This window comes from Tursiops truncatus, chromosome 5, assembly GCF_011762595.2.
Source record: "Tursiops truncatus isolate mTurTru1 chromosome 5, mTurTru1.mat.Y, whole genome shotgun sequence".
NCBI classification, from domain to species: Eukaryota; Metazoa; Chordata; class Mammalia; order Artiodactyla; family Delphinidae; genus Tursiops; species Tursiops truncatus.
In genome coordinates, this window is record NC_047038.1 from 37388206 (window position 1) to 37609559 (window position 221354).

Below are 221354 nucleotides of genomic sequence, written 5' to 3' on the forward strand. Positions count from 1 at the left end.
AAAATCCCCGGGAGGGCACAAGCAGATGAGGTGCCTGGATTTCTCTTAACTGGGCCCAAGTCCTCAGCAGGGTCCACATGAGCCTTTGACCACAGGGCAGCCTGGCAGGACCCAGGCTCTTGGCGCACACTCACTACCCCTGGCCAGCCCAGGAAGGGCTGGTGTCCCAGACGCAGGCACCTTGGTGCCTGGCCTCAGCATCCTTCTGGCAAAGGCCCTTTGAACGCAGGACTGGTACAGCGATAAGGCATCTGTGTGTGGTCCAGGTTCTTACAGGGGACCAGAGGGGGCCTCCTCCCTGACGCTTCGTTACTTCCTGCAGCAGTTGAGGAAGAGCAGCTAGAATCTGCTCAGGTGCTGGTTTAGGTGTGTCCCTGGCCAGACTAAGAGCTTACAGATCGCAAGAAACCTTGTGGGCTGCATTCACCGAGGGAATAGCTTTGTCCCCATCTTCGGCCCCAACACGCACACACACAAACACTGCAGTCAGAATCCTACACGGGGAGCTGCAGGGTGGGCCTCCTGGGCCCTGTGTGGACCCCTCTCCCCCTCAAAGGCTCTGTCAGCTGAGGAGGACAGAGACAAGGATGGCCCATGGTTGTCCCAGAGACAGCAGGGGACAGTCGCCAGTTGCTTTTTCACGCTGTCCTGGGTTTTGACTGGTGCCGGTCACTGGGACTCTGCAGCTTCATTCTGTGTGGTATTTTTGTGGGTGCCCAGGCCGCACCAGACCCTGTGAAGGGCACACATGTGGACAATGCAATTCACAAGACACGCTGCGCCCATCAGCAGCTGATGGACAAGGGAAAAGAAATGGCAAGCCTTCCGAAGGAGCAGAGGGCCCACCAGTGGGAGTGACCTCGTCCACTGCCAGGGGGAGAAGGCAGGAGGCTGTGGGCAAAGTATGAAATCCTCCAGGGGGGCCCGAGGGAGAGCAGAGTGGGCGGAAGGTCTCCCAGGTGGGGATGCATGTGTAGGCAGATGTCAGTTTCCCAGGCCTGCTGTAACAAATTACCCCAAACTGGAAGGCTTAAAACCACAAATGTATCATCTCACAGCTCTGGAGGCCAGAGTCCGAGATCAAGGGGTCAGCCAGGCCACACTCCCTACAGAGACTGCAGGGGAGAATCCGTTCCTGCCTCTGCCAGCTTCCGGTGGCGCCAGGCTTTGCTAGGCTTGTGGCCGCATCCCTCCAGTCTCTGCCTCCGTGATCGCCCTGCCCCCTCCTCTCCTCTGTGTCTCCTATAAGGGCATTTGTCATTGGATTTTGGGGCCACTGGGATGACCCAGGATAATGTTCTCTCAAAATCTGTAATCACGGGGCTTCCCTGGTGGCACACTGGTTAAGAATCCGCTTGCCAATGCAGGGGACACAGGTTCGAGCCCTGGTCTGGTAAGATCCCCCATGCCGCGGAGCAACTAAGCCCATGCGCCACAACTACTGAGCCTGCGCTCTAGAGCCCACGAGCCACAACTACTGAGCCCTTGTGCCACAACTACTGAAGCCCGCGTACGTAGAGCCCGTGCTCCACAACAAGAGAAGCCACCGCAATGAGAAGCCTGCGCACCACAACGAAGAGTAGCCCCCAGCTCACCACAACTAGAGAAAGCCTGCGTGCAGCAACGAAGACCCAACGCAGCCAAAAATAAATAAATATATATATACATTAAAGAAATAAAAAATGTTTAAGAAAAAAATCTGTAATCACATCATTTGCCCTATAAGACAATATTCACAGATTCCGAGGGTTAGATTGGGACGTCTCTGGGGGGGGGGGCCACCACTGAGCTCACCACAAGCGTCAAACCTGCAAGGGTGCAGTGATTTGGGGAACTCAGGGTTGTAGATGGTTCTGGGAGAGGCAGGGTAGGGTCTTGGCTAGAGATGAGGTTGAAGAGGCCACAGTCACAGAACTGGGGACCAGTGAAGCTGTGTTGTGGGACAAACTGGTTTAAGGTGTTTTTACAGTGTCCACAGAGTGAAATCTGTGTGAAATACACTATGCTCTTCCCTCAGACCCCAGTTTCATCCTAGCACCAGCAATCTGTAACTCCTAGAGATTCACAGGATTTTTGACATGGATTTGGTTTTTCTAGATGACTCTTTAAAGGACATTTCTAGGGTTATGATCCCTTTCTAGGGACAGATCCATCACTGCGCAGATGAGTGCAGTAACCGCTGCCCCGTCCACCTTCCACCGGGCAGGGCAGCCAACTGCTGCTCCCCAACACTCAAGACCCTGTCATTTCCACTTCCTAGGCTCTCGGCGACCTTCTTTGTCCCACTGGTCAGAGCCCAGGCTGCCACGGCAGGAGGTAGTGTGACACAGTCTGATTTCCAATCCTCTCTCCCGCTTCTAGCTGTGTGACTTTGGACAAGTTGCTTAACTTCTCTGTGCCTCAGTTCCCCCATCTATAAAATGGAAGGAATAATAATAATACCTCCATCACAGTGTTGTGAGACTCAAATGAGCTACTATGATACTAAAAACAAAACACAGTGCCTGCTTTGCCTCTTATGATGGCTTCGACCTCTAATTAGGTACCCTGCAGTGTCTTCTTGGTAGTGATGTTGAGGCCAGGAGGAGGTGGTAGAGGCATGTCACGAGTGTAGGGTTAGTGCTCAGAGTGACTAAGGAGATCCTCCCCAGGTCCCGAGGAGCTTCTTTGTAGCTCAGGGAAGTAAATTCCTAGTCCCAGGCCACACAGTGCCGGGCAGAGGCGGGCCAGGCTCTGGGCTCACCCGGCAGGCTTCCCCATAACCAGCCTGATCCCCAGCACAGGAGCAAATTCTGGCAAAATAAATATTTTTCCTTTCTCCATCCCCCGTGCCTAGAACAGGGCCTGGTGCACAGCGAGTACACAGGAACCGTACGTTAAATGGAGTAGGCATCCACTCATCTTACATTCACAGTAGATTCAGACATTGAAATGTCAGGTTTGTAAAGCCAAGTTCAAGTGTGTAGTGAGAAAATTCACGGTCTAATTCAAGCTGAAGGCAAGGTGGCCCATAGCATCACTGAGACATTCTTCCTAGGTTTAACCCTGCTGCAAATGCTCATTTCTGGAAAATGCCAAACCTTATTTTAAAATGTATGATGTGTAGACAAAATCATAAATACAGTGATTTCTATGATTTTAGTGTTTCAGTTACCTTTGTAGTCCCTAACCCTCTGCGCACATTAGGGACTCAGTAAATGGTTAAGAAATGAATGAGCGATATTTTTATCCCTTTCTTTGTACTTGTAGAAACTAAATAAACAGGATTATGGGGCTCCAAGTCATTTGGTGAGCTCTTACATTTTTAAACAGAACTGTATGTGTATTGGGGGTTTTAGGAGTCTTGCGGGGGGGAGTTGGGGGGTGGGTTGTTTGTTGCTGCCTGTGGAGTCTTAATGAACCAATCAGCAGTTCCTAATTTTCCCCAAATGTTTCTAAGATCAACCTCGCTTTGGCTGTGAGGCCCTTGACCTTGGCGGGGTTGTGGGGGTCAGGGGTTGTGAGCAAGAAAGACACAGGGCTCTGGGGAGTGGCTCTCTCGGGACCTCAGTTTTCTCGTCTACAAAATGACGGGAGTGATCACAAAGGTTTCCTTTTCTGAGCTCCAAGATTTGGGATATAAGAAAAGATGATTTTTAAAGTCCTTCCCATTGGAGTCCCATTTTTGGATTTGTGGTCAGAGCATTGCCATTCTGGGCGATTGGTGCACGTAAAGTCAGCAGAAGTTGAATTTTTTGGTTGGGTAATCGTCTCCAAGATGCTGGAGCTCCAAATTCCTATGGTTTGCACAACGCAGGCTGCTTTCAAACGTTCAAACCTGTCCAGCCCTAAAATCAAGGACGGTAGAGTAGAAAAATATTCAGGACAAGGAACGTCACTGTCCGGCGGAAGGAACCTAAAAGAATATTTCTTGACCCCAAGGTTTTCCATGTCAGCAAGGAGGGAGGGGGAGGGAGGAGTGACACCACCTCCCTCTACCCCAACAGAAGAGGCTGAGGGCAGGGGAGCAGCATGTGCTGTGCGGTTCCAAGGAGAACATCCAATAGTTTCCCTTTATTTGGCGGGGGTGGGGGGGCGGGGGGGGGAGGAGGGTTCAAGTTCAGAAGATACATCTCCACCGTCCTGCCTGGGGAGGAAATGCAGATCAAATGACCACGCATCTTGGGATCAAGGGTTTTCCAGAGGTTGAATAATCCTCTAGTTCCACACCCTCGTTTTACATTTTACATCCAGGGAGGGAGTACAGTGTAGAACCTGTCCCTGGGGCTTTCGGCGGGTCAGCCCCCAAGGGAGCCATGGCGGTGAACTCACAGACCAGGTGAGCTCCCACCCCTCGCACTTCGCCTCCCAGGCACCCCTTCTGCGCTGGGGGCGCCAACGGTGCCGTGCTGGGCCCCCTGCAGACCCGCTCCTGCTGCCCCACTCTCTGTCTGGGCCTGCAGAGACCATGGCTTACTTCAGTGCCCTCTGGCCAATAGCGTCCTGCGTTCCAGCCCCCTCAGGCTGGCCCTGAAGAAGGTGGACCACATCCCTGAAGTATCCCTTGAAGAAGGTCACTCAGGAGGAGCCCAGGCCCCTCTGCCTGCCTCCCTGCTGACCCAGGAATAGTTACAGCTCACCCAGCGCTCACTCCGGCTACAGCACCATATCTTCTGGGCCCCTGGTCACATCCCTCCTCAAAGGATCCCATTTTAGTGGGCCACCTGCTACCTCTTGGCACCTTTTTTTTTTTTTTTTTGCGGTACGCGGGCCTCTCACTGTTGTGGCCTCTCCCGTTGCGGAGCACAGGCTCCGGACGTGCAGGCTCAGCGGCCATGGCTCACGGGCCCAGCCGCTCCGCGGCATGTGGGATCTTCCCAGACCGGGGCATGAACCCGCGTCCCCTGCATTGGCAGGCGGACTCTCAACCACTGCGCCACCAGAGAAGCCCTCCTCTTGGCATCTTGACCGATACAAATGCCGAGGGAGAGCATTTTTTGCTCCTGCCTGGACACTCTCTGGAGCCTCCAGGAAGACCCCTACCCCCTGCCCTGCCCCCCCTCCTGGGTGAAGAACTAGACGAGGAGGAGAATGAAATACTTTCTCTGCCATTTTCTTTCTCTTTTTAGCTTCACAAAAATTCCGAAGTGGTAGGGGGCAGGCATTGTTATGCCCATTTTACAGATAAAGGAACCATAATAATAGGTAGAAAGACTGTACCAACAATAGCTAATGGGCAGTGAATGCTGATAAGGGCTCTCTAGGCACTGACTATCAATCCCCTCTAACCACTGTGTGGTCCTATTAATCCATCTCTCAGAGGACACCACTGAGGCTGAGATGAGATGTGCCCCTTAAGACAATGCTCAGAAGGCATGTAGGTAGAAGAACATCAGGACATATCAAGAACCTAGTGAAAGTGTAGATTCCCGATCAACACTGCAGCTCCCTCCCTCTGCTCCAAGCCCCGGCCAGATGCTCTTGCCCTCTGATGGGAGAACCCAGCTGCCTCTGCTTCCCCCTCCCTCCCTTCCTCCAAGTTCCACTTAGGACCAGAAACGGGGCAGGGGGAATACCCTAAATCTGAATACCCTAAACTCTGGTCCTGAGTTTATGCCACCCGTTGGAGTCATACTAGCAACGTGGCCTTAGGCAAAGCACCAACCCACCTGGGCCTCAGTTTCCCCTTACATAAAATGAGGGGGTTGGGCTAGAACCATAACTTAATTCCCCTCCAGCTTCAAAGCCACACCCACCCCCATTTGGTTCACTCTCCCATGACAAGAATGGCCCAGGATGGGGCTTCCCTGGTGGCGCAGTGGTTAAGAATCTGCCTGCCAATGCAGGGGACACGGGTTCGAACCCTGGTCCAGGAAGATCCCACCTGCCACGGAGCAACTAAGCCCGTGCGCCACAACTACTGAGCCTGCGTGCTACAACTACTGAAGCCCGCGAGCCTAGAGCCCATGCTCCGCAACAAGAGAAGCCACCGCAGTGAGAAGCCCGCACACCGCAACGACACCCGCTCACTGCAACCAGAGAAAGCCCGCGCACAGCAACGAAGACCCAACGCAGCCAAAAAAAAAGAATGGCCCAGTATGAATCAGAACCCAAATTACGGAGAGCATGTTGAGGTCTAGCAAGGTACTGCACATGACCTGGGGAATAAATTACCAGGGCCATCTAATTCCATCCAGCTTTTACCCTGCTCAGTTCAGAAGCATTTTCATATCACCCAGCACCAGCTAAGAACCAGGTTTCCAGCCTGTAACAATAACACGTGTTAAATTATTTAGCTGGTAAATGATTATAAAAGCCCTTTGCCAAAGTAAAGAACCAGAGAAAGGCCAAATCCTAATAACAGTAATAGCACCGTATGGTGGAATTAATTATTGAATTTTTAAAAAGCCCACAGATGGATGAGTGCAATACATTCCACGCTCTGTGGAGCCAGGGTCCCTGGGAGAGTGTCTAAGATTCACAGCATCCCAGGAGTGTGCTGGAGACTACACAGCACAAGGCTCAACTGCATTGCAGGCAGCTCAGCTATGACCTAAAGGGGCTGTTCTATCCGGAATGTATCCTTTCCTGAGGCTGGGGCTGGGATTTGGTTAGTTGCAGCCCAGAGAAATTAGCACATGGCTGATCCACAGGCCCTGAGCTGAGCTAGGACTCCTGGCCGTGGCATGATTTTTTTTCTTACATCCATAATTTATAACCTTTTCTCTGTCGGGCAGGCTCCCCTATGTCTCTGGTCCAGCAGGGGAATGGGGGTGGGTTTTCCCGAAGATTGAAATTTTCCTCATTTTGGACCACAGTTATTCTAACGTGGTGCAAGGTATGTTGCCCTGTCTTCCAAAACAAAGGATGTTGAAAAGAATCTTACCCTTTCTTGAAGAATGGGGTCAGCTTTCTGCAGGAGCTGAACAGGAAGCACATTGCCAGGGACCCTCCCACACTGAGTGTCCCCAGGCTCCAGGGGCTTCGTTAGTGCTTATTCATTGACGTCTCTGTGGTCTCCATCCCCTCAGGGGGCTGCTGGTAACCATCCTCACCAGTCACCCCATTACCTCTTTCCAACTTGCTGTGAGCAAAATATCCAAATCACCAAATTTATTAGACTAAATCAGAAAAAGGAGAAAGGGGGCTGCCGTGGGTTGAACGGTGTTCCCTAAAAATTCATGTCCACCGGGAACCTCAGAATGTGACCTTTCTTGGAAATGGGGTCTTTGCAGATATAATTGGTTGAGGCTTGGGACGAAATCACCCTGGATATAGGATGGGCCCTAAATCCAATGACCAGTGTCCTTACAAGAAGAGGAGGGGACACAGAGCGACATACAGAAGAAAAGGCCAGATAATGACAGAGGCCACGGCGCAGAGAGATGTAGCTTCAAGCTACAACGCTGAGGATTGCCACTAGCCCCTGGAAACTAGGAGAGAGGCATGCAGCAGATCCTCCCCTGGCGCCTTCAGAGGGAGCACGCCCTGCTGACACCTTGATTTTGAACTTCTGGCCTCCAGAACCGGGAGAGAGTGCGTTTCTCTTGTTTTAAGCCCACCCCCCAGTTTTTGGTCATTTGTTACAACAGCCCTGGGAAACTAACACAGAAACTCTTCAGCCCAAATAACTTCCTTAATGTTTTTACATTTTTAAAATCTTAAACCAGTGCATATTTTGACATCATATGCGTTTCTTTAAATAGCCCTTTAGTGTTTACAGAGCATTTCACAAGCATGAATTTCCACGATTAAAGCTTGGTAGAGCGGAGTGTACCTGCTCCACGCTGCCATCTTAGCTGGGTGGTCATCACAGGAGCCTGCTAACTCCTGTCCAGAGCCCCGTCCACGACGTGGTGCTTCCTCGCCTCGAGAGGAGAGCCCACACTCTGGGGTCTAGAATCACGAACCTGCATTTCAGAGCTGGGATGCAACTTGGAGTTAGTCCAGGGCTGTGATTCTCAAGGTGGGGCTCCCAGACCAGCGGCAGCAGTCTTGCCTGGGAACTGGTTAGACGTGCACATTCTCAGGCTCTACACTGACCTGCTGGATCAGAGACTCTGGTTTAACAAGCCCTGCAGGTGATTCCCATGCACACACAGGTTTCAGAATCATTGCTTCCAGGTTTGCAAACTGGAATTCTGCAGGCTGGGCTAGGTTAGATACACAGATAGGTTTTGCTCGTTTGCACTTTAAAACAAATTGCTTGCATTGGAAATATTGAAAAACCAGGAGATTGCACAAAACGTCCAGATTTCCTGCCTTCTTTTGAAAAACTGGGGGATCTAAGAATAGAGGTATTCCTATGTGGCAAAAATCAGCTGCATAGGGATAATGGCTGCCCACCCCCCCCACCATGCCCCCATCCGCCTTACACCTGTGCTACCTTGCCTGCTTGGCCCCTGTAGGCACTTGAGTTTGAGACGCTAATCTAATCCAATACCTCATTTTACAGTTGGGGAAACTGAGGGACAGACAAGGGAGTGAGCACTTTCCAACATGTTTGCCGGGTGACGGGCAGCTCAGAAGCCTTTGCAGGTACTTGGGCAAACGCAGAGGTTCATCATGGGGCACCTGGGAAAATGCGATCCTGAGGCAGTCGGCCCTGAAATTAGAAACCTCAGTGGTACCATGGACCACGCAGAAGGTGAAGGAGGAATGGGCACGAGGTCATGGAGAAGGAGAGGAGGGAGAGACACAGAGATGGTTGGGGGATGGCTATAACAACAACAAGAGACAATAATTAGTGTCTACAAGGATGTGAAGAAATTGGAACCCTCCTGCACTGTTGATGGGAATGTAAAAGGATCCAGCTACCGTGGAAAACAGCATGGCGGTTCCTCCGAAAGTCAAACGTAGAATGAACGTAGGGTCCAGCAATTCCACTCCTAGGAATGCACCCAACACATGTTCACACAAAAATGAGTACACAAATGTTCATTCCAACATGAATCATAAAAGCTGAAGAGTGGGCTCAACTGATGAAAGGCTAAACAAAATGAGGTCTCTCCATACAATGGACAATTACTCATTAAAAGGAACGACGCACTGGGAATTCCTTGGCAGTCCAGTGTTTAGGACTTCAGGCTTTCACTGCTGAGGGCCAGGGTTCAACCCCTGGTCAGGGAACTAAGATCCCACAAGCCGGGTGGCATGGCCAAAAAAAAAAAAAAAAAGGAATAAAATACTGATGCGTGCTACACCATGGATAAACTTTGAATACATTATGCGGAGTGAAAGAAATCGGTCACAAAAGACCGCATATTGTATGATTGGTATGGAATGTGCAGAATAGGCAAATTCACACAGATAGAAAATAGATTAGTGGTTGTTGGGGGATGGGGGAGCAGGAGAGAGGAAACGGAAGGTGACTGCTAACAGAATAGGGTTACTTTTTTGCCATGATAAGAATATTCCAGAATTAGAGAGTGGTAATAGTTGCAGCACTCTGTGGATATTCTGAAAACCAGTGAATTGTATGCTGTAAAATGGTGAGCTTTATGGTATGTGAATTATATCACAAAAAGCAGGGGTGGTGAGATCGGGTCACAAAATGGTTGGTGCATTGGCAGTTCGGGTGGGGACAGAATGATTCTGAGGCATAACGATCTTAATTGCTAACTCTTTTATAGCATTTACACGACAGGCACTGTATCAAGACTTTACATACATCGACTTATTTAAATACCGTATTTGCAGTGAACGTATGTGTAGGTACTGTGGTTAGAGGCCTTTTGCAGATGGGGAACCGAGACCTGTTCAAGGCGTGGCAGGGCTGAGACTCAAGCCCAAGGAGTCACCCACTCTACCATTGTGTCAGCGGGCTCGTGACACGGTGGTTGTGTGTGCGTGGGTATTGTGTGTGCAGGAGCCCCTCTGTGTATATATGTGTGTGTGTGTGTGCATCTGTGTGTGAATTGCGCGTGTGTGCGTGCATGGGTGTTCATGTGTGCGTATGCATGTGTTTGTGTGTGTGCATGTGTATGTCTGTGTGCATGTGTGTTTTTTGTGTGTGTCTTGCTCACCCATGAGAAGAGACTGAGGGCCTGTTAGGGAGCCTCTCTGTCTCCTGGTTGGGTAGTTCCAAAGGGTGGGATGGAGCGGGGTTGAGAGAAGAAAAGCTCCCGAGGAAGTCAGGCTGTGCCTAAGGGCAAGATGGACTGAGAAAGACACTGGGATTTGGGACCAGAAGCAGCCCTACCTTTGCAGGTCCCTCCCAATGAACTTCAAGACCTGCCCGCCCGATGTGCAGATCCTCTTAGACCTCACCCCCTCCCTAGGTTGAAACTCACCTCCTCAGTTCCCCTCAGCAACACAACAAAGCACCACAGATATGGAGACGTAGGTATATGTATAGCTGATTCACTTTGTTATAAAGCACACCACTGTAAAGCAATTATACTCCAATAAAGATGTTAAAAAAACAAAACAGGGGCTTCCTAGGTGGGGCAGTGCTTGAGAGTCCGCCTGCCGATGCAGGGGACACGGGTTCGTGCCCCGGTCCGGGAGGATCCCACATGCCGCGGAGCGGCTGGGCCCGTGAGCCATGGCCGCTGAGCCTGCGTGTCCGGAGCCTGTGCTCTGCAGCGGGAGAGGCCACAGCAGTGAGAGGCCCGCGTACCGGAAAAAAAAAAAAAAACAACAAAACAACAAAGCACCACGGCCTGGGGGGCTTAAACCACAGATACTATGTTCTCATCCTGGAAGCTGAAGTCGGGATCAAGTTGTGGGTGCAGATGATTTCTCCTGAGGCCGCTCTCCTTGGCTTGTGGACGCCCACCTTCTCCCTGTGTCTTCACAGGGTCGTCCCTCTGTGTGTCTGTGTCCTAATCTCCTCTCCTTATACGGACCCCGGTCAGATTGGATCAGGGCCCACCCTGGTTATCCGTTTCACCTTAATCACCTCCTTAAAGGCTTCTTCTCCAAATGCAGGCAATGCTGAGGAGCTGGGGGTTAGGACTCCAACATACGAAACGCGGGGGACAGACTTCAGCTCACAGTGAAGCTCAACCTCATTACTCATCATAGAGTACTGTTTCAGAAAATAGCTTGGGCTTCGAAGCCAGATGCGCTGGGGCTCAAACCTAGATTTGGTCACTTTCCAGCTGTAAGTCATTTCCCCTCTCGGAGCCCCTGTTCCCTCCCCTGAAGCATGAGGGGCATCGTGACAGTCTAATACGATGCCCTCAGGTTTCTGCAGCTAACAGTGCCCGGCACATAGCGTGCGCTCAGTAAATAACACTCCCTACCATGGCAGCCACTCCGGCTTCTGGTCGCTGAGGCTGCTGTGGGCCAGGCCTGGGTGGGGGCTCTGCGGATGTCCATCTGATCCTCCCCGGGCCATGAGAGGAGGGAGGCACCTGTAAGGAAACCGAGGCTCGTCGAGCTGAAGTACCTGCTCAGGGTCGCATGGCTGGGGCAGGGAGCTCGGGGTGGGTTTGCGTCTCCTGTGAGCCCTGAGAGGGCAGAATCGGGGGCTCATCTGTTCGGAACCCCCTTGCCTGGCATGGGCCCCTTGCGGGATACATTCTCCATCAATGGAGCTTCGATCACATCGAAGTGACTTGAAACAGGCAAGAGACAGGGTGTGGGAGATGGAGGGCCACGACGTTGATTTTGTTCTCTGGGTCCTCTTGAAGATTGCTTTGAAACCTCTAACAAGGCCCCTGGAATGTGAAATGAAAACATTTTTCCCAGCAGAAGATGCATCCATCCATGTGAAAGGGGAGGCGAGGCTGTGAACAGCTCAGGCTATGCTGCTCCCCGCTTTAATCTGTGAGGAAGGAGATGATATGTATAAATGATACAGCTAATTGTGTTTTTCTACAAGATTAACTTTACTGTCCCATTATCTGCTCCTTCTGAATCCATTCAGGGGTGGATTATGTCTTACCTTTCAACACTGGAGCTTTCATTAATAATTAGGTCACCTTTTAGCCAGGAGCCCTGGATGGCCCAGGCCAGGGAGACTTCGACTGGAACGGAACCCCTTAACATGGTACAGTGTTCTCACTGCTAATGTCAGGATGCCCCGGGGCCTGGGAACAGCGTGCTTCCTCCAACATCTGATGCCGGGAGCAGGGGACCGGCACTGGTTTGGGGTTTACTAGATCGCAGACACTGTACCTGGGGCACTTTTCTTGTGAAACCTCACAACAGCCTGGGAGGTCAGCGCTATTCCCCATGATACAGAGGAGGGGCTGAAGGTCACCCCCGCAGGCCGGTAGAGCCTGGTCAGCTAACATAGATTCCAACCAAGTACAGCTTGCCTCAAAACTAGCGCCACCCCCACCCTGCCAGATGGGTACCTCTCCCTCCAGAGTTTAGAGAGAGGATGTATGTAGTTTCACTCTCCTGAGACCTAAAAGCTAAACCAACTGGAAACGTTTCTAACAAGATGCCTCGAACACATTGACACTGGTTGTTTCTCCTTTTTTTTTGGTTGGTAAAAGATGGGGCAAGTAGTGGGAGGGCTGGAGGTTAAGATACGTTACCGTTGACTGAGCACCAGCTATGTGCCAGACAAGCTCTATCTTATCCTTGGTCTTCATCATAATCCTAAAAGGTAAATCATATTTTCTTCTCTTTTCCAGATAAAGTAACACAGGTGCTGGGGCCAGACACTGAATGATCAGCTTATTAATTGGGACCCAAACAATACATGTTGAACATGCAGGATGTTTATGATTTTTCACAGTGATAAGTAACACTGTAATGAACATCTTTGAGCACATACAAATCTCTGTGAACTACTGTGATAATAACTATTGGTATAGGAACTCCTGTATCCATGCTTTTAATGTGCTGTGTAATGGAGAGGCTGGAAAGCAAAATGCTTGGTTTTCCACACTCCCTTGAAGCTAGAGATGCCATGAGGCTCAGTCCTGACCAATGAGCGCTATACACAGTCTTCCAGGAGTGTCTGTGGGAAAACTTTTGTTTTTCTGCTGAAGAGGGACACACGTGTTAGCAGTACTCTTCATCCTTCTTCCTGCCTTAAATGTAAAAATGATGTCTGGAGGCACAGCAGCCTTTTTCTGTCCATGAGGCTCCAAGTCTGAGGATGGAAAGCAACCCTCAAAGTGTGGTCATCTTTGTAATGGCTACACTGTGCCAGCAACCAAGCACTCCTTGTCCAAGAAAAGCAAAGCCTAATTTGCTGAAGCTCTGTTAGGGCAGGATTTCTGTTCCTTGAAGCGAGTAGATTCCTGACTCACAGGGTCAGTCAGGTTCAGCATAACAGATGTGGACCATTCCCAACACCCTTTCTCCCCTTCTTCTGTTGTAAAAAAAGTTCCCTCCAGGCACATGTCTGTTCAGAGTAAAAACACCATTGTCTTACCTCCCTTGCAGTGAGGTATGGCCCCGTATGTAAGTTCTGGCAAGAGAAAAAAAGGTAGAAGTGTTGTGTGGCAGCTCCTAGTAACCTTCCGTAAGGGAGAGTCGCTGCCTGCTCCTTGCCTCTGTTGCCTTTGTTCCCTCCTCCCTCCTGCTGCCTGTTATGTGGAAATCACCGTCCTGGAATGTAGGATAAGAGTCCCGGCCAGGTTGATGTAGCTGAGAACTGGAAGGAACTGGGATCCCGAGGACCTCACGCTGAGCCTGCCCCCAGCCCTGGGCCACTTGCCTCCAGACTCTGTACCCAGCTCTTTTCTTTGAGCCACTGTTAAGTGGGATTTTCTGTCACAGTCAAACCTAATCCCAGCTGTATTAGTTTCCTTTAGTTGCTGTAACAAGTTACCATGAACTCATTGGCTTAAAACAACACAAACTTACTCTCTTACGGTTTTGGAAATCAGAAGTCTGAAATCAACTTCACCGGGTTAGTGGAGCTGGTTCTTTCTGGAGGCTCTAGAGGAGAATTTGTTTAGTCGCCTGTACTTGTCAGGGACCTGCTGATCTAGGAGCAGAGAGAAAAGAGAGCTGCCCAGACCACGTGATGGGCCTTAAAGTTCCTCCTCAGGAGGGGCACATGTCACTCTAGTCACATTTCATCAGCAAAGCAAATCCTATGATGGGGAAGTGGAGTTCCCTCCAGAACTGTGAGAAAATACACTTCTGTCGTCTAAGGCCCCGACTCTGTGGTACTTTGTTAGGGAAGCCAATATTGGGAAACCAATATCCTAGGCTTTGAAAGAGTATTGGTAGTTATAGTTTGGTAGAAATAATGTAAGCTTTTATGTTTCTAAGAGTTGGATAACTGCAGTTATACAGAAAATAGGATTTTGATTGGAAAGTCTAGGATCTCCCATCCCACATCCTGGGGGGTATTTGGGAAGTGTAACGGGGATCAGTCAGGCCTGAACTCAATTCCAGCTGGACCACTCACTTGCCTTCTGATGGGCGACAGGTTGCTTAACCTCTCTGAGCGTTAGTTTTTCCATCTGTAAAATGGGACTAATGTTCCCAGTGATGGATTGTTGTGAAGGCTGGCTCAGCATTCAGCAGGCTTAGAGAAAGTGTGATTAATCAGACCTCTCGGTATTCATGATGCACACCTCTGACCCAATCACTGTACAGAGCCCTCATTCATTTGTTCATTCATTTAACAAACCTACCATATGATCCAGCAATCTCACGCCTGGGCATATATCCAGAGAAAACTCTAATTTGAAAAGATACATGCACCCCAATGTTCATGGTAGCACTATTCACAATAGCCAACATAAGGAAGTAACCTAAATGTCCACCGACAGATGAATGGATAAAGATGTGGAATGCACACACACACACACACACACACACACACACACACACACACACACAATGGAATATTACTCAGCCATAAAAAAGAATGAAATAATGCCATTTGCAGCAACATGGATGGACCTAGAGATTATCATACTAAGTGAAATAAGTCTGACAGAGAAAGACAAATATCATATGATACCGCTTATATGTGGAAGCTAAAAAAATGATACAAATGAACTTATTTACAAAACAGAAATAGATTCACAGACATAAAGAACAAACTTATGGTTACCAAAGGGGAAAGGGGTAGAGAAGAATAAATTACGAGTTTGGGCTTAGCAGATACACACTACTATATATAAAAGAGAAAAACAACAAGGACCTACTACTGTATAGCACAGGGAACTATAGTCAATATCCTGTAATAACCTTTAATGGAAAAGAATCTGAAAAAGAGTATGTATATATCTATGTATATTTCAATAAAAATTAAAAACAAACGAAACTTCGACATCAACCAAAACCTAACTGAGGGTGTCCTGCTACGAGCCAGTCACACATGTGGTGTCAGGTGTCAGCAGATGTAGCCTTTGCTCCCCACGTGCTGTCACAGAAATCCAGCTTCCCTCTCCAGGGGCTGGCTAGTTTTTCCCACAGAGAAATGTGGAAAGATCTCAGGCTTCCAAGCTGGAGCCCCTGCTCAGCTGCCTCCCGCCCGACCGCGACCGCGGGGCTGAGAGCTCTGCTCCCTCCCCCACGCATCAGAGGCCTCACTGTTGTTTGATCTGTCTTCACGGGCTTGCCGCCCAGTGGGAATGAAGTGATATCTAACTCAGCACTTTGCAAACTCCAAAAGCACTGTGTCCGCTGGAGGGAGGATTATTTTTTCTGGACATTAATCATGTGTCTTAGCCTTTATTGAGCACTGTCGTGGGTCAGGCCCTGTCCCTGGTGCTTCACTTGGATTCTTCACTTGGATTTTTACCACATCTTATGAGGCAATGACTATGAGTGTTTCCAATTTACAGATGAGGATACTGAGGTCCACAGAGGTTCCCTGCAGTCCCGTGCCAGCCCTCAATGACTTCAAGGAACGGGTGCTTCAAGCCAAGGGGTTAGTAGTTGATAATGGCTCAATCCAGGGTCAGGGGGACTGACAGGACCAGAGAGGGGACATGCCCTGAACTACAGCCACAACCTTGGGGGTGGGAAGGAGGGTTTGGATTCTACACTAAGGAAGCAGTTTTTCAGGCTATAAGGTTAAAAAAAAGAGGACTCACCCGGATGCATTCTAAGCCAGTGAGCAAGCATGGGTGACCAGTCTATGAGTTCCCAAACTGTCAAGAAGACAGACATCTACAGTAATTCATCAGGAGGTTAGGGAAAGCGAGGGATGCCATGTGGCTTACCCAGATCAATTCTGGGGAAGACACCTGCCAATCTCTTGGAAATGCTTAACAAGCCCAGAGATATTTATTGCTCATGAAGCATTGTTTCAATGCTCATGGCTGACTCTGAGCATAGGCCATAGCTTCTAGCTGGGATCCAGTGTTCGCTAATAAAACAGCATCTACCAGAGCCAACCTAACCTAATGACACCGGGGCTGCCACTGGAGCCTGGCTGGCTTCCCAGGGTGGCCCTAGTGACCTGGAGGATCCCACTAAGCTCTCTGGGACTCCTGCATCTGCAGCAAACACCACCTAATTGACTTCTACTCACAAAGATGAAAAGCCATGGTCCGATCGACTAACAAGTACCACGGTGGTGCAAGGACGATGAGTGGGCCAGAGGAAATACAACACAGAATCTACTGGGCAATTACGCCAATTGCTGTGTTGAGCTGTTCAGTGTACATTATTATCTCATGATGACATCATGAAGGAGATGTCATTATCCTCATTTTATACCAAAGAAAATTTTGGTTCAGAAAGCTTAGGTGACTTGCCGACGGTCACACTGTCAACAAGAGGTAAAGCTGGTATCTGAGCTGAGGTGTTCTCTTCCCCAGCCCTGCCCTGGATGCCGCAGAAGATCTCGGAGGGGCCTTGTGGCTCTAACATTCTACTGAACAATTGGGCCAATGCGTCAAAGGTGGACTTTGTGAGAATTTCAGAAGCCTTGTGTATTAGTGTCCTGTAGTTGCTGTAACAAATTACTTCAGACAGTATGGCTTAAAACAAATGAAATTTATCCTCTCACAGCTCTGGAGGCTGGAAGTCTGGAAGCAAGGTGGCAGCTCCCTAACATGGTTCTAGGGGAGAATCCCTCTTTACCTCCTATTATATCGCAGATTGTGATTGCATTTGGAAATAGAGGTCATTTAAATTGAAAGAAGTAGTTAGGGTTAAATGAGGTCACCAGAGTGGGCCCTAATTCAGTATGACTGGTGTCCTTATAAAAGAGATTCAAACACAGACACACGCAGAAGGACAACCCTGTGAGGGTACGGGGAGAAGATGGTCATCTACAAGCCAAGGGGAGAGGCCTCAGAAGAAACCTAGCCTGCTGACACGTTGATCTTGGACTTCCAACCTCCAGAGCTGTGGGAAAATAAATGTCTGTTGCGGAAGCCACCCAGCCTGTGGCACCTTGTTATGGTGGCTCTAGGAGACTAACACAATCAGTTAGATGCACTCGCATGAGTCTTGGGCTTGGAATGGAATTAGGTGGAGAGGGAGGTGGCAGCACAAAAGCCTTCATTCTGCAAGGCAGTGTGTGCCTGGAGCCAAGAGCAGGACAGGCTCTTCCATCACCATCTTCCTGACGGTGGCTCACAGCGGTTTTCTTGATGACCCAGTTCAGTGCGATTGCCCTGGAAGTCACTCCTTCTCCTTCAGCTGTTCCACCGACTGTGTATGCGTCTGATTCCCCGATGAAATCGCTCTCTGCCTAAAGCAGCAAGAGGATTTTTGTCCCTCACCTGAGTACTGACTGATATACGGCTCCTCCCCCAATCTTCTCCACCAGGGCAGATGCACGGCGATACCTAGGAATCATCACTGATTCCGCTCCTTTCACCAGTCCCCATCCAGTCCGTCAGCAAACCTTGTCACTCCTACCTCCAAACACAGCCCTAGTCTGACCGCATCTCCCCGCCTCCCTGGCTACCCCCCAGCCTCACCATCACCGCCTCTGCCTGGTGACCAACCTGCTCCAACTCTTAGACCTTGTAGTCCATTCTCCAAACAGTAGCCAGAGGGTTCTTTTTCTTTTCTGTGATATAAAGCACACTTTTTATTTCTTTTAAAATTTATACACAGGGACTTCCCTGGCGGTCCAGTGGTTAAGACTCTGTGCTTCCACTGCAGGGGGCAATGGTTCAATCCCTGGTCAGGGAACTAAGATCCCGCATGCCATAAGATAAATAAATAAATAAATAAATTAATTAATTAATTAAAATTTATACGGAGAAAACTTCGCTTTTTAAAGGGGTACAGTTCTATGAGCTGTGTAATCACCATCACTCAGAGCACAGAGAATAGTTCCATCATCCCCCCAAATTCCGTCTATTTGTCCCTTTGTAGTGAAATCCTCCCATCTCTAACCCCTGGGCAACTACTCTCTGGTCTCCATCCCCACAGCTTCGCCTTTTCCAGAAGGTCATATAAATGGAATCACAGAGTGTCTTCATCAGCTTGGGCTGCCATAGCAAGAGTACCATAGACCGAGGGGATTAAACAACAAAATTGTATTTTCTCACAGTTCTGGAAGCTAGAGTTCAAGATCAAGTTTCCAGCTGTGTGACCTTGTGGAAGTTACTGAAACTCTCTGTGCCCCAGCTTCCTCATCTACAAAATGGACCTGACGAGAGTTTCTCCCTCGTGGAGATGTTTCGAGGGTTAAGTTAGAATCGTCGCGTGGCAGGGATGTAGTAAGAGCCCAGTCGATGTCAGCTCTAAGTGTTCACTGTACTGACCCATGAGAAGGTGCACTTCCTCTGCCCCTGACGTGCCTCTGTTCCAGGCACTCTCAGCATCCCCGACTGCTCTCACCTGACCTGCTCCTTTCTGCAAGGTCGAGTGCAGGTCCCACCTGGACACGTGCTTGTTTGTGATGTGACTCTCCCATGGTGAGGCCAGAACTGGCCTGGGATTCCAATGCTGCAAGCGAGGGGTACAGATGCGCTGCACTGGGAGAGGGCAGCTAAGGAAGTGCCCCGGGGTGTCACTCTGAGGTCTCCAGACAGAGGGACCCTGTGCAGGGACAGGGAGAGCATTCCAGAAGAAGCAGGTCCTTGGCACGTCTGAGCAGGGATTGGCGGAGCAGGTGAGAAGGTGAGGAGTTGATGCTGCTGAGGGAGGGGAGCAGAGGCCAAACCAGAGGGGCCCTTAATGCCAGCTGAGCCAGCTGAACAATGGCCCCCAGGGGCATCCGGGTCCTAATCCCTGGAACCTCTGCATGTCGCTTTATATGGCAAAGGGACTTTGCAAATTTGATTACATTGTCCATCTTGAGATGGGGAGAGTATCCTCAATTATACAGGCGGACCCTAAGTGCAATCACAGGTGTCCTTTGAAGAGGGAGATTTGACACATAAGAAGGCCATGTAACAAGGAAGTAGGATGCTACGTTGCTGGCTTTGAAGACGGAGGAAGGGACCACCAGCCAAAAAAAATGCAAGGAATACCAGCTCTGAAAGCTGGAAAAGGCAAGGAAACCTCTAGATGGGATGTGGCCCTGCTGACACCTTGATTTTGGCCCAGTGAGACTGATTTTGGACTTCTGATCTCCAGAATTGTAAGAAAATTAATTTTTATTATTTTAAGCCACGCAGTTTGGGGTATTTTGTTTTAGCGGCCACAGGAATCTCCTACATGGGCTAAAGAGATTTTAGCTTTCTTCCCCAGGGTCGCATACGCCAGTGAAGAGTGACACATTCAAGTGTCTTGGGGAAATCATGCCATTACAGGATGGAGGAGATTCCCCTTTGGTGGCTGGGCAGGCATGGAGGGTTCTGTATTCAGTAGGTGCTTACATCACCCCTGCACCCCCTTCCCAGGGAAGCTCCCTCAGTCCCCTACCAGCACCTACCAAAGCCAACTTTTCCTCCCCTGACCCATTCCTTGAGGTGTTCCCCCAGGCCCCAGCATCCCCATTTTCTGCCACACAAGCTCCTACGCATCCCTCAGAGCCCAGTATGAATGCCACTCCACCCCAAGCTATCAGTCCCATTTGAGGAGTCATCTCTCCCGGCCCTAGGACTGTGTCTCCATATTTGCTGCACACTTACTGCGGGCCAGATGCTATTCTAAGTGCTTTGATCACTGGGTTGACTCAAAAGAAACTGCCAATATCCAATTACTTCTGACTTGCAAAAACGTCAATTTAACACGATTCAACCTAAATACTTTGGGTAATCCTTTACAAGCTGTATAAATTAGGTGCTACTTGCAAGTGCGGAAGCTGAAACTTAGAAGATGAATTCCTGCAAAGTCATGAAGCTCACGTGTTCATTTCCTAAGGCTGCCGGAACATATACAGCAAACTGGGTGGTTTCACACAGCAGAATTTATTCTCTCTGGAGAATAAATTCTGGAGGCCAGAAGTCCGAAATCGGGGTGTTGGCAGGCTGGGCTCCCTCCGAAGGCCTTAGGAGAGAGCGCTTCCTGCCTCTTCCAGCTTGTGGGGCGTCAGCAGCCCTCGGCTTGTGGCTTCATCACTCCGATCTCTGCTTCATCCTCACATGGCTTTTATTTCTGTCTCAAATCCCCCTCCTATAAGGACACTTGTGGGATTTAGGCTCCACCTGGGTAATCTGGGACTATCTCATCTGGAGAGCCTTAACCTAACCACACCTACAAAGGCCCCTTGGCCAAATAAGGTGGCATTCAGAGGTTCCAGGGATTAGGACATGTTTTCGGGGCCGCCATTCAGCCCACGACATGCTCACAAGTGGCGTCACCGGGCGCGGGATGCCTGTACCTGCGCTCCCAGCCACGACACTGGTGCTGGGGTAGAACCCGCTCTGGCACCAGTCCCCCACCGGCTCCAGCTGTGCCCACGGAACACCCGCCCAGCCTCTCTGTGTGGCTTGGCTGTGGTCCTAGACCCAGACCCGCATCATCTGACAGCCACCCGTCACTCTGCTGAGTGTCTCTCCCCCAGCTCCCTCCACGGGGCCCCAGGCACTTCGGAGGTTTTTCTTACTCCTGTCATTTTTCAGAAACAAACCAAAAGATAAACATTCACTGCTTCTTGTTGAAGAATTCTAAACACCACGCGTGGGAGGATCCACGTTGACAGGTGAGTGAGTCTCTCGGCGGCACATACTTGGGGCAAACAGCTCCCGGGCACAGCTGGGTGAGTGGGACACGAAGGGGAGGCCACTCAATCCTAACGTGGGGACCTCCCTTGTGAGTCAGGGTGCACGGCTCCCACGAAATCAGCCTTGATCTGAGGCAGAGGTAGCCAGCTCAGCGAGAGAGACAGAGGTTCGAGGCGGCAAACCAGAGAAAGGACCAGCTCTGTTTCCTTCCCCACCTCACTGAATTCCCTCGGTGCTCCTCTGCAGAAAGTATTATGTATTATCCCCACTTTAAGGAAGAAGAAAGTTGTCCAGAGAAGGTAAGCAACTTGGTCAAGGTCACACAGCGGCAAGCAGTTAAAGTGGTTTTTGAACCCATATCCCTTTGACTCTTTTCTCTATGTTGTGGGGAACGGAAGAGGAGTGGACAGAGGTCTGGAAAAACTGGCATGGAGAAGGTGACAACTGTACAGAGCTAGAAGATTCAGACTGCTTGGGGCATGTGGGCGGGGGTGCAGCCCGTATTAGGAGTTTACCTCGAAGCTGTCCAACATCCACACTCTTGGAGGAGGATCCTGGGAATTCTGCATGGTGGGCTGGCCCGGCTGAGGCTGGGGTCTCTCATCAGCTTCAAGTCCTGCGGTCCCCATCCTCCACCCTGTGTGGTACCCACGGTGTTAAGGCCTTGCGGACAGTAAAGGATGCCTGAACCGTAAAATCGGCATCCGGACTCCAGCTGCGAAACAAAGGTCCTCCGTTATGGGTAACCGAGGTCTTTCCCCCTTGCAGACAGAAAGGCAGAGCCGGGTAGACAATTCCAAACCCTGGACGAGAAAGGATCAGGAAGGAAGGGTGTGGGTGAGGTGGGTTCAGCAGGCAGCACAGAGGGTGGCCTCCTGCTAGTTTATTTGACACCACTCTGATGGCTCTTCCTTCAGCAAGGCGCTGTCCTGTGTGCTTTACAAAACTTAGCTCGTTTGATCCTGTGAGGAGGGACAGTTATCAACCCATTTTACTGAGAAGAAACTGAGGCAGGCACACAGAAGTTATTTGCCTAAGATTATAAGTGGCCACACAGGGACCCAGGCAGCCTGGCCTCAGGGTCCCTGCTCTAAACTTTTGCTAAACTGCCTCCTCATTTTGTGACTTTTTTTCCCGGAGGCAGAGAAAGGTGGCATTACAAAATGGTCTATCTGTGCAATGGGATAGTGTTTGGCCTTAAAAAAGAAGGAAAATCGGGACTTCCCTGGTGGCGCAGTGGTTAAGAATCTGCCTGCCAGTGCAGGGGACACAGGTTCGAGCCCTGGTCCGGAAAGATCCCACATGCCACAGAGCAACTAAGCCCGTGCACCACAGCTACTGAGTCTGCGCTCTAGAGCCCGCGAGCCACTACTGAAGCCCACAAGCCACAACTGCTGAAGCTTGTGCGCCTAGAGCCTGTGCTCCGCAACAAGAGAAGCCACTGCAATGAGGAGCCCGCCCACCGCAACAAAGAGTAGCCCCTGTTCGATGCCACTAGAGAAAGTCTGCGCGCAGCAGCAAAGACCCAACACGGCCAAAAATAAATAAATAAATTTATTTAAAAAAAAAAAAGGAAAATCGGACGCAAGCTACAACATTGATGAACCTTAAAGATGTTTTGTGAAATAAAATAAGCCAGTCACAAAGGACAGATCCTGTATGATTCCATTTATATGAGGTTCCTGGAGGAGACAAGTTCACAGAGACAGAAAAGCAGAATGGTGGTCCCAGGGGCTGGGGGAGGGGGCGTGGAGAGTCAGTGTTTAATGGGGACTGAGTTTCAGTTTGGGAAGCTGAAAAAATTCTGGAGATGGATGGCAGTGATGACTACAATGTGGATGTACTTCACGCCACTTAAAATGGCAAATTCGACATTGTATATATTTTATCTCAATTTTAAAAACCAGTGGAGTAAAAGTGACTACTCTCCCCATTTTACAGATGAGCAAGTGGACGTCCAGAAAGGAAGGGGCAGAGTCAGAGCACAGCGCCCTGCAGAGCACACCCACCCTGCGGGTCTGAGGAGGAGCCTGGGGAAGGAGGGGGAGTGGGGGGAGGGACAGAGTCAAAAGGCACAGAGAGCAGGAGGCAGAGGTCCTGCTTCCCAGCAACTCACCGTGCAGTCTCGCCAACCGAGTCGCTGGGAGCTCAGGGGAGATCGGAATGTGTGGGAGGGAGGGGCCAAAGGAACGTGGCTCTTGTGGAAAGAACCCAACTACACCCAGGGAACATGTTTAGGATTCGCCCAAAGGCAGGGAGGGATATTTATGTATTTGCCCTTCATGTCATCGGATTGTCTTTTCTGATTCACAAAGCTCGGGGAGGGAGGGCTGGTGGGGGAAGAATGGAGAAGACCTTCACAATAGCTCAAGTATTAAAGAAGGCCACTGGGGGCAGGCGTTTATCGCCCCCCCATTTCACCCCTCCCGCCCCACCTCCCGTCCTTTAATAAGATGGTAGGGGCTGGGTGGCCAGTTTTCTTTATTGTAAAGAAGGAGCCCAGGGGCACCCGGCATCATGTTCCTGGGGAGGCCCCAAGGATGTCACCAAACAGCCACAGCCCAGGGCATCTGTTAGGTCAAGAGAAAGGAAAGCCGAGCCCCACAGAACACTGGGGCCCAGGGAGTGCTCAGAGGGTGAGGATGGGAGGGGCTGGCCAGGACCTCTGAGGCCCTGGGGAGGATACATCCAGGTCACAGAGGCCAGCTCCCCCAGCCCTGGGGCCCTTCCACGACCAGGGCTGGCCCACGTCTCCAGCCTGTTGCCTGGTATCGCTCCCAGCATCCTCCACTGCAGGCTGGCTGGACAAGCCCCCCTCGCCCCCCACCCACTCCAGGGCTGACCGTCCCAGGTCCCTCACGATGCTGTGCTCTTGACAGGCTGGTCCCTCGGCTCTTCCTGAAAAACCACCCAAGTGGGCTCAAGTGTTTCCTTTTCTGGCAACCCCACCCCAGGCCTACGCGGGAAGAGTTATACCCCAACTATTCACCCCTTCATTGGAGTGGGGACCCTTTATGAGGAGGGGCCCACATCCTTCACCTCTGGAATTTGTCAGGCCTGGTCCGTGGCAGCTGTACAACCAACATCGACTGGATTAAGATGAAACCCACTGAATAGAAGTGAAACTAATTAAAACAGGTCATAAATACACTCCTAGGTTGTATGTAATTAGTGAAAGTTGACTCCCCCTCCCCAAACTTCCACGTCCCAACTAACCCCCAGAACTTGGGAATGTGACTTTATTTGGGAAAAGGGTCTTTGCAGATGGAATTATCTGGGTGGGCCCTAAATCCAATGACAGTGTCCTTATAAGAGACACTCAGAGGAGAGGCAGAGGCGAGGCCATGCGGATGGCGGCAGAGACTGGAGTCACAAGCCAAGAAGCACCGGAGCCTTTGGAGGGAGCTTGGCCCTGCTGACACCTTGACTTTGGACTCCTGGTCTCTGAAACTGTGAGAGTACAAATTCTGGTTGTTTTAAGCCACCCGCTTTGTGGTACTTTGTTATGGCAGCCCCAGGAAAACTAATACAAGTGTGGTAGAAAGAACACGAGATATCTGGATTCAGAAAACACCTGCTCTGCCTCTTGATGTCTTGGCCAGATTCCTTAAGCACTGTAAGTCTTAGTTTCCCTGTGTATTAAATGAGGGTCCTAATTCCTATTTCTGACAGTCATTCCAATGAGTAAATTCATGGAACTTCTTGGTCAGCCATGACATGTAATCACTATTCAACAAAGGTTCAATGGGTTTTTTTTTTTTTAATTTATTTATTTTTGGCCACGTTGGGTCTTCATTGCGGTGCGCGGGCTTCTCATTGCGGTGGCTTCTCCTGTTGCGGAGCCCGGGCTGTAAGCCTGCAGGCCTCAGTAGTTGTGGCTCGCGGGTTCTAGAGTGCAGGCTCACTAATTGTGGTGCACAGGATTAGTTGCCCCACGGCATGTGGGATCTTCCCAGACCAGGGCTCAAACCCGTGTCCCCTGCATTGGCAGGCAGATTCTTAACCACTACACCACCAGGGAAGCCCGTTCAATGGGTTTTTATTGTGGATTGGCTCCAATACTGGGCTCTGAAGATTCTAGGTGAAGAAGTGACCTTGCCTTTCAGGAATTCACAGCCTGGAGAAGGAGGCAGAATGCCAAAGAAATCATTACAGTGTAAGAGCAGGTGAGAGCTGGGATGGGGATGGGGGGCATAAGAGATTGTGGGGGCAGAGGAGGGAAACTCCAACTCACTTGGGGACAGTCAGAGAAAAGATCAGAGAGGAGGTGGCAACTGATTTGGGTTTTGAAGGATGTGTAGGAGTTCACTAGGAGGAAATGAAAAAGAAGTGGATTTTGGGTAGAGGGAAGAGCATGAGCAAAGGCACAGAGGAATGGAAGAGCATGGCTTATGGTTGGAGGCAAGAAGGGTGAGGCTGGGGAGACAGGTGAGCTGACTGGGAAGCACCTGGTCTTCCAACTTGGGCCTGGATTTATCCTGTCATCAGTGGGGAGCTATTGAAGGGTCTGTGGCACGGGAGTGAGATGACCAGGTTTGTGTTTTGGAAAAATCACTCTGCCTGCGGGGTGGAGGATGGAGGGAAGTGATGGGGCAGACCAGGAGACCAGCGGGGAAGGGAGGTGGGGGCCGGTGTGGCCATGGTACCTGCCCGAAAACGCTTCAAAACCTCACATCCATCTATGCACTCCTCGTCTTGGGGGATAATTTTTAGGCTGTGACCTCCCACCCCCTACCCCAGGTCTCACCTCTGTCCCAGAGACAGTCCCCTTGCCAACTTGGGTTTTTTTTTCTCTTCCAGGGAGATGTAGTCTCCCTGAAGAGGTTCATTATCACAAGCACATCAAATCCTTTCTTTCTGCATAATTTTGTACACATTTGCGGTCCTGTTGGATATACAATTGTGTATCCTCTTTCACTTAGCATTGCATTCTTCCAAGTTAGTACAAACTCTGTAAACATTTTTCTATCAAGCTGATATGTCATTGTTTACTCAATCAATCCCCTATGGTTAGACATTTAAGCTATCTCCAATTTATTTTTTACCATGATTTTTTTAAAATGTTGTAATAACATCTTTGAACAAAATATTTGACCACTTTTCTGATTATTTCCTTAGGAGGGATGTTTAGAAGTTGAATCACTGAATGGAATGGCATGCGTCTTTTGGCAGCTCTCGGGAAACGCTATCACATTACTTTCCAAAAGGGGCCTTAAGCATTGTATGAAAGTGACTGTTTCAAAATCATTGCCAGCATTGACGATTACCATTAAAAAACAAAACCAAAAATCTTTCACTCATTTGAAGGACAAGAAATGGTATCCTGTGTCTGTTTGTATTTGTTTGACCACCAGGGGGATGAACACATTTCCAGGCTTGTTAATTAGCGACATGTCCTCCTGTGGGTGACATTCCACGCCCCCCCCCCACCCCTGTTGCCTGTTCATACTCTTTGCTTCTGACCTCTTATAAACACAGCAGCAGCCTGGCAGCTCCCAACCACAGGCAGGGGCAAAAGGCCTGGAGGGGAAATTCTAGAAAGGACAATGAACCAAACCAGAGCAGAAGTCCCTGTTTTGTTAGGATGGAATTGCACAGCTGGCCCCATATGTGACAGAGCTCTGGGCACTGTGGGGACTGCCAGTGGCTCCCCCAGCCTCTCCTGTCTTCTCGTTCTGTGCTACAGCCTGGGGTCGAGAGCAGATGGTGGGCTTGTACTGGACTGAGTAGCATCCCCCAAAATTCCCATCTACCCGGATCCTCAGAATGTGACCTTATTTGGAACTAGGGTCTTTGCGATGTCATTAGTTAGGATGAGACGATGCTGAGTAGGATGGGCCCTAATCCCATATCCTATAAAAGGAGAAGAGACATAGACTCAGACACAGAGGAGAAGCCATGTGATGATGGAGGTGGGATTAGAGTGACACGGCCACAGCCAAGGAGCCACCGGAAGCTGGAAGAGACTCTGCAACACCTTGACCTCAGACTTCTGACCTCCAGGACTGTAAGAGAATACAGCCCTGTTGTTTCAAGCCAGCCAGTGGTGGTAATTTGTTCCAGCAGCTGCAGGAAAGTAACACAGGGCTTATGGTGGGACAGGGACAGCTGGCAGGGTGACAGGAGGGCCGTGGGCCAGCCAGGTCACTGAGCGGCACCAGCTCTGTGCTCTGCTCCGAGGCTGCGCCCAGGTGGATGGCTGGAGAGGTCCCAGCGTGGACGTCAGGGAGCTGGGCTCAGCCCTGCCACTCGGCGGTGACTAACTCTGGGCTGCTGACGGAGCCACTCCACTGCTCAGTTTCCTCTTCTATAAACTGAGGACACTCACAAGTCCACCGCAGGACTATTGTAAGGATTAGAGGCGATGATGAACTAAACAACACTGGCCTGACACACGCAGTTGCCCAGAAAATGTTATCCCTTTTCCTCCTTTGCTGCTGTAAGCCTTGGTCTTGGCATCAGACCGCCTGGGTTCAGACTCCAGCTCTCCACATCCTCAGCTCCGTGACTTGGCAAGTCCCTAACTTCCTACGCCTCAGTTTCCTCATCTGTAAAAGGGGGCTATTACTAGATCAAACGAGGGGTTGCATGCAAAGCCCTTAGCATGTTCCCGGGCTCCCAGGAAGGGCTCCGCAGAAAGTAGCTGTCATTCATGCATCGGAAGGGCTATATGGTGAAGCACTATAGTCTGGTAACTCCTCTCTCCTCCGTGCTGGGCCAAGATCCAGCGGTATGGGCACCAGCGGGGAGCTGGTTAGTAAGGCAGACTCTGGCCCTCCCCGAGCTGCTGCTGAACCAGAATCTCATTTAACTAGCCCCTCTCCCCAGCCCCAGGGAGCTGCCTGCACAGCAAAGTTTGAGACGCTTAACTGAAACGCAGTGTTTCCCAAACTTGCACCCCAGAAATGGGCTGTGACTGCACGTTCCCAGACCCTCATCCTGGGCCAGGGGATTCCGACTCTTCCGGGGGCAGACCTGGGAAACACCTTGCAACTAACCTTTCCTGGTGATGGGGGGGCCCCCCACCTGAGCAGGTGGGGATCTCCTGCGGGGGGAGCTGGACAGCCTGACTCGGGAAGGGGAGGCAGGCATTTGCTGAGCCCACTGGCCCTGGGGTTGCTGGGCCCAGCGGCCTGGGGTGAGGCCTACGATGCTCGAATGAGGGGACAGATGGCAAAATGCGCTGCACACAATCGGAGAAAGGAGTGTTCAGAAGACAACTGTTAGGGCTTCCCTGGTGGCGCAGTGGTTGAGAGTCCGCCTGCCGATGCAGGGGACACGGGTTCGTGCCCCGGTCCGGGAAGATCCCACATGCCGCGGAGCGGCTGGGCCCGTGAGCCATGGCCGCTGAGCCTGCGCGTCCAGAGCCTGTGCTCCACAACGGGAGAGGCCACAACAGTGAGACGCCCGCGTACAGCAAAAAAAAAAAAAAAAAAAAAAAAAAGATAACTGTTAGGTGAATGAATGAATGAATGAACAGGTAGCACCAGCACACTGGAAGAGAAAGGAAACCACTCAGGAGTTTTGCAAGAGTGTTCCGGGGCCCCGGGGCAAGGCTGCGTTTTGTCCTCCTGCCTGCATTTCATACCTGAATTTTAGTTCACAGGTACTTGAGGACCCAACACACACACGGACTCAGTAGCGGGGACACCTGGCATCTCATTCAAGCACCTTCCTCCCCACACGGCCCTCTCCAGGGCGGGTCATGGGCCACCCCGTTGTATGACCTTCGTAGCATTTACCGTTCTCTGAAAATACCTTGCTAGCTGCTTGCCTACTTGCCTCCTTCCACTACAACGTAACCTCCAGGAGGTCTACATCCTGGTCACCAGGCTGGGTCTGCAGCGTCTGGCCACTTCAAATCTCTCTTTGGTTCTGCCATCACGTCGCCTCCTTCTTTTGTGTCAAATCCCCCTCCGTCTCCTTCTTATAAAGACCCTCGTGATGATGCTTAGGGCCCAGCCAGATAATACAGGATAACCTCCCCATCTCAAGATCCATGACTTTAATCACACCTGCAAAGTCCCTTCTGCTGTGTAACGTGGCATTTACAGGGTCTGGGGGGTGAGGACCTGGACATCTTGGGGGCATGGCTGAGCTGGCCCCAGGGCCTCGCAGAAGGCGTCTGTGCAGGGGGGCCTTCTGGAAGCCAGGGCCCGACAGGGTGTTGTCAGCCGCTATCGGCTCCAGTGACTCGGGCAGCGGGGATGGGCAGGCTCCAAAGAAGGCACACAAGTGGGCACTGAATGACTGCAGGCCTGTGTCCGCCATGGCCAAGGTCATTTCACAGCTGAGAGTGAGCTCCAGCTCCACCGGCTACGGGAGACTGTCCTGCCTTCTCCGCAGCAGCCCCGACACACGTGCTGGGGGCGCCGGACACAGCTCCCAGGATGCAGAAGCATGCAAGTGGGGAGAGGAACGGCGGGAGAGCCGGGGGTGGGCACGGCTCCACACCCGAGAATTTGTAAATTAGATGTCAGATTGAAGCCTTGAGAGCCGACAGGACTGGCGCTCTAACAGCTGGATAATGACACATAGAGCATCCTCCATGAGTGACTGGGGAAACTGCGGGATCTGCCAGGATCTCTTCTGGGGCCCAGGCTGAAAGGGGCAGACACGAGAAAGCAAACACTCTTCCACTTCCATTGCCCTTCGCGGAGCCTCTTGTTCAATAAACTAGTTTCGCTGTCCTCCTCCCTCCTGGGAGGGCTCAGGTGGCCTCGCTTTAAGAAAACCTGGTAGGACAACACCAAGCCCCACACAGGAGTGAGAAACCCTGAGGAATCTTCCTTTCCAGCCTGGGCTTCCACTACAAGCAAGCTGTGCTTTGAAAATCCGCTCTAATGAACGACAGCGGCAAGGGGACTGACCCTCACCACGTTTATCACAATGAGTCTTGTACACAGAAGGGTCTACCTGCGCCACCGGCAATGAACGTGCTGCTCAGACAGCTGGACCTTGGGCGAATGGGCCCGTTTCTAGAAGCCTCTTGGTATTTTGACCTAGAAGCTTGGGCCTCTGCTGGAGGTCTTTCTAGACCCCAACCAACCTTTTCACACTGCCTGTGTGCAAGATGTCGGGGAAGCAGAGACTAATTTCCTCTGCCTGCCACATTCTGGAGCCCACGTGTCCCGGCACATTCATATCCATCACCATGAACAGGGATGAACAGGGGCCACGCACGGGGCCAAGGGCAGCTGTAACAGTGGACGGTCTCAGCCCCTGCTCTAGTGGGTGAGACAGGCACAGACCCAGGGAGCACGGTCCCTGATGGAGGGAAGGGCGCCAGGAATGATAACAGCACAGCTGCATACCTGGATCAGGTGAGCTTGTGAAGGACCATCCCACACCCGCTTTGTACCAGCCCCATGAGGTAGGTGTATCACGTACGAACGAGGAAACTGAAGCTGGGATGAACTTGCCTCTGACCACGAGAAAGGATGGACGTGACTGGGATATGGGCTTGAGTGGACAAGTGGTCACACTCATAACTGCTATACTGTGCGGTCTCATAGGCAACTGTCCTCTGGGTAGGGATGGGGAAGGTTTATTGCAGGAGCTGAATTGTGGGGTAGGAGCTGAGGGGAAGCAGAGAGGAGGGGAGAAGGCCTGGATGCCTGGGCAGGAGGCGGCGGTGATGGTGTTGCCATGTGAGAGAATGGGTGGCCCATGGGTGGCCCATGAGCAGTTGAGAACTGCTGGGGTTGTCTGCGTGGAGGGAGCTGGGTGTGGGGAGCCAGGTGAAGCCTGTCATGGGTGTAGTGGAGTCTGAGTGACGAGCTTCTGCTTCCTGTTCAGTCACCTGCTACCATCTTGGACCTTGGGGGTGATGTGGGAACCCCCTGTGTACATGCTGAGCCTCCTCTGATCCCCCATCCATCACCTTGACCAGCTGAGAGCCCAGGGCCCTGTTCTGAGACCTGAGCATTGTCTCGGCCACTACCACTGTCTCTGGCTGGCCCCAGGCCACCACCTCCATCCCTCAAGCCCTGAAAATCGCCAGGCCGGTGAGGGGAGCTGGTCCCTGATGGGTGCAGCTGGATTGGAGCCCAGCTTCCCTTGATCTTGTTTGTACAGGTGGGAGGTCTGTTTGGAAAGCTTGGGTTCCAGCAGTGTCTCCTCTGGGGGATTCACAGGAAATACAAGGAGGCCCCTGGAGGGCTCCAGTCAACGGCAAGCAGAGGGGGCCTCTGGCTGCGACTGGCAGAGATTGGGACTTGGTCTTTGTATTCAGGGAGACTGAGCCCCAGAGCCTCATGGCAACCAAGGCTGGAAAATCAGGGTGGGAAAGAGAAAAAGGGTTCTAGGTGAGTTTGGAGCAGGGCCGGACATTCGCTCCTCTGGCTTTGTAAGCAGTCAATTCCTTGTCTTTTCTGCTTGAAATAACCAGAGAGGTCTCTGTTTTCCTGACGGAACTGCCTAGGGTCTCGCGTATAATATATAATGAACAATGGTTTTGCCTTCCTGTCTCTTGAAACTGCTTTGTTGCTGTGATCCTCGAGGTGTCCCGTCTCCTGTGCATCCGTCACACCCACTTCAGATCCCGCCTTCTCTGGGGAGCCTCCCTCTGACCACCGCAGCCCATAGTGCTTGCTCCCTTCTGCCAACTCATTCATTCGTTCATTCATTCACTCATTCGTTCATGAGTGTCTACTGAGGGTCTGCTCTGTGCCAGAAAAGACAGGTCCTCCCCAGCACTAATCACTTCCATCCTACTCAAATCGACGATGCTGACTTTTACCTGCCCCTGGAAAACAGCGAAGATTTAGAAACGCCCTCACCCTTTTGTGCTCTTCAAAGACGGCTCACTGCAAAGCACCAACCTTCCCCAGGTGACTCGGTTGCAACTCACAGATCCGCCCCCCCACCCCCAACATTTATTTACCTGTGACAAGGTCAGACCCTCCAAATTACCATCCTTTGCTCATGAAAGATTAGCTGAGGAATTCCCTGGTGGTCCAGTGGTTAGGACTCTGCACTTCCACTGCAGGGGGCACGGGTTTGATCCCCGGTCGGGGAACTAAGATCCCGCATGCCGCGCGGCATGGCCAAAAAAATAAAAAATAATTAGCTGAACTGTTTGTCCCCACTGACCAAGCTGGACAGGTCCATGTTTGGTCATCCGACTTCACCAAACCTTAGTGAAGCTTCTGCCCTCCCCCAAGGCTCCTGAGGTCTGGCTGCCCTTGGCCTGGGCCAGCATACTACAGCCCTTAGCGGCCTCCCAAGGACGCTCGGCTGACGGCAGGAAAGACGTCCTCCGATGTACTGCCCATCACTCCACCTCCACCCCGTCCACCGGGCTCTTCATTGGCACGTTGGCACCTCCCTGTGGAGGAAGGGCCCTTCCCCTGACTGGCCCTGGGAGGCTTGCTCAGCTCGTGATCCCAGCCTCTACCCTAATGTGATTGTCCCTCCCCACTCTTGCAAAGATCCTGTCTGGAAAAGTCTCTCCTTACCTAAGTCCAGATTGGTTTGTTTGTTTTTTATATGTGCTTGTCTCCTTTTTTTTCAGTTGTAGTAAAAACACATAACGTAAAATTTACCACCTTCACCCTTTTTAAGTGTACGGTTCAGTTGTGTTCATCGTTATGCTACGTCAACCACCATCCATCTCCGGAACTTTTTCATCTTGCAAAACTGAAACGCTGTCCTCATTAAACCACTTCCCATCCTTCCCTCCCTCAGTCCCTGGTGACCACCATTCTCCTTTCTGTCTCTATGAACTCGTCTCCTGTAAGTACCCATATTAGTGGAAGTCTACAGTATTTGTCCTTTCATGCTGGCTTATTTCACTGAGCATAATGTCCTCAAACGTCCATCCATGTTGTAGCACGTACCAGGATTTCCTTCCTTTTCAGGGCTGAATAATATTCCATTGAATAGACAGAGTTAGACCACATTTTGTTGATTCGTTCTTCTGTTGATGGACACTTGGGTTGTTTCCACCTCTTAACCCTTGTGAATAATGCTGCTATGAACGTGGATGTGCAACTATTTTGTCTACTTTCAATTCTTTTGAATATATACCCACAAGTGGGTTTGCTGGGTCTATTTTTAATTTTTTTTAAATTAATTTTAAAAATTTAATTTAAAACATTTTAATTTTTAAATTTAAATTAAAAAAATGTGAGGAGCCCCTGTGTTGTTTTCTATAGTGGTTGCCCCATTTTATATTCCCACCCACACTGCACAAGGGTTTCAATTTTTTCACATCCTTACCAACATTTGTTATTTTCTTTTTTTTTTTTTTGATAGTAGCTGTCCTAATGGATATAAGGTCAGATTTGTTTTCTACTTGACAAAATCAAGCAACTTACTATATGCTCCAGGTGCCAGGGGATGCACTTGGGTGGCTGGAGGATGAGAAGATGAACACTGCACTGGGTGTCACTGCAAAGGTCTGTGCCCTGCAGAGGCCTCAGCGGGTGAGTGATGGGGTCAGGGGCTGTGAGGCGCCCCTACACGTCCACTCCAAGGAGGGCACGAACTAGCGAGAGATGGACACTCGGACCAACCCAAAGACCCTCCAGACTGTGAGAATGAAAGCATAAAGGCTAAAGAAGCATGGTCTGGAGGCCCATGACACAGGTGATGGAATTCTAGACCATTCACTCTGAAGGGGCTTTGGGGATCATTTCATCCTTCCTCTTTGGTGCAGCTGGTCTGGTTGGCCCTGTTTGCCTGGAGCACAGTGTTGGGGGAACCCTGAAGTCGGTGTGAGCTCGGTGAGAAAATGCCGGGATCTGCCCACCAGTGCAGGTGCAGGCAGGCAAGCAGCTACAAACATGCTGGCATGGCCCCTGGCACACGCCTGGGAACGGGGCTCCTCCCCGCCGGCACCTGGCTGGCCCGGCCCTGTGGTTTGGCCCGAGCCCACAGCCCTCGGATTCCCATACCAGCTCCTCCTCTGCAATGAAAACCATCACCAGCCCCTGCAAGAGGACTGTAAGATCTTCAAACCACAGAGCTGGAGGGAAACTCAGATTTTAGTCTGCCATTTCCCAAAGTGATGATTTCATAGAAATCAGTGGCTAAAAAATTAAAAATAAGAAAAATTAAAAATAAAAATGCCAGGTAACATTTATTTTTGAGCACTGCCTGGGTGTCAGGCACTGTGCTGGGCACCCTGGACCCAGCACTTCTCTTGAGGTGGCCAGCTTAGCCCATAAGAAATGCTGAGATTCCAATAACAGATTCCCTCTTTCCTTTCGCCGCCAGGAATCTCATGGCTGAAGGCGATTCTCACGTGCGTAAACTGGCAGGACTGTATGCATACTGAGAGTTTGCTAGGGCTACCATAACAAAGGAGCACCACCAAGGAGCTTAACAGACATTTGCTACCTCAAAAGTCTGGAGGCTAGAGTCAAAGTCAAGGTGATGGCAGGACTATGGCCCATCTGAAGGTGCTAAGGAAGAATCTGGTCCAGATCTCTCTCCTAGTTTCTTGGTCGTGGCAGCAGAACTGTAATCATCACATGGCATTCTTCCTGTGTGTCTGTGTCCAAATTTCTCCTTTTATAAGGATACCAGTCATATTGGATTAGGGCCCACCCTACTCCAGGATGATCTAATTTAACTTGACTGATTATATCGGAATGACCCCATTTCCACATAGGATCATGTTCTGAGATCCTGGGGGTTAGGACTTCAGCATAAGAATTTTGGCAGGATGTGGCTGTCTTCTTGCTATGTCCTTACATGGCCTTTCCATGGAGAGAGAAATCTCTGGTGTCTCTTCTCATGATGATACTAATCCTATTGGATCAGGGCCCCTCCCTGGTGACCTTACTTAACCTTAATCATCTCATTAGAGGCCCCATCCCCCAATACAGCCATATGAAGCCAGGGCTTCACCATATGAATTGGGGAGGGGGACAGGAACATTCAGTCCATAACACCCCTGAACAGTGTACATTGTATGTTATATACACACCCCCGTTTCACCTTACCCCTGCCTCTGTGTCCTCTTTGTCTCAGTCTCCTTGTATACTTTAGAAATATAAAAGTTTATTTATATTTCTATAATCTTCTTGGAGCAAAGCAAGTCTTAATAAAGAACAAAATAATGGAACCGTGCAGGGGCCGGGTGGCAGGAAATGTGGTGACACTCCCAGCAGTAACCCCAAGGGTTACTGGAGTCCCCAGGGGGCCTCAAGGAGCCTCCTCAGGGTCAAGGCTGGTGGGCAATAGAGGGATGAGCGGCCGTGCCTCTGGCCCCATCCTCTGTGAATCGGTTTCTTCTGCTCTGTGGGTTGGGCTTTCACCTGCCATGTGACGGATGAAAGATCCTATGGCCAGGACTGCTTGGGAAACCCTGAGGCCAAACCAGCCCCAACAGGTCAGCTGGCAGGAAGCAGACTCTATTCTCAAAGCCAATGGTCCATTCTCTCTTTTTTCCTACAGTTGAAGGGTCAGGCTGTCTACAGCCAAGGGCCCTCATAAAATCACTTGGTAATTGGAGAATCTCAGGGACCAAAAGTAAAATGACCAAGTTCCTTTAGCAGTCAGACTTGTCTGTCACTGGCCTTGCTGCTGTGATCTCTCAGAATCATAGGCAGATTCATGAACTGGGTAACTCAGCACACTTCTGGTGGCAGCCCCTGGGGGCACGGGCACAGCTGCCTCCACCACGTCACCCAGCAGGATTCCTGGCCATCCCTCCATGCCATGGACTCCAGCCCGTCCTGTTTCTTGCGCTATGTTATGGGCTGAATTATGATCTGCCCCCCACCAAATTCATATGTTGAAGTCCTAACCTCTAGGACCTCAGAATGTGACTGTATTTGGATAGAGTCTTTAAAGAGGTCATTAAGGTAAAATGAGGTCATATGGGTGGGCTCTGATCCAATAGGACTGGTGTCCTTAGGAGAAGAGATTAGGAGACAGACACACACAGGGGGCGACCTTGTGATGACACAGGAAAAAGACGGCGGTCTACAAGCCAAGGAGACAGGCCTCAGAAGGAACCAACCCTACCAAGACCTTGATCTCAGCCTTCCAGCCTCCAGAACTGGAAGAAAATTAATTTCTGTTGTTTCAGCTGCCCAGTCTGCGGTACTTTGTTTTGGCAGCCCAGGCAAACTAATATGCTCTATGTTTGGAAATCTACCAAATACAGGCATAAATTAAACGACAAACAGGAGAAAATTTTGTCTATTCTGGATCAACCTTCACTTTCAGAAGTCTGTTAGAAATAATTTTCAAAAAAAAAAAAGAGGAAAAAATCATGCCTCTCACATAGATGTAAAAATGAATATGTGTTGTAGATTTTATTTAACATGTTAACCAGGGAGGGAACTGGGCAGATGTTCTAGCTGGTTCAACAGAGACTCCAAAGAACCGACACATTTTCAGGTCAGGAATATTGAAATGATATGAAATGGAGGCAGGGCTGTTTTTTTACATCAGGGGAGAAGCCAGCTGAACCTCTGCTGGACAGGACAGGGTCTGCCTGTCCGTAGACAAGAATTATTTTGCATTGCTATTGGCCCCAGGCTGAATCACGTTTATGCTTTTGCATTATGTATGTTTAAAGGGTACTGCTTGGAAAATTATTCAGTTTGTTTCTCTTTTGCTTCTGAGAACTTCCTCCACGATGATCAGAAACATCTATCTGCCTTGGGTGGAGGTGGGGTCAGGAAGATCACAGAGGAAGCAGAGAGAAAGCTCCAGGTACTACTCGGAGGTTGGCATGCAGAACAAATACTGCAGCAAGACAACAGATTGGAGAGCCAGGGTTCTGTGAGAGAGACAGGGTTTTCACAATTCCTTTCTCTCCTCTGTCAGCACATCATGGGCCAGGCCCAGCTGGTTTAGAGGGTTCTCAGGAGATGGTGAGACCCGCTCTGGGGCGCAGGACACAGGATACTTTTGTCCTGAAGCCAGAGGGAGGAGAGCAGACCCATCTTGATTCAGGCATCCTGTGGGTGAACTCACTGAGGTCACCCCTTAGGAGCCTGGGAAGCCCCGGTCCCCACTTCCTGATCACCTCTGGGGTCCCTTCTTATAAGGACGTGGTTCTATGGGATCGGGTCCCAGCCTTACGGCCTCACTTTTTGGGGAGGGAGACACAATTCAGTCCTTAACAACCACCATCTAGTTCTAGAATCTTTTCATCAACGCAAGTGGGAGCCCCAAGCTCATGAGCCGTCACTTCCCATCCCCCCCTCCCCCAGCCCCTGGCACCTGCTCATCTGCTTTCTTTCTCTATGGACTTGCCTATTCTGGGCATTTCATATAAATGGAATCATGCATCACATGTGAACTTCTATGTCTGGCTTCCTTTACTTAGCATCGGGTTTTCACGGGTCACTGTGAGTTGGAGCTATTTTTAAAGCCCATTCGTACAGAGGAGACATGAGAACCCAGAGAACCGTGGCAAGTTCACACAGCTGTTTTGTGGCGTCTGCTCTTAGAGCCACTTGAACCCAGGAGCCTGGGACGTTGTTGGCACTCAGCAAGGTTGAAAAATAAATGAGCAAGTGACTTCCCTTCCTAGTGACACATCCCTCCAACTGGGGAGGAGAATGTTATGTTGCCAACAGGCTTCTATGTGGGGTGGGGGCTCAGGTGAGCGCAAGCGGCCCCAGCAGCCTCTGGGGCCAGCCTTGGCATTTGAGGTCCTCCAGTCATGGTCTCTGCTATTGTGAGGGGCTATACTGCCATCTGGTGGCGAGGAGAAAACACAACATGAAACAGCTGGAGTGGCCTGTAGATTTCCTTGGAACTTCAAGGAAAAGAGGGCTTTTCTTGTGGAGCACCTGGCATCTGCCCTTCACAAACAGCTTCAGACTGCAGGGGTCGTGATGGGATGTGAGACGAGGAATCAGAGCAGTGAGGTCAACACATTCTTTGACAAGAAGAGATATTTATGACAATTTGCTTTGTGAAAAAGCAAAAAGATATGTGTATGGTACAAGCTGATTTAAAAAAAGGCAAAGTGCCTAAATTTATTTGTATCTGATTGCAGAGGAAACAAGCCAAGATGTAAACAGTGTTCTAACTCCTTGGCTGTTGAAGGGGCTTAATGAGAAGATGCATGAGAAGTACGGAGGCTGGGGTTTCCCAGGCTGGGGTGTCCCAGCAGGCGTCAAGCTGGCGTCAGGACTAGAATCACATTTGTCATTAACATCATCTCTGGGTGATGGAAATATTTTTCCTTGTTACTTGTTGTATTGTCTGATTTTTCTCTTTTGATCATGTTACTTAGAAAAAAGAAATTAAAAAGAAGAGGGTGTGATAAGCTCCCGCAGAGGCGAGGTCATGTTTCATGAATATCACAGTAGCAGGATGTTCTCTGAAAACGCATCACCCACCCGGGCAGGCAAGCCGGGCTGGATCTGATCCTGGTTTTGGGGCCACCAACTCACCCAGGACCTTGGGACCCAAACTCCTGGGTGGGCGGAACTGGGCAAGTTCCATGACCTCCCGGGGGTCACTTTCCTCATCTGTAGATGAGGACGATCACAGGATCTACCTTGCAGGGGGTCATGGAGCTTAAACGAGTTGACACTGGTAAAGTGTTTCCATCGTGCCTAGCACAAGACAGACACGATGCTGCTATCATGACTGCGTAAGTCACCTCCCAACTCAGGGCATCTATCCGATGAGGGACTCAGACTGGAGCAGAGTTTCTTCAACTACTGTCCTTACACCACCTGCCTGAGAATCATCTGGGAAACTTGCTAAAGAGCAGCTCCTAGGCCTTGGCCCTGACCTACAGAATCAAAATTTCCAAAGATCTGCATTGTTAACAAGGCTTCCATTCGACCTCATAGAAAGTGGAGACCCATGGAAACAAGAGATAATTCCTAAGGTCTCTTCCAGCTCAGACATTCTAAGATGCTGGGGTTCTTCTGGACACCTGCCCAATCTCTTGGCCTCTGTACCCCACTTCTGTAATGAAAGGCAGTTCTTGGCCCAGGAAGGTTCCATAGGAACCTAGTCATGGGCTGTCCTTAGAGAATGTTCACAGAACAATAAAACTGAGAAAACCTCATTCCACTGTCTGGATACTGAAGTCCAGAGAGAGGAGGGCATTTGTCACACAGTTGGTGATGGAGCTGAGAACACAATCCAGGTCTCCTGACTCTGGGGTCAGTGATGTGCGTGTGCACGCATACACATGTACACACACACACACACACACACACACACACACACTCTTATTCTTGCTGAGGATGGTCCATGCTATGTGCACAACACAAAGTCAAGGCCTGGCCTACTGCAAGATAATCTTCCATCCAAGAACACATTAGCACGCTTCCAAGCCTTTTCACTAATCCTAAGTTTTTCCTTACTTAGGTTAAGTCTTTGGGGCAAAGTAATAAGGGGAGAAAAGGAAAGAGGCAGGAAATATGAATTTTAAGGCTTTGGTTTTAATTTTTTCCTATACTTTTATTGTACAAGAACAAATTATTGTCCTTGTCAAGCAGGTTTATTTACGGTTACCCCAGCCTAGGCAATCTTATTCTCTGTGCCCTGGGCAAAACCCAGGTGTATGGGAGGCGCTGCATAAATGTTACTGATGGGAGTGGGTAACTCTTCGGGTTTTTAGTCTGAGCCACCGGAAGAATGGGGTTGCCATTTAGTGAGGTGGGCAAGAGAAGGGGAGAGGATGACGAGCTTAGTTTCGAAAATTTTCGGAGATGTCTATTGGACATTCAGAGAAAGATGACGGGTAGGCAGCTGGGTACAGGATTCTAGGGTTTTGGGGAGAGGCCCAGGACACACACAAGTCTGGGAGAGATGAGCAAACGGATTAGGGTCATTAGACATGCGGAGAAGGTCTAGTGAGACGAAGGACAGGAATGGTCCAGGCCTGTGCTCTGGGGCACCCCAACTTTTAAATGTGGGCCAGTGAGGAGGGGAACAGGAGCCCGAGACTGAGCAGTCAGTGAGGGAAGGGGAAACCTAGAGCGACTGGTCCTCCAGGAAGTCTTGGTTCTTGTCTCATGGAGGAAGGATCAATTCCCTGCTGAGCTGTCAGTACTGCCCAACAGTCAACTGAGATGGGGATTGAGAACTGATCATTGAGTGAGCAATGGAGACCTGGACAGAAAGGGTTCCAATGGAGTAGTGGGGACAAAGGTCAGCTGACTGAACAGGGTGCCAGAGAGGAAAGGAAATTAGAGGACCAATCCAGGCGGGCCCATATTGTGACTAAAAGGAATTCCAAGATCATTCCTTTGACAATTATTTACTGAGCATCTATTAAATGCCAGGCACTGTCCGGGCGCTGGTGATAGAGCAGAGAACAAGAGACAAACATCTCAGGTGCTTACTTCCTGGTGGGGCAACAAGAGAAACCTATAGTAGGTTAGAAAGTGGAAAGTCCTAATGAGAAAAACAAGGCTGGGTGCCGGGGTATAGAGAGGTGGGGTGGGGGGAGGCAGCAGTTAGGTGAGGGTACAATCTCCAGGCACAGCGATTGGTAGGTGTGGGGGGAGGTTGAGGAGGCCTTCCTATTTGCTTCTAAGTCCCCAGAGAAACAGGAAGCAAGCTCATGGGCGGGAGGATGGAGAACACTGCGAAGGCTGAGAAGGAGGTGTCCAGGACGGCACAGGGCCTCGATCAGTGAGGAAGGAGGCCACACGGACCCTGGGCTCACCAGGAATTTGTGGTAGAAACCAGAGGATGGCTGCTTCTCACCAGCCTGGCTCAGCTCCCCACGTGCAGGAGGAGAGGGCAAGGCTTTACCAGGGAAACTTGATAAAGAGGCCGGAGGGCGGATCACAGCATGTTGGCCCATGGGGTGCAGCCTGGGAAAGAGGTAGACAGGGACATGAGGGGTGAGGGGCAGTGAGAAGATGAGCTGACCAATGGGCTTCAGGTCCTGGTGGGGATGCAGGGCTGCTGGGGCTGGAGTACTAGAGGGAGGAGCTGGAAAGAGATGGCGGGGATGAGAAAGGGGACAAGCGGGAAGGCAGAGGGCGATGACCATCCATGTGCGACTGCCAGGCATCAAGTTCAGAGCCAGGTGCGGCCCCAAGGAGACCGTGGGTCTCAGCTTTACCAGCCGCATGTCCTCGTGCAGGCTGCAGCCCCCCGCGACCTCAGGCTCTTCCATCTTCAGGGCAGCCTTGTGGGACCGCAGCGCCCTTAACAGTTGGGAACGTCAGGAGCTGAACCTGAATCTGACTTCAGAGCTGAAGTCCTATTCTGCAACCACGGGTTTTCCATGAAAATCCTCACCTACCCGTGCCTCTCTCGTTTGTCATATTTTATTTCCGGACCAGAGCTGATGACGACGGCACCCTCAAGCATCCTAGTCCTTTGTGCAAGCAGTTCTACAGGCCAGTGACTTCCGCAGCCCACACAGGTAACCGCACTTTCAGTGCACTTGCTCTCACTTTGACCTTCCCGCGACAGCGCTACAGACGCGACTCACTGTCCCGCAGAGGCCGGCAGGTCTGCTGGGCGGCTGAGAGACTGGACATGTTTAGAAGCTCTGTCAGCAACCAGACACTGGGCAGGTATTTTCAAGTGGACGAGGAGATCATTTGAGCCTTGTTAAGAATGCTGAAAGTTATTCATCTCACGCTGCAGAAAAGCAAACCCAGAGAAGGTTCTAGGAGGTTGAGGAGCTTGCCCATGACCTGACCAGGAAGTGGCAGCCAGGACTCAGGCTCCGTTCTGAGGGCTCCCAAAGCCCACTGTCCAAGATGGCACAAGAACTGAACCTGGCACTTATCCCTGCAGGGTGAGCCCTCGTTGATGTCTCTTTTCATACCACTATGGTCTCTGGGTTAATAAAAATATTTGTGGAAACACAGTATTATACAGAAAGGCAACTTTTATTTATTCAAATTAAATTATAGTATGAGTTTCCTATACAAATAAAATCTTTTTGTAAATAAAAATACAAAATGCTACAAATTTCAATCATGTAAAAATGCAAAAATAATATCTGTATTATTATACCCATATATTTTCCTTTACCACAACCAAAATGTACAGTAGTTACACGCAGTTCACACCACGTCTGGGAGATGGTCTCTCAAGCCTTCTGGGGCGCAAGGCTTGTTCAGTCCCTCGTCCACTTCCACGATGTGCCAGGAGGCCTTTCTTCCCACACGCTGAGCTCAAGGCACTTCCGACGACCATCCCCTGTCAGGAGGGACAGAGTCTAGCCTCTCGGGCTAAAGCCGCCTCTGATGCTGAGCTGCTGACAGAGGACCTCACTGGTCCAGCTCGCTTTCATTCTGCAGCGTCTTCATCGCCAGCCCCCAGAGGGTCATGCTGGAGAAGAACTGTCCCTCCGAGTTCCTGTACGCAGGGGCGGACGCGCGGCTGCCCAGGGGGTCGGCGCAGTGATGGTCCAGGGCAGCCAGGGACGAGCGGATCGCGGCCATACCGTCGGCTTGCAGCGGCTCCGTGCCAGCCGAGGCCTCCACGCCCGAGTAGCTGTAGGCCTGGTGCTGCGCCTGCGGCACATGAGGCTTGGCGAGCTTGAGGGGACCCAAGCTGAGCTTCTCCTGCTCACTTGCTCCGTGAGACTGAACCAGGGACCGGAACTTACAGTGGCTGTCAAATTCTGCCACTGAGTCTTCTTCCACTGGGTGGACGGGGATTTTAACAGACACGGGCATCAAAGTCAAGGACACGTCCTGAGAAAAAGAATCCGAGCTCTGAGATTTCTCCAGGTCCGAGGTCTCGATGGCCTGCGTGAGCTCCTCCAGAGCGTCCTGCCCCTGGTCATCAGCCCTGCAGTGCATCTTCTTGTGCCGCCGCAGCACGGCAGAGCGGGTGAAGCACTTGTTGCAGATGTCACACGTGTACGGCTTCTCCCCTGTGTGAGTGCGGACGTGCCTGCGGAGGTCGCCGGATCCTCCGAAACATTTTCCTGGAAGAAGAAAAAGGGATCTTTTCAGAGGAGAACATTCTGGAAGGAGTCCCCTCCACCCCTGCTAAACCCCAAAGGACTCTGCTTTCATGTGAACTCAGCTGAGCCCTGCTGTCACCTGCTCGCTCTGATTCCAGACTCTTCCACTCTTCTCCGGCTGTAGCCCCTCCAACCTGCAGCCTTGGTCTGGGCGTCTCGTGCGAGGGCTCTGGAGCCCCGTCTCCCTGCACAGGAGTGCTCGCTGGGTGGGCCTGGGCGCCTGCCCCAAACGCCCACACTGGGAAACCGCATCAGTTTTGTTCAGATTTTCACAAATCTAACACAGCCAATCTACAGTTTAGAAGCATCTTTTCTGAAGGTACTTATGTATTCAGCTTTTAACATAATTTTACGCATCCTTCTCCAGGTCCTATTTCCTTTCTCTGGGTATAAGCTAGAGGTAAGGGATCTAGTCCCGTCATGAGAGTAGGTTAGAAGATCGGAAGAGAAAAACCAATAAATAACCTTATAGAAGTCATAACACATTTACCAAGGTCTGAAACAAACTACACAATTTACATGGATACATATTTTAGAACTTTTCACTTATTCCTATGTCATTATATTTGAATTCTCAGCTATCCAGCCCTGGTCAAGCAACAGTGGGCTATCTGGGCTGCTTCCAGCTGTTTGCTACTATACCTGAGGTTCGACTAACATCTTTCTTTTCATTGTTTCCTTAAGATAAATTCTCAGTAGTGGAATTAGTAGGCAAAAGGTGTTAACTATTTTCAGGGTCCTTAACGTGTATAAACTTCAGCCACAGTAGAGTTCCCAGCGAGGCAGGGGATATGGGAGGGGTCTCCCCTCTGCCCTCAAGTCAAGACAGGGCAGCCAGGCTCGATGTGTGTCCATCAGGAGGTCACGGTGGGGCAGCGCTTGCCTCCAGGTGTGGGCCTGCAATCCCCCAGAGCACGGAATGTGAGTATGTCCCCAGATGGGAAATGAGCCAGCCTGGGGCCTAAGAGGACTGCCTAGAGAGGCGTCGGGGTGCCAACAGAGAAAGTCTTCTCGGAGGAAACTGCTTTTACAAAACCAAGCGCTAAAGGAAGTCCCGCTGAAAGAAAATGCACCTTTCCATCTCGGAAAAGTACAGCTGAGTGCTGGGGAAGGAGGACAGAGTGGAAGGGAAGGCTGTCTTTAGAAGAAGCATGAAATGCTGGAGAGACAGGGACAGGGACAGGGACGGGGGAGGGAGGGAAGGAAGAGGCAGAGAGAGGACCAAGCTTTAAACTCAGCAAAGCTCAGAATGGGAAGCCACCTTAAAACGGAAACTGTCTTTTGAATCCAAGAAAATGAAAACATACATCCACACATAAACTTGTACATGAATGCTCAGAGCACATTTGCTAAGTGAAATGAAGTCAGTTACAAAAGACCACGTATTACATGATTCCATTTATATGAAATGTCTGCAACAGGCAAATCTATAGGGACCGAGAGTAGATTAAGGGTTACCTCGGGTTGGGGGGAGGGGATGGGGAGTGACTGCTAATGGGTGTGGGGTTTCTTTTTTAGGGTGAGGAAAAGGTTCTAAGATTACATGGTGGTGAGGGAAGCACAACACTGAATACACCCAAACCGCTGAACCGTTCACTTTAAATGGCTAGATTTTACAGTACGGGATTTATCTCAATAAAGGTGTTATAAAGCTTTGAACCTGTCATGAAAGACCACTCCTGCTCCCTTTCTCCCTCCCCCTTTCCCTGAAAGCTGACCTTGTTAGGGTCAGAAACCATGGTCAGTGAGTGGCTGGAGGGGTGGAAACGAAGTGGCGGGAAGAGAGGGTCCTGCTGCACTGCTTTCTCTACAGGGTCTTAGCCAGCAGCAGGCCTGGCTGGGGAAGGAAGAGAAGAGTGAACCTGAAATCAAGTTCACAGTTGTAATAATAATTTAGAACTGACATTTTAAACTAGTGATTTGAGACTGCATTTGTGATTTAAAGTGATGCAATTTTACCCTTTAATAGTAATGGAGCTGCCGACATTGGTGTCCAGGAGATCTGTACACAGTGTAAGTGGGAGATACAAACAAAGCTGCCTCCCTTTGGTTACATCCCACGTGTCCTGCCCTAATTTAGATACCAACCACAACTAGAACAAGCCACTCCGAGGATGCCCCAATTCCAGGCTCCCCACAGCCTGACTCTGAGCATTTTTCCTATTTGTTCTAAACAGGTAATCGTAAAAATGGTTATTCACTCATTTGCCTGCGATTCAATCCACATTGTCAGGGGCACACGTGTGCACATGTGCACAGCTGCACCACACATGCATACAGGCCCTCCCAGTTCTTCAGAGGTTCCAACACTCTGTTATCACAGGTACCAGGTGACCTAACTTGCAATCCCAGTTTCCTCATCTGTGCAGTGATGTGCCTGGAAACTGAGAGCTGCCAGCCTTCCCTTTCCTTCCTGATGGCTTTTCTGAGGCGTCAAATGCCGTAGAAACGACCTTTGCTTCATGATACACAATATGATCTCAAGAAGCCCTCCCTCTTGAGCCTACCGTGTGCCCCCGAGGCCCCAGCAGGCCACCATACTCTAGCCCCTGCTGCTGCACCCCACGCTCTCCCCCGCTTTTCCAACTGCCAACCCTCCACGGGCCCAGACCAGGAGCACAGGGCACCTGGGACTCAGTATCAGTCATCTGTGTAACTGGAGCACCCAGGACGGTTCCTGATACCTTGAAGACACTCAGTAAATGCCTGCTACACAAATGCAGACGAATCAGAGGACCAAGGTGGTTAAGAAACAGCATCACTTCCATTTTACCCATGAAAAAAGGGACGACTTATCTGAGACCCCTAACAGCCCAGGACGGAGTGGGCACAGACCCCGGTGCCCTCCCCACACGGATGACCAGGTGACCGCGGGTCTGCGGTGGGCAGGAACTTACCACAGGCAGAGCAGCTGTAAGGCCGCTCACCCGTGTGCCGAACTCTGTGCTTTACCAACTTCCTCTGCATGTTAAAAGACTTTCCACACTCATCACAGGTGAAGACTTTATCAGCCGTGTGTGTCTTTTTGTGCTCCTTCAAATTACTGAAGTTACTGAACCCTAGAGAGACCACAACAGGGGTTAAATTGAAGGGCTGAGAACATTTTAATCAGAAATTTTCAAGGAAGAAAAGGGAAACCCTCAGCTATACCTCGACCACAGATGTCACATAAGTGTGGTTTTTCTCCTGAGTGAATAATGATGTGACGCTGGACATCACCAGAGGCTGCAAACCTGTAATGCAATTTGGAAATTCAATTAAGAGCCTTTCTACGTCACTGCAAATCTTTCTAATTGCAAGTCGCTGAGGGAGGAGATGAGCTGCTCCCTCTATTACTTCGGAATGTGATGAGGAGTGGCCTGATTTCATTTCAGAGATTTAAAAAAAAACAAAAAAGTTTACTTTTATTCTCTTTTTAAAGGAAAATAGAAAATGATCCAAGTGTTTTGTTTCTAAAACATTTTTTCTTACCTACTTTCACTAACCTTTCTTCTTCAGAGGTGATCACTAAGTTGGCTTGGGGAGTAACTCCAACCCAACCCCCAGTGTGAAGCTCTATGCTCTTTCCTTCCCACCACACTCGATAGCAGGATAAGAGGTTGCATTCGGGGGAAGGTGTTGCATAGAGACATGATTTTAAATGCATGGAGCTCAGAAGGCTCACATTTAAAACATCCTGCAAAACAGGGACCCCAAGCAAAGCAGCAGGGGGCTTATGCTAAGAGGCGCCTCAAACAGGCAGTACATGTGACCTGGGCACTAAACCTGGGCAGCTATGGCAGAAAGGGAGACATGTCAGGCTAGGTAGCTTTCACTTCTTTGTTTTCTACCATCTGCAAAGGTAACTGTCTTCCTGGAACCGAATCAAGAGTGCTGTCCCATCCTAGCAGAGGACTGTGACTATAGCTGTCCTATGCCCATCCCACCCCGCCCCCAACTCCTGAGTACGAACTTATCAGGGGCCGAGAATCTGTATGTTCCCAACACAGCATTTAGCACACAGTAGGTGACTAATAAATGCTGAATGAATGACTGGTTAAACGAATGAAGAAAACACTGTGTGACTGGTATAGTCCTGGTTGTTGCCTGCTGTCCTAGAATGACCAACCAATAGATCATAGAGTATGTGGACTCCCGACAAACACCCCCAGTGAGGGCGGGGAGTCCACGCTGCAGGCCGGTGTGCCTAGAGGAGGGACCATCTCCTCATACTGCTCTCCACCTCCAGAGGGAGACTGTCACCAAGTCAAGCCTCACTTTCCAAGTCCAAGGCCTCCCCAGCCCTCAGGCTTGCCAGGCCTTCCTGTGGCTGAACTCTCGGCCCTTCACAGGTCTGGGTGCGCAGCTGGGGTGCCTCCTACCACCTCCTCTCCTGATTCCAGGCATTCAGGCTGCGAGTCTCATTACCCCTACCAGACAGTCACCTCCGTGGGGGCCAGTCATCTATTTTAACAGACATTTTTGGAATGAATGGAAATTTTAGCATAATTTTGTTTCATGTAAAATCCCATTTCCTAAGACTTGTGTCCTAGATTCTCTTTCCTTTATTAACATTTCCATTTCTTTTTGCTATTCTCACGTGTGTCACAAGAAAAGCCAGAGGGTTTGGCTTTACTGTGTTCCTGAGTGACAGTGAGCCCCTACGTGGCTCAGAGATGCCAAGACTGCTCCTGACGTGCGAATGAACGAGCCCAGCACTGACCTCTTCCCGCAGATCTCGCAGATGTATGGTTTCTCCCCAGAATGCCGACGTAAGTGAGTCTGCAAATTACCCGCCTGTAAAAAAGGAAAAGAAAAAACATGCCAATAGTGAAAAAAAAATTTTAAGAGCACATAAATTCAAAAGGAAAACTGGCAGATTTAGCCAGGTTCCAGTCCAACTTCCAAATGAAGACTCCGGATGCACGACTCAGACAGACGCAGCCACATGCAAGGAGATCAAGGTCCGGCCTGGTTCTGAGTCAGGAGCAGCCCCGCCCAGCAGTGAGCTGAACAGGGGAGCCTCTCAGCTCTGCTCCACGCCAGCCCCTGGTCCGTCCACGGTGTCGCACCCCTCTAAAATGGGCCCGACACACTGTGGAGGCTGCTTTAGGGGTCGCTAAGCTTGTGTTGTAAACAGCTCTTGATGTATTTTATTTCATTTTTTTTTTAAAACCTGGACCACCTATACGCAACATCATTTGAAAAAAAGGTAGCACTTGTACTTGGTTATTTCAGTATTCATTGTTTCTTCCTGAAAAACAGCTTTTGTTTATAAAGAAAGTAAGACATTTCCAAAAAGTATTTCTTCTTGGCAGTACAGTTGTTCTGCCTGACAGGTTGGTCATTTTCACCTTCGTGCAAAAAAGCAAATCAGGAGATTCACAGTAGTCCTTCAGCTGCAGGCCTTTTACGTTTCTAATCTCTGAAACTAGCAGGGCTTTACGAAGAATAACTGATTTAAATGGAGATCACAAAATAGATTTCCATGTACTAATCAACAGGAAATCAATATTAAATTGCCTAAAGTACAGTGAAATTAAACCTGCAAATGCCTCAGATATTACAAAAGCTACTGGCAAATGTTTCAAATTAGGATTTGGAAACACAATCTTCCATTGTTATAATATAATACTCTCAATCTGTCATTTCCCAACTTAATTTTTTTATAGTGTTCTGTTACCAAAAAACACTGAGCAGGATGACTATATCTAAGGGTAATAATGTTGCAGGCCTTATGCACAAAATTAGCCAAAAAAAGAGAATGAACAGTAATACCCAACTCACAAACTTGGCTATGTAAATTTACAAATTTGCTATGTATATTTTAAACAAAATGCAAAGATAGTTCATGGTTATAGGAGGTTTGAAGGTGGTTCTGAACCCGTGGACAGGTATAAAGAATGTTGCCTGTAGATTTTATGTTATATAACACAGAAGATTCTTTATGTCTATCAGACTCTGGGAAACACTAAGTTAGAGACTACATTTCAGAATATGATAAATATAGCTTAGGAAAAAACTTGTTTATTTTAGATAACCAAAGAGAAAGAATCTGGCAAAACACTGGGAAATACCCAGCTTTTAACTGAATGACTATTAATAACAGTAATAAAACAGCAAATGTCAACAGCAATAGATATTTGGTCTACTCAGGCCTTTACAAGTACAGTATAACTAAATTACTCTTAGAAATTGGTATTATTATCTCTGTTTTCTAGGTGTAAAACTGAGATTCAGATAAATAAATTAGTTGCTCTAGTTACATGGTAGGCCAGAAATTAATATTAGTTTGTCTGAGTTTAAACTCTTGTCTTACATGAGGGCGTGCAAGTTTCTGTGAATAAACTAGCTTGTGCTGAATTCAGTATGACAAGCAGTCACTTTGCCATACAGGAACCAGTTCACTGGAGTGGAGATAATGCACCACTGAGGGCTTTAAATCAGTCATTTCCAAATTTCAGAAAAGCTTTTCATTTAAATAACAATTTGAATAGCACCATCTGCTCAACAGTTAAATTAGATCCCTCTTGTTTCAAGTTATTTTGTAAACTATGTATTATGATTGAAATGCATTCTGATTTGATTCTTAGCAATGCTGCATCTTTCTTTTTTAAATAAAGCGTAACAATTACTTATTTTCAAAGTAAACAAGTAAACAATTACTTTGGTTTTCAAAGTAAACAATTACTTGTTTTCAAACTGAATGATCTTCCACTTAATATTATAGTACACAACAGTAAAACAAACTTTAAGATGTTTCCTTAGCTATTTAATACTGGACATGTCTAATGAAAGTAATTATCATTCCCCCAAATAAAGGAGCACAAATTAGTCTGATAAATGGTATAAAAGTAGATTAAATAATGGAAAGATTCAGGCAAAAACATCCAATAATGCATTCAGATAATTTATACCGAATTACATAGCACAGTGGGGCCCAGATTATTTGCCCTTTAGTCAAGAGTCTTTATTTTTGGTAAACTTTGCTACGCTTTATTACACAACTTAGAAATCATCTATAGTTGGATCCATGAAAACTCCAGTAAGTGCTAATACTAGTAGCCCTCAGTTATGAAGAGTTTACTATGAATGGAACACTTTGCTAAGCAGTTGCAAATAGTGTTTCAGTGAGTCGTCACAATGTCCTCATAAAGTATAATTCACACATTACAGGAAGTAAACAGAGGCTCTGGGAGGGAAGCAGCCTCAGCCCCCATAGCTGGGATGGAATATTCTAATTCAGCTTCGTCTGTGGACTCAAAAGCTTGTGCTGCTGTTGGGCTGAAAAATATCTGCACAAAAGGAAGTTCCACCCTTTCTAAGTGGTACCATTTTAAATTAGGATGGAGTTGTCAGAATTTTGAAGTGAAAAACTCTGTTGTAGAAAAGAAGTTAACACCTGATTTGTTGAGCAGTTTAAAAAATAAACTCCTTCTAATAGGTACCTGAAACTCAGTATTTAAACATGATCAAACCAGGCAGAGATTCTCTGGCAGAGTACTCTTCTAGTGGCTGCTGATTGTTTATATAAAAAAATAGAGAACCGTAAAACTTTAGAGAAAGAGAACTCAGATCTTAAAAGCAATCTAGTTCAGAAGTTTTAAGACTTTGAAACAAAACAAAAAAAAATATGGAGATTAACACTGAGATATCACCTAAAGAACAATGATCATTATATTGATAAAAGGACATTTAACACTGAAAATGTGGGAAATATCACCTCAGAGCTGAAAATTTAAAAATTTAAGAAAAGATCATTAAAATATTCTTATTTTTTGCATTTTCACCATGGATGGGATGAAACTTTGCCACCCCTGGCATCGGGCCACATCACTGCCCTGGAATGTGTCTAAGCAGCCTCCTACGGGATGCTGTATCCCGTCAGTCATGCCCTGGACACAACACAGGAGCTGCTGGGAGGGCACCGAGCCTCTTAGAACCTGTCCTTCTGCAGCAGCTGCTCAGTGTTTCTATTCTGCCTCCTTGGAGAGACAAAGCAACTCCATTCCTCTCCCCAAAGACAGCTAAATACACTGCTTCCCTTTTCCTGTTTCTCATGTGACAGGCACTCCAGACCTGTCACTATCTTAGTTTTCTCCCCTGGATGCACCAAATGGCTCAGGTTCTCCTCCACACGGGAGACACGTGGCTCCAAATGGAGCCTCATTCATACTCTAAAGTACTGCGTGACCCTTACTTGCTGAGATCCAGGCCCGTACAGTGTCCAGAATTATATTAATACGTGCATAGTTTGTTGTCACAATCCAGGCTTATCACAGTGTTTTAAAGCTGAGGTCTCAAACTGCTTGCTGACTCATAATTAAGGTTGTGGCTGACCTTTTTTTTTTTAAAAAAAGACTAACACTGCGAAATACTACACAGCATAAAAGATTAATTCTTATTGGTAGGTCTGTTTTCTAAATCTTCCAGAAAGGAAAATATTTCCAGTCCATTGTAACCACACGTATTCCAGTTCGTATGAGAAATGAAGGACAGGTTACTGAGTATTCGTGTGTAAACGCCACCACTGCTCTCTCCACCTGGAATGCCAGAGACTCTAGGCTGATCAATGACTCCGTCTTCAGTGCCCACCCCGCCCCCGCCAGCTTTCAGGTAGAAATGACTACTCTCCTCTTCATACCGTTGCCTATACAAGTGTCACGGCACTTGCAGCGTTTCATTGTGCTTTATCAGTTTATACAACAGTTTCTTCCTCTAAACGCAAAGCTCCTTGAAGCCTTTACTTGTCTTTGTGCCCTAGCACATGGCAGAGCTTATTCACAAAACTTTCGTTACTTCATTATGAAATAAAACAGCGATATACATCTGTAAACTATAATTATACATAACTCTACAGTCATAAAAATCTGGTAAACATACAGACACCAACACAGAAGAGGAGGATTTCTGTAACGTTTATCAGACAGGGCCGCCCTTCGTGGGACTCGAGAGGGAAAGTGTAGGACAAGGTCTGAAGCAGTGGACAGGGCTGCCATCCAAACCACTGTATTAAAAAGTACCAACACTCAAGCCCCAGCCCCAACCAACAGAGTCAGAATCTCTGAGGGTGAGCCCGGCATTAACGCCAGGAGAGAAGGCCGAAGGCAGACGCGATGCTTGAATGTCTGGGTACACTTTATTTGGTTAGCACTGAAGAGTCAAGGAAGGGTTCCAAGCAAGAAAAGGACAGAACCTAAATTGTTATCACAACGTAAACGTATAAAGGACTTTCATGTCCATTTTTTCATTTAATTCTAATAGTCCCATGAGGTGGTATTATCCCTATTTTTAAGAATTAGAAAAATGAGGCCCAGAGTAGAGATTGCTAACTATTAACGGTCATTAATCCAGGTTTTACACTTTCCCACTACACCAAAACTAGAAAGGTTAAAATGCTGGGATGTGGGGTGGAGAAAGTGCACCTTAGGAAGACTGGTCTACAAGAGCAGAGAGGACAGAGAGAGAAGGGAGGCAATGGCAACAGGAGAGGGACTAGTGACGTGTCCTGAGGACTCACCATGAGCCAGGTGAGATGCTAATCATCTTATGAACTCACTGACTCCTCACACACCATGGGGGTCAAGGGTCTCACACCCTTGCTCTATAGATAAGAAAGCTGAGTGCCAAATGGTTAGCTAGCTTGTCCAAGGTCAGAGCAGTAAACCAGAGGCTGGATCCAAATCCAGACTGTCTGGCTCTAGAGGCCAAGCTCTGACTCCCAGGTGAGGCTGGTAGGAAGAAGCACAGGCCTCAACGAGAGAGGCAGGTGGAGCAACGACCCCTCCACTCAGTTCAGCAGAAGCTCACTGAACACTTGGTGGGTACACGGACCCTGCCTGGACTAGTAATAACACAGGAACACGTTAGGATGAGGTGAATCACTGCTTGCAGCCAGTAGGAAGAGGGAGAAGTAATTAGATGGCAGGTCTGGGTGTGTGGGAGACTGATGAAGGGTAAACTGGAAGAGCCGGCTCCGTGGGGATGTGACAAAAGCAGGGGCCGCACTCCTGCTGTTGCCGTGCTCCACGGGGCCACGCTGCCCCGCTCTCTCCACAATAGAGGGCTCGAGTCCTCCGTTGAGGCCCAGCCCCAAGGTCCTTCCCCAGTAAGACAGCATTTGCACATGCTGTTACTCTAGGATTAGCATGCGTGTGTAAAAAACAGTTGTGGGGTGACTGCTTCCTCTGCAGGACTGTGCACTGGGACCCTGCGAGAAGCTTCTGGAATGCCAATGCCCGGCACGTGGCAAGGGAAGAGTTACCTTCCATTTCAGAAGGAAAAGCAGATCCCACAGCCATTCTATCATGTTCAAAATTTTCTTTAGAACATTCAATCTCTAGGTTTCTCTATGTCTAGTGCCCAGATCAGTACAGAGCCCACAGGAGGACACAACACATGCCGGCTGAGTGAGAGAATACATGTGTAATGGTAGTGAAAGCAGGGAATGAAATGTGTTTGGTCTTTTCTCCAACACCCTAACACCTAGTGTCTCAGTAAGAATAAGGACATTTGTCTTGGGTCCAGCCCAGCACAACGTGCAGCCCCCAAGTGGTGCTCAATACGGTTTACATTACTTGTGGAAGAAAAGAAATATGCTAGAAATGGACCCATCCTTAATGGGGGAAAAAGGTATTGTGAGAGTTCACACACTTATAAAAAATGGTATTTTCCGCCCAATGAACTAGAAATTTCTTTTCTTGAAAATTATTTTTTTCTTTAGTCTGAAGTCTTTTAAGTTACAGATATCATCAGAGGCTTCTCTCCCAAGTCCAAAAGTATGTCTTATCTGTAATAAAAATAAACACTGGGTTTCAGGTTTCCAATTATTAACAATAAATAAAAGAATTCCCACCTGAGAGAAATGTTTCCCACAAATGTTACATTCAAAAGGTTTCTCACCTAAAACAAAACAAAACAAAACAACAACTTGTAAAACCATGGGTAACATCTGCAGGATAGTTTTCTGTGTAAAATGTTTAAGCTGTCTCTTTTGTCCCACCTTCCAAACCACAGCATTACATACTTTATCATCAGACTATGAAAACGGGAGCCTCTGTCCTCATCCTCATCATCTCTCGCACCCTTAGATGACAGGCAGAGATGATAAAAGTGAAATCTATATTTACTTTTCTCTAAAAAATCAAATTGTTCTCCAAATTTACACCTGTGTTGAAATCAAACGTATTTATCTGCATTTAAACCATATTTAGGCTTTGGACACATACTTTTCCTTCAGGTGAAAATCAAATGTGAGTTTTCTGGCTGAACAACATGAACCTGGTCACCCGTCCTCAGCCTGACTCCTGCAATGACCACCGATTCCTAACAGAACCAGGGTGACTCATTCACACCACATGAGGTATGAACCTGGGACAGCCCAAAGCAGAGCGGGATCTCCTGAAAGTGTGATGGGAAAAATCCCCTCCCCACTGCCTTTCAGCCTTGGTTGCAAGCTGCTGACAGGGGAAAAGAAGATTCCATGATGAGACATGTTCCCCTGCTGACTGCTTGGCCCCCTGACTTCAGCAACTCTGAATAATTACACTTTGGTACAGAACAGATGGAGAGAATGGACTCTACTACAAAGAAACCACAGCAATTCTGAAGACAGTCTCTAGAAAATGATCTGTTTAAAAACATACTTCAGGTACTGCCTTTAACACCTCTAGAACCCTAATAAACAGAGACTGTTAAGACCAAGAACCTTCTATTTTTCCCACTCCCCTCAAATCAAGTGCTTTCATTAAGAGCCTTTTAAAAAAATAACACAAATGTTTCCCTTCCTACTGTATTGCTGGGGTGTGCCAGCTTTATGGGCTTCTGCTAAGGTACTTTTATTTTGATCTTTTCCTAAAAACTATTTAATGGCTTCCTCAAGGATAAGGGGGGAGCTTCTGACCCCAAGTACAGTTGACCCTTGGACAACAGGGTTTTAACTGCACATGACCATTCATACATGGATTTTTTTCAGTAGTAAATATTACAGTACTACATGATGGAAGTTGGCTGAGTCTGCAGATGTGGCGGAACCAGTACATGGAGGACCAACTATAAGTTAGACTAGGATTTTCAACTGCTCAGAGGGTCAGTGCCCCTCAGCCCTGCGTTGTTCGAGGGTCAACTGTCATTATAATCATATGGATGCTGTATTTTGGACTACATTTATGTCTGAAGTTATGGGGATAATAGATGTTACGTTAAAGTCCGCCCTATGAGATATGAGAGTCTGAAAAAAGAGATCACTAGTTCCTAAGACTCTCAAGTGACCAGGGTTAACAACCCTACTCCAGTGGTTCTCAAACTTTTTGTTCTCAGGACCTCTTTACGCTCTTAACAACTGAGGACCCTAAGAGCTTTTGTTCATATGGGCCATATTTGGCAGTACAGTCCATATTAGAAATCAAAACTGAGTGATTTTTGAAACACACGACTAGACATTTTTCACTGGCCTCCAGAGTGAAGACCTCATCACAGATCCTGCAGCCTTTAGCCGACTCCACTGTACACTTGTGGGAGAAGGAGAAGGAAAAGGCAAGGAGCATCCTACATTATGATACAAATAGTTTTGGCCTCAATGACCCCCTGAAAGGGTTCCCCAGATCATACTTTGAGAACTGCTGCCCTTCTCAATATATTTATGTCCCAGGAAGCAGCTGTGCCATATAACGGTATGACTACTATTAACCAAAGATGTTCTTGCAGAATAAACAATTCTTGTTTCCTTTAAAGCTAAATAGGTAAGTTTCTCAAATAAAAATTATAGTGATCATTAGGCTCCAGAAAATTACAGAATGACCTAAATTAAGTTTTTACAGGGCAAAACTGAGTCAATGATACTGTCTTCATATGGAGTAATAATAATGATAGCATCTTATATTCAAATACACCAAAATTTATAAAGGGCTTTCATAAATATTAATTCAGTCTCAACAGTGCAATGAGGTAGTAAACACCTAAGCAAACAGGGAATCAAAAGTGGTAACAGGACATCACATCAATGGTCACAATTACACAAGTACCTTGAAAAGCAGTTACTTTAGAAGCATCCTATAACATATTCCTTCTCATGCCTCTAAGATAATTGCCATTAATTTGTAATGTGTACTAGAGTCATCATGCTTAAATGCAGGAAGGAAAGTAATATATATGTATTATATTACATAATGTACACATACTGTATAACACTTTCTTTTAAAGCTTTTGGAAAAAATAAACATTTTGGAAAGGGGAGGTATGAATTACATGAACTAAGGTATGAATTAAGGTAACAAAACTTTGAAAATTCAATGTTCAGATGGAAGGATTTTCACTTGAAAATATCAAATGGTTAAAGCTGATCCTTATTAAAAAGTTTGCCTCCTGCCTCCCAAATCACAATTTTTTAAACCTGATATTCAAATTACCTTCCAAAGCTTTCAGGATTACTCAAACTAAATTACTTCAGTCTGAATTAACCTACCTTAGGCTTTTAAAAAATAAACAATCTAATTCTAAAGAGAGAACTAAATATTGCTTATCTGTTTTAGAATTAATTTGAAAATCTGAGTGCATCAAAATAATCTGCCATACTGTAGAGATGGAAAGTTTCCCATATACAACCGCAATTAAAGTTAAAATGAAACGTGTACCATTCTTTTAAACTGGTTCTATGAAAGCATTTACAGAAATGAAGATTATTCTTTAAAAGGCATCACCAAAAGTATAAAATAAAAAATAGCTAACACTCTTTGATTTTTTGGGGTAAATATCAATGACGTCATCAAGCAATAGCAAAACTTCTTACAAAAACAGGAGCAGGCAGTGGTGTCTGATCGTCTGCATTATTTCCTTTCCTTCTGCCTGCGGGGACCGAATCAGTGTACCTGTATGAGACCGTTTGTGAAGCTCCAAATTGCTGGGATGTTTAAAAGGTTTTCCACACAATTCACACGCATACTGTCTCTGTGACTGAAGTGTCTGGGATTGGTCTTCCAGGGCCGCAGTGTCTTCGGGCCTCTCCATCTCATTCATGCAATTAAAATTCTCAGAACTGATGAGTTCTTCACTTTCTTTTTCTTCAGCACTTTGGCTGTTAACTTTCTCTACACTATGGTCACTGGCAGATTCTATCCTCTTGGTTAACCTGTCATCTGATTTGGGTTCAGATGTCTGCTCTGCAGATTTCTGTGACTTTAGGAAATTTAGCTTCTTAAGGTGAATGGCCTTCTTGAGCCTCATCTGTCTGGTAGGTTGTTGGCTTGTGTGGTCTGGCTCAGGGTCTGGGGTAGGTTCACTCAAAGGCTGGGCCAGGAAGTTGGAAGGCAAGTGCTCGGAGGACTCCAGGACACACTCGGCGTGACCAACAGCACAGGGCTGGTGTTCTGCGGCATGAAGGTCTGAGGACGTGCTGAAAGTGAAAGGCTGCTTGATTATTCTCTCATGACTGGGACAGGTGGCTTGTTTATAGTACTGCTTACTGTACAAGTTTCTGAGCTTGTAGTAATAGTTTGGCTGTTTGAAAGGCAGTTCTGTGCAGCTGCCATCTAACGTATCAGGGGCTTGTTTTGAGGTTTCAGCTGTGGAAGTATGAAGACCAACTGAGGGTGGGGCATGAGAATGTGATTCATCCACAACTCTACCCTGCTGAACACCTGCTGAGCACTCCTGCAGCAAATGAGGGGCGTAGTTTTCACTGATAACACAATTAGCGTCAGGAGTCAAAGCACTTTGCAGGGAGAATGTACTGTGACAAGGCAGGCCGGGTGGCTGGTCTACACCGGCTGACTTTAAGAATGTGTGACACAGATTCAGAACATTCTGAACTTGCAAACACTGTGCCGTGTCCAGCATGACTTGTATATTGTCCTGGTTAAGATCCAGATGCGATGTGTACATGAAGTCCAGGATCTGCCCGATGCCGCTTACATTTTTAATATCCAAGTGAAAAACATCATTCTTCTGACCTGAAGAATTCTGAAAGAGGCTCCTGATAAAAGAAAGGATATCTGCTTACAGTGTTAACAGTTCATACATTCTGATAGCTTTTTTTATAAATAATATCCATGTTAATATTCAAAATTACCATCCTTCTATAAATGCCAAGATTTTAAAATTAAGTATGCTTTAATCCTTTAAAAGGTTTTGGCAAGCCATCCAATAAAGCAACTCGGACGCACTGAATTAGTGTGTTGAATATCCAAACATCCAAGGAAATCTCACCATAAAATTTTGAAATATACTCATTGTTCTTTTTTTCAAAATGCAATTATCTATATGTAATACTAATTGCAGAGTATAGAAAACTAAAGAACACACATTTTTCAATATTTTGTGTTTAGTCTGACAAAGTACATATCTCAGACCATAAAACACATACAAAAATATTTCCGTATCTGTCTTAAAAACATCTGAAAATAAAAATAGCTATAATAAACCAACCCTAGATACACACTAATTTTTTAAAATTTCAATTTGTTAATTGTGGCAAAATACACATAATGTCAAACACTTGACTATGGTTCATACGATAAATTCAGTGGCATTAAGTACATTCACGTTGTTGTACAACCATCACTACTAACCATTTCCAGGACCTTTTCAACATCCCAAACAGAAACTCTATACCTGTGAAACAATAACTCCCATTATCCCCATCCCCCCAGCCCCTGGAAACCACCATTCTGCTTTCTGTCTCTAGGAATCTGACTACTCTAGGTACTTGACAGATACTCATTTTTTAAGCGGTAATTTATCTGGCTGTCAGATGTTTCTCAGCAACCCAATGGTCCATAAACCAGCAGTGAGAGAGCCCTATAAGTTAACGGGGGCAAAAGGCACCATAAAGCCCAGGCACTTTGTCCTGGGCACAAGTCAAGTTCACTGGTGAATGAATTTGTCGCATGTAAAACTACCAAGTCGAGTCAGGTAAATTGTCTTGCAAGTTTGTTAAAGACTTTTTATCAAATGCAATCACCTGCATCCCCCAAACAGCCTTCAGTTCTGTTCTAATATGTACTTAAGGAAAGTACATATCAGAAGTAGAGTGGGGAAAACTCAAAATAGCCAATGTATCACAACATCTAAACCTAACTGTTCTATGAAAACAGAACAGGCAAAGACCAAGTAGGGGACCATTTTGCACACGGGCAAAAAGTGCTGCCTACCTCAGTGAGCCAATCCACTATAATACAACTTGTAGCATGTATGACAGCTGGGATTTAATTTGATGATTCAGGATTATCAAGGAATGAGTAAATCCTGTTCCATATGTTGTTTACTAGAGCAATAAAATAGTATGAATTTTAGGGGAAAAAAGGTACTGAAAAAGAAGCTTTAGTGCTTAAAGAGAGATAAATCTAGTTAATCAGAAAATGTATGCAGAATACATAATCTAATGTTAAAAATAAATGAAATACTATCGCTTGATATTACTATTTATAAGTAAATCTTTCACTGAGGCAAAAATGATTACAGGGGTAAGTAAACTGAGTTCAAACCTGTTTTCTTAGAATAGTCAAATGAGAAACAAAAACTAAAATGTTTTAATTTAAAAAAAATAGTGTATAGAATGCTCTCTGATTTCTTATCAAAGAAATGTTCTTACCAGAAATTCTATTTCTCAATCTTCTTATCCTGAAAGGATAAGAAATGTATACAGAAGACGGACGTTAATTGGAACTATTAAAATCAAAGACAAAGTGCCAAAATAGTTTCAAGTGCCCCAAATATATTTTAGTTAAAAGGCTCTTTCCCTCTCAGGTTACTCTAAATATTCAATACAAAAGCAAAAAACCCACAATGTGCTACAAAAGATAAGGAGAGTGAAATCCAAGGAGAAAATAAAATTTAGTCAAAATAGTTCCATTCTAGAAGAGCTTTCTCTCCGTACAATTGGAAGAACAAAGTCTAAAATATGTACCTAAAGTACTGGCTGAAAGCTGCTAGAACATTCTTATGTGCTTTAAAGCAGACTCCTTTCACCACCAACATACAGTCACAAAGCAGGCCTTGAATACGCTGCTCATGCAGCTGCTGGAGGAGATGGCAGCTGTGAGTAGCAACTGGGTCCATGCTCCACCATCCAGGAGACCTAGGACAAAGGACATGGATAAGTTGTGATTCCTGACGCCATCACCAGAAATCAAATGGCACCCAAACCCAGTGGCTGACCTGTGCTTCACTGTCATGATTCCCTGTCACAACAGTTTAAAAAAACGAGCAAAAAACATAGCTTCTGAAGCATCTAGACCAACGCTGTTCAACAGAACCATCAGCAATGATGGACATGTTCTTTACGTGCACTGCTCAATACAGCAGCCGTGAGCCACACAGGGCCGCTGAACACTGGGAATGTGGTGAGTACGACCGAGGAACTGAACATGTAATGTAATTTATACTTAAATAGTCACCATATTTGGCAGTGCAAATCCAGAATATGACCATGCTAATACTACATGCACGTCTCTCATTTCTACTTAGATAACTTCAATGAAAAAATATACATATATAAACACTTATGAGGTTGGAAAATGGCCAACTGGATAAGATGAAATCAATACTTATTGAGCAGCTGTATATGGGGCACTGAAGTAGAAGTTGAGGAAAATTACGAGCCTATTTGGGGAGATAAGACACAAGCCAAAATAAATGAACACACACCATAAGACGGCAATAAGAGAGGTACCGCAAGGCAGCACCTCCATCCATTCGTCCCTCCAGCCTCTCTGACAAGGCGCTACTTTAGCAGAGACCTGAGGAAGGAACGGGAATGAGCCGGGGCTCCTGGAACAGAAACACTGGCAATCATGAAGTGTGAGCCGGAGCTGAGTGGGCAGCTGAAGCCAAGGGAGAGGGAGGACCTGACACCAGGGGGAAGGGAGAGGCAGGGAGGGGAAGGACAAGCAGAGGGCCAGACCACGTAGAGCCTTGCAGGGCCTTTTAAGAACCTTGACTTTGACTCTGAATGAGACGGAAGCCATTATATGGATACAGAAAATTTCATCACTCATCATCTACTTACTGACTCCTCTGTGCCAGGCTCAAGGGCTACAGCGGTAAGCAAAACACCCCAGGTCCCCACCCTCCTGAAGCTTACATTCTAGGGGAGGAAACACACACACAAGTACATGACAATGAAGCCAAACAGTCTGAGCTAGATACTTCATGAGTTAAGACACGGGCTCTGATGATGAGGAGCTCAGTCTAGTAAGAGATGGTGTTTGGAAGAGGAAAAGTGGGGAGAAATGGAGTCAGACTGAGGTGAGACTATGGAAGTTAAAATGGCAGTTTGGTGGTAAAAACTACAAAGCCATTACCTGCTTTCTTTGCTTTCATTCTCAATACATAAGCATTACTGAAGAAGTCACTAAACCATGAAGGCAAAATCTTTTTAACATGGCCTCTACTTCTATTATTGTTATTATTGTTATTATTATTATTATTAGGCTTACTTCCTATTAATCCCAGGTGTGCCCTCCAAAATAAACTACCTGCAGCTCCCCAAACAAGCTGTGTTCCTGGCCAGTTTTGGACCCCTAGCCCACTACTCACTAGCTATACGACTGGGCAAATGACTTCTCTGTGTCCTACTTTCCTCATCCTATCTCAGTTATTGAGATAATTGTGAGAACCCATGTGAACATTTAATATAGCCCCTGGCAATGTATTAAGTATTCAACTCATGTTATCTAGAAGGAACACCTAGAGAGCCAGTTAAAATGCAGAGTCCTGGGGCCGAGGCATCTGCACTGTGCGCATCCAGGTGATTCTGAAGCAGGTGGACTGCAGACCTCTGCCTTGCTCTCTCCTCAGAAGTCTCTGGTTCTGACACTTCCTGCCCTGGGAATACTTTATTGACAAATGACTCTCCCACCTTCCAGATAACGCCCACGCTCTGAACACGGTTTGGCTGAGCTGTCACCTGCTCCTGAAGTCTTTCCGGCCACGTTTCCCCTTCCCCACCGTTCCTTCCTCAAGTCTGACTTTGGGGTCACATCTGTGCGATCTTACCGCATAAATACTTCAGTAAGATACCCTGTCATTATGTCCTATCACCTGTGTCTCCAACTCTGCCGTGAGTTCTGAAGGTACCATCTTATCCACCTTCACCTGGCACACAGCAGATACTCAACCACTAAAATGCACGCTAGCTGATCTCTGCTGCTGGTTAGTAACGTTTTCTATTTGTTTCTTTTCAACTCCGTCTACATTCCCCACAACAGTGCTTCTGAATCCTTTCCATTCTCTTCATTCTCACCACGTCTGTCTCCCTCTTCCATAAAAATGACTGTGACGCTGACTTCACTCAGGTTGATTCCATGAATGACTTACTATACCCTGAGTGCCTTTAAATTCCTTTTGTGATTCCAAATTTCCCGCTCACCCCCCTCAATCCCTTCACCTCAAAGGATGAAGCGCGCCTTCTCCTTCCAAAGCTGACTTCCCTTCTCCTCCCCTTCTAGGACTCTGCTTCATCACCCCTTTCAGTGCTCCACTCTGTCCTCCACTGGTTCACCAGTCCCTGTAAACACGCCAAGATGGCCCCGTGTTGAAAAAAGCAAAACAAAACAAAACAGGACAACAAACCTTTCCCCCAGGTATATCTAGTCATCACAGGGCCCCCCTCTCACACGTTTGAAAGAGCAATCTACACACCCTACTTTACTTTCTCACCACTCCTTTTTTCACCTTACAACCTGCTGCCCTTCTCACTGTGCTGAAACAGACTCCCCACAGTGGCCTGCCCTCAGTCCCTTCCCCCCAAGCTTTCCCACAACAGGTGGTGGTGCAGCCTGCCCACCCCCACTGTGGAACTCCTCCTGCCCAGAAGGCTCCCGGTTCTCCATGTCCCTGATCTGTCCCATCTCCAGGCTGCACTTCTTCCCCTGTGAGCCCTCCACACGTTAATGTCCCTTAAGATTCAGCACCTGGGCCCTCTTCTCTTTCCCATCACCATCACATCTATTCTTGGCTTTCACCTGCTCAGAGCAGACAATTCCTAAATTTGAAACTCCAGCTTCAGCCACCAGTTCCAAATGTCCAGCTTTCTGCTGAACATCTCCAACCGTATGACCCTTCAACTCAGAATCTCCACATCTCATCTCCCATCATCTCACCTCCTGGTTCCTAAACCCTGGATGGAGCCCATGCTCTTATGCCCATGAGAAAAAGGACATTAAAAACACAACATAGAACCTTCCTCCAAAGACTTAAATGTTAAAATACAGAAAATATTCTGAATCTATATTAGACATTCTCTAGCTATAGAGAAGTGACATGCAAAGTTATGAACCATTCCACAGTTTACTTTGACTATAAAAATTGTAACTATTCTATATTACTTAATATAGTTCTCTAATTGCTTCATGATGTCAATCCTGTGCCTCTCCAATAAGATTATAAAAAACTCCAGAAAACGAATTTGCATCTTGTATTTCTTATGTGTCCTATGAATAACAGCTATGAATAATAATGTATCATGTACCTAGTAACAATAACAACAAATATTTATCAAATGTTTCCTCTATGCCAGGCAGTATTTGAAGCTCTTTACACATATTAACTCATTTAATCCTCAGAATAACTGTAAAATAGATACTACATACTATTAGCCTCATTTTACAGACGAGAACAATGAGGCATTTGGTGGATAAAAGAGGTCCACAACTTCTCTGACCCTCTTCCCAAGGGGAGGTGGGATCTAGGTCTCCTTGAATCTGAACAGCCTCTACCTTAATCAACAGAACAGGTAAAAGGAAGGGTGTAAAGCTGTGCCCATTTCTGGGCCCAAGCCCTACAAGCCGACAGCTTCCACCTTCCACGTTTTGGACACAGGCTCTAGAAGGCCTGAGTCAATAGCAGGACTGTCAGACACACAGCTGGAGAGAGCACATGGGGCAGGAGAAGGGCTCAGCTGAGCCCAGCCTTCCAGCCATTCCTTCCCAGGTACCAGATGTGGGAGCAAAGCCACAATGAATGCTCCACACCAGCCCTTCCAGCTGATCACCACTCCCAGTCCACACATGTGGAGCTGAAGAACCACCCAGCACGGCCCTGACTGAATTCCTGACCCACAAAACCGTGAGATAAAATAAAACAGTTTTTAAGTCACCAAGTTTTGGGATAGTTTGTCACACAGCAATAGATAACCTGAACAGAGTTACAGAGGACAAACACAGCTAATAAGTAATAGGTAATCAATAAGGCACAGAATTGGGATTTAAACCCAGGGAATCTGACTCCAAAGTCCACATGCTTAACCACTTCTCCAAGTTACATGCAATAGCTCAAAGGCCTTCCTTGGAATAAGTCAGTAGCCTCTTCAGTCTACTACCTATACCTGACTATCCAGGTGATCCCAGAGATAAGCACCAAAGTAAAGCACAGCACAGCACACATGAGGATGAACACGTGCAACACAGGCGCTGTGTTGTGATACAAGAGGCACGGGGCTCTCTATATATTTTCAGCTAACTCACTTTGTCACAAGGTAAAAAAATCTTCTGTCTTGTTGATCAGCGTATCTCTGGTACCTAGAAGTGTGCCTTCGACACAGTAGGTGCTCAATACATGGTTTCAGGATGGATGGAGATTCTGGGCCTCAGTTTTTTCCTCTGTGAAAGTGGAGGGGTTCCCCCATTGGGTCAGATAATCTCTAAGGTATCCTCCTGTTCTAAATGCTACAAATTTATACCAAGATAATATAGATTACTATCTTGCTGACACCTTGATCTTGGACTTCTAGTTCCCAGAACTGTGAGAAAATAAATGTCTACTGTTCAAGGTCCCCACCAGGCTGCGGTATTTTGTTATAGCAGCCCTCACATACACCCTCTGTTCCATTCCCAACCCTGCTCACCTCCAGAAAGAAAGCCTCCTTATCACCCACACAGCCCCACTCTAGGCCTAATGCTTCTCACAATTCCCTGTTCAAACCCCGTTCAACCTTCATTCACTCATTGAAGCAACACACACTTAGTCTCCACCTCTGTGTGCGCGACCTGTCTTAAGGGCTGCGAAGAGCAGCCAAGCGATTAAGCCGTAGGCACTCTGAGTGCTTTACATTCACCAACTCCTGAAATCCTACAAGAACCCCACCACGTAGGAACCGTTATTACACCCGTTTTACAGACGCGGAACCGAGGCACGGAGAGGTCTTACGCCAGTGAGGCTGGGGGGGGCGGCTAGGAGCTCTGTAGTCTTAAGCACTATTATCAACTACAGCGTGATGCAGCGAGCCGGGGCGGGGAGGGACCCGCTTCTTCCCGCGGGCGGTGCCCGGGCGGCCGACAGCGACTAGCCGGAGGAGGCCGGGAGGGGACGCGGGTGGGGTTTCCATGCCGAGGGAGCTGCACGAAGGGGAAGGCCCCGCTCGAGGCCCCGGACCGGTCTTGGTCTCTGAGCCAGAGCACCGCGCGGCCACGGGTTAACACGACTGACCCGGCAGCTCCACTGACCCTCGCGGTGCCCGGGGATGCGAGGGCGGCAGTGGTTCCATGCTCTGCCCGACCCTCGGGAACCCAGCGTGGGTTCCGGGGTGCTCCCACCGCGCCGAACCCGCACGCCCTTAAGAGGCCGGCCTCCTGGCCCGGCACCTACCTTCCCCTCGGAGGCCGATCCACGCCCCGCCGCCTTCTCTTCTCTTGCCGCCGCCGCCGCCCTCAGCGCCGCTAGCCGGGTTCCGCCGGCAGCCGAACCACCCAGACAACGCCCCCTCGTCCAGCACGATCCGCCTCCGGCTTCCGGTTGCGTCACTTCCGCCAGGAGGTGTGGCCGCGGCGCGCAGGCGCGCGGGAAGGCGCAGAAGCGAGTTTTGCTGGGGGAATCTCTGGAGGGAGGTGACGGCTCCGCTGGGCGGGCGGTGGCGATTCCACGTGCTCTCGCGGCCGGTTGAAACCTTTGGCGGGCGCTGGCTCAGAGGTGAGGGGCGGTGGCCCAGAGGTCCGACCTAGGAGGCTGGGGCTCAGAGAGTGGGGCGGGGGACGCGCTGTGGCCGATGCCTGCGTTTCCACCGTTAGAGAGTCTCTCCTTTGGCGTATACGCATGGAAGGAGGAAATGCATTCAGGTCCCATTCGTACTCTGGGGAAGTGGAAGGAGTTCCGGACTTGGGATGACCAATCCCTCCGGGTTTTAAAATGGAAAGGCCCCCGTGCCTTGAACCCACAGAGGGGTTTGCAGCCAGGATGGTTGGTCACCGCTGGACTGGGCTACAAGGCATGTTGGGGACGAGGCGCTTGCCTTCTTTGAGTCTTGGGGAGCTGGGTCCCAAAGGAGGAGGCCTTAGGGCATAGTGGTTGAGAGCCCGGGACTTAGGGCCAGAATAGCTGCGTGTGAATCCAGGTTTGCCACTAACTGTACGTGTGACCTGCTGCAGGTTACTGAACCACTTCGTGCCTGGTCTGTCAAAAGGGAATAATATAGAATCTAACTCAGAGAATTCTTGTAAGGATTACATGAGCCCAAACGTGTTAACCGCCTATGATAGGGCTTGGCACATAGTAGATGCTCAATAAATGTCAGGATTTTTCTGCAGCCCCTGCCTCTGAGGAGAGATTAGGGGCATGAAGTGGGGTGTGAGTGCGTACAAGGCTGCCTTTCCTGCAGAGGGCCCATCTGGGACTTATTCAAAGAGCGGCCCCAGCCTTCCCCACCAGTGCCTAGCATAGTGCCTGACAGGTAGGCTTGCACAGATAGTTATTACACCAGTGTTTAAACCCGTGCTGGTGATGTAGTGTGTGGGGAGGGTGTGAGACTGGAACTGGGAGGCAGAGAGACACGGCTCAGCTTCTCCCAGCCTCAGCTGGCTCATCTGTCCAGTGGAGATGGGTGTACCTGCCAACTAGAGTTTTTGCAGAGCAAGGGAGAGGTCCTCCCTGAGTGCACATCCAGACCCTCATCACCCCACATTCAGAGGTTTAGGTGTGATGGTGGACAGTTTGTACTTGTCTGTCCTTCCCTTTCACCATACCCTTCGTTTCTTGGAATTCTCCCTCCTCCCCGCCACCCCCCAAGGGGCTCAGGGCTGGCCTAGATGACCAGATGCATTGTTTCACAGATGGGAGAATTTAAGTTCTGAGGGTTGAGTGCTCAAGGCCACAGCTCACTGGGGGCTGTTGACAGCTTGGCCCCTCAGGTGGGCTGTTTCGGTGTGTGATGGTAGCAATGGGGTTTAGGTCTGTGTGTGTATGCGAAGGAACGTTTTAAGAATAGTTGTTTTTTTTTTAATAAACAATACAAAAATGTGTAGGGAGGAAGGTAAAAAAATCACCCCAAATACAATCCCAGAACAAACCTGAGTTCATGTCATCAGGGAACAGGGCAGTAGCGTGGGCACCCATGGGGTGGGGAGCCATAGGAGACTAGAGAGAGTTTATGAAGATGGATGGATGGACTGAGGGTCACATTTAAAGAAGCATGTGTTTGGAGGGGACTGGGAGCCATGTCACTGACGTGCAGATTAATAGATCACAAGAAATTCTACCATTGGGTAAGGATCCATCACTGACATCTGGGATCTTGTTTAACTTTCCACACAGTGCTCTACGATAGATAATAGACCCATTTTACAGATAAACGGAATCTGCGAAGTTTAGGTACCTCGAGGTCATTTAGTTTTCACTTGGCAGATGCGGGCTCCAGCTCAGATCCTCTGGCCCTGACTCCAGGCCCAGGTCAACAGAACTCGGCCACCGTCTTGATAAGAGGAGACTGAGGTGCCTGGATTGCTTCACAAGTTCCCGGCCCCATACTGATGCTGTCTGTTGCCCATCAACTCAGCGCTACTGTCCAATACCCATCATACTCTGCTGTGACAAGGGTGGTCTCCTTGCCCAGTGTGGCCTGGCTTTAGGCTAAAGACTTAGATTTCCTTTAAATGGACGGTCATGACATATATGGCACCTGAACCCAGTAGACAGGTGTCCTGAAAGTCTTAATGCAGCATGTTTTTAGCTTTTCTAACCTCTGAGCTACAAATGTTACAAATTTACCAAAAACATCATTTGAAAGTTTAATTATTTAAATTTCTTCCACATTTATTTAGTCTTGTGAAGTTTGAATGAGTTGAGTCTTTTGTTTCAGGAAGTGCAGTGCTATCTTCAATTAGAGGAGCTGAATTTTCACAGGGTGTCTTCTTGTAAGTTTGTAGCATTTGCACTTCTGAAATTGTCAGCCCTGCGCTCAGGCTTGCCAGGCAGGCTGTGCAGTTAGGGTGGTTTTGGGCTTGCTGTTTTGCAGCCCCTCCCTCCTCTCCCCACACAGGCACACAGGCAAGTGTTTACTGCATAAAAGAAAGCGGTAAGCTCCTTACAGACCTTACCTCCTTAGCAAGCAGGTGGCCACACTGCCCCCATTGCTCATCAACTCTAAAAATGCACTGATGGCTCTAAAAATCCAGAGGCACTGTGAGACTGAGTTCTGGCTTACTGTGCATGCTACCCATTCTACCTTTTAAAGAATCGCAACAGATTTCTAAATGTAAACATATGCCACGAAAAACCAAATGAAAACGTTTGGAGGGGTATTTTTCTGACGGACACGTGACCAAGTTCTAATCCTCGCCTGAACTGATGTTTACACTGTGTATGGTTAATCCCCAGAGGTAAAAACATGTTTTACACAGATATTCCGATCATCTTTTTTGTCAACATCACTGGCTTTGAGTTGATAAATTTTGTCTCCAGCGGTCCTCTTCAGGCCTTTAATTCCTGACCTTCCACTGCAGCCTGCACCACCCAACTGGATCTCAAAGCTTGCCTAAGCCTCCTCCCCTCCCCTCTCCCCCTTGATTAAGATACAGAATAGACCTCAAAAATGAAGGTTGGAAAGCTCCAGTCCATAGCTTCAGTTTGAGGGGGTATTTTTTTCATGGTTGAATCTCCTTATGAAAGTACTTTTAAATTTTCCAGCAGGTAATTTGGCTCATCGCAGCTGCTTCTACCTTGTGTGTACAATGACAGTCCATTTCTGGGTGCTTAATTAATGGTTTACTGTCATTCTTAGACCAAAGTGCCGCTAGAGACTGTTTATTTGACAGTGTGGTGTGGGCTTTTGTTCTGGCCTTGTTCTCCTTGTGAGGCAGGGTGGCTGCTCTGTTGCCTGTCAGTAATCTATCATCCTTCTGCTGGGTACAGAATGCTGGCTTTGGGGGAATAGGTCATAGTCCAAGTGATGCCAGCCCCCCAGGACTTGTGACTGTTTCACATCTTTACCATAACCAGGTGAGAAGATGGTCTTTGTTGGTGCGCATCCCAGAACAGTCAGGTTTGTTTTCCTCTGGATTCTCTGCTAGGCTGTAGCTGACCACATGTAACCCTGATGGTGAGCTGAGGAAGGGGTCCTGGGGTCAGGGACCCGCGTTTTGTGTGTAGCACATCAGGCAAACTGACATCCAGCAGTGCTCGGTGGGGCAAGAGACCCCCAAGAGAGATCAGCTGGGCCTCTGTAAACCCTGGAGTTGCAGCGAGGATGTACATTTCCATTCAGGGTTGAATGGATGGGAATAGCCCTGATCCTTGCTTAGGTATGTCCTCTCCAGCAGTGACTCAGAACGTGGGAGTGGAGGAGAGACAGTGATTTCATACATGAGAATTTTCCACGACCCAGGAGTCACTCATTTGTGCTGAAGGATTCTCAAATGAAGTCTTATCTGGAAACAAATTGTATCAGTTTACTTGATCCTTACCTTCACCATGAGGAAGAAAGTGCTGGGTTAAACAATTGTTCTCAATATTTTTGCTGTGAAACTTATTTATAATGTGAAACTTATTTATAATGTAAAATGACAACACTCTTAGAATCTAGTGATAAAAAATTATATAACCCTGGAAAGTTACTATGACTTCTGTCACACTTTTAGGTGAATTCATGTTTTGTTAAGCACAATAGCATCTCCGTGAACTTTTTAAATGGTAGTTATGTGTAGGTGTGGACCCACTTGATCATGGGGCAGTGCTCGGGACACTTGGGTTTGGGAACACCCTCCAGTAATGCAGCACCCAGCATTGGGACACCTGAATATGGTCCCGTTTCTTTCTTATTGATCTGACAGGGAGCCACACCTACTCCTGTCCATTAAAACTGAGAGGCACATCCTCATTTTTAACATCTGGTGGGTACATAGTTATGCCTATAGGAGTGCTTTTTGTGCTTATAGAAATTATTTTTAGGCCTCTTCTCCACTTTCCAAACCTTCCTCGGTTCCCCTTTTGCTGTGTTCTTATTGTATTTGGGGACTTGAAATAATTTGCAGCGCATACCTAGAGGCATTAGAGAGAAAGAGAACGCATGTATGCACTTTAAGTTATTGGGAAAGGTAGGATATTTCATTTAACGCCCCCAAAACTCTTCATCTCTAGAGACAGCCTGTGAAGCTTAAATCCTGGTTCCGCTACTGTGTGACCTTGGGCAAATTACTTAATCTCTCTGAGTCCCAATACCTCGTGTAAATTGTGAACAGTAATAGTCCTTACCTCATAGGGTTGCTGTGAGGATTAAATAAGTTCATTAGCTTAAAGCTGTTAGAATAGAGCCCAGCACATGGTAAGCACTCAACAAAAGTTAGCCATATTATTATTGTTGATTATAATTTTACTTATGTGGTGGTAGAGGTTTATGTAGATTGCTAATCAGCTTTGATTCTGTTGTGTTGTTGTTTTCATGTGAAAAGCTAGCTGTCTGAATCATATATTTGGAAAAGCAGTTTCAGACTACAATGATAATTATCTTTTTTCCTTTTTGATTTTTCTTTTAGGATAAGACTTAAAACCTGTCTTGGATAAAAAAATATTTAATCATTTAGCTAAAAATGGTATTTTTTACATGCAATGCATGTGGTGAATCAGTGAAGAAAATACAAGTAGAAAAGCATGTGGCTCTTTGCAGAAACTGTGAATGTCTTTCCTGCATTGACTGCGGTAAAGACTTCTGGTAAGTTCCACAGAATTCAGGTAGATCCATAGTAAAGGTCCAGACCAATTATGGAGCCCCTGGTCCCACAAAGCAGTAAAAAAAAAAAAAAAAGAATAAGCAAGAGGCAAATTTGAGAAAAGAAATTAAGAAAAAAAATTAAAAGTGCCTTACAAGACCATTTGCCTTTTAAGGGTGATTTAAAGGGAAGACTCAGGGAAAGGGAATTATGGGTTCGGTCATAATCTGATCAGTCTGTGACACTTGCTGTTGTGTCCTTGGCACTGTTACTAGACCCAGGGTGGTGACCACGTGGAGTAGGGTTTCAGGGGTGTGGTGTGCTGATCACAGTGAAGAAATGGATTTATAGACCGGAAAATGAATTTATTAATTCACAGTGGAGGAGCTCTCTGGGAGAAGAGGCTCGGCCCTCCCTAGAAAATCGGTGGTGATGGTGGCAGTGAAGCTCCTGGCCCGCCGTGTGTCAGGTGCTTCCACTGAGAGGGTCTCTGGAAAGGGGAGGACTGAGGGGAGGGTGCAGGATGGATCTTGCTCATCCCTGTTTCTTCGGGAGGGTCATTTGTAGTTGGCCAACCTCAGCCTCATACTGATTCCCTTCAGCTTCAGAGGGTTCAGGTAAAAAGGTCATTTTTGGTGCATCCGCCCTAATGGCCTCTATGGCATTTGGGGAATATTTGCTGACAGTCCCTTTTAATTTCTTTCTAAAGCAGTGATATTTTAAAAAAGAAAAAAAAAAGTTTGGAAACTGCTAAAGTCTTCGTTCATACCTAATCCTAGGAGGAGGGATATATAGAACAGGTGAAAATTGGGTGGTTTCTCCTTAGGGGACTTTGCCCTCAACCTTGCTCCCACGTTTCCCTGAGGACCCCATAGAGCTTTAGAAAGATCGTTTGAGACAGAATCAAGTTTCCTTTTTTTCCAAGACTCCTAGATCTTTTTTGTGACCTGATACCACCATTTTACACCACCTTTTAACTTAGACTACAACTGATTATTGATTGCCTACTGTATTACCAGGAAGTCCTACAGGTTTTGTAATTTAAGATAAAGCCACCCTGTTGTAGAGAATTCTTTCCTTTTTTATTTAGTATATATTCACATATGACTAAAAAAAAAATGCTGCCTATCAATTTGATTTTAAGACATTTGTATATAAAAATGGGTGGAAAGTTTGGTGGTGGGTTTTGAACAGTTGGGAAGAAGGAAAATGTGATGTGACCAGGAGGTTACCAGTATAGTAAGTGAAAGAGGTGAGATGGCTGTACAGAGCACAGATGTGAATGTAAGTGTGGACGGCAGAAGGCTGGGGCAGCGTGCTAGCTTTAGACAGAGACTCCAATTTGAGAATCAATCTAACGGTGGAACTTTCTCACTTTAAGGGGTGACGACTATAAAAACCATGTGAAATGCATAAGTGAAAATCAGAAGTATGGTGGCAAAGGGTATGAAGGTAAAACCCACAAAGGTGATGTTAAACAGCAGGCATGGATTCAGGTAAGGTCTTTCTTTTCTTTTCTTTTTATTATTATTTTACTTGGACTGTATCTCTTTTTTTCTTAAATACTTCAACTGTTTTGTTTTTTTTTAATTTGTTTTTATTTTTATTTATTTTTGGCTGCATTGGGTCTTTGTTGCTGCACGCGGGCTTCTTCTAGTTGCGGAGAGCGGGGGCTACTCTTCATTGCGGTGTGCAGGCTTCTCATTGCGGTGGCTTCTGTTGTTGCGGAGCACGGGCTCTAGGTGCGCGGGCTCAGTAGTTGTAGTGCATGGGCTTAGTTGCTCTGCGGCATGTGGGATCTTCCCGGACCAGGGCTCGAACCCATGTCCTCTGCATTGGCAGGCGGATTCTTAACCACTGCACCACCAGGGAAGCCCTGTAAGATCTAATTCATCAAAGAGCTTCATCTGACATCTTCTAGTTTCTTGGGACACCTAAGAAACCAAGAATAAATGTTATCATCCGTGCAGGCAAGACCCAGAAACATCACGTCTTAGGATAGAGCTCTTTATTTCTCTTTCAGTGCAACTGCAGTGTATTTTGTCTTTAATCTACACGTTTTGCAGATTTCTTGCAAAAGTATTTCCAAATTCTCACTGACTTTCCCTTGGCTACGAAACCGAACGGAACCTTTCTAATCTGTATCTGCATCTAGTGAAGATGCATCTTTTATAACTCAAACTATGTTAAGCTGTGGTGTCTGTCATCAGAGTCGGGCAAAACAGAGACATTTTCATAAATGTGAGGAATTTTCTACTTCTAAAATAGAATGAAAGCATACATTATAAAAGTGGCAAAAGCAGCGAAATCCCTAGTTTACTGAGGTATAGCTTCCAGTATGTTATTCACCATTTACAGAAGAGTAGCAGGAGGAAAGATTCAGAAAGGAAGGTAGGAGAATGAAAAGACATGTCATCTGTGTGGAAACTCTGTATTTTCCTGGAAATCAAATAAATAGTTACTCTCTTTGATGACAGAGTTTAAATGTGAATTTTCTGATATTGACTAGCTTACTGAGTTAGAAAACTCCTGGGAGGGAAAATCGGTTCACGAAGGACTAACAAAGTCTGCCAGTGCAGATTGAGACGCTAGTGAGACCCCTTGTCTTAACTGAGATATTTGGGCCGGCGGCCATCAGCCATACTTTGGGGCCCTATGTCTGCTCTCCCTGAGTACCGGATAACATTCCTAGGCCCCTGAGCTGGAGGTACCTGGTGTGTGAGTTCTGTGTCTGTTGACATCACATCTTGAATGAAATCCTCTAGAGCAGAGGTCAGCAAAGTACAGCCCACAGGTCAGATCCGGCCCACTGCCTCTTTGTAAAGTTTTATTGACACCCAGCCATACCCATTTGTTTACACGTTGTCTATGGTTGCTTTAGTGCTACAAGGACTGCACTGAGTAGTTAGGACAGAAACTAAATGGTCTGCAAAGCCTCAAATCTTTTCAGAAAAGGTTTGCCCACCCTTGTTCTAAACTGTCAGGCTTCAGCAGCCGTGCCACTGTATTAGAGATCCGAGGACTTTGTTCCGGATTCTGTCCTGGTGCACCGGTCCGCTCCCCATCCAAGTCCTCTCTAGCTCGCTAGCTGGCATCGTCAGCAGACACCTGAGACCGAATGTGGTCTGCTGGGAGAGTGCACGGGTCCTGCTGCGACCTGTCCGACAGACATGGATTTGGGTATTTATTCTGTTCCTTAAATCCTTAAATTCTCCATTTTTAAAGATTGAATTTTGGAATCCCATCAGTGTTAATGTTCACCAAGCATCCTTCCCAATGTCTCTGTGCTTACACACAGAGAGTGGATAGTGGGTCAGGGAGAAATACCCTATTTGGCATGGATCTCAGTGTTTTCCTCCAAACTCGGTCGCTGGTACGCTTCTCCTCTGGTTCAGCACGCGGCTCTGGCCTGTGCTGAGCTAGCCTGACTTCTTCCTTGTTCATGCTTTCTTGATTTGTTTTTCTGCCTGGGTGCCTTATCCTCTTTGTATCCTGTCTCAGTTTTTTTCTGGTCTGTTTATATATAGCTGCAGTTCTTCCCTAATGCAGGGACCCTTTCCTGCACTCTATTTGTTTAGCTGCATTATTTGTCTTTATTTGTTGGCTCATAAGTGACCATCTTTCTTATGGATTGCCATCTCCCTAACTTTAATAATTACCTTTTTCCTCTGCCTTCACTGTGATTGCCATAAGCCCTTTCTCTAGATCACTTATTTATTTTTCATCTCTTGTTCTTGCTATGTCATGTTTGTTTGTTCGATTTTAATATTGTTGTCTTGATCTTAAATTTAGTCCCTAGAATATCCACTTTTGTCTTATTCTTTTGATCACTTTTGGTTGGTTTATACTTTTTTCTTTCAGTTTTTAAAAATTGTGATAGATTATACATGACATATAGTTTACCATTTTAAAGTATATACAACTAAGTACATGCACAATGTTGTGCAACCATCACCACCATCGATCTCCAGAGCGTTTTCATTTTTTGGTAGGGATTACATTTGAATCTGTAGCTCTCTTTGGGTAGTACTGACATCTTAATAATATTGTCTTCAATTCATGGACATGGGATATCTTTCCATTTATCTGTATCTTTAATTTCTCTCAGCAGTGTTTTGTAGTTTTCAGTATATGTCTTTCAGCCCCTTGGTTGGTTTAGTTCGTTCCTAAGCATTTTATTCGTTTTGATGGTATTATAAATGGAATTGTTTTCTTAATTTCTTTTTCGATTTGTTTACTGTTAGTGTATATAAATGCAACTTGATTTCTGAGTGTTGATTTTGTATCCTGTGACTGCTGAACTTGTTAATTGGCCCTGAAGATTCTTTTTGTGGAATCTTTTGGGTTTGCACCGTGTAAGACTATGTTATCTGCGAACAGAGATTATTTTACTTCTTCCTTTCCAGTGTGGATGCTTTATATTTCTTGCCTAATTGCTCTGGACTTTCAGTACTATGTTGAATTTGTAAACATAGACATTAATACAAAATCTGTACGTGACATGTGAACCCGCGAGTTTGACTTTCATGAAACTCATCTGTCAATTATTTATTGTTTTTGTTTTATCTTCATTTTTTGTAGAAAATTAATGAATTAATAAAAAGACCCAATGTCGGCCCCAAAGTGAGGGAACTTTTAGGGCAAATTAGTGGTTTTGACAACGTTCCCAGGAAAAGGGCGAAATTTCAGGTATGTATTTGATATGACTTCCTTGAATGGAAGGGATATGGGCCTATTGGTGACAGCTTATGTATACCTGTCAAAATATGGGATAAGTGAGGTTTTTTCTTTTTTTTTTTCATACAGAATTGGATGAAGAACAGTTTAAAAGTTCATAATGAATCCCTCCTGGAGCAGGTGTGGAATATCTTTTCTGAAGCTTCCAGCAATGTAAGTCAGATCTCACTCTAGACTTGCAGTGTGGCAAAAATGATTGGTAATAATGAAACGGGAATGTCTTATTTTTGGAGGTCAAGACAGCCTTCTTTTTCAGAGAGCCTCTCTGTGCCTTCATTAATGGGAAGGAATAAACAGTGCACTGCAGAGAAGATTTCCTTATTGTGCAGAGAAAGGTATTTAATCCCAATGTTTGATAATGGTACCAGCTAACATGAATTGATCCGCTTAGAAATCAGGCAGCGGGAAGTGTTAGAAAGAACAGGACCTTCGGGTTTCTGACAGAGCTGGTTTGGAATCCCTGCTGTGCTGTTTGCCAAGCGTTTGATCTTGAGCATGTTATTTAACCTCTCTGAGCCTGAGTTTCCTTATCTTAAATAAAAGTGGGTATTTATACTCAGTACTAACTGGGTACCTGATGTGTGTCAGGCCCCAAACAAAAAATAGAAAATATCTCAGGTGTGATAGTGCCACCAAGAAAAATAAACAGGGTGAGGACAGAGAGGGTGACTAGGTGTTCTTTTAGGTGTGGGGTGAGGGGTCACGGAAGGCAAATGAGGGTATACAGGCATCCCAGCTCATGCCCAGCAGGTAGGGGGCACTCGGTAAGTGCTGGTCTCCTTCCTTCTGCTGGACGGAGAAGTCATGGGAGTAAATGAGTCAACCACCTTCAGTCAAAATGGTTTGATCAGAGAGGCCCCAGACGTGGAATACACATGCGGAGAGTCTTACTTTGATATCTTGTAGGCACATTCTTGGTTACATTGTTAAACATTTTTCTCATTAATTCAGTTGCACTTAGCTCCTACTTGGAGCTTAAGTCCCATCTGGAGACATATTGTTAGTGTTTCAAAAAAAACAGTGGGGTCTGACTGGTCTTTTATTCTAGTCACCTTGTCAGCAATTGATTTGCTTTTTTATGTAGAGAGCATAGTTTTGGCCACAGATTGGGATAAGAATGAAACTTTCTCTTGGCAGTATATCTAGCGTGTGTCTCTAAACATACAAACTAGGCCTTTGAAACCTTACAACCAATCATTTAATTGGCAGTCATGTGGCACCTGCTTTTTAAAGGTTATTTACATTTTAACTAAGAATCAAAAGTTTAAAATTACTTAGTTTAACTCCAGAGTTCAAAAAAAAAGGGTTTTCCACTTTCCTTTTTAAAGCTGTGAACATACTAAGAATTAAATAAAATAACCAGTAAGCAGCTCGTGGTAAACTCTGAGCTCTGTAAAACGAGGCTTGTTATTGCATTGCCTTTGTGCAGTAAATGTCCCAGCATGTGCCTAGAGATTGTGGTGCAAAGAGTTCAGAGGCCCCGGAGGTGTTGGGCTGGAGACTTTATATTCTTCTCAGCTGCAACACTCTCTGTACCCTGGTGTGCATCGCACCTGGTCACTGTGGACGCAGCCATCCTCAGGCCCAAGTCCTGCCCTCCAGAGCTGTATTCTAGTGGGGGAGACAGGCAGACAGCTGCGTATAAGGGTTGATGCTATGGTGTCAGGTGGTGATACGGGCCAGGAAGCAATGGGAGGCAGGAGACGGGGCAGAGAGTAAAGGAGGGTGCTCTGTCAGGAGAGAGTCGGTGAAGTGGTCCCTGAGGGGACCACGTTGGAGGAGAGCCTGGAATGAAATAGGAAGTAGATGGGGAGTGAATTTGTTCACTCATTTATTGAGTAGCTGCTGGGCGGGTGAATGTGTGTCTCCCTCCCTCCTTCCTTTCCTCGCTCTCTCCCCTCCCTCTCTCCACCTTCTTCCAGCAGCTGGGGGATTGGTTTGGAAGTGGAGGCGAGGCAGCAGCTAGAGACTTAGCTGAACGGGTTGGTCTCAGGGCTGCGGCGCTCAGACCCTGGTGTGATCATGCCCACTACACACTGTACCCTAGGAAGGAGCTTGTAGGACAGGGTGTCCCTCTTCCTCCTGAGATCCTTTCTGAACTCATCCCTGCCTCGCCCGCATGTACATGGACGACTTGACTTCTCTGAACTGCTGCTGAGAAAACTCCAACTATTTAGTTTAATCTTTAGTATTAATATCCTAAATGCTACTCTTTGAGCCCGGGGCTGGGCACTGAGGGTTGCCTGAGGTGGGAGCTCAGCAGAGTTCTTGTTTGTCAGTGAAAGCCAGTCCTTCATTTGGTCCAGGTTGGGGGCAGCATTCCCCCCTTGTGGCCTCGCCTCTCAAAGGAGGAGGACTGCGGTGACTTGTGCCAGTCACCTGGCCGTTAACTAACAGAGATGGAACGTGGGCCCTGGCCTTGGACTGTCCACCACACCTGCAGCAGCCCCAGAGCCGCCAGCACTGACCTTGGCCCTGTCCCTCCAGATGCATCAGGGCTCCCTGAGCAGTTCAGTGAATTGCTCCACATCTTCTCTTGAGAAAGGGCAGGCCTAGAGACTGCAGCATATTTATAGTCAGACGACAGCAGGCAATGGGGCTGGCTTTGCTGAAGTCATTTTTTAAAACAGTCTGTGTGCTGGTTTGAGTAAGGTGGTGCAGTAAATGGGAAGTTTATCTTATTCCAGCTCACATTTCCATGGTTCCTTACTCTCCACTTTATACTCTGTCCAGGTGTCCCTGACTGTCCGCTAAGGGTAACCATCAATCTAAACACTGATGATGATAACAGCACCTCTGTCTAGTACTCAGTCGTTTACAAAACTCTTCCCGTACATCTGGCTGCTCTATTGAGCATTGCTTTTCTCATTTTATTTGTACATGAACTGTATCAGGTAGATATCACTAGCTTTCTTTTCACAGATGAGGAAATAGGTTTGGAGCAGGTAAATAACTTGCCCTGAGTTACCTGGCTAGTAATGAACAGAGCTGGAACTTGAACCCAGGTCTGCAGATGCATAAATCTGGGGGTTTCTGCCACACCTACATGCTCATCTTCTACCAAAAAGGCAAATAGCGAGCCAGAATTAAAGGTCTGGCTTTTACATGGCATACGGATTCTTCACTTTTCCAGTGGAATGAAAATGTTAAGTGCAGAGAGGAATGTGGGCTGTGGGTAGTTTTTTCCATTTTTGTATATTTACTGCCACATGTTAACTGTTTTTTGGGGGGGGTCACAGTTGTAGAATGGTAAGTAATAAAAATTTCCTTAGAAGAATTTATTCCGTAGATACATGAGATGATATGTGTCTGGAATGAGAATTTATGTGTTTCTTGGTTTCGCTTAATAATAAGGAACCAGTCAGTAAGGGGCAAGATCAGCAGCCGCTGGAGCAAGCGGCCAAACCATGTGCAGAGAACAACGCCAAGGTCGCGTCCTCCAAAGCAAATGACAGCGTGGAAGAGCCAGCAGAGACGAAGAAGAATAAGAGAGAAAGGAAGGAAGAACGGCAGAAGAAGAGAAAAAAGGAAAAGAAAGAACTAAAATTAGAAAACCACCAAGAGAATTCAAAGAGTCAGAAGCCTAAGAAGCGCAAAGCGGGACAGGAGGCCGAGCAGGAGGCTGCAGGGGAGGCCATCTTCGAGGCCGCCAGCTCTGCAGGGAAGAAGAGCCAGAGGAGCAAGGCTGAGTGCACCCAGGACGGGGCGGTGGATAGAGGCGCGGAGCGGGAAGGGGAGACAAAAACCAGTCTAGGGAAAAGAAAGCAGAAGCATTCGGAAGGTTTGTGGCTAGCTTATGCTCCAGGGTTTGTTTTTTGTTTTGTTTTGTTTTTTTTATAAATTTATTTATTTTTGTTTACCTTTGGCTGCGTTGGGTCTTCGTTGCTGCGTGCCGGCTTTCTCTAGTTGCGGCGAGCGGGGGCTCCTTTTCGTTGTGGTGCACGAGCTTCTCATTGCGGTGGCTTCTCTTGTTGAGCATGGGCTCTAGGTGCTCGGGCTTCAGCAGTTGTGGCTCACAGGCTCTAGAGCGCAGGCTCAGTAGTTGTGGCGCACGGGCTTAGTTGCTCCGCGGCATGTGGGATCTTCCCGGACCAGGGCTCGAACCCGTGTCCCCTGCTTTGGCAGGCAGATTCTTTTTTTTGTTGTTTTGTTTTTGTTTTTGTTTTGCGGTACGCGGGCCTCTCACTGTTGTGGCCTCTCCCGTTGCGGAGCACAGGCTCCGGACGCGCAGGCTCAGCGGCCACGGCTCACGGGCCTAGACGCTCTGCGGCATCTGGGATCTTCCCAGACCGGGGCACGAACCCGTGTCGCCTGCATTGGCAGGCAGACTCTCAACCACTGCGCCACCAGGGAAGCCCCTATTAAATACTTTTTAAGCTGTGAGTTTGGGATGTCTAAAATCTGTTAGACCTTGCATTTTGAACCATGTAAGGCAAAGAGCATAAGGTTTGGGATCAGGCCGTCCTGGGCTTAGTCTGGGCAGGTGCCATCACCTCGCAACTGCCCATTTTGTCATCTGCCTTGGAGGAGATACCCCACGGGGCTGGGGTGCTTGGGGAATGAGCAGGGTGATGGATGTGAGGGGCCTGGCCATGTAGGCTTCTCATTAAATGGTAGCCACTAGTATAAATGCGAAATATTTTTTTAAATCTTTCTAATTACTTAGTTGAAGCAGATTCTAAGAAGAAAAAGATTAAGCTCCTGGGACATTCTGAGGACGGAGAACCGGAAAACCATGAGGCTTCTGCAAAAGGTATGGCTGACATCATTTGGAAGCTCTGCCCTCTTTAGGCTGGGGGAGGAGGAGGAGAGCTGGGCCCGTCCGATGGTCATGCCCTCCAGAGGCACGTGGAAGAACTTGAAGTAAAATCCGTTCTCTAGGGTGTGACTGCTAAGTAATGAACGAGAGCTGTGTGAGTTGGTCGTACAGGGTCTGTCCAGCTTTGAGGATGGAATGTAAAGCTGTCTGGATTGGAAGCATGTGTTATCTTTGGAGCTTAAAATAAACCCTGGTTCTGAGGCCCTGTTCGCTCTCCCTGCTTCCTTGTCCCTGCCTCTCATCCTCTCCTAGAAGTACCCTGAGGTCCAGCCGGGCTTGGCTTTTCCTCCTCCCGTCTCTGGGTCTGTCCCTGCTGTCCCCGCGCTCAGAGCCCCACGGCCACCCCGTCCCTCAGCCAGAGTGCGCACTTGGCAGCTCCAAGGTTCCTCTTAAGCACTGCCCCCTCCGCAGAGCTGTTCCCACTGCTCAGGCCTGGAGCACTCCCTAGGGTCCTGCCAGTCAAGAACAGGCCCGAGGGCTCGATGGGAATCAAGACTTTATTCACAGAACTTCAGTAACTGCTCGAGTTGGGTTAGATTTCTTAGCTTGTAACTTTGATTATGTGAAGCTTCTCTCTTTTTTTTTAAGTTAAATGTTCAGTTTTGAGATAATTGTAGATTCACCTGCAGTTGTAAGAAATGATACAGACTTACGGATACTTCTGTAGCCTTTACCCCATTTCCTCCGAGGCTGATACCTCACACAACTGTAGGACAAAATGCCACTGGGCTGTTGGCCTCGTACAGTCAAGAGACAAACATTCCCGTCCCCACAAGGACCCTCCTGCTGCCCTCTTATAGCCACATCCACTTTCCTCTCGCCCCACCCCCTCCTTTACCCCAGAGGTCAACGCTGTCCGTTTACCTCCATTTACCTCTCCATTTACCTCTCCATTTCTATAATTTCAGAATGTGACATAAATGGCGTCATTTAGTCTGTAACCTTTTGAGATTGGCTCTTTTCACTCAGCATTGTTCTCAGCAGATTCATCCAGGTTGCTGCACATCTCAGTAATCCATTCCTCTTCATTGTGAGCAGTGGCCTGGTGTGAATGTACCACGATTTGGTTATCCATTCATCTGTTGACAGACATCTAGGTTATTTCCGGTTCAGGGTTATTATGAATAAAGCGCATGTACAGGTTTTCCTGTGGACATGCGTCATGTTTTCTGGAACAAATGTTCACGAGTGCAATGGCTGTCTAGTACGGTAGTTGCATGTTTAGTTTTTTAAGAAGCTGCCCACTTTCTCAGAGTGGCTGTACCGTTTAATATTCCCTCCAGCAATGTGCGAGGGGTCCAGTTTCCCCACACCCTGGCCAACATTTGGTGTTACTGTTTTTTATTTTAGCCATTTCAATGGGTATGTGGTAATAGCTCACAGTGGTTTTAATTTGTATATCCCTAATGACGTTGAATATCTTTTCATGTACTTATTTCCCTTTGTCTATCTCTTCATTAAATTGTCTGTTCTCGTTCTTTGCCCATTTTCTAATTGAATTGTTTGATTTTTTTTTTAACTGTTGAGATTTGAGAGTTCTTTATATATTCTAAATGCTAGTCCTTTGTGAGCTATGTGGTTTGCAAGTTTTTGTTCAGTCTGTAGCTTGTCCTTTTATCCTCTTAACAGTATCTTTTTGTAGAGCAAAAGGTTTTGATTTTGATGAAGCCTCACTTGTCAGTTTTTCCTTTAAGAGATGATACTTTTGATGTCATCTAAGAACTCTTTTTGCCAGCCCTAAATCCCAAAGACTTTTTTTCTGTTTTTTCCCGAAATGTCTTACAGTTTTAGATTTTTACACCCAAGTCCATGATCCATTTTGCGTTAATTTTTATGAGGTATGAGACTTGGTTCAAGGTTCATTTCTTTGCTCATCAACGGCCAGTTGGTCCACACCATTTGTTGAAAACGCTGTCTTTTCCCTCGGTGAATTGCTTTTGCACCTTTGTCAAATATCTGTTGGGCATATTTGTGTAGTTCTGTTCTGGGTTCTGTCTCATTGGTTTGTGTATCCGTCCCTCCACCACACGTTCTTGACTAGAGTAGTTATAGCCGAAGTTTTGAAATTGGGTAGGCTTATTCCTCTCGCTTTATTCTTTTTCAGAATTAGAAGATTTAGAATAATCTTGCCTATGTCTGCAAAGAATCTTGCTGTGATTTATATAGGAGTTGCATTATACCTGTATATTGATCTGGGGAGAATTGATCACTTTACTGTGTTGAGTCTTCTACGCCATGAACATAGCATGTCTTTCCATGTATTTAAATCTTTGATTTCTTTCATTAGCATTATGTATCTTCAGCCTACATGTCTTCATCTCCCCAGAAGCAGAGGTTCCCGAGATGAGTCCTAACCTGCTGACAGTAATTATTTGTGGCTGTCCTCTGTCCTCTCTGGTTCAAGGTTCAGCTCCTTTTGCTCATCTTTGCCTTGCTTACTGTGCTTAGAAAGCCCCTTGATCTTAGTGGATCCTTAGTAAATCTTAAGTTCATTAGATACAAGCCCCATCTTTTTTATAGGAATTTATAGGATGGTGGTACTTAATGGTACTTAGTTAACCTGCTCACTCTAAGAATGAGTTCTGTGGATGGTAGTCAGCGCTTCTCGGCCACTGTGATCGGACAGGTCAGGTGTCTGCAGCACGGTACTGTGGCATCCTGTCCGTTCTGGACTTCTTCATTCCTGGGTAGCAGCAAATAGATGGTGCAGAAATGGTTTCTTAACCCTTTTGGTAGTACAACAAAATACAGTGTTTTACATATAATTCTCTATATCGTAGGTAAATTCAACTGGAAGGGAACTATAAAAGCTGTTCTGAAACAGGCCCCAGACAACGAAATAACAATCAAAAAGCTAAGGAAAAAGGTATGAAGTATGAACCAGGTATATATAAGCTGGGGAGAATCAGTTCTTTATTTTAAAATGTACAGTTTTGTTCTGTTTTTCTAAATCTGAAATACCGTAGTGTGTATGTGTGTGTCTCAGTGACTTTCAAGTTGCTCCTTTTAGCCCCTCAGGGCTTGTGGGGAAGGGATGGAGCCAGACCCCATCCACGCTTCCTCAGCCAGAGCAGTGCCTACATTAAATATGAAAATTACTGCTCTACATATGTTGCTGTCTTTTGATTATTGCAGAACAATGGTTTTTTCTCATTGTAACTTTTTATCAGTGTCTGAAACATGCAGCCAAGTGCTCACACGTGTACAGCTACACGAATTGTCACGAGCAGGACACCCTTGTGTAACCAGTACCTGGGTTCTTTCATTTGTCACTGTCGGCCTTATTGTGGGTCAGAGAAAGAACATTGTAGGTCAATTTTCAGGACAAATACACCCATTTGACAGTTGTTTTCCTTTGTGAAGGTTTTAGCTCAGTATTATGCAGTGACAAATGAACATCACAAATCTGAAGAGGAACTCCTGGTCATCTTTAACAAGAAAATCAGCAAGAACCCCACCTTGAAGTTATTAAAGGACAAGGTCAAGCTTTTAAAATGAACATTTTTATATTTAAAAATTGAATCCATTCCGTTGATCTTCTCCTTTCACAACTGTTTGTAAAACATGTAATGATTATAACAACTCAAATTTTGCTTTCCAAAGCTGTATTTTTAAGTTAAGAAAAAAATATATTTTTGGTAGAACTTATATGAGAAAATAAAATATATTCTTGTCCCAAGTTCTAAATTTCTGGTAGTGAAAATATTTTTAAATGTGACAGGTCAAAAAATAACTTGGGGGCTGCCCTGGTGGTGCAGTGGTTGAGTGTCCGCCTGCCGATGCAGGGGATGTGGGTTCGTGCCCCGGTCCGGGAGGATCCCACATGCCGCGGGGCGGCTGGGCCCGTGAGCCATGGCCGCTGGGCCTGCGCGTCCGGAGCCTGTGCTCCGCAGCGGGAGAGGCCACAACGGTGAGAGGCCCGCGTACCGCAAAACAAAACAAAACAAAAATAAATAACTTGGTCAGACTAGAAAGCAGTTGTTTTACCTACATCACTTCTACACATTTTCAATTAGAGGGTTTTGTGGGTTAGTTTTTTGCGTGGTTTAATGTACATGTGAATTGTAGTATTTCATCCAGGAACAGTCGAAACAGTCCTTTGTGTGTCATAATCCTTGCGCAGCCAGAAGTTCTGCCCTAAGTGTTTCTCTGTAACAGTTTGGCCCATCCACTCTGGCCCAGTCCATCTTCGGCCACAGATGGCAGATTTGTCGGTGACTAGATTTTGGGGTGTGGCCTGTGACCAGGTATAGGGAACCAGCTCGTTGGAAACTGAATCCGTTATTCGGTGCTCCAGTTGGATTGACATGCTTTCAGAACTGGTCCTCTAAATCCTAGTTTATTGTGCAGGAGGAGAGCCAGGCCACTCTTTGATATTTGAGTAGGTTTTGCCCACAAGTCCCTTCACAGCTGGTGTGTGTGGTAAGAATCACCCCTTTAACCAGTGTTAACTATCATCGTTAATACCTCTTACTACAGGTGAAAGCAAGAATGGGGCATGGAACGAGTGTTAAAAGGATTCGGGGGGGCATTAATAGGAGCAGGGAGGCAACAGGGCAGATGGAGATACGCTGTGAGCCTCTGAGTCCCAGACGAGCCGGCTTTCCTCCTGCACTGTGTTCTGTTCTGCTCTGGGGATGTGCTGCTGTGTCATGGCGGGATTCAGTGGCACTGTGTCGGGAGCAATGAGGACCCAGGCTTTAGAATCAGGCCTGGAGTCAGGCCCTGGCTTGGTCCCTTCATAGTTAACTGCTCTGAACCTCACTCTTTTCATCTGGACAGTGGAACAGTAAAGGTCCCTCTTGGGTTGTGAGTGAAGGGACTAATTTGTGTAAAGCCACAACACCATACCTAAGCCCAGAGACACCCATTCAGTGGTTGCCATCGCTACTGTTAGCAGGAACGGTTTCTGAGCCACGAGAGGCTTTAGATGTTTTGGAAGCAAAGGGGGGAAAAAGTGGGAAAATGAAGCTTGACCCAGAACACACAGAGGGACAAAGCAAAGCCCTGAGTCCAGTCCAGGACGTCCCTGTCCGAGCACTCCAGGGAGCAGAAGCGAGCACCGCCGTCCTCCGGGGATGGGGGTGGGGCTACAGCACTACTCCCTGGGGGCACTACAAGCACCACAGTATTTCAGGATTTGTGTTGATTTTTATTTTTCCGTCAGTTTTACTGTCATGCGTTTAAGGCTGTTCCAGAATGCTAGCAGAACATTGGGCCGGAGGAGGTAACCCCTCAGCTCCCAGACGAAGCAAGGCCAGCAAATGGCGATTCTGATGGTCAGTGTCATGGGCAGGTCTCTTCGTTGGAAACTGCAGTTGGTGGCAGGAACGTCTCCCCATGCCTGGCTGCAAAGCACAATCTAAAGCTCCTTCCCAAGGTCTTGGCACAGAGACCACCCTTTGGTTTTGGCGATTGCCTGCCTGACTTGAACTCAAACACAGACGATATTGGAACTCTGGGGACTTCGGAACCAATCTAATGACATTTGTTTTGGGCTTTACAGCTTCATTTTGTCTAAGTTGAGTGTAAGATTGGATTCTACCGTGTTCCGCCTGTCCCTCTGCTGGTCTGATGGGTCTGGCACTTGGGTTTCCCCAAACCTGCCAGGTATGCATTTTGACACACTTAAAAAAAAATTTTTTTTTGATACCTTCCTTTCTGGCATTCCTGGTATTTGTCAACTGTATGCACTGGCCATTTTCTGTGATGCTGTTTACAAATAGGATTTGGGAGAAGGTGGGCTGTATTCTGCCCGCCAAAAGATTAAGACGTGTTACCGGCTGGGGTCCTCCTTTATGTCAGACACACAAGGCATTTTGCAGTCTGATGAGGAAACTGAGGCTCAAAACAGTGAAAGGGAGGCCAAGCAGGAGTGAACCCAGGGCTGCCCTTTCTTCTGATTGGCTGTGACAGCCAGACTTGTGCTGATGCAGAAGTCTAAATATTCAGGCAGCTGAAGGCAGGGGGCATTTAGGTAGAGAGAGTTGAAAAATTGCAAAACCACTCAAGTTTCCCCAGGTTAATCTTGCTCCAGGCAGGTACGAGTGGTTTGTTACCTCGGTGTGAAGTAAGAAAAAAGAGGCTTTCAAAGACCCTGTTCCTAGTTCTCTGTTTAAACCCACTTCACAGGGTGGTTGTAAGAATAAACTAGTAAAAGTCAAGGTTAATTGCATTGTAACAGGTCTGCAAATTTTTATGAATATCCTTAAAAAGTTATTGTATTAGCCTTCTAAACATGTCATTTTTCTTTCAGAGTTAAACCTTGAGCTGATCAGGTCCTATTAAAGCAATTTACTTTGATAGTATTGGGTTGGCCAAAAAGTTCGTTTGGGTCTATCCTTAACATCTTGCAGAAAAACCTGAACAGACTTGTTGGCCAACCCAGTATCAAAGCAGCCTGAATTTCCTCTCTTTTCCGAAATAGATTTCTAGGACTTGGGGAGAAAAAGAAACAGAAGAAGCAATCTTTGGTGTAGATTGTTTTCTTTTAGATTGCAGTTGAATAAGGAAAGTTTTAAGAAATCAGTAGTTTTATTCAGTTCACCTCCATTTGTGAAAACATGTATAGTTCTTTATTCCACCACTGAAAACTGATCCTTCTAGGTGTTTTTTTGTGGACTTCCGCATAAAGTAGATAATTGTATATTGTTGACTTTTACCTGGATATAGAACCATGACACCATAGCACTCTTAAGATTATAATTCCTTCCTTGTGGAAGGAAATTAGAGATCAGTTATGCTCAGATAGAAGAAAAGGCATTTTATATGTACTTACCAGTACTTTGTGGTTACTGGAACTCAGCATACGTTCAGCCTTTATCCCTTCTAATTAAGCTTTCAAGATGGCTAGAATAGGCCTAAGTTTCTTTTCTCCTTAGCCAAGGAGAGTGTATTGTATTTCTCATTTCCTAGGTACAGCAGTGTTAACTTTATGTTGATTCCTGAATGACACATGGGCAGGAGGTGGGTTGTGTAGTTAATCCTCGTTCTCTCTCAGGTAAGCTGGATTTTGGCAGAAGAGTTGGTACACGTGAGAACCTCGCCCCTTTCAGGTTCGGAAGAGGAATCATTGATCATAAGCATGCAGTGGGATTTCACAATTAAGGAGATTCTGTTGGGAAGTTGTGTGCACTGATTTTTGCCTTTCCTCACAAACATATGTTTGGACCTGAATCCTCCAGTACCCTAAGAGCCTGCAGTTCTGCTCTAAGCCCTCTTGTTAAAATTATGTTAAGTCACAGGGACTAATGAGATAATTCCAGAGTGCCTGCCCTGGGCCAGACTCTGCCCTGTCTTCAGGGAGAGGGAAACAGACAACCTCAAGGCAAGCACAGTAAGAAGTCCTGTGGATGAACCAGTTGTAAGGTACACCCAGAGGGGGAGGGAGTTATTCCGCTTAGGGTGGGGATGGAGGCCGTTAGGTTATTACTGGCCCTCTAGATTGAGTGACAGGTATTTACTAACTCCTTGCGGGCCCGGGTCATCTTTCTCTTACTCTTGCCACCTCACTGTAAGGAGGACCCTGTGAGGCCTTCCCGGAAGAGGTCCCCACCCACGTGCTCCGCCTGCCTTTTGTCTTAGAAAAACTTTAGTCAAAGAATAAATTTAATCAGAGAAGTGAGAAAATGCAGAAAGAAAGGAAAACAGGCAGGACAAAATACTCATACTTTAGCCATTAAACAAAGTCAAGAACCTTTAAACAAAGTCAAGTTCTTCCTCAAGGACTGTAGATAATATTCTGAGCCGTGTCCTTTGAGCTGTTGTGCAGATTAAAACCCTCACCAGGTGGAAGAAATTAACTGTGTGCTGCCCACAAGCCACGTAGACCCCAAACCCGTTGGAACCTGAAGGTTGATGATGCTGATTCCTGATTACTTCACCACCAACCGATCAGAAGAACGTCCATGAGCTGATCATGTCCTGCTCCTTGAACACTGTAAGACCCCTCACTACACGCTCCAGTGGGGAACACACAGTTTTGAGGGTGTTAGCCTGCTGTGGCCCCCTTTGCCTGGCAAAGCAATAAAGCTATTCCTTTCTACTTCACCCAAAACTGTGGCTGCGTTCCTATTTGTCCCTGGTGAACAGAGGCCGAATTTCGGCAACATCACCTCCTTTCACCCTGACTCTCATTCCCACCCACAAGGGAGACGGTGGGAGGCGGTAAACGCTAGACAGGGCTCCATGTGCCAGAATGAGACTTGACATTGAATCTGACTTCATCTTATTAGCCAAGGGCAGGTTATGTAGCCTCCCTGAACCTCAGGGGTTTTGTCTATTATACTGCCTTCGTAGGGGAGACAGAGTGAAATTAAAATATTGTACATGAGGTGTCTGGCACATAGTAAGTATCTGATAATATTTCGTCTTCCAGTGTGTGAAGTCTGCCCAGACTGCACTGTCTACCATGGGTTGTCTGAGGCACTGGCCCCAGGGAGAGGCCACATCCTCTAGATACCTTGCTTTTTTCCAGCACATGGCTTTCCAAGTGACTGGACTGTTAAAGCAAAAAGAACCACAGTGGCCAAACCAAGCAGTAAGGCAGCATGTTTTAATGTAGAAATCCACTTTAATTCTGAAGTAATTCTCTAGTTTTCAGTTATATATAATCATTTTTCAAGATACAGATATAGCCATAAGACTGTCACACAAACCTATATTTTTGATAAAAGCTTTCTATTGAAGTCTATACATACAGAAACATAAAAACTTGCATGGACAGCTCAAAGCATTTCACAGAGTGCACACACTTAAATGCCGTTACTACCCAAATCAAAGAAATAGACTCTAGCCGAAGGGTAAGCATATCCTTACTTCTGTCAGCATGGATTGATTTAGCCTGGTTTTGAATTTTATGTAAATGGAATCATAGGGCGTGTACCCTTCGGTGTCTGGCTTCTTTCACTTAAGATTCCATGAGAGGACTTCCCTGGTGGCGCAGTGGTTAAGAATCCGCCTGCCAATGCAGGGGACACGGGTTCGAACCCTGGCCCAGGAAGATCCCACCTGCCGCAGAGCCACTAAGCCCGTGCACCACAACTACTGAGCCTGTGCTCAAGAGCCCGCGAGCCACAGCTACTGAACCCGCGTGCGCCACAACTGCTGAAGCCCGCGCACCTAGAGCCCATGCTGTGCACAAGACAAGCCACGACAATGAGAAGCCCGTGCACCACAATGAAGAGCAGCCCCCGCTCGCCGCAACTAGAGAAAGCCCGTGCACAGCAAGGAAGACCCAACACGGCCAATAAATAAATAAATAAATTTATTTTTTAAAAAAAAAGATTCCATGAGATTCATCCATGTTGCTTTGTAACAGGAGCTTATGCTGTCTTTATTGCTGTACAGTATTTCTCCATTCTACTGTCAATGAGATGTTCAGCTTTTCCTGTGGGGCGGGGGCGGGGGAGGGCAGCTGAATGTCTAATGAAATCAACATCTACACATATACTGGTACATACACTTTCTCATTTCTGCTGAGTGCCTGCCTTGGAGTGGAATTGCTGAATCATCAGGTGGATTTCAGCTGTAATAGATACAGCCAAACTGTTTTCCAGGGTGTGTTTCCCAGTTTACATTGCCACCCTCAGTGTGTGAGGAGATATGTGTTTATTTTGCCCCAAAATGCGCTGAAATTGAATATTTCTCAAATTTCTATCTCTGTATCTAGCTCCTCTAAATAGCTGTTAAATTCAATGCTGTCAAGTATAATCCCCGGGGGTTACCACTAGATTATAAAACTGGAAAATGTCATCTCCAAGTTTTCAGATTTCAGTCTCGAATGATGTTAAAAATAAATCAGAATAGCAATTTCCCTCAGCTTAAAAAATGACCACTACTTAGATACTCTACGACTGTCCTTTTAGATTTCAGATTTTTTAACTTGTAATTTGGGGCTGAACCTTCCTCTGTCTGTCTTGGTTACAGACAATGAGGATTTCGGAGAAACCACTGTATGCCCTGGTGAAAAAGAAAAGTTTCTTTGTTTTAGAGGTCAAAGGCTAATGTAGCTTTTTTTCTTCTGGGATCCAGGGAAGCTTTAATTTATTCCCTTTGATATAAGTCATTAAACTGCCCTTTTAGTAGCTTAAATTGTAATTGCTGAGTAAATAGATGTGTTTGTCAGAGTTGAAAGGTCAGGCCATTGTTTGGCCACAGAGCCAGTATTGTGAGCTGCTGAAATATGACCTTTGCTGCTGTGCCTTCCTGGCGACCTCAGGCCAACTTCTGTTGGCGGCCTGTGGTCGTCCATATATTAGATTTCTCCACTGTAGATCAAAGGTAGGTAAAGACTCGGTCCTACTGGGTAGTTTCTTGGGATCTGGCATCGAGTTTACCTCGGGATACTAATAGTAATGTAATAGGATAGCTCTGCTCCAACCAATTTTATCCTGAACAGAGAGGTATTTTACAGCTAAAATTTAAACGGCAATCTCTCAGTTTTAGAAAAAGTTTAAGGTAATAGAATTTTCTCAATTTTAAGGTGTCCCTGCATAAAATTTCTTAAGCTTCTTGGCCCTTGTCACCACTTGATTCTAGTTTAGATGCTGTGAAAGCTGGCATAAACTTTTATAGCACTTGGTTATGTTTTGCTTAATTTATCCATATTTCATGATATCCCCCAAAAGTGTTTGGTGCTCTACTGTATGAGGATGTTTGAGAATAGTGAGTCTGGAAGGAGAGATGGTGGTTCCAAAGCATTGTTGTGGTGGCAGGTACTGTGTGTAGGTCCCTAATGTCCGGCCTCCAGTTTCACCCAGCCTGATGCTGGGTTTCATGGTGTGGCCGCCCTTCCCTTTCAGCCAGTTCTGCTCCCATTGCCAATTTTTTTTTTTTAAGTTGATTTACAATATCGTGTTAGTTTCAGGTGTACAGCACAGTGATTCAGTTTTATATGTATATATATGTTAATAACCTATATATATAGGTTATTACAAAATATTGAGTATAGTTCCCTGTGCTATACAGTAGGTCCTTGTTGGTTATCTGTTTTATCTAGTAGTGTGTATATGTTAATCCCAGTTTCCTAATTTATCCCTCCCCCACCCCCCTCTCCGTTGCCAGGCTGGTGTTTTCTCCCCCTTGTTGTTTTCTTAACCTGAGGGCCTGCAGGTTCCTCAGGAGTTGTGGCCGTGCTGGTGGAGGTGATGCCCAAGGGGAGGTCACAGAGCCCAGGTGACCCTTTGTGATCAGGATTTGCCCACCAATACAACCGTGAAACACCTTGATTTTCCTAAGATTGGCAGGGGGGTCTCCCTATGGATTCTGTTTAATATATGTATGTTTGCATATTTACTTTAGTGATTTTCAGTTCATCTAGATGAGTGAAGTGAGTCTTTTAGGGAATGACACGAAGATTCTTACTGATATAAAAGCAGTCCCCAGCTAGCATACTGTACTGTTGTCTGGCATGTCCCAAGCCCTCAAGCTAATAACAGCAAATAGATTGTATCTGACCTATCAACTCCAGTTAATTGCGGGTGGTTTTCTGGTGTTCTTGAGGATTTATCCCTCTCTTAGGAAGGGGAAGAAATGCTGTTTCCTATTAGCAATGCCTGCCATGGGTTGGGTAGGGAAGGGGCCACCACATGTTCCCTTCTGGGTTTCTAACAGGATGAGGGACTCTGGCACCAGGGAGCCAGCATTCGGCGAGAATGAGTCCTCCGGGCACTCTGACTTTTCCACAGCTTCTGTTCTGAGAAGCTCTGAGTCATTAGCACGGCAGCTCAGTGCTTAGGCTGGGAGCCTAAACCTCCGTGGGTTCAAATCCCAGCTCCACTTCACTAGCTGTGAGTCTTGGCAGAGACATTTACACTCTGGGAAACTAGGTATTCACTCAGCAATTACAATTAAACTGCCAAACGGTAGTTCAATTACACTCAAACCTCGTTTTACTGTAATTTGCAGACATCTGCATTTTTTACAAATTGAAGTTGTGTGGCAACCCTGCATCAGGCAAGTCTATCGGTGCCATTCTCCCAAGAGCATTTGCTCACCTTGTGTCTCTGTGTCACATTTTGGTAATTCTCGCCATAGTTCAAACTTTTTCATTATTATTATATTTGCTATTGTGATCGGTGATCTTTCATGTTACTATTGTAATTTTTTGTCTTGCATTTAAAATTCAGGTATGTACATTGCTTTTTTTAGACATAATGCTATTGCACACGTAATAGACTACAGCATAGTGTAAACATAACTTTTAGATGCACCAGGAAACTAGAGAATTCATGTGACTCGCTTTATTTATTTTTTAAAACAATAGAAATGCATTCTCCCACAGTTCTGGAGGCTAGAAGTTCAAAATTAAAGTGATGGCAGGGCGGAGCTCCCTCTGAAGCCTGTGGAGGAGAATCCATTCTTCTTCCCTCCTCCTGGCTTCTGGTGGCTGGTTGGCGATCCTGGCGCTCCTCCAAGCTCCTCTGCCCTCCTCGGCTCACAGTATATGCAGTATTTCAGTCTCTGCCTTCCTGGTCACAGGGCATTGTCCCCTTGCCTCTCTGTGTCTCTCTTCTTCATATAAGGACAATAGTCACTTTGGATTAAGCCCACCCTTCTCCAGGATAATCCCATCTTTGCTAATTACATCTGCAATGACCCTATTTCCAAATAAGGTCACATTCTGAGGTACTGGCGGCTAGGGCTTCAACAAAGCATCTTTGAGGGACACACTTCAACCCATAACACTCAGGGTTGCTTCCTAGTCCACTGTCAGTTCCCTTAGCCCTGCTCCTAGCTTGTTAAAGAATCCTTTCATTGAACCTTCTTCATTTACCCCTTTGAGTGTGCGATTCCTGCTCTGAAATGGATCTTTGACCCTTATGAGCTGTGTGACCTTGGGCAAGACACTTAACCTGTCTGAGGTTCCTTCACCTCTAAAATGAAAATAATTTTCATACCTTCCCTACCTAATTCACTGAGTTGCTGAAAGGTCTCTGTAAACCAAAGAGGCCCATAGCACTGACAGGGATCATTATCATTCTGTGTGTGTTGAAAGGTACGGCTAGGAAAGGGCCATGTCTAGACTGTTCTCTTTGATCTGAACAGAACCTAGCACCACATACCAATACATGCTGAATAAACGCTTCTTGATGTTGTTGATGACCTATCTCGTGCATCCTGGCCGGTATTGAGAGGCTGAACACTGAACTGCTCCCCGGAAGACTTGCTTTATTGAGGACATTTAGTTCCTCCTCAAAGGCTATAGATAATATTCTCAGCCATATCCTGCGAGCTGTTTTGTAGATACTGAAACCCCTACCAGGTAGAAGAAGTTAACTACACGATGACCAGACCATAGCCATGACATAAGCTGCCCCATGTCCTCAGCCTGCCTATAATTCCGAGAATTGGCCTCAAATAAATGAGAACAAACCAACCCTGGAACTGAAGATCAACTGTACTTAAAACAATCAAGATGACGCTGATCAGACAACCGCGTGACCAGTCTCCAGATGACTGTCGGAGCTGACTGTGCCGTTTCTGCATGTAGCCCCCTCCCTCCACTTAGAAAAGCTCTTGCCCCCTGATTGTGTGCGTGGGGGGCAGTGGGCCTGTGGACAGCCATCTGCCCCATCCCCTCCCCCGGTTGCCGGCATCTGACATAAAGCAAACTTTCCTTTCCACTAACCTTGCCTCTTTATTGGCTTTTGAGCAGCGAGCGGCTGGACCCCACTTTTGGTTACAGTATCCCAAGTGATAGATATTAACATTTACTGAGCATTTTTCACATGTCAGGCGCTTTTCTAAGGGCTTCACATGTGTGAAGTCACTCTTGGAGGCACTCGCAGTCCAGCTAGGGACCAATGGGGGCAGGTACATGGTACAACGGGAGAATCGGGTGGTATTGGTCAGGCCTCAGTGTTGCAAGTAACAGAAGCCCGCTCAAATTAGCATGCATTTGAAAAATAAAAATCCTTCTTGTTTTTTGGCTCAGAAATCTGTGAAGTCTCAGCAATGGATAAGCACAACAGCTAAGACTTACTGGGGGAACTATATTCAATATTCTGTAATAAACCATAAGGGATGAGAATTTGAATAAGAATATATATATATATACACAATATATATATGTATGACTGAATCACTTTGCTGTACACCAGAAACACACACAACATTGTAAATCAACTATACTTCAATTAAAAAGACTTATTGAGAGTTTTCTATGGGCCAGGCACTGTACTAAGCAGTTTGCATGCATTTTTTAATTTATTTTTTATACAGCAGGTTCTTATTAGTTATCTATTTTACACATATTAGTGTATATATGTCAATCCCAATCTCCCAATTCCTACCACCACCACCACCCTGCCCTCCTGCTTTCCCCACTTTGTGTCCATATGTTTGTTCTCTACATCTGTGTGTGTATTTCTGCCTTGCAAACTGGTTCATTTGTACCGTTTTTCTAGATTCCACATATATGCATTAATATACGATATTTTTTTTTCCTCTTTGTGACTTACTTCACTCTGTATGACAGTCTCTACGTCCATCCACAACTCTACAAATGTGGCTGAGTAATATTCCATTGTATATATGTACCACATCTTCTTTATCCATACGTCTGTCGATGGGCATTTAGGTTGCTTCCATGACCTGGCTATTGTAAATAGTGCTGCAATGAACATTGGGGTGCATGTGTCTTTTTGAATTATGGTCTTCTCTGGGGTATATGCCCAGTAGTGGGGTTGCTGGGTCATATGGTAATTCTATTTTTAGTTTTGTTTTTTTTTTTTTTTTTTGCGGTACTTGGGCCTCTCACTGTTGTGGCCTCTCCCGTTGCGGAGCACAGGCTCCGGACGTGCAGGCTTAGGGCCATGGCTCACGGGCCCAGCCGCTCCGCGGCACGTGGGATCTTCTCGGACCGGGGCACGAACCCGCGTCCCCTGCATCGGCAGGCGGACTCTCAACCACTGCGCCACCAGGGAAGCCCTATTTTTAGTTTTTTAAGGAACCTCCATACTGTTCTGCATAGTGGCTGTATCAATTTACATTCCCACCAACAGTGCAAGAGGGTCCTGTTGTCTCCACACCCTCTCTAGCATTTGTTGTTCGCAGATTTTCTGATGATGCCCATTCTAACCGGTGTGAGGTGATACTTCATGGTAGTTTTGATTTGCATTACTCTAATAATTAGTGATGATGAGCAGCTTTTCATGTGCCTCTTGGCCATCTGAATGTCTTCTTTGGAGAAATGTCTATTTAGGTCTTCTGCCCATTTTTGGATTGGGTTGTTTGTTTTTCTAATATTGAGCTGCATGAGCTGTTTATATATTTTGGAGATTAATCCTTTGTCTGTTGATTCGTTTGCAAATATTTTCTCCCATTCTGAGGGTTGTCTTTTCGTCTTGTTTATAGTTTCCTTTGCTGTGTAAAACCTTTTAAGTTTCATTAGGTCCCATTTCTTTATTTTTGTTTTTATTTCCATTACTCTAGGAGGTGGGTCAAAAAAGATCTTCCTGTGATTTATGTCAAAGAGTGTTCTTCCTATGTTTTTCTCTAAGAGTTTTATAGTGTCTGGTCTTACATTTTTTAGGTCTTTGATAGATTTTGAGTTTATTTTTGTGTACGGTGTTAGGGAGTGTTCTAATTTCATTCTTTTACATGTAGCTGTCCAGTTTTCCCAGCACCACTTATGGAGGAGACTGTCTTTTCTCCATTTTATATACTTGACTCCTTTGTCATAGATTAGTTGACCACAGGTGGGTGGGTTTATCTCTGGGCTTTCTCTCCTGTTCCATTGATCTACATTTCTGTTTCTGTGCCAGTACCATATTGTCTTGATTACTGTAGCTTTTAGTATACTCTGAAGTCAGGGAGTCTGATTCCTCCAGCTCCGTTTTTTTTTTTTTCCCCTCCAGATTGCTTTGGCTATTTGGGGTCTTTTGTGTCTCCATACAAATTTTAAGATTTTTTGTTCCAGTTCTGTAAAAATGCCATTGGTAATTTTATAGTGATTGCATTGAATCTGTAGATTGCTTTGGTTAGTATAGTCATTTTCACAATATTGATTCTTCCAATCCAAGAACATGGTATATCTCTCCATCTGTTTGTGTCATCTTTGATTTCTTTCATCAGTATCTTATAGTTTTCTGAGTACAGGTCTTCTACCTCCTTAGGTAGGTTTATTCCTAGGTATTTTATTATTTTTGTTGCAATGGTGAATGGAATTGTTTCCTTAATTTCTCTTTCTGATCTTTCATTGTTAGTGTATAGGAATGCAAGAGATTTCTGTGCATTAATTTTGTATCCTGCAACTTTACCAAATTCATTGATGAGCTCTAGTAGTTTTCTGGTGGCATCTTTAGGATTATATTTGTATCGTATCATGTCATCTGCAAATAGTGACAGTTTTACTTCTTCTTTTCCAATTTGGATTCCTTTTATTTCTTTTTCTTCTTTGATTTCCATGGCTAGGACTTCCAAAACTATATTGAATAATAGTGGAGAGAGTGGACATACTTGTCTTGTTCCTGATCTTAGAGGAAATGCTTACAGTTTTTCACCATTGAGACTGATGTTTGCTGTGGGCTTGCCATATATGGCCTTTATTATGTTGAGGTAGGTTCCCTCTATGCCCACTTTCTGGAGAGTTTTTATCATAAATGGGTGTTGAATTTTGTCAAAAGCTTTTCCTGCATCTATTGAGTTGATCATATGGTTTTCATTCTTCAGTTTGTTAATATGGTGTATCACATTGATTGATTTGCATATATTGAAGAATCCTTCCATCCCTGGGATAAATTCCACTTGATCATGGTGTATGATCCTTTTAATGTGTTGTTGGATTCTGTTTGCTAGTATTTTGTTGAGGATTTTTGCATCTATATTCACCAATGATATTGGTCTGTAATTTTTTTTTTCTGTAGTATCTTTGTCTGGTTTTGGTATAAGGGTGATGGTGGCCTCGTAGAATGACTTTGGAAGTGATCCTTCCTCTGCAATTTTTGGAAGAGTTTGAGAAGGATGGGTGTTAGCTCTTCTCTAAATGTTTGATAGAATTCACCTATGAAGCCATCTGGTCCTGGACTTTGTTTGTTGGAAGATTTTTAATCACAGTTTCAATTTCATTACGTGTGATTGGTCTGTTCATATTTTCTATTTCTTCCTGGTTCAGTCTTGGAAGTTTATACCTTTCTAAGAATTTGTCCATTTCTTCCAGTTTGTCCATTTTATTGGCATAGAGTTGCTTGTAGTAGCGTCTTAGGATACTTTGTATTTCGGTGGTGTCCATTGTAACTTCTCCTTTTTCATTTCTAATTTTATTGATTTGAATCCTCTTCCTCTTTTTCTTGATGAGTCTGGCTAAAGGTTTATCAATTTTGTTTATCTTCTCAAAGAACCATCTTTTAGTTTTATTGATGTTTGCTATTGTTTTCTTTGTTTCTATGTCATTTATTTCTGCTTGGATATTTATGATTTCTTTCCTTCTACTAACTTTGGGTTTTGTTTGCTGTTCTTTCTCTAGTTCCTTTAGGTGTAAGGTTAGATTGTCTATTTGAGATTTTTCTTGTTTCTTGAGGTAGGATAGTATTGCTATAAACTTCCCTCTTTTTTTTTTTTTTTTTTTGCGGTACGTGGGCCTCACACTGTTGTGGCCTCTCCCGTTGCGGAGCACAGGCTCCGGACGCGCAGGCTCAGCGGCCATGGCTCACGGGCCTAGCCGCTCCGCGGCATGTGGGATCTTCCCAGACCGGGGCACGAACACGTGTCCCCTGCATCGGCAGGCAGACTCTCAACCACTGCACCATCAGGGAAGCCCCTAAACTTCCCTCTTAAACTGCTTTTGCTGCATCCCATAGGTTTTGGATCGTTGTGTTTTTGTTTTCATTTGTCTCTAGGTATTTTTTGATTGCCTCTTTGATTTCTTCAGTGATCTCTTGGTCATTTAGTAACGTATTGTTTAGCCTTCATGTGTTTGTGTTTTTTATGTTTTTTTCCCCTGCAATTGATTTCTAATCTCATAGCATTGTGGTCAGAAAAGATGCTTGATATGATTTCAATTTTCTTAAATTTGCTGAGGCTTGATTTGTTGACCCAAGATGTGATCTATCGTGGAGAATGTTCCGTGTGCACTTGAGAAGAAAGTGTAATCTGCTGTTTTTGGATGGAGTGTCCTATAAATATCAATTAAATCTATCTGGTCTATTATGTCATTTAAAGCTTGTGTTTCCTTATTAATTTTCTGTCTGGATGATCTGTCCATTGGTGTAACTGAGGTGTTAAAGTCCCCCACTATTAATGTGTTACTGTCAATTTCCTCTTTTATAGCTGTTGGCATTTGCCTTGTGTATTGAGGTGATCCTCTGTTGGGTGCATATTTATTTAGAATTGTTATATCTTCCTCTTGGATTGATCCCTTGATCATTATGTAGTGTCCTTGCTTGTCTCTTGTAACATCCTTTATTTTAAAGTCTATTTTGTCTGATACGAGTATTGTTACTCCAGGTTTCTTTTGATTTCCATTTGCATGGAATATCTTTTTCCATCCCCTCACTTTCAGTCTGTATACGTCCCTAGGTCTGAAGTGGGTCTCTTGTAGACAGCATATATATGGTTCTTGTTTTTGTATCCATTCAGCGAGACTGTGTCTTTTGGTTGGAGCACTTAATCCATTTACATTTAAGGTAATTATTGACATGTATGTTCCTATTACCATTTTCTTAACTGATTTGGGTTTGTTTTTGTAGGTCCTTTTCTTCTCTTGTGTTTCCTGCATAGAGAAGTTCTTTTACCATTGTTATAGAGCTGGTTTGGTGGTGCTGAATTCTCTTATCTTTTGCTTGTCTGTAAAGCTTCTGATTTCTCCGTTGAATCTGAATGAGATCCTTGCCAGGTAGAGTAATCTTGGTTCTTCCCTTTCATCACTTTAAATATATTGTACCACTCCCTTCTGGCTTGTAGAGTTTCTGCTGAGAAATTAGCTGCTAACCTTATGGGAGTTCCCTTGTATTTTATTTGTTGTTTTTCCCCTGTTGCTTTTAATAATTTTTCCTTGTCTTTAATTCTTGTGAGTTTGATTACTATGTGTCTCAATGTGTCTCTCCTTGGGTTTATCTTGCCTGGGACTCTCTGCGCTTCCTGGACTTGGGTGGCTATTTCCTTTTCTGTGTTAGGGAAGTTTTTGACTATAATCTCTTCAAATGTTTTCTCAGGTCCTTTCTCTCTCTCTTCTCCTTCTGGGACCCCTATAATGTGAATGTTGGTGTGTTAATGTCATCCCAGAGGTCTCTTAGGCTGTTTTCATTTCTTTTCATTCTTTTTTCTTTATTCTGTTCCGTGGCAGTGAATTCCACCATTCTGTCTTCCAGGTCACTTATCCATTCTTCTGCCTCAGTTATTCTGCTATTGATTCCTTCTAGTGTATTCTTCATTTCATTTATTGTATAGTTCATCTCTGTTTGTTTGCTCTTTAATTCTTCTAGTTGTTTGTCCTTTAATTATTCTAGGTCTTTGTTAAACATTTCTTGCATCTTCACAATCTTTTGCCTCCATTCTTTTTCCAAAGTCCTGGACCATCTTCACTAACATTATTCTCAATTCTTTTTCTGGAAGGTTGCCTACCTCCACTTCATTTAATTGTTTTTCTGAGGTTTTATCTTATTCATTCATCTGGTACATAGTCCTCTGCCTTTTCATCTTGTCTACCTTTCTGTGAATGTGGTTTTTGTTCCACAGGCTGCAGGACTGTAGTTCTTCTTGCTTCTGCTGTCTGCCCTCTGGTGGATGAGGTTATCTAAGAGGCTTGTGCAAGCTTCCTGATGGGAGGGACTAGTGGTGGGTAGAGCTGGGTGTTGTTCTGGTTGGTGGAGCTCAGTAAAACTTTAATCTGCTTGTCTGCTGATGGGTGGGGTTGAGTTCCCTCCCTGTTGGTTGTTTGGCCTGAGGGGACCCAGCACGGGAGGCTATAGTCTTTTTGGTGGCACTAATGGCAGACTCCAGGAGGGCTCATGCCAAGGAGTACTTCCCAGAACTTCTCCTGCCTGTGTCCTTGTTCCTGCAGTGAGCCACAGCTGCCCCCCGCCTCTGCAGGAGACCCTCCAACACTAGCAGGTAGGTCTGGTTCAGTCTCCTATGGGGTCACTGCTCCTTCCCCCGGGTCCTAATGCACACACTACTTTGTGTGTACCCTCCATGAGTGGAGTCTCTGTTTCCCCTAGTTCTGTCGAAGTCCTGCAATCAAATCCTGTTAGCCTTCAAAGTCTGATTCTCTGGGAATTCCTCCTCCCATTGCCGGACCCCCAGGTTGGGAAGCCTGACATGCGGCTCAGAACCTTTACTCCAGTGGGCGGACTTCTGTGGTATAACTGTTCTCCAGTTTGTGAGTCACCACCCAGTTGTTATGGGATTTGATTTTATTGTGATGGCGCCCCTCCTACTGTCTCACCGCAGCTTCTCCTTTGTCTTTGGATGTGGGGTATCTTTTTTGGTGAGTTCCAGTGTCTTCCTGTCGATGATTGTTCAACAGTTAGCTGTGATTCTGGTGCTCTCGCAAGAAGGAGTGCATGTCCTTCTATTCTGCCATCTTGAACGAATCCCTACATGTATTAGTAGTTTTAATCTTTACCCAATCTTGTAGACAAAAGAGAGGATCCCTGGCTTGCCCAAGGTTAAAACAGCCAGTAATGACAGAACCAGTAATGACAGCTGGCCAGGCAGCTGGCTCCAGAGTTCATGTTCTTAACTAGCTTAAGTAGGGCTTGGCTGGATTCAGAGGTTGAAACAGTGCTGTGAGACTGCTTGGCTTGGCTTGCATCTCAGAGCTTCCTTCCTAAGGTGGGCTCCTCTGTGTGTCTCCATGGTGACAAGCCCACACGGACCTCAGACAGGTCTTCCCAACAGCTCTAGCCTAAGTCCTGGGGACTGACAGGTCTGGTCTGGGTCATGTGCCCTCCCCTAGGGCAGGGTCAGCCTCCTGAGAACACTGCAGGACTGCTATAGAAGGGAGAAAAAGTGTTTTCTCAGAGGAAGGGATGTCTACACCAAAGACCAAGGTTAATTGTGACCAAGGGTCAAAGTGAAAACCGGGTAATGGAATTCCTATGTCGACGAAAATAGTCAATAAACAATCAATAATTAGAAAAGAGTTTTATTTGCGCCAAACTGAGGACTAGCCCAGAAGCCTGGTTCCCAGATTACTCTAAGAAACTGCTCTGGAGAAGCAAGTTTTCAGCACAGTTTTGTATCTTGTCAGAACAAAGAACATTAAACAAGTCAGGGATACATTTCTTCAAGGTTTCAAAAAAACACCAATGCATACACATACAGCACATACAGTAATGGCCTTGGCACCTGGGAAGGGAGTCTTATCATCAAAGGAGGACCAGCATTGGCGTCCCAGGAAGAGGGGCGTTTAATCTTTATTTTTAAAATGGACATTCTTTACATCTGGTCAATGTGCCCTTTTCTTTAATAATTAAAGCAGATGTACAGGGCTTCCCTGGCGGCACAGTGGTTAAGATTCTGCCTGCCAATGCAGGGGACACGGGTTCAAGCCCTGGTCCAGGAAGATTCTACATGCCGTGGAGCAGCTAAGCCTGTGTGCCACAGCTACTGAGCCTGCGCTCTAGGGCCCATGAGCCACAACTACTGAGCACACATGCCACAACTACTGAAGCCCTTGCACCTAGAGGCTGTGCTCTGCAACAAGAGAAGCCACCGCAATGAGAAGCCCACACACCACAATGAAGAGTAGCCCTCGCTTGCTGCAACTAAAGAAAGCCCGCACACAGCAACGAAGACCCAACGCAGCCAAAAATAAATAAATAAATAATTTAATTAAAAAAAATAAAACAGATGTACAAAGTAGGTTTGATAGGCCCAAAACAGGCTATTTTAGTTAGCATAAAATTCTGGTTAACTCATGTAGAAGCCAGAATGATTTCCCTATATCTCAATACGTAAAAATTTCTTTTACCACCTGCTATGTGCCAGGTGTTTGCAAGGCATTGGGGAGCAGCTATGACATGGTTGTAGCCCCCTGTCAACTGGGAGAGCACAAGCAAAAGGAAAATTGCAACAAAGAGTAACTGGAGGGCTTCCCTGGTGGCGCAGTTGTTGAGAGTCCACCTGCCAATGCAGGGGACACGGGTTCGTGCCCCGGTCTGGGACGATCCCACATGCCACAGAGTGGCTCAGCCCGTGAGCCATGGCCGCTGAGCCTGCGCGTCCTGAGCCTGTGCTCCGCAACGGGAGAGGCCACAACAGTGAGAGGTCTGCGTACCACAAAAAAAAAAAAAAAAAAAAAAAAAAAGAGTAACTGGAGCCCAAGGAGAAGGGAATAACTGATGAGGAGGTAAGCAGGAACCAAATCCAGAAAGCCTGGCAAGGCCAATTAATAACTACCACTGCTTGAACGTGCGAGGCACTAGCCTAAACAACTGGTATACACTTATCTTCACTCTGGTACCTACTGTGTCACAGATGAGGAAACTGATACTTAGAACAATGAAATAACTTGCCCAAGGAATCCAGAGTGATGGCGCCAGGATTCAATAGTCTATGAACACCTTGGATTTAACCACATTGCTAAGGGAAGGCCAGCAAAGGTCACAGTCAAATTCATTTTTCCCCCAAAAGTAATCCATAGTCAAAATGAAATTTCTTGGTTGGTAGCAAACTGATATCATACATCTATCATTTCGGTGCACAGTACACACATTGAAGAACTTATTTAATGGGCCCTAGCAATGAAGATGTGGTCATTAAATACCGGATTTTTTCTAACCTGCTTTTAAGTATCATCAATATGGTCTGCAAGAAGTGCATTTAAAATATCAGGGGGGAAAAAAAAGCTGAAAGGCATTCGGATCCAGATACAAAGTCCCTGAAACCACCAAAGGGGAAACTGATCTGACCCGAACATACTACATATGGAAACCCTGGAATGGTTGCGATGCTCTCGGGAATATTCAATTACAAGGGAGACCCAGCACTGACCTTTTTACAAGGAGACAATCAACAGAAGACTGTATTTGATAAGAGGAATTCACTTCCTGTTAACAAGGCTTCTAACCCTGTACAAGCAAAAGGAGAAGGGAGGGCAAAGACCCCAGGTGGCTCTGAAGAGATAAACCCTGGTTCTTTAGGAGTCTGAAAAGAAAAAGAAAAAAACAAAACGGGAAAAAGGAGGTATTGTGTAGAAAGGCCATATGATCCACCCAGTTGTTAAATCCTTTGCTCCAAAGGGTTTGCTACAAGGGCTGAAGAAATGATAGAAATAAACCCGTAGAAACTTGACATTCTTTTCTTGCATATTTGTTGCGTTTCTTCTGCAAACACTCACAACACATAGTGATATTAAAGAGTGCCTACTAATTCAGATTTTACTTCCTGGGTGGCTTTCTGGACTATCCATCCCTGTATTCAACCTACCTCAAGCCACTCTCCCTGGTCCCCACGTACCACAGCAGAATGAAGGGCTGCCCTTTATTCGGTGCTCTCATAACCTCATATGCAGTATCTCTGTTATGGCACTGGATGGAAATCGTCTCCACCACTAGATTCTAACTTGTCCCTGTCCTCAGCATTTTAGCAGATGTAGCTGCTCAGAAAATGTTGACTGAATTAATGAAACGCTTCCATACATTTACAAATAGTGCTTTCTACTGTACTAGGTCTCTGTGGTCATTTTTGGCCCAGGAGCTCCTCAAGGGCAACGTCATGTCTTATCCATCTTATCTCCATTGCCTCGCATGGTGCCTAACAGTTCCTAGCAGACAGTAGGTGCTCAGCAAAAGTTTGAAGGGTTAATTAAGCACAAAATTTCTCAACATATGACACGGTAGGAAGGAGGCAAGAGAGTAGCAAACAGGGTTACTGATGGAGGAACACTTGTGAATTAGTGACACAGTCTTTTTCAGTTTATGAGCGTGGGTGATGGGAACTGACGGATTTCTGGCAAAGTACAAATTTAGCTTTCACGTTTCTGGCTGGGGGTAATTTCTCACAAGCCGTAAGAAGGGGGCTAACACGAACCACATACGGGTGCTTCACATTTAAAACCCCAGAACAAATCCATGAGGCAGGTATAATCCCCGTTGTACAGAAGAGGAAACAGGCCCAGAAAGGTTTATTTCTTGCCTGAGCCCACCTGAGCGGTCAGCGCCAGGCCCAGACTCCACCGCAGGTTCCCGGGCCCGGCCCAGCGGTCTTTTCCTCCTCCTGGGTGGCCTCTGACTCTTTCACGTCTAGCTGGGCGACTCCTGAGGAGGAGGAGGAGGAAAGAAGCTGGGGAGGGTGAGATGCTTTGGGCATACATGAGCCACAGGGTTCAGGACGCAGAGCACAAAAGCAACGAAGTGCCCCCGTAGGGCCTAGCACACCCACTCGCGCGCATTCGCCGGCATCGGTAAGCTTGACCCTTCTGGGCTTCCGTAGTTCGGAACAAACTGGATATCTCTAGATGGGGAAGGATAAATATTTTGAAATTCAAATCATGTTTCCGGATTTGAGCACTGAGACAGCAAACCCTAACCCTCCGTACGTTCTCACGAACTAAAACTGCGAAGACAACACAGCCTCCCCTCTTCACAAAAGGAAATCCCTCCCTCCTCCGGCGAACCGAGGCCGGAAGTTCCGGTGGGCTTGACGTCACTACCGCCCAGTTTCTGGGCGGTGCTAAGATGGACGCTCTACAGGCTCGGGAGAGACTCCGGCGGAGATACCTGTTCCCGCGGGACGTGGTGGTCCGGCAGGACCGCGAGGGCTACGCCGGGCCGGGTGAGGCACTCCCCGTGGCGCGCTCCGAGTCGCGCAGAGGTTCCCAGAGGCGAGGCGCCGGACACGGCCGGCCCCGCGGGCCTCTCGCAGCCCTACCCAGTCAGGAGGGACAGGGTTTCGTTTTTTCAAGGCTTTTTTTTTTTCAAGTAGTTTTGCAAGTCGGGTATTTACTGTGGTAAAAGACCCTTAGAGATCAGGTAGCCCTGCGCATCTTGGTCTTCAGGATTCCCAGGAGAGCTGGTTTAACACCTGTTTGGCCATATCCATTAAAATAAAAAATATCCACAGATTGTATTTCTAAGAACCTAACAAAGGAGCGCACTCGTAGCAGTACACAAGGGCGTGTGTGCAAAGCCTTTCATCTCAGCTTTGCTTGTAATAGCGAACGACTGGAAACATCTAATTGTCCGTCAGCAGGGAGCTGGTTAAATACACTTGGCTGTTTATACATGACACAGCAGGCAGACTTTTATGAACCAATGTGGATGCTTTTCAAAGGGAGGCGCAGAACAACGTATGGTATGCCACCATTTGTGTTCAAACCAGATAACATGCGGTGTGTGTTCACCTGTAGATGCATAGAATATGCAAGAATTCAGTAGACGTTATTACTGGTAGCTGCTTTGGGGCTGGGGAACTGGGGTTAAGGATAAAGAGCGATTTCACCTTGGATCTTTTTGTCCTGTATGTTGTAAATCTTGTGTATTTATTACTTTTAAAAAGTAAACGCAGAAAACAACATGTGCAGGCATGCTGGTTTATAAATTTTGAGAGTGTCTCGCAGAATTTCTATTATGAATAAGCTTCCCAGGAATTCTGATGGTCAGCTAAAAGCTCGGGAACCTTGGCTACATACTAGTGGTTCTCACATGAACTGATAGAGAGGGCATGTCAGTCACATGGGGAACTTGTTAGACCCCATTTGACCCATTCTTTCAGATTGGGTCCCAAATGGAAGGAATTTGACTTGTCCATCACCTGTCTAAGACAAGTACCATGTTGGGACTGGACCTCCAGTGTGCCCTTTCCACTTTTGAGCTGCCCCAAAAGGTTGTGTTTGTTTAAAAAATTAAAATATGTAGTTGTAAGTAGTGTTTTTGGAAAATCAAGTCCATTTTGTGTTCTAATGTTTGCCACTTGCATTTTTCTTAATTAACAGGACTAATGACTTTCCTAGACTACATGTGAAGCATAGCATTAAAATTCCTATACTACCAGATGGCATTATTCTTTCCAAAAGACTATATAAATAAATTTGGTTGCAAAACTCATTTAGCAGCAAAACAAGTTGACTATATTGGACAGGTTTTATGGCAGGCTTCTATTAATTATTTCTAAAAATATAAACCTATTTTGGTGGTTTTACAGAAGAAATTGGTACTATAATGGGAGAGAATGTGGTTCTTAGAAAGCTCTAGGAAATTATTTTATTTGACTTAAAATAGGTGTAATTTAAAAAAAAAAAAAAGGAATTCCCTGGCAGTCCAGTAGTTAGGACTCTGCGCTTTCACTGCCGAGGGAGCAGGTTCAGCCCCTGGTCGGGGAACTAAGATCCTGTAAGCGGCACGGCGTGGCCAAAAAAAAGGTATAATTTTTCCTGTGACATTAATGGTTACTTCATAAGTTGAACTCTCTGTTATTTGCAGAAACCTCTACACCTGTTGAGAAAAAGGAGAAACCTCTTCCAAGACTTAATATCCATTCTGGATTCTGGATTTTGGCATCCATTGCTGTGACCTATTATGTTGATTTCTTTCAAACCGTTAAAGAAAACTTTCACACCAGCAGGTAAGAAAACTTTATTGCTTCGTAAGTTAAACACACTTGTTTTATTTTTCACGTTTTGTGAGCCGACTTCTTCAAACGCTTAGTAGGCGCCTACTTTCTGCCGGGCATGGTGTTGGAGGTGCTAGTGACGCAGAGTTGAAAAAGAGAGTGTGTGTTCTGGGCACGTACCGCAGAGTGGGTGAGGCTGGAAATTATTTCAGTGGGCTTTCTCAGCACAGGTGTTTTGTAGGATGAGGACGGTAGTGAATTTAAGAAGGACCTAATCCATCTGTAAACCACGCAGAGAGAATGACTGAAGGTCTTTAATAAGATCAAGTACAAGAGCATTGGGAGGAGGGAATGAGAATTGTGGTGGGTGGGAATTGGGTCTCAGAGCTCGTTTTCAGAGAATAGTTACAGCCAACAAGGTAACCACATGTACAGGCTGTGATTGAATTAGAGTTGAGGTCACTGGTGGGAGGAGTCAGGAGCTTTGAGGCAGGATGTCAAATAGTCCATTGTTCATGAGGATTGAAATCTCTTTAGTATAAAATCTAGGAGTTGACATGGAGGGGAAGGTTGTTCATCACACTCCTGAGTCCTCACTGGGCATTGGAGAGTGTTCTGGAGGCCCCTAGGTAACAGAAAAAGAGGGAGAGGTGTTGGTGAGCATCGGAGCTGGCATCGAGAGGGGTGATTTGCTTAAAGTGCGAGTGTAATTGTTTGGAAGTACCAGCAGGGCTAGAAAGATGCAGACGGGACTGTTTGATCCGGTGATATCGTTGGGGGTTGGGGGACACACAGTCTCTCCCGCAGAGGCCCTCAGGAAGAGCAGTGACTGCTGGAGGGGCACCTGAGGAGAGTGAGGGAGCAGGTGGTCCGGGGAAAGCAGGCGGGGGGTGGGGGGGCGGTGTTATGTAAACTATAGCAGGGAGAGAGCTTGTTCGCCTTCCTTATTTCCACAAGCAGGAGCTTTCCCTAAACACTCCCATCTTCTGGCCCTTCCCCTCACTGGCTTCTCCCCTGGGAGGTGCTAGACCTCCTGATAGGGTTTGGGATGAAGAACCAGGCGTGTAGCTCAGCACCTTCTTCCTCTTGGGAGCCAGCTGCCCATGGGAAGCACAGATTCTGGGCTGTTTTTCTGCACCATTGTTTTATGGGGCGACCCTGACATGAGAAGGTCTCTAGGTTTTCACTGTGACTTGAAACCCAGTGGGTAAGTCTGTCTCTTTCTGGGTTTCAGTGTGAGGAAGCACGTTGTCACCATTCACCAAAGCTATCTTCTTTTCGTAGCTCTATCAGTAAAGAAGCTGACAGTTGGTCTTTATCAGTTTGGTTTCTTTGTGTCTTTCAATTGGTCTAGAACTTGGGCTGGGAAAAGAAGCAATGGTTGTTTCAGACACCATCAGTAGCGCCTGCTGCTTCGTTCATGAAATATCTCATGAGAGCCTGAGATGTATCCAGTTATGGTCACAGTGATGAACAAGGCACATTTCTCACCCTCCACCAGCTCATTTTAGGCTGTGATAGATGAGTAAGTCATGTGGTGCGTACTGTTTGCGTGTGCGAGGGTATGTGCGGGATGCCGTGAATGCACCTAGAAGGGGCACCCAGTCCAGCCCAGCCTCAGGAGGTAGGCCTTTTTGAGGTTTCAGGAGAGATGACAGGATTTATCCATTTGTGTCCTATGTATCCTCGTATATGAGAATACTAAGTATTCTTAGTAGTTAAAGGAGATGGTGAGGTAAGGAATAACTCACTACACTGTAAGGTGTTTGGGGGCGCCCACAGGAGTAGCGGCACACAGTAGCCCACCGGTGGTGTGTGACAGAGCCTGGACTCAGCCTCCGGACCAGGACTGGGGGGCATGAGAAGAAAGTGGGAGTCATAGGCCTGTCCTCAAAGAAGTGTCATCTTAGAGGAAGAGAGACAGAAACGCATGGCCGAAGGCTGAGGATTTTGAGCAGAGTCGTGTTGCTTTCTTGCTGAGGCCTCGGTAAGCCTCGGGGAGTTCGGGCAGCTGTGGCGGGAGGGCGCTACCCAGAGGCAGTCCGTGCAGGCTGCCTTCTGCTTTCTCGAAAAGGGTTCATTCCTCTGATTTTCCAAATCTGGCCTCCTCCCATGACCAGCAGGGGCTGGAAGGAAGGGGCTGATGAGCTTTTTCTCACACACACTGAGCCAAGTCTTCTGTGGAGTTGGAAGGAGCAAAAAGCCATTGGCCCTTGTGGGAGGACTGGAGATATTCTAGGAACAGGAGGGTTTCATTTAGAAATCTTTTACGAGAGGCGATATGAATTAACTCCTTCCAAATTGAAATTCAGTATTTCAAGAAACCCAGCTTAACTTGGAGGAGTTGATGGTATCTGTTGAAATCTTTATTACTCTCACGCTCAAAACTTCAGGAACAACCAGAAAGCCGCTCGCTTTCCTGTATGTTTAAAGAAAACGTCCTTTTTTGTCAGTTAGTTTATGAAAGTGTGTGTGTGTGTGTGTGTGTGTGTGTGTGTGTGTGTGTTTAAAGTCTTACTTTTTCATCCTTTCATGTGTCTCACTCTCATCTTTACCTACCCATCTCCTATTAGATCTAGACTTTCTGCAAGCTGGTATTGAGTAACTGTGGGTCCCTCTGCCCCTTCTCCAGTTGATATTCTTCTTAGAAATAGATATTTAGTCTATTAATGTTAAGATACCTGATTTGTTAAGTGCTGTCAATTAGCACTTTTTTTTTTAAACCACTTTATTTTTGTGTACATATTTGCTTAACAATCACTGAATTTCTAGTCAGCTTCAGGTATCTGAAGAGCCTTTAAAAGTAGTTTATATTGTCTAGACCCAAGGTATGCTGCACACAGTCTGGAACAAAATTGCAAATGACATCTTTCTTAAGATAGGCATAGAAATTCTGATTCAGTAAGTTAAGATGCTTCCTTTCTCTAGTGGCAGGGCTGAGTCATACCTGGCTGGTAGGCCCTGTGTTATGGGACAGGACTCAAAATTCAAATCACCTGTATTCAAAGGTAAACTTACAAAACCTTTGTCAGATACATGCACTGTCAAAAATGGGATCACTGCCATTGGTATGGTAAGCCAGCAACGCTATGAGCCTATGTCACATTTCAGATGTGTCAAAAAAGATTATTTACTATTAGGCTGCAGAGGATGTAAAAGAGGATAATAGAAGGGTATTATTTTTGTCTCTACAGTTGGTTTCTGTTTGGCGGTACCTTGTTGCTTGTTAGCTTATCGATTGCATTTTACTGCATAGTCTATCTGGAATGGTATTGTGGAATTGAAGATTATGATATCAAGTATCCAACGTTGATACCTATTACAACTGCTACTTTTATTGTAGCAGGAATTTGGTAAGTTACCTTTGGAATGAAAATTTTTTTGATCAGGTAATGATGTACATGGTACAAAATTCAAGAGGGAAAAAAAAGGGAATGATGGGAAAACAGTCTTCTTGATTCCCTTTTCAGTAGTGTCTTTCTTTACTTACATATTTAGTTATTTAAAATACAAATGGTGACATGCTATATATATATATATATATATATATATATATATATATATATATATATTGCATTTTGCTTTCTAAATCATTTTCATTGTGAAGTATAATGCAGACAGAAAAGTGGAAGAATCTAAAATATACAGCTGAATTATCATGCAGTGAGCCTTGGTGTAAACCCTAACGAGAAAGATCTGTGCCGGCCCCCTCTAACCCCTTCCATGCCCCCTCCCAGTCACTGTACCTTCATTCCTGCCTGCAGGTAAACACTGTCCCCACCTTCATGGTAACTGCTTTCTTTTGCATCTCTTATAGAAATGGGTTCATATAGTATGTATTCTTTTACTTTTGACTGTTTACATGCAACATTATGTATGATTTGTCCATATTGTGCATAACAGTTGCTCGTTTTCATTGCTGTTCAGCATTCCATCTTATAACCAACTCCCAGTTTATCTGTTCTGCTGTTGATCGCATTTGGATTGTTTCCAGTTTGGGGTTATTATGAGTGATGCTGTTAAGAACATTCTTGTGTATGTCTTGTGTGCCTGCGCGTGCTTCTGTTGGATGTATTTGTACATGCATACATATATACATATCTCTAGAAGGGAAATCATTGGCTCATTGGGTATGCATACCTCCAACTCTAGTAAATAGTGCCAAACTGTTTTCCAGAGTGATCTTTTTTTTTTTTTAAATTGAGTTTGGAATTCTTCCATACCAGTACATAAAGATGTGTCTCATTCTTTTTAACAGTTACATCATTATCACTGCATGGACATATCATGATTTATTTAACCAGCTCCCTGTTTTTTTATTCTTTCGCTGTTATAAATAATGCCACAATTAACATCATTTTTCATAAGCTAAGAGGTTCTCAATGAAAAGTTTTTTTTATGTTTATAAAAGTATTTTATAACTTGCTCATTAAAGAAAAATCTGTAAATTACAGAAAAACACAAAGGAAGTAAATCCCATGATCCTGCCAACCAGAGAGAAAACTACACTGAACATTGTGTATGGGCTTTTAGGTTTTTTCTCTCTCTTTATATTAATTGCATTTTAATTTGGGGAAAACCACACACCTTTGTACATATTCAGTTTAAATGTATTTTTTCTATTATGTATTTTCTGTAGTTGAAGTTTATGGGTGTTTGACATATGTTGCATTGTGATGCAGTTTTTTATTAACCCTTCGGTGACGAGTGTAGACAGTTGTCTTATTTTACAATTTCTTATAAGGCTAATGTCACCTCCGGAAATATTATTGTATGTTTTAGAACAGTAGGATTATAGCTATTTAAATGTCTACTTCTCAAAATATTATGTTAGTCATTAATTATCTGAAACACTTATTTAATTGACTATAATTTTCCTTTATTAACTTCTGCTGTTAAAAATTCAGTTCATAAAAATCATTGCACTTAGAAAGTGTGTTATTCTTACCTGGTGACAGGAATAGTATTTTTCTCAATGGAAAGTTTAATAGCAGCTTATAAATGATTACTTTTTCATTCTGTTTCTAACAGAAAAATACTTTAACCGTCTATTTTTTTTTTTTTTTTACCATTATAGTTTGGTAGTGTGTGAGATAGTAAAAGCAGGCTGTAGTCATTTTATTTCGTGTTCCTTTACAGATACTAATGTTAAGAGACTGAAGTCTCTGTTAAGCCAGGCCAGCTCTTGTTAGAGGAGCTTTAGTGATTCCAGTTCTGAGTACTTCGTGAAGAAATTGTGATATTTCCAATATTGGCTAAGTCACATATCTGAGAAACATGATTTATATATAGAAAGTTACTGGCTGAATGAACTTTCCCAAACCGGGTAAAAGTGAGTCCTTTAAATCTAGATTCTGCAGTAGAATATAGTTGTGTAGAGTATAGCTATAGTTGTGAACTGTGTGGCTATTTTGTCCTTTTCTTTTCAGCTTCAATGTTGCTTTATGGCATGTGTGGTCATTTTTCACTCCACTGCTGTTGTTTACCCAGTTTATGGGGGTTGTAATGTTGATCTCACTCCTTGGATGATTTCTAAAGGTAAGATTTCTGGAATGGTATTTCTAATAATGAATGCATTTGAAAAAGTCTTTCATGATAATTTTCAGTGGACATAGCAGTAACGGACTAGTAAATTATTTCAGTCATGTTTACACGAGAGTTGTTCATCCATTGAACTCTGAGGTAGAAGGGACTGTGATCCCTTTCCATTTGCATAATTTAGTTCTAAGTGACTACTTTTTCGAGAAGGCACCCTGACCTTCCAAGATCTCATGAAGAGAGTATTTGCACCTTCCAATATGGATAAGTTCACACATTGATTCATTTTCTATCGCAGTAAACTTCCATCTACTTCTATACTGATGACTATTGGCTAGATCGTTCTTAGTTAATGGGAATATGGGAAGAATGGGCAATTTTACCCAGTTGAGAAGAAAAATCTGTTTTCTAACTGTCCTGGCTGCCTCATAAAAATCTGATGGATGGCACACCAGCCTTTCCCTTCCATGTTATTTATAGAATTTCTGCTTCCCCAGAGACCGCTGTGTCCCTGGGCCTGCTGCCTTCACAATGGGGTCTATTTGCTAATTGTCAGATAACTCATTTATTGAATAAGTATGTGTTCAGAGTACTCACTGTACATGCTTAGGGACATGGTGAAAAAGACAGACGGTCCCTCTCTTCATGTTGCTTACGTTAGAACTTGGAGAAAATCTATTCCATATGTCAGTTTACTTACTTGTAAACTTGAAAACTGAGACCCAGAGAAGTAAACTTGGAAAACTGAGGCCCAGAGAAGAAAAAGTTAATGCACTCAATTATTGGGGTGCAAAAGAAAACTGACATTTCAGCTCACAGACAGCATGTTCTCCCTTTGGAGTTTTAAAGGAAAGTCCCTATAACCAGGTAAAGAAGAAATGGATGTCCTCTCATTGTTGCTAGTCTGAAAATAGCTGCTAGCACACACATGCTGATGTGCAGAGTCCCCTCCACACGTTGTGCTGTGTCTAGGACCGTTTGGACTCTCACAGTATGTCCTCTGTCCCTGTTGACCTGTCGCCACAAGAACATTCCCTCATCTGACCCTGTCTGCTTTGAATCTCTGGCTGTTCCGTATTGAGTTTTTCCACGTGTTCAGGAGCTTTTGACTTACTGCCGACATCAACGTTTAATTGGTAACAGAGAGCCAGAGAATGTTGTAGGCAGGGAGATTGAACTGTGCTTTTTAATATTAAATCCAACAGCCTGAGATAGAATGTCTCGCTTGGGTTTTCTTTCAGGTGTAAGGGCATGTCAGTTTAAAGTGAATGATTAATATCCTGCTAGCTGAAAGCACCGCAGACATAATGGAAAAGCTACAGTGTGTTTTTGCATCTATGAAGTGAATGGTTTCCTTGGAAGAATTGTAACTTTATAGCTCTGTAGTTGAAATCAGAATAAATTATATTTCATTTGTATATTCCTAAACTCATTATCGAATTTTTCAGATTCAAAGTAGAAATATTCTATTCAAGACAGAAATAACTAATTTGCAGTGTTAATCTGTTTGGATCATTGGAGAAATTGTTGGTGTAAAAATTTAAATGAATTTTCATTAGAGATGCATAATGTACTCCCGATAGTTCAGAGAAGTTGTTCACTCTTCCATTTAAGGGTGAGCAGTTCAGTGTTTGAGATGACTGGCTGTGTATATAAAGGAATGATAGTGTCATGTGCCTTTAACCCAACTTCAGCAATTCCTAATAATACCGTTTTTATAATAGCTTTGTAAGGAGGAGGACCAGTTGAAAGGATTTTGTGTTTTCCCATCACTTAAGATTTATCACTGTGTAAATTACTGGGTTTTTAGCATTTGTTTAACATATGAACTTTTAATCATCTTAAGTACATGTAATTTTTTTCTTAATATTTAAATAAAGTATTTCTATAACTTTCTTGTGGGTTTTGTTAATACAAACTTTGGAATTGTTTCTGTCTTCAGCTATTAGCACTTTCACTATAGAAATAAGGCTTCTTTTTAGAGAAGGCTACTCTGCTTTTCAAAGACCAATGGAAGACAGTATTTGCACTTTCAGATGCAAATATGTTTACATTAAACCTAAACATCGTAAGCATTGTGACATTTTAAGTACCTTATGTTGGTTTCTGCGCTCCCCACCCACAAGGGACTTCAGGTGATGATATGTTTCAGTCAACACTTGTGTCTGGCTCGGATCACACCCTGCAGTAGTAGTTAATCTTGACCTTGAGCAGCAGTTAGTCTTTCTCCAGCTGTGAGGCAGGAACATTATCTGTGTTGTTGGGTTGTGGGTGATAAGAATAATGTTTATGAGACACCTACTACAGTGCCTGGCACACAGTAGGTGCTCACTCAATAAATGGTAATGGAGAGGGAATGAAAGACAAAGTAGATCAAAGAGAGGAATGGGAAGAGGCAGGCATGATCGGTAAACAGAATCAAGCTCAGTTGGTGTACATATGCGTGTGAGGGTGTGTAGAGAGAGTCATTTAAAGTAAGGAGCAAAGTCAGGCGAAGGTCAGAATCAGGTGGCCAAGTCAGTCAGTTATGTGAGGGTCCAGTGTAAGGCGGAGGTTGCAAACCCAGGAAGTAGGATTAGAGGGAGCACTGATTCAGACCCTCTGGAGGGAACTTGGTGCGGGGCAAGGGACGTACCCCCCGTGACAACTCCCACAGAGTGTTTGGGCAGATTCTGCAAGAAATCTTTCCTTCCCTCCCTCCCTTCCTTCCATTTTTCTTTTCTTGCAAAGTAGTTTTACTGTTGATACTTGGTTAGAAACCTAAGGCTGGGATTTTCTGTGTAATACAGTCATTAGAACCCAGTTAGCCAAGTGCTGATACTGTGGTATAGCTAGGGTGGTAAGGAGATGATCCTGTTACAAAGAGACATCTGAATAAATTTGTTTAAACAGGATCATGCCTGGTCCCTGTGCCCATTAAATAAGTGCTGTGCAGATTATTTGTGGGTCTTTTCCTATTGTTATAATTATTATTTTCTAAAATTTATTTATTTATTTATTTATTTATTTTGGGCTGTGTTGGGTCTTCGTTTCTGTGCGAGGGCTTTCTCTAGTTGCGGCGAGCGGGGGCCACTCTTCATCGCGGTGCGCGGGCCTTTCGCTATCGCGTCCTCTTTCGTTGCGGAGCACAGGCTCCAGATGCGCAGGCTCAGTAGTTGTGGCTCACGGGCCCAGTTGCTCCGTGGCATGTGGGATCTTCCCAGACCAGGGCTCGAACCCGTGTCCCCTTTATTGGCAGGCAAATTCTCAACCATTGCGCTACCAGGGAAGCCCTTGTTATAATTATTAAATAAAAACTGTGTCAAGCAGTGTTGTTGCTGCTTCTAAACAAGCCTGTGGGAGGAGCATCCACTCAGAATAGTAACGAATAACGGAACTAACCGTTGTGAATGTTTAGCATGAAAGTCAGGGATATGGTAGAAGCAAGTGTGTGTTCTTAAAAATGTCCCTGACTGACAATCCCAAGTGTCAAGACCGAGTCTTCCACCCAGGTTGCACACTGGTTGCCTCAGGCCTGCTGCTCAGAGGTTCCCATTGCAGCTGGTGACAAGGCTGTCTTGTGAAGAGTCCTCCAGGTGATTCTAACGTTCAGCCTCGTTCCAGAACTATCCTGTTCCAGTCACTTTGGGCAGAGATGTCTCTGCAGAAGCTAGAATGTTCGAATTGTCAGGGAACACAGAGATAGCAGAATCGAACTTAGCTCCCTAGGGTAAAAACCAGATCGAGGCTCCCTCCAAATCTGTGTCTGGGACCTAGCTTGGGAGGCAGTGGTCTTTCTAGGAGACTTTGTAGCATTTAACATCCTGGCTGTCTCAGGGTTCTTTGGTTTTATACAACAATAACAAGAAAATGTCTCTGGCTATGCTTAAGCAAAAGAGAAATACATTGGAAAGGAATCGAGGGAAAAGCTAAGAGCCACATCTTTATAAGTAGAATCATTTGGGGCGGTGGGGTGGGGTGGTCCTAGGTAATAGGGGTTAATAGATGCCCTCTTCCGTGGCCACAGTTAGGATAACTGCCCTTCACTTAAAAATATTTAAAGACTTTGATTCAGCTCAGTGTTTCTTGAGGTGCGAAAGAGCTTGGTAGATTTTAAGAAATGTTTACATAGAATTCATAAAAATAAATAACAATCAGGAATATTTCGCATACACTAAGGACTAATTTGAAAGAAGCCAAATTGCAGGCTCCGGGTCAAGGGAAGATTGGGAGTTGAACAGAAGAGTAAATTATTCCTAAAAAGACCACAAAGATCTCTTCTAAGTCTCTCAGATTCAGTTTTGAAGTTGAGGAATGGGATTGTCCCAATTCGGCAGAAATGTAATGTGTAGCTATTTTATTTCTAAAGCAATGTGAGCAACTAGCTTTTGGTAGAGCTGTAGCTTTGGCAAACCTTATTATACCTCACTTTGGGTATATTCGTGATGCCTTGAGATGCATCATTCCTGTCCACATACAAATGTGTTGTACTATTTACCATCTTCAAACAAACACCCAAGATAGGGCTCCCTCAAGCTTCTCCAGTTATTAACCACTTTTTGGGTCCCCTTTACAGCAAAACTCCACCGAAGAATTCTCCAGGCTTATGATATCCAGTTGTTTTCCTCATTAAAAAAAAATTGTATTAGGACGTATGGACGCAAAAGAGTGTGTGTAATGTTCCTTTATGTATAAAAATAGGGTCCAAAAGGATGTCAGGAACTTGGTCCCTCCCCAGCCCACACTCGGGTAGGAGTGGATCCTGGAGTTCACTCAGCTCACTGCTTCCCTTGCTCCTGTGCGCCCAGCCCGCAGCCTGATCCCCACTGTCTCTCAGGACCAGCAGGACTCCTTGTAATCCCTCCACCCCTGTCATGGTGCCGCCACAAAACCTGGGATTCCTTCTTATACCCTGGGCTGACTTCCACGTGCATCTGTCTGTATGTCCCGGTTATCACCTATCACTGCATAACAAACCACGCCAAAACTAAGTGCCTTAGGACAACCACCACCCTTTATTTTGCTCAGGAATCTGAAATTTGAGCAGGAATTGATAGGAACAGCTTGTTATGTATGGGGTGACTCAACTGGGACTGGACGGTCCACTTCCAAGGTGGTTCCCTTGTGGTTGGTGAGATGGTGCTGGCCCCCAATTTCACTCCGCCTAGACATCTTCATGGGCAGCTTGGGTGTCCTCATGGCATAGTAGCTGGGATTCAAGGGTGAGCTTTTACATTAGTTTTCTGTTGCTGCTGTAACAGATTGCCACCAATAGCGCTAAAAATGACAGAAATTGATTATCTCACGGTTCCTTGGTTAGAAGTCTAATATGGCTCTCGGCAGGGCTGCATCCCTTTCTGGAGGCTCTTAGGGGAGAATCCATGTCCTTGTTCTTTCAGGCTGTTGGCAGAATTCAGTCCCTTGCAGCTGAAGGACTGAGATCCCCATTTCCCAGCTGGCTGGCAGCTGAGGGCCGTTCTCAGCTTGGAGACGCCAGCCACGTGCATTTCTTGCTCGTGTAGCTTTCTTCCTCCATCTTCAAAGCCTAGGACAGTGGGTCAACACATCCCTCTTATACTTTGAAATTCTCCTGCCTCTTCTTCCATTGCCACATTGCTCTGACCCACTCTTCTGCTGCCTCCTTCACTCCTAAGGGTCTGTGTGAATACATTGGGCCCACCCACCTGGGCCACCCAACATCATCTCCGTGTTTTAAAATCCTTACTTCATTTCAGTGTTCCTTTTGCCAGGTAACAACATATTTATAGGTACCAGGGAGTAGGGTGTGGACATCTTTGGGGCCATTACTCCACCTACCACGGTGTTCCTAGAGACAGGAAAAGGAAGCTACTGCTTAAAGTGTGGGCTCAGGAGCTGAGTGTCACTTCCATCCTATGCTACTGGTCAAGCAGTCACAGATCCCCTGTTTAAGGGGAGGGGGACATGGCTTTGCCCCATCCTAAAGGAGGAGTACCAAAAAATTTGCAGGTCGTGTTTTAAAATTGCCATAGTCTAGCAGCCACTGTGGAGAGCAGTAGGGAGTTTCCTTAAAAAACTAAAAATAGAGTTGCCACATGATCCAGCAATCCCACTCCTGGGCATATATCCTGAGAAAACTTGAATTCTAAAAGGTACATGCACCCCAGTGCTCATAGCATCACTATTCACAACAGCCAAGTCATGGAAGCAACCTAAATGTCCATCAACAGACGAATGGATAAAGAAGATGTGTATAAATACAATGGAATACTGCTCAGCCATAAAAAAGAATGAGATAATGCCGTTTGCAGCAACATGGATGGACCTAGAGATTATCATACTAAGTGAAGTAAGTCAGAAAAAGACAAATATCAATGTCATATGATATCACTTATGTGTGGAATCTAAAATATGATACAAATGAACTTATTTACAAAACAAAAACAGACAGACATAGAAAACAAATATACGGTTACCAAAGGGGAATGGGGATGGGGGAGGAATAAATTAGGAGTTTGGGATTAACAGGTACACACTACTCTATGTAAAATAGATAAACAACAAAGCCTACTGTATAGCACAAGGAGCTATATTCAATATCTTGTATAAACCCTAAGGAAAAGAATATGAAAAAGAATTATATATATATGTGAGATTCACTTTGCTGTACAATAGAAACTAACATTGTAAATCAACTATACTTCAATAAAAAAAAAGAAAAGTGAACATTGCCACAGTCTAATCTCTGTTCATAAATTCTCCAGATTCCTTCCACATGCAAAAGTCATTTATCTTCCAGGAATCACTGAAGTTTCATCCCATTACAGCATCAGGTTCAGGCTCGAGCTCCTGGATCTCATCATCTAAATCAATAAAAAGTGCCTCATCAGACAAAAAGCATAAAATACCTAGGAATAAACCTACCTAAGGAGACAAAAGACCTGTATGCAGAAAATTATAAGACACTGGTGAAAGAAATTAAATATGATACAAATAGATGGAGAGATACACCATGTTCTTGGATTGGAAGAATCAACATTGTGAAAATGACGCTACTACGCAAAGCAATCTACAGATTCAATGCAATCCCTATCAAACTACCACTGGCATTTTTCACAGAACTAGAACAAAAAATTCACAATTTGTATGGGAACACAAAAGACCCCGAATAGCCAAAGCAATCTTGAGAACGAAAATCGGAGCTGGAGGAATCAGGCTCCCTGACTTCAGACTGTACTACAAAGCTACAGTAATCAAGACAGTATGGTACTGGCACAAAAACAGAAAGATAGATCAATGGAACAGAATAGAAAGCCCAGAGATAAACCCACGCACATATGGTCACCTTATCTTTGATAAAGGAGGCAGGAATGTACAGTGGAGAAAAGACAGTCTCTTCAATAAGTGGTGCTGGGAAAACTGGACAGGTACATGTAAAAGTATGAGATTAGCTCACTCCCTAACACCATACACAAAAGTAAGCTCAGAATGGATTAAAGACCTAAATGTAAGGCCAGAAACTATCAAACTCTTAGAGGAAAACATAGGCAGGACACTCTATGATATAAATCACAGCAAGATCCTTTTTGACCCACCTCCTAGAGAAATGGAAATAAAAACAAAAATAAACAAATGGGACCTAACGAAACTTCACAGCTTTTGCACAGCAAAGGAAACCATAAACAAGATAAAAAGACAACCCTCAGAATGGGAGAAAATATTTGCAAATGAAGGAACTGACAAAGGATTAATCTCGAAAATTTATAAACAGCTCATGCAGCTCAATAACAAAAAAACAACCCAATCCAAAAATGGGCAGAAGACCTAAATAGACATTTCTCCAAAGAAGATATACAGACTGCCAACAAACATGAAAGAATGCTCAACATCACTAATCATTAGAGAAATGCAAATCAAAACTACAATGAGGGCTTCCCTGGTGGCGCAGTGGTTGAGAGTCCGCCTGCTGATGCAGGGGGCATGGGTTCGTGACCCGGTCTGGGACGATCCCACATGCCGCGGAGCGGCTGGGCCCGTGAGCCATGGCCGCTGAACCTGCACGTCCGGAGCCTGTGCTCCGCAATGGGAGAGGCCACAGCAGTGAGCGGCCCACGTACCACAAAAAAAAAAAAAAAAAAAAAAGTGTACAGGTGGTGGGATAGGGAGGGTGGGAGGGAGACGCAAGAGGGAGGAGATATGGGGATATATGTATATGTATAGCTGATTCACTTTGTTATTAAGCAGAAACTAACACACCACTGTAAAGCAGTTACACTCCAATTAAGATGTTAAAAAAAACCCCACAAAAGCAACTGTACAGTTGGTGCCTCCTCCGGGAACCTCTCACCCTTCTTGGCAGACTCAGGGCTTGCCCAACCCTCCCGCCCTAGGGCTCCTGGAAGGCAGGGCTGAGTCTCATGTTTGATACTCTATAGCTTCTCAGCGAGTTAAATAGTTATCCATTGAGTGTGTCTCCACCAGAATGTCAGCTCCGTGAGGGCAGTCTTTCATAACTGAATTCCTGGCACCTGGAACAGAGCCTGAAATGATTCAGTGTAGTATAAATGAGTGTAGACCACATAAATGAATGAACAAAGTGAAAACGTGAATGATGGCAAGTCCTCAGGTTGACTCCCTCCCAGCCCAGGGCTCCCTCACAGCCAGGACCTTCTGGCAATCAGAACCAGCTAAGTAATTTGCTGGATCCACTGCAAAAATGAAAATGTGGGTCCCCCTGTTCAAAAATTAAGAATTTCAGAACGGCAACAGCAGGATGTTAAACCAAGGGGAAAGGGTGTCTCCTGAGTGCTGGGCCCTATGCTACTGCACAAGGGGCTCGCTGTGAGCCCTGCCTGCCCTTTCCTGGGCTCCATCCCCCAGCAGCTCCCTCCCAGCTTCCCGCTCCAGCCCTGATCTCAGCCACGCCAGCCCTTAAGACCTCCTGAGAGGGGCATTCTGGCGGACCAGGTCAGCTTGGGGGGCCTGGGGGAGCAGAGGGAGATGCTCCGGTTCCCCCGGCTCTAGGGAGGATTCCTGGCAGCCCCCAGCCCCAGCTCAGCTCAGTCTAGAAGTAGCCCCCATTCCCTTGGAGGAGGGAGAGAGATGTTCTCTTTTCTTGGAAAGTGGCTTCTGTCTTGTCCGCATCTGGGCATCTCCTGGCAGACACCCAGGTACACCAGACGGACAGACAAACAGACACAAACGAAAAGGACACCCTGTCCCCCTATTCATAGATCTAGGGACAGGGGCTGCCACCCCCTCCCATCCTCCCCGACCCAACCAGACACACCCAAAGACTGACCTCTAGAGAGACACAGCAACACGCAACAGAGAAAACAGACCGTAGAAATACGCAGAGACGAGGACAGGCAGACACTCATGCACACGGACGCGTTCGTCCGGGCTCACCTAGACCTCCGTGGTCCGCTACGGAGACGCTCAGGGGCACCAGAGGAGCGCACTCACCCGCGGGGCCCCAGACGCGCCGCTCCGCCGCGGCCACGCCTCCGCGCCCACACCCTCGGGCCGGCTCAGGGCGACACCTTGCCCGCCATCCCACCTCTGGGAGCCGGCGGGAGGCACCTGTCATCCGGCATCGGCTCAGGGGACAGAGCTGAGGATAGCGGGCGGGTCCGGGCGCGCGGGTCGGGGAGCGGGAGGACGCGCGGCCATCGGGGCAGGGTTGGCCCCAGGCCGAGGCACCAGGGGCGGGGAGCGGCCCGCGTGGGTCCAGAGTGGGCGGAAGTGTTGCCCCGGACATTGAGGAGGGAGGGAAGGTGGGCGGTGCGAATTGAGGAGCGCGAAGAAGCCGGGGTCAGCCCGGGTCAGCCTGGGTCGGCGGGGAGCGGGGGGGAAGGTGGTAAGTGGATCGGGTGGGTACCTTGACCGAGGGTGGGGGCAGAAGGCGGGAGATCAGGCGTCCGAGGGTGATCAGGACAGCGGGCTGTTTGGCAGAGGGCGTCGGGGCTAGGGCAGAAGACGGGGGCAGCGGGTGGGGCCCGGGTCGCAGCCGCCCCCGGGACTAGACTCAGTGCGGGTCCCTCAATGATGCCCGAGGGCCAGGAGGCGCCTGCCTCTCCCCAGGCGTTTCGGAGCAGCCCGGACAGGGGCTCGTCGGGACCCGCAGCCTGCCCGCAGCCCCAGCTCCCGGCCCCGGGGCCCCCGGAGTCCCCGGCCCCTCGTCGGGGCGCCATCCGCGCCAGCTTCCCGCAGAAGCTGGCGGAGGCGCTGAGCAGCCAGTATGGGCTGAACGTGTTCGTGGCGGGGCTGCTGTTCCTGCTGGCCTGGGCCGTGCACGCCTCGGGCGTGGGCAAGAGCGACCTGCTGTGCTTCCTCACGGCGCTCATGCTGCTGCAGCTGCTCTGGATGCTGTGGTACGTGGGCCGCAGCTCCGCGCACCGCCGCCTCAAGGACACGCACGCCGGCGCGCGCTGGCTCCGCGGTGAGTCCCCGAAGCAGCGAGCCGGCCGGCGGGTGAGTGCCCAGCGAACCCAGCCTGCTCGCCCGCTAGCCGCAGCCCGACAGCAGCTCTGTGCCCTTTCCTCCTCTGACTTCTCTCCTTTAGTCTTTTCTGCCTCCATCTTCCTGCACATCTTTTCTGCCCGCCTCCGCCCACCTTCCCTTCTCTCTCTTTCTTTCTTAAGGCTGGATTATTGCCATAGTCTCCTCTCTCCGCCTTCAGGCTCTTGCCTTAAATGCCATCGTTGGAACTACGGTTACACAAACCTATTCACATCTTTCCTTGTTTAAAGCCCTGCCATGGTTCCACGGACCCCATGATGGAGGCCACACTCCTTATCCTGGCATTCAAGGCCCGCTAAGATCTGAGCTCAGATGGCCTCTTTAGTTTAATCCTCTCCTTGGCCCGCATTCTGTGCTCCAGTCTCAAAGGCTTTTAGTTCCCATCACAATATTTCATGCTTATTTGCCTTTGCATATTCTGTTCCCTCTTCCTGGAATGCCTCCCACCTGCCTTGCTTTAGGAGATAGGGCTCAGGCCCCACCCTGTGCTCCCCAGTGATGCTTTTCAGACCCCCTCTCTCACCCTTTGGGGTTCTGACTGCACTCCTTCACCCCTCACTGCGCCCTGGGAAGTCACTGTGCTTCTTGTTGACACTTCTGTCCCCTCCACCACACTGGGGGATCTCTAAGATGCTCATCTCTTCGTCCTAGAGCCAACTCAGGGCCTGGCATAGAGTGGGTGCTAAGAAAATGTGGTTGAGATGAATGATGTAATCAATGAGTGGATAAATGTTCAGGCAGTGGGGAATAGAAGCACTTGCTAGGTACCCACAACACATTGATTGAAACGTCGTCAAGACAGGAACCCTTCTCTCCTCAAGGACCTTGCACTGTTGGAAGGGAGATAGACATGATGCAGGTCAAAGGGAGGAGGTGGTGGGGAGTCTGTGGAGAAAGCGGGTGCCTGAGAAATCTTCATGGGAGGGGCCGGGTACATTTCACTCTGTGTGGTCCAGACACATCACAGGTCTCTGCTTGAATTCTCATGTACGATCTGAATTTAAGTCTCAGAGTGTGGCTGTCATTTTCCTTGCATGCTCTTGGGCACGTTGTTTAGTCTTCCCACTCCCCTAGTTTCAGCATGTGTAGAATGGGAATCACACGTGTAGGACCAGTGACTGCTGGGTACAGGGTGGGCGCCCAGCACACAGTCACTCTCCCTCCCACCCACACTCCCTTCAAAGGTCTGCCCCAAGGACACCTTCTCTACACACCTGGCAGGAATTACTCCTCACTCCCATGGGCTGCCACAGCTCTCTCTGTGTAGAGATCTTTGGCACTTGTCAATTTCTGCCTTGTCTTATGACTAGTGGATATAAGCCTTGTCATCTGGATGAGATTTTAGGTTTCTTAGGCTCAGGGACTGCTCATCTTGCCTTTGGAAAAACTGCACACAACTGCAGCGTGGCCCAGATTCCTGCTCTGAAAGTAGTTGTTTCAGGGAGGTTCGTGGTTTTGTGACCCTATAAATGGCAGTGAATCCAGTGTCACAGCAAACAAGCAAACAAGAATAAAATGTTATTTTGAGGTTGTTGACTTAAACGGGCTAAAAAAATATTGCATACAGAGGCTTTTGACCTATGCTTTCCTGTAGTGGCAGGATCCTTCCTTGGTCTTTCCCTCACTTCCTTCCTACTCCATCCTTCTTTTCTTCTTTCTTCTCTTCTTCCCTTCTTCTTCTCTCCTCATCCATCCCTTCCTTTCTGTGTTACTCCTCCCTGTTCCATCCTCCCCCTCCTCCCTCCTTTCCTTTCTCTCGCCCTCCCTCCCTCTCTCCCTCCTTCCTCTTTTTCTCTCTCCTGCCCTCCCCTCATCCTTCCTTCCTCTCTCCCTCTCTCCTTTCTCCCTTCCTTCCTCTCTCCCTCCCCCACCCTGTTCTTCCTCACTCTTCCCTCCTCTCTCTCTCCCTCTTTCCAGGAAGACTCTAAGCCCTGGGACCCCAGTCAATGGATGAATGGTCGTGCCATTTCCCAAGACTGGGAAGACAGGAGGAGGAGTAAGGGTGGGGATGCAGAACCAGGATTCCTCTTGTGGACGTGTTACAGCTGAGATGTCCATTAGACACCAGATAGAGCTGGAGCAAATGAGGCAGTGTAGGGGAGCACATAGTAGGTGTTCAGTAAAGGGGGTGTCTGTTTAGACACTCAGCAAGTTACCCCATAATAACATAACTATTCAAGTGAGCTATGTGGATGACGGAAGTGGTGCTGACCCTGGAAGTCTTGGCTTGATATCTCGGCTCTGTTACCTTCGCCTTTCTGAGTCCCGGTTTCCTCATCAGTAAAATAAGAATACTGGCCACCTCTCAGGGAGGAGCTGGGAGAGGTCGAGTGAAAGCTGTGTGCAAAGCCCTGTCTATCCCTGTGAATGAGCTGCAGTTTATCAAAGAAGCAAGAGCCTAATTATCCCCAAAGTACCCCAGGAGGCCATAATGCCAAGGGAAGTGCTTTCAGCCCCAGCAGGGACTGAGGATTTCCCTGGAATCCTAGCTGGAAAAACAGGTTTGACTTAGCGCTGCCCTGGCTTCTGTGATGGTCTTAGAAGTCTGGGGCTCTGAGAAAGAGCCACCCTGTGGAATTCTGGGCACTGAGGTTTTCCAGAGAAAGTTTTTGGGTCTTGGTACGGGCTGTGAGGCATTTCTTTGAGCAGGAAAACATTCTGTCCCACCTACTGGGTGTGAGAAAGTGAAGACTTTCTTTGGAACAAAAAATATTGACTAATTTTTAAAAATGAGTGGAAATGATGGATTATTCATCCAGATCCTCTGTTTGCTAAGAGATTGATTTCTTCTGGAGGAAGTGGCAGCAGCTGGGATATCTCATGCCAGTCCCGTGTGTCCAGTGACGTGAAAACCTAATGAATAGCCATTTCTTCCTGTTAATTACCAGGGTCCTGCTTCTGTTCTGTTTCTGGTCTCTTAAAAGACCGCAGTGGTGAAGGTAGTCCTTTTCCTTGTTTCTGGCCTGTCTCAAGCCCAGAGAAGTGTTATTAACCCAAAATCATGGCAATGACGACAGTATGACTAATAGCCACAGTTATTGAGTCCGTTTGGAATGCTGGTACATTAGAATCATTGTCCCAGTTGTTTGTTACAGTGAGGCTTTCTTTGTGCGTGTGAATAATCACTCCCAAATCTACTTTCATGAGATCAGATTTTTACAAAGTGCTTTTTACTTAAAATGAGGCACGTCCACGTATACGACACATTCCATCTCTGTCCAGTGCACCATCCTTGGAAAAGGGCTGCTCAGAGCACTGTGTTCCTTATCCCTAAGGGGCTGCAAGTAAAGGGGCAGACGTGAGCTGCTTTTGTAAGATCTGCCCAGGACAGGTGGCTGTACAGGCTGTAGAGAGAAAGATTGGGACACAGTGATGGGTTTTAGAAACAGGCGGTCCAATGTGTGAGAAAGTGAAGGTTGCTAAAAGAAATGGTTCCAAGTGCACGTGTGAAGAGAGGTGGACTGCCATGCAGGATGGTGGCGGAGAGCAGAAGAGGAGGGAGAGGGGAAGGAGGAAGGCTGCAGGACACGAGGATGCAACCGCCCCCGCACCCAGGGGAGCCCACAGTCTAGGAGTACAGCCAGGACTCACAGAAACCACTGGAGGATGACTGACAGGATTGCAAAACCTGGTGTGCAGTCCTGTGGCAGCGTCTGGTGTGGCCAAGGAGAGAGTGGTCAGGGTGGGCCACCGTGGTATTCCAGCCCACCCTGCTGACTTCGGGGCAGATGCAGCAAGTTCATGAACATGGGTCTGGGCTTCACCTTGTTTCCCTCCTCAGAATGCACGCTCATCTCAGTTTGATCACCTTACTCCTCTGCAGACACGGCCTCTCCAGATACTCCACGTTTCCTTGGGCTTCTGTCCCTGCTCTGGGTGTAGTGAGCCCATGTCAGTGTGCCTAGCAATTCTCCTCCTTTCTTTAAAACAATAGTTTTCTTGAGATGTAGTCCACATCGTCTACAGTTCACCCATTTAAGGTGCACAAGCCGATGGTTTGTAGGATATTCGCAGAGATGTGCAAACATCACCACAGTCAATTTTTAGAACATTTTCTCATCTCAAAAAGAAACACTGTGGGGCTTCCCTGGTGGCGCAGTGGTTGAGGGTCCGCCTGCCGATGCACGGGACACGGGTTCGTGCCCCGGTCCGGGAGGATCCCACATGCCGCGGAGCGGCTGGGCCCGTGAGCCATGGCCGCTGAGCCTGCGCATCCGGAGCCTGTGCTCCGCAACGGGAGAGGCCACAACAGTGAGAGGCCCGCGTACCGCAAAAAAAAAAAAAAAAAGAAACACTGTGCCCTTTAGCTATCATCCCCCAGACCCTCCCCAGGAATAGACAACCGTGGATCTACTTTATGTCTCTAAGCTCGCCTGGTCTGCACATTTTTATAAATGGAATCACATAATATGTCATCTTGGCGCTGGCTTCATTCACTGAGCATAACGTTTTCAGTCTCCCAGCGGTTCTTGGGGTGGGTGTTATCACCCTCATTTTCTAGACCAGGAAGCTGAAAGGGCATCAGGAGGAGGGTTGAGCCCCTGTCACCAGAAATATTCGGACAGAGTGAGAAAGAGAAGAGAGATAAGTTCCTGGCTTCGGGACAGAGGGTGTGATATTAGCAGGTGACAGAGAAGGCAAAACCTCTAACTTCCATTTGGTTTCTGTCCTCTTCATCGAGCAGAGGGACCTTTGGAACTTGCAGGGAACAACAGAGAAGGTGGCCAAGCCCACTGCATGCGGACAACTTTTGTGACGTCGGGGCAGAAACTTTGGTCTGGTTTTGTTCAGCAGTCTGGACCGAGCTCCCATTCTGTGCCAGGCGCTGGCTGAGCCCTGGGGACAGCAGGATGCTTAGGTTTGGCCCTGCGTGGAGGGCTGCAGGAGGGGGCAAAGACGGTGCAGACAATGAGGGGCAGCAGAGCACGATGGCTAAGAGCTCCCCACCAAACCCCACCCCAACCCATGTAGCCTCACTTTTCTGCCCCGGTTTCCTCATCTGTAAAATGGGGAGGATGATACCCCCCAACCATCACATAGGGTTGTATGAGAATCAGTGAGTTTGTACATATAAAATGCTTAGAGAAACCTGTGGCATTTAGTAAGAGAAATACATTATTATTATTCACTAAATGATTCAGTGTTATGATGTGCAGGGGATGGGTGGGTAGGCAGAAGGGTAGCCTGGGGCAAGGGTTTGGGGGTTTAGGGAGAGGTCCCAGAGGAGGACCTTCTGCTTTTGCTGGAGTCTGGAAGTGAGTTCAGAGATGTCAGCAAGATCTGAGTTAGCTGGAACCCTATCTGCAGGCTTCAGATCTTGGTTTTGTCCAGTGGGTAGTGGGGAGCCATTGAAGGTTTTGCACAAAGGGAATGATGTGATCATACTTGTATTTCAGAATAATCACTCCATCTGCAGGGTGGGACCTGGTTTTCAGAGGAGTAAAACAGGAGGCTGAGAGGTCAGTTAGGAATTAAGTGGACTTAGGGAGAATATGTAGGGTCTCAAGAAGCTACCCTGAATTTTAAAGATGATAAAAAATACACAGAAGATAGAGAACTGAGCATAACAGCAACACCCCAGCAAAATTCTGGAGCAGATCAAGATGCAGGGAGTTTTGAGCAATTCCCTCAGGAAAGGGAGCCGTGATCCAGCCTGGGGTCACCGTGAGAGAGTCTTGCCTAACTGCATGCATTATCATGCATGTTTGGGGTTTGGGGATGGGATTTCTGCTCTAGTAGAAAATGTAAACCTGATGTCAGGATTTCAGCCTCATGATGTAGCTGCCCAAAAAGCCGATGTTGGTCGGGCATTGATTGGAAAGGAGGTCAGGCTGCACGTGGAGTGTCACGTCCCCCTTTGAGCATCACGTGGGTGCCTGCAGGAGGGCGGCCCCAGGGGGAGCGAAAGGATGTCCAGTTCAGGAGAGAGAGGATGTGGAGATGTGGGGTGGAAAATGCTGCAGGCCCACCCCCTTCAGCTCCAGGTCAGCAAACGAGAGTCCCTTCTTCAGGGAAGCCTTTCCCGATGCCTTCAGACCAGGTGTGGCTTCCGGGTTGTATGTTCTCATAACACCCTGTTTTCTTCCTAGCACTTCTCAAGCAGGAGATTGTGTCATTCAGTTTGTTTGTTGATCTGACCAGATGGTGAGCTCTTGAAGGCAAAGACCCTGTCTGAATGTAATTACCATTATAACCTGAGCTCCTGGCACTGTGCCTAACATGTAACAAGTTGATATTTACTGAATCATCAAATGGGTGAATGCATGGATGAATGGATGAAGGAATGAGTGAACCATGGCAGAATCTCCAGGGAAGGGGATGGCAGTTCTGGGAGGCTGACTGCAGTGCACTGTGGGGAAGAGCACTGTAATCTAAGCACCAGCTGGTGATGGAAGGGTGAGCCTCCCAGCCCTGGGCATGTCCAGGTGGAGACCAGATGGCCGCTGGTCATGATGCACTGGGAAGCATCCTTGCATGAGATGGGAGATGTAAACTAACTTTGTGGAACCTTCCACCTCTAAGAGCTTATGGTTCAAGATTCTAGACTCCTAGAAGGGATCTGGGAGCCTAACACAGAGGAGGAGTCTCCCCTCTGCCAACACTAGACATTTTAGGATTATTCTCAAGGAATGTGGCTGGGGAACTGTCTAATTGGTTCTAATTCATTAAGTGTTTCTTTGTGGTTGAGTGATGATGATGATGATAACATCCCGTTTATAGAATTTTCTATTTGTGGGGCACTGTTCTAGGTGCTTTTCATGTTATGACTCATTTAATCTCCTCTACATCCCTAGGAGATAGTCAATCTTATTATCCACATTTTACAGATGAGGAAACTGAGGCACAGAGAAGTTAAGTAATTGCTCAAGGTCATCAACTATAATAAGTGGTAGAAAAAGGATTTGAAGCCAGGCAGTCAGTACCTACCTCTATACTCTGTGTACTGTGTTTTTATAGCATAATTGATTTTTATCAATATGCAAGGTGGTATTATAAAACCAAGTTTATCAATTGTGTGATTCAATTCTTCTGTTTCTGTGTCATATCTTATGTCTACTAGATCTGTCTAGTTCTGAAATCTTCTACTCTTTTTTTTTTTAAAGTAGCAGTTAAGTATACAAAACAAAAATGATTTTATATGGGCTATTTGATTATTATATCTTCCTCATACATTATGTTTTCTTTTTCATGTGTAGTGATAAGGGTGGAAGGATTCTTTATCCTATTTATTACATTGAACCCTAAATCCCAAGTGGTCTGATATTAATATTGCTGTTCCTTCTTTCTATTCGTTTGTATTGCTACTTCCTCTTTGCCCACCCCTCTATTTTCCACTATTATCACTTAGTTAAAAGTGTGTTTCGTAAAAAGAACATATAGCTAGGTTTTGTTTTTAATTCAATATTCCCATCCCTTAATTAATGCGAGACTTAGATCATTCTAATTGTAATGACTTATATCCCAGACTTTATTATTTCTATTTTTCTTTATGTTGATTATAATGATTTATTTTACATATTGTTGCCTCATGTGCCTTTTCTACATGTTTGCTTTTTGGAGCACTTTGAACATTTTATTGTGTTTTTCTATTCCATTAATGGCTAGATTCCCTTTTCTCATTCTCATAACCAGATACATATTACTCCATTCTTACCTGAAAACAAAATATGCAACATTTCCCCCAGCAAGACACATTGCTTCCCACTCCAAGATCCTCCCACCCACTCTGTTCCAGTGAGACAAGACCTTTAGAGTATACATTTGTTTCCCTCTTTTCCCCTAGTACCCATCTTTTTACCATGAGAACTTTGAAAGGTTTTTCATCTCTGCTCCCTACTCAGTCATCCCCAATTTTATTCTGTATCACAAGTCTTTATACAGCATGTAAATGACACATTTCCAGACAGTTTATCTTCATCCATTCGGATTTAACCTCTCGTATCTTGCTTTCTTTTCTATTAATCTGTTTATCTACTGGACTATTCACCCATTCACATTCATCCATCCATCATCCATCCATCATCCTTCCATACATCATCCTTCCATCCATCATCCATCCATCCATCCATCATCCTTCCATCTATCCATCCATCCATCATACATTCATTTACACCCTCCCTCCCTTCCTTCTCTCCTTCCTTCCCTTATATGTCCATCTACCTCTACATTCTGTTGCAAAGTTCGTTGCTCACTATCGTTGCCTCTCCTCTTCGTCTTCTCTCATTGAGAGGACTCTCTCCTAATTCACTGGTTGTTTGGTTAAAGCCCTTTTTCAGGTGAGTTATGTGGATGATATTTTTCTCCCTGTCCTTTTTTTGTCTGTTCAACTGTCACCTTCTCAGAGAATCCTTTTCTGACCACCACCGTCAACCTCAGTCCTCTTCCCTGCTTTACTTTCCTTCATGCACTTAGCACTTCCTGACATTTCTTCTGTGTTTATTATTTATTTGTTTATTTTTCTGCTTCCCCACTCAATGTTAAACTCATCAAGGACAGGTACTTTATTTTACTGGCATTTTAATATCCCAAGTACCTGGATCATAGTTGAACAACAAATAGTTGTCAAACAATTATATTTGGCATACCTTCAAATATCTTTCTGTCTTTTGCCCTGACAAGTGGGTACCATCTTGGCTGGGAATAGGGTTCTTGAGATGCAGTCCTTTCCTTGCAGTGGCCTCTAGCTACTCTTCCACTGACTTCTGGTTTCCCACGATGCAGATGAGAAGTCTGGTGCCAGCTCATCGCTCTATGTTTTGTGTACTCCACAATTTATGCAATACTATATGTGTGTATTTTTGTTTCTCCAGCAATCTTACTTGTTTACCTTTGAGCCCCTGGCGAAATGCCTCATGCACAGTATGAGTCCCTAAAATATTTGTTGTACAAATAAATGGATGGAAGGACGGATGAAGGAAAGAAGGGCTTTAAGAGCGTGAGAAGGCACGTGATGTGTTTGTTACAACTCTTGAAATGTCAGTGGCAAAGATCAGTGGTTCTCAAGGTGGGGTCCCAGATGACCAGCATCACCCCACCTGTGAACTTGTTAGAGATGCAAATTTGGGGGCCCCACCCCAGATCTATTGAATCAGAAACTCTGGGGGTGTGGCCCAGCACTCTGTGTTTTAACAAGCCCTCCAGGTGATTCTCTTGCAGTTTGTGAGCCACTGCTGTGGACCAATCTCATTTTATAGATGGGAAAGCATGGAAGTGACCTGTCTGAACTCCCATGTTCCATTGGTGGTACAGCCAGGTTCCCAGAGTTACAGCCTGTGCCCTTGCCACCCAACCAGGCTGCCTCACCTCATCTTGCTATTTCTCTTTGTAATCAAAACGAACCATGCATTTATCAAACCATTTCAAAGCCCTGGGATTGATTCTCCACTCTTACAAAGTTTCTGATTTCACTGGGGCATTTCCAGGATTAAAGAAAATGTGACTTAGAGTTGTTTCTATAATGCTTTGAGCAATGGAAAGGAGCCAGGCGATTGCATTACTCTTCACTGGAGGCTTCTTAGGCCAGAGCTGTAATATTATAGCTCCCTGTTATGGCTTATGCCCTTCTCTCTTCTCTTGCCATAATTCATGTCAAACACGATCCAGTTTCCTCCGTTCGTGGGAGAGAATGTATGAATGGTGGTTAATGTTGGCCCAGAAGGGGGATTAGGGACTGTGACATCGATCAAGTCCCCACCATCATTACGGTTTTCTTGCTATTTTTTTTCATTTGGTTACGAGTTTCTTTTTAATGTATTTTGCATATTCCTTCCCAGTCTTATTCATATGCATATTTCTTGTTTGTTTAATTTGTTGTCAATTATGCTGGATGTACCATCAGAGAACTTGCCTTTCTTCACTTCACTAGCACAGCCCTTTTCATGCCATTGCTCTAGACCCCTCCCTATCATTTTGAAAAAATAAACTTTCTATTTTACAGACGAATTGCAAAGATAGTACAGAAAGTTCCTGTATACCTTGTACCCCTTACTTTTATTATTTAGAGCAGGAATTTAGGATCAGAGAACTGAGATTTTTGAGCAGAACAGTGACACTCTTAGATGGATCATTTTGGGGGGAAAACTTCTAGAGGACTTGTGTTGTTTTGGCCAAACTTTGTTGAATGTACGTCCTTTATCAGACCCTGGAATATGCATGAGGTCGGTCCAGACATAATATTGTCTTCTACTTTCAGCTTGTGAGGCCAATAGTAGAATTTGCTTTATATATATTTAAAACTTTTAAAATTGTGATAAAATAGACATAACGTACAATTTACCAACGTAATCATTTAAGTGTACAGTTCAGTGGTGTTAAGTACATTCATATTGTGAATTCATTACAATTGTAATGTCCAACACTCTTTCATCTTGTAAAACTAAAAGTCTGTATCATTAAATAACTCCCCATTTCCCCCTCACCCCAGCCCCTGGTAGCCACCATGTTGCTTTTTCCCCCTATGAATTGAACTATTCTAAGGCATCTTCTAGGAGCACAGTCATGCAGCATCTGTCCTTCTGTGACTGGCTTGTTTCACTTGGCATAATGTCCTCAAGGTTCATCCACGGTGTAGCAGGGGTCGGAATGCCTTTCCTTTTTAAAACGGAATCATATTCCATTGAAGAGATATGCCACACTTTTAAAAAAAAAAAACAGGGCAATTAAAAATAAATTTATTTATTTATTAAATATTTATTTATTTATTTTTGGCTGCATTGGGTCTTCGTTGCTGCGCGTGGGCTTTCTCTAGTTGCGGCGAGCAGGGGCTACCCTTTGTTGCAGTGCGTGGGCTTCTCATTGCGGTGGCTTCTGTTGTTGCAGAGCATGGGCTCTAGGTGTGTGGGCTTCAGTAGTTGTGGCACAAGGGCTCAGTAGTTGTGGCTCACGAACTTTGTTGCTCCGCGGCATGTGGGATCTTCCCTGACCAGGGCTTGAACCTCGTCCCCTGCGTTGGCAGGCGGATTCTCAACCACTGCACCACCAGGGAAGTCCCTGCCACGCTTTATCTGTTCATCCATTGATGGACACTTGGGTTGCTTTCACCTTTAGGCTATTGTGAATAATGCTGCCATGAACATGGGTGTACATGCTTTTGTACCTGCTTTTGATCCTCTTGGGTATATTGCTGGACCATGTGGAGTTACTGTTTTTAAATTTTTGAGAAACTGCCGTACTGTTTTCCATAGTGGCTACACCATTTTACATTCCATCAACAGTGTATAAGGGTTCCAATTTCTCCACATCTTTGCCAGCACTTGTTATTATTTTACTTCTCTCCCCACGCCTTCTCTCCCTCCCTCCCTCTCTCCCTCCCTTCCTTCCTTCCTTTCCCGCCTCCCCTCGCTCCCCTACCCCTCTCCTTCCCCCCTCCCCCCACCCCTTTTCTTTCTCTTTTTTGGGTAGCAGCCATGCTAATGCACGTGAAGTGGTATTTCTTTTCTTTTTTTTTGGCCATGGCACACAGCATGTGGGGTCTTAGTTCCCTGACCAGGGATCGAGCTGCACCCCCTGCAGTGGAAGCATGGAGTCTTAACCACTGGACCACCGGGGAAGTCCCTGAGGTGGTATTTCATAGTGATTTTCATTTCCCTAATGATTAGTGATGTTGAGCATCTTTTCATGTATTAATTATCCATTTACATATGTTCTTTGGAGAAATGTCTGTTCAAATCCTTTGTTTATTTTTTATTTTTTTTAAATTAATGGTTAAATTGTCGTTCTGTATAGAGTCTGGACCCTCACACCGTATCAGATATACGATTTGTGAACATTTTCTCCATTCTGTGGGTTGATAGTGTCCTCTGATGCATAATTTCTTTTTCATTTTGATGTAGCCCAAGTTACCTATTTCTTACTTTTGTGGTTTGTGCATTTGGTGTCATATCCAATAAGTCACTGCCAAATCCAACATTATAAAGATTTCCCCCTATGTTTTCGTCTAAGATTTTTATAGATTTAGGTTTTCCATTTAAGTCTTTGATTCATTTTGAGGTAATTTTTGATGTACTGTAAGGTAAGCATCCAGCTTCATTCTTCTGCATGTGGATACCCAGTTTCCTAGCACTAGTTGTTGAAACAAATGTACTTTCCCCATCGAATTGTCTTGGCACTCTTGTCAAAAATCATTTGACCATTTATGTGAAGGTTTAATATAATTTATTTTGAAATGATATTAGTGCATATTAACACTTATATATGTGTATTTCTACCCTTCCCCCTCCCCCAATTTAGGTAGTATCACGTTGTTTGCAGTCATTACCGTCATCCTGGGATGCCTTAAAATTGGGTACTTCGTTGGATTTTCTGAATGTTTATCAGCCACAGAAGGAGTTTTCCCTGTTACCCATGCGGTACATACTCTGTTGCAGGTAAACACGACACTTGTTGCTTGTTCCTTGTTGCCTGGATTCCTGTTAAGTGTATCCCAGGGTATATAAAACAGTCCTTCAGCTGCCTGCACTGTAAAGTGGGACTGTGTCCTCTTGGCCATTTTTGTGGGAATCTTAAGTGGCAGAACTTACACTGATGAAGAATCAGGAAACTCGGCCAAGTCAGAGTCCACCAGAAAAGGCTCTGGGGAATTTTAATTAACAGTTTTATTGAGATACAATTCACATACTATACAATTCACTGATTTAAAGTGTACATTTCAGTGGTTTAGTATGTTCATAGGGTTGTGCTACCATTACCACAGTCCATTTTAGAGCATTTTCATCACCACCAAAAGAAACTTTGTGCCATTACAGTCCCTCCTCTGAGTCACTGAGACCTTTTCTTTGTTCATTTGTTGTTTGCTTACTTGTGGATTAAATTCTTTAGAAATGAATGAGAGGTTCATTCTCAGCCTTGGTCAACTTGGTGTGGGTAAGAAATAAGGATTTGATATATAATTTAAACCTATAGCTTAGAATCAGAAAAATCTCATGTTTGAAAAAAACCTTAGATGGATCTCCAGTGCAGCTTCCATCCTTGGCAGAAATCCCTGGAAATGGCTATCAGAGTTGAGATAACAGTAAAAGTAATAAGTAGTATGTCTATAGGACTTTTGCAAAGTACTTTTCATTTTCACTTCGTGTAATGCTTTCAACAACTCCACGAGAACAACTGTCGGATTGTCACACTAAGGAAGGAGAGGGGACAAATGACTTGCCCTAAGTCACAGCCAAGACGCCATGATTCTTTTTTTTAAATTGAAGTATGGTTGATTTACAACATTGTGTTAATTTCTGCTGTACCGCAAAGTGATTCAGTTATACATATATATATATATATATATATATATATATATACATTCTTTATATATATATATATATACACACACATTCTTTTACAGACATATTGAATACATTCTTTATATATATATACACACACACAATCTTATGCATATATATATATATATATTACATTGTCCATGGTTCTTCTCCACAGAAGTCACCCAGAAAGACCATGAACTTGGTCCAGGCATACTGTTATTGCTCAAAATATTTCTGCATTCCCGATTTAGGAACATCCTTCAGGACCAATTTCTCACCTGCGAATGCCAAGGATGCCATTTTTAATCTTAGTTTTTTATAAGAAAGTGGTCTCTGCTCTGCACCCAGGTGACTGCCAGTCAGCTCTTGGTGACCTTACGGTGTTTCTTGAGATCAACACACTCTCACAAGTGAAGCTCTGTGAGAGACAAGCCTGACAGCAGTTTGCCTCTGTGGGAGGAACAGGGTGGCAACATCGGTGGAACAGGGTGGCAGATTCCAGGGAGACCTGTTTGAACGGGTCGCCTTGCGTTTTGAGAGTTGTTGAGGGCTGAATTGTGTCCCCTGCATTCAGATGTTGAAGTCCTAACCTCCAGGACCTCACAATGTGACTGTGTGCAGATAGGGTCTTGACGGCGGTAATTAAGGCTAAATAAGGTCATGAGGGTGGTCCCTAATCCAATAGGACTGGCATCTTTATGAGAAGAGGAGGGAAGGACACAGACACACAGTGTGAGGATGCTGAAGGGAGGTGGCCATCTGCAGGGCAAGGAGAGGGGCCTCAGGAGGAACCAACCTGCCAAACCTTGATCTCGGACTTACGGCTTCTAGAACTATGGGAAAATTAATTTTGGTTGTTTTAAGCCATCCAGTCTGTGGTACTTTGTTCTGGAAATGCCGGTAAAGGAATACAAGAGTTAACTGGTTATTTATTCCAGGGGCGTCCAATCCCATGATGACAGTCTTATAGTGATGCCAGTGACAACATGGAAAGCCTTAGGGGACCAGAAAGAATTTCCTTCCTCCCTCCCTTCCCCCTTCCCTCCTTCCTCCCCCCGCTTCCTCCCTCCTTCCACTCTGCTCTCTCTCTCTCTCCCTCCCTCCCTTCCTTCCACAGGGGGCAAAACCCTGTGTTCAGTACTGTGAGTCCAGGGTTGAAAAGCCATGGTCTGTGCCCTGTGGAGGTGTCAGAGCGGGAGACAATCACCAAAACAGACTCTGTCCGCACTGTCAATGCTTTGACATAATCGCCCAGAGCGGGTGCCAGGGAGGGCCTCTCACTAGCTTTGGGGTACGGGGTGGTTGTCAAGGAGAGAGGGGTGTGGTGTGTCAGACACCATTACAAAGGACATCTGGGGCTGTGAAGTCTCTCCACCAGATGGGGGGAAGATGTGTGGCCCGTGGGGGGTGGTGAGCAGGGGTGACGGGCCCGGACTGGAGCCATGGTTTAGTGCAGGGCTTATAAGCATGGACTCTGGTCAGACTACCTGGCTTTGGCTCACACCAGCAGTGTGACCTCGGGCAAATGTGTTAACCTCTCTAGGCCTCATGGGTCTCATCTGTAAAAATGCCTCCTTCACGGGGTTGTTGTGAGGATTAAGGTGCTGTGTGTAGAGCACTTTGCAGTGAGCGCTTGGTCAAGGCTGACAGCCACTTAGCAGCTTCGACTCTACCTTGAGGGCAATGGGGAGCCATTGAAGGTTCTGGGCAGAGGAAGGACCTGGACAGAAGTGAGTTTTCAAAAACTGTTACTTGGTGGGTTGGGGATCTCTTTCTTCCTTATTTAAGGCATTTGGTCAGTAGGTCAATTAATCAATCTTCCTATACCTATTGGACACTTACTACGTGCATTTGTGACATTAGATGATGGGAGAATACAACACATTACTTTCTAAAACATACTATTTATTTTTAAATTGTGGTAGAGTACACATACCATAACATTTGCCACCTTAGCCATTTTTATGTGTATGGTTCAGCAGTGTTAAGTATATTCACATTGCTGTGCAACCAATCAGCAGAACTCTTTCATCTTGCAAAGGAAGTTCTGTCCTCTTTAAACGCTAACTCCTGATTCCCACCACCCTTAGCCCCTGGCAACTGCCATTCAACTTTCCATGTCTATGGATTTGACTACTTTCTGTCTCTTTGAATCAGACAAGTGGAATCCTACAGGATCCGTCCTTCTGTGACTGGCTTACTTCACTTAGCATAATGTCCTCAAGGTTCATCCGTGTCGTAATGTGTCAGAATTTTCTTCCTTGTTAAGGCTGAATACTATTCCGTTGTGTGGATGGACCACGTGTTGTGTGGACACTTGGGTTACTTCCATCTTTTGACCATTGTGAATAATGCTGCTGTGGATATGGGTGTACAAATATCTTTTTGAGACCCTGCTTTCAGTTCTTTTGGATTTGTACCCAGAAGTGGGATTGCTGGGTTGTATGGTAATTAAAAAAATATTTATTTAAAAAATATAGTATAGGGCTTCCCTAGTGGCGCAGTGGTTGAGAGTCTGCCTGCCGATGCAGGGGACACGGGTTCGTGCCCCGGTCCGGGAAGATCCCACATGCCGCGGAGCGGCTGGGCCCGTGAGCCACAGCCGCTGAGCCTGCGCGTCCGGAGCCTGCGCTCCGCAACGGGAGAGGCCACAACAGTGAGAGGCCCGCGTACCGCAAAAAAAAAAGAAGTATAACATTACTGAAAAAATTGAAAAAGAGACTAAAAATGTGTCTGTAAGCCCATTAACTGAAATATTTGTTGCTGTTTTTATGTGTTCCCTCCATTCTTTGTACTCAAGTGTACATTCTTGGCAAAGTTCTACGTGTAAGGTGCAGAATTTACTGTTTTGAGTGTTTCACTTAAAAAATCATAAACATTTTTTGTGTTGCTATGTAGTCTTTATCAAGGCATCAGTTAAGTGGTCCTCTAACTTAGAATTCATAGATAAAAGCTAATTTACTTCAGTGTTTCCCTATTGTTGGGTTGAATGTCCTCTTTACCAGGAGTCACTACTATCTGTTTTTTAAATTGTTAGGTGTTTCGAGAATCAGGCCTGAAAGTGTTTTCCAGAGCAGGATAGTAAATCTTAGGTGAAACGATGTGGAAGAGAGAGTATGTGTAAGTGTAATTTCTTGTGTGTTGTTTGATTTTCTTTTTTATGACACTCAATTGAAAATGAAGGCTAAATGAGACAGATGTATAAAGTGCCCAGCTGTGTTTGGCACGTAGTAGGTGCTCAACATGTGTCTGTGTCTAAATAAGGCCCCACATGCTTCTAGAGCTCAGAAAGTGCCTGGGACAGAGGAGGTGCTCATTCAATGTCCACACATGAGTGAGTTGAGAGCAGAGAGATTTTCCTGAAAAGGTACCTGCTCCAGGCACTGTTCTAAGTAGTTGACATGGATTATCCTATTTCACTGCTCACAGCACCCTCCAAGGTAGGTTCCACTATCATACCCATTTCATAGATGGGAAAACAAACCTGCCCAAGGCCGAGAGAGCCAGGATTTGCACACGGGTCCGATACGGCCCCCATCCTGAGTTGCTTCTAGTGACTGCGTGGCCAGGGGCCTGGGCAGCGTATATAACAGAGTGAAATAAAAGACCAGCTTGAACTAATTCTGTTCCTCATTGAAAGCGCTCAGAATCTGGTTTCTGGCCACTGACGTAGTAACAGTTCAGTGAATATTTCTCGAATGAAGCCTGATAAGGATGACATAAACACGTGGACAGGGGTTATGGTAGGCAGGCTGCCACTCCCCAAGCCCCACCCCACGGCAGACTCGTCACTATTTCCTCCTAAACCTGGAGGCCTCTATCTGATTCTCCCGGCAGTGCCCCTGCAGCACTGTTCCCCCCAACACCCCTGGGAATGGCACTGCCACCTGAGATGAGGATAGTGACTTGCCATTTTGGGGCGGGGGAGGTCACTGCACTGACTTTCCCCAAATTTTTCACACCTTTCCCTTAGGTTTTATAGCTTCTCAAGGGTGCAAATACAGTGATGGCTTTCCCATTGATGTATCTTTCTTTTCTTCCTTTATTTCCGTTTAGGTGTACTTTCTTTGGGGGCACGCAAAGGATATCATCCAATCTTTCAAAACACTGGAAAGGTAAAAATCATGGGTAATTGCTTACGTGTTGAATTTAATGTTCATTTGAAACAAACAAAACTCATCACTGCCATCTTGATTGGGGTTTTTTGGGGGTGGGGTTTGAACTGACTTCATTATTCTGTAAATGTGAATTTTACAAAGCGCTTTATAATGAACGATCACATCTTCTTGTTTGTTTGTAACGGATTTCACCTCCTGAAACGGCTCTGAGCACACTGCAAGCCCTCGGTTTCCTGGTCGCTGGCGGACGTTGTGTCTTCTGAGTTATGATACGATGTCAGCCGTGGCGAAAAAGCAACAGTCTGGACTCTGCCAACTAGCTTGCTTGGGTTTTAAATGAGACCGAAGCTCCGCTCCATCCTGACAAGCAAAGCCTTCATTTGTGGCCTGGGAAGGGGACCCTCTGCTTTGCCCTCTCTGGGACAGCTCTGGAAGTAGGGTGTTGTGGGTTGGATTTCACTTCTGCTGTCTTAGAAACTTCCCTTTATGAGCTTCAGTTTTTCTCATCTGTAAAATGGAGATAATAGCATAGCCAACCTCTGGGGACTGGATGAAATAACTGATGTAAAGCTTGTTCCTGGCATAGAACAAGGACGCCGTAAGTGTTGGCTCTATTATTATCTCTGATCACCTCTCCCTCGAGATGATTGTGAAGATCAAGGCAGAGAATCTACAGGATAAGAGGGTGAATTACCTAAACGCATGGTATGATTATCATGTAAGAAAGCCTCTGTGCACACATCCAGGGGAATCAAGGGATCACTATTTAGTTTCTAGAAAGATCCCTCATCATATAAACTGTCAGTGAGGAACAGAAAAGTCCCCCAGTACCTTTTGAAATGAAATCTGCTATTTAAGAGAGTGACTTATGTAAGACCACTGGTTGGAACTATTTTAACAGACTATTGAATTAGAAATAACTTTCACCAACCTCGTTACGCAAAAAGGATCAGCTTCGACAAGGAGTGAGGCATCTGTTGAGCTCCTACTGTGTGCAGAGCCTGCTGCCAGGCACTGGTGGTGATATGCAGAGGTAATGGGCCGAGATATCCAGGCATCTGAGCATCATTCCAGGAATGTGCAGCCTGTGCTCTCCCCTGTGCAGCCCCAAGCAGTGGCCTTGGCAGTGATCTTTAACTCCCATCTTAACACGAGAAGCCATGCCTCCTGGCAGAAGGCGCCACTGCTCTGCCTCCAGGGAAGGAGAATGGACAAATGGGGTCCAATGGATAAGTCAGGGACAAATGAAGTCCAGGCCCCGATGACCCAGCAAAGGCAGCTTTAATTGTGCCTTAGGGCAGGACAAAGACTTCCACATCCATCCTCACATTTAATCCAGGCTCTGCCAGGGTAACTATGGTCACTATTCTTCTCTGCATTAAATGCCAGGGTAACTATGGTAACTATTCTCTGCATTAAATGGATGTGGCAGGTTAGGGGACTTAGCTGGGTCTCCAGAGTGCAAGTGGCCAGCTGGGGATTGCCATCCAGTTTCTCCCATTTTGTGTGCTGGACCAGGTCACCTGGTCCTCCTTCCATCAGTGAGCCTGGGCTCCACTCGCAGCTTGAGGAGAACATTTGCTGATTTTGTTCTGGGGCATGGGTTTCACTTCATCTATTCCATAGACATTCTTTAAAAAAATGTCACTTTTTTTTTTTTCCTAATAAAACTTGTAAGGGTACAGTGTAATTAAAAATCATCATAATGCCACTGTTATGGACTGAATGTTTGTGTCCCCCCCAAATGCATATGTTGAAGCCCTAACCCCCAATGTGACGGTATTAGGTGGTGCCTTTGGGAAGTAGTTAGGTCATTAGGTCCCACTAATTCCCCATGATGGGATTAGTGTTCTTATAGAAGAGGAAGAGACACCAGATCTCCCCCCTCCTCGACCCCTGCACAAAGCGCACCTAGAGGAAAGGCCACGTGAAGACACAGTGACAGGCAGCCATGTGCAAGCCAAGAAGAGAGGCATCACCAGAGACCAACTCTGCTGGCACCTTGCTCTTGGACTTTGAGCCTCTAGAACTGTGAGAAATAAATATCTGTTGCTTTGTTATAGCAACCACAGCTCAGACAGCCGCTACCCAGAGGTCACTACTATTCACACTTTGGTCTGTTTTCTTCCAGTCTTTTTTTGGTGAATAGATATATATATTTTTTTCTTTTTTCCTTTTTACAGTTGTGGTCCTGGTGAGGCTCTCTTCCTGACTTTCAGGTGCCGCCTTCTTGCCATGTCCTCACATGGCCTTTTCTCTGGGCAGGGAGAGAAAGACCTCTCTGGTGTCTTTTCCTCTTCTTATAAGGACACAAGTCCTATTGGGTCAGGGCCCCACCCTTATGACCTCATTTAACCTTAATTACCTCCTTATACCCCATCTCCAAGTACAGTCACATTGGGGGTTAGGGCTTCAACATATACATTTTGAGGGGCCACAATCCAGTCCATAACACATCTTGTTGGACATCGAATTTTTCTGAAAGTTTTTGTTGTTATTATAAATAGTACCGTGATGAACATCTTTGGCTAAAAATATTTTTGAACATCTCTGATTCTTTTCTTTTTTTAAATTATTTTATTGCAGTATAGTTGATTTACAATGTTCTGTTAATTTCTGCAGTCTAGGAAAGTGATTCAGTTGTGTATATTCCTTTTCCATTACAATTTATTGCAGGATATTGAACGTAGTTCCCTATGCTATACAGTAGGACCTTGCTGTTTATCCTCTGGTTATTTTCTTGAGTTAAATTCCTAGAAGTAGGATTGTGGGGATAAAGGGTGAGATGTTTTCAACAAATGTATATTGGGTAGTTTGACCTACTGGGAACTCCTGGCTGAATGAAATGGGCTTTCCCATTCATAAAGCATTTTCTTTTACATGTGTTACTTATGAGAACCTCTCACAGTAGCCCTGTCAGGGACAGTAGGTATGATCATTATCCCACTTTGAGATGAGGAAACTGAGAAATGAAGTAAATGTCCAAGGTCAGGCAGCTCCCCTGTGCATAGCTGGGCAGGATCTGAATGCTGACTTTAAACCTACTGCTATTTCCATGGCATTGCAGTGGCTGCAGTGGCCAGCAGGGTTTGCTGGGTGAAATCTTTCTCTTTGATTAGTTGACATCACAGTATATTAGATATATTGGGATTAACAAAATATCATTAAAATTATTTTCACCTGTTCCTTTTTACTATTCTTTAAATGTGGCTACTAAGAAATTAAAAATTACATATGTGGCTCACATCAGTGCCTTGCATTATCTTTTGGGGGATAATGCTGTTCTAGGCCATGTACGCAGACATTCCCCACCAGGATTTTTCATCTGAAAAAGTCCCTATAGGACTGGGGCCTAGTCCTGCCTTGGCCTTGCTTGTTGAGCAATTGGAGACAAGTCTCTCCCTGTCTCTGGGCCTCTTTCCTAAACTGGATAGGGAGTGGTTTGAACCAGATATGCTTATAACTTGATTTAGCCTGTTTTTTTTTTTTTTTAAATAGGGCAAAGTGTTAACCATTTTTGAGTTACTACCTTTCAGTTTTTTTTTTAAATTTATTTTTTTCGTTGCACTGGGTCTTTGTTGTTGTGCGTGGGCTTTCTCTAGTTGTGGTGAGTGGGGTCTACTCTTCGTTGTGGTGCATGGGCTTCTCATCACGGTGGCTTCTCTTGTTGCGGAGCACGGGCTCTAGGCGCGTGGGCTTCGGTAGTTGTGGCACGCGGACTCAGTAATTGTGGCTTGTGGGCTCTAGAGCGCAGGTTCAGCAGTTGTGGCTCACGGGCCTAGCCGCTCTGCGGCATGTGGGATCTTCCTGGACCAGGGCTCGCACCCGCGTCCCCTGCATTGGCAGGCGAATTCTTAACCACTGCGCCACCAGGGAAATCCCACCTTTCAGTTTTAGATTTAGACGTCTCTTAAAAAATCGGGAGGTTTGATAATCCAGAATGTGCATGGCAACAAAGAGCTAGAGCCAAGTTGGGGTTGTTCCCTCCAGATGGGGCGGGGGTGGCTGCTCAGTTAGCTACAGTCCCCAGCACTCCCTAATGTTATCCCAGGCCTGCTTTATTCATTGACATTTCTTGCCATGCCCTGGAGTTTTCAAAACTTCCCTCTCCTGGACTTACCCTTTTTTCTGATCTTTCGAGCCAATATTCCACTATCCATGCTTTTAGTACATACAAGGACTTTTCTCCTGGTGTGAGAATTCCTCTTACTGGTTTGAGTCCTTTTCTTTTCTCAAGAGTGAAGTTTTGAGGAGCAGCAGTTCTGAAAAAAAGACCTGGAAACATAAATTGAGATTAGAGAATGGCTCACAGGACCCTTCTTTATTGTGGTCTGGGGTTATCGGATCCAAGTGTGAGAAAGGCAGCTTGGCATGAGGAAACAACGCCTGCCTTTAGTTGGTAAGACAATTTCCAGATCAAATCAACAGGAGGCTGCCAGCTCGCAGGGAGCGTTTGTGGCAGAACAGCCAGCAGCTGTGGGCGGCATTAGTATTACCTGCTCAGGTTCAGTGGACCTGAGATGAGACAACGCCATTTGGACCAGGAAAGAGGAGAAGAAAGGGGAGCTGTGTGCATTATAAGTAAAAGAAAAGCCAGCCAGCCGGAGGCAAACAGCATTGTCTGCATTTGTCAAAGGCTCTATACAATGCCTCCCAGATGTCCCGGGGAAGGCTGGCCACAATCTATAGCAACTGGGCAAGCATGAGGGGCAAGCAGATGGGCAAACAGCTGACTCAGACACCCCCAGGCGGCTGTTTCCTTCCCCACTTGTGCCTCGACACTGGGAAGTTGCCAAAGGAAGCTGGAGTTCAAATGAGGAAAGACTTTGCTTGCGGTTGCTCGTGGGAACCCCAGGGGGTCATCTGGGGTTAAAACTCAGAGGAGAGGCAAGGTCAGGGTTGAGGACCCAACTGTACCATTCTTCCTGTAGGGAGATTTGGACAAGGGTGCTCTTGGTTACATGGGGAGGGGGCTCACATCCTCTGGGCCTCTGCTCTCCAATTGAGAAGTGATCAGTTACACACAGGTTTCAAGGAATTCCTCTCTCAAATCACCTGTACTTGCTGCACCTGCTCCATGCAAGGCCCATTGTTAAGCACCCTGGAAGCTACCAAAGTGAATACATCTTAAACTGGCAGCCATGGGGAATCTTTGGAGGTTTTGAAACAGACAGTGACTCCATTGGAACCATATTGCCCCAGATCCCTCCTCTGTTCTCCAGAGTCCAGAGTCCACCCTCCATGTCATTTCTTTTCTTCTTCTTTAGGAGGCACTGTGGTCAGAGGCAAGGACAGAACTCTGAGGTCAGACTAGAACAGCCTTGTCGCTTCCTAACTTTCAAACCCCAAATGCAGCTACGTATTCTATTTGTAAATAATATGGCCTAATTCCTGAACTTATCCGAGACTCCAGCAGCTCAACAGTGTCGTCACAGAGCAGGATCTTTCTATGTTTCCACTCTGCCACCCTCAGTGGGTGAGGGTTTCATCCCATGCTTGTTGCTTCATGGTCACAAGATAGCTGCCAAAACTCCAGCCTTCATGTCTGCATTGAAGGCTGGAAAAAAGGGGGAGAAGAAGAATAAGTAGGCTTTTCTCATTCTGATCTCTTCCATCAAGAAAGCAAAAGCTTTTCAGTAGTGCCCAGTAGACCTCGTCTCACATCCTGCTGGCCACAGTGGCCATGCTTAACTTCAAGGGAGGCCAGATGGTGAGTTTCTGGTTGGTTTTGGTGTCTTTAGAAGTAAGTGGTAAGACAGAGGGCGTGGATAATGATCATTGGGTTGGCAACCCAACAGTAAAGGCGTACCCAGTTCTCCAGATTTCCAAAGTAGCCCTTTCATCTTTCCTTCATTGTTCTATTCCCTTTTGGAAGAAAGGGTTTGGGGTATGGTGGGGTAGGTTGCCCGTTTTTAGTAAATTTCCATCCCTGTATCCCTGCTTCCAAGACCCAGATTTTTATTTGTTTTGTTTTGTCCCGTAGACCATGAGTTGAGTACTGGCAGGTTCAAGATTAAGACAGGATGCCAAGGCTGTGGTTTTGGAAGGTCCCATGGAACTGCCGGACAGGGGACCCTCAGGACCAGAGCCTGAGCTGCCAGATGACATCACAGTCACTGCTAAGAAGGAAGCTTGTGTGTGTGCCCATGTATACGTGTGCAATGTCTCCATCTCACCTCACGGGGCTAGGAGCTTCCCAGGGCTGCTCAGGAAGTGGGTCCTTGTGTTTTTCAGGTTTGGGGTGATCCACTCAGTGTTCACCAACCTGCTTCTTTGGGCGAACAGCATCCTGAATGAGTCAAAGCACCAACTTAACGAGCACAAGGAACGGCTCATCACCCTGGGCTTCGGGAACATAACAATAGGTGAGTGGTAAGAGTTGCCCAGCTGCCATCTTGGAACAGCTCGGAAACCTGCAGAGACCAGAATGTCCGTAGATGGAGGTATGGGTTTCAAAGACCTGCAGGGTCCACCCAATTCAACATCGGCCAGACAATCCTCTGTTGTTGAAAATCTTTCAAAACCTCCTAAGTCTCTCATCCTGCTTCCATAAGTAGGGTGTGCTGAGCATAATTAAAGGTTTCTTCAGTGACTCAGGGACTTGTCAGATCCAGGGGTCAATCATTTTGATCGCCATTTCTCATGGTCCAGTTTGGTATGGAAATGAATGTCTTTGTTTACAACCTTGGAAGATTGGTGGTTGTTTCTGTTTGTGTTTTTAATTAAACCTCTATTACCAGTTCTTTCTACTAAAAGTATAGCTTTAAAAAATCCATAGAAGTCTAATGGTATGTTGTGGTTAATTGGTTTTCGTTCATTTGAAGTTTTTATTTAACTCTACTTAGTTTATAATTTTGGCCCATCTTTATTCCCCCCTTGTTCCTATTGGAGTGCCTGTCTCATGACTCTTCATTTTCTTCCAAAATTCTTTAGCATTTGTGACCTGTTGCTTCTATATTAGATCACTGGGGTTGAGAAGAATGTGGGGTAGAGGAAGGTGCAATGTACAGGGGACTGATGTCTCAGGTTTGGGTCTTGTTCCCATCACCTTCTAGCTGTGTGACCTTTGGAAAACATTCAACCACTCCGAGCCTCCCTTTTCTCTTTTATGAAGTGAAGGGACTTGAACCATGTACTTTCCATGAGTCCTTCCAGCTTTAATGTAATGCACATCTATCCTCTCTGCACAAACCCAGGTCAGTCCCAGAGAGCAACTTTAAACCCGTTTCCTCACCAGTGCGGTGGGGATGACAAAATTAGGGGGACACGCTACATTTCTTCACCACCCCTAACAAGCAGCCCGCTCTTGGGAAGGCCATTCTCTTTGGGACCCGTCTCCTCACTGGTATCAATAACAGTAACAGCAGTGACAACAATAACAAAAAGTTTTGTTAAGCATTTTCTGAGTGGCTGGCACATTAAACTCTTGTCCCAACACTCTGAGGTAGGCAACAGTGACCTCATTATATGGGTGAAGCCATTGAGCCAGAGAGAAGTTAAGTGACTAACCCAAGATCACACAGCAGATGGACGATGGAGCTGGGATTTGAATTCCAGCAATCTGGCTCCAGAGACCTTGGTGAAGATGGGATTAGATTAATTTATAAAAAAGGACTCTGTCAGCTCTAACATTCTGTTAATCTGAACCTTTTCTCCTGAGTATTTCCCTTGTCTTTTGCATTGTATTGTATTGTGTTACAAGTGTTGGGGAAACTCCTTTTGAATTGAAAATTGCAGTATTCTGCAAAAGTGAGGGTAATTAATGCTAAGCTTTTTTGTCTGATTTTATAAGTAGTATCATATAAATTAAAACATATCATAAATTAAAACAATGACAAAACGTAAAGAAAAAATCCACAGTAGCACCTACACAGAAGTGCACTTAAATGCTGTTAACATCTGGTTATTTTTTGGTCTTCGTGCTATGTATTTTTTTATAGTTGAGATCATACTGTACATATTCAATCATTTTTTTCTACAACATACAATAAGAAATAGATTTTACATTGCAACCCAAATGAACACATACCTGTATGTGTGTACACATGAAATAACAATCTTACTATATCAGAGACACTCAAATTTCTATTGTATTTGATTCCATTCATTCAATCCTGTTTTACTCCATTGCAATTCCATTAAAAAATATATTGGTTGCTACCCTCTAAATTGATTTCACAACTGAGTTCTGTGTTGTGGTATGCATTTAAAAATACTGGATATACAATTTGTTCTTACTTTTTTCCCATTGTTATTGTAACAATTATTTTCTTGTATCATTAAAACACAATTATAATTTTTAATGGCTGCCTACTATTCTATTGTAAGGATGTACCAAAATTCATTTAACACTTTCTAAATTGTTACACATTGAGGTGTTTCTCTTTCTTTCTCAAAAACTCACAACAAAATTTTACCTAATGCTTTGACTATATTTTTGACTTGTCCTTTAGAATAGATTGGAATTATAGGCCAGAGACTTTATATCATCTTTAAGGCTTTTGTTGCATATTTCATTAATTACTTACAGCTTTTCCCCTCCTTGTTATGAAATGGTCCTTTATACCATTGCCAAGCGTCTTTCAGAAGGTGGGGCCTGTCTCGTGCCACACTTGCTGGCTTCGGATATTCTCAACAGGAAAATTTTTGCTGCTAAGGGGCATTTTCCCTCACAAAGTTGTTTTTAAAAAGTAATTTAAAAATCACACAGGTCAATCATATTCACATAGAAAGTTTAGAAAATACAGTGAAGCAAAATCTAGAGGGAAACTTACATAAGGTTGTATGTCAATTATATCTTGATAGAAGTTTCTTTTGCTGGAAAAAAAAAAAATTCACCTGCCATTTTCCCGCCCAGAGATAACCATTGTTAACATTTTAGTTTATGTCCTTCCAATTTTTTTCTATGTCTGTCTACCTCCCTATCTCTCTGTCTCTGTATGTATACATCACCAAGATATCTATAATTGATCAAAACGGAGCCGTACTCCAGCCTCTTTCGCAGCTGCTTTTGTTCAACAGTGTCTTCTGAACGTCTTTATATGCTGATGAGTAAATTTCTAAAATACCATTTGCAATGGCTGGACAATATTCTGATGTATGGATAAGATCTAATTCGTGTAATTAGTACTCTTTGGGGAGTATTCATGGCTGTCAATTTAGCCATGATATGAAACATGACAAAAAGCCATGAAATAAAGCTTCTAATTCAATGGCAAACCCAAGCATGAATCCACAGTGAGAGTATTTGTTTGTGGTTTTCTGCTTCGCCACTGAATGTTCTAATTGTCCTCCCCTGTGGTCTGTCTCCCCGCTAGTTTTAGATGACCACACGCCTCCATGTAACTGCACACCCCCGACCCTCTGCTCTGCCATCTCCCACGGGATCTACTACCTCTACCCTTTCAACATAGAATATCAGATACTGGCCTCCACGATGCTCTACGTCCTGTGGAAAAACATCGGGCGCAAAGTTGACAGTCATCAGCGTCAGAAGATGCAGTTCAGGTCTCACGGGGTCATGCTGGGCTCGGTACTGGGCCTGACCGCACTGGCTGCCACCATTGGGGTCGTGGTGGTGTATCTGATTTGGATCAGGCGTTCCAAAACCGGGAGCGAGTCAGCACTCATCATGTTCTACCTGTATGCCATCATCTTGCTCGTACTCATGGGGGCGGCAGGGCTGGCTGGGATCCGGATTTATAGGCTAGATGAGCAATCACTAGACGAGTCCAAAAATCCGGCCCGCAAACTGGACGCAGACCTGTTGGTGGGCACTGCCTCCGGCTCCTGGCTCATCTCCTGGGGCTCCATCCTGGCCATCCTCTGTGCCGAGTCCTGCCCCCTGTACACCTGGTACAACCTGCCCTACTCCATCCTGGTGGTTGTTGAGAAGTACATCCAGAACCTCTTCATCATTGAGTCCATTCACCGAGAGCCGGAGAAGCTCTCCAAGGACATCAGAACCCTGCAGGTGGTCACAGTCTGCAACGGCAATGCCACATCCCTCCCTTCTTGCTTCGAGAGCAGACCTGCAGCCGGGGACGTGGCTCCCCAGGACAGCGAGATGTCACATACGGCCAATGGAAATGTGTGTCTGAGAGAAGTTGATAGCAAAGAGGAAGAGGAGAAGAGCTGGGAAGGGGCCCTGGGCCCAGCCTGCCACGCCCATTTCCTGCAGGGCAATGCCCAGAGAAAAGTCTTAAGGAATATTGCAGCCTTTTTGTTCCTCTGCAATATTTCGGTAATCTGCAAGTTATTTCTTTATTTAAAAATACTGATTAATCTATTTTCCTTGCCGTTTTCAAATAAGGAATAAAGGCAGCTTTTAATCAAAATAATTTAAATGTAAGGTTAAAATATTAGACTGGAACATAGGCTTATATTCTACAAATTTGCTGACTGAGTATCTGTATGCCATGGACTGGGGTGGGAACTAAGAATTAAAGGTGAGAAGACGTAATCTCTTTCCTCAAAAAGGTCACAGTATTAGTGGGAGAGGGAGACAAGGAAAAAATATAATAGAGTGAATATGGCAAATGCTGGGACAGGGCTATCTGCAAGGTGGAATGGGAGCATGGAGTCAAAGAGGGACTTCAATAAGTAGGGGATGCTTGAGGTGAGACAGAGACTCAATTAGGAGTGATTTTGGCTGCAAATAACAGATAGCTTGATCAGCAGTATCTTCAGTCTTAAAGACAAGAATTCTGGAAGTTGGCTATTCAGGGTTGGCCTGGCCGCTGAACCCTATCATCAAGGATCCAGGCACTGTTCACCTTTCTACTGAATGTGGTTGGCACATGGTCATAGGATGGCTGCAGCAGCACCAGGCATCACATCTGGGTTCAAGACAGGAAGACAGAGGGAAGGATTGGTGCCAGGCAATGTCTACAATTGATGTGACCACCCCTAACTGCAAGGGAGGAGGGGGAAGTGGATGGTTTGCTTTCTAGCCTCTATAATGGACGGTAACAAGGTAGAAAAAGATGTATAATCAGCCACTCAATATTGTCTGCCTTAGCCTCAAGGAACAGTTGGAAGTTTACCAACTGTGATCAAGGCAAGAAAAAGAAAGGCTTGGGGCAGAGGGCACGTGTTGTGCAAAGACACAGAGGCAAAGGACACCATGGCCTATTTGAGTAGCACGAGCAGCTTGTCATGAATTCCATACACGTGAAGCAGGGCGGGAAGCAGGATGGAGGGTCTGGTTAGATGGGTCTGGCTTGAGCAGAGCTTCATAAGCCTGGCTGAGTCTGGTCTTCACGCTGAGGGGAGTAGAGGACCCTCTCAGATTTGTGTTTTAGAATGATCTTCTAGCAGCAACGTGCAGGAAGGATGGAGGGAGGTAAGATCAAAGTCAGGGAAACCGGAACAGAAGCCCCACACAGCTGCCCAGATAGGAAATGATGGAAACTTGAACCAGGGCAGTGCTGGTGGGGATGGTGAGAAGGAAAAGGAATACAAAGCATTGTGTGTTGTTGGGATTTGTTCTAGAGGTACATAGAAGGGTGGCAGGTCTGGGTAAAAAGGAGGGAGAAGCAGCCTTTGGTGCACACAGGCATCGGCAGTGACTGTGGCTGGTGGAATGGTGACGATGCCCCAGCCCACGGGGCCCGCCCATCATCGCAGCCAACTCTCTGCTACCAGCCTCCGTATCATCAGGGCTGCTCTGTTTCCCCAGAAGCTTACTGATTTTTAGCTTCCTCTCCCTAATATCAGTTGGTGCATGTCCAGGGACTGCAACTTTTGATATTACCCTAAGGCCACAAAATTGGGGGTTCCATCTGAAGCTGAAAGGGCCATGTGTCTGCCAACCTAATCTGATTCTTGCTTTGGGTCACCTGGACCTTGGTCCCCCTCCAGGTTGGCAGACAGTTATGGGGAGTTCTGAAGGGAGAAGGGGTCCCAGAAGAGTGTGGCTCCAGGTGCGCCCTCTTCTTTCATCTTATAGACATTTATGGGGCACCTGCTCTGTGTCAGGAACTATGTGGGGGCAGCAGTGAACAAAGGACTTAAAACAGGAAAACAAGAGAGAGAGATATTAATAACTACAATGGGGCTGCATTTTATATAAGGCTTACATTCCAGAGAGGGGTGTATCAGCTTAGATTCTTATAAAGTCAGAGTTGGTTCTAGAAAGACCCTGAAGCGTATTTTATTTTATGCACCCCAAAGTATGAAGATCTCTCTTTTCCGTGAGTTCAGAAAGACCACTTTCCCTGTGTTGGTTTTTTGCTTGATCACCAGGTTGTATACTTGGCTTGCTTTTTTGGACCAACCTGACCAAGAATAGCACTGCTATACTAGAATCGAGTGGCAACTGATGGTCTCTTGGGACCCGAAGGCCAGGTCCAGGGCTCTGGACCAGGAGAAGGACACGTTTTATCTCTTCATCTCTGTGCTCTGCCCCTGATGGCCCCAGGCACTGCCTCCGTTCCCTGGGGAGTGAGCCAGAGGACGGAAATCATTGCAGGCTGATGTCTTAGGATGACCTGAGCCAACTCCATGGGCAGCACTTTGAAACCCTGCACTTCATCCCATGTTGTGCCAAAGGCATCAGGCAGAGGCAGGAACTGTTTCTGTCCGGGACGAGGAGCTGGCGCAGAGGCAGCGACTGGAGGTGCTGGTGTGCACGACCACGTGGGGCAATTGGCAGCTGTGGGGTGGACAGTAAAGAGTGGTGGGTGTGATGATGGAAGACTTTGGGTGCTGTGGGAACACTGGGGTTCAGGGGAGGCCTCCTCTTGGTGGAGTGGAGCAGTCTGGGCGAAGCAGCAGGTACGGGGAAGGCACGGATGCAGAGCAAGGTAGGGCTTGCTGGATGTGCTCAAGAACTGGAAGGAAACCCATGTGGCTAGAACTTGGAGAGCAAGAAGAGAGAGGCGTGGCCTGGTAAGCCATGGCCACAAGCCAGGACTTAATCCTAAATGCAACAGAAAACCATCTAAGGGTCTTATGCTCTGAGTGACAAGATCTGATTCGTGTTTTTATTCTTTTAAATTAAATTAAATTTTAATGGTGGTAATGAACACATAACCTAAAATTTACCATTTTAACCATTTTCCAGTGTACGATTCTGTAGCATTTCGTGCATTCACATGATTGTACTACCATCACCGCCACCCACCTCTAAAACTTTTTCACTTTGCAAAACTGAAATTTTGTACTCATGAAACAACTCTCCATTCCCTCCACCCCCATCCCCTGGCAACCACCGTTCTACTCTCTTTCTCTGTGAGTTTGACTCTGGGTATCTCATATAAGTGGAATCATACAGGATTTATCTCACGTGGTGCAAGGACCTTCAGGTTCATGCATGTTGTAGCCTGCGGAGGGAGAGGGATGCCAAGAGCGGCTCCCAGGTTCTGCCTTGAGTTCCTGATACATGGTGATGCTACTTATGGAGATTGGGGTCTCTGGAGGGGGAGCAGGCTTGGGAGGGGCTCAGGTGAAGGAAGCACGTGACTTTAGTACTGGACACATTCAGTGGTAAGGACATCCAAGTGGACATAACCAACAGGCAGATATTTTGGTTTTCTATTGCTGTGTAACCAGTGACCCCAAATGCATGACAAAAACAACCACCATTTTACTATGTCTCAGGAACTTGTGGGTTAGGAATTCTGGCAGGGCTTGGCTGGACAATTCTGTTCCTAATGAAACTGACTGAAGCTACTGGATGGGCTGCGTGGGTTGGAAAGTCCACGATCTGGTGCCTTGGGTTGGGGAGGCTGAAAGGCTGGACTCAGTGGGGACTCTGGCTGCAATGTATTCATGGGGACTCTCCAGCACGGCGGTCTCAGGGGAGGTGGACTTCTTAGGTGATGGCTTAGGACCCAGAGCCAGGCTTCCAAAGGACTGGAAGTGCCAGTCTCTTAAGGTCTGGGCGTGGACACTGCACGGCACCATTTCTGCCATATTTTATGGGTCCAGCAGTGATAGCGTCCACCCAGATTCAAGGGAAGAGGGCATAGGTTGCCTTTCAAGGGGGTGAGTAGCAAGAATTATAGCCAACTTCACAGCAGATGGAAAGATCTGGATTTCAGGAAAGAAGTCCATAAATTCTTCTTCTTTTATTCTCATTTTCTTTCTTTTTTTTTCTTTTTAACATATTTAATGGAGTATAATTTGCTTTACAATGTTGTGTTAGCTTCTGCTGCATAACAAAGTGAATCAGCTATACATATACATATATCCCCGTATCTCCTCACTCTTGTGTCTCCCTCCCACCATCCCTATCCCACCCCTCTAGGCGGTCACAAAGCACCGAGCTGATCTCCCTGTGCTATGCAGCTACTTCCCACTAGCTATCTGTTTTACATTTGGTAGTATATATATGCCAATGCTACTCTTTCACTTCATCCCAGCTTACCCTTTCACCTCCCTGTGTCCTCAAGTCCATTCTCTATGTCTGTGTCTTTATCCCTGTCCTGCCCTTAGGTTCATCAGAGCCATTTCTTTTTTTTTTTAGATTCCATACATATGTGTTAGCATATGATATTTGTTTTTCTCTTTCTGACTTACTTCACTCTGTATGACGGACTCTAGGTCCATCCACCTCACTACAAATAACTCAATTTCGTTTCTTTTTATGGCTGAGTAATATTCCATTGTATACATGTGCCACATCTTCTTTATCCATTCATCTGTCGATGGACACTTAGGTTGCTTCCATGTCCTGGCTATTGTAAATAGAGCTGCAATGAACATTGTGGTACATGACTCTTTTTGAATTATGGTATTCTCAGGGTGTATGCCCAGTAGTGGGATTGCTGTGTCATAAGGTAGTTCTATTTTTAGTTTTTTAAGGAACCTCCATACTGTTCTCCATAGTGGCTGTATCAACATTCCCACCAACAGTGCAAGAGGGTTCTGTTTTCTCCACACCTTCTCCAGCATTTATTGTTTGTAGATTTTTTGATGATGGGCATCCTGACTGGTGTGAGGTGATACCTCACTGTGGTTTTGATTTGCATTTCTCTAATGATTAGTGATGTTGAGCATCCTTTCATGTGTTTGTTGGCAATCTGTATATCTTCTTTGGAGAAATGTCTGTTTAGGTGTTCCACCCATTTTTGTATTGGGTTGTTTGTTTTTTTGATATTGAGCTGCATGAGCTGCTTGTATATTTTGGAGATTAATCCTTTGTCAGTTGCTTCATTTGCAACTATTTTCTCCCATTCTGAGGGTTGTCTTTTTGTCTTGTTTATGGTTTCCTTTGCTGTGCAAAAGCTTTTAAGTTTCATTAGGTCCCATTTGTTTATTTTTGTTTTTATTTCCATTTCTCTAGGAGGTGGGTCAGAAAGAATCTTGCTGTGATTTATGTCATAGAGTGTTCTGCCTATATTTTCCTCTAAGAGTTTTATAGTGTCTGGCCTTACATTTAGGTCTTTAATCCATTTTGAGTTTATTTTTGTGTGTGGTGTTAGGTAGTGTTCTAATTTCATTCTTTTACATGTAGCTGTCCAGTTATCCCAGCACCACTTATTGAAGAGACTGTCTTTTCTCTATTGTATATTCTTGCCTCCTTTGTCAGAGATAAGGTGACCATATTTGTGTGGGTTTATCTCTGAGCTTTCTATCCTGTTCCATTGATCTATATTTCTGTTTTTGTGCCAGTACCATACTGTCTTGATTACTGTAGGTTTGTAGTATAGTCTGAAGTCAGGGAGCCTGATTCCTCCGGCTCCGTTTTTCTTTCTCAGGATTGCTTTGGCTATTCGGGGTCTTTTGTATTTCCATACAAACTTTAAAATTTTTTATTCTAGTTCTGTGAAAAATGCCATTGGTAGCTTGATAGGGATTGCACTGAATCTGTAGATTGCTTTGGGTAGTATAGTCATTTCCACAATGTTGATTCTTTCAATCCAAGAACATGGTATATCTCTCCATCTGGTTGTATCACCTTTAATTGCTTTCATCAGTGTCTTACCTACATACAGGTCTTTTGTCTCCTTAGGTAGGTTTATTCCTAGGTATTTTATTATTTTTGTTGCAATGGTAAATGGGAGGGTTTCCTTAATTTATCTTTCAGATTTTTCATCATTAGTGTATAGGAATGCAAGAGATTTCTGTGCATTAATTTTGTATCCTGCTACTTTACCAAATTCATTGATTAGCTCTAGTAGTTTTCTGGTAGCATCTTTAGGATTCTCTATGTATAGTATCATGTCATCTGCAAACAGTGACAGCTTTACTTCTTCTTTTGTGATTTGGATTGCTTTTATTTCTTTTTCTTCTCTGAGTGCTGTGGCTAAAACTTTCAAAACTATGTTGAATAATAGTGGTGAGAGTGGGCATCCTTGTCTTGTTCCTGATTTTAGAGGAAATGGTTTCAGTTTTTCACCATCGAGAACGATGTTGGCTGTGGGTTTGTCATATATGGCCTTCATTATGTTGAGGTAAGTTCCCTCTATGCCTACTTTCTGGAGAGTTTTTTTTTTTTTTTTTTTTTTTTTTGTGGTACGCGGGCTTCTCACTGACGCGGCCCCTCCCATTGCAGAGCACAGGCTCCGGACACGCAGGCCCAGCAGCCATGGCTCATGGGCACAGCCACTCCACGGCATGTGGGATCCTCCCAGCCCAGGGCACGAACCCGTGTCCCCTGCATTGGCAGGCGGACTCTCAACCACTGTGCCACCAGGGAAGCCCTGGAGAGTTTTTTTCATAAATGGGTGTTGAATTTTCTTGAAAGCTTTTTCTGCATCTATTGAGATGATCATATGGTTTTTAGCCTTCAGTTTGTTAATATAGTGTATCACATTGATTTGTGTGTATTGAAGAATCCTTGCATTCCTGGGATAAACCCCACTTGATCATGGTCTATGATCTTTTTAATGTGTTGTTGGTTTCTGTTTGCTAGTATTTTGTTGAGGATTTTTTCATGTATGTTCATCGGTGATAATGGCTTTCTTTTTTGTAGTTTTCTTTTTTTGTGATATCATTGTCTGGTTTTGGTATCAGCGTGATGGTGGCCTCATAGAATGAGTTTGGGAGTGTTCCTCCCTCTGCTATACTTTGGAAGAGTTTGAGAAGGATAGGAGTTAGCTCTTCTCTAAATGTTTGATAGAATTCACCTGTGAAGCCATCTGGTTCAGGGCTTTGGTTTGTTGGAAGATTTTTAATCACAGTTTCAATTTCAGTGCTTATGATTGGTCTGTTCATATTTTCTATTTCTTCCTGGTTTAGTCTTGGAAGTTTGCACTTTTCTAAGAATTTGTCCATTTCTTCCAGGTTGTCCATTTTATTGGCATATAGTTGCTTGTAGTTGTCTCTCATGATCCTTTGTATTTCTGCAGTATCAGTTGTTACTTCTCCTTTTTCATTTCTAATTCTGCTGATTTGAGTCCTCTCCCTTTTTTTTCCTTGATGATTATGGCTAATGGTTTATCAATTTTGTTTATCTTCAAAGACCCAGCTTTTAATTTTATTGATCTTTGCTATTATTTCCTTCATTTCTTTTTCATTTATTTCCGAGCTGATCTTTATGATTTCTTTCCTTCTGCTAACTTTGGGGTTTTCTTTGTCCTTCTTTCTCTAATTGTTTTAGGTGTAAGATTAGGTTGTTTATTTGAGATTTTTCTTGTTTCTTGAGGTAGGATTGTATTGCTATAAACTTCCTTCTTAGAACTGCCTTTGCTGCATCCCATAGGTTTTGGTCATCGTGTTTTCATTGTCATTTGTTTCTAGGTATTTTTTGATTTCCTCTTTGATTTCTTCAGTGATCTCTTGGTTATTTAGGAGTGTAATGGTTAGCCTCCATGTGTTTGTTTTTTTTACAGTTTTTTTTTTTCCTGTATTTGATATCTAGTCTCATACGTTGTGGTTGGAAAAGGTACTTGATACAATTTCAGTTTTCTTAAATTTATACCAAGGCTTGATTTGTGACCCAAGATATGATCTATCCTGGAGAATGTTCCATGAGCACTTGAGAAGAATGTGTATTCTGTTGTTTTTGGATGGAATGTCCTATAAATATCAATTAAGTCTGTCTGGTCTAATATGTCTTTTAAAGCTTGTGTTTCCTTATTTATTTTCATTTTGGATGATCTGTCCATTGGTGAAAGTGGGGTGTTAAAGTCCCCTACTATGAATGTGTTACTGTCGATTTCCCCGTTTATGGCTGTTAGCATTTGCCTTATGTATTGAGGTGCACCTATGTTGAGTGCAAAAATATTTACAATTGTTATGTCTTCTTCTTGGATTGATCCCTTGATCATTATGTAGTGTCCTTCTTTGTCTCTTGTAATAGTCTTTATTTTAAGGTCTATTTTGTCTGATATGAGTATAGCTACTCCAGCTTTCTTTTGATTTCCATTTGCATGGAATATCTTTTTCCATCCCCTCACTTTCAGTCTGTACGTGTCCCTAGGTCTGAAGTGGGTCTCTTGTAGACAGCATATATACAGGTCTTGTTTTTGTATCCATTCAGCCAGTGTATGTCTTTTGGTCGGAGCATTTAATCCATTTACATTTAAGGTAATTATTGATATGTATGTTCCTATTACCATTTTCCTAATTGTTTTGGGTTTGTTATTGTAGGTCTTTTCCTGCTCTTTAGTGCTTCTAGGTCCTTGTTAAACATTTCTTGTATTTTCTCCATTCTAGTTCCGAGATTTTGGATCATCTTTACTATCATTATTCTGAATTCTTTTTCAGATAGACTGCCTATTTCCTCTTCATTTGTTAGGTCTGCTGGGTTTTTACCTTGCTCCTTCATCTGCTGCCTATTTCTCTGTTTTCTCATTTTGTTTAACTTACTGTGCTTGGGGTCTCCTTTTCGCAGGCCTCAGGTTCTTAGTTCCCATTATTTTTGGTGTCTCCCCCCAGTGGGTGAGGTTGGTTCAGTGGCTGTGTAGGCTTCCTGGTGGGGGGGACTGGTGCCTGTGTTCTGGTGGGTGGGACTGTATCTTGTCCTTCTGGTGGGGAGGGCCATGTCCAGTGCTGTGTTTTGGAGTGTCTTTGAACTTAATATGATTTTAGGCAGCCTCTCTGCTAATGGGTGGGGCTGTGTTCCTGTCTTCCTAGTTGTTTGGCATGGGGTGTCCAGCACTGGAATTTGCTGGCCGTTGGGTGGAGCTGGGTCTTAGTGTTGAGATGGAGATCTCTGGGAGAGCTCTTGCCAATTGATATTACGTGGGGCTGGGAGGTTTCTGGTGGTCCAATGTGCTGGACTAGGTCCTCCCACCTCAGAGGCTCAGGCCTGACACCTGGCCTGAGCACCAAGACCCTGCCAGTCACATGGCTCAGAAGAAAAGGAAGAGAGAAAAAAACCAAAAACAAACAAAAAATGAACAGACAGAACCCTCGGACAAATGGTAAACGCAAACCTGTACAGACAAAATCACACGAAGAAGCATACACACTCACAAAAAGAGAAAAAGGAAAAAATATATATATATTAAAAAAAAAGAAGAGAGCAACCAAACCAATATATTAAAAAAAAAAGGAAGAGAGCAACCAAACCAATAAACAAATCCACCAATGATAATAAGTACTAAATACTAAACTAAGATAAACGTAAAACCAGAAACAAATTAGATGTAGAAAGCAAACTCCAAGTCTACAGTTGCTCCCAAAATCCACTGCCTCAATTTTGGGAACACTCGTTGTCTATTCAGGTATTCTTCAGATGCAAGGTTTATCAAGTTGATTGTGGGGATTTAATTTGCTGCTCTGGGGCTGCATGGAGAAATTTTCCTTTCTCTTCTTTATTAGCACAGCTCCTGGGGTTCAGCTTTGGTTTAGGCCCTGCCTCTGTGTGTAGGCTGCCCTCAGGAGTCTGTTACCCGCCCAGACAGGGGGAGGCAGGGGTACGGTAGTCATAATTGGGATGTGGGGCGAACCTGAGGCAGCAGAGACTGGTGTGATGTTACAATAGCCTGAGCTGTGCCGTGCGTTCTCCCGGGAACTTGTCCCTGGATCATGGGACCCTGGCAGTGGCGGGCTGCACAGGCTCCCAGGGTGGGTATGGCTAGTGACCTGTGCTTACACACAGGATTCTTGGTGGCAGCAGCAGCAGCGTTAGTGGTTCGTGCCTGTCTCTGGTGTCTGAGCTGTTAGCCGCGGATTGCGCCTGTATCTGGAGCTCATTTAGGTGGTGCTCTGACCCCTGTGTGCAGGCAGGGGAGGAATCCCCTCTCCTTGTGCACCCTGAAACAATGGTCTCTTGCCTCTCCGGCAGGTCCAGACTTTTTCCTGGACTCCCTTCCAGCTAGCTCTGGCGCACTAGCCCCTTCAGGCTGTGTTCACGCCGCCAACCCCAGTCCTTTCCCTGGGGTCTGACCTTCGAAGCCCGAGCCTCAGCTCCCAGCCCCCGCCCGCCCCGGTGGGTGAGCAGACAAGCCTGTCGGGCTGGTGAGTGCTGGTCGGCACCGATCCTCTGTGCGGGAATCTCTCCACTCTGCCCTCTGCACCCCCGTTGCTGCGCTCTCCTCCGTGGCTCCGAAGCTCCCCACTCCGCTTCCCGCAGTCTCCGCCCGCGAAGGGGCTTCCTAGTGTGTGGAAACCTTGCCTCCTTCACAGCTCCCTCCCAGAGGGGCAGATCCCACCCCTATTCTTTTGTCTCTGTTTTTTCTTTTGCCCTACCCAGGTACGTGGGGAGTTTCTTGCCTTTTGGGAAGTCTGAGGTCTTCTGTCAGCATTCAGTAGTTGTTCTGTAGGAGTTGTTCCACATGCAGCTGTGTTTTTGATGTATTTATGGGGAGGAAGGTGATCTCCACGTCTTACTCTTCTGCCATCTTGAAGGTCTCTTCCTTTTCTTCTCATTTTCCCTGGCTTCTTGACAATATATCCTCTGTGTGCCCACTGAGGGCCAGCAGTGCTGTGAGTGATGAGGGTGCAACATGCCCCAGAGCTCTGGTCTTCCTCCTATGGGGCCTATAAACCAGATGGCAGGACTAGCAACAAAAAATCAAACAGCAGAAATGCCTATAGTGCTGCGTGCCCTGCAGGGAAGTAAGAAAAGATGGGCATGAGGTGGTGATTGGATGGCCATGGTAGATCACATGGCCAAGTTGGTGGGAAGGGCTTTCTCAGGCGGTGGGATTAGAGACCAGAGCTGGATGGCAGAAGGAGCCATGGGTGCTCCAGGCAGAGGAATCAGCCTGTGCAAAACCCTGGGTGGGAAGAGCTTTCCTCCTTTGAGAAGAGGAGGAAGGCCATGTGACTGGGGTGGGTGGGGGGGGACAATCTGGGGAGCTGGGCTGGGGGGTGGTAAGGGACCATCTAACAGAGGGCTCTGCCATCCCATGTAGCAGGTAGATTTTATTTTAGATGTGCTGTGAAGCCCTTGGATGTTTAACCAGGAAAGGGACACCATCTTACATAAACAATTAATCTGGCGATGAGTGGTGAATAGACTGTAGGCTGAGAGCTTAAGCAAGGGGCCACTGCAATGGTCCAGGTGAGAGATGGGGGTGGTGGCCTGGCAGGTGGAGTGCAGAGAAAGGGGTGGATTGAGAATTGATTGATTGTGTGGCAGGTGGATTGTTATGAGAATGAGTGAGAAGATGAGGATGATGCCTGAAAATTTGATTGAGCCTCTGGGAGGAAGATGTTGCTGAGGAGACGGGGAGAAATGGGAATGTAATGTTGAGTTTGAGATGCATTTTAGACAACCAAGTAGCCGGTGGGATATACGAGCCTGCAATTCTCAAGGGTGGACCAGGATGGTGATCTAGATTGGGAAGTCGTAGGCCCATAGCTGGTATTTACAACCAGGACTGGGTGAGATCATCAGGGGTCATGGGTATAGGGTAGAGAAGAGGACCCAGGAATGAATGAGCCCTGGGACCAGCCAACATTAAGAGACTGAGCAAAGGAGGAGGAACCAGCTAAGGAGGGCGGGAAGAACCAGCTGGCATGGGAGGGTGACGCTTAAGGACCCAGAACACAGAGAACACAGTGGGCTAGAGATATAAGCCCATGAGTGTTCTATATGGAGATGTTAATGAAAGCCATGTGTATCAGATACCCATTGCTGCGTAAGAAATGAGCCCTAAACTCGGCAACTTAAAACAACAGACATTTCTTATTTCACAGCTTCTCTGGGTCAGGAATCTGAGTGTGACTTAGCTGGGTGGCTCTGCTCAGGGTCCCTTACAGGCTGTGGTCAAAGTGCCCACTGGGGCTGCAGTCATTTCATGGCTGGATTTTGGAGGGGAAGGGGGTCTGCTTCTAAACTCAATTATGTGGCTGTTGGAAGGATTCAGTTCCTGGTGGGCTGTTGGGCTGAGGGTTTGAGTTCCTTGCTGGCTGCGGGCCTGAGATCCCCCTCAGTTCCTGGCCATGGGGCCTCCCCATAGGCTGGCTCACATGGCAGCCAGCTTCCTCTCTTGCAAGAGGGGGTGAGCAAGATGGACTCCAGAGTCCTTTTGTAACCTAATCTCACAAGTGACATCCCATGACTTGTGTCATATTCTGTTGGTTAGAAGAGAGTCACTAGATTCAGTCCAACTCAAGGGGACAGGGCTGCACAATATTCCCAGGAGGTGGGACCATTGGGAGTCACCCGAGAGGCTGCCTGCCACAGTGTAGGGGTAGAGAAAGTTGTAGAAATGTCATTGTGAGAGGGAAGCAGGTCTAGGAGCCCAACAATTTAGGGGGAGGTAGAGGAGGAGGAACTGGGACAGGGAGGCTGAGAAGGGGGAACCAGTGTGTAGGTTCCATGAGCACCAAAAATAATAGGTTATTGCTTTATGTTTTGCAGACTTAGTTGCCATTTTATTCTCACCTGAGCCCTCTGAGACAGGTGTTAGTATTCCCATCTTATAGGTGAGGAAACTGTGGCTTGGAGATGTTAAATTATAGTCTGTAAGTGGCAGGAACCCAGGGCTGGTTCCACGGCATGTGCTTCTCTTCCCGATCAGGGGGATGTGGGCAGGGCCTGGGCTGCCTCTCTTAGCCAAGAACAAGGCAGAAAAAGGACCACAGAACTCACCAGCCCAGACCCACGTGGCTGGGACCCCTGAGTACCAATGGTGAAATGTAAAGATGGGTGTGGGAAACAGGGAGCACCACTGTAGGAAAACACTGGGGGCTATGGGAACACACAGGGAGTTCCTGCCTGACTGGTTAGATCAAGGAGGACTTCCTGGAAGGGGAGGTGTCTCAGGACTTGGAAGAAGGTAGGACTTAGCAGAAGGAAGACAGGGAGTCCCTGATAGAGGAAGAGGCAGGAGCAAAACCCTGAAGGCTGGGGAAAGGCACATTTGGGGGCTGTGCACAGCCCAGGAGGGCCAGAGTGAAGGGTGTGACGAGAGATGTGGAGACGTGGATGTGTTCCCGATCACTGAGGGAATTTGGACTGTCTCCTGAAGGCATTTGGAGCCCTGGTGAGTGGTCAGCAGAGGAATGACAAGGTCAGATGTGTGCTTTATAAAGATCACTCTGAAGCCACATGATGTGCTGGAGCGGGGTGGGGGGAGAATCGAAGGCACCCACCGTAGTCGGGGGGATCATGGGAGGCATTGCAGCAGTCCGGGGAAGAGGAGACGGAGGACCAGGCCAAGGTGAGGGCTGTGGGGATGGAGAGAACCAGGTAGGTGTGAAGAGCATTCATGCAGGATCGGGGCTCAGTGGACTGGCGCAGTGGACTCTATAGAGATGGGAAACACGCAGGGGCTGCTTACCCCTGTGACAGGTGTGACTCGGTCTCCCTGAGTCCAAGTCAGCACCTGGGTTTGTGGGGCGGCTGCTAGGACCACTTCCTCTTCTCTTGCAGCTCTGGATCCCTCCCGCCTTTGGCTGCCGCCCCGAGTATGACAACGGATTGGAGGAAATTGTCTTTGGCTTTGAACCCTGGATAATAGTGGTCAACCTGGCCATGCCTTTTTCTATTTTCTACCGAATGCACGCAGCTGCCTCCCTCTTTGAGGTCTATTGTAAGATATAATCTGTGTCCACATCAAAGACTGAGGAGAGAGCTAACAAGAGAATTCAGTGGAGCCACCTGGGAAAGGCGAGGTCGGGCAAATATTGCCTTACAAATGTGAGAAGGGCTGCCTTTTGTCTGCGATAATTGTTTTTCCCATGAGCTGGAATTGCCCATCACCCTGGATGAGTGTAAACCAGTTAGATCAAAATCTGAGATGGCTGAAGTCTGCCCTTGGTTAGTTAATTCTAATTGAACCTAAATTATTTGATCTCCTTCGAAATGAGATCCTCTGTTTTAGAATAATGTGATTTCAGGTTGGAAAAAAATATATCCAGTTTGTTTTTCATTAAAATATTTTCTGTTATCATGTTACTATATACAACCTTTTCCTGACCATCTGCATAGTCTAATCACCTTTAAATTTTATCTTTCCCAGAGCTGATGAATGTAGCTAAAATCACATTTAGTTTATATTGTACTTTCTGAATACGTTTCATTTTTTGAACAAAGTTATTTTTATTGTCTGGATGGAAATTTGTGTATAGATCAATATAAAGACATATTTCTCACCTGAAATTTTGGTATATTTTCATTTGTAAAGTTTTTTTAATACATTAGTATCTTTCACTATAAATATATGTATGCTTATTTTAGAAAATTAGGACATTTCAGAAGAGTAGAGAGAAAAATCCCCTAAGATGCCATTGTTCAATTGACAGTCATGTTTTTCTTCTAGTTTAATTGAGATGTAATTGACATATAGTACTGTATAAGTTTAAGGTGTACATTAATGATTTGGCTTACATCATGAAATGATTATCACAATAAGCTTCGTGAACACTCGTCATCTCATATAGATGCAAAATTAAAGATAAGGATCTTGACAGTCAGTTTTTAAACATCTTGATGTGTTTCTTTTAACTGTGTTGGACTCACAGGATTCTTTTCATTGTTGTTTTGTTATACCTGCCAGAGATGATGCAACATATTCAATTTTGTATGCAGTTTCCCCTCAACAGCATGGCACAAACCTTCCCACCCGCATTGTTATAAACTCTTTGTAAATATAATTTTCATACTATATTCTATTCTATTGAGTACCGTAATTAACTTTGTTTCCTATTGTTGGTTTTAGAGTGTTTATAACTTTTTGTTTTTATTAGTGACTCTGCAAAAATCCACTATATATGTAAAACATTTTCTATATTTAGAATTCCTTCTTAAGATATATCCTTAAGGGCTTCCCTGGTGGCGCAGTGGTTGAGAGTCCGCCTGCCGATGCCGGGGACGCGGAAGATCCCACGTGCCGCGGAGCTGCTGGGCCCGTGAGCCATGGCCGCTGAGCCTGCGTGTCCGGAGCCTGTGCTCCTCAAAGGGAGAGGCCACAACCGTGAGAGGCCCGCGTACCGCAAATAAAAAAAAAAAAAAAAAAATATATCCTTAAAATCAGGGTGCCATATCCAAAGGTTATAAATAATTTAAAGCCTCTGAAGAAATATTGACATTTGGGATGGCTTTGTATATGCTTTTTCTTAATTCTTTTAAAATCATAATAAGGGCTTCCCTGGTGGCGCAGTGGTTGAGAGTCCGCCTGCCGATGCAGGGGACGCGGGTTCGTGCCCCGGTCCGGGAGGATCCCACATGCCGCGGAGCGGCTGGGCCCGTGAGCCATGGCCGCTGAGCCTGCGCGTCCGGAGCCTGTGCTCCGCAACGGGAGAGGCCGCAGCAGTGGGAGGCCCGCGTACCGCAAAAAAAAAAAAAAAAAAAAAACAAAAAACATAATAAAATTAGTTAACTTACTGTAAGTACTAATGTGAACATCTTTTCATCTGAGTGTATATATATATATATATATATATATTTTTTTTTTTTTTTTTGACAACACAGAGGGACATAAGAAACACCAAAATTTTTAAATAACTGAAATACTTTATATTCATTTTTGGAAAAAGTAGGAAATGTGCAGATAGACTAAAAGCAAAGTAAAACATTATCTATCATACTTTCCATCTAGGGCAGTGGTTCTCAACCGTGGGTGATCTTGTCTTCCAGGGGACTTTCGACAATGTCTGGAGATATTTTTGTTACCGCTGGGGGGCGTTACTGGCATCTAATGGATAGAGGCCAGGGAAGCTGTTAAGCAACCTCCAATATACAGGACGGGACTGTTTCTACCACAAAGAATTATTCTGATCCAAATGTTAACAGTGCCTAGGTTGAGAAATTACCATCTAGAGGTTACTGCTGTTAATTTTTGGTACCTATAAGTACACACACAGACACACACACAGTCACACAGGCCCAAACGGGATTGCTTTTATATATATTGTATTTGCATGTAACTTGCTTTTGAAATCTTAATACACCAGCAAGCTTTGTAACTATTTTGGGTCCCCCGGCATCGATTCTCACACTTCTGAATGCATTAGAATCATTGAGGGAGCCTGTTAGGATTCCTGCCTTCCCAGCTAGAAGGTCAGCTTCCGTTGGTCTACAGTGGGGTCCTGGATGCTTAAATAAGCATCTCCCTTCCAGAAGCATCTCAGGAGTCCACGCACCTCAAGTTAAGACTCCTGAAGGACATTCCTCGACATTGTGTTCTCTTCTGCAATGTGACTTTGCACGGCTTCAAAGTACATTCCCTGGAGGGAGGTACCATTCCTCATGTAGTGAAACCTTGATGTTGGACATTTAGAGACATTTAAGTGGTTTGCTTCTTTGTTTGTTTGCTATTATAAATGACACCATGGCAAGCATCTTCTGCTGAGTTTTTGTGCACATTGGTAAACGACACTGTGTGAGATTACTACACGTGAATGCCAATTTCTCCCAAAGATCCCATTTTGGTCATTATTAATTTCCCCCTGTTCTAAGCACATCAGTACAGCCCTAGGGCCTCAGCCTGTGGGTTTTAGGCCCTGCCAAAGAGATATAGGGAATCACAGTAATGCTGGGAACAACTGGTCCAGGTGTGGTGGTTTTGGGGTGGGCATGGGGCACCATCAGGGCTCAGAAAAGTCAGCATAGCCTTGCTGGGCTCAGGGCTTTTGAGGAGGGATCTTAAAGATGTCCCTGAACAAGAAGAGCCCACAGCCTCAGGGGTGGCTATTCCAGCCAGGCAGCTTCTACCCACAAGTAGTTAAGCATCCCGACTCACCAGTTGAGGCACCAAGGAAAATTTATTACCTTAATGCAATTCACAGAAAAGGAACCAGAGTGTGCAGTTAACAAGTGTCCAGATCTCAGGGCTAGAATAAGAGCAATGCAAATTAAAATAACAATGAGATACTATTTCCCATTCATCAGATTGGCAGGGGTTGGTTGGCAAGATGTGAAAGAAAGGGAATTCACATACATGGGTGGTAGGAGAGTATATTGATAAAGCCACGTGGAAGAACAATTGGCAATATTGACTAGGGCTACAGGTGCATATTCCTTAAGACCTAGCAATACCAATTGGTGTGTGTGTGCCCCAGAGGTACCCTCACTCACATGTGTTCATCACACATAGGAGATGTGTTCAGAAATGTCTACAGCAATAGTGCTTGTCATTGGAAAAAACTGAAAACAGCCTAAATGTCCATCAGTTAGGAGTATGAATAGGTAAATTATGGACTATTCCTACAATGGAATATTTTTTCCCAGGAGTGAAAAAAATGAATGGGCCAGAAAAACATGTATCAACCTGGGTAATCCCTCAAGACAATACTGAATTAAGAATGAAGTAGCATGAAGGTATAATTAATATGATACCGTTAATATAATGTTTCAAAACAGACAAAACAATTCCTGATATTTAGGGGATACATCCATACACAGTAAAATTATAAACACACATGAAGATAGGATGCACCCCAAGTTCAGTGTGGTGGTTACCTGTGGGCTGGGAGGGAGGTCTGGAGTGGAGACAAACAGCTGAGTGCATGCAGTGCCTGAAATGTTTGATGTCTTAGACAAAGTGATCGGTATAAAAGTATTCATTATAGTTTCTTCTGTGCTTTTTGATATGCACAAGATATTTCATAATAAAAACATTTGAAAGAAAGAGAAATGAAAGTCAACATAAGGAAGATGAACTCAGAGTCATCAGAGAAGGTGAACTTGCAATATTCATCCACCATTGCTGGGACGAGGGTGTCAAGGCTACTGCTGTGTGGTCTCCTGGGCAGGTAGATCCCAGAGGTGGAGTAACTCAATGCCATTAGCTGTAAACATCACCTGACTCGCTCCCCGGGGATGATTCCCTGCTCGTCAGGAAACCCGACATGGATTTGTTTTCCCATGTGGTTCTCTACTGCGGGGAACCGATGCCCTTGGCGCTCAAGTTACCAGGATAATCTCTTTCTCATCTGTTCCCACCTGTGGCAACCTGATCAGGGAAGAGCCTATGCATTTGGTAGCTTGAGCTCATTCATCCCTGACCCTGGTCAAGGCAGGATTTGAACTCATGAGTTTTGGGTACCATGGCTCTTGGTGAGGCTGAATGGAAGGGCAAAAACTTTGGAGCTGGACACCCAGGGTCACAACTAGCCCCATGGAACCTGGGTGTGCCTTAGAAAAGATTTCCCTTCCACAAGACCTTTTATGAACTGCTGGACTAAACCGCACCAGCATCTGCCTAGTCGTCCTTGCCTGGAGGTCAAATTAGCCTCCTTTGTCTCCCCACAGGGAACATGAAGCCCAGTTGGAGTAATTACTATTCTCGCCTGCTCACTGCATAACCCTTCAAATTCACCAAGCTCCTCATGTCTGTCTCTGTCTATGAAGTCTCAGCTCCCAGCTGACCTCACTGGATAAGCATTACTACTCTATTAGAATGGGGGGTAGGACTTCCCTGGCAATCCAGTGATTAAGAATCTGTGCTTCCACTGCAGGGGACATGGGGTTCGATCCCCGGTCGTGGAACTAAGATCCCGCATGCTACGCGGTGCGGCCAAAAAAAATGCAGGGAACCTTTGACCATTCCTACATCACGAGGAAGTTGTAGCATTTGGACCACTGAGCCTTTTAAAAACCCATTGCCCTTCCTCTCTATTAGACATATCGTCTTCAAAAGAAAGCCAATTCGGTAAAAATATCATTCAAACAGTTGCTTGAGGATGTGTGTACAGGCCAATGCATCCACGGACAGAACATCTCCCTTTTCTCCCAGCTGTAAATTGCTACACTTAGCTTCACAGGGTGAAGAGTGAGCGGAAGCTGCTGCAAACAGCTGGTTCTTCCCTGGGATTACGAGCGTTGCTGTGGAAGAGGTGACCAGCAGGGGGCGCTGGTGCCTTTCCTTCTGAGCCCACTTCACTTGCACTTTCAGGCCAAAGTGAGGGGAGATGTTGTGGTAGCAGCCTAAGGGTAAAAATGCCCCGATTGTACTCTATCCATAGCTCTGGGTTCCTGCGATGTGTCAGAGATGGCTGTCACCATCCCAGCGGAGGGCTGGGAAAATTCTGAGTTCTCACAGGGAAGCTGAGAACTAGTTAGTTTCAACAAGGATGCTCCTTCCACGTACCCTCACCACCTCCCACTTCCTGGGGGAGGTTTGGAGGAACAGGGTGTATGCAGGGTGTTATGAGGCTGGGGTGCAACTTGGTCAGGGCAGCTGGCGGGAGGGCACTCTGTGGGGTCTGATGGGGAATGACCGAGACATTAGCTTGTCCTAAAAGCAGAGCCGAGGGGACCGTGGTGAGGAGACAGGAGAATGATGAGTGTAGTGTTTTAATGCTCAAAAGGGATGGTAGTTCTGGTGTGGTGTTTCAGCTGCATTAATAACATAGGAAACACCACAGTGATGACGGTATGTTAATTGTCTAAAAAAAGTAAATCAAATCAAGTCACCTGCTAAAAACCCTTCAACGGCTTCCCGTTGCTTTTAGAAGAATGTACAAACTCCTAACCGTGGTCTGTTGGGATCTTCAGGAGCTGGCCTCTGCAGCTCCATCTTCTTCTCAAGCCAGGCCCTCCCTCTGCTCCCCCCTCCCCCAGCCACTCCCGCCTGCCTGCACTGCTCCAGCCACAGCCGTCTCCCAGGGCACGTCCTTGAATATTCCAAGCTCTTCTGCTCCTCAGGACTTTTGCAGTGCTTCCCACCCCTCCTTGATCATCTGTCTAAACAGACCCTCTGTTGTGCTTCACCTCGGTGCCCTTTACGGTTACTTGCATAGTTACTTACTTGTTTTTTTGTGCTTTTCTCTTGGGAGGGTGGGGCTTTGCCTCTTTCTCTCCCAGGGCCTCACCACGTGGGTTGCATGACCATATGTGCTGCCCTCTCAACCCCAGACTATCGCAGGGCGTGGGGAGACCCCGGGAAGGCTTGTGATTGGCCTGTTTCAGACCTGGCAGAACTTCTCTGCCCGATTCTAGTCCGCATCTGCGGACCCTCGTTCGCCTTTAAGGCACAAGAGGGCGCTTTAAGCCTGGTGCTTAATAAAGAGTCCAGACAAGACCGTGCATTAGGATGTGCTCACCTCTTCCAGCTCTGCAACAGGAGCTAATCAGGGGCGCCCAGTTCTACGGAGGCCTGTAGGTGGGGTCTGTTCTCCTCCGTAGGGAGGAACCAGCGGCCAATCGCTTCTTCCCGCCGGGACAGGAAGTGATCCGACCGCCTCCCCGACAGACTGACAGCCGCAAGGGCTGCCTACATGTCTTGGCAGATGTTTCTAGAACACCCGTCTTGGGTGATTGGTCTAAGCCAAGCATAGTGACAACCTCCTCCCCTTCGCTGGGCATCGGTATGGAGGTGGGCATGTGAATAGCTCTAGACCAGTTGGGGGTAACCTATGCCTGTGAGCTAAGAATGGTTTTTACATTTTTGAAAGTTTTTTTTTTTTTTTTTTTGTGGTACGCGGGCCTCTCACTGTTGTGGCCTCTCCCGTTGCGGAGCACAGGCTCCAGATGCACAGGCTCAGCGGCCATGGCTCACGGGCCCAGCTGCTCCGCGGCATGTGGGATCTTCCTGGACCGGGGCCCCATGTCCCCTGCATTGGCAGGCGGACTCTCAACCACTGCGCCACCAGGGAAGCCCTGGCAGCAAGTTATTATTCTGGCTACACGGACAATTTCAGGTCTCTGCCTCCAGGGATGCTGCCGAGTGTGGACCAGATGTCTCTCTTTGCACACAAGCGCTGCTCCGAGAATTCTCAGATTGCTGGTCCTCAACATGGCCCAGAGAGCCCGTAGGAGGAAAGACAATGCCCCCTAAAGATGTCCACACGTCCTAATCCCTGGAACCTGTGAATAGGTCACCTTAGAAGGCAAAAGGGACTTTGCAGATGTGATTAAGTCAAGGATATTAAGGTGGGAGATTCTCGTGGAATATCAGGGCAGGCCCTCAATGTAATCACAAATGTCCTTATAAAAGGAAGATTTGACTATGGAAGAGGAGGAGGCAGTGTGATCACAGAGGCAGAGATTGAACTGATGTGGCCACAAGCCAAGGAGTGCCAGCAGCCACCAGAAGCTGGAAGAGGCAGGGATGGGATTCTCCTTCAGGCCTCTGTTGATGGCTCTGCCAACGCCTTCATTTCAGTCCTGTAAGACTCACTTTGATCTTTTGATGTCCAGAACGGTAAGATAATAAATTTATGTTTTAAGCCACAAAGTTTGTGGCAGTTTGTTATAGCATGCATAGGAAATGCTTTTTCCCTTTGCACCGGAAAAAGCTGGATGGTCCAGGGCACTACCGAGCCGTCTGTGTCTTGGTTTCGCTGTCTGCAGATGGAGTGGGTGAGCAGCATGAATCGGGTCTTGGCTTCAATGACACACCTCCTCTGGGTTGGTTCTATTTCTCTGGCCTCCCTTCTCAGAGCTGTTTGCAGGCTCATGGCCCTCTTCTTGGCCATTTGGTGTTGGAATTTCTGCGGGGCTATACTGGGTCCTCTTGGCTTCTCACTGCTCTTCTTGGTGGTCTAGTTCATGGCCAAGGGCTTGCCTACTGTACAGATACTGTTGGCTCTGAAATTTGCATTTTCAGCCTGACCTCTCAACTGCAGGTTGGTTATTTCTAGCAGCATACTTGGATGTCTCAAAGGCATTTTATACTGAATATGTCCAACACCAAACTCAAGATATCCCACTCCTCTGGCTACTTCTCCCTTCATATTTTCCATCCCCATGGATTGTTCCAGCCTCTGTCTGTTATTCAAGTCAGACATACAAGGGCTGTCTTTACACCGCCGTTATGCCTCATTTCCAATCAGTGGCCACACCTGTCACTTCTACCCCCAAATACCTTGGTTGCATCCACTTCTCCCCACTTCCAACCCCACCACTTACTCCAAGCCACCATCATCTCCATCTTGGTCTTCTGAAGTAGCTTCCTCACTCGTTTCTCCAGTGCATCCCTTGCCTCTACCAGTCTGTCCTTCATGCTATGGCTGGAGTGGTGTTTGAGAAAGGCCAAGATGCTCCTGTCCCTCCCCTGCCCAACATCCTCCGGTGGCCTCCCCTCACTGCTGAGACAGAGAAATTTACCTTGGCCCCGGGTCCTGCATGTTCTTTCTTGACCACCTCTCCAGCCTGGTCTCATATCACTTTCCTTGTGCTTCACTTTTCTCTGTGCTCCATCACACTGACTAGCTTCTTTAGTTTTTTGAATGTGTTATGTTCCCTCCTGCCCCAGGACCTTTGCACTTGCGGCTTCCTCTTCCTTTCAGTTAGTTAATTCCTACTCATCTTCCAGATCTCCATCCAAACCATGGTTTCTCAGGGAAGTCTTCACTCATCCCTAGACCAGGTCTGGTGTCCCTATGAACTTTTGCAACACTATTTAGTTTTCCTTCACTGTGTCTATCGTACCTTTTAATCATACAATTATGTGTCCGATTGTTTGAATAGTGGTCCTTTTTTTTTTAAACCACTTAACTGTAAGCCTCAAGAGGGAGAGACAGTGTCTGTTTTTTTTTCCTGAGGACTGTATCCTCAGTCCCAGGAGAGGAGGAGCGCCATAATCATTGTCAAATGAAAAAAAAAAAAATGAATGAATGCTTAAAGATCTTTTAAGACAAAAATGGGGAACTGGAAGATAGTTTCAATACTATGGAAAACTCAGAAAACATGTATTTGTTTGATATTTGGCTAGGAAGGTTAAAAAGTTATTTATTTATTTGCTGTGGAAAAACTCAGATAAACTTTGTGAGGTCACCTTTTCTTGGTACCACTTCCTAACTGAACTGTGAAGGGGCTTCCACACTCCAGATGGAGGGCTGTGATGGGGGAATTACAGACTGTGAGCTCCAGGGATGGGGACTGAGTCTTCATCTCTTTAATTCATCTCTGATGTTCAGTACAATGTCGACCGAGCAGGTATTTAGCAAATATCAATGACGACACACACTGCTAATTGCTTTCTGAGAACAATTCCTTTGCTTGCTAAGAAAACCCTGACTTTGGTTGGGGACTCAAAGTGCCCGGTCTCAGGTGATGACTCACGGTCTGTTGAAGCCTAGCACGGGCAGTTTTTTCCCTTTTCCCTGATACTGGAAACATTTTGCAGTCTGCCTTGTAGCTAGGGGTGGCCACGTGGTTCCCTTCTGGCTAAGGAGACATAAGGTCCTTCTAAGAAGATTTTCTTCACTGGTGACAGGTGAGAGACACATCAAGAAAAGTCCTGCTGACATAGTCTCCCCCCATTTTTCTCCTGGAGTTTGAACTTGGTCATGATGCCTAAAGCTGTAACAGCCATCCTGTGACCATGAGGCTCCAAGGGCACAAAGCCACAGCGTTGAGAAGGTGGAGCATTTGGATAAAAAGATGAAAAGGGGGGCTTCCCTGGTGGCGCAGTGGTTGGGAGTCCGCCTGCCGTTGCAGGGGGCGCGGGTTCGTGCCCCGGTCCGGGAGGGTCCCGCGTGCCGCGGGGCGGCTGGGCCCGTGAGCCGTGGCCGCTGGGCCCGCGTGTCCGGAGCCTGTGCTCCGCGGCGGGAGAGGCTGCGGCAGTGAGAGGCCCGCGTACCGAAAAAAAAAAAAAAGATGAAAAGATTCTGGGTCCTCAGTTGTATCACTGAGCTTTTGCACCAGCCCTTGCCGGCTCCCTCTGAATTTCCTGTTATGTATGTCTTGAGTGCATAAACCACGAATAGTCAGGCTTTCCGTTATGCACAGCTGATAGCACCCTTAATCAATATATTTATTTAAAATTTCTTTTTAAAACAATTAATTAATTAAAAATTTAATTGAAGTATAGTTGATTTACAGTGTTTCAGATATACAGCAAAATGATTCAGTTATACATACATACATACATATATTTTTTCAGATTCTTTTCCATTATAGGTTATTATAAAATATCGAATACAGTTCCTTGTGCTATACGGTAGGTCCTTGTTGTTTATCTATTTTATATATAGTAGTGTGTATCTGTTAAACCCCAATCCCCAATTTATCCCTCTCCCACCCCCTTTCCCCTTTGGTAATAAGTTTGTTTTCTATGTGGGTCTATTTCTGTTTTGTAAATAAGTTCATTTGTATCATTTTTTTTTTAGATTCCACATATAAGTGATATCATATGATATTTGTCTTTCTCTGTCTGATTTACTTCACTTAGTATGATAATCTCTAGGTCCCTCCATGTTGCTACAAATGGCATAATTTCATTCTTTTCTATGGCTGAGTAATATTCCATTGTGTATATATACCACATCTTCTCTATCCATTCATCTGTTGATGGATGTTTAGGTTGCTTCCGTAAATTTTTTTTTATCTTGAAATCATTTCAAGCTTACAGAAGAGTAGTAAGACAAAGAACTTTCATTTACCCTTTACCCAGATGCACCAGTTGTTCTTGACCACGTCTCTACTGCATATATGGCCTGATCTGATGTGATCTGTTATAGATCCTCTCCTGGAGCATGTGAAGTTTAGTTTAGGCATCTGGGTCCTTTTCCCTTAAACATTTCAGCAGGTATTCTCTAAGAACAAGGGAGGTCCAATGATCAAATTCAGGAAATTTAAGGTTGCTGCCATACAACTGTCTTAATTGTCAATAATTGTTGATTGTCAATGGTCTACTTGTCAATGACTGTCTAATGTAGTGTCCACATGAACATTTTGCCAACTGTCGCAATAACATCTTTTAAAGGGTCTCCCCTGATCCCTGGCATGCTTCCACGGTCTTCTTTAATCTGGAACCGTCCCTTGGCCCTTCTTTGTCTGTTGTGACATTGATACTTCTGAAGAGTTCAGGTCAGTTGTTCAAGGTCCGCAGTGTGGGTTTGTCTGATGTTTCCTCGGGGAGCAGGGATGCTACATAAAGATGCTGTGTCCTTGGTGCCTCACATCGAGGGCCACTTGGTGTCTGTTTGTCCCACTCCTGGGGGTGTTAACTTTGTTCACCTCATTGAGGTTTCTCAACAGTGAAGTTACCATTTTTTCTCTTTGTAATTAATAAATAATATGAGTGGAGGTGCTTTGAGACAATGCAAATATCCTGTTCCTCTCCAAACTTTTACTTAGTGATGATTCTTGTCTAAATCAATTATTACTAGTATGGTTATAAGATGTGATTTTATTTTCTTCTTTTTTAAATTTTTTATTGAAGTATAGTTGATTTACAATATTGTGTTAATTTCTGCTGGACAGTAAAGTGACTCAGTTATACACATATATACATTCTTTTTCATATTCTTTTCCATTACGGTTTATCCCAGGAGATTGAATTTGGTTTACTGTGCTATAGAGGAGGATCTTGTTTATCCATTCTACATGTAATAGTTTGCATCTACTAACCTCAAACTCCCAGTGCATCCCTCCCTCCCCTCCACTCCCCCTTGGCAACCACAAGTCTGTTCTCTATGTCTGTGAGCCTAATTCTCTTTCGTAGATAAGTTCATTTGTGCCATATTTTAGATTCCACATATAAGTGACATCATATGATATTTGTCTTTCTCTGTCTGACTTACTTCACTTAGTATGATAATCTGTTGCATCCATGTTGCTGCAAATGACATTATTTTATTCTTTTTTATGGCTGAGTAGTATTCCATTATATATATGTACCATATCATCTTTATCCGTTCAAAAGTTGTGATTTTCTAATTCTCTTATTCCTTTGATGTTTATTTATTTTATTTTATTTTATTTTTTCTTAGCCAATGGCTTGTTTTTAAAAAAATTTTCTTTTCTTTCTTTATTTTTTAACATCTTTATTGGAGTATAATTGCTTCACAATGGTATATTAGTTTCTGCTTTATAACAAAGTGAATCAGCTATACATATACCTACATCCCCATATCTCCTCCCTCTTGTGTCTCCCTCCCACCCTCCCTATCCCTCCCCTCTAGGTGGTCACAAAGCACCGAGCTGATCTCCCTGTGCTATGTGGCTGCTTCCCACTAGCTATTTTACATTTAGTAGTGTATATATGTCCATGCCACTCTCTCACTTTGTCCCAGCTTACCCATCCCCCTCCCTGTGTCCTCAAGTCCATTCTCTTCATCTGTGTCTATTTTCCTGTCCTGCCCCTAGGTTCTTCAGAACCATTTTTTTTTTTTTAGATTCCATATATATGTGTTAGCATACAGTATTTGTTTTTCTCTTTCTGACTTCACTCTGTATGACAGACTCTATGTCCATCCACCTCACTACAAATAACTCACTTTTGTTTTTTTTATGGCTGAGTAATATTCCATTGTATATATGTGCCACATCTTCTTTATCCATTCATCTGTCGATGGACACTTAGGTTGCTTCCATGTCCTGGCTATTGTTTTTTTGTTTTTTGGGGTTTTTTTTGCGGTACGCAGGCCTCTCACTGTTGTGGCCTCTCTCGTTGCGGAGCACAGGCTCCGGACGCACAGGCTCAGCGGCCATGGCTCACGGGCCCAGTCGCTCCGCGGCATGTGGGATCTTCCCAGACCGGGGCACGAACCTGTGTCCCCTGCATTGGCAGGCGGACTCTCAACCACTGTGCCACCAGGTGTCCTGGCTATTGTAAATAGAGCTGCAATGAACGTTGTGGTACATAACTCTTTTTGAATTATGGTTTTCTCGGAGTATATACCCAGTAGTGGGATTGCTGGGTAATGTGGTAGTTCTATCTTTAGTTTTTAAAGGAACCTCCATACTGTTCTCCACTTTTCATGTTTATTAATTGTCATTCTACTGTAAGGAAGCCTCCTTCCCCTTCCCTCCCTCCCTCCCTCCCTCCCTTCCTTCCTTCCTTCCTTCCTTCCATCCTTCCTTCCTTCTTCCCTCTCTCCCCCTCTTCTTCCTTCCCTCCTTTTTATTCTTATCACTATGGATTCATGGATTTTCATTTTATTCAATAGGTTATAATCCATTATTATTATCAATTCTGATGCTCACACTGTCCCAGGTTTAGCAAGTGGGAGCCCCTTCAACTTGGTTGCTGTGCCCTTTTCACATGTCTCCATCAGTCTTTGAGCACTCTCTTGTTTTCTGGCACCACAAGATGTCCCAGGCTTGTGTGGTACCTTCTCTGCCCAGCTCTGGCATCAGCCATTTCTCTGAGACACTCTGAGTCCTTTTGGTGAAGGCTGGTATTTATAAACCACGATCTGGGTACCCTGTGGGTACTGAGCAACATTTAGTCTGAAGCCATGAGAAATGGAGCAACACTTACTCATCTGTGTATTAGTCATGCTAACTAGCGTGACCTGGAGAAAGAAGCATATGTGTCACTCATGGAGAGTCTGATGCAGATTAGTGGATCCTGGGAGATTCCATCTTTGCAGCCCTGACGTCCCTGCACGAGGTCATTGCTGAAGAGAAGGCCGAGGAGTCATGCCCGTTCTTAAGATACTTCCAGCAAGGAATTCTGCATCACTTTTGCTCACGCTGCCATTTGCCAGAAGTCCAAGGGAGTCTGGGCAGCACAGGGAACACACAGTTAGTTGGTGCGCCCTTACCCCTTCTAACCACAGTATGTTCATTCATGCAACAAATGTCAACTCGGTTCCTCGTAGCCAAGCTGACTCCAAGAGGCTGAGATGACTTCACCTCAGGTGGTTTACAGCAGGGGGAGAAAGGTAAGTAAACAGTAAGTGAACAGACCATCACATGACAGTGGGCTTGCGCACTGTAGCAGGGGTAGGTGCTGTGCGCTGCGCCGATACTGAATGGTTACCTCCCTGGAGACTTGAGGAAGACCCATCTGGGTGGTCCATTGGCACTGGGTTTGAAACGTGAATGGGAGTTCGCTCCCACTCAGAAAAGGGTGGGGACGTCTCAGGCAGAGGAGAGAGCCAGGGCAAGGGCAGAAAACCTGAAAGAACTAGGCATGCCGGGAGAAGAGGGAACAATTTGAGGTGGGTAGAAGGTGGGGTCTACTGGGAAAGGCTTGGGAGGCAAGGGATGAGGCTGATAACCAGGTGAGAAGGGCTGTGCTAAGAAGTTTGGAATTAACAGATTAACTTTTGTTAGTTGGGTGAATAATTAATAGTGTGGGTCACAAGGCATCATGGGATGTGTTTAAGCTGATGAAAGACACCTCATCTGTGTTTTAGGAGAATCATCTCGACGGTAGAGCACCGGATGGAAGGGAGAGAAGACATCAAGACACACGGACCTGTTGGGAGGCTCTGGCAACCATGTAGGCATGAAGCAATGAGGACCTGAACTGGGGGTAGCAGAGGGGACAGATGGAAGGGGTTGGCTGTTGGAGCCATTTGAGAACAATGAAACCATAGTGGTTTCCTTTATTGCAGACCGTGTGGTTGATATTATTTGCTCACAATTGTTCCTGGCCTCCTCACATTGCTGTGGCTTCCCTGTGGACAGGGCGTCGTTCTTGCTTGCCCACTGACCTGCTTTGGTCCTGGGTGCATGAGTTGAGTTAACATATGCACCATCCAACCAGAAGCTCCAAGTATGTGCATGGCTGGGGCAACCCTCTTGGCTCCCACCCTGCATCCCGAGAAGGCAAGCCCCAGGGGTATCAGTGGCCTGGGAATGAGGGAGTGGAGGAGCAAACTGAACCTGACCCACAGTTCGGGGCAAAGCTTCCCCAGCTGACCACAGACCATTAGCGACAAATAAAAGTTCGTTATTTTAAGCCACTGAGATCCTGGGGCTGTTTGTTACACAGCATTATGGTAACAAAACCTGACTAATATAGGGGCTTACCATTTCCTAAGTACAACATGTTGTTTATTAGTAATATCTCTGCATAGTAGGTATTAGTGTTACCATTTTAAAGATGAGGAAACTGAGGCTCAGAGAAGTTAAGTAACTTGCTCAAGGTCCCACAGCTAGTAAGTCAGAGAAGAGGGATTTGAACATGGGACTGTCTGACTTGCAAACCCCTCTTCCATCCTCTATCTACGTGAATATACTAACTTCTGGGATAGCTATTTTTTCCTGCCAGAAATGGCTGCTTTCAGCTTCCTGTGTTTCTGAGTTGGGAGAGGGGTGGGGGCCTGAGGACCAGCCTTTGGGTTTGAAGAGGCCTCCAGGTCACCATCAGTGGATGTGTGCTTGAGGCGGCTTCTCCAGCCTCAGGGATGGAGGCTGATGTTTCATCTCTACCTTTCTGCCTGGGCTCCGCTGAGCCAAGCTGAGTACATTGACAGCCTGGGTGTATCCTATAGCCAAGGAACTAAGCCTGTCTCGGTGTAAAACAGAGTTGACTCTTTTGATATCATCAACGGTGGCGGTGGGCGGCAGCGGCAGCAGCAGCAGCAAAATCCTGGCTGTTGGCCCACTGATTAAGCCATTTGTCTCAGCAAGCGAATTCAATTTAAAATATATCTTCAGAAAAAGAAGGATCAATGAGTTTAAATAGAGGACTATTTGCTAACCGGATTAGGAAAACCCCCTTTGTGCTAAAATGTTCTAAGTAAATCCTCTTAGTACAATTTTGCAGGAGCCAAAAGTGTGAGAGGATCACTCACTTGCTGTCATCCTCTGAGGGCAGGGCTCTAGCTGGGATAAAATAAGAGAAGGAATTTATTAGCTCCTTAGTTGGCTAGAGTCTGTGCAGACGTGGCTGGGTTCGGAGGCTGACCCAAGAGACTCCTTGGTTTTCGGTTGTTAACCAGCTCTTTTGAAGAATGTGGGAAAGAGCTTGGGTGAGAGAGGGCAGCCACTGCTTACACAAAACCATCATCCCTACCAGGCAGACTGCTCCCTGTGAAGATGGAAGACTCAAGGGCTGTAGCACCCTGGCAGCATATTAATTTACTTTGTTTGCCCAAGGTCTTATGGATAGAGAGAAAACTCTCAGTTTCCAAAAATGATGAGAAACCTGATATTTTGGATAACAGAGGAAAGAGTGTTGGAGTTCTGAAATCTGTCCTTTCACACACGAAGCTTCATGCCTCTGAGCCTTTGCACATGCTGTTCCCTCTGCAAGGGATGCCCTTCCAATCCCAGAATGCTGGTGGACTCTGTTCAACCCTCCAGCTTGAGTGTCCTCTCTTCTGTGCTGCCCTTCCCCGTGCTGCCCACCCAAACGGGCAGTTCATTCCCCTGTTCTCAGGTCACCACTGAACTTGTTTATTCCCTGCTCTGGGCAGGGCTTTTTCAGTCGTAGGTGACAACTGAAACTCAACTCAGATACGTGTTAGCAAAAGGCTTTTGTAACTGCAAAGAGCAGGGTAGAGGCTCAAATGTGTCATTCTTTCTCACGAACTCTCTCTCTTTCCTCTTCCTTTTCCCCTTCCCCTCCTTCTTCCTCCTCCACCACCTCCTCCTTCTTCGGGAATGTAAGCCGCAGGAGGACAGGAATGTATATTTGATTCTTCTTCTTCTTTTTTTTTCTTCGGTACGCGGGCCTCTCACTGTTGTGGCCTCTCCCGTCGCGGAGCACAGGCTCCGGACGCGCAGGCTCAGCGGCCATGGCTCACAGGCCCAGCAGCTCTGCGGCATGTGGGATCTTTCCGGACAGGGGCACGAACCCGTGTTCCCAGCATTGGCAGGTGGCCTCTCAACCACTGCGCCACCAGGGAAGCCCTTGATTCTTCTTGTATCCCCCAGCTTAGGGCAGAGCCTGGGACGTAGTTACGTTTGAGCTTGGCTCAAACATCAATTTTGTGTTAATTAGAAAAAGATGCCCCTTTCTCAATATAATTTACTGCCTTTTGCTGGAAGTTTTAAATAATCACTATACAAACCTACCCTGGCTATGACTTGTATACCCCAAATAGCCTCCCCTCCATCTCCCACACAGTAGGTCCTTAATAAATGCTTGCTGGATGAATGAATGGATGAAATTCAGGGAGTCAGAACTATCTGAAAAACCAATGCAAAACAGTGTGGTGAGCTTGTGTGTACCTTTGCTGATTGAATTGTCCATTAGTGTCAGAGTGTTGGGCACAGAGCCCCCCCTTTTATTATTCCTCCATCAATGAAGATTTGTCAAGCACCCGCTCATTGTGTTGGTTTGGGGAATTCAGACACAAATAAGATGCAGTTTGTTGATTTAAGAAGTTCAGAGGCTAGAGGGTCAGATAGCCATGTAAATGAATGGTGACAATATAGTGTCACGATTGCTGCCTTATGAGCCAACCCAGGGCTCCACTGGAGCTCAGGATACTGACTCAGTCCAGAAGAGCCAGGAAGGCTTCCTGGAGGGGTGCAGTTTAAGTCAGATCTAAAAGGAGGGAAAGGTACTAACACTGGTAAGTTCTGCATACAACATATAAAGCCATGATCTGTGTGTTTCAGTCTCCAAGCAGTGTTATGTTCAAGAAGATAATTTCTTAACTCAAACTTTTCTTGCATTTCTTAAGTTCTGGGAAGGCAGCAGGTAATACTTGTCTAAAATTCCCTGTCCCTTCCTACCCACTTTCCTACAGACCCCAGTTCCCTCACCTCATTCACATCAAACTTCCCTGGGAAACCCCACCTTGAGCTTTCAATCCCTTTCCCACTTTTCTCCTTCTGCTCTTTATTATGAAGACAAACATAATCTCTTCCTCTGGGACCATTCCTTCTTCCTCCAGCCTCTCAGGTCCAATAATGCATCCACTTTCTGACTCTCTTTCACAAAACTCAGGGCAGAAATATCCTTGGAGAGCAGCCCAGGGTAAGGAACTGCCCCGGTACAGCCAGAGGAAAAAGGGCGGCTCAGAGTCACTCATACAGGAATGATTTTGGTATTATCACATTTATCTTTTAAACTACTATGATCAACCCATTCTGAAGATGAGAAAACTGAGGCTCAGAGAGATCAAATAACTTGCCCAAGATCCCACAGCTAGTAAATACCTGCTCCTGCCTGCCATGCTTTCCTTCTCTTATCTTCTCTTTTGCCTTCTTAACTGTGATTTCAACCCAAAGAGAGATTTCCCCAGGGAAGGCTTCTCTAGACATTTTGTCTTGGTCAAACCAACCTATTGTACACTTTCATAAGGCTGTGTACTTTTCCTTCATAGCACTTGTCACAGTTGTAATCGTACATTTCTTTGGGTGATTCTTGGATTAAAGCCTCTCTCCAACACTAGACTATAACCTTGTGGAGAGAAAGGGCAATATATATATATTTATATACATTTGTATTCCCAGCAAACAAAACAGCATCTGGGACATAATAGGTGCTCAATAAATATTTGCTGAATAAGTGAATAAGAAGCTGAAATTCAAACCCCTGTCTCTAAAACCCAAGTTCTTTGCTAACATCATGTGTTGGTGTTCCCCAGGAGGACAAAATGGGAGGGAGGTCATTTCAGGGTGAAGAATTACCATATGACTCATTAGGGAAATTACAATTTGTGTGTGTGTGTGTGTGTGTGTGTGTGTGTGTGTGTGTGTGTTGATAGTGGTTTGAATCCAGGCTGCATATAGAGGAGCAGCAGTAGAAGCTGGGGCACTAAGCAAGGGCACAATGATTAAAAGACTTAAAAGACCTCGCTTGCCTCAGGATCAAGGATCACAGGGAGCTACTGAGAGTTTTTCATCTGGGGAGAGGCATGATCAGAGTTAGATTTGAGAAAGTTCACTCTGCCTGCCACTGAGTGGAGGGTGGACAGAACCTGGAGGCTAGGGTAGCGTCACTATAAAACAGCTTGGAGAAGGAAAAGTCCTGGACAGGGACATCAGTGGAGAGAGGGGTGGTCCAGCTCCTAGGAGATGGGGAGAGACAGGTGTAAGTGTGACTCCCCTGTTTTAGGCATAGACACCTGGACAGGTGGTCTTGTCATCTCTGGCAGCATAAAGCACCGAAGGGGGAGATGGTTTGCGGTGGGAGAGGCTGCGTAGGGCTGAGCAGGCTGGGTCTGAGAAGTTGCTTCACTTGCAGCTGTTGGACCAGGGTACAGGGGGGGCTCAGGGCGAATGGGGCAGGTGGGTCAGAGTGCAGAGAGAGACTAGGGAGGAGTTGAGAGTCCAGCCCCCATTTCTAGACCCCAACACAGGGTGGGTGTATAGGTCAGCGGATCTCAGATAAGCCTGAGCAGCGTGCTGCCGCCTCCTCCATTTCTCGCCAGCTGCCTTCCACTGAGCTTAACACCGCAGAGAGACCCGGGGACTCACAAGCGCAGCTGTCAGCTGGGAGGGAGGTAAGATCCAGGAACACTGCCCTCCCTCTCCAGTGTCTCCCCACTGTTCTTTTTTAAGAATTTGGGCTTTGGGCCACCTATTCAAGCCTCAGATTCCTCATCTGTTAAGCATGAGATAGGAATCCATCCCTGTAAAGACTGAATGCACCCTGCAGGGAGAAGGCACCTGGCTGGGGCTCTTCCTCACCTGCTGGGTTCATCCAAAATTATTCCCCAAAGGAAAAGCCGTGTAAGGATTGGGGGTGGGGAATAGGCTTTCCCAAGAGGTCACGTTAAGTCCCAATCTTAGGATGGATGTTCTGGGGGAGGCTGGGAGAAGATGTTCCCAGGAGACACCACTTCCTGGCTTCACTGAACCCTTACACCACCCGATGGAGAAGGAAGGAATCGTTTACCCCATTTTGTGGACGAGGAAACCAAGTCCCAAGGAAGTTAAGGAGGACTCTTAAGGTCACACAGCCAGTCCGGAGTGGGACTTAGGTCTATGAGAAATCCAAGGCCATCCTCTTGACCCTACAAACGCCCTTTCCCAGTCTAGAAGCCAGTGATTCTCCCCATTCCTACTCCACCGCCCTGTTCCCCAAAAGTGCCCAGGGCACCTGGGCTGGGCCAGACACCTCTTCGGCTTCCCGGGGCGCGGGTCTGGGTCTTCAGAGGGCCGGGGTCTGGTACTAGAGCGCCTCTCAAACCTGCGGGTTTGCCCCCAAACTCTGGCGGACGCAGCTTGAAGAGTGAGGGCGCCAAGGCATAGGTGGGGCGGGTACGCAGGAGATTGGGGAGTGCGGTGGCGGGGGGCGGGTGCGGGAGCGCGGGCCCCGGGAGCAGCGAGGAACGGAGGAGGCCGCGCAATAGCGCTAGCCCGGCGCCGGCCGCTCCCGGCCCCCGCCCCCTCGGTGGTGGCTCGCTCTTCGCTTATCCGGCTCCGAAGCAGACCCAGCCGCCGTCGCCGGCTGGCGCACTGCCGGCTCCCGGGAACAGCCCCTCCGGCACCGGCCGCTTCCCGGCACTGGAGCAGCGCAACGCGGCCACAGACCCGGTGGCGGTCGAGGAGGCAAGAGGGGTGCCAGCGCGCCCCGGGGCCCCGGCGCAGCTCACGGTGAGCGTCCCCCGAGACTCGGGGATCCCTTAGCCGCGGGTCCCGGGGTACCACCCCCCGGGTACCCGATGGGGCCGCCCGGTGAACGCAGGGCAGAAGTTGGGACCGCGCGCAGCCAGCCTGTGCCGCCGAACTCGATATGCTGCCTCCTGGGCGAAACGGCACCGCCTACCGGGCGCGGTCCCGGCAGCAGCAGCTGGCGCAGGGGGGCGCCGTGGGGGCCTCGGAGGGGGCGACGCTGCTGGGGCCAGCGCAAGTGGTCACGGCCTGCCTCCTGACCCTGCTCATCGTCTGGACCCTGCTGGGCAATGTGCTGGTGTGCGCGTCCATCGTGCGCAGTCGCCACCTGCGCGCCAGGATGACCTACGTCTTCATTGTGTCTCTGGCTGTGTCTGACCTCTTCGTGGCGCTGCTGGTCATGCCCTGGAAGGCGGTCGCCGAGGTGGCCGGTTACTGGCCTTTTGGGGCCTTCTGCGACATCTGGGTGGGCTTCGACATCACGTGCTCCACCGCCTCCATCCTGAACCTGTGCATCATCAGCGTGGACCGCTACTGGGCCATCTCCAGGCCCTTCTGCTACAAGTGCAAGATGACGCAGCGTGTGGCCTTGGTCATGGTCGGCCTGGCGTGGACCTTGTCCATCCTCATCTCCTTCATCCCAGTCCAGCTCCACTGGCACAAGATGGGCTCCTGGGGTGGGGTGGAGCCACCATCTAACCTGGTCAACGGGACGCCCTGGGAGGAAGCCGGGGAGCCAGACTTGAGGGCGGAAAACTGTGACTCCAGCCTGAACCGAACTTACGCAGTCTCCTCCTCACTCATCAGCTTCTACATCCCGGTGGCCATCATGATCGTGACCTACACGCGCATCTACCGCATCGCCCAGGTGCAAATCCGCAGGATTACCTCCCTGGAGAGGGCCGCGGAGCACGCGCAGAGCTGCCGGAGCCGTGAGGCCTGTGCGCCCGACACCGGCCTGCGGGCATCTATCAAGAAGGAGACCAAGGTCCTCAAGACCCTATCGGTGATCATGGGGGTCTTCGTGTGCTGCTGGCTGCCCTTCTTCATCCTTAACTGCATGGTCCCTTTCTGCAGCGGACACCCCGAGGGCTTCCCCTGCGTCAGCGAGACCACCTTCGAAGTCTTCATCTGGTTTGGCTGGGCCAACTCCTCCCTCAACCCCATCATCTACGCCTTCAACGCTGACTTCCAGAAGGTGTTTGCCCAGCTGCTGGGGTGCAGCCACCTCTGCTCCCGCACTCAGGTGGAGACAGTGAACATCAGCAATGAGCTCATCTCCTGCAACCAGGACACCGCCTTCCACAAGGAGATCGCAGCTGCCTACGTCCATATGATCCCCAACGCGGTGACCCCGGGTGACGCGGAGGTGGACAAAGGAGGAAGAGGAGAGCCCTTTCAGTCGCACGTCCCAGATCTCTCAGACGTCCCCAGATGGTGACCCTGCTGCCCAGCCTGTCTGGGAGCTGGACTGTGAGGGGGAGATTTCATTAGGCAAAATAACGCCTTTCACCCCAAATGGATTCCATTTAACGACCTAAGAACTGCTCTTTGTGGATCTACATAACCGCGTACACATTAGCCAGCATGCAGAATACACACTGGACACACACATACATCTCCACTGCTGCTCAGTTTATCATGCCTTCTGTGTTGGTGTAGTAGTCCATGTGCTTAGAAACCTCACCAGACTGATTTGTTGAGGAAAGATTCGGCAGAAGCAGTTGGAAAAAACTCAGTCAAATATACCCTAGCCTAGCAGAGATGGAACAACGGTTCTGTTAGACAAGATAAGATGGTGATTGATTCTAAAAAAAAAAAAAAGTGGTATTTTTCTTTAAAAAATATACTCTCCCCTCCCCTTTTAAATGAATAGATTGTTCAGTGACTTATTTGTGTTTGGGCTGATTTTTAAGCAATAAGGTTCAATGTGTGTGTAGCGCTGATGGAAGTGTGTGTGGCTTTCCTGTATCTTGCTTCCTGTGGCCTGTGTTTCTGCAGTTTCTCCCTGCTGTGTGTCTTTGCTACAGCTGAGGAATTCTTCCTGATTTGTTCTGGTGTCGAATAGACACAAATTATGTATTCTATGGGGTGATTATCGTTGCTTTGCCAGATTGGTTTTCAGGATGGCTCCTAGAGAAGCCATGAGAGCATCCTTAAAAGCAGGAAAGATTTTGGCTGGGTCTGGAAGCACCCATTTATTTTCTTTACAGTCAGTTTGGCCTTAAAGGTACACACAGGGGCAAGAGAACTTGAAGAGTTTCTGATATCTCAGAATTTTAAAAAATTAGATACACACATCTTGAGTCTGTGCTGAAAGCTGGCTTCATGCCACAACATCAAATATGGACTTCTCAAGCCTGGAATTCCATTTTTTTTTCTCATTTGGAATCTTCTTTTTCTAATTACATAACATAAAACAATTCTCCTGGTTCCTAGACAGATGCTATCAGTTCATGGAAAAGATCATATAGAATAATCACCTGGTCCTTCTCAACCTCATATCTATAATGTTTTAAAGTTACATGGCTTTTGATCTACTGTGTTTTCTGAAGGGCTTTGAAATGTGTGAGTTGATATGCTTTCAAAAAACAAAACCAGTTTTTAAATAGGCATTTTCATTTGTAGACAATAGGAAGTGAGGGAATGCATTTTAACTCAAATGTAGGAGCCAGAGATGATATTTGAATGAACTTGAAATTGGAAAATCGACGAAAAAGCCCAATGAAATCCAGTCTTTTCGTTTTTCTTCTGTGCAGTCTGCGCAGCAAAGGGGAGCATTTAGTTCCAGAGCCGCTCCAGACCAGAGCATATTATTACCATTAGATCTAAATGTGAGCGTTGTTAATGGAAGCAAATGAAATGTGAACATGTAATTTCGTACAGGTCCCTACTTTGAAGCAGGCTTCTCAAGGATGGTTCAATCAGTTTTGGTCTCTTTAGGGAGAATTTTATTGTCAGTCTCCTGAACAACCAGGTCTTACTCACTGCAAAATGTGCAGTGACTGGTACATAATGCTTAATAAACTGCTGCTGAATGCATAACTGACTTTCTGCTATGGTGAGATTGAAAGCGAATCCTATTTGATACATTAGTTTTCATATATGATTTAGTCAGATTGATATGGGAATCTGAAGTCTAGTGTTCCATTTTTACCTCTTGTGAGCTGATTGCTAAGTGGACCATTAGGGAAACATCAAGGGCAGTGAAAAGTGCCCTACTCTGAGATTCAGGAGATAGCTGTGTGACCTCGAATGAGTCAACTCACCTCTCTGGGTCTCAGTTTCTGTCTGCCTGTGTAAATTGAAAGACTTATACGAGAGCACAGTTTTCCAAATCGTGTTTCATGATGCAAATATTAGTGGATAGGGTCTAGGGTGAAATAAATTCAGCAAACCGAGGTACAATATCTGTTTTCTACAGGGCTTCTTAGAACTTTTCCTGTGCATCGTGACTCCCCAAGCAGGAGAGAATTCTGCATTGTTCTCCAATGTCTTTGACCTTGTGAATACCTGTTTGGTACAATTCCTTATTACTCTCTCTTTGGAGATCACAGTTTCAGGGAACATAGTTTCAGAAACTCTAATTGATCTGAAAAATCTCTAAAATGCAACTCTTCTATTCTAAAAGACAGGTTGTTACAAGAAAAGTTTTTTGGTGGCAAACGTTCTCGGCCCCAGTTCAAATAATTTCTGTGTCAGGAAACATGGGTTATGTGAGGATTTGGGGAATGCCTTCTGCACAATAGCACTCATCATTCATTACAATTATTTATACCTACTACGTGCTAGGCACTCTTCTAGGAATATAGTTGCCAATTAATTACTCTGAGGTCTGGGAACTTATATTTCAGTGGGAGAGAGACAGCAAACCAACACTATGATACTGTACTGTACTGCACTGTATTATGCTGTCCAGACTCTGAAATGTCATGTCAGGCAGTGATACTGATGTGACGCAAAATAAAACAGAGTGAGTGGAGTGATGTGGCTGCCATTTGATTTAGGGAAGTCAAGCAAGAGGCATGAAGAAGAGAGACGCAGATGGAGAAGGAAGGCTCAGGGCGACACCAGTGTCCAGGGGGAGGAGTGCTCTGGGCAGAGGGAGTGGCCAGTGCAGAGGCCTGGACACGGGACTGTGTGGGGCATGCTGGGAGAGAGAAGGGTGGCCGGTGTGGGTGCAGGGCTGTGGAGGGTTAATGCTAACAGCAAAGGCAGGCACTGTAGAGACTCATTCTGTGCCCAGGCTGCGCATGTACGGATTCATTTAATCCTTGCAACCCTGCAAGGCAGGCACTTTTGTTACCCCCATTTTACAGATGGGGGAGTGAAGGCATTGGGAAGCTAAGTAACTAGCCCTGGGTCACATAGCTCGTGAGTGGCCAAGCTGGATTTGAACCAGAGAGTCTGCCCATTGCGTCTTCCTTATCTGCCCTGAGGTGGTGAGAGGGGCCGCTGAGGCATGGCACTCAGCAAACACACTGATGCCTGTATCAGAATACTCCTCGTTCCTCTGTTCATTAGCTGGTTAACTGATGCATTCCTATATGCTTGGGTAAGCTGATGTTCATTGTGTCCCTGCCCTGGTGCTCCTTTGTGTTTGGAGGGGAGGCAGCAGTGAAAAAAGGAGCCCATATTTTGGCCAGGTACTTTCCTAATCCCTATTTGATCCTTACGTTAACCGCACGTACTACTATTTTTCCATTTTACGGATGAGAACACTGAGGCACAGAGAGGTTAAGTTGGTTTTTCAAGGTTAGATGACTAGTAAGTGGTGGAACCAGGGTTTTTACCTAGGCCTGTGGTTCTCAATGGAGACAATTTTCTCTCCCAGGGGACATTTGGGCGTGTCTGGAGACATTTTTTGGTTGCCACAATTGAGTGTGAGGTGCTCCCGCTGAGGCAGGAGATAGATGGGCCCCAGGCTGAGCAGCTGGAGTCGGTCCCCTGTGGACAGATACTCCAAAATGGAGATAATAGCTGGAGCAAGAGGTGCTGAGCCCTGCCCAGATAAGAGATAAAGAGACCACGGACTTCTCATTCTCGAGGTCAAGGAGACCCTCAAGGCTACACATGCACAGAAAGGCTCCTCAGGGGCCAAAGAGGGGGGGTGTCATCGCATAGTAGGTGATGTCAACTTAACCATAGGCCTCTTCGCTAGAATCCATCTTGGCTAAGAGATGCGCGTGCACGTGGGGAGGACCCTGAGTTATACCAAATACGGACTCAGAGCCAGGCAAAGCAAGATGACCGGGCAGAGGAAACCTGGAAGAAATGCCCCATAGAAGTGATTCAAACTACCACAAGGGCAAGACACTGAGCCTGACTGTGTGTCTACTCACATGTATCCTTTTTCCTCCTAATAAACACTTTACTTGTTTCACTGCTTTCTGTCTCTTTGTGGAAATTCATTTCTACAGAGCCGACAGGCCGGGGCCTTGTCACTGGCCACTGGTCTAGTGGCTAGCATTCAGCGTTCTCGCTGCTGCAGCCTGACTTCAATTTCTGGCCGGGAACTGAAATCATGTTTCAAGCCACTGCAGGCTGAGGCCACCTGAGATCACTGCCATCTAATGGCTGAGGCCAGGGATGCTGCTAAACTTCCTACTGTGCACAGGACAGCCTCCCACCACAAAGAATTATTTGGCCCTGAGAGGCCCTAACTCCTCATCCCAGCTGCCTGTCGCAAAGCCACACTACCTAGGCTTTGAAGCGCCACAGCCTTGAGTTCAGCTTTTAGCTTCCCCTTTCTTGTCTGAATTTCAGCACCTCTCCTAGCTTCAGTTTCTTTGCCTGAGAAATGGGTAACTTAACCCCAACGTTCTGGGTGAGGATTAAATGAGTTCGTGTAACACTGAGATTATTTTCGTGTCGTTCTTTTTCCTTTCCTTTTCTCCTTTTTTTTTTTTCGGTGCGTGGGCCTCTCACTGTTGTGGCCTCTCCCGTTGCGGAGCACAGGCTCCAGACACACAGGCTCAGCGGCCATGGCTCACGGGCCCAGCCGCTCCGCGGCATGTGGGATCTTCCCGGACCGGGGCACGAATCCGTGTCCCCTGCATCGGCAGGCGGACTCTCAACCACTGCGCCACCAGAGAAGCCCCCTTTTCTCCTTTTTAAAAGAACTCTGCAGTTTGATAAATTTTAAGAAGACTTTGAGGTTCCTAGCTTAGGTAGAACTACATCGTCCTGAAAGCCAACAGCGACGAGAGCTGAGACTCCTCTGGTCTTGTTCCCACAAGGCTTGGTCTCCTTCTCAGCCTAGACCAGTGTTGGGCACGAAGTAGGTGTTCAATAAATGTCGATGTCTCTCCCGACCTCGGTCTCCTACACACACACACACACACACACGCGCGCGCGCACGCACACACACACACGCACACACACACGCGCACACACACACACACACACACACACTCACTCACACACACACACACACATGCCAGGCTCAGATGATGCCACTGCGTAACTAGGTGTTTACACAGCAAGTCCAGGGGTGGTGTTTTCTGTTGGGGGTGGTGGCAGTCCTCACACTTAGGACTGATCAGGGCCTGCAGGGCTGAAAGCCCCACAAGAAGTGTCTTCATCATGCAACACACTTGAATGCTCTTTGTAACTAGCAAAGTGCCTTCAGAGGTTTACCTTGACAATACCCCCGTGAGGTCCTTCCAGCCTGCCCATTAAAGAGATGAGGCATTTGAACTGGGGAGGGGTCCAGAGACTCGCCCACGATCACCCAGCCAGAGGGACCCACGCGGAATTTGAAGGTGGCCTTAATTCCTGCGCTCTCTCCACCCACTGCACGGAAGGAGCATGTGACAACAGGCGAGCAGTGACCACTTCCTTAAACTTTGCACCTCATTCTCCTTACCCTATGCCTGTCTCTGGGTAATGGCAGGAACGCTCTGTCCCCCACTTTGGGGAAGTTTCATGGCCTGGTTGGTGAGACAGGACATGGCAACCTATGGAATAGCAGGGGCACCTCGAGCATTGCCCTCTCTAGGGGGTCTCCCACATGGTCTGTCTAGCATGACGAACAATGCCAAAACTTGGCAGTTTGAAGCAATGATAATTTATTTCTGGTGATTCTGTGAATTGGTTGGGTGGTTCTTCTGCTATTTTTGCTTGGACTCACTCATACAGCCACATTCAGCTGGAGGGTCACCGGATCTGGGCTTAGCTGGAACAGTGGATACAGCTGGGCCTCTCCCTTTATATGGCCTTTCATCCTCAAGGAGGCTGGATTGAGCTTCCACACACGATGATATTAGCACTCTAAGAGGGAGAGAGCTGGAGCAAAAGTGCTCATCAAGCTTCTGCTCATATCACATTTTCTGATGTCTCAGTGGCCAAAGAAAGTTGCGTGGCCAAGTCCAGACTCAAAGCAGTAGGGGATTACACAAGGGGATTACATAATCATGCACACCAGGAAACATGATTCATCGGAGCTGTTAATGCTACAATCTACCACAGATAAGTATGTGTCAGGCAGTCAGAGCAGAAGGGATGAATATACATGTATGGTACACACAGGGAGGGATGCATGTCAGAGTCATGGTCCCAGCCATGTCTCCTGGAGACAAGGGGCTGGGGCCACATTTCTGAGATCCTGTAGTGCAGTGACAGGAGAACTAAAGTTGGCTGGGCTTGGAGCTGGAAGAACAGGGTTTGGATGAAATGAAATGAATCCATTAAAATTTACTACACAAGTTACCACCAGCATCATAAGCAATCATGTGAAAGTATTTTGCAGACTTGTAAAGAAGAGAAATTGGTATTCTTAGGCAGAAAACCCAGGTCAGCACCACAGACAGCTCCAAGACTACAGAGAAGCTGCAGTAACTACACAACATGAATATAAATTCATGCTCCCTTAACCCGGAGGCACCTGTGCCCTAGAGAAACACCTTGCTGAGTGTCTAAATGATTAGATTTGCTTCATATATTCTCATTTGCCTTGGGCTATTTCCTGTCATGACCCGTATGAATTGAGTTTAGGTTTAGTCATGAGGAAGAGAAACCCCAAATAAGAGTAGCTTAAACAAGAAAGAAGTTTTGACTCTCACCAGCAAAGGTTATTGCTGGACAGTTCAGGGCTGTTACAGCAGCTCTGCTCCATGAAGTCCAGACCTGGGATTCTTACTGCTCACTGCCCTTTATCCTTCGGGTGTGACCTTCAACATCATGGTCTAGGTGGGTGGCCGGTGCTCCTGTCACTACATTTACACTCTTTCATTTGCTCCTCCCTCCAATAAACACAACTTTTCTGGGGCCTACTATGTAACAGAAATAGAAGGGTTACATGTGCTACATTAAAAATCAGGAATCTTGAAATTCTGAGAAGAGGAAGAGAGAAGTTCTTCAAAACATCTGCGAGGGGCTTCCCTGGTGGCGCAGTGGTTGAGAGTCCGCCGGCCGATGCAGGGGACACGGGTTCGTGCCCCGGTCCGGGAAGATCCCACATGCTGCGAAGCGGCTGGGCCCGTGAGCCATGGCCGCTGAGCCTGCGCGTCCGGAGCCTGGGCTCCGCAACGGGAGAGGCCGCAACAATGAGAGGCCTGCATACCGCAAAAAACAAAAACAAAAACAAAAACAGAAAACATCTGCGAGGAGAAGTAGCCAAGACATGTAATCTAACTAATGGCCAGTCTGGGTTAGGGATGGTGTTTGAACCATGTAAAATAAGTCCAGTAATATTTACTTCAAGAAGAAAGATGAATATAAATCCTTTATCATATTTTCTCCTTAGATCCCAATGAATTGTCTTGTGCTCTGCTTACCCATATCTCACTGTGGAGACAGCTGCTCTGGGCTAACTGTATTAGTTTCCTCTTGCTGCTGTAACAAATCACTGCAAACTTAGTGCCCTAGCACAACACATATTTATCCTCTTATAGTTCTGGAGGTCAGAAATGATAAAATCAGTATGTTGGCAAGGCTGAACTCCTTTTGGAGTCTGTAGGGGTGAATCATTTTTCTTTCCTTTTCTAGCGTCTAGAGGTACCTGCATTCCTTGGCTCAGGAGTCCTTCCTCCATCTCCAAGGCCACCAGTGTAGCATCTTCAAATCTCTCTCCCCTCCCCTCTCTTTCTATGTCTTTCTCATCTCTCTTTCTCCACTCTCTGCTTCCACCATCACATCTCCTTCTCTGACTCTGACCCTCCTGCCTCCCTCTTATATGGACCATTGTGATCACATTGGATTTGCCTAATTCCCCCATCTCAAGCTCTGTAGCTTATTCACATCAGCAAAGTCTCTTTTGCCATGCAAGGTAACATATTCACAGGTTCTGGGGATTAGGCCCTGGGTATCTCTGGGGGCTATTTTTCTGTCTACTACACTACCCATTCATTCATTTATTCGTTCAACCAATATTTATTGTGCACCTGCTATGTGCCAGATGCTATGCTATCTGGCTACAGTGTACAGTCAAACAGACATGGCCCCCTCTCTCTTGGAGCAGTTCTTCATTTTTCTAGATAAGCACCAGTTGATAATGCCCAGAGCAGGTGAACATATGCAATAACATAAGAGGAATGTTTCATGTGTTTAAAACACACACAGACACATTCACTCACTTACATAACCCCTTCAAGTACACGCACCCTTGTGACTATAAATGTTTAGGATGGAACGCCCACCCTGTGACCTGTTTCTAAATGAGTGAACCTTCGTTATAAGGAAAACATCCCTAATGCTCTGTGCAAACACCTCTACCTCAGTCTCACTAGAAAATAAAAACTGGGGAGATATTCTTCCACTGAGTCCTGTGCTTCTTGATAATTTCAGCTTCCTAATCTCTCAAGGGCCCATAGGTGACTAGCCAGTGCTGGGAGAGCAGAGTCAATTCCTGCTGAGGGAACCCAAGCCTGGCCAATCACTGACTTTGTCTCACCTTCCTTGCTTGCTGGTGATTGATTGGCTGGTGGATTGACCAATGAATACCTGGCTAGGGATTTTTTTTGCAGGGCAGCCTTCCAGGGCTGAATTACTTACAAAGTTTCCCAAACTGCCTGTCCATTTGGAGTTGAGCATTATAGATCCACCTCATTGTCAGAGGCCCAGAACCTTGAGTTCCCTTTCCTGTCTTCACGCCAAAGATGGAAGCTGTATCTTTTTTTTTTTTTTTTTCTTTTTTGCGGTACGCGGGCCTCTCACTGTTGTGGCCTCTCCCGTTGTGGAGCACAGGCTCCGGACGCGCAGGCTCAGCGGCCATGGCTCACGGGCCCAGCCGCTCCACGGCATGTGGGATCCTCCCGGACCGGGGCACGAACCCGTGTCCCCTGCATCGGCAGGCGGACTCTCAACCACTGCGCCACCAGAAAAGCCCGGAAGCTGTATCTTGAATGACTCTAGCTGTACTGGGAAGTTATCCTCTGTAAGACTTTCATCTCCATCTGGCCCTGTGTATGGTCCAGCCACTATCTTAAACAGGAACTTCTCTGCCCTTTTTACTCACTCTTCCCCCAAGTGAGGAGAACTGGTTTTCTTGGGGAAATGGAGAATCTGACATTCACTGGTTCAACTTTTCTTTTTTTTTTTTTAAATTAATTAATTAATTTTTGGCTGCACTGGGTCTTCGTTGCTGACGTGGGCTTTCTCTAGTTGCAGCAAGCAGGGGCTACTCTTTGTTACCATGCATGGGCTTCTCATTGTGATGGCTTTTCTTGTTGCGGAGCACAGGCTCTAGGCACATGGGCTTCAGTAGTTGTGGCACGCAGGCTCAGTAGTTGTGGCTCATGGGCTCTAGAGTGCAGGCTTCAGTAGTTGTGGTGCAAGGGCTTAGTTGCTCTGCAGCATGTGGGATCTTCCAAGGCCAGGACTTGAACCTGTGTCCCCTGTATTGGCAGGCACATTCTTAAGCACTGCGCCAACAGGGAAGTCTGGTTCAACTTCTCTGATTGGATTAAATATATGGGTTTAAAGCTGTGAGGATTGCCAAAGGAAAATTGCACCAGATGGAGTTAAGCAGGCAAGGAAAACATTATTCAAGACTATCGCAATAGCGGTTAAGACTATTGAATAGGGGAGAGAGATTGAGCTCAACTTGAATAAAATGGGGGCAGCTAGGGATTTATAGCCAATGGGCAGGGTGAGGGAGTCAGTGGATGGAAATTACTAAGATGGACTTGGTTAGATAACAAGAGCAGGGAAAAGAGGAGCTTGATTGGATATGAAAGATGGGGGAAGAGGACCCTGATTAGATATCAAAGGCTGGGGTATTCTCATTAAACTGGCTTAGCAGGATTCTTGCTAAAACTGGGATCTGCAGGCCAAGGACAAGGTCTAGTCAAGAAGAGTGCTCAGAGGAGACTGACTAAAGTTTGGTCAAGGAGGGGATCTTTATCAGTGTCACTGTTTCCTCTGTATCAGGAATTGACTTGCCACACGACCTACACACTCTCTGTCCCTCCATGCATGAATGCCCTGGCCCCATGAGTAGGTGGGAGAGAGAATGTGTCAGTGTGTGTGGGGTGGGAGTTGGTGAGAAGCTTGGGCTTGGTGCACACGTTCAGCTCACGAGCTCAGTATTAGGAAACATGCTTTAGATGTTTTCTTTGATCACCATTCTAGAGCGGCTGCTCCTGTTTATAGTTCCCACCAGTGACGTAGGGGAGTTCCAAATGCCCCACATACTTGCCATTACTTGGTATTGCTCATTCTTTCACTCTTTTCCCCCTCGTTGTTCAGACTGAGTAATTTCTATTGATCTGTTTTTAAGTTTACTGATCTTTTCCCCTGTCATCTCCATTCTGCTACTAATGCTCTAAAGTTAATTTTACATTCCAGTTATTGCATTTTTCAGTTCTATATTTTCAATTTTTAGAAATAGTTTTAATTTCTTTTATGAGAACTATCTTTCCATTGATTTCAAGAGCGTTTTCCCTTATTTCACAGAGCAGGACTATAATAGTTACTTTAAAGGAGCCATAAAATTGGGGTCATTTTACCTAGAGGGATGGGATAGGGAGGGTAGGAGGGAGATACAAGAGGGAGGGGATATGGGGATATATGTATGCATATAGCTGATTCACTTTGTTATACAGCAGAAATTAACACACCATTGTAAAACACACCATTGTATACTCCAATAAAGATGTAAAACAAAAATTGGGGTCATTTGGGGTTGGCATCTGTTGATTGTTATTTCCCTTAAGTGTTGCTGAGGTTTTCCTAGCTCTTCATATGTCAAGTAATTTTAAATTATATCTTGGGCATTTTGAATATTATACTATGAAGCTCTGTGTCCTATTAAAGCTTTCTGGACAATTTTTTAAAAGCAGGCAATCAACCTAGTTATGTTCAGACCGCAAGTCCTGACCCACATTCTGTGGACAGTATTTCCATTTTCAGTTTAATTTTCAAAGCTTTTGCAGTGCTATCTGGGTCTGCCCTGTGTGTGTACCACCCAGGGGCTTGTCTGGGCCCATGTGGTGGTCTAACTTGTAGTTCACTTCTCAAAGTTTTTTCTACATTGCTTCTGGTCAGTTCCCTGATGTGGTGCTCAGGGGTGAGCCCAGGACTTCATACCTAGATTCAGAGCATCCCTTTCTTCAGCTGGCTCCTCACTGTGATTTCCCCAATAATCTCCAGTTTCCAGTTGTCACTTCTGGTATTTTGGCTAGAAATGCAAGGATATAGCCTCCCCATTGTGTTAAGCTTCACAAATAGGTTTGCACCTGGGGCAAAACATTGATAGAAAAAAAAATAAAGAAAACATAACTGGCATTCCTCCACAATCTTCAGATCACAGAGGCCCATTTTGCCTGTTCCTGTTATCAGAGAGAAGATTACTTTTCTTAGATTTTTGGTGTCTATGTGGCTACCAGTGCTGCCACAATCCTAGGAGTTCAGCTTCACGGCTGATGTCTCAGGGCCAAAAAAAAAGGGAGAGATTTTTACACTTTTAAAGGTGACTCTTTCACACCTACTGTATTCTTTTCCCCACGTGGCCAGTTACCACTTCTGTCCCTCTGGCCAGATAGGGAGGATTTCTCTTAGAGCTTTTTCTGCCAGTGCTTATTGGGCAGTTCTGGGAATTGTCTGTTCAGGAGTAGAAGCCAAGAGATATGGGAGGAAAAAATGCAAAATTCTCGCTGCCATATTGGTTGTTCTTCAAGTTTTGATTTCCCTTGTCAATTTGCCTGCTATAATTTATTTTGAGAGTTCTTGTATACTTGTATTACATATTATATCCAGGGCTTTTAGCTATAATCAGTGAAAGGGGTGGAATGTGCTTATGTCATCTTAACCAGAGCCAGAAGCTGGATGAGTTACTTTTCTTTCAGTGAACTTGAAAAGAAAAAATGTCAACCTCCATGGCTTGGAGATGAAAGAATAGATAAAATAGTAAGACCAGGACCTAATCTCTAAGACCTCAGCAAGAATTAGAACAGGAGGTCTGTTAGTTTGAGGAGATTCCTTTAGGGTCCATGAATGGATACAGGGTGCTGTAAATGGTTAGTACCTTTCAGCAAAGCACCAGAGCCTGTGTCCCCGGGCTCATGGAAATGCTCATCTCTCTGACTCACCATTCCCCATTATCTTTCAGTATCTGAAAAACAACTCTGCACATGAAGAGTTCACTGCAGTGGATAGTAGAAGACAAGCAAAATGCCTGAAAATTGAGATGATGCATTTGATTTAATATAAAATGGAAAAAACAGAAGATAGATAAGAGTTGTAAATTGTGCTTTATGTATTCTGTGATTATAACAGGATAAATAATAGACCAGAAAAGGACAGAGACATATAAAAATTAAAATGACAGTATTGGGGAGCATGAAACATGAGATTTTGGGTGTCTTATTGTTTTCTTTTTCAAAAAATTTCTTAATGTTGTTCTACTAACTTTTCAACTGTAAAATGTAAAAATGATTCCTGGTCTGTTGCCTGGTAGTCTTCTTTCTCATTCCACTTCTATCATTATTTTGGGAAGCCTTTCTGATTCTCATCTCTCACTCCAACCCCAGATAAGGTGGTCCTGTTGCATGTTCCCATATCACTGTGTCCCTCCTCCCCCAAGTGCTGATGACACTTTCCTGTTAACACTTCTATGATTTTCCATCTCCTGTGGAGACATGAGCTAATGCAGGCAAAGGCAGTGTGTTTTCTTGCTCACTGACGTATCCTCAGTGCCTGGTATATGGCAGGTACGTAATAAACACGGAGTGACTAAATACTCAAGTCTAAAAATGAAAGAGAACACCCAAAAGCTAATATTTCTTTTTAAACCAAATTTGGCTTTTTTTGGGTTTCAGCCACTTTTTGTACCCACATATCATTTTCTCTCCATATTGACAAACACTGTCCAGAATTTCCGGCCGAACCAAAGCTGGATGGTATGGTGCATTGAGTTAGCAATCAACCAAAGGAGAGGCCCAGTGATGAAAGAATATTCTGTAGGAAAGGAACATCAGAACTCAAGTTTTGGCTAAGGCCTATTTTGTCAAGGATGATCAGAAATACGGAAGGGATTATGGCTGAACGGATTCCAATGGTGTTGCTAGGTCCAGGGTTTTTTCCCCTCTGGCCAAACTCTTTCTACTGTGACATACTAAATTCAAGTACTTTGCATTTGTTTCACTCTGGAGGCAAGTATAGGGAAGCACCCAAACCATAAGGCATACACTATAATGTTAGGCTGCAAGTGTTTCCACCCAAACAGTGCTAGCTAGCATAGAAGGGTTGGAAGAGCCCTTAAGTATACTGCCAACATCTACTCCTAACAACTTCCTCCCAAATTGACACTTAGATTTCCTCAACTGTCATGGCAAGTAATCAACTGAAGTTTGCTTGTGACTTTAAGTAATGGTGAACTCATTACCTGTGACAGTTAATTTTATGTGTCAAAAATTATTGGTCTTGGGGTGCCCAGATATTTGTTTAAACATCGTTTCTGTGAGGGTGTTTCTGGATGAGATTAGCATGTGAATCTGTAGACTGTGATGAAGATTGCCCTCCTCAATGTGGGTGGGCATCATCCGGTCTGTTGAAGGCTTGAATAGAACAAAAGGGCAAAAGAGGGGAGGATTCATTCAACCTGATTGATTGAACTGGGGCATAGGTCTTCTTCTGCCCTCAGACTGGAACTTATGTCATCGATATTCCTGGCTCTCAGTTCTTTGGACTCTGACTGGAATTACACCACTAGCTTTCCTTGGTCTCTAGCTTGCAGATAGCAGATTGTGGGACTTCTCAGCCTCTATAATCACGCGAGCCAATTCCTCTTAATGAATCTCTATATTTATGCTATTGGTTCTCTTCTTCCAGAGAACCCTGATGAATATAGGTTTTGGTACCAGGAGTAGTTCTCAATAAACAGAATTTTAAGGATGAGTTGTTTGAGTTGGTTCTGGGGTTTCTGGAATTGGCCCTTGGATCTGGTTAGATTTAAAGATGCTAATGACTCTATCTCCAGCAGTAAAGAGAGCACTGTTGTCCATGCATGGTCTGGCAATGGAGATATGTGAAATATTTCCATTGGATTCTCCTCATCAACCACTTACAACAAGCAAAGAGTGGGGTGACTGTATATGATTCTTTTGAACATGTTTTGAAAATGATTATAATGAGGTAGGCTGGCATGAAAGAAAAGGATGAGTTTAGGGATTTGAATTCCCAGCTCAAGCACTATATAAATGACCTAAAAGCTTCTGTGTGTGCCCTGAAGGAGACCCTTATCTCCTGTAGCTGCAGGACTGAGATTGCTGAAAACCAAACACAAAATCTCATCCTGTGGCCAGCTGGATTATAATGCATGTTGAGCTCCCAGCCTCACAGGGTGTCTACTGTTAAAGTGAGGGCATTGACTCTGATCCTGTAAGTTGGGATGAGGACAGGTGGGAAGATCTTGATGAAGCTAGGGACATCAAGCCCCTAAATTCTGATGAGTCTTCTGTGCCAGTGGAAGAGGTCACCCTATCCCCAGCAGAAGTGACCTTCCCACCTCCAGTAGAAGCAGCCTCCCCATCCCCAATGGGTAGTGTCTTCTGCACCCACAGTGGTATTGGCCTTTGCATTTCTGTCCAAGGGGGTTAACCTTGCATTGCCTGGGAAACTGTAACGGCCTCTCACCACCCCTCTTTCTTCTAGACTCAAGTCCCAGCAGGCCCCTAAAGGTGAGGTACAAGTGTGGCCCATGGAGGTGTGCCACACTCCTAAAGAACAGCTTGAGTTTTCTAATTCAACAGACATAAATATGGGGACCATGTGTCGGAATGGATGTCAAAGGTGTGGGATAATGGTAGGAGGACCATAAAGTTGGATCAGGCTGAACTTACTGATATGGACCCAGCAGAGATCTGCAATTAATGTTGTAGCTAAGGGAGTTAGAAAGAGCTCCAACGGTTAGTTTGGTTGGTTGGCTGAAATACGGATACGAAAAAGGTGGCCCACAGTGGGCAAATTAGAAATGCTGGACCTTCCTTTGTTCAGTGTAGGGATTCAAGGTTTTAGGGAGATTGGCAAGTTAGAGTGGATTTGTCATTTAAGACCTCTTCACCCATACTGGGAGGGTCCAGAAAACATACAGTTGACCAATACTTTGAAAAATATAGTATTCTTGAAGAGCTCAATGATTATTCTCTATAGACAAGACCTTACAATGGGAACTGCAGTCGATGAATTGGAAACCTAAATGCAATGGGAGTAATTGGATCCCAGGGTGACCATGGCCAAGTGCTGGCACTTAGCTGCCAAAGTCAAGGTGGGCTGGGTTACCATAATTGGCAGTAGAATCAAAGCTGCAGTCAGAATAGTCTGACTAGCATAGACCTTATGGCATTGGCTAGTTGACCATGGTGTTCCTGGAAGTGAAATAGATAGAAAGCCTAGTAAATTCTTACTTGATCTGTGTTAGCAGAAAAGTTCTAGACCAAGTGAACAAAAGTCTAAAAACAGAGACACAGCCTCTCATTCTATTCTCAGAATTCCTTGAATGAAGGGGAGGCTGGTTCCCCTTGAAGAAAGATCCTGGTACAATACCAAAAACTTATCCTGCTCATCTTTCTCCCAGCCTATCCTTCAGTGACCTACAAGTTTACCAAGGTAATTGTAAATTAGGAAAGAGAATAATAAGCCTTTGGGGACTACTGGATGGGCTCTGCCCTGATATTAAGTCGAGGAGACCCAAAACATCACTGTGGTCCACCAGTCAGGGTAGGAGCTTATGGAGGCCAGGTGATCAATGGAGTTTTAGCTCAGGTCCATCTCACAGCTGGGTCCAGTGGGTCTCCCTGTGATTATCTTCCTAGTTCTCAGCACAAAATTGGGATAGATATACATCAGCAGATCCCCACATTGATTCCATGACCTGTGGAATGAAGACTATTATGGTGCAAAGAGGAAGCCATTAGAACTGCCTCTACCTAGGAAAATTGTGAACCAAAAGCGATACCAAATTCCTGGAGGGACTGCAGAGATTACTGTCCCCAAGAAGGACTTGAAAAATGCAGGGGTGGTGATTCCCACCACACCCCTATTCAACTTCCTTATTCTGTCTGTGCAGAAGACAGATGGAGCTTGGAGAATAACAGTGGATTATTATAAGCTTAATCAGGCGGTGACTCCAATTGCAGCTGCTGTACTAGATGTGGGTTCATTGCTTGAGCGATGAACACATCGGCTGGTACCTGGTATGCAGCTATTGATCTGGAAAATGCTTTTTTGTTGACACCTGTTAGTTAGGACCATCGGAAGCAGTTTGCTTTCAGCTGGCAAGGCCATCAATACAACTTCATTATCCTTCCTCAGGGGTTTATCATTTCTCCAGCCCTTTGTCACAACTTAGTTCACAGGGTCCTTGGTTGTCTTTTCCTTCCACAAGATATCACACTGGTCCATTACATGGATGACATTGTGCTTATTGGACCCAGTGAGCAAGAAGTAGCCAGGACTCTAGACTTATTGGTAAGACATTTGCATGTCAGGGGGTGGGAAATAAATCTGAGAAAAATTCAGGTGCCTTCTGCCTCAGTAAAACTTCTAGGAGTCCAGTGGTGTGGGGCATGTCAAATGTCGCTTCTAAAGTGAAGGATAAGTTGTTACATCTGGTTCCTCCTACAACCAAAAAAGAGGCACAATGCCTAGTGTGCCTCTTGGGATTTTGGAGACAACATATTCTACATTTGGGTGTATTACTCTGGCCCACCTACTGAAAAGCTGCTAGTTTTGAATGGGGCCCAAGATAAGGCTCTGCACCAGCTCCAGGCTGCTGTGCTCTGCTACTTGGGCCACCAGATCCAATGATACTTGAAGTCTCAATGGCAGAGAAGGATGCTATTTGGAGTCTCTGGCAGCCCCTATAAGTGAATCCCAGCATAGGACCTTAGGAATTTGGTGTAGAACCTTGCCATCCTCTGTGGATAACTTCTCTCCTTTTGTGAAACAGCTCTTGGTCTGCTACTGGCCTTAGTAGAAACTGAACACTAGACCGTGGGCTACCAAGTTACAACTTGACCTGAGTTGCCAATCATGAACTGGGTGTTATCTGACCCACTAAGCCATAAGTTCTATTATCCAGTGGAAACGGTGTATATGCGATCAGGCCTGAGCAGGCCCTGAAGACACAAGTTACATGAAGAAGTAGCCCAGATGCCCACGGTCCCCACTCTGACTGCGCTGCCTCCTCTCTCCCAGTCTGCACCAGTGGCCCCATGAGGAGTTCCCTACAGTCAGTTGACAGAGGAAGAGAAGAGTCTTCTCTTCCTGGTTTACAGATGGTTCTGCGTATATGCAGGCAACACCCCAAAGTGGACAGCTGCAGCACGACAACCCCTCTCTGGGACATCGCTGAAGGACAGTGGTGAAGTGAAACCCTACTGCTGGGCAGAACTTGGGCAGTGCGCTTGGTTGGTCACTTTACTTGGAAAGAGAAATGGCCAGTCATGTTCTTATGTAGCAATTCATGGGCTGTCGTCAATGGTCTAGCTGCGTGGCCAGGGATTTGGAAGGAACGTGATTGGAAGATCAGTGACAAGCAAATTTGGGGAAGAGGTATGTGGCTAGACCTCTCTGAATGGGCAAAAAGTGTGAAGATATTTGTATCCCATGTGAATGATCTTCAAAGGGTGATCTCATCAGAGGAAACCTTTAATAATCAAATGGATAGAATGGCCCATTTGGTGGATTCCGGTCAGTCTCTCTCCCCAGCCACCCTCGTCATCTCCCAGTGGGCTCATCAACAAAGAGGCCATGGTGGCAGGAGCCGAGGTACACACGGGCTCAGCCACATGGACGTCCACTAACCAAGGCTGGCCTGGCTACGATCAAGGCTGAGTGCCCCACCAGGCAGCAGCAAAGACTGACAGAGTCCCCAATACGGCACCATTCCCCTAGGTGATCAGCCAGCTACCTGGGGTGGGTTGATTACATTGTACCACTTTCATCGTGGAAGGGGCAGTGTTTTGTCCTTACTGGAATAGAAAATTACTCTGGACACAGATTTGTTTACTCTGTACACGGTGTTTCTTATACACCCATGGAATTATGGAATCTTTTTCCACCATGATGATATCCATATAGAATTACTTCTGATCAAGGAACTCACTTCACAGCAAAAGAAGTATAGCAATGGGCTCATGCTCATGGAATTCACTGGTCTTGCCATGTTCTTACCATCCTGAAGCAGCTGACTCCATAGGATGCTGGAATGGACTTTTGAAGACTTGTTAACAGTGCCAGCTAGGTGGCAATACCTTGCAGAGCTGGGGCAAAGTTCCCTATAAGGCTGTGTAAGCTCTGAATCAGTGTCCAGTATGGTGCTGTTTCTCCCATAGCACAGATTCACGGGTCCAGGAATTAAGGGGTGGAAATGGGAGTGGTATCACTCACTATCACCCCTAGTGACCCCCTAGCAAATTGTTTGTTTCCTGTTCCTGCAGCCTTATGCTCTGCTGGCTTAGGAGTCTGAGTTCCAGGAGGAGGAATCCTTCCACCAGGATGTACAATAATGATTCCACTGAGACTGTCACCCAGTCACTTTGGGCTCCTCGTGCCTCTGAATCAACAAGCAAACAGTAAAAGGGACATACTGAGCTGTCTAGTGTGATTGATCCAGACCACCAAGGGGAAATTGGATGACTGTTCCACAGTGGAGGTAAGGGAGAGCGTCTGGAAACAGGAGATCCCTTAGGGCATCATTAGTATTACCAAGCCCTGTGATTAAGGGTCATGAAAAACTATAACAACCCAATTGTCACTGGATTAATAATGGCCCAGATCCTTCAGGAAAGAAGGTTTGGGTCACCCTACCAGATAAAGAACCAGGACCAGCTGAGGTGTTTGCTGAAGGCCAAGGGAATACAAAAAGTGGAAGGAGGTAGTGATAATACCAACTATGACCATATGACCAGTTACAGAATGAAGATTGTAATTATCATGAGTATTTCCTCACTTTATGAACAGGTTTATATTTCTCTCTATAGATCTAACAATATCTTCGTTTTCTTTCTTTTATGTCCTCACCATGTAACATAAGATGTATTGACTTTATATCATAGTCCTTACGTATTGTTAATTTTACCTCATAGCATTTCAGTTAGGAAGAACCAAGGAGAAGAGCAAACATCACTCAAGGACTTTACCTCCTCTTCTGGAGAAGGGGTTAGTGAACTTTTGGTTGAACATAGGATAGTTCTATCATGTTAGGCAGATTTATGACCTCATTATGGTCTTTGTTTGGAGTCTGAGTATGATTTAAAGAGATGCATATAGGTGTCAAGTTAACAAGCGGTGGACTTGTGATGTTTAATTTTGTGTGTCAACTTGACAGGATCATGGGGTGCCCAGATATTTGGTTAAACATTATTTCTGGGTGTGTCTGCAAGGGTAATTTGGCTGGAATTAGTATTTGAATTGGTAGACTGAGTAAAGCAGATTGCCTTTCCCAATGTGGGTGGGAATCCAATCTACTGAGGGCCTGAATAGAGCTAAAAGGTGGAGAAAGGGAGGATTTGCTCCCAGCCTGATGGCTGAGCTAGGACACTGATCTCCAGCCCTTGGGCTGGAACTTATACCATCAGCACTTCTCTTCTCAGGTCTTCAGACCTGGAGTAGAACTCACACCACTGGTTACCCTGGTTCTCAGGCCTTTGGCTTTCTTGGGTCTCTAGCTTACATGTGGCAGATTGTGGGACTTCTCAACCTCTGTAATTGTGTGAACCAATTCCTCATAATAAATTACATATATACATATATATATATTTTCCTGTTCTTCCAAATAACCCTGACTAATACATCGTCTTTCAGGTAAATCTCTTCTAAGATTGGCAAACATAAAGCATGTGTGATACTCTCACTCTATACCTGTGGCAGACATCACTAATCAATCACAGTGTTCCTTTCCTCCAAGCTTAGGTTTAACTTCAGAATCATTCTTAACATTGTTTTTTTCAACTGAACAGTGTTGAATTTGCAGTCCCTGCCTCAGCTTCTGGGAAGTTACTTCTTATGTCTGCATCTCTAGGTCTTCTACATATTGATCCCCTTTATGCCCTCTGTGAGCACATCTGATACTCAGAGGTGAAGATATTTCTGGAGCCCCACGGGACAGCCTTGGAGAGACGGGACCTGGAGGGTGGTGGGTTGGTATCAGCCTCTCCTGAGTCTGAGATCCACAAGGTACAGCTAAAGATTGGAAACAGGCATTTATTAGGAGGTATGAAAACCTTCATCCAGGATCAAAGCCAAGGGTCCTTGGATGCTGCAGGATCCAGGCTGAGGGTGGCTCAAGGCTATTTCTGGCAGAGCTGGGACTGGAAACTCAGTCTGGATTTCTAGTCCATCGAGTCCTCTGTCAGACTAGATTGCTATTCTTTGAGAAACCATTCAAATGCTATTTCCCCAATTTCATTTTGAAACCATCGGGCAAGTCATGAAGAAGGCAGGCCATGGATGTCTACAGAAGAACGCTGGGTCCCCTGAAACATAGGGTGATTCTTTCCAGCTGCCAGAAGAGTCTGGGGAATTCAGCTGTGAATCAACCCCAAATGGCTGCGATGTTAGGTTAGCCAAGGTTTATTTTTAAATACTTAGTAAGGTTGAACTTGCGGGGGACTCTTCTGTTTCCAAAAATGGTGAGATCATCCATTCAGACAATCCTCTTTTGGACACAATTCTCCAGTGTGGAGGAGGAGTCCGGTTCAGGCCTTCCATTTGTTTTATCATCAAGTTCAGCTGTCAATTTTCTTCTCTGGTGGGTAGGCCTTGTTCCTTTTGGCAAATGCCTGGCTGATTTCTGCATGGGTTTTGTTTTTGGTCTCAGGCAGGACAAAATACAAATAGAGAGCACCTGCGAGGCAGATTGTGGCAAAGACCAGGAAACAGTAGGTGTCCAGACTTTTCTGTGGGAAGGCAGAGACAAAAAACATCAGAAAGACAATTGCTAAATTGGCTGTGAAACCATCTCTGGGCTGATTTTTTTTTTTTTTTTTTTTTTTCGGTATGCGGGCCTGTCACCGCCGCGGCCTCTCCCACCGCGGAGCACAGGCTCCAGACGCGCAGGCCCAGCGGCCATGGCTCACAGGCCCAGCCGCTCCGCGGCACGTGGGATCCCCCAGGACTGGGGCACGAACCCGCATCCCCTGCACCAGCTGGCGGACTCTCAACCACTGTGCCACCAGGGAAGCCCTGATTTTTTAAAAATAGTTTCTCATTCACGTATCAATGTTCCTGGATAAAACACTGCAGGTGTGAGGCTGGCTCTATGGGCAAGTGTGCCTTATAAATGTCTACATGAGACGTTCTCACATGAGACACAAATGAATCAGCTTCAAACCCTGGTAAAGATGAGGAAATGGCAGTCTTTATTTATTTATTTTGAAAACAAGGCATATAAAAATTACTCATCATGAAAGCAAAATGTGATACTTGCTGAATCTTATCCTAAGTTCATATTTACCATTAACCACATTCTTCCTCCCTCCAATATACACATGAGAAAAGTGCAATGTCAAAAGGGAAGTGAAATTCCCCAGTTCATAAAAAAATTCCAGAGCATAGGCTAGGCCAAGATAACACCATTTTTTCTAATATGCAAAAGATTTAGCTCACTGCTGCTCTTAGACGTATGGCTTCTTACAAATAAGAGAGACTAGAAAAAAAGAGAAATGTTGAATGCAATCACTTTATGTATCCTGATTATAGCACTGGAATGACCCTGCCTACTGCACTAGACCTTGAGCTTCTCCGTGACTCAGTCACCTCTGTAGCTCCTGTTCCTATCCAGTGCCTGGCTCATAGTAGTTGATCAATAAATGTTTGTTAAATAAAAGGCTTTCTAGGTTCCACCTGTCAGGGCTGTGCCTTTTTCATTTAACAAACGTCTACTGATTCAAAGATAAGGTGACACTGTCTTTGAATGATACTTCACAGCAAGCGATATCTTGATTTTAGTCAATTACATGTTATTCTTTGATTTGACAAACATTTAATTTTGGAATATGACATAGTGTTGAAGAACTTGATCTCTGGATCACGTCCTAGATGCACCATGTACTGAATCTGAGGCTCTTTGTGCCTCAGTTTCCACCGTTGTAAAATGAGGATAATAATGGTAGTTATAGGTTGTTGTGAGAATTAAATGAGGCATTGCCCTGTGAAGGTCATAGAGCGGTCCTGGCTGGAGTAAAGAGTCCACACCTGGGAGCACTTGGCTGGGAGTGCATGTGCCTTCCCACTTGCCCACAGAGATTCCATGAGTGGAACAGAGAAGGGAGGGGGTGGGCTCTATAGTCAGTTGGGTAGAATTCAAATCCTGGCTCCATCATTTACATGATGCGTCAACACTTAAGATGTGTCATTTAGGATAGAACTTCAATGCACTGATTGAAGTTTCCTCATTTCTAACATGGTGATCTATACCACATATTCTTTTTTTTTTTTTTTTTTTTTTTTTTTTTTTTTTTGCGTTACGTGGGCCTCTCACTGTTGTGGTCTCTCCCGTTGTGGAGCATAGGCTCCGGACATGCAGGCCCAGCAGCCATGGCTCGCGGACCCAGCCGCTCCGTGGCATGTGGGATCTTCCCGGACCGGGGCACGAACCCGTGTCCCCTGCATCGGCAGGCGGACTCTCAACCACTGCGCCACCAGGGAAGCCCTACCACATATTCTTTTAAAGATGAAATGAGATATATTCAATATGGCTTTCAACATCCTCACTTGTATGCTGAATGTGCACCTTGACTTACCAAGTCCCAATGGAGCCTTTAAACCTGTTCCTGCTCTGGTCTTCCTGGCCTCGGTTGATGGCCCCTCCATTCTGTCATTTGCTTAAGCCAACCAAACACTTATCTTTATCTCTCACACCCACATCTGATACATCAGGAAATCATATCAGCTCTACCTTGACATATATTCTGAATCCGAGCACTTGTTACCACTTCTCCTGTTACCATTTTGGTGCAAGCTATCATCATCTCTGCGTTGGGTTGTTAGTACAGCTTCCCAACAGATTTCCCTGCTTCTCCTGTGTCCCAGCTTAAGATTATTCTCAAGAGAGAAGCCACAGTGATTCTGTTGAGCAAAGGACAGAGCGTGTCACTCCTCTGCTCCAAATGCACCATGACATCCCAAGGCAGGTGAGCAAAGCCCAAGTCCCTACCATGGCCTCTAAGCCCAGCACCCACATGGCCCCCTTACTTCTCTGCCCTCCCTCTCCCACTCTCTTTCTCTGCTCCCACTACACTGCCTTTCTGACACTCCTCCAACATCCTCAGGATCTTTGCACATGCTCTTCCCTTTTCCTGGAATAATCTTCTTCTACCTGTCTGCACATCCTGCTTTCCCACTCCCCTTCATCTCGGCTTTCTTTCTCAGAGAAGTTCTCTCTGACCTCTGTTTCTAAGGGCTCCCCCAGCTCTCCACTTACTCTGCTTCATTGTTCTTTAAACCATCCACCGCTACCCAGCAGGATCGTCACTTGTTTATTAACCCTCTCCCCGACCAGGTGGTAAGCTGCCCGAGGACAGGAGTTGTTATTTTTCTTGTATGTCCAGAACCTGGGAGACTCCTTGACACATAGTAGGTGCTTCACAAATGTTCACTGAATATGTAAATGTGCTGAGGCTCAGAGAGCTTCCCTGCTTACCCCGGGCCACACGTGGAGCTGCCTGGGACCCCTCTGCCACCTGCAGAGCTGACACCGGTGGAGCAGCCACCTGCTTCACTTCCTTTCCCAAGAGACCCAATGTGCGGCAACAGGATTTTTCTCACCACTTCACAGAATTGAGCCAAGAACCGTGCAGTACTGCAGGCATCCTGGGAAAGGACACTGCCCACCTCAGGACTCTCAGGGGCCAAGTTATTGGAATATATATCGTGCCAGCAGTCATGTGGCAACCTGGCAATCAACTGCAAGCTGTGATTGCACTTAATGTGGGAAGAGAAATGCACTTATTAAGCACCTCCTGGGTACAAGCCATATTATAGACATTATCTCATCCGATTCCCATAGCCCACACTGTGATGATACAGCCACTTTCCTTTTTACGAGAGATGAAATTGAGGATTAGAGAGCTTCTGAAACATGTCCAAAGCCACGTAGGGATCGATGAGAGTCAGGACATACACCGAAGTGGGCCCGGCTGGGAGCTTACACTCTCTCCATTATTTACCAGGACTCCCTATCTGCGGTGTGTGTGCGTGGGCAGATAAATGTTACTGGGATCCTTCAGTTTTCCCCAATAGCAGTTGCAAAGCAGATCTTCCTAGCCTCTTACAGGTGAGAAAGTGAAGATCAGAAAGGGCAAGTGATTTGCCTGCAGTTACCCAGCTGGTAAGGGCCGTGTCTGGAATTTGAACCCAGGTTGGCCTGATATGGAGGCAATTGTATCACTTCCATACCTGCCCCTCTTGGGCAAATTCATTCACTGCAGTTCATCTGGCAAAGTGCCTGGCACAGAGGATATACATGTCACTTTTTCCCTGTCTCCTCTCTTACTTCAAAACAGCTCAGAAATTCACTTTCTACCCAACTGCTCCTGAGAAGTTACTCAACCCCTCCGAAGTATGGTTGGTATGGGAGGGTAAGTCCAGTGTCCCCCCGAGCGAGATTTTAGGCAGCACGTCTGTTGCAGAAAGGACTTTACCTAAGAAGCAATAGACCTCGACTCCAGATTTGACTCTGTCAAACACTCAACTCATCATGGAACCCTGGGAAGCACTCACGACTGGTGTGGGCCTTGTTTTCCCCATTAGTAAAATGGACAAAATCATATTAGAGGTTTTCTGTAAAACACTCACATTCATAAAGCTTAGTTCATAAATTAAAAAAAATAAATCTGGCAACTTTAAAATTAAGAGCAACTGTTCATCAAAAGGTACCATACATAGATGGTTCTTTGGGACACTAGTCCACCACCTTCTTGATCTGCTGGCTTTCCGAATAAAGTCACAATTTCTTGCCCTAACAAAACAAACAAACAAAATAGGGTACCATACAAAGAGTACAAGAGCCACAAATGGAAGTATTGTGATACATAGCAAACAAAGAATTTGTACCCCAAACTTAAAACAACAACTCTTATGAATCAATAAGAAAAAGATGACCTAACAGAGAAAATGGCAGAATGTATGAATGAGCGTTTCACAAAAGAGGAACTACAAATGGCAAATAAGCTTGTGAAAAGGTGCTCATTCTCCTTTAGTAATTTGGGATAATAGGAATTAGAGCCATAATTTTATACCATTTCACACTATCGGATTGGCAAAAACGTGAAAAACCTGACAATGACAGTACCAAGTGTTGATGAGCAACACGCGTTTTCATACCTGTGGATAGAGTTGAGGCTGTAAATAGCCACGACCACTTTGGAGCATCCCTGGGCCTGACCGAGTCAAGGCGAGTTGTGCGTGTCCTATGACCCAGCAATGACACTCAGAGTGGATCTGTTCTGGAGTGGTGCTGTTTGAATTTAAATTAATTAAAAGTTCAGTTCTTCGGTTGCACTAGCCACGTGCAAGTGTTCAACAGTCGCACGGCTGGTGGCTCCCGCTTTGCATAGCAGACGGCCAAAGTTCCCGTCAGCACGGAAGCTCCTGTGCATTGTACCCGGATGTTCGTAGTAGCACTACGAAGTGGTTTTTTTTTTAAATTTATTTTATTGAAGTATAGTATAAATTTACAATGTTGTATAACAGCACTATTTCTAGAGCGAGGAAATGGGAGACGACACCAATGTTCATGGAAAAGGGAAGGGATAAATAAATTGGGTATGTTCGTACAAAAGATTCTACGGAGTAGTAAAAAACAACGGCCTGTAGCCGGGCATATGACACAGATGGTGCTCAACAGTATATGTTGAGTAAAAGAACAAGGCACAGAAAATACCTTCAGGATGATTTTCTTTGTATAAATATAAAAACCAGGAAAAGCAAAACACTAGATTGTTAAGGGACACATTCATACAGGGGTCAAATCCTAAAGAAAACCTAGAGAATAATTAGCACAAAATCCCTGCTAAGGGATTAGGGAGAGGCACCTAGGGCATTGCAATAGCTTAAGTTGGCTAACTACATTGATTTTCCCTACTACTTCTAAATATAATGCATTCTATAATTACAATAATAACAGTTTTTCTCTTTGTATATATGAAAGAAAAATATTGCCTGTCATATCAGTAAACAAAAGATGTTGCGGCCATCAAGCCATCACACGACAGCCACTCTGAAGGTGAGCCCTGAGGGAACTCAGGATAGAAACAGAATGCCCACCATCAAATCATCAGACATTGTAGCCGCCCCCCAACTGTGCACGCTGAAGAAACTCAGGATGAGAAAACACAGGATGCTGGCCCCAGATAGCTGAGGTGCATATCAAAGGAATGATTTCAGTAAGCCCAGACTCTTGCATCATCTCATACATAGAAAAGCGCTAAATTTCCTAACTTGAGATAATCTGGTTTTTTTAAATTAACAGCAATCTTCTGATGTTCCGACTACCTGGTCTTGGTTGCAAAAACCCCTATATATCCTGGGTCCCCCCATTGCCTCTTCAGAGCAGTCTGTCAGAGCTGTGTGAGATGCTGTGTCCCGGGCTTAAGTCCTCAGTTTTGTCCACCGAATAAAACATAACTCTCAACTTTCAGGTTGTGCCTTTTTTTCAGTCGATATGTATATGATGCAGTTCATACTCTTTTGCATATAATGTGTTTCATAACATAATTAAAATATACATATATAAATACACATTTAATAGTGTAAATGAAAGAGCCTAAACCCAAGGAGTAATTCACTCATGGTGAACAGGTATCAAAAGGAAACTTACCAAAAGAAAGCTCTAAAGCTGGAGTCAGATGTAAGCACTTTAGTTAAAGAAAAAAAAAAAAAAATCCTCCGGGATGCAGGGCTCACCTGCCCAGGTGGTTCAGCTGAGGACCAGTCTGGAAGCAGAGGCAGGACCCTGAGGTCCTGAGGATACCCTGGGAGCCTCAGAGGAAACAGAAGTAGTAGAAACAGTAGAACTTCATCAGTTGTAGGTGTCTGGCCCTCTCACCTGGGTAAACTTCCTTCTCCAACATATGAAAATGTTATAAGCTGTAGTTACATCTTTTCTCTGACTACACCCATTGCGTTATCACAAATGATCATGAAAGTGTTCCATATTCTTTACTATGGAGAAACAAATTTTCTTTTGAGAATGCACTATACCACCAAATTATGCTAAAAATATTAGGCAATTGTGGCAAAGTGCTACTTTTAGGAAAAGATCCTTGAGAATAAAGAGAAATCTCAGCTTTCTTCTACTCCAGTTTATCAGAACGATGTGAAAACACAGCCGCTCTTTAGAGCTGCCAGCTTCCCTGAACAAGGAAAGTAGATGCGAAGTACAGTGCTGGGAACAAAGTCATGAGCTCTGACAAATTAGTCCTGGATTCCTTTGCATATCAGCCTTGTTGGGTGTGGACAGGGGGAGAGGCATGGGCACTGACTGCCTAGAAATCTAGTCACCAAAAGCCATGAGCTCTAGAGGTAACAAAATGATAACCTGGTGTAATTCTGGGTTCAGTTTAGAAGTAGCCATCAAACAGATAATCAGAAGCAAAACGCATTCTGAGTTAGAATGAATAATTCCTGCAATAGCAGCTCCATCCCCCAGAACTGACCAGAAGGACTCTTTCTGACTTAGAAGCCTTCTCTTCATCTTTCACACTGGGTCCAAGCATGTCCACAAACCTCTACAGGGCATGTCCCACTCTTTGCGAGTTGGCGGCATCCCAATTGCTGTCTCCCTGGGGACAGAGGCACATGTCACCCCTCTCTGGGTCCCAAGAACTCATCATAGTGTCTTGTGTGGACTCTTTTCCTAAGTAAGTTAATCACAGGGTGTTTAGAACAGTGCCGAGCATCCAGTATGATGTGAATGTTGGCTTTCCTCCCTCTCTGTGGGGCTCTGCACAATGTAGAGGGGGATGTTTGAGGCTGGACCACACAGGCTAGAACTCTGGAAGTCATTCGTCACACCTCCTGTCCTCTCAGCAGATCCTCCCAAAAGTCCTGGTGTGTTTCCTTCCTTCAGTAGCCTCCAATCTAGCCTCCCCTTGGCATCTCCAGGCTGGAAGTCTAGCCCAGGGGTTGGCAAACATTTCCTATAAAGGGCCATCCAGTCTGTCAGGACGTCTCAACTCTGCTTTTGTGGGAAGGCAACCAGAGACAATGAAACACACCTGAATGTGCTTGGCTGCATTCCAATAAAACTTTATTTACAAAAACCCCCTGTGCTTCCTTCACATTGGTTCTTCGTCACTCCTGCCTCCCATCATGATTCTTGCTGACTCTGGGCCTCTGTGCTTGCTGTTCCCTCTCCCCCCAACTTTTCATCTCCTCGCCTGGTGTCCAAGCCCAGCTTGGGGTGTAAATTCCATGATGGCAGAATCCATGTCCCCTGCTCTCTGTTGTACCCTCAGCCTAAGACAGTGCCTGGCTCACTGTAAGCATTTTCTTAATATAAATATGTCCAATGAGGGGATAAATGAATGGAATGGGAGGACTCTTATGGAGATGCATGAAGGTGCAAAACGTGGTCCAAGTTAGATTTTCACGATGAGACAAAAACAGAATTCTTCTGCTGAGTTTCCACTCCCGCCTGTGGAGCTGGAACATTGGTTCGTTGGTGATTCAAACGAGCTCTCAGATGAGTCAGGGCCCAGACCACCATTTAAGAACTGATGGGAAGCCAGGTGCCTTACACTTGTAACTCCAATTCTGCAAAGAGCTTTGAAAGGCCAGGCTGTTCTACTTTACGAGCAGAGAGGACCTGAAACATTAGGATGCTTCTGGAGGAAGTTAGAATGGGGCAGGGATCTTAGTGATGACTTACATCTCTGGCATGTGTTGTGGCTTCCACGTCATTGTCACGTGTACCATTAAGGTCTTGTTGGTGCTGCCCAGGAGCCTTTGAGTAGACACAGCCCTGGCATTTCAGCTCACTGGAAGCCACATTAACTACCCTGCCGACGCTTCCCACTCGCAGCCTCCCGGTCCCGGGCAAGCCTGCTTCTCTTCCACTGCTCTCAGAACTGGCACTGCCATCCTCCCGCCTGCCCGAGACGGATGTCCGAAATCACCTTTGACTATTTCCTCCCTCTCTGCCTGTTTTTGTTACTAAGTCCTGATGACGTTACCCTGAAACATCTTTTTCCTTTCTTAAAAAACATACAACTTTCTATCAAGAAAGAATTTACATACGGTAACTTACCCAGATCTTAATTGTACATATAGGTCAATGCATTTGGAGAAAAGTATACCCCTGTGTAACCAACACCTTTATTAAGATGTGGAACATTCCCACCTCCCCAGAAAGTTCCTTGTGCTATTTTCTAGTCCATTCCCCCCGCCCCACTCCCCCACAGAGTTAACCACTGTTCTGGTTTCTATCACCTTAGCAACCATTTTTCCTGCCCCTGACCTCAATCTAGTTCCCAGCAGACAGCTAAAGAAGTCTTTTAAAAGTACAAAATGAATCATGTCTTAAAATCATGCAGTGGCTTCCCAGAGTCCTTCGGATAAACCCCAAATCCCTATCATACCTTCAGCGCCTCGAGGGATTTGGCAGGCATCCTTGGATGCCTGCTCTGTACCTGCTCAGGGCTTCGGCCAGCATCTTCCGTCTCTTTGCCAGGCATCGCCTCCCTCCCCCACTCCGCACACACACTTCCTCAATCTCAGCTTGAAAGGTCCCTGCACTGGTCAGCCCACTTAAGCCCCCCACCTTACTTCCTCCCGTGAAACTACACCCGCCCCGTGAGAGTCGTGTCGGTTCTTCCCGAAATGTTAGGCGGTTTGCGCCCTCCTGTTCAGTGCCCGCCTGCAGGGCGCAGCACGATGCTGACGCCCACAGGCACTGAGCGCATGAAAGATGCTCTCTCCTCAGAGGATCCCCTGGCCCATCCAGAGAGGCCGGGGGCGGTTTTGCTTGCTGTTAGAGCCCACCATCTCAGATCGGCATCAGCTTTCCCCCTCGCTTTGCACAGGCATTTGGGATATTTTTCAAGTTGAAAAGAATCGTGTTCTTGCTTCCAGATTTTGTTGAACTCGAAAGGAATTTTAGAACTCCAGTGGAATCAAGCAGGCATACATTTGCATGCCATTTTCTCCCAACCAGAAAATATTGATGCTAACGGCAGAAGCCCAGTTATCTGGAGGCTTTTACAACCAACGACCCAAGGGAACCAGTGAGGCTGACCACAGCAAAGGCGAAGGCAGAGGAGAAGAACTCTGCTTCTCAGAGGAGAAGGCAGCCTGTGGCTGAGGGCAGAGAAACAGAGAGTAATAGTAATCTCCCCAGGGGTCAAGGCAGCCCAGCCCAGCCCATCAAGAACATTTTGCAGGAAGGGGGCAGGGTGGGTGGGAGAGAAGGAGGAAGGAGGGGGAGAAGGCAAGCTTTGAGAGGCCACTTGTCCTGATGGCTCAGCCGGTAAGGGGTGGTGCAAGTTTCCAGCGTTTACCATGATTGCTTGTTCTGTCCTGTCTCCTCTTTTCAGGTGACCCTAAGATCGCACGGTAGGAAACAGCCTTCCCAGTACTAATAGTGATCATGACAGCAACCGATCCCGAGTGTCTGTGGGAAGACCCTGCACTGAAGTCTTGACTTTGTCTCTCGTTCTTTGGGGAGCCCTGTTGCAAAAGTGGGGCAATTCTCTTGTTTTATAGAAATGAAAATTATAGCTAAGAGGGCAACCAAAGGTGGGCAACGTTTGACCAGCCTTCCCTTCACCTAATTGCTGAGCTGCAAAGCCAGGGTTCAAGGTCAGACTGTCTGACCCCAAAGTCTCTGCAGTTTCTTCTTGTGTCTCATTTGTACCTGGAGAGTGGCCAAGATATCAGAGTAGAAAGACCCTGAGCTCACCTCCTCCGACAAGCACACCAAAGTCACAATTATCTGCAGGGCAACCGTCCATGAAAAAGACTGGAACCTACCAGAGAAGATTTTCTACAACAAAGACGTAAAGAAGGAACCACAACAAGATGGGTAGGAGGGGCGGACTCACGATATAATCATTTGTACCTGACATTTGCCTTTGTGCCTGGACAATAAGGGCAATCGGAACCGCCACCAACCACAGCAGCTACCAGTTACCAAGTTACTCTGTCCTAGAGATCAGGCCAGTGTTACAGGAATTACCCCAGGCTGGCAGCCCCAGACACAGAGCCTGAGACTGGGGCATGAGAGCTTATTTGGGAGGTGATCCAGGGGGCACTAGTAGGGGAGCAATTTTGAGACGGGATGAGGGTGACCAACTGTCCCAAGTTCCCCGGGACAAAGGGGTTTTCTGGGATGTGAGACTTACAGGGACAGTCCTGGGCAAACTAAGACGAGATGGTCACCCTATACAGGGAAGGTGTGGTGGGTTGAATTGTTTTCCCCCAAAAGATATACTGAAGTCCCAACCCCCGGTACTTGTGAATCTGACATCATTTGGAAATAGTCTTTGCAGATGTAGTCAAGTTAAGACGAGGTCATTAAATCCAATCACTGGTCTCCTTATAAAAAAACATGGAGACACACACAGATGGAAGGCCAAGGAATGCTGAAAACCACCAAAAGCTCAGAGAAGGGTAGGAAACAGATCTTTCCCTCACAGCCTTTAGAAGGAACCAAACTTGCTAACATCTTGACTTTGTAGTTCTAGCCTCCAGAACTGTGGGAGAATACATTTCCATCATTCTAAGTTTTGGGGACTTTGTTATGGTAGCCCTAGGAAACTAACACAGAAGGGGGCATGTCCAATGGGAGCTCAGTGTTTTCGCTGGAGTCCTCTGGGAGAGCGGACCACACATCAGAGTTGCCCTGACACATACAAGGAGGGGGCAGGCAGCTGGGTTATTTATCCTCCAACAGATGAGAAAACTGAGAAAGCTGAGGCTTGGAGAGGTTAAGAAAATACCCCAGGGCCCCTCTGCTAATGAGTGGGTTAGAATACTGGTTTGATTCATGCCAATCTCCAGAACCATGCTGGCCCAGATATTTTTTTCCGAAGAAGTTCATGCTCCTTGAAAGCCTCTGTTTGGACACATTTGCCACTGACACATTTTGGAATAAGTGAAAGGACCAGAATACGTGAGCGGTAGTGCTTGCTGGCTATTATGGGTGGAGTCATGTCCCCCCATGATTCATATGTTGAAATCCTAACCCCTAATACCTCAGATGGACTGTATTTGGAGCTGGGGTCTTTAAGAAGTGATAAGGTAAAATGAGGTCATATGGGTGGGCCCTAATCCAGGATGACTTGTTTCTTATGAGAAGAGATTAGGACCAGACATACACAGAAGGAAGGTCATGTGAGGACACAGGGAGAAGACAGCTGTCTACAAGCCAAAGACAGAGGCCTCAGAAGAAATCAACCTTGCCAAGAGCTTTGTCTCAGACTTTTAGCCTCCGGATTTCGATAAAACAAATTTCTGTTGTTGAAGCCCCCCAGCCTGTGGTACTTTGTTATGGTAGCCCCAGGAAATGAGTACGGTGGCTTTAGATTATGGCTGAGGTGACCCCCTGAAGAGCTGTAGAATGGAAACGGTTCCTTTACGGAGTCTGCAGCAAGGAGACGTTGACCCCACGGGAGGGTCTGCGTGGGGTGAGGGGTGCGACTCCGAACTTGTAAGTCCCGCATTTCTCCAATGCCTGCATCACTGCCAGCGACAGCCCCAGGAACCTAGCAAGCTCCCATCCAGAAAGGAAACTTAAGCATCACTGCCTTCCCCAGTTTGGGTCAATTTGGGGACAATTCCCCAAATCTAAATGTGGCCACCTGACTGGTGTCTCCATCAGCGTGTCCGCAGGGCCATTCAGCTCGAGTCAACAGTCATAACTTCAAGGTTTCCTGAACAATCCCTGAAAACCCAGAGGCCCTGGGGATGCCCCAGCTGGCAGGAACTCTGCTCTCAGAGGGAATTTGTCTTAAAAATGCCCACGGACATAAGGAAATGCTCATGAGATCATGCTGGGCGAGAAAAGCAAAACCAAAACAAAAAAAAATAGGTTCCAAGTTTTATAAATATGAAAAATTATGTATATTTGGAGGAAAGGAAGGAAGCAACATTATTAACCTGTAACCTGGGTGTTTTCACTTCTTTTTCTTTATATTTTCATAGTTCCTATAGTGAACCTGAGACATTTATAATTAGAATTGCCTCATAGCTTTACAGGAAAAAAGGAAAAAGAGGAGGCGGAAGAGGAGGTTGCAAGGATGAGTTAATCGTATTCCTTGTTTCTTGACACACTATCATTAGTGGACTGTGCAACAGTCCTCTCTTATTTATATTTATTTGTTTTTCCTCTTTTTATCCTCATCTTCTGCTCTCATTCCTTTTGCCCTTCAGTGGTCTCCCCTCGACTCTAGACAAACTCATGTTTAAGTGTTTAATAAATGTTCTTAAAATCAGTGTATCCTGTCTATCTATCTATCTATCTATCTATCATCTATCTGTCTCTATCTACCTATCTTTCTATCTATCATCTGTCTGCCTTTTTCTTTGTGGAAATCTGTATTGTTGTTTTATATGTGTGTTTTTTTTTTGTTTTTTTGTTTTTTGCAGTACGCGGGCCTCTCACTTTTGTGGCCTCTCCCGCTACGGAGCACAGGCTCCGGACGCGCAGGCTCAGCGGCCATGGCTCACGCGCCCAGCCGCTCCGCGGCATGTGGGATCCTCCTGGACCGGGGCACGAACCCGTGTCCCCTGCATTGGCAGGCGGACTCTCAACCACTGAGCCACCAGGGAAGCCCTATGTGTGTGTTTTAAATTTACATAAGTGGTATCAGGCTACAGACTCCACTCTGTGCTTTACTTCTCTCAGCACTGGGTTTAGATTCATACACGTTGATGATGAAGCTCTAGTTCATTGCTTTCACTGCAGCCTAACTTTTATAGTGTGTATCTACTATGCTTTATTTATTCTTTTCCCCAAAGGATGGCTACTCAGGTTACCTTTAGCCTTTCGATGCCACAAACAGTGCTGTAGTTAATATCCCGGTACAGTCTATCTTATGGACCTTTGCAAAAATCTCCGGGTAGAATTTTGGGTCATAGTGTATATCGGTACTTAATTTGATTAATTGGCATTAGACGGTTCCACCAGTGCACGAGGTCTCCCATTTCCCTAGGTCTTTGCCAACATTTAGTGTTCTCCAGATTTCTAATTTTGACAATTGGGCAAACAGTTGACTAACTGTTTACAGAGGTATGTTATTAGTGTAGTTTGCCTTTATTTGATTTAAACAAGTTTAAAGCTTCTCTTCCCCTGTGTTACCCTTTAGGCTTCTTGTCTGGGAGTTGCCCTTTCTTATTCTTGATTCCCTTTCCTACAGGGACTCATATCTTTTATAGTTGACTCGCAAGAGGTCCTTACTACTCTAGGAGTTAATCCCTGATCAGTTTTAGAGGTTACACATGGCTTCTCTCACCCGTTGTCTGAGGCACCCTTGAACTCGCTGCTCCTTGTTGGGCAGAAACCTGTGATTTTGATATAATTGGATCCGTCCCTTCTCTGCCCATCGTTTATGCTTTTAGGGGTCTTGTCCTTCCCCAGCCTGGGTCACAGAGATACCTTCCTACTCATTTATCTTAAACTACCCCCCGTGGGTCTCATGTGCTTCCAGGGCTGAAAACCCCTGGTCTACAGGATCAAGTGTAAGTTCTCTAGCAGAGCATTCAGGGTGTAGTAGGGTCTACCCAACAATCACTGAAGAAATATCAAATGCCTGACGTAAAGACCTGGTATGCAATGACTATTTGTATTTAGTGTATGAACGTCCAGTCTGTCTCCTGCTACTAAGCACGTTCAGGCCATTTTGTAATCTAGCAGGAGCTCTACCGCCCCAGAACTGTCACCATAGGACCCCTCCTGGGGGTCTCAGGACCACCCTGGGCTCACCCCAGGGGGCAGTAGTCAGGGACTCAGCATCACATCTGCCTGGCGTCTGGGCAGCCTCCGACCATGTGTCTCAGCCCGGCTTCCAAAACCCACCGGTACTTCCTGTGGTCAGCTATGCAGTGGCCCTCAAGTATCTAGGTCCTGATACCCTGTGAATGTTGCTTCTTATATGGCAAAAAGAGACTTTGCAGATGTGATTTAGTTACAGTCTCGAGATGGGAATATTATCCTGATTATCTGACCTGGCATAACTGCAATCACGGCTGCCCTTATAAAAGGGAGCCTGAGGGAGATTTGACACAGAAGGCGAGGCGACGTGACCACTGAAGCGAGGTGCTAGCGTTGAAGATGGGGAGGGGCCAGGAGACAAGGAATGCAAGGAAAGCGGCCTAGAAGCTGAGAAGGCAAGAAAA

The 221354-nt window shown here is 46.1% G+C and overlaps 5 protein-coding genes, 1 non-coding gene and 1 pseudogene across 17 annotated transcripts; 5 read left to right on the forward strand and 2 right to left on the reverse strand.

Moving 5' to 3' along the window:
- Positions 1-31883: 31883 nt before the first annotated feature.
- On the forward strand, positions 31884-31956 carry TRNAG-UCC (transfer RNA glycine (anticodon UCC)). Its single transcript has one exon. It is a non-coding gene; the product is annotated as a tRNA-Gly (tRNA).
- Positions 31957-41715: 9759 nt separating this feature from the next.
- ZBTB49 (zinc finger and BTB domain containing 49) lies at positions 41716-65505 on the reverse strand. 9 transcript variants are annotated; one of them, XM_019928508.3, is made up of 9 exons: positions 65380-65486; positions 62183-62302; positions 59702-59872; positions 56667-57769; positions 53657-53703; positions 47525-47598; positions 45973-46055; positions 45720-45881; positions 41716-42783 (listed from the first exon to the last, which is right to left on the reverse strand). In XM_019928508.3, the coding sequence occupies exons 2-9, from the start codon at positions 62254-62256 to the stop codon at positions 42119-42121; spliced, it is 2379 nt and encodes a 792-aa protein (XP_019784067.2). In that variant the 5' UTR covers positions 62257-62302; positions 65380-65486; the 3' UTR covers positions 41716-42118. The 9 variants fall into 9 exon arrangements, 7 of the variants coding, with proteins under 7 accessions (XP_019784067.2, XP_033712735.1, XP_019784068.2 ...); XM_033856844.2 differs by lacking the exon at positions 65380-65486 and adding an exon at positions 59387-59415 and having other exon boundaries at positions 62183-62427; XR_004526645.2 differs by lacking the exons at positions 62183-62302; positions 65380-65486 and adding exons at positions 42902-43099; positions 60442-62126 and having other exon boundaries at positions 42648-42783.
- A 47-nt stretch (positions 65506-65552) lies between these two features.
- On the forward strand, positions 65553-83941 carry LYAR (Ly1 antibody reactive). Its single transcript, XM_033856846.2, has 9 exons — positions 65553-65700; positions 70533-70708; positions 72088-72202; positions 75288-75395; positions 75513-75596; positions 78798-79224; positions 80110-80196; positions 83043-83128; positions 83626-83941. The coding sequence occupies exons 2-9, from the start codon at positions 70587-70589 to the stop codon at positions 83758-83760; spliced, it is 1164 nt and encodes a 387-aa protein (XP_033712737.1). The 5' UTR covers positions 65553-65700; positions 70533-70586; the 3' UTR covers positions 83761-83941.
- Positions 83942-104835: 20894 nt separating this feature from the next.
- On the forward strand, positions 104836-135103 carry TMEM128 (transmembrane protein 128). 4 transcript variants are annotated; one of them, XM_033856847.2, is made up of 5 exons: positions 104837-104982; positions 106629-106770; positions 109953-110111; positions 112188-112296; positions 135004-135103. In XM_033856847.2, the coding sequence occupies exons 1-4, from the start codon at positions 104886-104888 to the stop codon at positions 112285-112287; spliced, it is 498 nt and encodes a 165-aa protein (XP_033712738.1). In that variant the 5' UTR covers positions 104837-104885; the 3' UTR covers positions 112288-112296; positions 135004-135103. The 4 variants fall into 4 exon arrangements, with proteins under 4 accessions (XP_019784062.1, XP_033712739.1, XP_033712738.1 ...); XM_004331537.3 differs by lacking the exon at positions 135004-135103 and adding an exon at positions 113538-114191; XM_019928503.2 differs by lacking the exons at positions 112188-112296; positions 135004-135103 and adding an exon at positions 113538-114191 and having other exon boundaries at positions 104836-104982.
- LOC109548861 (transmembrane protein 126A pseudogene) lies at positions 109527-109859 on the reverse strand (annotated as a pseudogene).
- On the forward strand, positions 122185-179023 carry OTOP1 (otopetrin 1). The gene is made up of 6 exons (XM_033856849.2): positions 122185-122695; positions 135004-135140; positions 140082-140140; positions 146378-146508; positions 149461-150386; positions 163866-179023. The coding sequence occupies exons 1-6, from the start codon at positions 122299-122301 to the stop codon at positions 164034-164036; spliced, it is 1821 nt and encodes a 606-aa protein (XP_033712740.1). The 5' UTR covers positions 122185-122298; the 3' UTR covers positions 164037-179023.
- A 5555-nt stretch (positions 179024-184578) lies between these two features.
- On the forward strand, positions 184579-186246 carry DRD5 (dopamine receptor D5). The gene is given in 2 exon segments (XM_033857456.2): positions 184579-185952; positions 185954-186246. Coding segments are annotated over 2 exon segments (1419 nt in total). The 5' UTR covers positions 184579-184698; the 3' UTR covers positions 186119-186246.
- The last annotated feature ends 35108 nt before the right edge of the window (positions 186247-221354 follow it).

Coding starts and splice junctions, on each gene's coding strand:
- ZBTB49 (XM_019928506.3), bottom strand. CDS start 60,794: ATGATGAGTGATGAAATTTTCTGTATCCATATAATGGCTTCCGTCTCA. Junction 47,599..53,656: donor GTGGGAAACATTTCTCTCAG/GTGGGAATTCTT, acceptor CCTTTTTTACAG/GCGGGTAATTTGCAGACTCA. Junction 42,784..45,719: donor TTACAGCTGCTCTGCCTGTG/GTAAGTTCCTGC, acceptor TTCTTCTTCCAG/GAAAATGTTTCGGAGGATCC.
- LYAR (XM_033856846.2), top strand. CDS start 70,587: ATGGTATTTTTTACATGCAATGCATGTGGTGAATCAGTGAAGAAAATA. Junction 75,396..75,512: donor GGAAAAGGGCGAAATTTCAG/GTATGTATTTGA, acceptor TTTTTCATACAG/AATTGGATGAAGAACAGTTT. Junction 83,129..83,625: donor TCAAAAAGCTAAGGAAAAAG/GTATGAAGTATG, acceptor TCCTTTGTGAAG/GTTTTAGCTCAGTATTATGC.
- TMEM128 (XM_033856847.2), top strand. CDS start 104,886: ATGGACGCTCTACAGGCTCGGGAGAGACTCCGGCGGAGATACCTGTTC. Junction 104,983..106,628: donor CGAGGGCTACGCCGGGCCGG/GTGAGGCACTCC, acceptor TGTTATTTGCAG/AAACCTCTACACCTGTTGAG. Junction 110,112..112,187: donor TTTATTGTAGCAGGAATTTG/GTAAGTTACCTT, acceptor TTTTCTTTTCAG/CTTCAATGTTGCTTTATGGC.
- OTOP1 (XM_033856849.2), top strand. CDS start 122,299: ATGATGCCCGAGGGCCAGGAGGCGCCTGCCTCTCCCCAGGCGTTTCGG. Junction 122,696..135,003: donor CGGCGCGCGCTGGCTCCGCG/GTGAGTCCCCGA, acceptor CCCCCAATTTAG/GTAGTATCACGTTGTTTGCA. Junction 146,509..149,460: donor CTTCGGGAACATAACAATAG/GTGAGTGGTAAG, acceptor TCTCCCCGCTAG/TTTTAGATGACCACACGCCT.